General features: G+C 42.5%; 1 protein-coding gene across 4 annotated transcripts; it reads right to left on the bottom strand.

Annotated features, from left to right (window-relative positions):
* Positions 1-18,881: 18,881 nt before the first annotated feature.
* ST7 (suppression of tumorigenicity 7) lies at positions 18,882-244,707 on the bottom strand. 4 transcript variants are annotated; one of them, XM_074952094.1, is made up of 15 exons: positions 244,527-244,707; positions 121,711-121,793; positions 110,420-110,579; positions 102,307-102,361; positions 101,599-101,714; positions 100,196-100,271; positions 97,548-97,702; positions 92,190-92,287; positions 74,094-74,208; positions 62,076-62,148; positions 60,383-60,485; positions 44,253-44,403; positions 33,569-33,661; positions 30,428-30,567; positions 18,882-19,196 (listed from the first exon to the last, which is right to left on the bottom strand). In XM_074952094.1, the coding sequence occupies exons 1-15, from the start codon at positions 244,675-244,677 to the stop codon at positions 19,101-19,103; spliced, it is 1,665 nt and encodes a 554-aa protein (XP_074808195.1). In that variant the 5' UTR covers positions 244,678-244,707; the 3' UTR covers positions 18,882-19,100. The 4 variants fall into 4 exon arrangements, with proteins under 4 accessions (XP_074808195.1, XP_074808176.1, XP_074808188.1 ...); XM_074952075.1 differs by having other exon boundaries at positions 44,268-44,403; positions 244,527-244,698; XM_074952087.1 differs by lacking the exon at positions 244,527-244,707 and adding an exon at positions 243,514-243,544.
* Positions 244,708-246,467: the final 1,760 nt, after the last annotated feature.

Below are 246,467 nucleotides of genomic sequence, written 5' to 3'. Positions count from 1 at the left end.
TTTCAGCTCAGACGTGTGTCCCCCACCCACACCCCCACTCCCCAAATCAGTTTTTCTGAAAACATGTCCTGCAAAGTTTGATACTAACAAAGTGTACATTGGCCCTATATGGGCGACTTTAGGTCAAACATGGCCTGGTCTTGGTTCAGCGCAGAACAATGGCTTTCTGGGAGATGTAGGCCCCAGAGGGCGCCTAGCAATTGTAGATACAATGGGGAGGAGTGCCAGAGAATGTAAGGAACAGCTTTCCCTGAGAAAAGGAGAGACCACAGAATAAGGCAAGACCTGAAGTGGGGTTCTCTGCCAAGAGAGATAGGGAACAACTATGTAAAGAGCCTTTGAAAAAAGACTACATAAAGGGGCCTGTGAAGAGGCAGGAAGCCCAGGGAGGAGAGTCAAACTAAACTAAATTTAACTAACAGCAGGAGTCCAGGGCCAGGTAATAAAAATGTTCCATGTGAAAAAAGACTGAGGCTGGTTTTGTTTCCAAAGGAGAATAATATAAGTAGGGATATTGGAGAGCCATGACATACAAAATAACAAACAGTAAAGAAAAGATAAAATAGGCACGCCTGTTTATCCTTTCTCACTGCAATACAGGAAGATAAAAATAAAGCAATTGAAAGACAGCTAATTTCGATTGATTAAAGGAAATTCATTTTTAAACTATACTTAACTAAGATGTGGAACTCGTTGCCACAAGATATCGTTGAGCTAAAAAGCATAGCAAGATTCAAAAGACAGATTGGATATTTATTTGGATTATAAGAATTTCCTCAGTTATATTAGATAGGATTAACGTAATGCTTTAAATTAGAGCTATAAATCCTGATATTTCAGAGCATAAATCAACCACTGACTGAGTTGAGCAGAAACATCACTTGCTGGCATGGTCTTCCACAATAGTCTGTTATGGGGTTTTGTGTATCTTCCTCAGACACATTTGGTGCTGGCCACTGCCAGAAAGGACAGTGGGTTAGATGGACAACCGGACTGGTCTGATCCAGTATGGAAATTCCTAACAGAGGGAACTGAAGATTGAGTTGCTACTTTTAATTGGGATGCTAGATCCTTGCTGTTATGTTAACATAGTGCTTTTGTTTTTTTCCTAGTTTAGTCGTACTCAGGATTGATTCTGGTGCCTGAAATTATTCCAGATCACAAACCTTTGTCACACAGTGATCTTCAGAATTTTTTTTTTCCTGCAATCATACAACACTCTCCTGGAATGCTTATAAACCCATTTCTTTAAGTTTTAACAAACAGAAATCTTTCCTTGCCTTTACTCTGCTTTGCAAGTGCCGTCCCTTATTTGACTGTTTTGCTTTTGTGTAAATACTGTTTTCTGAATTCACAAATCACTATACATGATAAGCAATTCTTTTAGTATTATAGACACTGCATAATACTATATATTTGCTGTGTCTAGGTCATGAAACTCTTGTATGAACTAGTTCTGTTACATGAACGCAACTGACTGAAGAACAGGTTTTTGCTACTTACAATTCAGTGATAACCACTGTTGCTGTTATATGCATTAGCTGCATGCGAAAACTGGCCCTGGTTTGGATAAACTAAATAGTATACATAGCAGTGAATTGAAATTTAGCGGTGAATTCCAAAGAGATTCTTTATTAACGATTCATGAGCTCATCATTACCTGAGGAAGAGCTCTGTGAAGCTCAAACGCTTGTCCTTCCACTCACAGAAGTTTAGTCCACTAAAAGATATTACCTCACCTACCTTGTCTCAATCTGGAAAATGGCATGTTTTAAAACCAACTATCTGAAGCTCAGTGAAATGTTTTGTAGGTTTAAAAACTGTTTCTGCTTTTCTAATTTAAGTATTTTGACTGAGTCAGAGAGCCTTTGTAAATTGATCGCAGGGGTCCGATTTCCCTTGAGTAATCCATGCCTTCACAGTTTAATAACACAAGTTTTACACAGTTCTGAAAACAAAGGAAGTATCGTTACTGCTAGTGAGCTTATTCCAGATAATGAAATGAGTCCTGATGCCCCCACTATCAATCTCTGATAAAATGAATAGTCCAATTAACACAGCCGGAAACAAAATTGTCTGTACTTTCCAAATGCATCTGTAAATGTTTTAGGATCACTGGGTTACAGGTGTAGATCTTATTCTGACAGCATAAATAGCTGGAAATACAGAGCAGGACCATGAAAATTCAACAGGCTTATGTGAACTCTGGAAACTGTCCCTTATATTTGAAATGTAGACCTAGAATTAGGCCTTGTTGCTAAGATCATCATTTTTATTTCAATGCTTAAATAAGGACAGGTGTAAAAATATTCAATTTTATGCTAAATTGCCATTGTAATGTTTTCTTGCAGGGGGATTGTAACTTGCTCTAACCCTACAGAGAGCCTTGAAGTACCAGGGAACCACTATGAAATCTTTCTGAAAGCCTGTGTCCCTGAGATTTCTCCTACAATATATGTTTAGGGTTCTTATGCAGTGCCGCAGTGTGTATTCCTATACTGATGCTATAGATCATTTACAAAGGTACCAGTTTCATCTTACGCATTGGCTATTTCTCAGCCTGTCCATTTTCAGGGAGAAATATTAGGTGCTTCCACAACTAATGAACAGAATTATTCCCTGATATTAAAATATATTTGACAGAGGTGTAATTAGCTAGAATCTTAAACTGCTGATTCCTTGCTTTGAGTGCAGAATATATACCCACAAACAGCAGATGTGCTATTACACAAAATCTAATATTACTACTTACGACGTCCTTATCACCTTTTATTTGAGAATATCATAGGCTCAGATCCGCAAAAGGACTTAGGTGTTCCAAGGCTCAGCAGTGTGGCACCTAGAAAATCAGAGGAACAACATGGTGATCTGCAAAGCCTGAGTTAGGAATGTAGGCTGCCTCGACAATGAATGGGGAGAGATGGGCGTCTTGGATGCACAAAAGCAAGCATGCTAGGTGGGGAGTCATCTAAGATAGCCAGTGAGAAATGTTGATGATAAAGGTGTGTCCTAAGATCCTCCTCCCTGTGGAGATAGGCGCCTTAGTCTGGGTTGCAGGCAGGAGCCTCGCTTTGCTAGAAATCCACAAACTGGGAGGAGGGGGGGGGAAATAGGTGTTCTTCTTCCTAACTCACGTGTGGAAGCTGATCTGAGGCTGCATAACTCCATGTGGCAGAGAAGGAGGAGCTCCCTTATAACTTTTAGTTAGTGATTAGGGCATTCACATGGGATGTGGGAAACCCCAGGTCAAGTCCCCCTTCTACCTGATGTGGAAAAGGGATGTGAACAGGGATTGCCACCTCTCAGGTGGGTATTCTAACTGCTGGGATATTGTGATGGGGGAGCAGAGTGGATCTTCCTTAATCTCACCTATTGACATTGTTCCAATTTAATTAGGCCAGAGAAAGAAGGAGACACACTCTATAGTCCAGTGGCTAGGGTATTCATCCGAGAGCTGGTAGATCCTTCTACAAATCCCTTCTCCTCATCATGCAGGGTGTGAACTTGAACTGTAGTCTCCTACATCCTGGGTGAATACCCTAACTCTGGGCTAAGGGAGGGTCTCCTTTCCCCTCTCAGTGTTTTGTGTGGAGTGAGGCAGCTTCTGAGCACGCCTACCAAGTCAGGCCCTGAATGTGAGGTAGATGGAGGAGTACCTCTCCTCCCCTGGTTTGTGCATCACCCTAAGGCAGAGGTGGGCAAACTATGGCCTGTGGGCCACTTCCAGCCCGCAGGACCCTCCTGCCCGGCCCCTGAGCTGCTGGCCCCGGAGGCTAGCCCCTGGCCCCTCCCCCACAGCCTCAGCACACCGTGCTGCCGGTGCAACGCTCTGGGCGGCCGGGCAGCGCAGTTGCGGAGCCACGGCCTGACCCGGTGCTCTGGGCGGCACGGCTGTAGTGCCGCCAACCACCAGTGCTCCAGGAAGCGCAGTAAGGGGGCAGGGGCAGGTTGGATAGAGGGCAGGGGAGTTTGAGGGTATGGATGGGGGTTGGGGTGGTCAGAGGGCAGGGAACAGGGGGGTTGGATGGGCTTGGGGTCCCGGCAGGCAGTCAGGAATGGGGGGGGGGTTGAATGGGGCGGCAGGGGGCAGTCAGGGATGGGAGATCTGGGGGTGGTCAGGGGACAGGGAGCAGGGGATGGTGGATGGGGCAGGAATTCTGGGGGAGCCATCAGTGGGTGAGAAGCATGGGGGTCAGATAGGAGGCGGGGGCCGGGCCACGCCTGTCTGTTTGGAGAGACACGGCCTCCCCGAACTGGGCCTCCATACAATTTTGGAAACCCGATGTGGACCTCAGGCCAAAAAGTTTGCTCGCCCCTGCTCTAGGGCTTAGGTGGGATATGGGAGGTGTCTGGACACGTAGAGGGAGGTAGCAGAGCGCATGCCCAGAGGCAAAAAGCCTGAGGAACTTTTACGCTGAAAACATAGGTGCTGAGTGAGTTTAGGCACCTAGAGCGTTCGGCAGAAGACACACAGAAGTTTTGTGGATTGCAATGGTGCCTTAAAAAATGGAATTTAAGTGCTTAAACCTGGGGGTTAGCTGCACAAGTATCTTTGTGGCTCCAGGCCATAGTGGTTTAAAACATTAATTTAATGAAGACTTTCAGCTTTCCTGTGAGGTACGTGAGTATTACAGTATCTTTTCAAAGATGGAGAAGCTGAAGCCCAGAGGGATTAAGTGACTAGGCCAAAGCCAAACAAGTCAGTGGCAGGGCCAAAACTAGAACTGAGGAGGCCTAATTTCCCGCTTCCCTTGTGGTGTGGCAGGACAAAGGGGGCTTAAACAGCCCTATTGGAATGTCCCCATTGCAGGAGGGGTTCAGTCATAGAATCATAGAATATCAGGGTTGGAAGGGAGCTCAGGAGTTCATCTAGTCCAACCCCCTGCTCAAAGCAGGACTAATCCCCAGCTAAATCATCCCAGCCAGGGCTTTGTCAAGCCTGACCTTAAAAACCTCAAAGGAAGGAGATTCCACCACCTCCCTAGGTAACACATTCCAGTGCTTCACCACCCTCCTAGTGAAAAAGTTTTTCCTAATATCCAACCTAAACCTCCCCCACTGCAACTTGAGACCATTACTCCTTGTTCTGTCATGTGATACTACTGAGAACAGTCTAGATCCATCCTCTTTGGAACCCCCTTTCAGTAGTTGAAAGCAGCTATCAAATTCCTCCTCATTCTTCTCTTCTGCAAACTAAACAATCCCAGTTCTCTCAGCCTCTCCTAATAAGTCATGTGTGCCAGTCCCCTAATCATTTTTGTTGCCCTCCGCTGGACGCTTTCCAATTTTTCCACATCCTTCTTGTAGTGTGGGGCCCAAAACTGGACACAGTACTCCAGATGAGGCCTCACCAATGTCGAATAGAGGGGAATGATCATGTCCCTCAATCTGCTGGTAATACCCCTACCTATACAGCCCAAAATGCCGTTAGCCTTCTTGGCAACAAGGGCACACTGTTGACTCATATCCAGCTTCTCGTCCACTGTAACCCCTAGGTCCTTTTCTGCAGAACTGCTTCCTAGCCGCTGGGTCCCTATTCTGTAGCGGTGCATTGGATTCTTCCCTCCTAAGTGCAGGACTGTGCACTTGTCTTTGTTGAACCTCATCAGATTTCTTTTGGCCCAATCCTCTAATTTGTCTAGGTCCCTCTGTATCCTATCCCTACCCTCCATCATATCTACCACTCCTCCCAATTTAGTGTCATCTGCAAACTTGCTGAGAATGCAGTCCACGCCGTCCTCCAGATCATTAATGAAGATATTGAACAAAACCGGCCCCAGGACCGACCCTTGGGGCACTCCACTTGATACCAGCTGCCAACTAGACATGGAGCCATTGATCACTACCTGACGATCTAGCCAGCTTTCTACCCACCTTATAGTCCATTCTTCAGCCCATAGTTCTTTAACTTGCTGGCAAGAATACTATGGGAGACCATATCAAAAACTTTGCTAAAGTCAAGGAACAACACGTCCACTGCTTTCCCCTCATCCACAGATCCAGTTATCTTGTCAGAGAAGGCAATTAGATTAGTCAGGCATGACTTGCCATTGGTGCATTTTCAGGGTATTTACATGAAAAACAGCTCACACTGAACTTCTTCTGGCAGTGGCATGTTTCTGTGTCTTCCTCCAGGAAAGAGCTCTTCACAGCATTTGCCCTTTTCGGTGGGGAAGGGGTACTGGTGACACAAACGTTGCTGAGCGAGGCATTTCATTGACAGCTGGTTTATTAGAAAAGCAATCACGAGTTCAGACAGATGAGATATTTCGGTGACATCAGTTGTCTCCATTATGCCCTTCAAGATCAGTCAGCCTGAAGCAGTGCCCCAGACGTGCAGACGCTGCACAGCAGCCACATTGTGCCACAAATATTAAATAAATAAATAAAAAGCAACATACGCGTGTCATCTGCAGTTTTGGCTCTTTGGTTTGTTGCCTTGATGCATGGGGTTAAAGCAGAGGACAGGGATGAGCTGGACTCTGGATTTCAGCCATCTGAGGTAGGCCATCGTGAACAGAATTCAAGCGAGGGAAATGAAATCATCCCCGAGGGTATGGAACAGATTTAGCTTCATGTTTATTCATGAAGAAGAACCAGCTGTCCCAAGACAGACATTTTAATTTCTGAAAAATCTGTTAGAAAATATGTCAGATTGTGTAAAAGGTTGTGCGGGTTTTATTTAGTTATTTAAAATATGCAGCCTATGCTCTGGGAAAAGTACCTATTCTTCTGAAGCATGGAATATCAGGCGCTGCTAGCCAACAGCTGTCTGAGACCCTTCTGGACATGCAAATATTTTGGAATTATTTTCTAAAAAACAAACACAACCTTGCCCCCCCCACCCCCACTAGAATAATTAGGGCATGGCTTTGTTTCATGAGAAGCCTCAGTAAAGGGCATCAGTGTCTCTTAACTGGGAGGGGAAAAGAGCAGCCTTTAAAAAGGGACGGAGTTATTTTACATGGCAGTTAAATGATTGTACACTGCGCTATGTCCACGGTATTCCTGCTCCTTCCCTGAAAATGGCAGCAGCCATTTCAATAGCTCATTTCTGTCACTCAGAACATGCACTTCTTCTTCAATGCTTAGCCGGTTGGCCAGAGCAACTGTTCGCTATTTGGTCCATTCCTGTGCAGCCACAGGGGCTTGATGGTGCTAAGAGTCCAACATCAGAACAGATTTGATGCACCCATGTAATAGAGGGGTCTGTCTCGGGGCCATCTCCAGCTCTCGGTTGACGGAATTTTATCCCGGCTGTTACAAGTCACCCGGAGAATGGCGTTCGCTGGCACATTTTGTGGCATTCTGGTGACATGTCCAAAAAGCATAATATGCCATCTGTGGACTATGTGTCCCGTAGTCTGTAAACCAGAGTGACCGTAAACCTCTCAGTTATGAATGAAGTGTTCCACTTTATGCCCAATATACAATGTTGGCAGTTTGTGTGGAAAGCCTCCAGCTTTGCCCAGTCCAAGTGGCATAGTGTCCGTGTTTCGTATGGCAGGAAGGTGAAGATACAGCTCGAATAGATCTGAACTTGGCTGTCTTGCCGAGATTATGTTGATTCCATATTCGTTGTAAATGACCCATGTCAGATGCTGCTATTCACTGGCTCATCTTTTTAGCCCTGCGGGCTGTCAAATGAAAAAAAAAATCAGTCAACATGACAGTAGCTTCACGTGTAGTATCGCCCCCCCCCCCGCTCTCTCTCTCTCTCTCTCTCACACACAGATATATCTAAGCAGGTTTTCAGGGCCATTTTAAATAGCTCCCATTAAAAGTAACACCTCGTAAGGATGATGTCAGACATTTCTGGTCACCCAGGCTCTGAGTGCTGCAATGCTCAGAAAGCCCTGATATGCTGCCCTTTAAGGAGGGGAAGTGTTTGTAAGGCGGTTTGTGCACGAGCATATTCGGTGGAACTTTCAGCATTTACAGAGAATCAGTTCTGGGCTTAGGTCAGGCGATCAGTCCCCACATCTCATACAGACTTCCTGGGTGATTTTCAGCAAATCCACTTAACCCCCAACTGTCTTGATTTTATACTCTGTATAAAGGGTTAACTACACTCTGCCTGTCTCAAGTCCTCCTGCAGTGTCAACTGGATAAAGTCTTTGTTCTGGCTTAAAACTGTTCTGTTAATCAGTAGCTACAGAAGGATAGAAATGTAGGGCTGGAAGGGCCCTCAGTGGTCATCCCCTCCGGCCCCCTTGCTGAGGCAGGATTACATCCCAGAGGGGGCTGCAATTGATGTTGATAAAGTGGTTCTCTTGTAGTGAGTGAAGCACTTTGGGATCCTACTAGATGAAAGCTGTTGTCAGGCATTATCACTGTTCATGAAAGTATATGGTTGTAATGGACTGAGTTGTTCTATAGAAGTCACTGATGTAGAGGGACATCACAGGAAACACTATTCCTGGATTTCACTAGATAATTATTTATGGTCACGCAAACTAAGATTTTGCTAAAAAGAACCAAATCTCATTGAGGCCCATGGCTGAATTTTTTCCCCATGAACAACAGGCTAAGTTCCTTATAGGGGATATTACCCTCAGGCAGTAGGTGACGGTCACAGATGGAGACAGAAAAGCAGGCTTCATGGATGAGTCCAGCCCTATGTGTTCCTATATTTGTCTAGTTCAACTGATGGACTTGCATTCTGCTATAGTTCAGATCTGAAAAACGACAGTGTCACATGGGCAGTGACCACAATCATTTGTTTTGGAAGCTGGTTTACGCCACCAGATTACATGCCTATTCCTTAACAATGTGTTCCTGTGTGAGATCTTCCCACCTTTCACTGCTGCTTTATTAAAGAAATGAATCTAACTGTGTTTCAAGTTTTCTCCTCCACTGTTTTGGTTGTGTCCTTCTCTATTATGTTTGGTCCCCTTGGCAGGTGGCAAGCTGGAAGGAAATTGAGAGTTAAGTCTGCCACAGCATCAATTGCAGCACATATGGTCATCCATAGGGAAGCCTCACACTGCAATTCTGCCTTCACTGCAAATTTCCTTTCCTTGTCAGTTTTTCTCAAAATGTTAAACTTTAAACACAGTGGTTGAGTTGTGTGGCTAACTCCTCCCATTGCCTTTGTAGCCCTCCCCGCAGTGTGTTCATTTTCTTAGGCTTCTGTAATGCTAGTGTAGCGCCTACTACCATTGGTCCATTGCAACACCATAATGGCATCCCTGAACCTTTGCACTGAAATCATTTCCCCCATCAGAACACACAGTGGAATGGGACAGAAATGAAATCCCTGGATATCTTAATTTCATAGTGGGCTTGACCCTACTCTCATTGAAGTTGATGGGAGCTTTGTCATTAACTTCAATGTGAGCAGAATCAGGCCCCATGTTATTACTAAGGGACAATATTCCAAATTGAAGGCAACGTTAGCAAAGGAAAAATGTGTCTGCTTTTTATTTATGCTATAGATGGCTAAAGAAGGCCTCAATGTTTTTTCATTTTTATGCATCCGATGAAGTGAGCTGTAGCTCATGAAAGCTTATGCTCAAATAAATTGGTTAGTCTCTAAGGTGCCACTAGTACTCCTTTTCTTAAGGCCAAAAAAAGTGATTCCCCCTCCCTGCCCCATCCTTAATAATCAGTTGTATTGAATAATAGAGCTGGGAAGTGATTTTTATACACACTATTTAAAAAGCTGTGTGGTGGTGTGGATTGTTGTTGTTTTTATTAATACCTCTTAACTCAAATGACCAACACCCCATTACAAGAAAAGAAGCCCTTATTAAAGGTATAAACACTCAATCCTTCAAGCAGAATTGTCAAAGCGCAATTTATACCTCTGGGATCCTCAGCACATTCGCAAGACCCAGATACTGTCAGATTGGACAATTCTGATCTTGTTAGGCAGTTTCTCCCACTTTATTTGTCATTTCAAAATGATGTTACATTTAATTTATAGTGAGTTAAAACAATAAAAAGCTGCTTTTGTTTAAGAGTAGAATACAATCCTATTAATGTCGTGTCTGAGAAAGAAGCACCCCTAAATATCTTGAGGAGACAAAAATATTAAGCCATAGGCATCTTATTCAATAAAAAACAATTCAGAGATGTTAACATCAGAAGCAGTTTCCTAATTTCCAGAATGAGCATCTCTGTGTTAAGCCAGGATGTCAGAAAAGCCTTCTATCATCATAATCAAAGAACCTGGACTGCTTTTAATCTGAATAAGCGTAACTTCACAAGAAAAACATCAGTGGCAGAAAAGGCTAAAATGATAGTCTCAGCCCTAGACAAAAGAAATTCCTTTTATCACCTTGAGTAGCATTAGCAATGTCTAGCGGTATAATGAAATTAAATATTTTTTGGATAATGTCCATCACTCATTACTGGTTGTATGGGATGTGAATGTTAAAATACACTAGCAACAGAACCCTATAAAGACATTTTTTCGGTGGCCTAAAATTTCTCAGTTGAAAGGGAAGCCTCAAATTCTTTTGAAGCATTTAAGGGTATGTTTACACTATGAAATTAGGTTGAATTTATAGAAGTCGGTTTTTTAGAAATCATTTTTATATAGTCGATTGTGTGTGTCCCCACACAAAGTGCTCTAAATGCATTAACTCAGCGGAGTGCTTCCTCAGGACCGAGGCTAGCGTCGACTTCCGGAGCGTTGCACTGTGGGTAGCTATCCCACAGTTCCCGCAGTCTCCGCCGCCCACTGGAATTCTGGGTTGAGATCCCAATGCCTAATGGGGCAAAAATATTGTCGTGGGTGGTTCTGGGTACATATTGTCAGGCCCGCCCTCCTTCTGTGAAAGCAACGGCAAACAATTGTTTTGCGCCGTTTTTCCTGGGTTACCTGTGCAGACGCCATACCACGGCAAGCATGGAGCCTGCTCAGCTCACTGTCACCGTACATCTCCTGGGTGCTGGCAGATGTGGTACTGCATTGCTACACAGCAGCAGCTCATTGCCTTGTGGCGGCAGATGGTGCAATAGTCCTGATAACCATCGTCATCATGTCCTAGGTGCTCTTGGCCGCCTTAGTAAGGTCGGTCAGGAGCGCCTAGGCAGACATGGGCGCAGGGACTGAACAACAGCAGACAATCGTTCCGCACCTTTTTTCCATGCAGACACCATACCACAGCAAGCATGGAGCCCACTCAGATCACTTTGGCAATTTGGAGCACATTAAACACCACGTGCATTATCCAGAAGTATATGCAGCACCAGAACCTGCCAAAGTGAAACCAGGCGAGTAGGCGACGTCAGCGCGGTGACAAGAGTGATGAGGACATGGACACAGACTTCTCTCAGAGCACGGGCCCTGGCAATGTGGGCATCATGGTGCTAATGGGGCAGGTTCATGCTGTGGAATGCCAATTTTGGGCCCAGGAAACGAGCACAGAGTGGTGGGACCGCATAGTGTTGCAGGTCTGGGATGATTCCCAGTGGCTGCGAAACTTTTGCATGCGTAAGGGCACTTTCATGGAACTTTGTGACTTGCTTTCGCCTGCCCTGAAGCACCAGAATACCAAGATGAGAACAGCCCTGACAGTTGAGAAGCGAGTGGCAATAGCCCTGTGGAAGCTTGCAACGCCAGACAGCTACCGGTCAGTCAGGAATCAATTTGGAGTGGTCAAATCTACTGTGGGGGCTGCTGTGATGCAAGTAGCCAACGCAATCAAAGATATGTTGATATCAAGGGTAGTGAGTCTGGGAAACGTGCAGGTCAGAGTGGATGGCTTTGCTGCAATGGGATTCCCTAACTGTGATGGGGCCATAGACGGAACCCATATCCCTATCTTGGCACTGGAGCACCAAGCCGGCTAGTACATAAACTGCAAGGGGTACTTTTCAATAGTGCTGCAAGCACTGGTGGCTCACAAGGGACGTTTCATCAACATCAACGTGGGATGGCCGGGAAAGGTACATGACGCTCGCATCTTCAGGAGCTCTGGTCTGTTTCAAAAGCTTCAGGAAGCGACTTTCTTCACAGACCAGAAAATAACCGGTGGGGATGTTGAAATGCCTACAGTTATCTTTGGGGACCCAGCCTACCCCTTAATGCCATGGCTCATGAAGCCATACACAGGCACCCTGGACAGTAGTCAGGAGCTGTTCAGCTACAGGCTGAGCAAGTGCAGAATGGTGGTAGAATGTGCATTTGGATGTTTAAAAGTGCGCTGGTGCAGTTTACTGACTCGCTTAGACCTCAGCGAAAGCAATATTCTCATTGTTATTACTGTTTGCTGTGTGCTCCACAATATCCGTGAGAGTAAGGGGGAGACTTTTATGGCAGGGTGGGAGGTTGAGGCAAATTGCCTGGCCCCTGGTTACGCACAGCCAGACACCAGGGCAGTTAGAAGAGCACAGGAGGGCGCGGTGCGCATCAGAGAAGCTTTGAAAACCAGTTTCATGACTGGAAAGGCTACGGTGTGAAAGTTCTGTTTGTTTCTCCTTGATGAAACCCACCCCCCGCTTGGTTCACTCTACTTCCCTGTAAGCTAACCACCCTCCCCTCCCCCTTATCAATCACCGCTGTCAGAGGCAATAAAGTCATTGTTGCTTCACATTCATGCATTCTTTATTTATTCATTGCACAAATAGGGGGATAACTGCCAAGGTAGCCCGGGAGGGGTGGTGGAGGAGGGAAGAACTGGGTGGGGTGGAGGAGGGAAGGACAAGGCCACACAGCACTTTAAAACTTATTGAATGCCTGTCTTCTGTTGCTTGGGCAATCCTCTGGGGTGGAGTGGCTGAGTGGCCAGAGGCCCCCCCACCACATTCTTGGGCATCTGCGTGAGGAGGCTATGGAACTTGGGGTGGAGGGCGGTTGGTTACACAGGGGCTGTAGCGGCGGTCTGTGCTCCAGCTGCCTTTTCTGCAGCTCAACCATACGCTGGAGCATATTAGTTTGATCCTCCAGCAGTCTCAGCATTGAATCCTGCCTCCTCTCATCACGCTGCCGCCACCTATCATCTTCAGCCCGCCACTTACTCTCTTCAGCCTGCCACCTCTCCTTGCATTCATTTTGTGCTTTCCTGCACTCTGACATTGTCTGCCTCCACACATTCGTCTGTGCTCTGTCAGTGTGGGAGGACAGCATGAGGTCAGAGAACATTTCATCGTGAGTGCTTTTTTTTTGCCTTCTAATCTTCACTAGCCTTTGGGAAGGAGAAGATCCTGTGATTCTTGAAACACATGCAGCTGGTGGAGGAAAAAAAAGCAACAGTGGTATTTAAAAAGACACATTTTATAGCACAATGGGTACACTCTTTCACGGTAAACCTTGCTGTTAACTTACATACATAGCACATGTGCTTTCGTTACAAGGTCGCATTTTGCCTCCCCCCACCATGTGGCTACCCCCTCAACCCTCCCCCCTCCCCGTGGCTAACAGCGGGGAACATTTCTGTTCAGCTGCAGGCAAACAGCCCAGCAGGAACGGGCACCTCTGAGTGTCCCCTGAAGAAAATCACCCTATTTCAACCAGGTGACCATGAATGATATCACTCTCCTGAGAATAACACAGAGAGATAACGAATAGATGTTGCTTGAACGCCAGCAAACATACGCTACAGTGCTTTGTTCTGCAATGAGTCCCAACTACATGCTACTGGCCTGGCGTGGTAAAGTGCCCTACCATGGTGGACGGACTAAGGCTGCCCTCCCCAGAAACCTTTTGCAAAGGTTTTGGGAGTACATCCAGGAGAGCTTTATGGAGATGTCCCTGGAGGATTTCCACTCCATCCCCAGACACGTTAACAGACTTTTCCAGTAGCTGGATGGGTCGCGAATGCCAGGGCAAATTAATCATTAAACTCGCTTGCTTTTAAACCATGTATAATATTTTAAAAGGTACACTCACCAGAGGTTCCTTCTCCACCTGGTGAGTCCAGGAGGCAGGCTTGGGTGGGTTTGGGGGGTACTGGTTCCAGGTCCAGGGTGAGAAACAGTTCCTGGCTGTCATGAAAACCAGTTTCGCCGCGTACTTGCTGTGAGCTATCTACAACCTCATCATCCTCATCCCCAAAACCAGCTTCCATGTTGCCTCCCTCTCCATTGATGGAGTCAAAGCACACGGTTGAGGTAGTGGTGGCTGCACCCCCTAAAATGGCATGCAGCTCATCATAGAAGTGGCATGTTTGGGGCACTGACCCAGGGCGCTGTTTGCCTCTCTGGTTTTCTGGTAGGCTTGCCTCAGCTCCTTAAGTTTCACGCGGCACTTCTTTGGGTCCCTGTTATGGCCTCTGTCCTTCATGCCCTGGGAGATTTTGACAACTGTTTTGGCATTTTGAAAACTGGAACATAGTTCTGATAGCACGGATTCCTCTCCCCATACAGTGATCAGATCCCGTACCTCCTGTTCAGTCCATGCTGGAGCTCTTTTGCGATTCTGGGACTCCATCATGGTCATCTCTGCTGATGAGCTCTGCATGGTCACCTCTGCTGATGAGCTCTGCAGCTTGCCATGCTGGCCAAACAGGAAATGAAATTCAAAAGTTCGCGGGCCTTTTCCTGTCTACCTGGCCAGTGCATCTGAGTTGAGAGTGCTGTCCAGAGCGGTCACAATGGAGCACTCTGGGATAGCTCTCGGAGGCTAATACTGTCGAATTGCGTCCACACTACCCCAAATTCGACCCGGCAAGGCCGATTTCAGCGCTAATCCCCTTTTCGGGGGTGGAGTAAAGAAATTGATTTTAAGAGCCCGTTAAGCCAAAAAAAAGGGCTTCGTCATGTGGATGGGTGCAGGGTTAAATTCGACCTCAACTCCTAGTGTAGACCAGGGCTAAGACAAATATTTGTCTGAAAAGGCTAATAATTTACACTATAATTTGCTGTTTTATGGTGCATTTAATTGTAGTATCTTTGCACACTGCAAACATTTTGTGTACATATATATGCCTTTATGCTAATTATAATTTGGTGACCCGAAATATTGTCATTGTAACAGCTTTTCATTTCTTTGAAAGTTCGGCTATATTTAAATTTAGTCTGAGAGACTGTTGAGCTGGCTAGAGTAAATAATGCAAAGCCTACCCTGTCCTTTACATTAAAGGGGCATTAAGATTGTGACATAATGCTGCTCCCCCAAACCAGAAAAACCAAAAAGGTAGAGTTCAGGTAGTCACACTTCACCATCTTAGTTACAAATTACTTCCATTGAGAGGTATATCAAGCTATGCTGTCTTAAAAAAAATTCCTTCCTTCAGCTGTCTTTGTGTGCGTGTGTGCACATAAACATATTTGTATGTCTATATTGGTTACTGTAATTCTTCTAGTTTTCTTCATTTTTCTTGGCTGGGTAGATTTGTTCATTCTTTTGTTAAGTGTGTGGGAGTATTTAGTGCAAGGATGCCATGGTGACATTCACACAGATACCATGGCAGTCATCCATATTACACATATGCTGCACAGTTTTGTGTCTTTAATTGTCTAAGGGATTGTCACAAAATTACAATGAAATATGCATTGGTAACAAGCAGATTGTAAATTAATAGGGAGGAAATGCCCATTTCATTCTGGACCTATTAACTGGATATTTATATTATGTAATACAATTTATTTTGCTAGAGCACATACTTAGCTAGCCCAGTGACAAAAGACAAACAGCCCTCAGCGAGTGTCCTAGAACCTGCTTTTTAAAACAAGTCAGTGATAAATTAAAACAAGAGAGCCCAATGGTGTGACCTCATAACAGCCATACTGGGGCAGACCAAAGGTCCATCTAGCCCAGTATCCTGTCTTCCGACAGTGGCCAATGCCAGGTGCCCCAGAGGGAATGAACAGAACATGTAATCATCATGTGATCCATCCCATATCCCATTCCCAGCTTCTGGCAAACAGAGGCTAGGAACACCATCCTGGCTAACAGCCATTGATGGACCTATCCTCCATGAACTTACCTAGTTCTTTTTTTAACCCTGTTATAGTCTTGGCCTTTACAACACCCTCTGGCAAAGAGTTCCACAGACTGACTATGTGTTGTGTGAAAAAAATACTTCCTTTTGTTTTAAACCTGCTGCCTATTAATTTCATTTGGTGATCCCCTAGGTCTCGTGTTATGAGAAGGAATAAATAACACTTCCTTATTTACTTTCTCCACAGGTCATGATTGTATAGCCCTCTATCATATCCCCCCTAGTTGTCTCTCTTTACAAGCTGAAAAGTCCCAGTCTTATTAATCTCTTCTCATATGGCAGCCAGTCCACACCCCTTAATCATTTTTGTTGCCCTTTTTTGAACCTTTTCCAATTCCAATATATCTTTTTTGAGACAGGCCAACCACATCTGCATAGTTTGCTTTAAGTGTAGTGCTGGTGCTTCTTTTGGTAAAGTCTATTGTCCTGTCTTGAGTACCATGTTTGTGGTAAAGTGGGGGGAAAAAAGAAATAAGATTTAACTATGTTCATGACTCCTGCTATTGGCTTCATCAGTTTGTCACTTTTCTTTATTCCAACTACTACAGCGAGTGTTCTGTCTTCACGCATTGATTTCCTCCCTGGTAAATAAAACCTTTCTATAGTTAATCAGGGTCATTCAGCTGGGTGATATTTTTTGAAAAAATTGTAACCTTTCAGTGCATGTTTGAATGTAGATAAATTTAATCGACATATAGCAGCAGCAATGTGCCACTTTAATCTTGGGGAAGATTTTTAGAAGCTAACAGCTGCCCACCCACTGTACAATGACTCTCAAAGTATGTTCTATGCTTCCCTGCCTCATGGAATTCAAGTGAAGGGTAGAAGATGATGGCAGCTGCGCTGCTTGGGAAAAAAAAATCACTTTTATTATTCTAGGGCCCAAGGACAACTTATAGACCCTAATATAAAAAAAAAGCAGTGTGAATCCTCTGCAATTCCCACTACATATAGGTTCAATAACCACACACACAAAGGGGTGAGGTAAGCCCAGTAATTAAAAAAAAAATGTCCAGGGACCATGCAGAGCTCTTGAACACCAGGGCAGGTTCCTGCTCAAGATCGACTCATGATGGTATGTATTTAAAGTGAAAGTGTAACTGCAACATCATCATTTTCCTTGGACTTGCCCTGGTGTGTAACAAGCAGAAATAGATGGACTACCTTTGGGGTGGCTTATTAGAGGGGGAGATGTCTGCTTAATATTGTACTGCAATTGGAGTGGATTCATTTGAAAAAAGAAAAGAAATAAAACTCAGGAGCTTAACCATGACACTATCCAAAGACTGATGGGGGGAGAAAGGGGTGTTCAGTGTAATTGAGAGTTCATACAGAGTTTAGCATCATATACATAATCTGAAGGGGAAATGCTGTTGGGTCTTGACTTAGTGAGCTGCAGGCGTGGCTGGGGAGTGAATACGAAGGGTCTCTAACCCCCCCAGCGCATGCCTATGCAGGGACAATTTAGGATAAGTACCTAGCACTCCACTGAGCACAAGGCTAAGCTAACACCCCAAGCAATGCTCCATAACCTCAGCTGTCTTGGAAGCATGGCCAGTTCCATGGGTCCCTGCATGTTGGCTGCTTTGGGTGGGGGGAGTACACTGCTCCTCTTTGGAGCGGTCGGAAGGCATGCTGCAGTGTGGAGCGCTCCCCAAACAGGGTGGTTCAAAGATCCTCTGAGTGCTACCACATCATTCTTCCCTTCTACTTCTCCCCGCTCCCCATCCCCCATTTATATGGCCCAGTGCAGCAAGGACAGGATTTTACCATTACTGAGGAGGCCCAGGTAGGATGGGAGTGTTTTTCCTAAAATTTTAACTTGAGAATATTAAAACAGTAAAGCACAGAAGTGTAGATTCTTTAATAATCCTGCCATCAGGCCAAATCACAGTTACCTTCAGTTAACAGCTAATATGAGCAGTGGGAATTTGAGGAATCTAAATGTTGGTAACTATTAATGGCTGCATTTTGCTATATTGTTACCTTTCAATATCACACAGAGGTGTAGACAAGAAAAGTTGAGGTCTCAGGATCATGAAAGGTAGCTATGCATGTGTAGGGTTGCATATTTCATTTGCATTAGTTCATCTTAGCGTCAGGCTCTTGGTGAGGAAGCCCTAGAGTTTATAACTGACCTGCTGTATTAGCAGGAGTGCTCTGTTGAAGATGGCTCATTACATGGTTACCAGAGTGAATGGGTTAAAATCTGAATTTGGCTAAATTTGTCAAAGCTCTTGGATAAGATATTAAAGATCTATGTACTGATGTAAAACGCCATCCCTTGACATTTACTAGATTAGTACATATGTTCATTTTTCCCAGCATAAAATGGTAGTTACTTTATAACATCTGTGTTTAACACTGTATAGAGTTAAGACACAGGACTTTCTTTTCATGCTTGCACGGTGTTTTCAAGTACCAATAATGCAGTGAAAACACAGTACAAAACTCCCCAAAAACATGTTGCTCCACAACAGAATGACTAACCATTACATGTACGTTTCTCACTGTCTTCCACCACTAATTGTGGAGTGCTCTCCTGCAGCCAGCTAATACATCAAAAAGATTTTGAAGGTGCTTGACTGTATGGACAGAAAACTAAAGCTGGAAAAGCCGCAGTAATGAAATCTGGAAATTGGGATTGAGTTTTCAGAGATGTGGACTAAGGGTGAAATCCAGTCCTGTGCACAGGGCCAGAAGAAGTCCAATGCACCATTTAAGCTCAATATTGAGAGCTTAAGAAGTAAGTGGTCCCTAAGCATTGTGTGGGGTTTCTGCACATGGGTGAGTTTTGCCCTAATTAAACTCTATAGGAGAAGATAGCGATAGCATAGCTTTTAAAAAGTAACTAGTACTGTTTGAACAGAAAGTCAAGCTGTATTTGAGCTGAAATGGATGCATCATGGATTTTCAGGGACATAAAGTACCTTCTGGTGTTCGAAGAAATCGAAAAATAACTCCTCTGCAATGCTGCAATACACAAAAGTTTATTTTTAAGATCTTTTTCTTTTCTGAAAGCAAAATATGATAAAACCTAACAGCAATGTATTTTGTACAACAGAAACAGTTTTTATATGAGAACAGACAATCCATGAAGAGTTTTTAAGTCTTAGAACTGTTTCCCTTTTTTATCATGCTTTCTTGTGGTCAACAAAAAGTTGTCACAGAAGATGTCATGGCAGTTAATCAGTGTGGTGTTTTCCCTCAGATCCTCGTCAGCTGGTGCCACAGACTGGAGGGCAGGATACTTTCTACTTTTTCCATCACAAAATTTAAAGGGGCGAAGAGAGTGCTGAGAAACTGCAAAGAAATCAGATAAACAGATAGATCAAAATCATGGAGACAACAGACTGTGACACAATGCTGTGCAGTTGAGGTGTTGTAGACCCTCCTCAAGAAATTCCTCTGGGTGACACTAATTGAATAATTGGTTTTTAAAGTCTTTAGGCCCAATTTTGCCCTTAGATGTATATTGTCCATTTCTCAGTTTTGTAGTAAATAAAGCAAGTATTCCATTTTTCATAGATATTACTAACGAGTTAATGCACAATAAAGGCATAAATCTAGAATCTTAGATCCATGCCCGGATACAAGTCACTGTAGGCGTGATCCAAAACCCACTGAAGTAAAAAGGCATCTCTTGTATGAGGGCACAAACAGGCACATACAACTAACCACGGGAACACAACTTTGCCTTCAGAATTAGACCCATAATGGTTAAATATTATCAAAGCATATTCAGGCCCCCTTGGCTCTCTCTTCTAGACTTTATCTTGACTTGCTCTTTCCTTTAGAAACAAGAATGCAATAGTTTGAGAGACATATCTGCGAGCTTGTCTTCACGTACAGTGCTGTAGAAACACAGCAGCACTGGTGCAGCTGCACTCTGGGGGGCTGGAACAGGTTTTTTGGTGGAGATGCTGATGATGGAAACCATGTATTTGATGTTTTGTTATTACTACTCCAAACAAATGAGTGCAGCAGCACCCCTAGTTCCAACACCAAAGGCTGAGCCACTGTAGCTCTGTTGATGGGAGAAGCTCTCCTGTCGACATAGCACTGTCTGCGGCGGAAGGGGGGGACGGACGCTAGGTCGGTATAACCATGTCACTTAGGGTGTGGATTTCTCACACCCTTGAGCAACATAGTTATACCAATACAGGTCTGTAGTGTAGCCCTGGCCTGTGTATTACTGCTATGAGAGGCTTACAAGGCCAGATCAGATGAATAGTTACCATTTTAACACGGGGGGAGGGGGGGGGAAGGGGAGAAGGTTTGAGCATTTGAAAATAGAAGGAGATACCTTAAAACGGTCTGACTTTCAGAGGGTGCCATGTGAAACATTTTCTGAGAATTAAGCCCCATTGACGTGTCTCAAGTGGAGTACCTCAGAACTGAGGAATTCCGTATCATGAGTCAATCTTGAAAATGTTACCCCATATACATTAATTGTGCTATGTATTTACTTCAGTCTGTATTATGTACAGATACGATGGGCCCCCTGTAGGTGCCTGGAATAGAATAGACTATTATGGCATGCTGTATTTGTGCGGCTATTACACATATGCAAAGTCAGCCATCACCAGATTAAGAACAATGCTGCTTCCAGACATATGCTGGTTGACATAATTCTGCCAAAGAATATAGTTCTTTTATGGTATCAATTAGCAAATACCTGCACAATGTGTTGTGGTAGCATGCTGGTCCCATGATATTAGAGAGACATGGTGGGTGATGTATTACCTCACCCAAATATCGCTAAGCAGTTTCATGTTTCAGAATGTGCCATGTGATGAGCACAGAATACATGAACTCTGACATGAGAAAGAACTGCAATCCATGGGCTTTGCTTGGCTGTATTCTGCCACAGTCCCATCTCCCCTGATGAGAGCAGAACATATATGTTTGTATATGGAACATTCAAATGCCACTCTGTGGGTTTTGCTTTGCAAGAAATCAGATCAGTCTGAATGCTGCTGAATTGGAGGATGCTGCTGAAACCCAGGTTACATACAGTAAACTTAGCTCAATTAAAGGCTACAGTACAGAATATAAAATGTACAGGTCCAGTCTTTTGGTTGAGAGATCTCTCTGTTTTGTTGTTTCCACTACTGTGTGATTTTTGCCTTGAAAATATTGTTGCTTCCAGAAATATGTTTGATATGTTTGATATCACTTAGCCAAAGATTAGAATCCCTTTAAGGTATCAGTCAGTAAAATAGATGCAAGCAGTTTCATGTTTATCAGACAGTGTTTTGTGAAGAGTTTATTTTAACTGAAAACATATATGCTGTATATATTTTAACTGCATTAATAAATGTCATAAGTACTTGGTCTGCATCATATTTGAGGGGGTATCTTCTCAAAGATTCTCCTAGAAAAGACATTACCCAAGGAATAACTTGTGCATTATGAATGATATCAGTGATTAGTGACAAGACAGAGTCACAAACATGGCCCTTGTCTCATTCCAAGGAACCTAGGAGACTGTACCAGGCAGGTGTGCCTGTGAAGGTCAAGCCACGTTATATAGACCAGTGCTGACCAAATGTGGTATCAAAGCTTCTGTCAGAGAGGTCACTGGAAATAGCCAAAATGCCTTAACACTTTATGGAGTGATTCTGTCCAGACTGTATTTCCTCTTTTGTGAACAACTATTTGAAGTAAATGAATATGCCCTCTCCCCAACCCCTCCTGGAAAATGCAAAATATCACTACAGTAAACTTCAAACTTTGCTTTTAATTTGCACCTGAAGCATCCCACATAACTAGAGGAAAGTAAATGCTATAACTGTTGTAAATTAAATTTGATTAATTTTTTAAATCAATGAAATTAGTGGCACTAAATTTTTTGGGTTTTGGTATTTACAGTACTTTTGTTTCTGAAGTAACTTTAGATGTATCCTGTAGCTGAAACTTAGCAATTTACCTGTTTCTAGAAGTACACAGAGGTACTACTCTAGTGGAGAAAGTGTGTCAAGAGATCTAGAAAATATAATATTTAAACATATTGGGTGAAATCCAGATCATACTGAATTCACTGGCAAAACTCCCTTTGACTTCAATGGGGTCAGGATTTCACTCCTGGATTTGTGTTGTCTCACAAGGGACACTTGCCAAGGGACTTCTACCAGCTCAAAGCAATCAGATTCATCAGTAAGAGCGAGGGTCCTAGAACCTTCCTTCTGTAATACCCGATTCTTAACCCCAACTCCTGCTTCACTACAATGATCTCAACCCACGAGCCACAAAGAGTGAGTTTCCAAACTCAGGCCTCCCTACAGTATCTTGGAGCTCTAACCACTAACCTTCAGGGAAGTCTGCTAAGTGTGTTCAGTGTTTCTGACTGGTTCCTCTCCTTAGATGGAATAAAGAACCCAAATTCTAGCCACAAACACTGTAAAACATGCCAGCTCCTCTCACCTTACTGTATTCCATATATTTGGTGGAAGACCCAGTAGCCAATATTTAATCTGTTGAACTAGAGCTCAGTGTGTAGCCCTTGGAAAGCTTTTAGTGCTCATGTTCTCAACCATCACTAGCAGCTGTGCAATCTAATTTCATACCACATTGAGGTACCCTGGAGGTCTCCCGTCTGCATCCTTTAGGTTGTTTATGCTTTTGACCTTTCCTGTTGACACTGGCAGTTTCTCCCATATAGACAGCAAAAGAAACAGCACCAGCAATAAAAGAGCATAATTATTGATGTGAGATTGGTAGAAGCTGTTTTTATTTTTATGTTTTTGGAAAGAAACTCTGTCAACTTGAATATTTGACAGTGACTGACTTAGAAAGAATTCTGCTTTCTGACAGCACCCTTGAAACAGTATGGTCTGATTAAAAAAAATCCTAGGGAAAATGTTTATAAGGGCTTCTAGTCTGCTTCCCAGCTGACGTTTATAAGAGCCTTTTCATCAACAAGAAACTGACTAATGACAGCTCTGGTCCTGTGATTAGACAGGCATGGATAGATCCTTGCAATCAATGGAGCTCCAGGTAGATAAGAGGTCTCCTTGCTCGATGTGCCTCACTGATTATGTGGGAAAGAGAGAAACTGACCATGTACAAAGTGATTTCAAACACACAAAGGATCTGAATAAAGAGAGAAAAATATTTTTTCTCCATCTTCCTTCTCTTTAATAACCTTCGGGGTAACTATGGTAGCCACAACATTTTCAGGCAGAGATGGGATTGTTCAGTTGATGGAGTCACTTTAACAAACGCTGATTTCTCCAATTAACTGTCACTCTCATTTTCATCAAAGAAATGTTTGTATGCCATCAAGTCATGCAAGCACCTGGCTTTTTTAATGACTGACTTACAGATTCTTTGTACCATATGAAAGAAAACAAAGAATAAAAAAGCATCTACATTACATGCTGACAAATTTATCCCAAGTGGTGCAAACAAAAAACATGTACTGCTTGCCTTCATCTCGAGTGCCCTCCCAAATTTTTTCATTAGAAGGGCTAGTGAAAATAATCAGAAAATTACTGCATTGTTTCTTCCATTAGCAAGGCAGCCATTTGAACCAGTGCTCCTTTATATGGCATTTTAACTTTACTACCTGGCCCACTACCAGCTCCTTAAGGAAACTTCCTGCCTGTGTCTCAGAAGACTGCCAAAAATGCAGGCTAGAAATATGTTCTTCCATAACCAAGTGGAAATGCTAAAACATGTTGCTATTTGAAAGTTAACTATTCCTGATCTGTGAAATCCATCATATTTAACAACTGGATTCTTCCCATGTGAGAAAAAGTCACCTCCCCCCAGCCAGGCAGAGAATCACAGAATTGGCTACTTGCATGTTGTGGGGATTTTCACCTTCTTCTGAATCATCAGGCAATGTTCATTGCCAAAGGCAGGTTAAGGGATTCGATGGATCAGTGGTCTGGTGTGGCATGGCAAATCCTATGGTTGAGATTCTGTGCTGCACCTCTTAGAGGCACAGCTCAGGAGGAGAAGGGAGCTATAGTGACTTTAAGCCACCTTTGCACCCTTCCACTTCTGGGCAGCTCTGCAGCCCCTGGGGGAATACAGACAGCGCTGGGGGCCCATTTAACTTCTGGAAGCCTGCCCTGGTTGCTCTTAGGCTGCAGTATTGCACAGTCTTCTCAACTTTCTGTGCTGCAGCCCCATCTCCAACACACCCTTCCTCTGCCCAGCCCCACCCTGCTCCAGGGGGCTCCTGAGAGGGTCCCTGGAAAGCAGCTTTCTGCACTGAGGGTGTTCTCCCTTGGCAGGATCCAGGGCTTTTAAGGCCCCTTTATGCCACTCTAGCTTGGTTCTCTCCCCTTATGTTCTTATGAGGACACCTTATATTGCAATTCCAGGAGCAGATTGATAGGAGAAGCAGCACTGCACTCCGTTTGTATTTCTAAACAGCTGGCTTGTGTTAATTATTTATGTCTGAGATTTTATAGATAGTTCTAGTTCCAATTTTAAAAAATCAAGATATCGGTGTCTCCCTGAAGTAGGGTGGAGTTAAACCCAAGCTCCGCGTTCTTCTCTTATCAATAGCTCACCCTGTTCAACAACAGCTTCCTCCTATTATAAGCAGCACACTTGTGTCTCTGCCCTGATCTGGACTCTAGAACTCCTGCTTCCACCAGGGAGTTCTTGTGGGCTGGCTTCCCAGAAATCTTAGCACATGCAGCTGGGAGTGACAGCTAGAGGGAGGTGCCATTCTAGCATAGCTGGCAGGTTATTTATTACGTGTGTTGTTATTAATAAAAATAATTTAGATAGCACCACAAATTTATATGATGCCCCCAAAAACAAATTAGGACATCAACCCTGCCCCTATAGAGCTTATACACCACAGCCTGATACCGAATCTTAGCACAGACGCTTACAGAGACCCAATGTGGTAAATGGAACTCCTCAAGAATTCTGTACGAGAGGATCCAGTCGCAGGAGTGGGGCTTGAGACAGAAGAGACAAAAGGGAGAAACACACACCCCCAAAATCACAAGACAAAACCACTCAGGAAAGGGAAAGTGAGGAGAGATTCTCTGCAAGCAGGGTGGAAAGATTCCTGGAAAAAGTGGGTGTTCGGGAAGGGGTAGAAGGAGGAGAGAGAAGGGGAATTGGCAGGCTGGGAGTGAGAAACTACCAAACACAGGGGAAAGCAGGAGAGAAGGTGTGAACTGAGAAGTGGGATACACAGTGAAGATAGCAGTAAAATGAAGGGCTTTGTAGGAGTGTACGAAATGAGCAGAAGAGTCTAAGGGGGTGAGATGGGTGATGTAAACTGGTGAGATTGTTAGGGCATTGATTGTGAAGACAAGGACCGTGTGTTTGATGCAGTAAGAGATGGGAGGCCAATGAAGGGGATTGGGGAGGGGAGGAGGGGGAGGAAAGTGACTTTCATTATAGGCTGGAAGCGGAGGAGTGAGAAAAGAGAAAACCTAAATAGAGAAGCTACAGAAATGTACCTCTGCCTGTCATATCATTATTATTATAAGCACTTATAAGCATCACTACTATGACATCTGGACACTTTGACTATATTACAAAGCTTACTTAACCATTCAAGCTGCATAAAATCCAGCCCTCCAGAGGCACTAAGTGGATGTAGACATTTCATAGGGAGCCTCATACTCATTCCTTCTTGAGGATCCTCTAAAATCCTTACATTGCCTTGACACCGGGATCAAAGGTTCTGATAGGATCAGCTAAGAAACTGTAAAAACCCAGAGTCTGATTCAGCTTTTAATTTGTATCTTTTGGAGCGTTACTGTTTATGGACCACTTAGTTTGCCCTGAATTGGACTCATCAAGGATTCCTCTTGTATAAACTGTGATGTTTCATTGTTAAATAAGCTATTTTAGCCTTACAGTGGATTCACAGAGAGTTTAGGACCAATTAGATTTCAGCTTTGTCTGAAACCAGCAGTGTTTAGAATAATAAAATGTATTGCTTAGGTAGTACTCTGCCCCCCCTGTCCCACCTCAATTTCCTCTAGCCTTTCCCCCCTCAAGAACGCCTGATTCCTTTTCTCTACCCAGACAGGAGGGTTTGGTTTTTTTTACCACCAAGACCTGCTGCAAGTTCATTCATGAGATGAAGCAGGTGTCTACACAAGGGACTCTCTCTCCCAAGCACTGCGAGGACAGAATGAATAGTATTCACAGACTTGTATGAGCTTCAAAGTGTCAGTGGCTGTACTTGCAAGTTTCATAGATTCAGAGAATGTAAGGCCAGAAGGGACTGTTAGATCACCTAGGCTAACTTCCTGCATAACACAGGCCACAGAACTTCCTTGAAATAATTCCTGTTTGACCTACAGCATATCTTTCAGAAAAAACATCCACTCTTGATTTAAAAATTGCCAGTGAAGGAGAATCCACCACAACCCTTGGTAAGTTGTTGCAATGGTTAATTACCTTCATTGTTAAAAATGTGCGCCTTATTTCTAGTGTGAATTTGTCTAGCTTCAGCTTCCAGCCACTCAATCTTTTATACCTATGCCAGCTAGACTGAAGAGAGCCCATCATCAAATATTTGTTCCCCAAGTAGGTGCTTAACAAATGCAAACAGCTCCACACTTGCTATATTCAGTTTAACTGAAGTACACCATATTTTGTAAATTGCTAAACCTCAACCTGCAGTAATATGAACTTGGATTTAATTTTTAAATTGGTCCAAGATGGCTCTCAGTTACACATGTGCAGTGCTCTTGGGATTGACAGATGTAAGCAGAAGAATAATTTAGCCGTGCTAAAATTATGACGTATTCTTGTAGTTTTACAATAGTTACAATACATCCCATGATGTTGGTTAAACCATAGCATGTCAATCAGACAAGAGTATTAATTCCACACACACAACCAAAATAATATTCAGAACGTTCATCTTTTTAGGTATGTTCAAAATTAATTCCCTTAAAAGGTGAAAAGGCAGCTGTGGCTTGCTGGAGGTCTGTTCCACTGAGCCTTGATGTTACTGCATATCAAAGGGATGCCTGTCATTACACTTCTTAGGGTCTGTCTACCAGCCGATGTTAAAGTGCAGCGCTTTAACGTGGCTGCGTAGTCGCGGCTCCAGTGCTGGGAGAGAGGTCTCCCAGCGCTGTAATAAAACCACCTCCATAAAGGGAATAGCTCCCAGTGCTGTAACACTGTCTACACTGCCACTTTATAGCGCTGAAACTTGCAGTGCTCAGGGAGGCGTTTTTTCACAACCCTGAGCGAAGAAAGTTTCAGCACTATAAGTGGCAGCGTAGACAAGGCCTTAGGTTTCACATAGTTTGGCTACCCCACCTTTTTAGTTGACAACAAAAATGAGACATCGGAGTCTAAGCCCCTGGATCAGTCAATGGACAAAGGTCACACACAGGCTTTCACCAGACTGACCTGATTTTCACTCTGTCCATTCACAATTAAAAGCCAGCTGCTGCCTGTGTTTGTTTATTAAGACAGACACATAGCTAAATCCCTACGAATGTTCGTTAACATAGCAAACATGCCATGTAGCTTCAGAGATGTACACAGAGGTCAGTGACACGGCCTATTTCATACAGGGTTAATAACATGGCATTGATTTAGTTTTGTTTGTGTTCATTTATTGTGCTCCACTCTATTCTCAGATACAGGATGCAGTCACATATTGAGCCCTGAGGCTTCTATTCCATTAACATCAATGGAAGCTACATGCACATATCAAAGGAATAGATCCCCTTGGTTGCATTGTATTCCCAGAGTGACTTTGGTGTCCAAAACAAGAGCTATTTGAGGAAACAACTGCTAGTATATCACAAATGTAAATATTAACACCCCACCCACCCCATTTGATTGCACCCATCACACAAAAAATGGCAAGTGAAGCCCATGAAAGTCCACAATCAGGTTTGTCTGATTCCAGCACCCCATTACCTGTAGCAGGCTCGTTGCCTGAGGTGCTCAGACAATTTAAACTCTCTGCTCTTAAATAAGTCATGAGGCTCACAACCAATGGGGTTGCACAGGGTACACGGAAGGGCAGAATTTGGCCCACTGACTGCTAATACCGGCATACTGCATATTGAATGAACAAAACAGACTGGAAGCAAAATCTGTGCTTCAGAGACATTGCTTTTTCTTTTTATTCTCTGAAGGAAGTTTCCTGGGAACACATCCCTTACTCATACACCTGACCAGCCTTAAAACTTCTTTGCTGTGATGCCTACAAAAATCTGGTTCTAGGCACTTTGGTGATACAAATAATAAATAACAATGATAACTGGTGTGTTTATACCACAGCCTATCATGCTGACCAATTCTGTCTCATTGTTTTCTTGTATTGTCTGTCTGTAGCCATCTGTTGTCTCTTGTCTTATACTTAGAGTAAACTCTTTGAGTCAGGGACCATCTTTTTGTTCTGTGTTTGTACAGCACTTAGCAGGATGAGGTCCTGTTCCATGTGCATAATAATAAATAAAATAATAATAACAACAACAATAATACATGCCATCCACTATACACTTATAGATACACTCAAGGCTAAATGCATAAAGGACTATTTCAAGCAAGTTATTGTATTTTTTCTGTTGACAGACATGTTAGCTTTTATCCCAGCTGATCAAGTCATCTAACCTCTTCGCCTGCAGACACAGGAATTCTTAATGAAAGAGCCATTGCCATAACAGACACAAACTACTACTAGTGCTTTGGATTAAAGCACTGTCAAGGTTCCTTCCCCACTCTGAACTCTAGGGTACAGATGTGGGGACCTGCATGAAAACCTCCTAAGCTTACTTTTACCAGCTTAGGTTAAAACTTCCCCAAGGTACAAATTAATTTTACGCTTTGCCCTTGGATTTCCACTGCCACCACCAAACTTTATCTGGGTTTACTGGGAAACGTAGTTTGGACACGTCTTTCCCCCCAAAATCCTCCCAACCCTTGCACCCCACTTCCTGGGGAAGGTTTGGTAAAAATCCTCACCAATTTGCATAGGTGACCACAGACCCAAACCCTTGGATCTTAGAACAATGAAAAAGCATTCAGTTTTCTTACAAGAAGACTTTTAATAGAAGTAAAGGAATCACCTCTGTAAAATCAGGATGGTAGATACCTTACAGGGTAATTAGATTCAAAACATAGAGAATCCCTCTAGGCAAAACCTTAAGTTACAAAAAAGACACACAGACAGGAATAGTCATTCTATTCAGCATAGTTCTTTTCTCAGCCATTTAAAGAAATCATAATCTAACACATATCTAGCTAGATTACTTACTAAAAGTTCTAAGACTCCATTCCTGTTCTGTCCCCGGCAAAACCAGCATACAGACAGACCCAGACCCCTTGTTTTTCTCCCTCCTCCCAGCTTTTGAAAGTATCTTGTCTCCTCATTGGTCATTTTGGTCAGGTGCCAGTGAGGTTACCTTTAGCTTCTTAACCTTTTACAGGTGAGAGGATTTTTCTTCTGGCCAGGAGGGATTTTAAAGGGGTTTACCCTTCCCTTTATATTTATGACAAGCACTGATATATTTGACCAGCCTGGCTGATGGAGTAGCTGGTTGACTCCAAAAGGGGTCCCTGGACAATCCTTCCTGGTCAGAAGGATATGAGGTCTTGAGAAAGGCGCTAAAGAATTAGCCTTGGGGTACCTTGAAAGCTCCATCAAAGCCTCCTCCATCCCCGGAAAAAAACTAAATGAGTGCAGAGGAACTTTAGCATCATTTGGAAATAACAAGAAGGTCAAAAGGGTATTTTGGACCCACTGAGCTCCACAATAAGAAGTACATTAAATAATAAATTATTGGTCTGGGTTCTCAGCATTTCTTGGAGGAGGAAGTAATGGTCTTGCTGGAACTTTGCTGGGAAGTGCATTTTCCCACATGCCCCCTGTGGCTGCGAAAATCAGAGTAGTGATGCTCTTAGACTTGGCAAGGAAAAAAGCAAGCTGGAGTACAACTTGTTTTCCCCATATTAACGCTCCGTGGCCAGAAAAGCAGAATTAGCAGGGTCCTCAGCTGTTAGATGCAGCTAACAGAGAGCTGGAATATGAGGTCTGGACACAAGCACTGAGGCTGTATCATTTGTTGCAGTTTCAGAAAAGGGACACTGCAATTTGCTTTGGTTAACATTGAACCACATTTTTCCTGGTACTACTTGGAGTTTGTGCCGTCCCTGTCTTGCACTGGGAAGTACCGTGTAGTTATCACAACCTTGCACAGCCTTGCAGTTTATTTTTCTGAACAGGCTGGGGCTTTGCAATCTGTTATTAGTTTACTTTATTGGATTATCCATGAAAACGCAGATATCCCCCTCCTTTTTGGCAGAGCCACAAGAAACCAAGACCAACAACAGAGTCATATAATCCAGAGAGGAAAGACTGGAGTGTATTTTACTGATTAGCTCCTTAAATGATTTCTAAATGTTCTCCTGTTCAGTGATAGACCTCTTGATGGTCCTTTTGTACTAACAAATATTCAGACACTTCATATCCAGCAATGTCTAGCTCAGCACCATTTTATTTGTGCATTTCCCTTTTTGTTTTGTGTTTGTATTTACCCAAAAACCAAGACGTGTCAGTGAATACTCACAGCTTTTGCAAAGACCCCCATAAGCTCCGGGAACTGATGTGTCAGGAGGGCTAGCATGGCTGTGAAGGAACACAATCCAGCAGTGAAGAGTATAAAGAAAGGAAGCTCTTTCTTGGGATAAACTGAAACTTCATGAAATGCTGCAGAGGAAAGCAGAAAGGAAAAACATGGTGTAGGTAAAATACCTTCTCATGTGGGTTAAGCAGTTACATAGAAGCCACAAAGGTTCCAAGGTTTGGTTTAGTGGGAAGATGCATCTAAAGGTTCTGAATGCCAGAATCATGTAAGACGCCTCTTCCATTTCCCTACCCTTTAACAGACTCTTCCTTCGACTACAGTCCTCTGTGCCTTCCTTGACTCCTCCCAGCATAGCCTCCCTTCCATTCCATTCCACCACTAGCTGATTCCTTCAGCATCTTCATCACCATCATCAGCATCTTCATATATTAATAATACATTTATTTTTTTTTTTGATGCTGATGTGCATTAACTAATGTAATTTATCCAAGCTAGGGAAACTTGCTGAAATAAAGGCAGGGAATGAAACCACTCTACAAACCACCATATGATGCGAGGAATAAAAAAATCCAACAACAATCAATACCAACTAATAGGGAAACAGAAAAGTCTCTGGCTTGGACCTGAAGAGACTCACAATATGCTCTTGTGGGAAGAAGTATCCCAGAGCTGAGAGTGGGAACTTGCCTGGAGGAAAGTTTCACTTAATCAAACCTTTTAAGATGGCTCAGCTTCAGGTTGGGAGATCTGGCCAGTTTGGCAAATGTTCTGGCCAGTTCTTGTTTTGTCGAACTGTGTCTCCCATTCCATCCCTACTTTTAAGTTCTAGTCAGGATCAGTGCTTGACTTTCAAATGACAATAGTTTTTCTCTTAAAAGGATACTCTCCCAGCTGGTAGATCTAAAGTTCGACTTACCATACCAGCTTGTTTTTTAATTTTAAATGTCATGGCGGTATACATACATATCACACCATTCTTCTACTCTGCCTGCCTTCTCCATTTTCATGGGCAGGTATGGCTGAAGATATGCAAGAATCCTGCTCAAAGCCTGCTTATTTTGCCCCTGCCGGGTCACAGGAACAGGGCAGTCAAGCAGCATGGTATAGAACAGCACAACACCCAGTTTGGACTGTTGCAGCTCTCATTTGATGGGCCCATAAGGCTTCTTTGAATGGTTAAAATAAAAATAACAATTTCAAGTATGTTAGAGTTTGGGGCCTGCAAATCTTGTTCTCTTAAAAAAGTCAGCATACGGTTTTCAGGAGAAACATGGTTAGATAATTTCATTTAAATCACATATGTAAGTATCAAATTGCAGATTAGAGTTGGGAAAATACAATTGCACAAACATTCTAATGCAGGCTCCCACTTCTACTGCCTTTGACTGAAATATCCAATCTGTTGTTGTAGTTCATTAACCAGTTAAAGCAAAAATTAGGTTTGGTTGATGTTTGTACTTAGCTGGGGTTAATCTTTTCAATCTCTCTTTCATTTGAAGCAAACTGTTCCTCATGCAAACCCCAGAGCTATGATATCATTTCAGCAGAAACTCTCCCTTCAAATTACCTACCGAAAGTTACCTATAAAATGTAAGCAATTAAAGGTTTAGACAAGCATGTGGTGTAAAGGACTTCTACACAACCTGTGTCTCTCACAGTATGTGAAAACCTTCTCTTCTCAAACCCAAGAGATTTGACAGCAAAAGGCATTTCTCACAATTATCAGAGCAAAACATTACCATCAATGTTCAGTATTAAAGAGTCCCTTGCTTCTAACATCTGACAACACCAATTAATTTTGCACCTAGAAGGGAGAATGCTGACTATTCTGTATCAATTTGTCATTCCCAAATTTCCCTGGCACTCCACCCTCCATTTAACAGTATCCCTTGGAGTAAAGCATTCTGAGAGTCCTAAGAGGTATTGTTATAATTAGGGTGATTATAATGGGGTGGGGAGATAGAGCTGGTTGCCAAGAATTACGGTGTAATATCAGAGAGAATGTGTTATGAAAGAAGGGCCTGACAATGAGGGGACTCTTGCTATATTACTTCTACCTACAGTTTACCCAGACAGATTTATTAAGAATAGTTAAACATAACTTAGCCTGAACTGGAGTTGTTATAAAAGAAAGACCTATTCCAGGAGAGACACAAACACAAACGGAACACAAGCACATCTTCATTTATTTTTCAAAAAATAATTTAAATTTACTCCCTTTTTTGAGTCCCCCAGTGCATCTTATGTCTGCCTTTAGGAACCTGATCCTGCAAACATCTCCGCATGAGCACCTGTGCTTTCCAACCAAGTCCCCTTGACTTCAATGGGAAACAGTGTGGGAACGCAGTTCTGAGTGTGTGACATTTCCAGGACTGGCCAGTTAGGCCTGATACTGCAAAGAGTGACTCGTGTTTAACTTTATGCTTGGCAAGCAGTCCCATTGACTTCGACTGTAAAACTCTCCAAGGGCAGGGGACTATCTTTATATCTGTATCTTGCACAGCATTTAGAACACGCTTGGTGCTTTACAGATTCATAATAATAAATGACTGGTGAAATTTCACATTAATATCTTGATAAGAATCACACACATCATTACATGAAGAAAACCCTCTGTGACTAGGCGCCTCTTACAATAGCTCTCTTACAAAAGGTCACAATAACTTGGTACTTGGTTAATGGTCCTTATGCAGGCTCAATCCTGCAGTCTTGGGAAGGCAAAACTACCTTGAATTTAGACAGTGGTTTCCTGCATTAGGACTATAGGGCAGGACAACTGTATTTTTAGTTTGATGGTATGATATCCTAGATAAAGGAACAAACATACCTTATCTGTCTTGACAAGAAAGAAACAACAGATTTTTAAAAGAAGTACATCCCCAAGGTAATTTGATTTTTTTTCTTTTTTGACATCAATACAGATACCTAAAACTTTATGAGCTGTAGCTATGAATTGCCATTTTAACAATCAAGTGAACTCTCAAGATTCACTGTCAGCCAATCATTCTAAGTCAGTGAACCCAACTTCATAGGTATCAGTGGAGGCCAGTATTGCAGAACTGTGATAAACAACCCTTTGGTGCCAAGAACCAGGGATAAAAAAGAGAAAAAGTTCAGACTTACATGGAAGTAGTTCTCTGTCTGCTGTTTCTGTACAGATGGGGTATGGGTAAAAAAGGTGTCCTTTTTCCAAAGGATAGGGGATCATTCTGAAAGCTGAAAAGGACAAAAATAACACATTGGACACTTTATTGTGAGTGCAGTATTTGCATGACATATTCAGCAGGGTACCTTACATGTATTAACAATTTTGAAAAGCAAAAACGAACTAGGCACTAAATCCCAAATTTTCATACTTGGGTACCTACTATTGGACACAAAATACTTCTTTAACCGTCTAAATATGCATTTAGCCCTCAATGCGGCAAACACTTATCCACATACTTAATTTTTACTCACATCTATAGTCTCACTGGAGTCAGTGGGACCACTTTACAAGAGTCAAGTAAACTATGTAACTATCTGTTTGCAGGATGAGGGTGTCAGGTACCTAAATTTAGATATTTAAATTTGAAAATTTTGAATTAGCATTTTTAGAGTTTCCAAGACTTTTGAGATTCAGGGGGAAAAAAGAGTAGCTATGGTACAGCAGCCCTACTTTATTTACAGAGAGAACCTCAAAACAGTGTTACCAATTTGGGCCCAATACTTGCATTCTTCTGATCTCCCAAAACTTCCACTGACTTTAGTGGGAGTTTTGCATGCAGGAAGAAAGCAGTATGGTGCCCCAATTAATTACCCAGGGTGTACCTGCAACAAAACATGGAACAAACATTCTGCCAGTCAGGAGACATCTCCATGCTGCGCACATGATAATGTGGGTTGTATTTGTTCATTTGGCAATCTCAGCTTAATAAAGAATTATTAAAACCAGGTTCCAGTAATGCATTATTTTTAAATGTAGCAGATCAAGCAAGGTTTCCAGCATGAGCACTGAAGTCACAGATTAAATAATACTTTATCTTTTGTATTTTTAAAAAATATATGTAACATTTAAATCTAAATTAATAACAGAGAGGGAGGCAAATTGATTGCTAAATCTGTATTCTGTTGATGTCATAGACCACCTGAGTTATACTCCTGTGGTTTATGGAACCATCAGGACCCTTGACTGAATTATAGTTTTGCAATCAATCCATCCTTTTCTATTATCCTATATGTTAGTTCCACTGTTAAGATGTCATCAACATGTTATTCTCACTATTCCTATGAACATCATTCACTGAAGCAATTTTTCCTCAACAGATGTCCTATAAGTACTATATGCTGTAGGTGCAGAACACACACACACACACACCCCAGTGCTCCATGATATATCTCACACAGGGCAATGAAGAACTGTATTAAGAATGAATGATTGCTATGTACCACAATATTTTCAGTTGTAAATACTACATTTAAAGTAATTGTAGTTACATCCTCCACTGTATTTTCAGTGTATTTGTTTAAAATAGTAATAAACAAGAAAGAATGTTCTCAATGAAGAATGACAGTATTCCCCTGTAACCAGCTTTAGCTAACATATGGGTTTTATTCTGGTGTCTGAATATTACTGAAAAATAAAAACATTATGTATGTGATTCCAGCCTTTGGAATGCAGTCAATCTACACCACAGTTATATCGCTCAAAGGTAATAATGTCTTGCCAAAGAGCATATAAACCTCTCTAAACTCGAGGAGAGATCCTGTCCATTTACGGTTTGCTGAGGTAAAAAATGTTATCAATTTTCCTGAAGTAACAGAAATTTCTTAGAGATTAAAATATTAAAAACTCTTTGGTCCTTAGCTCTTTAGAAATGAAAGATTCATGCTGTTTCAATCAGTGATTTTAATATGAGGAAAGACTAGCGTGGCACTGCTGGAAAATATAAAAGATAGATCTCCCTGCACAATACTGCAACCCGCGTCAGACCCACTCTGAAAGAAACTAGAAACCTGTCTAAGCAGGACCAGCTTCTAGGAAAATGTTTAATGTGATTTACTTTAACAATTTATATTACAAGATCTCCTTCAGGAAGTAATGAACCGAAATTGAAACTACAATAACACTGTTTAAACAAAATTTACTTTGATTGATGGGTGGTTTTATCTCAAGACCTTTTTAAATATAAACCCATGTGAATGCTTTAATACATAGCAAGATATATAGTGCTTTTTCATCTTCCAGATGCTTTCAAGGGCTCTACATAGCACTGGTGAGGCCTCACACTTCAGGAAAGATGTGGACAAACTGGAGAGAGTCTGGAGAAGAGCAATAAATGTGATAAAAGGTTTAGAAAATCTGAGCTATGAGGAAAGGTTAAAAAAACTGGGCCTGTTTAGTCTTGAGAAAAGAGACTGAGGGGAGACCTTATAACAGTCTTAAAATATATTAAGGGCTGTTATAAAAAGGACGGTGACCAATTGTCAAAGTGGGGAAAGACAATTCACCTCACAACAGATGTGACCAGAGGTCAGACCACGTCCACTGAAGGTAGGACAGAATAATGGGCTTAATCTGCAGCAAGGGAGATTTAGGTTAGATATTAAGAAAAACTTTCTAACTATAAGGGTAGTTAAGTTCTGGAAAAGGATTCCAAGGGAAATTGTGGAATCCCCATCATTGGAGGTTTCTAAGAACAGGTTAGAAAAGACTTGCCAGGGATGGTCTAGTTTACTTGGTCTTGCGTCAGTGCAGGGGGCTGGCCTAGGTGACCTCTCAAGGTCCCTTCGAGCCCTATATTTTTGTGATTCTATGAATTAATTAACTATACTTTCTATTTTAAGCTCAGATTCCATGTGGTTTTTCCTGGGAGCAAGTAAAGGGTGTGCTAGTGTGTACATGAAATAACGCCTCATTGGACCAAATCCTGACCCAATGACTGTTTATTCCCATATGTGGGATCTCTGCACTAGCACAGCCAGTACTGAGGACAATCAGGCAATTTGGGCCATGGAATTGCTCTGCTGTTGGGACCTGAGCAGCAGCTGAAGGGCGCAGGAATCTCAAATGAATACTTTAACACAGTCTCCTAACTAGCCTCTCACAAATTTTGCCCCTCTTTCCTCCCTGTGGAGATTAGAGTAGGCCTGCAGCTGTAGTAAATCTCACACAGCTGGCCTGGGGCACAGGAGATAGCATTTGGGCCGGGTCTCAGGGGCTGTGCCAACCTCCCTTTCTTTCCACTGATTTGCTCAGGATGTCTTCCTGCTGGATATGATTGGAGCAGTAGCCTAGTTTTGTCCCCTCAGAGTTGACCCAACAGATGCACTTAGATACATAGTGTCAATGGTCTGACCACTGGTCACATGTCTGTTGTGTGGTGAATTGACTTTCCCCACCTCGTCAAATGAGAAGCCTAATAAAACTGAACACCAGCTGCATATTAAACAAGAGGGAGTGTGGTGTAAGTAAGTATCTGGTTCGATTCCTGCATGGGCGGGGGAGAGAGGGGCTTTCTCCCTGGAGGCATGACAAGCCATGGCCATGCCTTCTCTGTTCACTTTCTGGTCTGCACTGGATAACTCTGGTCAGGGAGAAGAGATGGTTGCAGATGGCTCATCCTGCTGTAACTGTCCTCATGCTCATCCTTACACTACCAGCAGCCCCTCAGCCCGACTTTTTTCCTACAACATCCAGGTCTGAATAGACCCCGCAGAGTTTAAGGGACAGGCCTTTAAGTCATAATGTGAATTGACACAGAAATTTAGAAACATCAGTGTATTACTGAGGCCAATGAATGGCAGAAATAGAACAGCACTAAAGATTTCAGGGCTCCCTGCTCTGCACTCATTCTATTAGGTGGCCATGCCACTACCAGCCGCCCCACATGGAATATTACAACACTTATAACTCGGTAAAGTGCTATAAACTTAACTGCACTTTAAAAAGTCCCTGCAGAATTAAATAAAAGCCCTTCACAGTGCCCCAACAACCTGAGTGCAAACCCAATATTCTAAGGCTTATACCAACCAAAGAAATCTAACTTAATATTCTATTACATAAATGTGAAGAAACACCCAATGACCATTACTTCAAAACTACTGAATGAATTTCCTTCCAACCTGGCTTATTCATTAGATCTCAATTAGATCTACAAAATAACCAAGGCTGAACAAAATTCATACAGCTCATATTGAAGTATGTTTGCATACAATTTCTGATCATCCCATAAGGGGAATTGTTGGTATTTATTTTACTACTCACAGAACTCAGAAACGGCTGAACAGAGTTTGCTGAATCTTTTAAACAAGCTTATCTTTGAACTGAGACCAAATTTGGAGAATTGTTGGCCAAAAGGAATTAATTGGCCAACATTACCAGCATTGAAGGAAGGGGTTTATATAAGAGAAACTGCATTTCAAAATGAACTATTGCAGTCTTTTTCACTCTCTCTAAAATGTAATATTTATATTCAGATTAGACTGGTAATACCATGTGTGCGTGGCAACTCCCCATCCCACTACTTTATTATCTAACCCTATCGGCCACAAAACAATTCAGGTAACACAGAGGTTAGCTAACAAACACAAAGTTGCAAGGCAAAAGATACCATTACATTTGGGAGAAGAAAATAAGTTGCCTTCACCTTCATAGTTACACTAGAGAATATGTGGTCAAATTTTAGGGACAGAGTCAGTAATGGGTCATACATCTTAGAAACCTTTGAAACTCAGGCATATTTGCAGTTAAGGGCTTTTCTGCATATAACATCTGGATCAAGCCAAACAAATCAACATCCCATATTGCATCATTTGGGCTTTTGAGTTTTATTGCAAATGGAAGTGCATTTTGATTGGAGGAAAACAAACAATGCCAGGAAATGACCAATATTCCAATTTGATTATTATTATTATTTTTAAAACTAACTCTTTTCTGAATTGTGGAGTGCAGTTTGGTGTGTGGGGGGGAAGCCCTACAATTATTTTGTGGTTAAAAATACCACAAATCCTCCTGACTGCTAGGCCAATGAGGTTTTCTAGACATGTTTCAGTTAGAGCTTGCCTTAGAAGGAACAATCTGCTTTCCTCCCAGAAGCAAAATGCACCACAAAATAATTTACTTTAAGAAATGATAGTACCTAACTTCATCCAAGTCCCACCCAGATAAAATTTAGTAATATGCATTTTTAGGCATCAACTTCCTACATTCAAGCTGGTAAAGTGATAGCTGCTGGTAGTTTAAGTAACTTAATGGCATGGTAGGTTTCAGGTAACAGCCGTGTTAGTCTGTATTCGCAAAAAGAAAAGCAGTACTTGTGGCACCTTAGAGACTAACCAATTTATTTGAACATAAGCTTTTGTGAGCTACAGCTCTCAAATAAATTGGTTAGTCTCTAAGGTGCCACAAGTACTCGTTTTCTTTTTAATGGCATGCTATAATTTTAAGACATTATTGTTATGTCGATAGATATCAGTACAGAGAGCATCAGCAAGTGATCAAGTGCTGTACTCAATGTACTGTACCCTGCCAGGAAGAATTAGGACCCAGTTAAGTTTGTGTTCCTCTGCCATGGTTCATATGAGTTTAAATTTTGGTAGGACAGAGATGCCAAGGAAGCTGTTTGCATATCATAGAATACCAGGTTTGGAAGGGACCTCAGGAGGTCATCTAGTCCAACCCCCTGCTCAAAGTAGGACCAAACCCCAGTTTTCACCCCAGATCCCTAAATGGCCCCCTCAAGGATTGGACTCCCAACCCTGGGTTTAGCAGGCCAATGCTCAAACCACTGAGCTATCCCTCCCCCCCATAAGGGGCATGAAACAGACAGAATGACATAATACAATATAATCAAATGTTTAATTTACAACACCTATAAAGAATATTAATTAGAGAAGAGATATGCAACTGAAAAATACTAATACTAAGCTCTTGACTCAGTTTTTACTTAGGCAAAATCCTATTAAAATAAATGGGAATCTGCCTAAGTGAGGAAGGAGTAAAAATTTGAATAAGGCCCTCAGGATTTGGCCCATTGTTTACATTTCTCTGAAATAGCTATGCAAAATGGATTACAGCTGTTTCTTTTAGAAGAAGTTGGAAATGAGTGGCCATTATTTTTATTGACCCATGTGTAGGATAAAATACATTTTCAAGTAGCTGTGGAGGGAAGAAAAAGAGAAAACAGTCAAACTGTAGTAAGAGGTCCCATTGTTACAAAGCAAAGAATGCTCCAAAAGGAAGCTGAGCAAGAAATTACTATGAGCAATTATATGATCTTGTGGTAATGCCTTTCTGAACACAATTGCTATGAAATGGTGAGTGGAGGAGAAGAAACAATACAGAATAGAAGAGGAAGAGACACCAGCAAAGGTGAGCCATTGGGAAGGAATAGGAGATGACAAAGGAAACAATGGAGGGGACTGAGCTGGGGATAAACAAGTAAGTAGTGAGAGAACAAGTAGAATAGAGAAGAATGTTTGTGTGTGTGTGTGTGACATGCGGGACAAACACAATGGAGCAAACCACATACAGCAAGGAAACTGAATTATTTATTGAGCAGCACCAGTTTGCAGGGAGCATTACAATACATAGACACAGATGCATCCCTTTCCCAAAGAGTTTACAATCTAGATTAGACAAAATTCAGGCCAATGGTTGATGAGAGGATGATTCACTTTAATTAAGCTTGTGTAAAACGTATTTCTTTGGTGGATTATCAGTGTGACAGGCATGGTGGGAAAGGTGTACTTTAAAGGTGAGGTTTGAATGAAGACATAATGGAGAGAGAAAAATAGGACAGAAAGAATGGAACATAGGGAGGCTGCAAAGATGAGAGAAATCAGAAAAGAGCAGAGCAGAAAAGAGGAAGTGAAAGGTGATTACAGAAAAAAAAGTCACGATAGACAATCTCACCAAAGGTTATTCTAAATACCACTTTTTTTTTATTTCCTGGGGGTTCTTTTTCAAGCGTACATGGTTATAAAGGTGAAAACACTTTACAAAATTAAAATTCAACACAGTTATTGAAACACACAAAATATTCCAAATGTATTATCACCAGGCTGGAAAGACTAGAGCTTACTGAATACAAAACATTATGTTGATTTATTTGGTTTAATCATGATAATACACTTTGTACTTTATAATGTCTTCAGTATCAGGCTCTCAAATATTAATGAACTAAGCTCCACAAGACCTCTGTGAAGAAAGAAAAAAACGGTTACTTACTTTCTCATAACTGTTGTTCTTCGAGATGTGTTGTTCACGTCCATTCCACATTACGTGTGCGCGCGCCGAATGCATGAGTGTCAGAAACTTTTTCCCTTAGCGGCTCCCATCGGGCCGGCGGGGCCCCCGAGTGGAGCCCACTGCGCCGTGCATATATACCCCTGCTGGCCCGACCCCCTCCAGTTCTTTCTTGCCGGCAACTCCGACAGAGGGGTAAGAGAGTGGGTAGTGGAATGGACGTGAACAACACATCTCGAAGAACAACAGTTACAAGAAAGTAAGTAACCGTTTTTTCTTCTTTGAGTGCTTGTTCACATCCATTCCACATTAGGTGAATCACAAGCTCACCTCTGGAGGAGGGTAGGAGTCACGGAACAACTGCTTGGAGGACTGTTCTGCCAACCGCCGCGTCCTTTCTGGCCTGCTGGTTCACCACATAGTGAGTCGTGAAGGTGTGCACCGAGGACCAGGTGGCTGCTCTGCAGATCTCCTGGATCGGGACCTGTGCCAGGAACGCCGTGGAAGTTGCTTGCACCCTGGTTGAGTGGGCCGTGACCGCCGGGGCCGGAACACCTGCGAGTTCATAGCAGGCTCGGATGCAGCTTGTAATCCAAGGCGAAATCCGCTGCACTGACACTGGGAAGCCTTTCATCCTCTCGGCTATGGCCACGAACAGCTGCGCAGATTTGCGGAAGGGCTTGGTGCACTCCAAATAGAACGCCAGCGCTCGACGCACATCCAGGGTGTGCAAGCTGCGGTGACTCGGGTCCGTATGGGGTTTTGGAAAGAACACCGGCAGACAAATGTCCTGGCCCAAATGGAATTGGGAGACCACCTTAGGGAGGAACTTGGGGTGCGGCCAGAGCTGCACCTTGTTCTTGTGAAATACTGTATATGGTGGCTCAGAGGTGAGGGCTCTCAGTTTGGACACCCTTCTGGCTGAGGTAATGGCAACCAGAAATGCCAGTTTCCAGGAAAGGTGGAGGAGGGAGCAGGAAGCAAGGGGCTCAAAAGGGGGTCCCATGAGTTTAGAGAGGACCAAGTTAAGGTTCCATGGAGGGACTCGTGGGCGGGAGTACGGGAACACCCTCTCCAACCCTTTAAGGAACCATCCCACCATTGGTTGGGAAAACACCGAGCCCGCCGAGAACCCCGGATGGAAGGTGGAGATGGCCTCCAGGTGCACTCTGAGTAAGGACGGGGCTAGCCCTTGAGGTGCAGGAGATACTCCAGGATGACCTGCACCGGGGCCTGGCACGGCCGCACCTGTCGGGGTTCACACCAACATGAGAACCTTTTCCACTTGGCCATATAGGCAGCCCTGGTAGAGAGCTTCCTACTGCCAAGCAGAATCTGCTGCACTGGAAGGGAGCACTGGCTCTCCAGGGTGTTTAGCCACAGAGCCTCCATGCCATCAGGTGCAGTGACTGTAGGTCAGGGTGGAGAAGCTGCCCGCTGTCCGACGTAATGAGGTCCTGGTGTAGGGGCAGGACTACTGGGATCGCCACCGACAGCTCTAGGAGCGATGTGTACCAGTGCTGGCGGGCCCAGGCTGGGGCGATGAGGATCACCGCCGCCCTGTCCCTGCGCACCTTGAGTAGGACCTTGTGCACCAAAGGGAGCGGGGGGAAGGCATACATCAAGCCCCCTCTCCACGGGACTGCAAACATGTCTGCAAGTGAGCCGGGGCTGCGGCCCTGGAACGAGGAGAAACGCGGGCACTGGGCATTGGCCCTGGTGGCAAACCCCCATCTGCGGAAGAGTGAAAGCACGACGTCCGCCCTGAGCGTCCACTTGTGCATGTGGTATGACCTGCTGAGGGAGTCCACCAGCTCGTTTCGTACCCCCGGGAGATAGGACGCCTCAAGGTGAATTGCATGGGCTATGCAAAGGTCCCAGAGGACGAGAGCCTCGCGACAGAGTGGTGAGGAACGAGCCCCGCCCTGTTTGTTTATATATAGTCTTATATAGTTGGACTGAATGATTTTTAAAGAGCGGGAGCGCTATTCTGAATGGACCTTCGGGGCTCAAAATGTCCACCATGGGGTCCTCCTGCTCAACTGTCTGCTCGGCCTGCAACCCCAAGTTTTGGGTGACCCTGCGCACCAATTTCTGGTGGGCTCTATGGTCTATCAGCAGAGGGCCGGACACCTCTGTACCTGCCACCGCCTCATCGGGGGAAGATGAGGAGGTTAGCTGCTGCTCGACGCCCTCTGATTGGTCCTCCTGCTCCCCATCTCCCGTCTGTCCCCCAGGCAACATAGATACAAGTCATGGAGGTCACTAACTGGCATGGGTTTGTGGCACATGGCGCAAGCCTTGAACCTGTGGGCCTGCGGCATGCCCCGCAGCCCGGGGCAGGTGCTGGAGGCCTCCAAGCACCTAAAGACTTAAGTGTCCACAATCTGTATGTAAACGAACTGATAACAGCTACTCTAAAGGTTAAGGGACTGCTCTTCTACGAGAGAGAGACAGAGAGAGAGAGAGGTTGTTCCAACGCCTCCACGGACGGTAAGAAGGAACTGGAGGGGGTCGGGCTGGCAGGGGTATATATGCACGGCGCAGTGGCACCACTCGGGGGCCCCGCCGGCCGCAGCTAAGGGAAAAAGTTTCCGACGCTCGTGCATGCGGCGCGCGAGCACCTAATGTGGGATGGACGTGAACAAGCACTAGAATTATCATCCCCATTTGACAGATGAGAAAAATTAGCTACAGAAGAGAAGTGATTTTTCTCAGTGTCACACAGCAAGTAGAACCCAGATCTCCTGAGTCTTTGGCGCTGTGCTTTAAGCACAAGGCTTTGTTTTCTCCCCTTAGTTAAATGAAGGAAGTTTATATTTGCAAACTGACAATGGTAAAGGTAAAACTGAACTCCAGATTAGTCACCGTAATGCAGTCCCTGGGGGAAATACTACAGTGGCTTAATCCTGGCCCAGAATTTGGAGACACAGTTCCATGGGGCATGATCCTACATTCCTTATGCTCCCAAAACTCACTGAGTTCAGCAGACTTCAGGGTTCCTCTGACATTATGCCAGCTGGGGATCACCAGATCACAGTGGCACTGGCACTACACCCTACTGCTCCTGGGAACATGGCCCTACGCAGTTCGGTTGAACAACACTATTATATTATTGCTCATACAAACTTATCATAAAAGTCTCCTCATTGTTAGTGGTATCTTTCCTAGACAATATTTGGCTTTGTAACTAGCACAGAATTCGGGGGTCCAAAATTCATTAGAGGCCATTGACAGGGTTTGTTAACATTTAATTTTCCACAAAGGGCGTGCTTTACTGGTGCGAGCAGGAGGCTGGGAATCAGGACTCCTGTGTTCTCCTGCCAACTTTGCCAATAATTTCTCTGCATGACCTGAAGAAAGGCAACTTGACCTATCTACAGAATGAAACAAGAATACATAGCTACCACACAGAGGTACTGTGAAGCTTAATTCATTAATGGTTTGAAGTGCCATGAGCTCCTTAGATGGAAGGTGCTGTACCATATAAATAATTATTTACTCATAATACTCCATGGAAATATGTGGTTATATCTTTTCAATTCCTGTAAAATGTTTCTGAGAAAGAGAATTACTTACTGCCTTCCCACGTACAATGTAAGAGATTCAGTGCCCCCTCTACCCTTTTCCAGTGCTGAAGGTGAAAGAACGCATATGCTATTGCTTCACTGTCCCCTCTCTTCAGAATATGTTCAGGGGGCAGTATTAAGCTTTTCATTTCTAGTAGATACTGCAACAGAAAGGCAGAACACAATTATTTCAGCTGTAAAAATAAGTAGCTGCTTGCAGTTCCTCAATGCACACTGAAAGCTCTATTTCTCTAAAATACTCGTATTCCTAAGTGTTTCATCAAATATGTAACATCACCAACTGCACTTGAAGATAATTATTGAATTATCCCAAACACTAAAATATGCCACCAGATGGTTAATGTTGTGCTCTTCAGCTGTACTGGGGACCACAGAGAATTTCAAAATGAGATGTCTCTCTTATCAAAGGGAAAGAGAAATTTAAAAAACCCTCACACAACAGACATTGGGATGGTCTAATTACAACAGCTTTTGAATTAAAGTATTTATAATACAAGAAATGATGTGATAAAGTAATGAGGTGCTTAAAAAATCTAGCTTTCAGAGTAGCAGCCGTGTTAGTCTGTATCAGCAAAAAGAACAGGAGTACTTGTGGCACCTTAGAGACTAACAAATTTATTTGAGCATAAGCTTTTGTGGGCTACAGCCCACTTCATCAGATGCATAGAATGGAACATATAGTAAGAAGATATTTATACATACAGAGAACATAAAAACATAAAACATAAAAACATAAAAAGGTGGCAGTACCCCAGGCTAATTAATTAAGAGGAGCTATTATCAGCAGGGGAAAAAAAACTTTTTAAGTGATAATCAAGATGATCCATTTCAGACAGTTGACACAAAGGTGTGAGGATACTTAACATGGGGAAATAGATTCAATTAGTGTAATGACTGAGCCATTCCCCGTCTTTGTTCAAACCTAAGTTCAAACCTAAGTTAATGGTATCTAGTTTGCATATTAAAGAATCTAGCCTCTCTCCAAAGAAATGGGCAATAATTTTAATCTCATACACAAGGTCTTTATAAAACTATTTCCTTACAATCAGTGTATTCTTACGGATATGAATGTGGTAAAGTTTGCACCAGTGTCAGGATGTTCTACTTCCATGGTGAGATAAAGGAGGACAGAGATGGACAGTGATTTTGGGTGCCTCAATTTTTGGGTGCCCAACATGAAACACCTGAAAGCAACCTGATTTCCAGAGGACGGGTGTTCATCATTCAAGCTGGGCACCCAAAATCACTTCAGAAATGCAGGCCAAGTTGTTTATTGCAACATGGGACATACCAATGTTTAACACACAGACAAGTTCCCCAAAATACAAAGTGACAGAAATCCCAAGAATGTCTATGATACAGCAGTAGTTAAAGCCCCCAAATCTGTCCAAATGGATGAGCTTCTCTGAGCCCCTATCTACGTTCCCCATGGGTTTCACCGCTGGGTGACTCTCAGACCAGCACATGACTCCTTCTCCCTTGGTGCTACCTGCCTAACAACTGGGAGAGAGAGAGGGGAAAAATATATATATATATATATATATATATAATCTGTATTTTAAAGGACCCAGACTCCTCTCCTTTCCCAGCCTGCTTTACCATGAAAGGAACGACAGGTAGTCTTTCCCTTTCTTTACATAGCCAACCTCAAGTAACTTACTCTTTCTTCTTTGCTGTAGAGCAAAGTGGCCTCTGTGCCAGGTTCACCTTCAAGGAAGAAGACAAAACTTTTCACAACCTGCTTCTTGGTCTTCTGAAACTGCATTAACCCAGTGTTTTTAGCACTGGGGAAAAGGGGAACTCTGACCTACCTTTCTCTCCAAGCTTCAGTTACAATGCCTTAATGAAACTTAGATCAGGATTACAAAGTTGAGCTTATTCTTAAACAATGACTTGTTCTTCTTTGAGACCTGCTTTTGATTCCCCAATGACTTGCCTGCTCACGACGAAAGCAAAGGAATAAACAACCAATGTGCTACTTCCAGGATGCTGAGCAGCACATAACACTGCACTGCCCAAAAGGGTGAGTTATGAGTATGCATAAATGTTTCTTCTTCTGCAAGTGCCAACAGTCTGCTCAGCCCTGTATGATTCAGTTATCAAGAAAGTGCTCTCCACAGAAAGTTTACAGTCTTGAACTCAGACAGACAAGATCCACTCGGAGATCTAGAGGAGAGAGATATCTTGGACAAACCTCTTAACCCCCCAACCCTCTTAGAAAAAAATGGAAAATATTAGATTATTTGTGGGTGTTGTAGAAGAAGGGAATCTTTAGAAATACTTTAATAAAAATGTACGTGTATGCGTGCGCGTGGTGGGGGGAGCTAGCACATGGATACAGGGAGTGTATTCCATACCTAAGGAGCGGCGTAGAAAAAGGTATGAAGATGGGAGTGGCAGAAGGAAATGACGGTGTCATCAGGGCCCAGTGATGTGGGTGAGGGAGAATACTGAACACCAATGGGAGACAAGATTCCAGTTCTAGACTGCAGTGGAGATCGGCAGGCTCTTGAAGGCTAGGATGAGAACTTTAAACTTGATAAAACAGGCAATGCCAGTGGGCTGATTTAAAGAGTGGGATGACATGGTCAGATCGAAAGGCAAAGATAATGTTGGCTTCAGTGTTTGGATGGATTAGAAGTGAATTATTTGGGTATCATGGAGGAAGAGGGAAATAACAATGGCTTCACAAGCGCATTAGCCATCAGGATAGAAAGAAATGGAGACCTTTTAAGATTATATTAAAAGAAACCACCAGATTTAGGACAGACTGGATGTGTGGTGAGAAGGAGAAGGGAATTAGAGGCGACACCAAGATTGCAAGCCTCAGAGATAGAAAGTAAGGAAAAAGGCAGAAAAGTGAAGGGTGTACGAGATAAATTATTGAGCTCTGTTTTCGTCATGTTGAGCTGGCAGTAGGCCCTCCAAGGCAATATATCGGAGAGGCAGATCTGTGGGACTGGATGGAATGGCACAGAGCAAGCATTGAGATATAGACTTCTGAATCATCCATATGTAGAGGATTGTAGAAACCAGGTGAGCAGAGAAGGTAGGCAAGAGATAAGGTGCAGGGGAAGAAGAGGAACATACTAAAAGAGAAACCTGCAGAAAAAGGAGGATGAGGAGCTGCCAGAGGAGTCACTGAAAGAGCAGTAAGGGAGGAAAGAGGAGAACCATGAGAGAACATGGCTATGAAACAAAGGAAGGATAAGGCATCAAGAGGAAAGGGATGATCAACAGTAAAGAAGGCAGCAGAAAGGATGCACTGACGGCCCTGAGGCTTGGGGAGGAAGAGGTAGTTTGAGCATCTGGTAAATGTATTCACAGTAGAATGGAGAGGGTGGAAGCCAGATTGGAGGGGATGTAGAAGTGCGTTAGAGGAGATGAAGTCAATGCAGCAGTTGCAAATGGACCATTTAATCTTGCCTCTCTATTTGCAGAGCACCTAGCATGTTGTGGGTGTTACCAGAAACAAGGAATAATTAGAGCTTTCAGCAAAGGGAAGAGAAAAATTGCAAACATTTCTGCACAATTTCCTCCATGTTCTTTAACACAATTTCAAAAACTTTGAAATTTTCAGACCAGTTATACTACTGCTATTGCTAATATATAGGGCCCTACCAAATTCATGGCCATGAAAAACGCATCACAGACCATGAAATCTAGTCTCCCTTGTGAAATCTGGTCTTTTGTGTACTTTTACCCTATACTATAGGCAGTGTTTCTCAAACTGGTGGTCCCAACCCAAAACAGGGTCGGCAAGGCTATTTTAGAGGGTTGTGGTATTGCCACCCTTACTTCTGTGCTGCCTTCAGAGTTGGGCACCATAATATGCCATACTCACTTCTGTGCTGCTGCTGATGGCAGCGCTGCCTTCAGAGCTGGGCGCCCAGCCAGCAGCCAGCGCTCTCCGGCCGTCCAGTTCTGAAGGAAGCATGGCAGTAAGGTGGCAATACCAGGACACCTTTACAATAGCCTTCTGACCTCCTTTAGCGTCAGAACCCCAGTTTGAGAAACGGTGACTCAAAGGCTTTACATGTTTATATTTTACCATTTTAAAATACATATTCATGCTTTGTTACAACTCCATGTAATTTAAGATTTAAATATCTGAAACAGTGAAATTGAAGGTTTTTTAAATGCTATGACTGTGAAATTTATGAAAATGGATTGTGAATTTGGTAAGGCCATGCTAATATGGGATGGTAGAGAGAGATGGAGAAGTTACTGTGACTCTCAGATGATAGATGTTCCTGTTTTAATGGACTATTATGATCTGATACCAAAATATAATTTCTATATCCCACACCTGAATATGTATGTTGCATGGTGGTTGCCTGCACTCTGAGAACATCCTCACAGATAGAGAAAGCAATAAAGTCTTGGTTTAAGAATGGCTATAATACATGGAGCTATTTGATGGTCTCTATCGGAACCTGGGAGTGGTGAGCAGACTGGTTTTGGTGGGAGTAGGGAAATGCATTCACCAGGGGGACAAGTTGATGACAAAAGGTTGATAAACATAAGCCAGAGATGCATGACAAGGGAGCCCAGCATGATGGACTAGAAACATGCTCTCTCTGAGGTAACTGAAGGTGGACAGCCTGCCTGGTAAGCTTATAGCAAAGATCAGTCCTAGACAAGAGAGATATGTGGTTAACTTTGTTTTGTCTGTAAATCTCCTTTTTACTCTGTGCTTTTACTCTACTATTTAAGTTTTTGAAGAAACAGCTGTTGTGTGTCACACTGGTCATCTGCCTTCGAAAAGACAATCAAGCCAGTGCCCTGCCCCACACCCAGAGGTGCTTGTCTCATTAAAAAGGGGCTGGGAATGCAGACACCTACCCTGGCTTTGGTCTGGAAGGACAAGGATTGCAGAATCCACCGCAGGCCAGAGGGGAAAGAGCTGAACAGGCACTCACTAAGGGGCAAGTCAGAGACCAAGGTGAAATGGGTGTAGGGGGCATAATCCTTGCACAGTCACTTTCATGGGCTGATTTTGAGAATGGAGGACAATAGGCCATGCTTGTATGCAGAGCAAATAGGAGGCAGAAGAGAGGAAAGTGAGAGTTCGGGTGGTGGGTCAATAACCCCAAAGGGATGGGGTTGAGGGGACAGGTGCAGAGGAAACAAATGTGAAGTCAGAATCAGCAAGGGGTAAGAAGGAAAGGCAGAGGGGAAGGAGAAGAAGCAGGGAGGGGGGGAGCTATTGCAGGGAAGCCATCATAGATCTTATAAATCTTCTGCTTGAAAAAATCGGGTAGGACCTGGGCAGATGAAGAAAGGGGCGTAAAAAAAGGGAAAAGGTGAATAAGTGGGTAATTCCAGGAGGAGAAGTAGTGCTGTTTTTGATGTAGACAACAGTACTGAAGGAGGGGAGGATGAATTTGGAGTGGAGGAACTCTGTGTGATACCTGGATTTTACCTAGAGACTTTCAACTGCACATATGAGAGCAGCAGGTGGACTGCTTTGGAAGCAAACATTTAATGGGATGGATAGTTTGGTGTGGGAGGGGAGTCAAAGGAATCAATGGCTGCACAGAGAGTGGAATGAAAAGTTGAATCCAAACTCATCAGTCATGAGAGATGGGATGGCTCAGGGCTGCAGAGAAATCAGAAATGTTTCTTACCTGTTCCCTTAAAATGATTTTACTGCATATTTCAAAGCAAAGATTCCATCTTTTAGCAGGAAGGAGCATGTCTGCATTAACTACAAAGCATTATCTTGATTCAATGGCTATTAGCCATGATGGGCAGAGATGGTGGCCCTTGCCTCTGTTTGCCAGAGGCTAGGAATGGGTGACGGGGATGGATCACTTGATGATTACCTGTTCTATTCATTCCCTCTGGGGTACCTGGCATTGGCCACAGTCGGAAGACAGGATACGGGGCTAGATGGACCTTTGGTCTGACCTAGTATGGCCGTTCTTATGTTATGTTATACATGTTATGTTAGTGGCATCTTGTGAAAAGTTTTGTTTTAGTGACATGCTGCAGTCTCTTTAATCCATGAGTCCCAGTTCTCCCTCCACACCCCAGCTCGTCCTCAGATCTGTCTGATGTTTCCCACTCTCCCCATCCCAACCCACTTGTTGCTAGTCCTAATATCCTTGTCCAGTCTTCTTCCTCCCCCTAGTGTTTCATCTCATCTTGGTGTTCCAACTGGCTCTCAATCTCACCTCCCCTTTCCCTCACCATGTCCCAGTCTCTCTCCCTGACTCACAGTCCCATTCTCCTTGCCCAGTTTATTCCAGCTTCCCCTCCCCTCCTGCAGCTCCCAGTTCCAGTCCATTTGCCCTACCAGTCCCATCTTTCTTTTCATCCCCTCTGGGTCTCAGCCCCAATCTCCTTGTCCAAGTAGTTCCACCCCCCACCCCCAACTTCCAGTCACAGCTCTCTTCCCACACCCATTTCAGTACTAGCCTCACCAGGCTCCTTGTCCCAATTTACTCCTTTCCCTTCTCCCAGTCAGGGTGTTACTCTTCCATGGTGCCTGGCTGCCAGCAAGGGGACCATTGAAAGCACAAGAGAGACAGGCTCCCTGCTCTCAGTACTGGTGCCCAGCCCCAGCCTGGAGCAGCCAAATACAGGGAAAGTCTGAGTGCATCCATCTAGCCCAGGGATGTAGAACATCTCTCAGTTACTATGTAGGGATGGTACATGCGCAGTCTGCTCAGCACTATGAACTGTGAGAGGCTCTAGCATGCCCATTGAAGACAGAATCTCTGGAGATTTTAGCCTCTAAATTCTAATAAATCTCCACTGAGCATGTGTGAACTGATTTTTTCAGAGGCTTATAATTTGGCCAAATTTGGGAAGACTTTCACAGGCAAAGCAAAAGGCACATCCATGACACAAAGGCCATACCCCATGCCAAATTTCAAGACCTTGCTCCACAGCATGGACACTAGATATTCTCAAAGAAAAGGTAGCCAGAACTTTTTTTCAACATTGAAAAACCATGTATTATTCTTTAGCCTTGTTCTCAAAAATGGCTGCAACATTTTGGCTGAAACTTTCCAACAAAATTTGGCCTAAGGCAGACAACTGGCATTGAAAATTTCAGCCAAAACGGTCACGGTTTGGCCAAATTATGAGCCACTAAAAAAGTGTGTCATAATGGGAGGTGTGAGGCAATCTTAACAACAGATGGTGCTACCAGCCCCACCTATAACAACTCAACAGCCATCCTACTGTTTTTCTTACTCTTGACTCCCCACCCACACCCCGACCAAGCTGTTATCTCATGTTATGTTTTGTCTTTTAGATTGTAAGCGGTTTGGGGCAGGGACTGTCATTTTCTCTACAGCGATTAGGACAATGGGACCCTGAACTGGTTGGCCTTTAATGCTACCACAACATAAATGTAAACAATAATACTACTAAAATCAGCAAGTGAAAGTGGCAATCCAGCACTGAAACAGTGCGCCTTTCCCAGCTTGGTCTGGGTTTGCATTGTTATTTAATGAAGCCACATTTTGTCTAGCAATGTGTAATTCACCATGTATACATATGGAAGTATGCCTCTTAATCAGCGTTTGTGAGGCTAAAATGCAAATTATTATTTGTACTGTTGTAATGCCTGTGGTCCTCATCAGAATCAGGGCCCCTTTCTGTTAAGTGCTGTACGAACTCAAAGGTAGAGAGGGCACCTTTCCCAAAGGGCTGTCAGTTCATGATTAACTTCATTTCTATATACAGAGATAGTGTAATCATGAAGTCAAGTACAGACTCTTGCTACTTCGTTACCATGAACGAATACATATAATTTATTTGATTGCATCAGTTGTACTCTGACCACTAATCCTCCTCTATTGGGACTACTTCTAAAATTCCAAATGGCTAAGCAGCTTCAGACAGCTATCTTCTTATAACTCCCTCCCACCCCAAAATAACAAAACCCCAAACAAACAACCTGAGAAATGTTTCTTCCTTTCTCCCAAATGTGCAATTTCCCTGTAAAATTACACCCGAGTCCCATAACAGGCAATATTCAGTCCTGCACCAGTGACAGTAAAGTCTTACAAACATGTAAGCTACAATATAAGAGCTTTATACCACTGGAATAAGGGAGATTTCAGCTTCCCAGCAAGATGTATAGCACTAGCCTTAGTAAGTTCCAAGATACTGGACTTTGAAGTTGTGATCTTTACAGGCACAGAAAAGCTATTTTAGGTAATCTTGCAACTTATCATGACTCCCTCTGATGCCTGTAGAATTGGACTGATGCTAATTAAGAAGTCCAGCTGTATGGGTGAAGACTTTTTTTAAAAAGTTGCACTAAATTGTTTAAAATCTCTCCAAAATGTTTCTGGAATTGCTTTTCTGTAATATACATGATACATGCAGAATACATGAATTTCTTGTGTGTCATATTAATTTATTTGTATTATTTATTTCTACAACATATTAGGTGGTGCACAAACATACAGGGAGGCATTGTCTCTACTCTGAAGACAAATTAAAAAGACAATCAGAAAAGAGAAGGTGGAAGGGGTATTCAGGTGATGACTGGCCACATCTTGCTAAGGACTTGTCAACACACAAAACTAAAATACTTAAAGTAAAATCATTTTGTAAATTGGTTTAGTTATATTGGTGTGGACAATCTTAAATTGATTTAAACCTGGCTTGTAAAAATTGGGGCAATGCTGTGTAGACCAGACTTCTAACGTTATTTTTCTAGTTAGTTACATAGATGATCCTCTGTTGGCTCGCTTCCTGCCATTATTGGATGGCTAATTTCTTACAGGTGTCACAGGAGAAGTGGGTCTTCAGCAGGAGCACTCTCTCTGAGCTAGTCCCGAATGACACTATCCTTTCCCACTCAAATCCCTCCTACAGCCCCACTTATTCAATGATGCCTGCAAGAAACTGGAGATACAACTATTTTTAGAAAAGGAAAAACCTTATGTTTTATATGTAGTTCGGCAGCGCCAAAAGGCCCTGTCAGAGACAGAACTCTATGGTGCTAGGTAGCAGAAACAGTTCTTGCAACCTAATTTAAGAGAGAGATGGTTGAAAAATGCAGAAGAATTTCAACCACCCTAGCAGCTAGTTGAAAAATAACATTTTTCTGCAAAACATTAAAAAATATCGCGAATACTTTGTTGAAATTTTAAATTTTTGACCATCTGTGATTCAAGAGGTGAGAGGTACAAAGAATAGAAGGGCAGTGGGGAAGGAAGATGAGGATAACAGTGATATGATCCAATAGAACAGATCTTTAGAACAAGATTCCCAGCTCAGGACTTGCCAATTCAGTTTTGATGTCATTAGTTATTATCATCATCATTTATATGGCACTTTGCTTTCTTTGTTCCCTGTCCTGATTTCATCTCCTGGTGTTGACACTGACTCCTCACCCGCTCTTTCTCTCTCTCTCTCGTACTAATAAGAACATTGAAAAATCTCTGCTTGCCCAGCCTGTTCCTTCTCACAGACCCCATGTCAGCCCAAGTATACAAAGACTGTCAAACTTCCCCCACTGTGTGTGTGTGTCTGAACCAGTTTGCCAGACTCAGCAAAAAAAATTTTCACCCGTGCCTCAGGCACCATTGGGCTGGTGTGGGTGTAAGAGGAAAGTGGAATTGTCACTGAAACACAACAAAAATGGAGAAGGTGCCCAGTGCCAAGAATAACTATTAACCGAGAAAAAGCCTTCCAGCAATGCACACTGTTTTAAGAGAGACCTTAAGCCAGGGGTGGGCTAACTTTTTGGCCCGAGGGCCGCATCTGGGTATGGAAATTGTATGGCAGGCCATGCATTCTCATGAAATTGGGGTTGGGATGTGGGGTCGGGGTGGGGGCGAGGGCTCTGGCTGGGGATGTGGGCCCTTGGGTGGGGCCAGAAATGAGTTCAGGGTGGAGGAGGGGGCTCCAGGCTGGGGCAGGGGCTTGGGGTGGGGGGTGGGGGTGAGGGCTCTGGCTGAAGGTGCAGGCTCTGGGGTGGGGGTGGGAATGAGGAGTTTGGAGTGAAGGAGGGTGCTCCAGGCTGGGATCAAGCGGTTTGGAGGGTGGGAGGGGGATCAGGGCTGGGGCAGGGGGTTGGGGCATGGGAGGGGCTCAGGGGTGCAGGCTCCAGGCGGTGCTTACCTCAAGCAGCTCCTAGAAGCAGCAGCATGTCCCCCCTCCAGCTCCTATGCGGAGGTGCCTCCCTGTCTGCAGGCACCGCCCCTGCAGCTCAAATTGGCCGCAGTTCCCGGCCAATGGTAGCTGCCGGATCGGTGCTTGGGGTGGGGGCAGCGCACAGAGCCCCTGGCTGCCCCTAAATGTCGGAGCCGGAGGGGAGACATGCTGCTGCTTCTGGGAGCCGCACAGAGTGGCTCCCAACCCTGCTCCCCGGCTGGAGCTTGGGAGCGGGACAAGCCCCAGAACCCGCTTCCCAGCAGGAGCTTGAGGGCTGGGTTAAATTGGCTGGCGGGCCAGATGTGACCCACAGGCCACAGTTTGACCACCCCTGCCTTAAGCCATATAAATCCTTTGAAAAAGGAACCTCCAGTGATGTTACTCTTTACAAAGGGAAACCCAGGGTGATGTGAAGTCACTTAACGTCAGTGAAATTAGGTGAACCTCAGTGACAACAATAGAGTGAAAAATGTATGTGCATTTTTCATCACTGATGTTTAAAGAATGTACCTCCTTTCCAAATAGAAAGATTCAGATTTAAGCTTCCAACAGATACTGGAGATTAGAGAGGTTAATGACTGCTAAGCTGATATGAAACACAAAGTTCTGTGGCCAACCTAAGCTTGCTAGCCATTTCCATTTTCCTCAGTCCCCAAGGGCCCAAGAAAAATCAGTGACTTTGTGTTCAAATCCACTTGTAAGGGACAGCAGATGGGTTTACCTAATGGAAACGATTCTCAGGGAAAGAGTCACTGCATTTGCTTTTTCTCTTATGAATCTCTTTATATTACAGAAATGCTAAAAAGAACTTTGGAATGGTGCAATACAAACTGGTTTATATATTTAGAGTAGGTATTTCTAAGGTGCGTATCATACTGGTACATAAGCACTGGGATCTGGGACTATTTAAAATGTTCCATTTTAAGGACTTAAGGGAAATTACAAGGCCAGCCTTGAATTTATTTGTATCCCATGCAAAGACTTTACCTCTCGCAGGGAAAATAAATAGAACATGGAGGAGTGCATGACTGCATGTGGGAACTCAATGTCTGCCATAAATAAAGCTGTATCAGGTTACAGGTGGATCCTGGACACCCTATATCTTCTATGCCTAAGTCAGCAATCCCCCCTCCCCCCCCCCCCCATGTTCCAGCACCGTTCCCATCTTTTTCTGTTTCCTCAAGAGTTCTCTTTTGAATCTCATTTTTCTAGTTCAGACTTTAATTCTAAGATGAAGAAAACATTCTGGGATATGCACTGGCTCTGAGGATGCTAGGTTGCAAGTATCTGAGCTGGAAATTGTGAAAACAAAGAAATGCAGAGGACCATTTACACCTTCCATCCTCAGTAATGTTGTTCCCTGCCTATTCTTAATGGTGCAGCTGGGAACTTGCCTAGATTTATAGAATTCAAGGCCAGAAGGGACCACTGTGATCATCTAGTCTGACTTCCTGTGCAACATAGGCCACAGAATTTCCCCCAAATAATTCCTGTTTGAACTAGAAAAGATCTCTTAGAAAAACATCCAATCTTGATTTAAAAATTTCCAGTGATGGAGACTTCACCACAACCCTTGGTAAATTGTTCCAAAAGTTAATTCCTCTCTGTTAAAAATGTTCACCTTATTTCCTGTCTGGATTTGTCTTGCGTCAACTTCCAGCCCCTGGAGCATCTTATACCTTTCTCTGCTGAAGAACCCATTATCAATATTTGTTTCCCATATTGGTACTTAAATGCTGTAATCAAGTCACCCCTTAGCCTTCTCGTTGTTAAACTAAATACATTGAGCTCTTTCACTCGATCACAATTTTTCCAATCCTTTAATCGTTCTTGTGGCTCTTCTCTGAACCCTTCTCCAAAGTATCACCACACTTTTAAATTGTGGACACCAGAGCTGGACACAGTATTCCAATATAGGTTTCACCAGTGCCAAATGCAGAGGTAAAATGTCATCTCTACTCCTACTCGAAATTCCCCTGTTTATGCCTCCAAGGATTGCATTAGTCATTTTTGCCACAGTATTGCACTTGGAAGCTCATATTCAGCATATTACTTTCCAAAGACTTCAAACAATTACTCAGTTTTTAGTGTCATCAGTACAACTTATTTTTTTCTTATTCTAAAGAGGGAGACACTCATTACTGAAATCCTGCAGAAGCTCTGAGGCCAATTGCAACACATATTAGCAATGTGGCATTGTTAGCTTTCCTGTGTTGCAAACTGCTAAATTTTATTATCTAAATTTCATTAAGAGGATATTTGATGCTATTTCAGTCAGAATTAAGGCTGAATATGATGGTGTATTTTCATGTTATTTGCGTAACATTATTACCGCTAACATATTATTGCTGCATGATTCATGGAATCATAGAAATACAGGTGGTGAAAGAGGACTCGAGAGGTCATTGAGTCCAGCCCCCTGCACTGAGGTAGAACCAAGTAACCTAGACCATCCCAGACAGATGTTTGGCCAATGAGTTCTTAAAAACCTCCAGTGATGGGGGTTCCACAACCATCGTTGGAAGCCTATTCCAGAGCTCTGTCCTTACAGTTAGAAAGTTTTTCCTAATATCAAACCTAAATCTCCCTTGCTAATCTTTTAGCTTATGCAGGACAGTATGTGTGCATGAAATTCCAGTGATATTGTATGTTAAGCCATATTACAGTTTTAATATTATAATGGGTGTTTTGATGCACTTGTTAATCCCTTTTATTACCTGACAATTGATACATGTTCCGTTTTCTATTCCTTTTTCTAACTTGATCACTAAATTAAATCGCCACTCTTTAAGTGTGGCCATGGAGTATTCAACATAGCTTGGATATTCATGTGCACAAAGGTGACCTGAAGCCACCTTTGTGATCCCCCGATTCTAAATTAGAATAGCAACATGAATTAGGGCCACCAGGGATTGTCAGGCAATAAGGGAGCTTCAGCCTTTTCACGTTTTCCTTGGCCAAGGCCCTTGCACCAGCAGTCAGGAATGGGATGCAAAAGGTGCTGCCACCCAGGTTCTAAAGCCATCCAAGGATTTGTCTACATGGTGGGGAATTCTCCCGTACCCAGATCCATAAGTCTCAGCAGTGCAAAACTGTCCCACCATTTTGGAGTTTAAGTTTCCATTCCAAGTATATTCTGAAAAATATAGCAATACATTATCCTGCTTGGACCTTTACAGTATGCTATAAAATGACTGGCTTTTTTCAGCTGAGGCAAGAAAAGAAGACATTTAAGATTATGCTCTCTGGGGCAGGGACTGTCTTTTTGTTCTGTGTTTGTGAGGCACCTCGCACAGTAGGTCCATGACTAGGGCTTCTGGGCACTATGGTAATACAAATAAATAATAATAACCACAACCATTTGGGAATATTAAAGATCCTACAGCATTTTTCATAAGATTGAGGGTGTTAATTATGGTGTCGCGATCAGATTCCAACTTGATTTATATTCTGTTTACTTAAAGTAACCATCCTGCTCTTTCAAATGAACATAATACTGTTCATTTTTCTCTCCTAATCTGCCGTGAAGTGTTATTGTGAGCTGTCAAAACAACTGCTGCATTGTACCCCAGAGATGGCTGCATTTCAGTGGCAGGTTAAGTGATTCCTGTCTAGAGTTTCTATATGGGTTTGCATTTGTAAAATGCCTTGGGATTGCAAATGTAAGCTATTATCATCTTCTCCTTTTACTGCCACTAGAGATGAAATGACTGACCAGTAAAACATGCTTCCGGTTTGTTGCAATGGAGGCAGGAATTGCTAGAAAGAATCATACTGGTTAGTGGCTAGTCAGTGGGAGAAGGCAAAAAGTACATCGATCTTACAGGGAAAGTGTTTAATATCTGCACAGTACTGGGAAAAGACCTTCCTGCAGTGAGAAGGGCAGTGTGTGCACATGGGGGTTATCTCCTACTCCTCATGGATAAGGGCATAGAAGAAGGGCTGAGGATTTGGTGCTCAACTGTATCCATCAGCCAATGTTCACACAGCCTCCTGGTTCACACAGAATCTGCCGCAGCTAACAGTGGTCCTGCATAGTGCTGAGGATCAGGTGAAAAAATAAGAAGCAGCATTAGCTATTAGTGCTCAGAAGCCAGGGGTCTTACTGCTGTGATGTATAGTTAGAGAGGGAATTATAAAAAAAAAAAAAAAAAAATCCTTTCCACCTTTAACATACCCACCTGCTGACGTGAAGAAACAGATTGACAGAGCCAGAAGAGTACCCAGATGTCACCTACTACAGGACAGGCCCAACAAAGAAAGTAACAGAACGCCACTAGCCATCACCTTCAGCCCCCAACTAAAACCTCTCCAGCGCATCATCAAGGATCTACAATCTATCCTGAAGGACGATGCCTCACTCTCACAGATCTTGGGAGACAGGCCAGTCCTTGCTTACAGACAGCCCCCCAACCTGAAGCAAATACTCACCAGCAACCACACACCACACAACAAAAACACTAACCCAGGAACCTATCCTTGCCCATTGCCAACTCTGTCCACATACAGATGCTCCCCAGATTACGCAAGACCCGACTTATGTAAATTTGCACTTACAGAAAAAGTTCCATAAGCCAGAAATAGGATTTTCAAGTTGCAGAATTTTTTGCGTAAAGTACAGGTATACGTTTCCGACTTATGCAAAATTCGAGTTACGCAAGACCTTCCGGAACAGAACGATTGCATAAGTCGGGGGGGCGTCTGTATCTATTCAAGGGACACCATCAAAGGGCCTAACCACATCAGCCAACCATCAGGGGCTCGTTCACCTCCACATCTACCAATGTGATATATGCCATCATGTGCCAGCAATAATAAATGCCATGTACATTGGCCAAACCAGACAGTCTCTATGTAAAAGAATAAATGGACACAAATCTGACATCAGGAATCATAACTTTCAAAAACCAGTCAAAGAACACTTCAACCTCCCTGGACACTCAATTACAGACCTAAAAGTTGCAATTCTTCAATAAAAAAAAACTTCAAAAACAGACTCCAACGAGAAACTGCAGAACTGGAATTAATTTGCAAACTGGACACCATTAAATTAGGCTTGAATAAAGACTGAGAGTGGATGAGTCATTACACAAACTAAAAACTATTTCCTCATGCTAATTTTTCCCTACTGTTATTCACACCTTCTTGTCAACTGTTTGAAATGTGCCATCCTGATTATCACTACAAATGTTTTTTTTCTCCTGCTGATAATAGCCCATCTTAATTAGTTAGTCTAGAAAAACCCCCATTTTTTCATGTTCTCTGTGTGTATATATATATATACATATATCTTCCTACTGTATTTTCCACTGCATGCATCTGATGAAGTAGGTTTTAGCCCACGAAAGCTTATGCCCAAATAAATTTGTTAGTCTCTAAGGTGCCACAAGTACTGCTCAACATTGTCCTTTCTGTGATTTTTCATTTATGAATGAGCAAGCCCTGAACAGTTTGGAGTTTTAATGGTGGAGCATTGCATGAAGAGTTACAAATACAATTTATATGAAGCATAACAGAAAATGTGAACGTAAGTCCCTTCGCAGCATGCTGAAAATATATGCTATGTGTGATCCATGAAATACAGATAACCATTTTTTAACGTGAAGATCTTTTCTATTATTGTCATTGTATACGATTATTTAAGGAATAATCTATCTACATGGATACTTCTAATGTGTTTATCAACGTGGCATCAGGGTGCCTATTGTCAATATCCAGTATTTTGTTGATATTCAGACTGACAGACTTTTATCAGTTAATACTTAAAGTTTCAAGACCTAATATTGGGTGACATGTCTGTTCCTATGGTATCTAATGAGAAATTTCAAATGCTCCCCACATGCGTATAGCAGGGTGTAAACATTAGCCCCTTCACCCTCCCGCTGTCTGCTCCCCTTCCAACAACCACCACTTGCTACTCTACCTCTTTAAAACGAAAGGATATGTCTCCTGTTTTGTTTAAATTTATGACAGTGATTTCTCCATACTCACTTTTGGCACATGTGGATTAAATTCTACTGCTCTGTGAATAGCTTCTACTGCATTCATCTCTGCTGTACTCAGCCCTCGCCTTGAGGCAGCCTCTGGAGAAAATCTGCAAAAGCAAAGAAACAAATACATTAGGTCAGAAATGCTAGCAAGTAAAAGCCAGAAAGAAATTTAGACCAAGGGCCCGTATAACCAGGCTGAGACAATTTCCTATGCTCTCCAAACTTCCATAGTAAATGGAAACTCTGAATGACCTATTACATCAAGGCCAATGAAAATCCCTGCAGAAGTGGAAAGCATGTTTGCATCTAATCATGGCAGGAAGTAAGTTCAAACAGTCAATTCTTTCTACGCTGCTAAACTAAATTTTCTATAATACCTTACTGGGGGGGCGTTTATCAAGGCAGAAGTTTCCGAAAAAAAGAAAATAATGTTAAATAATTGTTAGCGTGTTTCTATTAAAAACATATTTGGGGAGATTTTAGGGAGGTTCCCAACCCAATGCCCCTGGGTCAGGTTGGGATTAAAGCATGGTACAGCAGCAGTAGTGGGTAGCCTACTTTCAGTTGTACCAGCGAGGGTTGGATGCCCAAACTGTGGGCGAATCATCTGCCCCAGTGAATGAAAAACCAGACCATGCAATCTCTTTCTCACCTCACACCCCACGGCTAACTCCAGAGCTGTACTTGGCAGGCAGACACCACAGGGAAAGCTGTGACAACCTTAGCCCTGCCCTCCCAAGCTGGAGTCGCTGTGTAGGGAGGAAAGATGTTGCAGTAGGTACTGGCGATCTACAGGATAAAAAGAATGAAAGAAAATTACTTAGATCTTGAAGTGCACATTCACTTAAAAGCAAACTGTCTGACGTCAGGAAAGAAAGCGGCTTTCCACTCTGCTTGCTTTCCAACTTTAGGGCCACATTCCCCCCAAGATATGTATACACAACTCCTCCAGCCTGGGATTTGTGTGCACGCATCCAAGAGCAGAATCTGGCTCTTAGGGCTTGATCCTGCAAGGTGCTGAGCATTCCTGCGAAGGGCTGAACATTCTCAACTCCAGCTGACTTCAGGAGGAGTCGATGACACTCAGCACCACATAGGAGTGCTCAGAACCTTGGAGGGCTGTGTCCTAAGAGAAAACCGTATCAGGAATAAGCAAACATTTGTGTCTTTAAAAACACGTATACCATCTATTTCCATTGACCTGTCAGGAACCCTTACATAGTAAGTGCTAAATCTACCTGCCTAAAATCAAGTAGATGAACACTGCTATGACAGTACTTGTCGAAGAAAATTGCTATTTGTACAGTCATGTTATTTTACCTTTCTTGGTTCTGTTAGATACTAGGTGAAGATGGCCAACCACACAGCACCTCCAAGCTGCATTTTCATTATAATACTATCCAGGAAGCCATTGCTCAGCCAGATAGTATAAATAAAAATTAAAATAAAGTAATTTAATTGAAGCCATTTTTTTTCTTTTTTAACCATTGGTGAGGTACAACATTGATAATTAGTGAAAATTCCTTTTTATAAAAAACATATTCTAAATTTTCCACAGGCCAAAATTTCTCCTGCTAGGACATCAGATTTTCAGGGTGTGGGACCTCACCAGGTCACTGAAGAGAAATCTGCAGTTAAACGCAAGTGAGTTTACAGTAAGGAATTTTGCTGGTCAGAAGTTCTCATGGACTTACTTGTCAGAGACAGCTCTGGCTTTGAGCAGTGCAGCTGTGTAGCATATCGTTGCTGATTTTGGTAAGCTTATATCTGTTGAAAGGAAAGTACAAAATAAATAAATATTGGAACCCTTGAATGTTTGCAGAAAGAGAAAATAAATGTTGGAATAATTCTTCAGGACAGCATAATATCTAAATTAATGAATAATGGGATATCAAAAACACCCGAGTGATTTAGGAGCACTAAGTTGTGCTCCTATGTCACTCAGGTGCTTTTGAAAATGCCACCCAAATAAGAATTATCATATTTTTAAACCCTGAATTAATGATAATCTGATTGTGCCATGTAGTCATTAAATGATCTAATTAGCAAACAAATTCAGAGTGATCTTTTTCTGATACTACACGGATTGAATTAAAGAATTCATTACGTTTGTATACAAACACATATGCAACCTAGAAAAGATAAATTCTTTCAGTAGATTAGGAAACACATCAATATCCAGAAACAGCTGGTGGGTGTCTATCTACTGTGTCTTATTCCCTTCCTTTCTTTTAGTAATCATGACTATGAGAGTCAAGCCAACATTTACTAATTTACTGCATTTAAATATTAACAGCAATGTAATATGTTTTGCCACTTGTGGAAACACGGGGCCATAATAACTAGTATGTTCTGCTCCAGTGACACAAGTCACCTATAAACCCAGCTTACGCACTTAGTTCAGTCAGGTTTCTGGCTACTTTTCATCACCAGAGTGGCACAAAGCATCTGGAGGGTATATATGAATATGGCCCAATAGTTTCCGCTGTAGTAAAAGCAGAAAATAATTCTACACTACGTTACCTAGCTCTCATAGACAGATATTATAAACCATCTTTTAAACTGTTTAGCATTTAGGCTAAATTTAAGAAAACAGCTGAGTGAGAAAGAAATTAAGGGCCTAATCCTGTAAACAGTTGTTGTATCACTGAATATAATACCTACTATCATGAATAGAGCTCATTAAAGCAATGAGACTACTCACTATATGAAGCACTATTCCCTGTAATAGCATTACAATTATAGCTTATTTAAAATTTGTATACTACATATACTCCACCAAAATAAATATACTTTATATAATTACAGTGGGACTATGGTTCTAAGCAAGAGTCGGGGAAGCTCTGGAGCACAGTTCTAAAAAACCTGTAACTCTTACTCATTCTATTCTTGATATACTGAATAATGAAAGACACTGGGAAGTAGCACTAAGGACCAAGTTATGTGAGGTGCTGAGAGATGCTTGAGGTGTGCTGAATGCCCTCAACTTCTACTGAGCTCAACTGGAGTTAAGGGCACTTAGAGCCTCACAGGAAACGCTTAGCACATTGCAAGAAAGGGCTCCTAAGAGAATAAGGTGAGTGAGGATCGATAAATCATGCCTTACTGGAAACCACTCTTTACTTTACTTATTCATGATCAGTTTGCAACTCCAGGGAATATTGTGCTGTTAGAGCAGGATTTCGTGACTTAGGTACTTTTGAAAGTCCCAACTATTAATTCTTTACATTTGTCACTAAACCATGTAATTATAGTGACTAGTAATTAAAATCCACAATATGCAAGGCAGTGTTGCAATGAGAGATATGGACATTACTATGCCATAACGGAAGCTAGCTGCACATCCATCCATCCATCATTGCAGTAGGTGAATATGTGCTGTTCCAATGACTATATTTATGCCAGGTTGTTCTTGACATTAGGAGTTAAGAACTTTGCATGTTTTCAAGTAAACAGAATGGATCTTTTTTGGATCACACCAGTTTCAGCCTTTCAGCAACATAAAGTTACTCATCAAATCACAAAAGGAACAAAAAGCAGAGTGTCCTTCTGGGAGCAGAGTTAAAAATGGAAAATTATTGATTCGGAGTTCTGATCTATTTACAGCTTTTTATGAGTTTTGAAGTAGCAGATATAATTTTTTTTTCTTCTGTGCACATGGTTTCTCTGAGCTCTTACGGCCATCAATCCGACACCACAACATTGGGAATATCTGCCGATGCTAAACTCAGACGCATCCATCAGTTAGAGCCTAATCCTGTACCACTGAAGACAGTGGGAGCTTGGCTGTTGACTTCAATGGGTGCAGAATCAGGGCCTAACAAGTATCTGATACCAGTAAACCAGGACACGAGGACTCTACTAGCTTGAAATCCCTAGAAATATATTTTCGTAGGCAGCATGCTCCTTCCCCTAAAGCAGGGGGGCTAAAGTAACAGGGAGTGGAAGACAGAACTCTTCCACTTCTTCCTGGTTTGGTGAAGCAGCAAACCCCAGAACTCCTTGGCTGGTGCAGCGAGATCTCCCCTGTCTTTTTCCATCAACTTTAACCATTTTAATGAGACTGAAAAACAGGAGGAAGGGGGAGACTCTCGGGGGGGGGGGGGGGAGGGAAGGATGTGAAACTTCAGCAAAAAGCATTTTGAATGCAAGAAAAAGTTGCCTTCTCATCTACCGAAGACTTAAAGCACTCGGATGCACCAAGCAGCAGAAGAGGCCAGAACCTCAGTGTGCAAAGGGAGATTTTCATACATTCCATCCAACTAATGCGTAACCTGTTGTGCTAGAAACCGTTAGATCACACAATCCAAAAGACAGGGTGCCAAGACCATTTCCTCAGCTTAGATCATCCATTACTGCCTAGTGGTCAGCAGAAGCCATGGGATCCGAATTATGATGTGTGGTGACACTGTAGGTTAATGACCAAGCAGCAAAGATCTGAATGGCTATGGTATCTTTGATGGGTGGCCCATTCTCCGACAGAAATGCTTTTCAGGAATGGAAAATGAAGCAATACAGAGAAATGTACACATGTGTGTTGTTCTGCAGATTTCTCTGTGTAGGGTCATGCCTTTTTGTTGTTGTTTTATTTTGCCTGCTCTGAAGCAGGCCACATTATACAAGTTTGAATATTGTCCAATGGAGGCTTTAGTTCCTACTTGGGATCCTCACACTGAGATAGAAGCAGAGTAGAATTATGGCTGGTTACAAATTAAATTTAGCTTGTACTTTGGGAATCAAGTCTAAACTAGTCCTAAGAAATAACTCATCTGTCAGGAACCAAAGTTAGAGGTCTTCATAAATTAGTGTCTCCAGCTTGTAAAGCCATCTGGCAAAGCATCTCTACATACATTGTTTCCCATCCTCTTGTGACAGCAAATGGAGCTCCCTCAGTGTGCTGAAATATGCAACTGCTATCCAAGTGTCAAAACCTTGAGGATATTTTTCCCTAATAAGCTCTGACGTATGTATCCAAAGAAGGATTTCATTCCTTACTGCTCTTGTCTCTAGAAGGTACACTTTATGATTATTTTCCTTGGACTAACCTTCTGGGGCATATAGTACCTCAGGTAAAGAGAGGGCTGAGAAAGTGAATTCTTAATGGTGGCTTGCTTCATAAGATGTTTCTTTTGATATTTAACAAGTTGGAAAGGAGCTGTGAACATAGCATTGTGTCCAGATGATGATGATTAATCATATTATGGTAGCATGCACAATGTGCCAGGCACTGTCATGTGATCTGTTGTTCCCACCAAAATAGCAGTTACACTTGGAAATGGTAAATATGGAGAGGAAAACATGGAATCATCTCCGTCCAGGTCATCAAGAGCCCCTAAATGTTGACACTGGGCAGTTGAAAGATCAGTGTCTTGCATGAGCAGTCACTTTAGGTGAATTTTGTGTTTATTAACAATTAAGAAGTTATTCTACTTATGACCAAAAAAACCACGTTAGGTAAGTGCTTTACTGAACAGGGGCTATGTGCTTAACTCATGTGAGCAGTCCTATTGAAGTTAAAGGGACCTAAGTATGTGCTTAAGTGCACTGCTGCTAGAGGGCCATAATTCTGGATTGCACAAACAAAGAGATCATGTCAGTCAAGGGAGATGCTAGTCCCTTTCTATATGGCACTGGAAAGATTACATCTAGAGTACTGGATTCATTTATGTACACCTCAATATGAAACCGAAGATATGCCTGAACCCCCAGTTAGTGTTTCTCTCTTAAGCAACAGGCTGTCTTTTTTATTTCAAAGGTCCTTTGAAAGGTCCTGCCTGAAGATCTTCTAAGGTTCTGAACAGGACTTCTGAACTTCAAACTATTTTTTGCATTTCACCTACACAGGATTGGAAGTAGACTCCCTACAATGGATTCCTGGTATTGTCCATGTGAGCACCAATCAACTAAATTCTGTCTACAACCATTGTTTTGAGTAAGGATTTACCCCTTAGTCACTTTTTAGACATCATACAATAGTCACCAACTCCACAGATTATATATATAAATATTCATGGGAATTATCTGCATTGATTTCCATTTTCTTCACAGGTGATAAAAGGGCTAGAGGGATTGATTTATGAGGAAAGACTAAATGAACAACAATAAATATGTGTAGCCTGACTCAGTGATCATCGAATATCAGGGTTGAAGGGACCTCAGGATGTCATCAACCCCCTGGCTCAAAGCAGGACCAATCCCCAATTTTTGCCCGGATCCCTAAATTGTCCCCTCAAGGATTGAACTCCCAACCCTGGGTTTAGCAGGCCAACGCTCAAACCACTGAGCTATCCCTCCCCCCGATAACAAAGGAGAGAAGTAATCATCATGGAAGGAGAATTGTTGAAGCTGTTCCAAGGGGTTAAAAGCTAGAATAATGGGATGAAATTAACCATAGGGAAATGTAGGTTGAATATCAGGATGAAAACATCTTGACAGAGAAGCAATTAGACTGCAATACAATCTCCCACGAGAAGTGGTAAGTGGTCATCACTTGAGTCATTTTAAGCTATACTGGACAAAGTACTAGAAAATATACTGTAGGGAACAATCCTGCACTGGCAGGGGGATGAACAAGATGATCTAACAGGGTATTTTCATTGTACATGCAGCATGCTGTAGTCCTGTTTTTCTGTTTAATACTCAGGCAGTGCAGGCTCTCCTGCCACACTCGTGTGAGTAGCGTACAGTTGAACAAAACTCTAAGGGACAGCTCCTGGCCCTATGATAAGGTACAGTATGAATTTCAGCACAAAAGGAGAATTTTTTTAGTATAACAATGAGAGAATGAAAACAGAGAACAGTTACAGTTGAGCTACAGCATTTGCATTGTTTGGATTTGCTCAGTTTGAACAAACTTTTCTGAGGTTCACTGGCTGATTATAAACATTTCCTATAAAGCTCATGTTTCAGTTTCAGAAACTGATAAATACTTTGATCAAGCAATTTAACTCCTTTGATTTGCAGAGTATGATTTAACAATTTCTTGAGGAAATGAACCACTCCTCTCTAGATGAGGATAATGAAGAAGCTCTGCACAGCTAGTTTAGGTCTTTGTCCATTTCCCTGTGATTTTGTCCTGCATCTTCTTTGCAGAAAGAGGACAAACAGAAATAGGCCACAGGAATCAAAGGCAAAACTAGACCAGACAGTATGAATGGACAGGCCCAGCTGTTGCAGAGACCTAGTTGAGTGAGAAGCAACATTGAAATGAAGGGAGGAAATCAGTCCGTAAATAAGACTGATAAAGTCCAAGAAGAGAATTTAATGGAGAAAAGATTTGTTCATTCTCCTGATGTTGCTGTTCCCCACTGTGGAGATCTTCCCTGACATGCATCACTGGCAGAAGGGTGCAGCAGGCTTGGGTTCGACCTTGACAAATAAGAAAGTTAATAAATAACCACTTTCTCTCATTCAAAGGAAACAAAAGGATGCAACATTAGACTGAAGTTTCTTTCTCTGTTGTTCATGTTATGTTTTCAGCCCAGCAGAGAATTAGGGATAATAAAAACCCTTTTGCATTGGGGCAGCCATACTGAGAAAGCAGAGGTATCTATCCAGGTCAGGTTATCTTCTAACAAGCAGAAAAACTTGATATGATGATTGCTGTTAATGTTGAGAACTGAGAGGAGCTAATAAAATGAAGCTGTGGAAAAGAAATATGGAATAAGAGTGAAACTGTGTCCTTAAGAACAGAGCCAGTGTCATTGGGGGTTTTGTGCTGGGGGCTTTCTGGTAACCTGTTTTACTGATACCAAAAATTATTTCCGTTGGAATGCCTTCAAGTTCAACGTTGGTGGAATTTACTCAGTTCACAGAGCTACAGGAACAGTTCACAGAGCTATACAGGAACAGAAAAAAAAACATCCCTAAACAGTTATTATTATTTTAAAGAGTGTTTGGATTCACTAACATGAAAAGCCAAAACCTGCAGTCCTTGCGTTCAGTGACTTCAATGGGAGTTTCACGCAATTAACACAGAGTCACGACTACGGGGTTAGGCCCAAACAGGAACATGATCAACCATCATGTTCCATGCACATTCTTCTATAAAGAAGACTCAAATTCTATATACAATTTATTCTAAAGCCTTGATTTTGATTTCACACCAGTGTAAATTTGGAGCAACTCCATTGAATTAAATAGTTATGCCTGAGGAAAACTGGTACAGGTTAGATCAGAATGAGATCATAAATATTTAGAAGTACAGTATGTTTTTCTATCAGTACGATGGGCTGAATTCTCCTGTCACTAATTCTGATCTTGCACCAATATATCTCCATCAACTGCAGTGGCGTTACTCTTATATAACCACAGTGTAAGTGAAAGGAGAATGAGACAGTATTTATGAATATGTTCCTCTGGAAACCAGAAGGCTCACATTTTCAGCAATCCTAAACTGGAAAAAAAAATTGTCCCTAGACCCCCCCACCACCACAAAAAAGAGAAAAGAGAACATTTGCATAACGAAGTAAAAGAGTATCTACCCTTTTGAAGTCTAACTTTCAACTGTCTGAAAGATCTCTGTGTTCACACACTGCCCAGGTTACCAGCCAATGGCAACCTAGAAAGAACTGGCAGCCCACTGAGGTTAATAAATCATTTGTTCTCAGCACCATAAAAACAGGACTGTTCCCTTGGAAAACAACCAGTTTAAAAGTAGGGCAAGAGGGGCATAGAGGTTTTATTTACTATGAATCCTAGCTGCTTATTCTTTCAGAAGACTAGTCCCTTCAGCAGCCATAAGTATTTCTGCTGTAAATAACATAGATGTGTGTCGAGCCAGAGCCAAAAATCCTTTTAGGATTCAATAGTGTTTAGGTCATCTGCACTCTATTGACAGACACTGAACTCTGAAACCATAATTATGTAGCTCAGCAACAGTGCATATCTTGCCACTAATGAGGCACATTTTCCATGAATAATGAGTATGGACATCATCTCTGTTGCCAGGTACATAATATAAACAAATTCAACACATGGTCATTGGTAAAGTAGTATGTCTCCTCACAAAGACTGACATTTTAAAGAATGTGATCCAAGTTTTTAGCCAGGGGTGGGTGGGAGACTGCTCTAGGAAATAATTTGTTCATATGTTATCAAAATACAATAAATCAGGTTTGGTCTTAGCTGAATAAAGACAGTGGAATGGGACCAATAGAAACTGCAGATAGAGAAGTATAAATGAGTTCATTGTTTTATGTTCCAATAAATCTTACAACACATAAAGCTGATGAGTTCTAAAATGAGCTGAGACTCCTCTAAAAAGGGTCTTTAGAGACTCATGAATTCTAAGAGTTATGCTGGTTAAACTTGTTTGCTGAGTCCTTGTGCGCGTGTGTTAAATATACACATATGCCTTTATATACAACAAAATGTATAATGTGTGGGTCCACACAGACAGGAGAAAGAGTCCGCATCAAATTTCCCTACAGGCTTTTACCATCCACATATACTTTTCTTTTAAACTTACAAGCTAATTTTGTAATGTGCCAAGAATGTGCCAAGTGTTTTCTGGAAGATGATGGCACCCTCAAGTCCTACTGGCTTCAGGGAGAGTTGAAGGTAAACACTGCCACTTAGGAAGTGCTCAGCACTGCCCAGGATTGGGTCCTTAGTATGAACGAACAGAGAGGAAGGATGTCTTAGTGGTTAGAGTGCTAGCCTGAGATTTGGAAGATTCTGGTTTAATTCCCTATTCTGCCACAGAGCTGAATATGGTAATGGAAGTAATATGACTTCCCTACCTCAGAGGGGTGTTGTGAGGATAAATTATAGCAGACTGCCAGGTTTAGAACAGCTTTCAGTTTCAAGCTCAACTCTTCTAAGTGCTTTAAAATCCACAAGGTTACTCATATACATTAAAGAGTATAAGGTGCTGAGATACCGTGGTAATGGGGCAATACGGTATTGTATTTCAGAGTACATTTATGTCTGTGTTTTCCTCTGAACTTATCAAAACAGAACCCAGGAGGGTCTATATTTGAGTGATAGGAATTACTGAAAAGGGAAAGCAAAAGAAAGACCTTTGAGTAAACAGGTTATAATTTTGGTAGATGTTTCTTTTCCACTGCGCTGCTCCCAACCAAATTATACCCAATAAAAACCTCTCCCAGGGTAATTAGTACTACTAGATGTGCAGTGGTGTGACATTCAAAGAGTGGCGGGACATTCTGAGCACTGCTGCTTATAGTGATTCTACTGTAAGATGGTGATTAAGTATTGAAAACACACATATTATAGTCAGGGCTGGTAGTGCCGCCTATTTATTATGGTTGCCGGACACCTCCCATGATAAGAGCCTATTTTGAGTGGCTTATAACTTTGCCAAAAGTTAAGTGTTTGGGCTGAAATTTTACAAGTTGGGTGTCTGCCTCAGGTAGCCTTTGCTTTGAAGAGGTTTAGTGCCTCCATGCTATAGAGCAGGGACATTTGGCAGGAGGGGGGCCTTTGTGTAGGCTTGGCAGAATTCCATTTTTATTTTTTTATAATTTGGACAGAGAATATCAATGTTTATTTTTAAGCATTATTTTTTCAATTTGAGTTGATTTAAATTTTCACAGTTGTGCAACATTTTGGGTTTTGAGCATTTTTTATGATTTTTATCAATTTACATTTCCACAATTGTGGGACACTGGGAGGGAGGGGGTCAGACAATAATTATTTACTGACAGCAGACATTGAGATTCAAAGAGCTAAAGCTTCATAACTGTTAACCTGCAAATTGTCAACATCACATGTCAAAATATGCAGAGTAAATATCCTTAAATCAAACTCTATTCTGTTCTCAAGCAGCATTTTTCTTACTTTGTCCATCTGGATTGTTATTTTTTGTCACTTTGTGTGTGTACAGTGAAATTGACAATTACTGATAAAAATATAATCCTTCTAAGCCTACCTTTATGTCACAGATGTGACTTTTGTGGCTCCTGTGAAAATACACCAAGGTTATAATCCTTTGAAAACTCATTGTTCACACATGCTCAGTAGAGTCTTCTTCAATTACAGCAGCTAAACTCTTCAAATGTTCCATCCCCAGTGAGCATATTTGAGCCTCTCACAGCTCCTAGTGCTAACCAGACAGCACATGCCACATCTCCACAGAGCAACTGAGTATGCTCCATCCCCTCATAGCTCCGACATATGACCAGACTGCAGAATGCCTGAGCATGCTGCATCTCCTCACAGCGGCTACATGAAAACTGGGTGAGTCTGAGCACTGGAACTGGGAGCAGGGAGCTTGTTCCTCCTATGCTTCCAATGGCCCCCCGGCCCAAATAGAATGGCAGAGGAAGCCATCTGATTTGAATGCAGAGGGGACAAAAGCCAGACCAGGGAAGAGGGAAAGGAATAGATTGTGATAAGAAGTCTGGTGAGCCTGAAAACTGTGGAGGCGAGAAAATGGGATTGGCTGGGCAAGGAGAAGGGGATTGGGAGTTTGGAAAGCGTGGAACTTGGAGCCAGAGAGCGGGGGTGAGAAGGGAGGCTGGGACTGGTTGGGAAACAAGTCTGGGACTGGGAGCTGCGGGTCAGGACTGGGAGCTGGTGAGAGAAATGGTGGGGAACTGGGAGCCAGCTGGCTGGAGGGGGAAACTTTAATAGTCCCTCAATCTCCTTGTCCAATCTCAAACTAGGGAGACTGAGACTAGGGAAAAGTGTGTGTGGTGAAGCAGATCTGACAATGGTATAGGGTGGAGGGAGAACTGAGAATGGCTGGGCAACAAAAGATCTGGGAGGGGAGAGAATGAGATAAGAAGCCAGGGAGGGAGTGATGGGATACTGAGAGCCTGTGCAGGGAGACGAGGACTGGCGGTTAATGGGGATTGGGAGGGAGAAACATATCAGATGAGGAGCTCGGAGGAGGGGTTGGGACTGACTAGCAAGGAGATTGGGACTGGAATGAGAAATCTGAGGAGTGAAGACAGCGTAGGCAAGAAGAATGGGAGTGGGATGAGGAGTCAGGGCTGAGGAAGAGACACGACTGGAACAGAGATACGTTGAAGGGGATGGAGCAGAAGGAGGCACATTTGGGGAGAACAAGTAAAAGGCTCTGTACCCAATACTGAACACTCCCCTGCCAAGACTGGAATCGAAGCCAAGACTCTTGAGTCTCAGCATTCTTTTGCTGTTAGCAAATATCTGTGAAACCCCCTGGCAAAGTGTGTCTCATCACCCTCTAGTGTTGGTCCACACAGAAGACTGTGTAGTGGATCTGTGTGGTAGTCTAAGGTTCCAACCAGGTTGAGCCATGTGAGAGTCAATATGAGGTCACAGGATGGAATTTTTGTTTTTTCAGTTTTATTTTTTAAAAACTTAAGAAATTAGATACAAAACGTCTCTAAGGTTGCAAAGTCAAGCACTCAGAAGCACTCATGAGATGCCAGAATTTGGGCCCCTTGGGCACATCCACTATGACACAGTCTTTAATTATATGATCACATACTACTTTTTCCATTCAGTGCACAGATTGGACCTGCTCTGGAGATGACTCAGGATTGTGTAGTAAAGGAGACTGTTGTCTGTGGGATCCCTGCTTCATTTGGTGCAGATGCTGGAAGGTGTGTATTATTAATTATTATTATTATTATTAGGCCCCCACCACTGTAGTATCTGAGCACCTGAAAATCTTTTATGCATTTACCCTCAAAATGTCCCAGTGAGGTAGAGAAGTGCATTTATCTCCATTTTATAGATGGGAACTGAGACACAGAGAGATTAAATGACTTCCCAAGGTCACACAGGAAGCCTGTGGTGGAGCAGGGAATTGAACCTGACTGCCCCAAGTCCTAGGCTAATGCCCCAACCATTGGAGCATCCTTCCTTTAATTGGAAGGCATGTAGTGAATGAGGCAGGGGACTGCATGAAGAGGATGAACTGTCTCACTGTTAAGGCAGTTGAATGCTGCCCTGGAAAACTGGATTCTTTCCCTGCCTCTGCCCCAGAATGCCTGTGAGGTGCTGTGCAAGTCACTTAAACCAAACTTTTTACACGTACTCACTAACTGTGTTCCTCATTTTCTGGGTGCCTGACTTGACATGCTGGGGTCTGATTTGCAGAAGTGCTGAGCACTCACAGCTGCAACTGAAGACAATGGGAGGTGTGGTTTGAACATAGAAAGTGTTATGTAACATGATGTACGCTGAAAAATCAGGTTCTAGATGTTTCAAATTGGGTACCCAAAAGTAGTGGATATTTAATTACCTTAATCCCTCTGTGCTTCAGCATGCTGTCTCTAAAATGGGGATTATGCCACTCCCTCATCTCACAGAAGTGATGGAAAGATAAATTAATTCATGCTTGTGAAGCACTCAGATATTGTAGTAATGAACACCAAGGAACATATATGGGGAAATTATTAATTCTGTTTTCAAAGCGAGCTTTGAATAGTCTGCAGTAAATAAGGCCTGGGGTCACACATTGAACAAACAGGAGAAAACAACATATTGAAGAACTGCTCATTTAAGAGAGCACTGTTCTACCTGTGCTCTGAATGACACAGGGGTCCTGTGGAAAATATGGTATGTGATCATGTAATTGAAGACTGTATCATAAAGCATATACACAAGGGATCCCAATTTAAAGGTGCACAAACAACCTAAATTCTGGCATTTCCTAACTTTTGAACATTTTACTTTGCAAACATATCAGTGTTCATGTCACATAGGTGGGTGTGTGTGTGTACACAATATGTATACATATATGTAGTTGGACTTACCATCATATTTTGCTAAAACTGCCTGAACATCTGCATATGCTTGTAACTCCAACAGAGCTTCTAGCAGATTTTCGTGGATGTTGAACATGCTTAGCAGAGGAAATTCCTTCATTAACTAAAAACAGTAATAAAAAAAAAAGGGTTAGACTATTAACATGGAATGCGGATTTTCATTCAAAATTTACTGAAATGTCTAATTAACATCGTTCAGCCCTACTGCTCTTGGGCCTCATACAATGTCCTCTAATGCCATTGGAAAGACTCCCATTTGGATCAAGAACCTTGGAAACAACATGCCTTGCATATGGTTTAATTAGTCCAAGAAGAGGGTTGTCTGAATATACAACTCCCTTTCAATTGATTTGTTGCCTTTTTAAAAAGTGAGGGAGTATTATTCTATTGTAGAGGAAGATTAAATTAAACAAGCCCCTTCAGCTCAGTAGATTGTATATTTTAGTATTAACTCCCCCTGATGGATATGGGGGAAAACAAAGAAAATACATCGAAAAAAATCAAAGTATAATAAAATAAGAAAGACCTACACCTCTACTATGCTTCATAGTTGTTTATTATTACTATTATTTAGCAGTATATATATCTTATATATATCTCAACAGAATTTTGCATAGTACTAACAATGGCAGTTCAACATCTTTTTGGCCAATCCAGGTTCAAAAATGCTTGACCCAAAGTAGAAATTAGATAAGGCCTTCATACTAATTTAACACTACCATGGCTTAAGAATCCATATCTTATAACAAATGGAATGACACCTTGCATAGGAAAGAGGCTCAGACTTTATTTTAGTGGGTGCTAAATTGTGACTGAAGTGGACTGGTCTGATGAATTAGTCCTTTAGGAAGATCAGAGATTGTCAGAATGCTGGCCAAATTCTGTTGTGTGTAGTACCAACTGTCTACCAGCCAGCTGAATCTGATAAATAAATAACATCCTTTATTCTGCTTGCCATCTGATTCCACATCTCTTAGGAACTTCAGTGCAAATTAATTTCTCTATTTTATTGCTCAGTTAGAAAATGAACCAATTAAAGTGGTGTCATTTTTTTAATGTCAAAGTGATATTCTAAAAATTGTAGTATTAAGGGATTTGTGCCCTCACTGTGGTTGTTTTGTGCTGGTGCAAAGCCTCAGCATGGTAGGCTCTCTAACTGGCCTAAAGCCATCCCTTTTTAGTCCCATTGCTCCCCAAAGTACAGGGTATGATAGGTGCATCCTTGAGTTCCATTGATCCCCATCTGCTGAAAGGGTTTCTTGAGGGGCGATGGAAGCCAAGTGTAAGGTAGAGCAGCTCTGAAGATGCTTGAATGTGTACCAGAACTGAACTGGCCCACTTCCAGCTCCAGGGTTGGGGGATGTAAAGATGATGTCCACCCACCTTTGCATCCCTCTGCCCCCTAGTCCTGCACTGAGTGACGTTTATCTGGAGCCAAGGCTCAAACTCCAATTGATGGAGAGGCTCTCAGGAGTTCTACAGGAAGGTTCTGTACTAGTAATTTGTAATATATTAAATGTATGATACAAGGTACTAAGACACTGATGCCCATTATACACTTGTTGGGAAACCAAACTAAGTTAATTATAAATAAACATCAGAAATTTGCAGATGAATGTTAACATTTTTCTCCATAGGGGCCTAAGAATAGAAATACTACTGAGATGATGTGAAGTCAACCCAAAAGCCCAAACTACAAATGGGAAAACACAGTAAAAACTATAAACCATGTCTGAAAAATCTGAGGAAATGAATCAATCTTCCTTTGAAAATATAATTAAAGGAACTGGAAAGAGACAACTAATTATAAACTCCCAAATCGGCAATACAAGCAAAAATATACCAGTCCATAAGCAAAATGCTGAAAGAGTATGAAAAAGTCTGGAACATGTGGAACAGGGAATTAAGTCTGTTCAGGAAAAGGCTGCTAATAGACAAATAGAAGTGCCAAGCTCACAGGATGAAATTCACCCCTGTGTAGAGGGCCACGTATAAACTACCTAAAAATTTGAGGATTAAGTGGGAGTGAAGTGGTAAACTGGCACTGTTCTGGCCCTCTGTACTGCACTGTCCTTGCTATGGTTTGAGGATTATACAGAAGGTAAAGAGGGCAGTGTTTTGTTTGTTGATATTTGTACAACTGTGATCACATGAACTTTTGGTTAGAGAGTCACAATCACAGATACAGGTATTTAATGAGCTCATTGGATTTATGAGGGGTAATCCATAGAGGGTAATAAACTCTGAGCTATGGTAGTAAAACTCCTACAGTTTCAACATCAGGAGTTGATCCTGAGGAAAACAAGAACAAAACTGGGCAGATTGCATAAATCTTGTTTGATTACTGATTACATTTTTTCCAAATTGAGCAAGAGGCCTTGGTTTATCTGGATAAGTGGGGGTCTTGATGTACAAAAGAGTTCTCAATACAACTGTTGCTCATCAGAAAAAAAAATTTCAGGCCCATTTTCAGATAATCAGTGTTTTCAGTCAAGGATTCAGATTAGATTCTACCGGACTTGTTTCTCATCCTCTTTGTGATTTTTAACTGCTTCTGCCAGTTACAGACAGGGTAAAATATATATAATGAAATTCAGTGTTGGGATTTTTCAAAAGTAATATTTACAGTGGGTACTTTTAAAATCTTTTTTAAAATTGATGGAAAGGTTAGAACTGCACACGATTTTTCATTATTACACCTGATATCTACTGCACATTAGAAAGAAAGACACTTCTAAAATTGTATGAATCAATAATAGATTCCAATAAAGGGGGATAGACATTTTAATACAAAAGGGGATTCCATTTTTCAGTGTTTAAAATATATACTAAAGACTGACACTGTATTCTGATTGCGGGTAAACCTCAGAAGGATGTAGTTGCAGTTGTTAAATTCAGAGTGGATGTCACTCATTTTGATACTAATAACTTTTTAAAGTTCAAGTTTGAAAAGTGCACAGTAATTTGCAAATATCATTAATTTGGGCGAGACTTTAATTTGTGCAGAACAAGAACAATAACTTTATCTAACCTTGTTCTAGCAATGACGGACGTGGATATAGATAGAATGAAGCAGCACTGTGATGAAAAACAGATAAATCCCTCCATTATACAAAAGAGTGAGGGCACTTAGAGTCTACATCTAGAGCCTTTACGCATGTGGTCCTAAGGCGGCTTTCTGCAGTGTTTAGTCTAGTTGTGTTCAAGTTCCACATCAAGTTTATTTTATTTGTGATTTTCTTGTTATTTTTAATAGCTTTTGCTTTACTTAAAACAGCCTGGATTGGTTTAAGTGGCTGTTAGTTGGGAAATAATACTACAGCACACTCCAGAGATAAGGAAACTCACTTCAGAAAAGGTAGAGTGAGGACTGAAGTAACAGTCAGTATGTAGTCAAGTGTGAAAGGAGTTATAATTTATCATTCCTGCCCTGTAAGGTGCTAGAAGGAAGTGGCTACTGTCAATAAAGGCTATGGTCTAAAAACCTGAGTGATGTAAGGTGCAGTTACAATTCTCCTCAGCCACCTGCCACAGAAAACTGTTACATTTTTCCTGTCTGCCACAAAGAAATATAACTAGTAAAATGCGAGGGCCGGAAACCGTCTCCCTAACTCACAACTGGGTATTTCACTGCATAAGGTACTACACTCAACTGGAGTAAGAATGGCAGAATCTAGCCCTAAGTAAATAATGACGTAAAGCTCACACAGAGCATGTTACTAAAAACATGCCCTTCTGAAGAATTAAGAGTGATCACCCCAGTTTCCTGAGACTGAATAATGGTTATTAGACTAGCTGTCTCTTTGTTAGTGAACAAAATGAAGAGCTGCAGCCAATTATAGATGTACTATGTCCAGTAACATTCTCCTTGTTGTGGTTCACTTAACTTCTTGCTGACATCAATCATTGATTTTTTTTTTTAAATTAGGTTCTGTTGCAGTGAGAAAACCTTGCATCATACAGCAACACAGTAAAGGGCACTGTCTGGACTGCTAGACCTACAAATTGACAGCGTTAACACACATTCCCTCAAGGAAAGGCCTTAGGTGAAGAAGTGCAAAACAGTTATCATGAAATCAATTTATGCAACAGCTACAAAAATAAAAACCTGTACAATTAGCCACTCAACTTACTCCAAGATTCACTGCAAACAAACCAGAGAACATGCTTTGCTAGATAACGTGTTCACCTATTATGTGAGTTTCACAGTAAGTTGCAGGTTATTGTTCTTTTATTTTAAATTCTTTTCAGTCACAGTATGAATGCCAGAAAGTAAAACCACCCTGATGGAAACATTATAAAGATAGGTCAGCAATTAAAGTGTGCCTTTAATGAACAGCATGGAATAGAAACCTTGCTACAGGTTGAAATACAATACTGCTAGATGCTCACCAGCAGGGCCGGCTCTAGGTGTTTTGCCAGCCAGGGTTGAAAACATTTTCAGCGCCCCTCCACCCTCTCAGCGGCCGAGCAATACAAACAAACAGACAACCAATCACCAGAGAAGACAGGAAAAAAAAGGCCACGTGGCACAGCAGTGTGGCACCTCCCCAGAAGTTGATGTCCAAAACTATCTCCCTGCTCACCCACCTCTAAAACCAGTCCTGCTCACCAAAGGCCAAATTCTGTATCGCTCTGAGGGGCAGTAAGGAGGTCCTGTCCCCTCCTCCCTCACGCCAACTACAGGGTGGGAGCAATTTCCAAGGGGCAGTGGGCTGAAGACCATAAAGGGATGTAATATTGGCCAAGTTCCCTCTGTACAGCATGGTCACAGAGGCAGAATACTCCCCTGCCCCTGGCCAGTGTGGCTCCATGTTGCTTACATGCTTACTCTGGGCTGTGACTAACAGACACAGGTCTAGCCCTAAATCAGAAGATTTATTTTTAAGTGATATCACATATCTACATTTATCAAATTATCCAGTTTACTATTTTTCAACTCTCTTCCCTAATCTCCCTTTTAAAAGATTCATGCTATGACAAGATAAATGCTTCTTCTTTACTGGCAACCACTGCACCACCTCACCTCCAGGGAAAAAACAGAAGTACTGTTACCTCTTGTACCAAGGTATTGACTAGACTCCAGTAAAACATGCATCAAGCTTTAACAAGGAGTCTTCCCCTTATGTATCTCTAGCAACCAAAAAGCTCTTATTAAAGTCAATGCAGCTTCTTGAACACTGATCAGGGCAAGCTAACAATTTCTATGTAACACCCTCAGTTCCTTAGCACAACAGAATGGGTTGGATCCTCAGATGGTGTAAATGGGCCCAGCTCCACTGAGGTATGAGGCCCAATATGTCTAAACTAAAATGTTAAGATGGGCCATTTTATGGTATAAACATATACATAATGTAGTAACAGTAGCTAATTTGGGATTTTCTTTTGAATTTAAACTAGTCAAAAGCATCTTCTGGTGATAAAATTAGGATTGGATAATGTAATTAATCCATGTTATATTTGAGTTGGATGTTTGGGGACACTTGATTTGTAGGCATGTGTAGAAAGTGAAATAGGTTTTTATTAGGATGTTCATTAGCTATACTGTAACTATATGTAAATATTACCACTATCAGATAATTAATACTTATTTTAAAATATCTTAAATACGTAATTAGTACTTTAGGACTACAAACTGAGAAGAATTCTGGAAACAAATCTTAAATTACTGCATGTCTTCTCATTATGCTTTAGAGTCTCATTTCCGGACTCACCCCAAGTCATATTGCAGGGTGTAGGTTTAATGATTTCTGTGACGGATGTGCTAGGGTGTTGATTCATAAAAAAATGCTTTTCTGTGCATGGAAATCCCCTCTTGATTTACTGGATAAAGAACAAGTTTTATCTCTACAAGGGTGGTTTATGGAAGGCGGACAGCCTTCCCTCAGAATATTTCACTCATCAATTTTTCTACATTTAGATATAATTTTTAAATGTTCTCGAGGAATGCAGCCGTAGATTTTGTGTCCAATTTTCTCCCTGTGATGATATTATCCCCATACATCAATTAGCAATGATACATTATTCATGCAGAAATCAGTTTTAAGTTACAGTATGTACCCTACATCTAGTCCTTGGGACTCAAGGGAACATGGAAGTGGATAAATGATCTTGTATATAACTTGGTGTTGACAGATTTATTCTCATAAGCCTCTATCTGCACCATCGATGTACATGTATATATATATTTTATAATGAACTATATTCCATTATTATTTGTTGTTTATATGTATATGCTCCCAATGAAACAACAAACAAAAACACATTTAGAGCACTGTGTTCAATTAAGCATATTCATGAATGCTAAAATAATTTTAAGGTTTTGGCTTAAACTGAAAAAAAAATGCAGTTACACTCAAAGAAAAACTTGAAATTCCATCCATCCCAGCTCCTAGTAATGCTGTTACTAGCAATGGTATCTGAAATGACAGTCTCCTGTCACCTGCCCTGCCTTATTGGTACTGAGAAAGTCAACCACCACTTTACAGACCCCAGTATTTAGGAGGGAGATTATGGGATGGATTAAATGTGGAATTTCAGCTTCATTTCTCCATTTCCTGGCTATTGCCAAGTCCGATCATGTAACATTATACACCTCTACCCTGATATAACTCTGTCCTTGGGAGCCAAAAAATCTTACCGCATTATAGGTGAAACCGCATTATATTGAACTTGCTTTGATCCACCGGAGCACGCAGCCCCGCCCCCTGGAGCGCTGCTTTACCGCGTTATATCCAAATTCATGTTATATCAGGTCGCATTATATCAGGGTAGAGGTGTATTTATGTATAGGGTATTGTATTGTATTGTATGTGTGGCTCAAGGTTAACAATTATAATCTCAAACTATACAACAGAGGAATAAAGTCATTGGATTTGAGACCTCTGTAGAACTATCTTTGAACTTTCAGCCATTATGTCCTTTCTTAGCTAACCTGGAGGCTTAAAACGGCTGTTCAAACCTTTCAGAGTTTGATCTGTGCCCTTTTAAAAATATAATTACAATAATGCCATAGTCTAGACACTGTCTTGTGGATCAGTGCGAAAAATTCACACTTTTAAAGAATAAAAATAAGTTTTAAAGGGATATATTGCATAAAACCAGTGGAAGCCAAATTGTACCAGATGTATGTTTAATATTTTTGAATCGCACCTTCATACAAGAGCAACAAATAGAATAACAGAAAATAACTTATAACCATGAAGTCTTTTTTCCACCAATGATTAGTAACATTACAAAGCATGAAAGCAGAGTCATTTATCACTATCCTCAACATCCCTTCCTCCCAAATACATTAGACTATGCTTTATCCACAGCATACCAAGTACTTTTTAGAGAAAGTCAGTTAAATGATAGAAAAGAGAGGAAGGTTTTACACTGAAATTTAAAAGAGAGGAAATAACGTACTGGCTCACAAAAGGCTAGGAAGTTCCAGAGACATGGAACAGCACAAATAAATGATCTCCACAATCCCCATCTGCAGAAGTTTAAGAAAATGGACAGAGGAGTGTAAGAACGAAGATGCACACAAGCTCTAGGAGACTGGGGATCCTCTTAACAGAAGATTGGGGATCATCTTAACAGAACCACCATGGTGGAAGCCTCAGGGCCTATCCGTTATGCATCTTTTTGTGATCATAGAATCATAGAATGTCAGGGTTGGAAGGGACCTCAGGAGACCATCTAGTCCAACCCCCTGCTCAAAGCAGGACCAATCCCCAGCTAAATCATCCCAGCCAGGCCTTTGTCAAGCCTGACCTTAAAAACCTCAAAAGAAGGAGATTCCACCACTTCCCTAGGCAACGCATTCCAGTGCTTCACCACCCTCCTAGTGAAAAAGTTTTTCCTAATATCCAACCTAAACCTCCCCCACTGCAACTTGAGACCATTGCTCCTTGTTCTGTCATCTGCTACCACTGAGAACAGCCTAGATCCATCCTCTTTGGAACCCCTTTCAGGTAGTTGAAAGCAGCTATCAAATCCCCCCTCATTTTTCTCTTCTGCAGACTAAACAATCCAAGTTCCCTCAGCCTCTCCTCATAAGTCATGTGTTCCAGTTCCCTAATAATTTTTGTTGCCCTCTGCTGGACTCTTTCCAATTTTTTCACATCCTTCTTGTAGTGTGGGACCCAAAACTGGACACAGTACTCCAGATGAGGCCTCACCAATGTCGAATAGAGGGGAACGATCACGTCCCTTGATCTGCTGGCAATGGCCCTACTTATACACCCCAAAATGCCATTGGCCTTCTTGGCAGCAACGGCACACTGTTGACTCATATCCAGCTTCTCGTCCACTGTAACCCCTAGGTCCTTTTCTGCAGAACTGCTGGCTAGCCATTTAGTCCCTAGTCTGTAGCGGTGCATGGGATTCTTTTTTCCTAAGTACAGGACTCTGCACTTGTCCTTGCTGAACCTCATCAGATTTCTTTTGGCCCAAACCTCTAATTTGTCTAGGTCCCTCTGTATCCTATCTCTACCCTCCAGCGTATCTACCTCCCCTCCCAGTTTAATGTCATCTGCAAACTTGCTGAGGGTGCAATCCACACCATCCTCCAGATCATTAATGAAGATTCCTTATATGACTCCTTATATGCTAGGCAGATTTTATTTATATATATATATATATATATATATACACACACACACACACACACACACACACACCTTGGTAGTAGATGCTACAAGAAAACTCTTTAGAAATACAATCTTCTGTTGGACAAACACACATTTTCAACAAGTGCAGAAAGGGCAATCACTTGTTGTAGCGACCTGGATAAAACAACTTTCAGCATGCCTAACATTAAAGACACTAATGGTGGACTTAGATAGCATTCAGTGAACTTTTTTACTTTTTTGAGTGTTGGAGAGTAGAATTTGAACTATTTTAGGCAGCTTCAGTTAAGTGATAAATAGTATCTTATAGTTTTTTATATTACTAGAAATCTATTATCTTAACCTTAAAATCAGCATTTACCATCTGTTATATCATAGTATTTTCCTCTACTTAAAATAGGAATTAGGTATCACAGATACCACTTTGCAGTAGATCCTGGCAAATGCTGTGGTTTTTATGGCAATCATGTACCTGGAATTCATAGATTCATAGGGTGAAATTCTGACCTCAATGAAATCAGTGTAGTTTTGACCATCTAGTCTGACCTAATTATGATCATCTAGTTATGGCCATTTAATCTGACATCCTGAATAACATGGGCCAAAGAATTTCACTCACAAGTTCCTTCCCATAACTGTGTGGGAGAGGCAGGCAGTGGCTACACTTGCAAGCAGCAATTAAGGTTATGTTCTTAAGCTGATAGGGATCATACTGCCTTTATCAATAACTACAACTCTATTTGCTCCCCTTGATGCTACAAGATACCGAACACTCCAATGGCAGCTGACAGTGCTCAACACTTCAGTGTATTGAGCCTTTAATTGTAAGAAAAGGGGAATTCAAAGGCTAACAAATGCAGCTAGTCTATCAGCAAAAGTGTGTCACACTAGTGCTGAGGGTACACCAGCAGAAACACTCACAAAAACATGGCTAATGTCGGAGATCAAAGAAAATTCCCTTCCCAACCTATCCATAGCATTAAATACTCTGGGATATGGCATGGCGCCACTTCAAAGCCTTCAGATGACATAAGCTTTAAAACCACCTTAACTATGTAGGGCAGCCTAAGCATTTAAAATGGCTAATCACACACATTTGACAAGCACCTTTCTAGGAACTTAAGCCACTTTAAATCCTTAAGGCTGATTGATACCTACAGACATGCATTGAAAAGTGCATACTTAATACTCTAAGTGCACACTTAAACACATACACACACACACACACACACACACACGCATGCTGTATCTTTCCAGAAGTGTGAAAACTCAAATGAAATTACCGTGACCAAGATTTTCAAAACTGCTGAACTCCCAGCTGCTAGGTCTGGTCCCCAAGTGAAAAAAAGCTCATATAAATATTTTAGAACCTTAAAAATAATGTTGATTTGTGTGCATTTTTAGATTTGGGTGAAGGTACAGAGGGAATCTTATTTTTAACCAAAACCATCCCTACTGGTGGCCACTCTACACACTTTCTCATACAACAACATTCACATTACCATATTCAGTCTATTTTGAAGCAGCAGGTCCAAAGTCGAGATTAAATTAGAAAATTTCACTGTAATGGGATGTACCAGCCTCTTAAGGCTAATAAAGATAATCTCCAGGGCCAGCACTTTCCCATTTCAATGTTTCTGTAAGAAGTAAGTAGGCAGGGGCCTGCGAACTCCACAGTCACTGAGGTGGCAGAAGAGCTCTCGGGGGGTCTTTTGGGGTTTGTGAGGAAGTCTCAGACTGCTGTCCCCACTCAGGATGTGAGATCAGAGCTCCAAGTGCAGAGGGTTCTGGATCTCCCCTCTTCCCTCAGCACTCATGGGTTTGTATTTCCCAGTGCTGCAGGAAGTTCAGAGCTTGGGAAGGGATTTAAGAAGCTCCTTTCCCGCACAAAAGGGAGAGATTTTCAGGGAGCTACAAGAGCTGTGAAACCATGGCCTTTGTTTCCTCTGATGTACTCTTTTAATCTGGGGGTTGGGTGGAGGGGAGGGGAAGAACCGTGTAGCAAAAATCCCTGTGGAGGAGCCATGCTAACTCCAGACCCCTGAAACAGGCCAAACCCCATTACTTGCATTAAGGCCATAAAGCAAAACCTCTGGGGAGGGTCAGTGCTGACATCAGAAGGAACGGAACAGACATGTCCTGTTGGGGAGGTTTTGTTTTGTTTTGTTTTGTCTCTTAAAGAGGACTCATTGTACGGCCCTTGGTTCGTTTGGGCCTGTCACTTTGTTTGCTTCAGCCTGCTAGTCCCTGGCATGACTTCTATATGATTCCCCCTCCTTAAAGCCGTTGTTTTACTTTAAATGATCATAAATTATCCTCTAGTGAAAGTTTTTACCAAGGTCCAAATATTCTCCAGCTCCATCCTAGGATGCTTGAATTAATTTAGCAAAATTAGCCCATTCAGTTTCCTACATGGTATGTCCTAAAATTTAATCAATTTTTAATTAATGTCAGTGACCCACTCAAAGGAGATGATCCACCTCACTATATTGATCCACTTTTCTAAGTCAATAATGCTGGTGATCACTACTCCTGTATCCATCACCCAGTATATAACTGCTTTGCTCACCCCTAAGTGTTCTGATTACAGACGAGGCTGCAGTCCAAAACCAGCATGTTCATTTCAGGGTAAGAGACTGAGCAAAGAAAAGAAACTGCTTCAGTGCAAAATAGTTGACATGAAAGGATTTCTTGAATTGTCCAACATGTGTGTTTCTGCACTGGCTTTTCAACGAGATTTTAAAAGTCTTTCTAGGCCTGGCCACAGCCTGGGACACTGAAGAGGATCAGACATAATCATCTCAGTGCTTGCCAAACCAAACTAAATCTCTCAAAACACTCATGCTTAAATCTTCTTTACTCAAGCAGCACAACAAATAAAACCGAGGTTTCAGACTCTGGCCTTCATTATGGCTGGTAAGATCTCTCATCCACTCTATACATATTTGGCCGTATTTTACACAGATTGGAATAAATTTGGAGTAGCTCAATTGACTGCAGTGGAGTTATTCCATATGTACACTGGCCTACATGAGATGAGAACTGAGCACAGTGTGTCTAGAAAAATTACAGGCTTCTGGTTTCTGGTTCAGAATCATAATAAATCATTAATTATCAGCAGATGTCTAAATAAAAGCAACACCTGCATATACTTCTTCCATACAAATTATGTGTTACTTGGTAATTCTGATAAAGTCAACTCAGCTATGTGTACCAGATTAAAGCAGCATATCATCATCGAAAACATAATTCAAGCTCTTCAGTTTAGTCTGTGACACAATAATATTACAGATTAATCAGATCATAAACAGAGATGATGATATAGTCCATAACAACAATCAAATAACTTCTTCATATGCATAAAACTGAAACATCTATGTTTAAAAAAAATTGAAAAATTGAAAAAAAAACCAATGTTCATAAATGCAAAGTAGTGCACGTTGGAAAACATAATCCAAACTATACATATGAAATGCAATCTAACTTATCTGTTACCACTCAAGAAAGAGATCTTGGAGTCACTATGGATAATTCTCTGAAAACATCCACTCAATGTGCAGCAGCCGTCAAAAAAACTTAACAGAATGTTGGGAATCATTAGGAACGGGATAGATAATAAGACAGAAAATATCATATTGCCTCTATATAAATCCATGGTACGCCCACATCTTGAATACAGCGTGCAGATGTGGTTGCCCCATCTCAAAAAAGATATATTGGTATTGGAAAAGGTTCAGAAAAGGGCAACAAAAATGATTAGGGGTATGGAACGGCTTCCATATGAGGAGAGATTAATAAAACTGGGACTTTTCAGCTTGGAAAAGAGACGACTAAGGGGGGATATGATAGAGGTCTATAAAATCATGACTGGTGTGGAGAAAGTAAATAAGGAAGTGTTATTTACTCCTTCACATAACACAAGAGCTAGGGGTCACCAAATGAAATTAACTGGCAGCAGGTTTAAAACAAACGAAAGGAAGTATTTCTTCACACAATGCATAGTCAGCCTGTGGGATTCTTTCCCAGAGGGTGTTGTGAAGGCCAAGACGATAACAGGGTTCAAAAAAGAACTAGATAAGTTCATGGAGGATAGGTCCATCACTGGTTATTAGCCAGGATGGGCAGGGATGCAAAACTATGCTCTGAAGTGTCCCTAACCTCTGTTTGCCAGAAGCTGAGAATGGGTGACAGGGGATGGATCACTTGATGATTATCTGTTCTGTTTATTCCCTCTGAAGCACCTGGCATTGACCACGGTCAGAAGACAGGATACTGGGCTAGATGGACCATTGATCTGACCCAGTATGGCTGTTCTTATGTAAGATATGTTGACAAATATCAATATATTTTCTACACTTCTTCCTAATCCATGTGAGAACAAGGGTGGATATGCAAATACTTTGCCAGTCTTATCTATCAACAAAAAGTTTATATACACCAGTGCCTAAAGTATTGCATTTCTGATATGCTCATGAAATAAATTGTGGAAATGGAAGGGAGAAAATTCCTTTGTCTCTAAATTTGTTAGAAACAAGGTATTTTGGTTCATATTTTGCATTATTTCTTCAGCAGCCAATATTACATCATATCTCCTCAAATTCTGAAAATCATTTCATTCATCTTTCACTAGTCTCCTCATTCTGACTGACTATATGGTAAATCTTGGAGGGTGGGCGTAGTGGGTGTTAATAGTTGCATTGTATAGTTATTAGATAAATGTTACAAATCATCAACATTACAGGTGGCTGCCACCCGTAGAGCATTCCAGTGCTAGAAGGCAAGGGGCTCAATGGATCAGGTAATAAGTTTCAGCTGGCCTACCATTTCACTGTACCCCAGCTCACTATGGTTATAATCTGTATCTAAAAGGTGTCATGTAATATGTCACTAGAAAACTAATAAACTTGATTGGTCATTAATACTCTTGCATGAAGGATGTATGCAATGTGTATTAAGAGTTATGGATATATGCTGTAATGATGACTAAAATGTGTTTAAGCCAGGCATGTCAGGGGGAATTGGTAAACAGGTCTGCCCTAGACAAAGGAATGTATATTTGCTTCTCTGACCAGCTTAGTCATCAGGCAGAGACAATGACAGTCTATTAACATATTAGGTAAACAAAGCTATCAATCTAACAAGAGGGGGAGGAGACAACTTCCGAGGGCGAGGGGGGAGAACCTTTGCTTTGGCTATAAAGACAGGGGGTCTGAACCTCAAGTGATAAGTAAGGCTACGTTTTAGTCATGGGTATTTTTAGTAAAAGTCATGGACAGGTCACAGGAAATAAACAAAAATTCACAGCCCATGACCTGTCCATGACTTTTACTATATACCCCTAACTAAAACTTGGGCGGGGAGCCATGGGTACTCTGAGGGGGGGCGGTCCGGGGCACCGCGGGTGATGAGGGAGGTGGCCCGGGACCCCCGCTGGTGCGGGGGGGAGGAGGGTGTTAGGCAGGTTTCAGAGGCTCCCTACCTGGCTCCATGTGTCCCTGCAGCTCCTAAGTGGCGGAGGGGCCAGGGGGTTCCATGCACTGCTCCTGCCACAAGTGCTGGCTGCACAGCTCCCGTTGACTGGGAACCACAGCCAATGGGAGCTGCGGTGGCAGGGCCTGCAGGCACAGGCAGCGCCCAGAGCCCCCGGCCCCTCTGCCAAGGAGCTGCAGGGCCATGCCAATGGGAGCTGGGGAGCCCCCCACCCCAAGGTAAGCACTGCCCCACACCCCCCAACACCCTGCCCTTAGCCCCAAGCCCCCTCACACACCCCCAAACTGCTACTGCTGCAGATGTCACAGAGGTAATGGAAAATCACAGAATCCGTTACTTCTGTGACCTCTCTGACAGACTCGCAGCCTTAGTGATAAGCAATTGAATCAGCTGATTGTCTACAATATTACTCTACTATAAAAAGTTTATCAAGTGAGGTGTTCATGAAAGCCCATGACAAACTGGTGATTAATATTGTCATAAAATGTATGCCTTAACATGCAGCCTCTTGTACTTCTGTGGAAGGTCCTGACTGAGGGAAAGTCAGCCATGCCTGGGAAGAAGGAAGATTGATGAGAGAAACCACATTGAACAAAGCTTGTATCTTGCTAGAGTAAGTTTCAGACTTTCAGATGCGTGTTTTCACTTTTATTTACTTGTAACCATCTCTACTTTTATTTCTTTTACTTGGCATCACTTAACCTATGACCTATTGTTAATAAATTTGTTTTATTTTTACTATAAACCAACTCACTGTTGTGTTTGAAGGGAAGGGTGTATCTGCCTTAGTTAAATTAATAAGCTATGATGTGCTTTTGTCTTTTAAAGGAGCGAACAAATCTTATTTCGAGTGTTCCAGGAGAGGGCTGGACACTTCAGAGCACACGGTTTGGGGAAAATTTGGGGAAAAAGCAGAGACTTGTTAGATCTGAGCAGCTAAATTGTCCAAAGATTCCTTCCTCACTGAGCATTCTCCATTCCCCCAGAGCTCCTGTGGGTTGACTGGACGGTGCATGTGCTATCCCCAAAGACCAGTGGAGTACCCTCCATCCTTGGACTGCATGGGCTGAGATGTATTTCCCTGCAATTGCTCTTCCTGGAAGCCTGAGGTGACTGTGTCACCAGGCACAGGAAGTGACAGCACAGAAAAACTCTCCCCCCCCTGCTCTCAATGCTCCTCCTACTGGCACCCAGGGAGCAGGGAGGGGAAGGAGGAAACAGCCTGATTTGAATGCAGAGGGGTGAAGAACGGCGGGTGGGGAGGAGCAAGGGATGGGGACACTAATTAAACTGGCCTGAAAAAAGTGCAGGGAGGGGCTATCATCACCCCAATATCTACCTGTCCTCCTATTCAGCAATTAATCTGTCCCTCAACCGCCAAGTCAATATTGCCCCAGCCCCAACAATTCTGTCCCCACATCAGTTCTCCCCACTCCAACCTAGACATCAGTTCTGCTCCCACATCAGTTCTGCTGCTCCACAGCCCTCCATCAATGCTGCTCCCACATCAATTCTGCCACCCACCTTCCCTAACCCAGCCTCACCTCTGCGCCTCCTGAAACCACTGGGGTTCTTCACCCTGCTCTCCCCAGCCAGGTGCTGCCAATAAGGAGAGACGAGGGGGAAAGGAACAGAGGTGCCAACACACTGCATCCGCACAGAAGGAGAGGGGGGAGCAGAGCAGCCCTGAGCTACTGGGCTCTTTCTGCTGCCTCCTCTGCTGTCCTGTAACAATGGTGCCCTCTCCTGAGAGGGGAGGGAGAGAACTCTGCCTGCTTCCTGCAGCAACCCTGATTTGCTGCTCTTCCTGTGGACAAGTGGGGAAAGTAGCCAATCAAAGGGGGTTTTCTCCCAGGTGGTATTTAAAATGTGCACCCCTCAGTGACCCACCTCCCTTTTTATAAGTGTTATTTCCTGGGCCTGCAACCCATTGTAACCTTTAAGCACTGAGCAGGGAGTAACCCTGGAGGATATCAAAAGGGGAGAGATAAGGCAGGAGCTAGGGAAAGGGATGGGGAATAGGAAAAGAAGGGGATATGGAAAGCTGGGAGATGCAAGGGCAGAAGGGTCTGTAACCACTGAGTACACTTCCCTATAGAACCTGTATTCCCGAGTTTCAATATTCCTTTGCCATCTAGCAATTATCTGTGAAACTTTTTGGCAAAGTGTCTCATCCACCACTGGAACTGGTTCATATAAAGAATGCCAACCTACTACTGTTACTGGTCACTCCTTTAGCTCAAGAGATAGAGGATTGTGCTGTATATCTGATGATGATCCATCCACAGGATGGAATGTTTGTTTTTTTTTCAATTTTTCCATTTTTTTTAAACATAGGAAATTTTCATTGTGTCTCTAAACTATTGAAAAGAACATTAAAGTTTCAAAACCAACCACCAAAAAGTATAAATGCCAAAGTTAAGATTGACCATGCAATCTTAATTCAGCCCCCTTGTTCATATGCCTTATAATACAAAATTTAATTACATTTTCCACAGGACCCCTGTGTCATTCAGTGCACAGCATGGACCTACCCTGGGGACGAATCAGGTTGTGTAGGGAAGGGGATTGTTGTCTGTAGGACACCCACTTCCATGTTTTGCAGAAATTGGAAGATGTGTAGTGAATGAGGCTGGGGATTGCAAGAAGAGATAGAACGATCTCATGGTTAAGGCAGTTGAATTCTGTCCTGGAGAACTAGATTCTATCCCTGCCTCTGCCACAGAATTCCTGCGTGATGCTGGGCAAGTCACTTAAACCAAACTTTTCACAGGTTGTCAGTAACTGTGTGTTCCTCATTTTCTGGGTGCCTGACTTGAGATCCTGGGGTCTGATTTGAAGAAGTGCTGAGCACTCACACCTGCACATGAAGTCAATGGGAGCTGTGCTAAGGACATAAAAGGGGCTATATAATACTAAGTACTCTGGAAAATCAGGAGCTAGGTCTCTCAAATTAGGCACCCAACATTAAGGATACTTTTGACCATAATATCTCTGTGCCTCAGTTCCCCATCTGTAAAATGGGAGTAATAATACCCACTTACTTTACAGAGGTATTGTGAAACTGAATTAATTGTTTGTGGAGCACTCAAATCCTATAGTGATGAATGTTATAGAAAAGACCATGAGGAAATTAAAAATTCTGTTTTCAAAGCAGGATTTGAATGGTGTGTAGTAAATAAGGCATGGGCCACACATTGACCAACATGGATAAAGCTCATGTATTGAACTCATTAAATTAACATCATCCATTCTATGAATTGAATGAGGCAGGGATCCTGTGGAAAAATAGTATGTGATAATGTAATTAAAGACCGCATCATAACGCATGTGAACAAGGGGGTTGAATTAAGATTGCACAAGCAACCTGAATCCTGGCATTTCCCAGCATTTTCCTTACTTTACCTTGCAACCTTAATAATCTTCTTTTAACATAGTTTATATACAAATTAGGCTCAAAAACCTATCAGCAGCATTCTTATCGCCAGCTATATGTGTGATCTGCAAGCAAACTGAACATCATTTCTATGCCATTGCTTTCAAAGGACAGAGTTACATGCAACTATAAATAAGGCTAAGATTTTGTCACAGTTATTTTTAGTAAAAGTCGGACAGGCAATAAACAAAAATTCATGGAAACCACAGGTCTTGAGCGCAGCAGGGGGTGCAGCCAGGGGGGGGTGCACAGTCCCCGCTCCCGAGCTGGCCACAGCTGCAGGAAAGGGGCGCAAAGACTGGCTGCAGCCCCCTCCTCCCAGCCCCCAAGCCGCAGGGCAGGGGCTGCAGGGTCCTGGTTCCAGCCATCCAGCCCCAGCTGCAGCAGGGCAGGGATGCACAGTCCCGCCTCCAGCCCCAGCTTCAGCTGCTGACAGCTGAAGCAGAAGAAGTCACGGAGGTCTGGAAAAGTCATGGAATCCGTGACTGCCGTGACCTCCATGACTAAATCGTAGCCTTAGTATAAATACAAATCCAGACTCACATCTCTCATCATTTTTACAGCTTCCCTGGTCCTTCCCAGCTTTCTTGCGCACATTGCCAGCCTCCGCTTAATGTATACTAACACATTAGTATCCCGTCCTGGAGAAGGGAAAAAGAAAAAAAGATTAAAAAAGAAGAGCTAACGCAAAGGTCCATTTAACATCCCCACATAGTATAAACTGTAGCTGGCCCTCTGCATTTTTATCATTTTTGATCAACAAGGACACTACAGCAAATGCAATGAAGAGCATGGGCCAAATTCTGTTATTGGTTCATTGGCCTAGGTCTGGTATAACTCCTCTGAAGTCAACAGAGTTACTCCAGATATACATTAGTATTAATAAGAGCATCATTTGGTCCCATGTCTATGGAGTACAGTTAGCCCTCAAGTTATAGAAGTTTTCTGAACATGAGAACACTAAGCATATAACATAATCAAAGAAGGGGAAGGCTAGTCAATTAATACATAAAACAAATGCACAGTGTTACAGTTAGCAACAAATTGCTCTACTTGTCTATTTATCAACTAATATAGCAAACAACACTTGATAAAGATAATAGGCTGCTACAGGGTGGCTAGAAAAGTGAATGTCACCTTCTGCATGAGGCTTTGTATGGGCTAAACACCATATGTTCATTATAAGGAAAGGCAGTTCATTTTGAACTTCTGCTTTACATTACTGTTGCCCTATTGCTTGTGACATCATAATCATCTTCAGATCCCAAGAGCACCCAATTATGGATGGCAAATTAACAGATTCCAGATATGACAATATTATGGAAGAGAAAATGCCCTGATAAAGAAGGCACCACAAAGTAACTAGCTGCAGCAATGGCTCTCGAGGAAGATAAGCCATTAGATTCTTGTCTTATTCTTTCTGGGAGAACCAAGAATCATTGTCTGACTATAATTATAATATGTCCTTCTAACATGCTTTTGGACCAACAGGAAATGTGCATATAGTTAATCGTCTATAAAATTACCATATAAAGAAAATATAACACACCTGCTAGAGATTATCTTCATGTAGAACATGCAGCCTTTAAAGATTTTGAGACAATAGTCCTAACATTTTCAAGTCTTTAATAACAAGAACAAGATGTGTGCTGAAAACATTCCAAGTACCTACAAATTATTTTAAAGCTGTGATTATACTTTTCAAATAGATTAAGCAACAGGTTGAAAGGTCTAACTTTAGAAGAGAAAATAAATAATGCAGAATAAGGAATTTCTTCAGCTGTATTTTATATTATGTAATTCCTTATCTCTATACTGAGTCCTATATATTTAATAAAAGACTCATTAGTTACATCTGTTTTCAACATCTATGTATGGTGTAACTAATAGGGTATATCTGTCAAACTGGGACTCCTTAAGAGTTATACTGATTGAAGAAATGGTCAAGTGTATTTTCTCATTATGACATCAAGATAACCCTTTAAGCCAAGACTTTCAAAAGTGATTAGAGATTTGGGGTATATCTAAAAGGCCCTTTAAAGGAAGGATGGACAGCACTTTCTAAAGTTCAGACCCCTTCAAGGTGTGTCAGCTTGGGCACTCAGAATCACTAGTCACTTTTGAAAAATCAGAGCTTCACTGTTTAGAACAGTGGTTCTCAAACTTTTGTACTGATGACCCCTTTCACATAGCAAGTCTCTGAGTGCAACCCCTTATAAATTAAAAACACTTTAATATATATTTAACACCATTATACATTCTGGTGGCAAAGCAGGGTTTGGGATGGAGGCGGACAGCTTGCGACCCCCCATGTACTAACCTTGCAACCCCTGAGGAGTCCCGACCCCCAGCTTGAGAACCCCTGGTTTAGAACATTAAATATTGTGTGGGCACGAATGTATGTACACATACACATAAATGTAGGCATTTGCTAGTGTTTAAGAAAGAACATCATGGATCCTACTTGTGAAAGACTAACATGTCCATTCCTTTCCATCCCAACAGCGTCATGAAGGTTTGGCAACAGAATAATAAAGAAATACTTAGCATTGAAACTCACCCTTGCGCAAAGGGTCAGCACACTGTTTAGGCATCAGTCATTAGAGTAGATTTTAAGTAGGAATTAAGTGGTGCACAGGCCTTCACCTGTATCTCACTCAATAATGAACTGAGCCTCACAACACTCCTGTGAGGTAGAGAAGTATCATTGACACATTTAAAGATGGGGGAAAGTGAGTAATTCTGGCTTTGTCTGCACTAGCAATTTTCCTAAAACTTCCCACAGTTGCACTATTGCTGGTTCGACTCCATAGGTGGTATCAACAATGAGAATGCTAGTAGCCCTGGTGACTGCCAGCCCTGGTGACTGCCAGCATTTGAACCACTGCGCCATGTAGACTTGCTCTGAGTACAGTTAGATGACACGGTGACTAAAATGCGGCAGCCTGTCTACGCTTCGCTTTCACACCATTGCTACCACATGTGGTAGTGCAAAGATGGGAAATCTTAAGAAAATTGTTAGTGTAGACACAGCCAGGTCAAACAGGAAGCTAGTGGTATCCTGACTCTCAGACTTGTCTCTTCACCACAAGGCCACACAGTCTATGAAGACCCAAACTCATCTGTTGTCAGAGGAATGGGGGGAATACATGTAGGGAAATTAGTGAGCTGCTTAACTAGGTGAACTCCCTGATTCCCCATACAGAGCTGATTGCTTACCTCTTTGTACTGCTATTTTTAGAAGCTGAGAGTTGGGCCAGTCATATTTATATCTATTTTAGGGGGAATGGTTAAGGACCCGTACATTTAGTATGCTTAGCACTTTCTCTGATAAAGGCCCTTGTGACCTTCTCTTTGAGAAGCCATTATTTGCAGTAGACCTTTGATCTTCCAGAGGGGGAATGCCCTCAGGCTACAGAAGTGTCTTTTTTTTTTGTTCCATGAAATTCCATTCAGCTTTTGCTGAGATATAAACTGTTAATTGCCATAGCCTCTCTCTCGCTTTTGTTCCTCAGGAAAAGTTACAGTTGTATTTAATAGAATTCATTTTTATTTTTTCCTTTAAAATAACAGAGAAACTTACATAGAAACTGCCACTCCATTTTATTTAGGTTGCAAAGGCCAGCACTTGAAAGTTAGGAAATGCCAGATTTACAGTGTCTTAACTGGGGTCCCTTGTTCACATGCATTATGACAGTCTTTAAATACATGATCAAATATTATATTTTCCACATAACTTCTGCCTTATTCAGAGCACAGAATAGATGCATACAGGAGCAGAATCAAGATTCCATGGGGAACCATAAATCTGCTGGTGCCTGAAAGATGCTTGGAGAGGTCAAGTATTATAAGTACCTATTTTCTTGAAAAATGAGAAATAATTGTGAATGTATCATTCTAAATACTATTATAGATCCAATAAGGATATAAAATAATATCATAAACTTTAACAAATTTCATGTTTGTGCTTTTGGGACCAAAGATCATAGAGGTCTGTCAAAAATCCCACTGTTTGTGAGTTCTATAGGTAATCTTCCAAATATATGAAATTGCCTAACAATGTGAATTCGCATTCCTGAGGAATGAATTGTACTTGTATTTATGCTGTTCACTGGCTTTCTCCTTTACCTCTTTAGTAGGACAAGAATAATTTAGATCTGGTGGCTTCACAATCTTTTGTTCATTAGCTGGCATTGACATTTTTTATATATATATTTAAGTATATGAAGCACCTAATAAACATCATGTACCTGTCATATCCACGACATCTGCTTTATCAAACCTAGTCAATAAATTAGTTACCAAAAAAAAAAAATCTAAAAGTTTTGATCAATGCTACCTATGACTCCAGTGTCTGATTTATATTTCTGTTTGGTTTTATGTTTCTGTTCAGCCCACATAGGGATCTCTCTTAATCTAACCAGTCTCACTTTGCCAATGTCACTTTAGTGAACGGGTCTCAATAGCCTTACCAGATAAAATTACGTTGTTATGCACTGGCTCTTACAGCTGGTGAAAGACTGATGAATGGATACAACTTGCAAAGCACTCATTCCATCTAGACAAGATCTCCCAGCCCCACCACCAAGTATATTCATTTGTCCCTTAGCAGCCGCCAACAATATAGCCCTAAATTTTCAGAATTGGGTGCCTCATTTGAGTCACCTTAAACAGACCTGCTTTTCAAAAGTTGGGTATTCAGCACATTCTCAGCATCAGATCTCTTTAAAGTGTTTTACATTTGGGCACCCAAAATCCCTAGTCATTTTTGAAAATGCAGGCTATAGTGACTGTCTGTTTTTTCTGATATGCGCTGCCCATTGCCAGCTCTGACTGGGACACATTCAAACAACAAATGATGACTAAGGCTAAGATTTAGTTATGAGTATTTTTAGTAAAAGTCATGGACAGGTCATGGGCAATAAACAAAAATTCACGGCCCATCACCTGTCCATGACTTTTACTACAAATACCCATTACTAAATTTCTGCTCCTGGGCCACGCTGCTCTGGGTGGCCCCTGCTTCAGTGGTGGGTGCTGTCTGGCCCTAGTGGTCCACTGCTCCGAGGCCCCCAGGGACCGCTCTCGTGATGGCCTCCAAGGCTGCCCCAGGGCCGCTGCTGCTTGGGTGCTCCCCGGGGCCACTGCTCCATCCGTCCCCAGGACTGCTGCTGCGCGGACACTCCCTGGGGCTGCTCCTGGGACCAATGCTTGGGGGCTCCCCGGTGCTGCTGCTCTGGCTGCCCCCAGGACTGCTGCTGCTTGGGTGGTCCCCGGGGCCAGCTGCGCCAGCCACTGCTTGGGCAGCCCCGGGCAGCTGGCCCCAGGGACCACCCACAACTGGGGCTGCCCCCAGGACCGCTGTTAGGCCGCTCCCCAGGGCCAGCTACACCTGCTGCTGCTGGAGCGGCCCCAGGGCCAGTTGCACCATCTGCTACGGCTCGCCCTGGGGCCAGCTCCTTGGGCGCCCCGCAGCCAGCTGCACTGGCCGCTGCAGCTGCGGAAGTCATGGAGGTCATGGAAAGTCACAGAATACGTAACTTCCACAACCTCCGTGACAGAATCGCAGCCTGAATGATGACTTATATTTTTACTTGTATCATTGCTGAGATTATGAGAAAACCAGGCAAAAAGAACTGAAAGAGAATATAAAGACTCTGACCAAATTCCGATCACTGTTAAAGATGTTCCCAATTCTCCATTGCTTTGTACCTTGAGTACTCACAAACACTTCTGTGAAGTGAACGATGTCATTTTACTCTCACTTCACATAGGTACAAATGACTAAACTATGTGCAAGGGAAAGGAGAAAGTCAAGCCTGAATAAAAAGATTCCTAGCAGACTGAAGAAATTCTCCTCTTACTCTCTAGAATTATTAAAGAAACTGCAAAGAGGCTTACTGTGTTGGGCTTCATACTGGGCTCCATGGTGCTGTAACTGCTGGCTACGCCTGTAGCAGCCCTCTCCTGCTTTCAGAGCCTGCTTAAACAGCTTTTCTGCCTCCACAATAGTTGTTGCTTCCTCTTCAGCCAAGAGGATATAAGCAGTGGCACACCTGTCGATGAGATCAATGACAAAAAGCAATAATTCATGAGAAAGCGAAGTCAATCCATAGCTATCAAACAAAAACACATGCGGACGGGCAAGGATATATCAAATATACAAGAAATTCTGTTTTGTTCAGGTTCCTTTTTGACAAATCTTTGTAAAGTAATGACATTAGTGGCCAGATTCAAGATTCTTACTTGTGCAAAAGAATATTTTACTACTGGAGTAGTCCCAATGAAACTAATGAAATTGCTTGTGAAGTAAAAGTACTGCTTTATGTAAATAAGGGTGGTCAGATCTGGTCCTAACATCATCAACTCAACTCACATGAGATCTTTAGTTCTAAGTATTATTATTGTCAGAATATTATATGGGACATCTTTGATCTTTTAAAATTAAATGTTTTTGCTGTATGAAAAGAAACAAAGAACTAAACCAATTACAATAAAATAAGAAAAAATACAAAGGTAAATACAATATAAAGCCATGTTCACTCAATCATATGATAATATTTTACATTTGTTCATTGTTTTATGTAGTTAGAAAAATCAGAGAAAAAGAACCAAAGAGAAGACAAGGGATCAAACACTAGGAGTATAGTGAAAGATTAACTGCAGAGCATAGTGTGTCAGTCAGACACAAGACATGCCCCATACAGGCAGAAAAGAGCCATCATGAAAAATAAAATCAATTTCCAGCTCTGGTTCACAGGATCATCAATAGATGGGTGGAAAATAATAGATTCTCTTGTACATGAGGTTCCTTTGAATAGACCAGGTTTAGGCCTATATTTTACTACTCATGCAAACTTTTCTAAGCTTTGTCCGGTCCACAAGAAAATTCCTGTCCAGGAATTAACTATTCCTTTTCTCCTTTCTGATAAAGAAAGTTGGGCAACTATTATTAAGGCAGTTGGTTTACCTTAGCCTGGAATGTAAAATTATTTCTGGCAGATATCTGAGTGGAGTCATTCTCTTTTTATATACTTTTGTAGCACTTGTATAGCTTGTCATGCCAAGAAAGTCTCATTGAAATGAACTTATTGTGGGATCATAGAAATCCATGATTTTTCATTTAAAACAATTAATAGTGGACTCATGGACAATAAAAATCCCATAGACTTGCATGTTTTTTACATGATATCAAATAAATAAATAAATAAATAAATATTAGCTCTTTTGCTCTTGCCTCCATCCCCAACTAGGGTTGCCAACTTTCTAGTTGCACAAAACTGAACACCCTAGCCCCTCCCCTTTCCTGAGGCCCTGCTCCTGCCCTTCCTCTTCCTGAGGCCGTACCTCCCACTCACTACATTCCCCCTCCCTCAGTGGCTCGCTCTCCACCACCCTCACTCACTTTCACTGGGCTGGGGTGTGGGAGGGGGTGAGGGCTCTAACTGGGGGTGTGGGCTCCAGGGTGGGGCCAGAAATGAGGGATTTGGAGTGCGGGAGGGGGCTGTGGGTTGAGGCAGGGGGTTGGAGTGCAGGAGGGGGTGAGGCTGGGGATGAGGGGTTCAGGGTGTGGGAGGGAGCTCTGGGCTGGGGCCGGTGATGTGGGGTTTGGGTTGCAGGAGGGTGCTCCAAGTTTGGGGGTTGGGGCTCAGGGCTGGGGCAGGGGTGTGGGCTTACCTCAGGTGGCTCCCTGCCTGTCCTAGCACTGTGTTGCGCGTGCCCCAGAAGCAGCCAGCAGCAGGTCCAGCTCCTAAGTGGGGAGGGGGGGCCAGGAGGCTCCACACACTGCTCTCGCCCACAGGCACTGCCCCCCCCGCCCCGCCCCAGGTCACTAGTGCGGAGCCGGTGCTCCGGGGGTGGAGGGAGGAAGAGGGAAAGCGTGCGGAGTCAAGTGGCCACTCTGCCTAGGAGCAAGACCTGCTGGCCACTTCTGGGGCACAGCACAGTGCCAGCCAGGACAGGTAGGGACTAGCCTGCCTTAGCACCGCAGACTGGACTTTTAATAGCCTGGTTGGCTGTGCTGACCGGAGCCGCCAGTGTCCCTTTTTGACCGGGTGTTCCAGTCGAAAACAGGACACCTGGTCACCCTATCCCCAACTCCAATAGGGAACTATCTGGTGCTACCTCTCCTCTGCCAAATATATTCATCATGAGGCAACTTGTTTAATACTTCAACATACTCATTGACATCTCATTAGCCTTTGGATTGGGCCTATGGCTGCTGTATCAGCAAGTGCCAAAGGGGCCATGCTATGCCACACACAAACAGATAAGGAGGAAATGACCAGATGTCAGGAAATCCATTATGGGTGCCTAGAACTTATCCCCTGCAGCTTTTCCCCAGCACCTATACACTCCCATAAGGTCCACTTCTATAAATGCAGAACTATTACAATATACAGCTTTGGCTTTCCTCCCAGTGTCAAGATCTTTCTGTGACAGGCCTGTAACTAAGAATAAAAATCTTTGTGGCAAAAATCAGTGTCCTAAGCTATTATCCCGTGTATTTTTAAATGACAGGAAATAATCCTAATGTTATTGTCACGTACTCGTTCAACTCCAGGGCTTCGTGTGCTGCAGAAATTCTGGCTTGCGGGTTTCTCTCTCTCCAGGCTTTTTGCATTACTATTCATTAAAACAAAGCAAAACGGTGGCATGTCAGTCACTGCAGCATTAACAGGGAGAATTGACTGCACAACAACAACTCAGTGAATTGCTTTCAGTCTGACTCACTGCTGAGCGTTTCACAAACCAGGAGGTTCAGCCAGTCACTCAAAAGACACATAATCAATTTCAGTCGCTCTCCTCAATCCCTATGGTTAATCTTTCATTTAATTAAACCTTTGTTTACAGCTAAATCGGGACTAGGGCTAGATCATGCATAGAGCTGCTCTGTTGCCCTAAAGGGGAGGGAGAAAGCATAGGGACCCTCTTCCTCCCAGCAGGGATGCAACAAGAGGAGTTTCAGGGGGGCCCAGCCCCCCTGCCTTGGCCCTTGACCAGAACTGTAAATTAGACCCAGCAAGGAACCCCTCATGATGGAGGGGTGGCCGGGTCAAATTTGAATGTGACCCCATGCACCTGCTTGGCCATTTCTCTCTCACACACCTCCCTTTGCAGTCCTTCTGGTGCTGAGGGGCACTGGGAACCCCCAGTCCGCAGGAGGGTGGGAGGATTGGATCTGGAATTTTGGTGCTTCCTGGGAAGTGGAGATGCAGAAGGAGGATGGATTCTGGGAGTCCCAGAACTGCTTGGCCCCTGATGGGGATGGTGCTCTTCAGCCTGACTCCTGTCAGGGTAAGAGCTTGGGACTGAGCATGAGGCAGAGAGACCACGGGGCAGGGGCTCAGGATCTGTAAGTCATTGTTTTGCATTGCAAAGTACATTATCTAATGCTTTATTCAATAAATATTTAACACAATTAGAATCTCTTGAATCTAAGCAGGTTATCATTTCCGGTTTCCATTGCTCCCTACAGTTTCCAGTTTCAGTGGGCCAGTAAAACATAGGGCTGAGTTCTACTTCACTTACATGGGTATAGTTCCTGTGTAAATGAGGGCTGAATTTGACCCCGAGTGTATAAATCGGCATTGCACCAGATGGTCTAACAACTTGTTTTACCTCTGTATATGTCAGAAACCACTGCTGGAAGTGGAGGGAAACTTGAGTCTTTGTAAATGTGAATGGCTTTAGTGACAGGCAGTACAAAATATAGTGAAGCATCTCTCAAGCAATAAATGGCACATAAGTAAATAATTATTTGTTTGAAATCTACACATTAATAATCGGACTCCACAAATTCCCAATTTTTTACCCAGAGGAGCATCACTGAAATATGATCAAGCCCTTGCCTTTGCTCGTCTGTTTGAAGAAAGTTGATCCCTGAGACAAATTTCTGCTAACCCCAGTCTAAAACTACCATTAAATACTCAGAAAAAGCTCATTTTCTTACTGGCATCTGCAGGCCGTAAATGATCTGTGTCACATGTAAAGAACGTTTGATGATCCTGAGCTGAAAGATTCATATCATAGTAGGTCAAAGGTTCTCTTCCTGTCACCCACGTATATCTGTAAAGGCACCAACAAAGTCAGACATTTTGGTTAGATAAGAAGACACACATACAGCAAATCTATACTAAAGGGGAATCCTAGAAATGAGAGATGGACATGACCTATTAGTTTATCCAGTCCACCTCCCTACCAATGTATAATTGTTCTCTACAATGTATTTTCTTGTACTTTGAAGGAGCTACAGTAGTTACATATAGGCTAATCAGTATCTTGAAAAGTACACATTGGAAATGAATACAGACGTATTCGAAAGTTAAAACCTATAGAAGCTAACTGCAACCCACTCAATTACTCTGTTACAATCAATTTGAACTGAACTGCCACTGTATTGTTAACAAATACCAGACACATTTAAAACATTTAGATTTGTAGGTGTTCTAACAGTATAAGAAACTGCAGAATTACTGGGCTCCTGAAAATGGAGCTAAATTCCTTCCCATTCAAAAACATTTATCAAGTAGAGAACACAGGTTGAAAACTTGAGGCATAGCTGAATGCTGCCCAAAAAGTATTTTGCTTGGTATTTAGAATGTTCTCCGTGTGCTTCTCAGGGCTATGCTACTGCACAGCAGACTCCTGTGACACTTACCGGTTATACTCAGCTCCTCTGAATAGGTTTAATGGATTTCTCCACACTTTGCATTCTGTCACAAGGAGAAATAGAAATATATATTAATGAAACTCCCCAAAATTACAACCTTAATACTGACATTCATCAGGAACACCAATTATCCTCTAACAAGTTGTCGGGGGAGAGGGATAGCTCAGTGGTTTTGAGCATTGGCCTGCTAAACCCAGGGTTGGGAGCTCAATCTTTGAGGGGGCCATTTAGGGATCTGGGGCAAAAATTGGGGATTGGTCCTGCTTTGAGCAGGGGGTTGGACTAGATGACCTCCTGAGGTCCCTTCCAACCCTGATATTCCAAGTTGTGGTGGTCTGCTTTTATTTCCCATGCAACCAAATAGCAAATTAAAGGCATGAAGATACAGGTAAATGTATTTTCTCACTCTATCCCTTTCAAACAATGATTTCCTTATAATTTAGGGTTAACAAATTATATCATTCAAGAAAACTACCCCAAAGTTCCAAATGGAAGATTAAAACGATTGTTTTGATTACTGCCAGGTTTCACATTTACCATAATGAGTGTGGGGCAGCGGGGGAGGATCATATCTAGGATTATTGTATTGAAAAATCCTGTAATTAATCGTGTCCCTATGGACTTGTTATTTCTAGAGGCAAACTTCATTGTCTAGTTACTGTTATAAATCAGTGAGACTCTCAGCTACAATTGGCTGCTTTAACTCCTCCTCAGCATTTGAAATTAAAAAAAAACCCAAAACCTGTGGCACCAGCTGCTGACCTTGCTTGAGTTATAACCATCCCACGATTGACAAGGGATGCTAAGATTGATTGGCAGAGGAAAGTTCACGGCAAAGGCTTGGGAACGCTAAAAGAGTTTCATATGTTTTGCTCCTCTTATACAAAAATAAAATAAGATGACAAGTTCCCCATGTTCATTCCAAATCCATCTCACAGGCAGCGAGACACAAGAAAATCCCCAACAACAACATCATTTAAAACAGAGCTTACAAGATTAATAGCATTAATTCCTACAGCTTTCCAAATACAAAAGCCTGATTCTGGTTTCACTTGCACAAGTTCTATACCAGTGGAACTCCGCAGATTTCAACAGAATCACTTCTGATTTACACCAACGAAAGTGAGACCAGAATGAAATCCAATATTTGCATCCAAAAGATTCAGAGATGCACTGTGTGGTAGCAAATAATTTTGCTGCAGACCATTTATTGTGATATACATCACGCAAGTCACTGCAAGAACTTGTCGTGCCTTGTTTTGCCAGCCATATTGTGTCACAAACATTTTATCAGGCTACTTTTCATCACAACCAAATGACAACCTGAAAATTTTCTATGAAATGTCAATGGCATCATGTCAACTCACCAGGACCTCACTGCAGCAAAAGTCTACAGTATGATGGTAAGTTGACAAGGTATCTAATCTATGCATCTTATAATATGGAGGCCTGATACTGAGACACAATGAATACCCCAGTCTGTCACAATGAGAAATAGAGAGACAAGCTGGGTGAGGGGATATCTTTCTACTGGACCAACTTCTGTTGGTGAGAGAGACAAAACTAAAGTTGGTCCAATAAAAGATATTACCTCACCCAGCTTGTCTCTCTAATATCCTGGGAGCGACATGGATATAACAACACTGCATACAACAATGAGAAATAGGAATACAGAACGGGAGTCAAGCAGTGCTCTTTTTCATGTTCCCCATTGCTATGTCCAGAGCTGATTGAGAAGTGGTGTTGGAATGGCAGGGAGAGAAAGCATCTTGCATAAATTTGCAGTGATTCCTTCTGCAGTCTGAAAAATAGAGTTGCAGATGTCAACAGCTCTCAGGGTCAGCCCCTAAATTAGATAACTTATGTGTAAGACATAGTGATGTGGCAAAAAGCAGGAGTCTGGAGGGAGTAAAAACACCGGTGGAGAAAAACATGGTTGCGGGAGAGCACTTTTTACTTTCTTCCTGTTTCATTATCAATGAGTTGTTAGCCACAAGTAGTCTTGTTTCAGACTGAAGTGGAGATCAGTGATAGAAAGCCAACCAGGGGAAGTGCATTGTTACTTCTGTAGGAATGTTGGATATCTCTGGACCACTGGCCTGGGATTAATTTAATTATTGTTCATCTATATTTGTAATGGGTGTTCTAATAGTTATAAAATATAGTTCACATTTAATGAAATATTTCTGTTTAAAAACAGACAGGTGTAATTTAGAGCAGCCTTGAACAGATCCTGGCTTAACTCCTTTGCTCCTCCATACTGGCCTTTGGTGTGCCCTGGCATTGGAGGGTAGAATAAAGGTGTTACATGACTACAGGGCAGAAAAAAGGTGTTAACATGACTACATTTGCTATTACACTCCCATCCCTCTGGGTTCTGTGCTGAGCAGAGCTCAGCCAGATCAGAGGACTGGGCTCTCCTAGGCAGCAAGAGGGAATGGCTGGCATGGAGTCCTTATTTGGTCTCCTTGATGTAGTCCCTCCAAATGTAACACCTCCCTTCCTCAGTATAGGGGTAGGTCCTCCACAGCCCACAGCCCTGCTGAGCTGTATTATCTCCAGCTGTGGTTCCACACTGTAGAAGCATCTGAACTCGAATTTGGCCCTTGGTGATGGAGTGGAGGATTTCTGCTATATTTTAGGTACTTAATGTCCAAAGCAGTCTCTTCATTAGATTACATCACTTCTAAGGAAAGTAAGATTTGGGGCCTAAGCAGGCTCGCAATGTCTCTTTAGAAAAAAAGAAAAGGAAGGGAAAAGCAGTGGCAGTCGTTAAAAAGGAAAGATTTTGTTGCAATACAATTCTCACGTCAATATTACATTCTGATAGCAAAACATTGCAACTTACTACAATAAAGACAACACTAGAAGAAGATAAATGCTTCCCTGTTCATGTCTAAATCACTACAGCAGTCAGCTAAGGTTAGAAGACTATACGCCTGCAACAACAGAGGTGTTTGAACAGTTTCCAACCATCCTCTAGTATAGCTGGAGAGGGTGGTTGTTTGCCAAGCTTGTCTCTGGTGATTAATACAAAATATGATTTTTCAAACCACAGTACATATTAAGGTAAAATCAGACATCTCAGTCCCTGAAGAATAATTAAATGGTCCGGTTACTCTGATTGCAATAAATAGCAAAGAAGGCAGTTAACACTGGCTTGATGACTGTGATGTCATTCTTTTTGCTTGATTGCTTAACTTTAAAGTTATTGGACTAAATCCTTGGGTGCATAAGAAGTCAGAACACCTGGTTGGGGTGGTGCAAATGGGGAAAAAATGGTGTTTTACTGCCTTTCCAGTCTCTCCTATCCTGGGAGTAACTGGGCACTAGTTTAGCTGGTTATACAAGATGCTCCCTTTGTTGTTTCTATCTTTGCATCAGCTCATAACAGAGTCTGAATAGAGCAGCTGTAGTCCTGGTATTCTGAAGACAAGGATATTTGCTACACTCATAAACAAATGCCAGCATAAGAAAATGGAGGGGAATCAAACATAAAACAGACATCTTCAGTCATTTAGATTTAGCAATTAGAGGGAATATCCCTATTTTGATTTATAATAGTCTGGAAAGCACATCTCTTACATCACATTATAGCACACTGACAGATCACAGTAGTGTCCCAATTACTGAATAACTAGATAGGTCTTATGGAAGAGTATTGTATCTTTTCAGGCACTCATTCTACAGTGACGTTCAGAGTACTAATTTTTTTGGAAGATATGAACACCATGCAGGTGTTCCAGAGGGATTATATGATGGCATTATTAAGGAATTCACAGGCTTTAACGTACAGTCCTAGAATCATGGAAATATAGGGTGGAACAGATCTTGAGGGGTCATCAAGTCCAGACTCCTAAAATGAGGCACACCCAAATAAACTAGAGCATCACTGACAGGTATTTGTCAAACCTGTTCTTAAAAACCTCCAGTGATGGAGATTTCACAACATCTCTTGAAAGCCCATTTCAGGGTTTACCTGCCCTTATAGTTAGAAAGTTTTTCCTAATATCTGACCAAAATCTCCCTTGATGCAGATTATGCCTACTTTCAGTGGACATGGAGAACAATTGATCACCATCCCCTTGACATATTTGAAGCTTGTTATTAGGTGCACCCTTAGTCTTCTTTTCTCAAGACTAGATATCCCCAGTTTTTTTTAAACATTTCCTCATAGGTCAGGTTTTCTAAACTGTTTTTTATCATTTTTGTTTCTCTCCTCTGGACTCTCTCCAATTTATCCATGTCCTTCTTAAGGTGCAGCACCCAGGTTCATAGATGTTATCGAATTCCTGAAAGAGGACTTAAAGGTGGAAGTGGTTCTGATGGAATACTCTATCTTAGATAATTATCTGACCCCATCACCACACTATCTGAGCACCTCACAGTCTTGCATGTATTTATCTTCACAATATCCCGTGAGGCAGGGTAGGGCAATCGTCCCCATTCAACAAGTAGGGAACTGAGGCACAGAGAGACCACGCGATTATCACACGGCACTTCTATGACAGAGCATATAAACTGAAACGCAAGAGCTCTTTCAGCTATTTCCTTACAGCAGAAAATGTTGGCAAGACGTTTGAGAGTGTCTGTTATAAAATTTTGGGTAAATTTTGGACTTGCTGAAGTGTGGTTAAAAGCACTGACACATACAGGCATGGGCTGCACTTTCCCATGCTCTCTATCAATGCAGTCCAACCCTGGTCCACAGTACAACACTGCTGCTGCGTAAGACTTTTAACTCTCCCGAGATGGGAATATCAACTGCTGAGCTTTGCTAAGCTGTATAGAGGTTTCATAATGTAGAAAATGTCCAGTGGAGGCCAAGATTGTTGAGGCTACCAGACGTATTTCACTTGTGAACACCGCTGAATTTCTGATAAACCTTGATGAGCAGGAGTGAAATATACTCTACCGGGATTTAACAAGAAACATGATGGAGGTTACTGACATAAATGTAGCAGATCTAAACAAAGACCCTTGCTCGTTTATTGATTTTTTTCATTTTCACAGACTTTTCCTCGGTTCTTTAATTCTGACATATTTTAACATCCTGAAGAGGAGATACATTTAATGAAGTCTGAAATGATTCTAGAGACACAACCCTAAGGAAAGCTAAATGGGTTTTTAATATTAAGTGTATGTCTACATTGCACACTCCTTACAGCAGCGTGTAGAGTACCTACATTGCATGCCCCCTAGCATGGGTATAAAGAGCAGTGGAGATGGTGAGACGTGGCTTAGGCGAGTGGAGTACAGAGATGCTAGAAGTTTAGCATATGTACCCTACATGGTTCTCTACATGCCCAAGCGGTGCCTCCCCCATCTACACTGCTGTTTTTAGCAGCATAATGTCCTGCTGCTTCCCTGCTGCCTGAGCCTTCCCTCACCACAGGGAAAAACTCCACCAGCAGGGAAGGACTCCGGCAGTGGGGGAGACAGTGGGGAAATGCTCCGAGCTGCCAGAGCCTTTCCTCACTGCTAGAGCCTTTCACTGATGCATAGCTACAAACCACAGTGTGGACGCAGCCTGCTTGTCACTGTGGCATGCTGCTACATATGTAGTGCCTGTACCCTACACGCCAGTGTAGACAAGGCCTCACACATATGTGTTGAACAGCAAGATGGGGCCAAAACAATTATGTGTGTGTGAAGGGATCTGCAGTTTTCTTAACAAAGAGCAGTTATACGTCTTGAAAAGTCACACATTTTTCTACATAAAAATATGACCTGGGAAACAGAGACATGGATTTTGATGAATCTAAGGAAGCACAGACCATAGTGTCATTTCTGTAAGATCTGATTCCTCAACAGTCTCTTAGAAAGAAAATATATTGGCCTCCCTGGTATTGTGTCTATATACCTACACAGCCCCTCTCAATGGAGTACCCAAGCACCCTGGAAGCAGTAATGCATTTATCCCCAGAACACTCCCATGAAACAGGCAAGTTCTATTGTCCCCATTTTACAGACGAGGAAATGAAGCACAGAGAGATTAAGACCCTGATTTTCAGAAGTGCTGAGTACCCACAGCTCCGACCGGAGACAATGGCAGCTGCAGGTACTGAGCACCTCTGAAAATCAGCCATTAAGTGATCTGCACACACCGGAAGTCTCTGAGAGAAGCAGGAATTGGAGCCCAATCTTCTAAATTCAAGTCCAATACCGTACCCACATCACAACCCTCCTTTTCATCACTACATTACAGGGCTTGTTTCTTCTGTGCTAGTGCTGTCTTCACATGAGTACAGAGCAAACAAATGCACGTGTGTCCAAAATGATATAAATAAATAACAATTTTAACCTCTAGACCTTCCATGTAAGGATCTCAAAGCACTTCAGAAATGGCAGGGGTATAGAGAGATAATACAGCTGTTATTAGAGAGACACAACACAGTTAAGGCCAACATTTTCAGAAGCAATCACTGAATTTGAGGACCTCAATTTTTGGGTACTGAGACACCATGGATTTGATTTGCAGCACCCAGCACTCTCATTAAAGTTAATGGGAGCTGCAGGTGCTTAGCACCTCAGAAAACCAGGCCCAAGGTGTCTCACATTAGGCATCAAAAAACAGAGGCTTCTTTCAAAAATCTAGCTGCCTATGACTTGCCCAAGGTCACATAGCAAATCTATGCCACAGCCAGGAAGAGAACCAGCCTCTAAGCTATTGCAAACCACAGTGCTGCCACTTCTTACTAAAATGAAAAGCAAACAGTACTTATGAACTATTCACATTAAGTTAAAAATAATATAATGCAAAAGCAGATAAGTATTCTTGAGATCTTTCTGTGATTCTCTTGATAATGGACTCATTAAACAAGCATTTCTGTAAAAGAAATGGGAATTGCTTTGCCTTTTGCAACAATAATGTAAAAAGAATGTGTGTCATTTCTAAGAAACTTCTGAAGTATAGGGGAAATGTCTGTCTTTGGTTTATGCTAATACAATCCGAGCAATCAGTATTTAGGAAAACATAATTACCTCTGAGCAATTAGTCAATTTCTCTTATTGGAAAACAAGACAATTTTACAGTTAGCCTTACATGGTCATGGTTGAGGGTAAGATTGTGTTTTACAACCTGCCCTATGTAAGGGTGGCACATAGCTGCATCACTTCTGCAGTACCTCAGGGAGGTACAATTCTGCTCTGGTCTGCCGCTGGTCCACACTAGCAGCAGATGGTTACTCGCTGTTCCATTCACCTGTTCTCCAGCTATCTGCACCCACTGAAAGTGAAATCCTGGCTCTATTGATTTCAATGGGAGTATTGACTTCAATGAGGCCAACATTTCACGCTAGGTATAAAGACCAGGCTTCCCCCTCCATGCCTTCAGTGGAGATGTAGGAAAGGGGTGTGTGTGTGTGTATTTCTGGAGTACAAAGGATGTCTTACTTCCTCTAATTAACCTGTGGTGCTATTTAGACGTGGACACAATTTGACTTTCAGGCGTCATCTTCTTAGGCCCTGATCCTGCAAAGACTTAAGTACATGCCTAACTCTACACATGTGAGTAATTCTTTGCAGTATTAGGACCTTAATCACTAATATTTCATTCACTAATAATCACAGATGTTTCACTCTCCTTGGATAAATTCCTTAGATAAACAATCAATTCTGCTTTTCTCCCTACAAACTGACTTCAAGACATTTGAATTTTAAAAACTAAGGTGTCAGCTTTTCACCATACAAAGTGAACTGCAGTTGTTTTCACATTATTTCACCCAAATTTTAATCCAATTTAAATACCAAACCACACCAAACAAATAAAACAGATGTGTGTATATACAGCTGGTTTTCACTCTGCTTTTCCTGGGAGCAGGCTTACAGCATTAATAAACAGTAAAAGTCATCATTTTAACATATGAGTGATCTATGACTTAATTTCTGAACACAATGAGGGCAGACCAATTAAAATTTAAAGTGAAGATTTTGAATGAATGTCAGGCAAGTAATTTGTTCAGTGTGAGCAAAGGGGATATTTTACCATTCTTCTGCAGTGAAAGCATAGTAAAAAGCCACCAATTTCTTTCAGTTAAACAGGAGAGAAAAAGAGTCAAGTTCACAGTTAATTGTTTGCAGCAGACAGGATTTCTCTTACCTGAAACACTCTGTCGGTTTGAATCAGAGTCCCCATTGCTTGTGTTAGAGTTGTTGGGGGAGTTATTGTCCACCCCACCCAGCAGAGGGCGCAAGTGACTCACGGAGACCTGCTCAATGAATGATGTCCCATACTTGCGAAAATACCACCACTCAAATATCTAGAACAGAAGCAGGGGATATCACATTACCAGTGCATATTTTGTCTCCCCATGTTCTCCATGGAGTCTAATGCATATGATTTTCATTAATGCTCTCACATCTATTTAGATTTTACTTTACATTTCTTAGCATTTATTTATCCATTCTTAACATTTCTCATTTACCACTCAGAATTTCTCAGAAGCCATAAAAGGAAAGAGATGAAAATAAAAAGACTCTGGCTTTCCTACTATCTAATCAATACCTCTGTCCCCACACATATTTACAGAACCACTAATGAATCCCCTGCCAATGCAGGATTGGTCCTGGTATTATAATCTCCAGTGGTTTCCCTTGGGAAATTATTTCACCGACTAATAGATTTCATTGTCAGGACAATTTTATATATATCCTAATATTTTAATAATGAAAATAAAAAAATATATTCTGATGGCAGTGGCATGTGTGTTGCAGGAAACAATATATATCAGATCTGAAAATGAAGACTCTTTCAGATAAATGTAAAAATCCATTCTGATTGAAAAAATTATAAACACACACATTAGTAATGAGAGAATCTCAGAGGGTTTTGAAGTAATATTTGAATTAAGCAGCCAAACTTCTGTATAGTAACAGGGCTGAAAATGATTCAAGTAAAGGGTTCTTGAAAAATCTGAAGTACTTCTTGATATTGATTAAGTTGGAAACTGTGCATGAATGGCCTTTTTTCTTTCTTTTTTTAGTGTTTCCATATTTCTGAGTATAGTCCTTCCCAATACCTGAAACTGCTTACAAAACTCTGTACAAAACATCAGTCCATTATTAATCCTTATTTTTCCCCTATGAGTTAATCAGTAGATTTATTGAAAAACTGTAGGGCTAAGTTCACATATGTAACTCAGACAACCTGCAGGTTCTGTTCACGAGGGCTGGCACTAAACCAATTTCTGCAGGGCCACTTGGAGGTTCAGGTTCTACTTGGTGGTTCAGATTCACTCAACACCTTCTCTCCCAAGCCTCTCTCTACTACCAACTACAGTCCCCTCTACTCAGACCCCACATTATTTCCTACAGATAACCCTTCAGGTCATCATGGTACTGAGTTGCTCCCTCTCTATCCCATCTGTCAGATAAGGAATGCTTCTTCCCCCAACCCTCATGTGTCCTCACGGGGAAATGAACAACCACCCCTCTAGTTCTCCCACTCCAGATGACACTCTACTGAACTCTCTCTCGTGCGTGTGTGCGTATGGCATCTGCAGAACAACGTTCTACTGATGGAGTTGTAGGTCCTTAAGCCATTTCAAGGCCTCCTCTGTGACATTGTGGATATCATCCAATTCACCTTTGAATCCATATTCGGGATACTGCGTTATCATATGTTTGATGGTTTGGATGTTCTCAACACAGTCACACAAAGGGGAGTCTGATTTTCCACTTGTGCATCAAGTAGTCACATCTTCATGGTTTGTTCAGATGCAGTTCAATGTGGACCAAAGTCTACGTGGCAAGTCGAAACATGAAGGGTGCCTTGTTGTAATAAGGTGCTTGTCTGGAATGATAGATGAGGTCCAGACACTTTGCCATTTACTGGCCAGATCCAGAGACATGAAGTGGTCACGTGTGGTCCACAATGATTTTTGCAATTTCTGGCATTGTTGGAGTATATTATCCATAACCTGCCGGATGGGAAGTTCTGGATAGTCTTCAATGCATTTAAGTTGTCGTGCTGTGGCTATATTTCAATGGAACTCTGATGTTTGCTAATACAGAAAGCCACGGTAGAGATGTTGATTTTAAAGTTCCCACAATGATTCATACGGTTTGATTCAGCTGCATATCCAGAAGTGTATATGGTGCACAGTACTCTGCAACTGATTATACTAGGGGAAAGGCTGGTGTTTGTAGCACCAAGACATCTTGTTCCTGCTGACTCTTGAGTAATGTTGATGCGAGTCTTTACTTTACAGGCTACTTTCTTGAGGTGGCCACAAACGGTCAGTGTGCAGTCAAGAACGACACCAAGATATGTTGGCTTTGGGTCATAATTCAAACTTTCACCACAAAACTCAACAGTTGGAGTGTTTTGTGCGATTCTACTGTCAAGGTGGAAAATAGAGACAACCAATTTGCTCAGATTTGGTCTTAGCCACCACTTTTGGAAGCTCTCCACGATCTTAAGGGCAGATGTAACGGTTCTTTAAAGCTTCCGGCCTAAGTTGTGAGTGCCAAATCATCAGCATACGCAAACTTCTGCGCTATTTTTTCAAGCATATCGCTCGCGTATACCTTGTGGAATGTTGGAGCAAGTACAGAGACTTTTGGTAGCCCATTATACAGAGTGAGCAGCTTGTTGATTTAACCTGCAAGGTATACATGCATCCTTCAGCCACTAAGCATGGTGTACAGCAACCTGAGATTCTGCACATAGGGAATCACTTTGGTCAGTTTCAGTAGCAGACCATCCCTTCCAGGCTCTGTCACATGCCTCTGACAGATCTATGAAAGCAGTACTGGGTCTTGAGTTTTCCTTGGAATCCAGTCTCCACGTTTGTAGTGTGGGCCAGGACTGGTTGCAGCAAGTGTGATCGAAAATCAGCTTGCTTCTTGAGTAAGCTGGCATCCACAGTGGGCCTGAATCGGTTCAGAACCACACACTCCATCACCTTGCAGGTGGTGCTCAAAAGGGAAATTGGCCTATAACTAGAGGAGTGATCTTCAGGTTCTCCAGGCTTTATGAATGCAATGACCTTGACCTCTCTCCATGCGGGGGGGGATTTCTCTTGTCTCCAGAATGTTGGTGAAAAGCTGCATCCTCCATTTCCATGCGAGTGGACCGAGGTTATGTAGGAACTCAGCAGAGATACCATCTTTTTCTGCTGCTTTTCCCAATTTCGTGGCTGCAATGACTGCGTCAACGTCCATTGGGACAATGGAGCACATTTGGACATCACCTGCCAAGGCTGATGCTGGACTTATCTGAGATACAGTTTGTCCACTGGTTGTTTTGATGTCCACAAAAGTTTAGCAGAAATGGCGTTGGTTTCACCTGCAGCTTAGTGGCCTGTGTGGGATTTTCAGCCCCCCAGTGTCTCAAGCAGATTTCAGGCGTGTCTGCTCGAGTGTGTGAAGTTTAGACCTTCTACACACTGAAGTCACCATTTCTGCCTTGGTGCATCCAATGATTCCAGTTTCTGGGTCTCCACACTGATCATATTTGTGGAGGAGCTCTTGGCTCTCTGCAGTCCAGCAAGGAGCGTTCAATGACCTGTGTCCACAGGGGATTTTCTTCTTTACATCAGAAATAAGGAGCACAATAAAATAGTCAAAGTGTTTGACATTGGGAAAATGCAGGAGATTGTACTGTCTATAGTCATACTGAAAGTGGCCCAGTCTGCTGTTGTGAAGTTCCAGCATGGTGCCAATTTTGAATAGAGAACTGGGATTTGGGGTCAGTACTGGTCTGTTCTGGCTGTTCGGGAAGTCATTGACGATGATCCACAATGGAGTATCGGGGTGAATGTATCATCTTTACAGATGAACGTCAGGTCAGGGCAGTATCCTCTGCACCATCTTACAGAATGGAAAATGATGCATGGTTTTGTATCAAAAAGGAGAAGCATATAATTTGCCAGCACCCAGTGTATCACTTCTTCACCTGCAATATTGTTTGCTGCATAGGCCCATTATGATTGGTGACTATTACAGTTGTTCACAAATACAGCAGGGTCCTATGCATTTTGCAGAGCTGGTTGAGGCCACTGTGCACCAGATGGTTTATATACATGAACGATAATTAGCCTGCTGATGTGCAAGGATATCGTAATTGTTTCTTTGTGGAGGTAGAGCCACATATTCATTGATCTCCTGCTTTATGTAAACTGCCACCCCATATTTTTCATGGTAATTGCTGGCTATGAGTTGATAGCCATTGATTTTGTAGCAACAGGCTTTTGCTTTGTTTGCAACATGGGTCTCCAGGAGGGTGAGGACATTGATGTTAGCTGTCTTCAGCATTTTCTCCAGGTAGTCAGACTTGGACAGTAAGAGGCCTTCACCGTTCAACTGGCAGATCTTTACCCCAGGTCCAATTTGCCTTTTATATTGGACCTGAAAAGGTAGGCTTATTTTGTTGCTCTTTGGACCAGGAGGTCGATTGTCCATGTTTGGTCACCAGTTTTATTATGTTAGCCATGGTTTCCCACTTAACAGGGTGGACTGCAGGTAGGTCATCATCTTCCACCATCTTCTCCTGAATTGAGTGATAGAGATGTCCCATAATTCCAAGCCTAGTAGCTAAAGAACTTTGAGGACCCCACTACAATATGGGAAAGTTGGCACCAGAGCGATGGGAGAATTTTTTCAGACTAATAGTTTATTCCCGAAAAAATGCAGATTTGGGTCGACCGAAACTATTTGGGGATTTGTATCAAGTTCATCATGTAGTTTCCACTGAATCAAAAAAAACTCAAAAGTTTTCGGCAATGTTGAAATGAAACATTTTGTTTGGAACTGGAAAGGAGGACTATAGTCACAAAATGGACAGAGGAAAAAGAGGTGGTGGTGCCCCACCCACTTCACTTACCAGCATTAGCCCAGTGGGTGGGGCACTCACCTAAGATGTAGGAAATCCAGATTCAGTTCCTCCCTCTGCCTGAAGTGGAAAAGGGATTTGAAGTTGGATCTTCTATACTGCAGGAAAGTGTCCAAGCCACTGGGCTACAGGATATTTGGTCTCCTCACTGGGGCTGTTCCACTTTGTACAAATAATTAAAGTCCTTGGAAGAGTGATTTGAACTTCAGTCTCCTACATCCTAGGTGAGTGTCCTTACTCACAACATCAATGGCTATAAACTCATAGCCAACAATTACCACCCAAAATTCGGGCTGGCAATTTACATAAAACAGGAGATCAATGAATATGTGTTTCTACATCCCACAGCGCACAAAGCCAGAGAACTGAAAAATCCATTATTCACCCAGCTCGAGGTCGCACTTCCTAGGTGGGAGGACATTATTACATGGAGACTGCTGAAAGGAGTTACTTCACAGTGCTTTCTGACAACTCCAAGTCCCAGAAACTGCTCCCCTTGAAGAAATCAAAAGGGAAGAACAGGGGAGAAAAGGAACCTGTGGAGGAGAGGAGAGGAGACGAGGCTGTGCAAACACATAGAACCCGGTTCACAAGCATTTGTCAAGCTGGGCAGTTGGTTGCAGACAGCTAAGAACATAAATGCATCCTGATTTTTGTGAATTCTGGATTCTAGGCAATTTTTTTACTTTCATAACTGACATGGCAAGCCCAGAGACACCAGGGCTATGAACTATCAAGTGTAGAGATGCCGGGGCTTAGCCCTGGCACAAATTAAGTACTGTATACATTGCATAAATACCATCCTGGCCCCAATGACTTTCAATGAGACTTAGGTTCCTAAATGCCTAAGTCACTTGAAAATGGGACTGAGGTTCCTAAGGCATTTATGTGTTTTTCAAAACATTACTCCCCCATTTGTAGCAGCTAGTGGGTTTATTTTCAAAGGTGCCTAGTAACCCCAGTTCCCACTGAAATCAGTGAGAACGTTAGGTGCACAGCACCTTTGAAAATACATAAGTCTGCTTCATTGAACCAGCAGATCTTGGTGTTCCAGTGCTTTGCTCAGGATGTATGGGAGTCCAGTCTGCAGCCTGAGACTGAATCAGAAAAACAAAGTATCTTTTCAGAAATTTTCTCTTTCTTAAATGATGTCTGCTACAATACAAATTAGAACCAAGCTGGGGACAGCTGGGTTGAAACAAAGTTCCCTGACATGCCTGTATGTGTGGTGCAGTGAGGGGCTTTATTTAGGCCCTGATTTTATCCCGTGAATGACTTGTAAGGGAGAGAAGCAGGGATGGAACACCCGAGTTGTTCATTTTAAATTATGTAAGGTGAGGTTGGCGAGTTGGCGAGGCTGGTTGTAACAGAAATAAAGACGTCTTCTGTACTTTCCTGAGCTATGCAGATTGGAAAGAAGTGGTGAAATCCTGGCTCCACTGAAGTCACTGCCAAAACACACTTTGACTTCAGGGGGGCCAGAATTCCACCCAAGGAGTAAGAGGAAAAGAGAGGCAAACTGACAGGGGAAAGTACCACGTTACAGATGAGCAACCTGAGATTAGCATATAACACTCTATTCTCCAAAGCTGATCACCACCAGGAGTCATTGTTATACATTGGAAATGACACAAACACGAGATGAGTGAAGTGTCTTCTATACCATCACTTGCCACTCTTCTTCTAAAATTCTGCAATAGCTGTGATTTCTCCTTCTGTTTAGTAATTACAGCCAATTCACAGTGGGACGAAATTTGCCAAAGCAGACCATATGGTGGAAAATTCCAAAGAATATAAGCACAGCTAGTGAGACAAAAATCCCAGTAATTTAGATATAAGAGAATATTTGTTTTAGAAAAGATTTTCATTTAATCTGCATTTGAAGATTTTCATTTTTAATACTAAGTGTTCTGGAATTGCACCTACTGTGCAATATTCTATATTATGCTTGGTGATAGGTTAGATAGTTTACCATATTGCTGGGCCTATTGTCAGAAATGGCAGATTAGTGAGCAAAGGTGAAGTTACCAGGCTAAATGGACCAGTGATCTCCCAGTACTACCTCACAACAACTTCCCACAGCTGTCGTGATTGACCACAGATCACTTTTACCATAGCTTTCCTCTGCTGAATTCCCTTCCCACCACCCAGTTCATTGACCACATGTCCCGCTCATCCCAGTCAGAGCTTGTCTATAATGTTGACTCCCTGGCTTTTACCTGTTTAATCAATTTACTTATCTCGGGTGTCTCTCATGCATGCACAGCTGTGGTACCTAATCACCAGACAATTAAAGGCAGTATTAAGGGTACACCTCTGCTCTCCATCTTTCTTATACCTCTCCTCCTCCCTCTTCTCTATTTCCTCCAACTTGTTCATTGTGGGCTGGACATATAGAGAGATCTCGTTATTGGAGTGAGTCTTTCTCAAAGTAGATATAACATTTAGCTCACCCAGTCTGATCTCCTCTTGCACAGTTTCCATGGGTGGGAATGCCAATGGGAATGCTCTGCCCCCATGCCAGAAACTCTGATTCTGCTGTAACTAGTTACAATATCTCTTGGTGAGTCATGGATAAATAGGCTTCCCACCCACCACCTTTCATTGCTGCCTATGCTCCAGCACTACCTGACTTAGAGACCTCCATCCCTCTGGTTCTTTCTAATGCTACATTTTTAAATCCCCAAATCATGGACCTGAATGCTTCTTGCTGCCTCCCATTCATCACTCCCCTACATTTCACACAAGTCAGACAGATATCCCCCAGGTAGAGACCCACTTCCTTCTTGCAAGTCTCCTTTGAGTCACCCATTTTAGAAAAGTCACAGAAAATGTAACAAAAAAATGAGAACCCTTCTATAGTTTTTCATCCATCCTATAGAACTGAATACAGTCTTGCTCTAGAATTCTACAGGATGGCTAGGCAAACCTACATATAAGATCCCACTCTACTAAGTTGGATTGATTGAGAAGCAATTTCTATAGAACTCTGTTGGTTTCCTTCCTATTAAGTTCCATCAGAGTTTTCCAAAGGGACAGCCTCTCCCTCCTGCTACTTCTTCTGACTGCCTTCACTCCCCTTTCCCCATCACCAAGCATAGAGCTATGCCAGTGGAGCCACTATATTTCTCCCGTCCTTCCTAGCCCTGCTGGTTAGTGGCGGTTAATAATATACCCTCCAAGTGTATTGAATTTAATGCACAGCACCTTCCCTTGAATGTATTCTCTTCAAAGGAGCTGCACTAGCTAACACCTGATCTGAATGTGACCTCTGAACCTCTCCATTCAAATTCTGAAGTGATTTCTCTGAGGAGCTGTGCTCTGCTTTGGGGCTCAGCTCAAGCAGTTCTGAAGAATGCCCAAGGTGCAGTCATTAAGTAATTGTCTTCAGTGGCTTGTAAACACTGAAGCAAGGCAGCTCTCTGAACAGCTGCAGCACACCTGATGTTTTACGTGAGATCTGCTGGTTCCCCATGTACCAGGCTGTGACAGTCTGGGGAAGAAAAAGGATGAGATGATGGAAGTACTGGGTACACATGTAGAATCACATTTCTTCTATAGATGGACTGAAACTGTAAAATTCAGCTTTGAATCCAAACTGACTTATGATTATATGGCATTATATCAGCTCAGATAACAGTATTTTTGCACTGTTATTTTACTGTATCACCAAGCAACACGGGGTGAGGAGGGGCATGGGGTCATAATGTCTGTTTCAGGTTATTGCTGTAATGCAGAGCATTCCTGTAAGCACTCTACAAATGGAGAGATCATATCTGTGGTAATCAGCAAGTTAATAAATGTGTGATATATTTTTAAACAAAGGACTGGACAATGACTGAGCAGCAATAAAAGTATAAGACAAACCTTGCTTGTTTAAGTAGCAAACTAGCTCCCAGTATCAAGGTTGAAAACCAGCATAATAATAACTATGATACTGTACACCCTGAGGATTCAACACTTCTTCGCATTTTCGTTCCATGAATGTGGCCAATAAGGTTGAGTTCTTGTGAACAGATGCACTGGTTTGGAAACGTAGCCTTATGCTGGTGTTAAGGTTGACCCCAGCATATATGTTTGCAGGACCAGGGTCTGAGAGGTTTAAAAGAGCCTGTATATTTTAAAAGGACATTATCAAGATCCAATATATATTAGTGCTGTCAATTAATCGCCATTAATTCACATATTTTTGATTAACTCAAAAAAATTAATCGTGATTAATAGCAGTTTTAATCGCACTGTTAAACAATAGAATACCAATTGAAATGTATTAAATATTATGGATATTTTTCTATATTTTCATATATATTGTATTCTGTGTTGTAACTGAAATCAAAGTGCATAGTATTTTTATTATAAATATTTGCACTGTAAAAATTATAAACAAAGAAATAGTATTTTTCAATTCACCTCATACAAGTACTGTAATGCAATCTCTTTGTCGTGAAAGTGCAACTTACAAATGTAGAAATTTTTTTGTTACATAACTGCACTCAAAAACAAAACAATGTAAAACTTCAGAGCCTACAAGTCCACTCAGTCCTACTTCTTGTTCAGCCAATCGCTAAGACAAACAAGTTTGTTTACGTTTACAGGAGATAATGCTGCCCTCTTCTTGTTCTCAGTGTCACCAGAAAGTGAGAAGAGGCATTTGCCCGTATTGCAAGGTATTTACATGCCAGATATGCTAAACATTTGTATGCCCCTTCATGCTTCGGCCACCATTCCAGAGGACATGCTTCCATGTTGGTGACGCTCATTAAAAAAAATGCATTAATTAAATTTGTGACTGAACTCCTTGGGGGAGAACTGTACATCCCCTGCTCTGTTTTACCCGCATTCTGCCATATATTTCATGTTATAGCAGTCTCGGATGATGACTCAGCACATGTTCATTTTAAGAACACTTTCACTGCAGATTTGACAAAACACAAAGAAGGTACCAATGTGAGATTTCTAAAGATAGCTACAGCACTCGACCCAACGTTTAAGAATCTGAAGTGCCTTCCAAAATCTGAGAGGCATGAGATGTGGGCCATGCTCTCAGAAGTCTGAAAAGAGCAACACTCTGATGCAGAAATACAGAACCCAAACCACCAAAAAAGAAAGCTGCTTTGGATTGTTATTGAGCAGAATGTATCATCAGCACGGATGCGTGTCCCCTGGAATGGTGGTTGAAGAATGAAGGGACATATGAATCTTTAGCGCATCTGGCATGTAAATATCTTGCGACGCCAGCTACAACAGTGCCATGAGAATGCCTGTTCTCACTTTGGGGTGACATTGTGAACCAGAAGCATGCAGCATTATCTCCTGTAAATGTAAAAAAAACTTGTTTGTCTAAGCGATTGGCTGAACAAGAAGTAGGACTGAGTGAACTTGCAGGCTCTAATATTTTACATTGTTTTATTTTTGAATGCAGTTTTTTTTAACATAATTCTACATTTGTCAGTTCAACTTTCATGATAGAGATTGCACTACAGTACTTGTATTAGGTGAATTGAAAAATACTGGTTTCAGAGTAGCAGCCGTGTTAGTCTGTATTCGTGAAAAGGAGGACTTGTGGCACCTTAGAGACTAACCAATTTATTTGAGCATAAGCTTTCGTGAGCTACAGCTCACTTCATCGGATGCATAAAAGTGGTTCCACTTTTATGCATCCGATGAAGTGAGCTGTAGCTCACGAAAGCTTATGCTCAAATAAATTGGTTAGTCTCTAAGGTGCCACAAGTACTCCTTTTCTTCCACTTTTATGCATCCGATGAAGTGAGCTGTAGCTCACGAAAGCTTATGCTCAAATAAATTGGTTAGTCTCTAAGGTGCTACAAGTACTCCTTTTCTTTTTGAAAAATACTATTTCTTTTGTTTTTTACCATGCAAATATTTGTAATAAAAAATAAATATAAAGTGAGCAGTGTACATTTTGTATTCTGTGTTGTAATTGAAATCAATATATTTGAAAATGTAGAAAATATCCAAAAATATTTAAATAACTGGTATTATATTATTGTTTAACAGTGCAATTAATTGCGATTAATTTTTTTAATCGCTTGACAGCCCTAATATAGATATACTTAGAAATATGTTTCTCTGTGTTTTAATAATTATCACTTGGAAACACGACAATGAAATTGGGTTCATTACCAGTATCAATTCCCCCACTTTTTCTACTGAGATACTTCTACCACAGCCATCACCAGGTTTAACAGTCTAAAAAGAACACACCAAGAATCTCTGAATCTCTCTCCCCTCTCTAAGGGAGGCTTTTATTTTTGTTATATTTGTTTATGGCAACCCTTGACATTAAAACTCATTTTTGAATTATTATAGGGTTGCTCATAAGTGCTGCGCCGTTGGCAGTTATTCTTTCCTTAAAAAGAAATGACACTGAAGCATTTGTTTTGGAAAAAAAAAGACTAAGAATTTCTTGGACTGCACAAACATAAAAGAGGAACAAAAGACCGATCCAAATGTTGCCCCTAAGAATCATGACAGCGTCGATCACACTGTGGATAACAAGAACTTTGTTAAATAAAAATAATGTATCTAGTACTTACCAAAATAAGACCTGAAATTAATGAAGAAGTGCCTGTCAAGGCAACATAGAACTTGGGGGTTAATGTGTTCAAAAACATACTCACTGAAAGAGAAAGAGAGAAAATCATGAGTACAACAGCAGGACAGGTTTTCCCTTTTGGCTTCCCCACTAACTCCACCCCCACTTTGAATAAATGACTTGCTCACCTTAAAAATAAAATCATATAAAGCACGTCTCTGTTAGTTTGCCCACACGTAAGATGCAGCCCAATGTTCTACATACAGGAGTTCATTTTCACAACAGAATCCATCACAAGGAGTTACAAATCACTTACACACTCACTTGGCCTTTTCCACTCCCCACTGCACAATGCCACCACTGCATTTTAAAGCTCTGGAAAAGCTAAATGCCAACAGAGTTGTTAAGGCAGACAATACAGTACCTTTCATTGGCCCAACCTATCCTGGGGAATCATGAATCAGTCTGAACCTGGGTTCAACTCCCTGCTCCACTTCAGACTTGTGACCTTGGATAAGCCACATGGGACAGACTTTTCAAGGTAGTTAGGCACCTAAAGATGCAGGTAGGTGCCAAATGGGACTTTCAAAAGCATGTAGGTGGCTAACTCCCATTTTCTGAAAATTCTACTAAGCACCTATCTGCATATTTAGGCATTTAAACATCTTTAAAAATCTGGCCCTTAGTCTCTCCGTCCCTCAGCACCTCATCTGTAAAATGGGGGTGACAACACTTCCCTCCCTCACAGGCGTGCTGGGAGGGACAAATATATTAAAGATTGTGAGGTGCTCAGATACGACAGTGATGGCAGCCAGACCGATTAGGGGAAAAAATCCACTAGCTTTACCAGTCTAGTTCATTCTGGAATCCCCAGGGGCCCAGCCCCCAAAACCAGGCATGCTGGTTGGGGAGGAGTCATGGCCAGTGTAGCCATGGAAGAATTAATTCAGCTCTGACAGGCTAACTGGCCTTCTATGAAGCCCTCCAACAGTAGAATCACCAGCTGCTCCCACTCAGTCTCTTATGGAGAATTCCTATAGAATTTGAGATAAAATAATCAATTTTCTATAGTGGGTTATTTTTTTTTGGACCATCCTACGGAATTTAATATAGAATTATAGCTCTGCTTTAGAATTGGATAGGATGGTTACCAGCAAACCAACCCAAAGCTCTAGCAATGAAATCATTCCCTACTCAATTATACAGGGCTCTGGAATAGCTTGTATGGAATCCTGTTGGTTTGATCCCTATTAATTTCTTTCAGATTTTACATACAAATCCTTCCAATCCCAGGGTGTTGTGGTCCTCACTGGAGGACACTGCACCTCTCTGCACCACCCCAAGTGATCCAGCCCATGACCTACACAGTGTCAAACTTGATGGGGGGTCAGAGGTATTGCCCAGGCCATGCCCACCACTGTACACTTTATTGTTTTGTTTTCTGAACAGACCTAACAGACTTGTATCTAACTATAAAACAGCCATTTAAAACCCTGATTGAAGGCGTGGGGAATGGCGGTGGGTTCACTCAGTTCTTTTCTGTATCTTTAAGAATGTCCCTTACTGAAGCTAAACAAACTTAAAGTGAAATATGGAGGGGAGATAATGAAGGTATGATATTAATCCTCACTGGCACATGGTTAATTTTCAATATTCAGTAAGAAATAGAATTGTCTACCAGAAAAGAATCACATAGAACTTGAAACTCTGCCAGGCAGAAGCTTTGTGTTGTTTCTGCATGCATCTTTTCTCATATTTTTCCTGAAGAAACTAGAAATTGTTAAAGAGCGTGTATGTGTGATTTCTCATTCTACTGAATTTACACTAGCATCAAACTGGCAGAGTGAAGTCAAGAACCAGACCCCATCCTTTTTAGTTCTGTGTTAGTTTTATCCCTCAAACAAACTGGAAACAATAGTGAGCCAAAACTTAGCTGGTGTAAATTCACCTACTTTCACTGATTTCACTGTCTTAAATGGAGCTATCCTTATTTACACCAGTTGAGGAACAGATGCAATATTCAGGATTTCCATCACACCTGATTTCTTTTCAAATACAAACTAACTATGAAACATTAGTGCCTGCTAAATCCAGCCCCAGGCTATGCTGAGAAGGAAGAGAAATGGAAAGACTGTAATAAGCTTTGCTCTGTTCAAACCATCCACACTTCCTTTTGAAGAAAACATTCCTCATTCTGGCATGCAAATGTAAGCTTGAGACATAATCAAAGTGGAACCCTGATGGTGTCACTGATAAAATTATAGTCTGCCAACTAAATCTACTGCCCTTCTTAGGCGAATATATTCCTGCAAAAAAACATCTGCTGGGATATTGCTGTACATGTGTGCCGGTCATTACTTTGCTACAATGCCAATGATGACTTCAGTGGTTGAACTGCAGCAGACTTTATTGAGGTGCTTCCCCTTCAGTTCCCGGGCACAGGAGTAACCTAACGGGGCATGGAACGTTAGAGTTTGTCATTAAATCAGGAACATTACCCAAGTGGGTTTTGATTTCCCAATGTTTTAATGACAGAGATTCAGTGATTTACCAAAATACTAAAGCCACGGTGCCTTCGAGCTTTAGAAACTGGGACATTGACATAGGGCCCATTTGGAGTCTGGGCGGAATATTGATTCTGTCCGTAACACTTAAAGCAGCATTTTCTGTTGAGTTGTGAGAGGGCACTGTTGCAAACAGAGAATTTTCTGTCTTGAGAGCAGATGAGTTAAGCACAGTCACTCAGGTCTTATCATTATCAACCACACTGAGTGAACGTTATATCAAGGAAAATTTGTCCACGTAAAGGACTGTGCAAACTCCTCTGTCTACTTAAGCTCTGGATTGCCTCTCCATGGAGTAGGGCAGAGGAGCAACTCCTGCTCAGGGGAAGCACCATACCTGTGGTGCTTTGGGAAGTGGGCTCTGTATGGATGTTTGTAGAAAATTATGATTTAGAGATGCTCCCTCATAAGGAACAGTATTATGAACATAGGAATTTGGAGATGTGCTCTGGAGGAGGGGGCTGGGAACACCCCATAGCTGTGTGCAGCAGTTCACCAAAGATGCTGTCCAGTTTGTTTTATTAAAGTTTCATTCCTTTCTCATTCATTGGTGTGTTTTTTAATGAACCCCAAGACAGTTATAGTCTCCTTGACACAGACTCCAAATAGGCCCTCTGTCAAGGGGACTGTTGTTGGCATGGTGCTTGTCAGAAGCTGGGAGAAGGGATATTGGATCCATATTTATACAGAGCAAATAGCCCCAAGTCCCTGCACAGGGGGGACAGAGAGAAGGGACATCTACCCTAAGTCCTGCAGAGTTGCTCAAACTTCGTGCAAGTGAGTATAGAATTTCACCTTTTGAATATTCCCAATTCCTCCAAAGGGCATTTGGAAAGTTCGCCATTGTCTTCATCACAAACAGTCTATACTGATTCATATTTTAATAATCAGAAGTGAGCAGAAATCGTTCTACGGTGGAGGGGATTTTTAGTGATACAATCTTTGTGCCAATGCTCCTGGTTTCTCCTTCTTTGCGTGTTCTCTCTCTCATACTGCTGGATACCACTGTGTTAACTTTAACTGCTTCTTGCTAAAACAGCTCCCTCCTCTTAGGCCCTGTCTACACCGGCAAGTTTCTGAGCAGTAAAGCAGCTTTCTGCGCTGTAACTCCCGAGGGGTACACGCTGCCAAGCTACTTAGTGCGCAGAAACTGCGCAGTTGCAGCGCTGTAAAAAAACCACCCCGACGAGAGGTGTAGAGATTTCTGCGCCGGGGCTACAATGCTGCGGTGCCTGTGTAGACACCGTGGTTGATTACAGCGCTGTGATTGGCCTCCGGGAGGTGTCCTACAGCGCCAGTTCTCGCCTCTCTGGTCATCGGTATGAACTCTACTGCCCTGCCCTCAGGTGAGCAACTGTGAGCCCCACCCCTGAAATGCCTTGGGAATTTTGAAAGTCCCCTTCCTGTTTGCTCGGTGACGCATGCAGTGGTCTCAGCGCATCTCAGAGAAGGGATATTGGATCCACATTTATACAGAGCAAGTAGCCCCAAGTCCCTGCACAGGGGGACAGAGAGAAGGGACACAATGCCGAGCTGCTGGACCTCATCAGCATTTGGGGAGAGGAGGCTGTGCAGTCTCAGCTGTGCTCCAGCCATAGGAATTATGATACCTATGGACAGAAGGCCACTGTGGATACTTGGGTGCCAGTTGAGAGTGAACCGATCCAGTAGGAGGAAATCTTGGAAGAGGATGTGGAGGGAGAGGGAGACCCAGGGGCAGAGCATGACTCGGAGGTCAGAGATGCAGGCAGCCAGGAGCTCTTCTATACCCCGGAGGAGGTTAGCCAGTCACAGCTGTCGGAGCTTGGCGAAGTGCAAACAGGAGAGGAGGCCCCTGGTAAGTGGCTTTGATTTTGGGAATCTCTGATGTGAGTTGTTGGGGGCAGGAGGGTTGCAGAAAGTAGGCTTCTGTCTGTATGATGCGCTTACCACCACGTGCCTAGTCTGAGTGACGGAACAGGGTGTTGATTGACTCCCTCACTTCACAGGAAACTCTCATGGAGATACTGGGCAATCCGCTGCCGCAGGATCTTTGGCAGAGCTGTTTTGTTTCTTTCCCCATTAAGGGTAACTTTTCTGTGCCACTCTGCCATCACTGGGGGGGTGGGAGGGGGGGTGGGAAGGACCATTGCTGCACACAGGCAAGCAGCATAAGGACCAGGGAAAGAGCTGCAGTCTTCAAGAAGACCATCCCTTGATTCCCTGCTCACCCTCAGCAGCGAGGTATCTTCCATAATGAACAGCCTGTGGAAAATGTGGGGACAGTAATGATTATAAGGCCCCTCTCGCACCGTGCTGGCTCTCACCAACAGCCATGTGCCCAGTGTACAGTACGGTCCTAGAACACTGATTTCCCCTTCCCCTGCGGTTACTCACCATTTTGGGAGTCTTGTGGCTTGCCTGGGTTCAGCCAGTTAGTGACAGGTATGTGAATAGTGGCTGTGTTTTAAATCACTGAATCAGTGGTCTTTGTGTTGCAAACAATACTGCTTCTGTAAAACATTGCATTTTGGCTGCACACATATGACCTTGGGAGCCCAGCCTCCCTCTTTGTTATCACTGGCTGAATGACTGCGCAGAATTAGAAAGCAGCCACGAAGAACTAAAGAGGACTTTCTGCATGATGTCATGATGTACTCCATGGCCGAAAAACAAGAACTGAAGGAGTGGGAGGACAGTGAGAAGACGGACTGAAAGGAAAACACAGTGCGCCAGAATGAAACCATGGAGCGGCTCTTAAAAGTTATGGAGCGCCAAGCAGACACATTCCAGGTGCTATGAGCACTGCAAACCAAGCAGCTCCGCGTCTGCCCTCCCCTGCAACTGCTGTCACAAAACTCTTTCCCATGTGCCCCCTAGACACCGCCAACACACTCTTATCAACCTCCTGGCTCCAGTCTGTACCCGCTGCATTCTATTCCTCCCCCGTCACAGTCCAGCCCTGCAGACTCCCAGTACCCCCTGCTCTCAACACCCGTCCCTCTGCAGTTTAGCCCTGGTGAAGTGCATGTACTCCAAAGGACCAGGTTACATATGATACCTGGACATACACAAATCTTTAACCGTCCTGGGACCCCACCTCCTCCTGGGACCCTCCCTTCCCACATCCCCCACAGTTTTGATGTGTTTTTTTGTTTCTCTCTCCCCTCCGGTTGTTGTTTTTTAATAAAAGAATTGTTTTGGTTCGAAAGCAATCTTTATTCCATTAACTGAAAGCAAAGAGAGCCCTGCAAAGCAACAGGCAATTTTTTTTCAACCTTCATAGTGCATCGTCTGCCCCAATCACAATCACCTCCTAGCATTACAAGCACTGCACTCCCGAGCACAGCAACAAATATTAGTGGCTTTCAGCTTCAAATTGCTTCCTCAAGGCATCCCTGATCCTTATGGTCCCGTGCTGTGCCCCTCTAATAGCCCTGGTCTCTGGCTGTTCAAATTCAGCCTCCAGATGCTGAGCCTCAGTGGTCCAGCCCTGAGTGAAGCTTTCACCCTTCCCTTCACAAATATTACGGAGCGTACAGCACACAGCTATAAGCATAGGAATATTGTCATTGGCCAGGTCCAGCCTCCCATAGAGGCAGCACCAGTGGGCCTTTAAACGGCCAAAAGCACACTCAGCAGTCATTCTGCACTTGCTCAGCCTGTTGTTGAACCGCTCCTTGCTGCTATTAAGATGCTCCGTGTATGCCTTCAGAAGCCACGGTATTAAGGGGTAGGCAGGGTCTTCCAGGATCACAATGGGTATTTCAACTTCCCCTACGGTGATCTTCTGGTCCGGGAAGAAAGTCCCTGCTTGCAGCTTCCTGAACAGGCCAGTGTTCCGAAAGATGCATGCGGCATGCACCTTTCTGGACCAGCCTGCGTTAATGTCCGTGAAACGCCCCCGGTGATCCACAAGCGCCTGGAGAACCATTGAGAAATACCCCTTCCAATAAATATGCTTGGTGGCTAAGCGGTCTGGTGCCAGAATTGAAATATCCGTGCCATATATTGCCCCTCCGCAGTTAGGGAAGCCCATTTGTGCAAAGCCACCTACAATATCACGCATGTTGCCCAGAGTCATGGTCTTTTGGAGCAGAATGCGATTAATGGCCCTGCACACTTCCGTCAACACGAGTCCAATGGTCAACTCTCCCACTCCAAACTGGTTAGCGACCGATCAGTAGCAGTCTGGAGTCGCCAGCTTCCACAGTGCAATCTCCACGTGCTTCTCCAGCAACAGGGCAGCTCTCATTCTCGTGTCCTTGCGCTGCAGAGCTGAGGCGAGCTCATCACACAGTCCTATGAATGTGACTTTCCTCATCTGAAAGTTCTGCAGGCACTGCTCGTCATCCCAGACGTGCATCATGATGTGATCCCACCACTCAGTGCTTGTTTCCCGAGCCCAAAAGCGGCGTTCCACTGTGGTCAGCACCTCTGTGAATGACATAAGCAATCTCGTGTCGTAGCTACTACGTGTGGCAAGATCAATGTCAAACTCCTCTTGCCTTTGTAGTTTAAGGAATAACTCCACTGCCACTCGTAACGTGTTAGTGAGAGCAAGCAGCATATTGGTCAACAGTGCGGGATCCATTCCTGCAGACCAGAGGCATAGCACGCAGTACACAAACCATTGAAAGATGGCTCCAAATGCCGACGGAAGCACAGGGGTTGCTGAGATGCAAAGCAATGCATCACTGGGCATTGGGACAGGACCCAGGATGTCCCACCATCCCCTCCGCCTTCCCACAACTCTTAGCGGCAGAAGAGGAAGAGATGCTCTGTGGGATAGCTGCACAGAGTGCACCGCTCTGAATACCGCTGCAAGTGTGAACATGCTATTGTGAAGGCAGCTGAAAGTGTGAACACACAACAGTGGTTTCCCTTCAGCGTTCTCTGAGCAGCGCTGTAACTGCCGGAGCTGTAACTCTGACAGTGTAGACATACCCTAATACCATTGCTGCAACAAAAAGGGCTACAAGCCTGCAGGTTCTTCAGAATATGTGGGCCACATTCTCAGCTGATGCAAACTGGCATAGTTCCACTGATTTATTGGAGCTATGCTGATTTACATCAGCTGATTATCTGGCCTACGTATTTTCAGTCACTTTGCTTTTTTCTTCAGTTGAAAGAGTAATACAACTACTAACCCATGACAATTATTCTGCCACAAGGTATTAATCCCCCTGTATGTTTTATTATTAAAGCAAATTGTTTTCCAGTGTGAAACCTATGTTTCCATATCCATCAGACTAAATACAGGAGAAAACATGTGGTCAGACTGTGCTCCCCTTGAAGTCAATGGGAGTTTTGCCTGAACATTAATGGAAGCTGGGATTTAGCTTTTCTATATTCAGCGCCAACTGCCTGATTTTCCTCAAGAGCCTATTCCCTTTAATTATTGTTAAATCCCAATTGCTTCCAAAGGCTTTTGTAGATGGCTGAAATATTTTTAGTGTGTTTGTGGAGATAATAGAATAACTACAGCCTGCAATATATTCTATTATTCAAAATCATTTGGGGGAAAAGGATCTAACACAGACTGCTAGATACCTTAAATGACCCATTTTAAAATTAATTTTAACTCAGGCTAATTAACAGCTTTACTCATAAATTCACTGAAAATTTATTTTGTCCTGAAAGAGCAAACTGCAATGTTTGTTCAGGATACATTGTATTTTGCATACATATCAGAGTTTGAATCTCCAATGTATGTCTAAACCGCATCTCAATCTTAACGCAGCTTGTTGGTCCCTCCATAACTGCAATCTCAAAAGTAAGTTATAACCCATAGGGCTCACAGACAGGGTGGGAGTAGAACAATGGTGAATGAAGGCATGAGTAGGTGAAAGTTCAAGGACCCCACTCAGACAAACCAATGTTCAGAGTTCCTGCCTCAGAGTGAGGAAAGCCACAAGTTCTTGAGTTTAAAGTGAGCCATTTACTGTCTACCCCTTCAAATTGTCCTCCCCCTAACAATCTTTAGGAGGGCCATAACTCATTTGGGACAAGTGTACTCAGGTCAGATTGGCTGGTGCATATGAGTATCATGGCCCCTCTTCCCCATAAATATAAATAAAGGAGGAAGATTTGAGGTTAACCAGCCATTAGGGGGTGCATCAAGAAAAACCCTAGTCCCATAATAGGGCTTTTCCCTGGGAAGCTATTAAGAGTTTTTACTTCTGCAAATATTCTAAAGAAATTACCAAAGAAGAAGAAAAAAACACCTAAAAGTTGAACAGAGCTAGTGTGCGTTTCAAATGTAACTGAGTTCTTGCAAATTCTAAGTAGCTTCCTTCTCTAAGGTCTCTTGGTGTAAATTAATAATCAAAACTTGAAAACATCAGTGCCTTGGGAATGAGTGAATGATCACGTTTGCTCTACCAGAAACAATTAGCACCTCTGTGCAGTGCACAGGAAAATCCAGATGCCCACTTACTTAGTTCAGCCACCTACCATCATGCTAGAGCAAAAGGCCTGAATCAGAGTCAGATTCAGACATCTGAGGCCTGTTCCAAGGGCCACGGGAGTTACTGGAAAAGATTCCTGTGGACTTCAGTGGTTGTGGATCAGGGCCCTGATGAGAAAAACGATGAGGCAAAATGTGGCATAAAAGCTGTCTCTAGCTTCACATGAATAATATCTGGCAACCTACACAGAGTTTTACATCATCAAAGCACTCTGGACCTGTACGAATACTGACTAATTGAATAAGAAAACATCCTGGTTTGAAGCAGACACCTTTCACTGCTCCACTGACATTTTTTCCCTTTCATTATTTTGGGGGAGGTGAAGAAGCCAGCAAATTATTCTCTGGTGTCAAATATGCATAAGGCCAACCCAGGATACCAAAACTCAAGTAGAGTATGTGGCTCTTGGCAATAACAAACATGTTACGGTTTCTATACTTCCATGTATTTTTAAAACATTTTAAAAATAGTTTAATATTTTTCAATCCTTTATTTACGGTAATGGGTATTTAAAGGAATCTTGAGTTCCGTGGTTTATGGATTTTGAGTATACAGATATGGAAAGAGAGATCAGTTCATACTGCATGAAAGCAGCTATTGTGATGCAGATCTGGAGTAGCATGGGCACCATGCTGCAGAAAAGCAGGGACATTACCACTGGTCTTCACAATACAATGGTGACTTGAGTTCATTGCACAGCTACTGCTAATTGTAAACTGAATGGAAGGCTGGGCCAGTCTGAGCATTCAGATTGGCTAATGTACTGGCAGCAATAAACCCTGTACCAACCAACTGAAACTGCACCCCCATTAAAAAATCCAGACGTCTCATATTTTGAGGTTTTCTCATCTTCAAGAACAAACTCAAGAGAAGTCATTTTCTGGGGATTAATGAGCAGATGGGGATAGATTGACCAGCTAGTAAGGGTGAAAAATCAAGGCAGAGAGTAGGGGGGGGTAATAGGCACCTATATAAGACGAAGCCCTGAATATTGGGACTGTCCCTATAAAATCTGGACATCTGATCACCCTAGATGGAGATAACAGCTGCTGGGCGGCACTTTGAACCTGGGTTTCATTCCCAACTCTGCCACTGACCTACTGTGTGACCTTGGGCAAGTCACTTCATCTTTCTGTGCCTTTGTATCTTTCCCCTCCCTTTATCTGTTTTGTCTCTTTCAATAGTAAGCTCCTTAGGGCATGGGCTATCTCTTACTCTGTTTTTGTATGTGTCTAGCACAATGCTCTGATATCAGGTGGGACTGCTAGTAACACAAACAACAATAACAGTAATGAGCAGGTGGTGTAAGCTGGATGGTCTGAGAATGAGCGATGAAGGGTGATATGGCCATGCCGAACTGATTCCATTAGCTGTTCCTCTCCAGACAGTCTAATGGTTGGGGTGGTTTTAAAGTGGAGAATTTGTGTAAAGTATAATATTGTTTCTGCTTGTTAGCTGGACTCTACTGCAACACACTTTCAACCTTAACTCCTTTATAATTAATTTTTTTGTTTGCAAACTCATATAAGACCCTGTCAACACTTATTCAGATCTATACCATTTTAAGATATCCAGGACTTCTCTGTCGTCTTAGTTGTACTTTAATGCAATACTGCATGGAGAAGTGTTCCAGTGTGGTTGTGACTGGGGATTTCCTTTCTTCACTCTGCAGCACTACAAGACTCCTCAGACTGAAACTGCTTGCATGCATGACCAGAACATGTATTGCAGAAAGACATCTTAACTGTTGAGTCATGTTGTGGTCCCCTTCTATAATCATGTACACATCTGTCCGAGAAAGGTAGGGTAAGTTCTGATATCACAGTGCTCGAAAATGAGAAGCCTTGATGCACTGTGCTGGTAGTGTGGTTTCTGAATATTATAATTTATCTGCATTCTCTATTTCCTTTTAGACATGCATCATGCTCATTTCTCTTGTAAGAGAAAGCATCACAGTATGTACAGCAAGAGAAAACCCAACTCTCTGGAGGGAAAGCTACAGCACGCATCATGAGCCAGATACATTTGCAACTTGCTAAATACTCCCTGCTCCCTCACAAAGCAATCCCACTTATGCTATAGCTGGAATACTATCTCAGTTTATTTCATTGCACAGTGGGCTAATTAGATGAAATTGTACTAAGTACTGCAACAAGTTTTGGAAAAATGTAGATAGGCTACATGGTGTTTGTTAAATCTCATGTGCCTATTACCTTTACTATACCTTAGACTGAGGCCTTAGATAGGTTTATGAGGTTTAGCCTTTTAAAGCTGTACTAAAATTAAAGCCAATTACTAAACTTCATTATATGGAGTCACTTAAGACAATTAATGGCTTTTGTTCTAAGTACCAGATCAGCACAGTTCAACCTGCAGTTAGAATAGGTTTTGCCCTTTTCTGACATGCTAAGTGTGGGGTATTGATTCCATTTGATTTTGCACTTGCAGCTGGAAGGATCATTATGTTCATTATTAATTAAAAAAGCACCTTTCATTAAAGGTTTGCTACGAGGATTAGCTTCAATGCCTTAGATAATTAAGATTAGAGTAGGCAACCCTCATTGCTGGGTGATAACTCAGACATTGATCAACTGCTGGTGTTCGTGAAACATCAACAAAAGACAAAAAAGGTCTCACAGACTCCTGCGTTGTAGAAAGACCTCTGAACTCTGGGTCAAGTGGTAGACCCTTTCTATAATCATGTGCATATACCTAGTCCTCTCACTGCCCCTTAGAGAGATATGAAGAGACAGAAGACCTTTCTCCTACCAGACTTGCTTCTTGGCCTTTTATCCAAGGATCAGGTGACCAAGAAGCTATCACCAGATCCCTCACCTCAAACCAATCACCTGGGAAGCAACTAACTAGGCACTGGTCGGTGAAGTCTAACTCCCAGAAAAGGCCATCCCAACCCTGAGACAGGGAGGATGAGGGGGCAGGCACAGAGTATTCCTGTTTCAAAATCTTAGTGAAATGGTTTAGAGAAAGGGGGAAGGAGCCTGAGATTTCTCCCCTCATGTACTCCTCCCACCCCAAACTGTGTGGTGACCTACTATCTGGCTGAGAACTAGAGCTGGTCAGGGCATTCTCCGCCCCTCCAAAAAAAACGTTGAAGAAAACAAAAGATTTTTCATTGTTGTTGAATTTTTTCTACAAAATGTTTCAGGTATTCATCATAAAAACACACACTGAAAATTGTTTAGTTTTCAGCAACCAAAAACTGAAAACTTTCAGCTAGTCAGACACAAATTTTTGGTTTAACTGAAAAGTGTCACCTGTCTGGTCCAGTTGCCAAAAAACTAGAATATTTTGTTATTGTTGTTGGTTTTTTTTTTTAGCTAAAATTTTTCTCAAAAACAGATATTCCAAATCAGAAAATGTCTGTTTTGACTGAAAAGCCATTTTTTGATTAAAAAAAAAATCTTAAATGAAAAATCTTGATCCACTCAACTGTCAACATCAATATGGCACCTAAGGTAGGCTGTGCCCAAGCAATATTAGGTGTCTCCTTACACTGGCTGAGCAGAATGTGTTTGAACAAGAGCAGGGAATGCTACAAGGAATCTATACGCTCAAGAATCTTCCTGTATCGAACCTCTATATTTTAGGAATTGCAAAGATGCTGTTCACCTTGGTATCTAAGCAATTGTGAGATGCTTGTGAGAAACATTAGAATGATAAGAGGCAGCAAGTTCATGGAGACTTGCCCAGGATGCATAGTCGCTAATGTCATTATCCTATTACTGAAAATATATCTGTGCTTCCTGCTTACATAACGTCTGCTGTTTGTTATGGGAAAGATGGGTGAAAGAAAATTGATTTTCGGGGGGGGGGGGGGGAAGAGGTGGGAAGGGAGTGTTTATTTAAGTTCATCTTTGTAGTAAAGCTGTAGAGAAACCTATTTTTCTATCACTGACAAATGTTGGACAATTCTTGATGCCACTCTAGAGGTGCAATGATACAGCATTAGATGGAGAAAGAACACTGAATTCCAATATAATGAGTTTTGTGGAAGAAATTAAGAGAAACAATCACACCACTTTTCTGTGTTAAGCTACCTGTAAAACTCACTAGAACAGGAAAGTATTGTAATATTTTTTTTCAATAATTTCAATAATTGGTGCTCTGGGTAATGTGGCATTGAAAGTAGGAAAATTATTTTTTCATCAAGTGTGGTTCATTATTGCTCTAATTAACGCTCCCCCTTTACGATACTAGTCACTCAGATAGTAATTTGTACCAAATGGAAAGGTGCTACAGTATGAGGAAATCTATCACCACATTCCCTACATTCCTGGGAATTTTCAGGGAAGGTTTAGCACTAAGTTTGACTGTGACAATACAACATAGGTTATCTGGAGGTTTCAAGGGTAACAAACGCTTTTGATGATTGGGAGGTTTCTATGGTAGCTCTGTAGATATCACTGAAGTTTGCACTCAGGTCCTGAGGACAATCCTGTTTTGTGTAACAGAGATATGGATAAGTGCGGTACACGTACAGGATATCTAAGTGAAAGCATTGCAAATTGCTTTAAACAATACGTGTTTTACTATGGCTAAATGTAAAGGTGTACATCTGGGAAAAAATGTGTAGGCCACACTTACAGGATGGTAGACCCTATCCTGGGAAGCAGTGACTCTGAAAAAGATTTAGGGTTTAGGGGTGGATAGGGTTTTGGGGTGGGTGAGGTAGTTGTTGGGTGGGGACCTCCAACAAACACCTGCACTATGGTGCTGCATTAAGTGAAAACCCCACCAACATAAAATCCAGTTCATTTTAAAAATGAGTGAAAAGTGGTATCCCTGCCCGTAAGTCCTCCAGCCAATTTTTGTGATTTTTGTATTAATCACATATTCCCATTTTTAAAAAATCTTTAATTCTCACCTGTTGTGTGAAAGACTCACAGGAACAACGGGGGATACTAACGGATTGTGCAAGGGGATCAATGAAACTGACCACACATAAAGTGCTGTCAAATGTATAAAGAAAAAAGAAGCCGAACAACCCGTTTTTTTCATGAGACCTTCATCTGTTCCAAAAGGGGACGTTTCAGCCTGGTTTCTCATGATCAGTAAGTCCTTGTGGAGAAGGATAAATAGACCAATCATCTGCTTGGAATGTGCGATTCCCTCAGACAGAAGAGACACTTACTATGCTCATCCTTCCGAGGGCTTAGTCCATGACAGGATGGAAAGGGCTTGAAGCCCGCAGGTTTTGAGTCCACCATTATAGAAGCTCTGTACAGAGAGTCTGGCCAGTGACGTTTAGTCCAGACACCTGGTGATCAGTTCCTGGCAACTGAAGCAAGAAATCAGAAGTGGTTCTGATGATTTGCAGAAGATTTTGAAGATTAGCCTGAGCTAAGAACTAGTGGTTGGAGATTCCCACGGTTTTGTCTTGCTGCCATGGGTAATAAGAGGGAATTGAGGGAGGGCTGCAGCTGCCCTGCCTTTTACTCTCTCATAGGGCAGCATGAAGTGTAAGGTTGGAGCCTTTTTCTGCAGTAAAAACAGCAGCCATGAGATAAGTTGCAGAGAGAGACATCCTCAGGTTTCATCTAAATTGCACCAAAACAATGTAATGTTGGTCTGTTAAGAAGGCACTTCTGTCCTAATCACCCACCATCACCAGATAAAGAAACAGATCTTAAAATGTTTAAAGAAAACTTTCTTTGATAACACTCTGTCTGGAAAGAAACCACTTATCAACAGTTGTGATTGTGAAATTTATACTTCTCTATTGTTTTGCTTTTATGGTCCCTACCTCTCTATTGTTTATCCCTGTGGTCTCTGTCTGAGTCTTTAATTGTTTCTGTCTGTTGCATAACTAATTTTGCAAGATTTGAATCAACTAAAGTGGTGGGGGGTCTGAGTGGTTAAAGAACTGTTTCGCAATGTGTTAGGACTTGTTAAAGAATTGTTTCATAATACTTAAATAAACAGGACTGGTTAACATACAAATAGACAGGACTCAAGTTTCATTATAAAAATTGGGGTTGAAGAAGAAATGAGAGAGAACCCACTTCCAGGACCCCGCACAGCTCAAGATCAAAGCTGCCAGAATACTCTGCATGACCATGCTGTACAGCAACTGAAGCTTGCCTGGCCAGTAGGAGGAAGGTCGCCTGCGCACTTGGGAGTCCTGAGCATTGTATGCTTAGTGTGTGTATTCTGTTTTGATAACTCTTAATAAATAGAGGTTAAGGATATTCCTGTGTAAGGATCTTTCACTGGGAAAAGACCCATAGAGCCCTGCGTCCACCAGGAAGGGGTGTTAGCCCTGAGCCCACGAAGGGGTAAAGTTGGGTCCCTTACTTCCTGACTACCAAAAGAGAAGGTAGGGGGTGATAGCCTTAAATTGTGCAGGTAACAGAAGAGCCTCAGGGCACATATGTTGCCCTGCTAGGCATTGCTAGTAAAAAAATACCTGGCCTTGCACTTGAGGCATATGTGCATCTCCAGGGGGCTCCACACTGACAACACGCTCAAAGAACCTACATTTCCCACTGTAAGAAGGTTATTAACCAGAGTCCCCTGGGCAAGTGCCAACTTGGGTCATTACATTTTGCCTGCCTACATTCCTCCAGCAAGTTCAACTGGATAAGGCATATTCTGCTTCTGTCCTAAAACTGTAGAGTAATGTTATTGCATTTCACTGCAACCAGAGATGGCTGCATTTCAGGGATGGATGAAATGATCTTTTGATGTAGGCCCCAATCTTGCAATGAGCTCTATGTGAGTGGATTCCTGTGCCTACATGGGAGCTTATTGCAGGACCGGGGCCATCATCCTTAAAATGCATTGGGATAAAAAAGCCCTGCCTAAATATTGGAACAATATTATCACATGAGGGAGGGGAAAATATATATAAAGCACACTTCCTCATTGCATCATTTAAATTATATGGGGGGGGGGCTGCTAATAAACATTAACAATAAAGATTTTGATTTAGCTTTCAGATTTAGACTTTAGTAATCTTCCAGAGGAAAAGGCAGCTGAATACATACGGTATTTTGCTTACTGAATATTTGATGCTTTTGTTCTAAAAATAAATCGTGGTTAAATTCAGGAGAGGGTTGAGTGCAATACCGACTATCCTGTTCAATTTTCCTTTTCTTTTTTAAAAATTATTGAACGTCTTCAGAGGCAGCTGACATTTTGAATGCAAGGAGGAACAGAAAGCAGCTAAACACCCACAGAACAAGAGAACACCTAGATAGGACTGCCTCAGCACCACTCAGAATTCTCACTTGGCCTGCATCAAATGTCAATGTTCTGAGAAACGCTGCACAAATGTGCTAATCCAAGCACTTAGTATTATCCACCAATTATTCTTTCAGCTTTTCTCTCTCTCTCCTTCTCCAACTGAATAGCTTGGATACAGAAAAGAAACATGCAGTTCCATATTAGTTAAGCAAACACGGCACTGGCAGTAGGTAAGGTGAGCATCATGTGCCATGAATATAAATGTTACAGGACTAATTATAACCAGTATTTCTGTACATACCACCTGTTACAAATCAAGCAGTGGGGAAATGTTCTGCATGGCATTCAATACCAGGCTGCAGATAATTGATTATAGCTGAAGCGCAGGTCTTGCAGTGCGAAAAACTGATTTTTTTGAGAATGTTTCTGTGAGATTAGCAACTTGATGCCTGTCGTTCTTGCACTAGTTGCTGGAAATATTCAGTAAATACCATATGGCGCAGAGAGGACAGCATTCCGCCGTAATGTCTGATTAGTAATAAGCATTTGCACTTCTATAGTATCTTCTATTTAGCGTCGCAAAGAGCTTACCAGCACTAAGGGCTGTATGGGCGAGCAGGAAACGTAAGCGGGAGTAAAACTTGCCCACATACTCCTGTGCAGCCTCCCTGGGCCCTGACTCGAGCAGCTGTGGGAGCTCAGAGCATCTTAAAAATCAGGCCCAAGATGCCTCAAATTGGGTGCCTAAAATGAGTGCACACTTTTGAAAATTTGCCCAGTCATACAGTGAGTCAGTGGCAGAGATCGCAATAAAACCCAGGAGAACTGACTTCCAGTCCCTAGGGGCCTGATTTTCGTAAGTACTGAGCACCCACAACACCGAGCAAAGCTAATGGGAGCTGCAGATGCCCATCAATTCGGAAAATGGGCCATAGAAGGTAGTACCACAAAAACAGCAGGTCAGAGAACCTCTTCTTTGGTTGCACTGCAGACGGACTCCATCAGTCTGTTTGAGTCTGCCCCTGCCAGTGACCACTTATAGTAACAACTGACCTGGGATTTCCACTATAATCCCCCTTTTTCTCCTGCCCTTGGCATTTACATACTCAGAACATTCTGAAAAATTCTCTTTGAAGCTAAAACTTCCCACATTTGGTCTCCATGCAGAGGTGTTTCTGGGAAGTCCGGGGGAAAAACCCTTCAGCCATTTTTAAAAGCGGAGAACCCCCACCTCTCTCTCACACACACACACTTTCCCCAAAATAACTGTTCAGAGGCTTGCATCCTAATGGGCCCTTCTGAAAGGCCAATATGAAAGCAAACCCTAAGAGTACGGCTGAATGCTTTTCAGACTGCCAGTCTGCTCAGAAACTTTTAAACTTGCTAAGTGTGTCTAAGTGCTCTATATTCTGGCATTTAAATGACCAACAAAATGTTACTGCTCATTACTCAAAGCACAGAAATAGCAACAAAAGGAGAGTTTACTTTCCACCTAAGAGATGCTATTAAAAAGAGCCACACTTCTATATGCTCCCAGTGAGGTGACATGGCTTCTGGAAGGGGAGGTGGGAGACCTCCATTCCCAGCTTCAGCATTGACCTACTGTGTCATCTCGGGCAAGTCCATTTGCCCATTCTGTGACTCAGTTTCCTTGTCTGCAAAATGAGAATGATACTTACCTTCCTTGTAAGGGGCTTGTGGAAAGGTGCTAACTATTATTATATAGTCAGCAAAAAAAAAAAAAAAAAAAGGAAGCTTTGGGCTTGTTTGTGCACCTTCATTGCATTTTCATAAAACCTGGAGAGGGAAAATCTTCCAAGTATTACCTCTTCCAATCCCAAGGAGATGAATCTCACACAGTGTAAAACAGAAAACAGCTGATTGTATTCAAAGACTAATATTTCAATCAGCACTTCTAAATAGACAATTACTATCAATGTGCCCAAGGAGCAGGATAGCCTATTCTATGGTGCTCTGTGTACAAAGCTTGCTGGTCTGCGTTAAGTTAGGAGGAGGAAAGAGGAACTAGAGGACATGTGAAGGTGGTTCAGGTGGAAACCTGCTTTGAAATCTGCTAACACCATTTTTCACACCTAAATTGCCCTGAAGAGAAAGAACAGTAAAATCTACCTGTAACAAACTATACAGGGTCTGGGTCTCTTTCCAAGGGCCAATACACCCTATCACACTAACTTATTACTCATTGTTGTTTAATTTTTTTTTAAAGCTGAAACTAGATTTGGGAAGGAGGCACTCATTAGTCTGAGCTCCAAAAAGGATATGCCCTATCAAGGAGAAATGGAGACGGCAAAAGAGCTACTCAGATTGCATGTGACTCCCCCCCTCCAACCTGGCAGAGAATTGCAATTGAGCAGGAGGATCCCAGTGTGAGCATTCAACAGGAGCGGTATCATCAGCAGGGAGAAGATACTGCTAAAGATCTTCTCAGCTTGCTAAAGTTATGCACCTGGAAGGAACTTAACCTGAAAGAGCCCAGGGGAAGAGTGTGAGTTCTGTATATGGGCTAAGGCTCACAAGAGAGCTACAGCAGAGAGAATGCCAGTGTCGACAGCAGGAGCCAAAGGCAGTCTGATGAGATGCTTTGCAGGCTTGAAACAGAATCAAGAGACAATTACTGTTTTATAGCTGTATTCAAAATACTGTATATTTAGCTGACATGTAATGCGGAAAGATTTGCTTACTCCTGCAAACACACACTGATAAGAGAAAAAATATTGCATTAATTCCTTCCAAAGATTACCCATGATTCATTTTTCTCCCTGGTAATTTTTGCTTGCATAAATCTTTGCATGATCAGGGCCTTACTTTCTAAACTAATTAAATACATTCTTCCCTTTTCTACTTTGACAGCTTTAGCAAAGTGTCTATGCCAGGAAAATGAATCTCTTCAATCAGAGACTACTGCAAGGGTTTTGTAGACTTCCTTCTCCAAAAGGTTGTTTTTAGTCTGCTGAGAAATCATCATCTGTACAAACTATTTCAGTCTTGTTGCTACTGGAAGTGCACTAAGAATTATTATCTAAACAACAGGGAGTCATTAGCTCTTCCCTCAAGCAGGTTTTTTCACCTGGGAGTTTTCCCAGGTTAATTCAATAGTCTTGAATAGTCTGCACTGCAAACCCCAGCCAGAAGTCTAACAGCAGTTTTGCAATTATCTTGTTCTTCAAGATTCTAAATTATTTATTGATTTTTAAAAATTATATATGTTTTTTCATTTTACGTTTTAGAGAGAGGAAATTATGCTACAGAGGAAAAACAGAAACACAAACAAAAATCAATTCTAGGATTCTTATTTACGGTGACAGAATATGAATTAGGAAAGAAAAAATTGTCTACCTACTATATTCGGTGCTAACGTTACCAAAGCTGAAACTCTGATACCACTGAGCAGAGAGGTAAAGCCAAACACTTCTGCATATGTTGGGGTGGCAGGGTCTCTCACAATGAAAATTTAGCAATTTTTTTTGGAACACTGAAAATAGCAAATAGTGTCCCCACAATGTGTGTTGCAGGGGAAGGTAGAGAGTAAATGAATGACGCTGAGGCTAAACTGCAGATACACATACAGCACAGAAATACCGTGAATAATTTAAAGACAGCATCCTTCCAAGCAACAGCAGTCTGACTGCATGGATTTGGGGCAGTGGAGAGAAAGTCACACTTGCTTCAAAAAGAAAAGGAGTACTTGTGGCACCTTAGAGACTAACAAATTTATTTAAGCATAAGTTTTCGTGAGCTACAGCTCACTTCATCAGATGCATGCAGTGGAAAATACAGTAGGGGGATTTATATACCCAGAGAGCATGAAGCAATGGGTGTTACCATACACACTAACGAGAAGTGGTGTCTCGAAGATAGCTAGGAGTGCTGGTAGCGTAGGGCCTGAGGACAGAGTCTACATAGCCAGACAATCCTGCTGTCAGGGTGCCAATGCCTGTGATGATGGGGCGTCCAGGATTTCCAGGTCTATGGATCTTGGGTAGCAGATAGAATACCCCTGGTCGGGGGTCTAGGGGTGTGTCTGTGCGGATTTGCTCTTGTGCTTTTTCAGGGAGTTTCTTGAGCAGATGGTGTAGTTTCTTTTGGTAACCCTCAGTGGGATCAGAGGGTAATGGCTTGTAGAAAGTGGTGTTGGAGAGCTGCCTAGCAGCCTCTTGTTCATATTCCGACCTATTCATGATGACAACAGCATCTCTTTTGTCAGCCTTTTTGATTATGATGTCAGAGTTGTTTCTGAGGCTGTGGATGGCATTGTGTTCTGCACGGCTGAGGTTATGGGGCAAGTGATGCTGCTTTTCCACAATTTCAGCCCGTGCACGTCGGCGGAAGCACTCTATGTAGAAGATCGAGTTTATGGTGCAGCAAGGACCAGCAGCAGAGACGGTAAGGAGAGGCCTCCTCACTAAAGGGGCTAGATAAATCCTCAATGTTATATGTGTTTGGGACTCACCAAAAAGCAAATGCACCGGTTCATTTGGTTGGAAATTAAAGTGACATGATTCTTTTATTGTGCAATTTTCTTGTTATGCATCAAGTGACTTCCTCCAGATCCCTACAAAGGAACTTGAATCAATAAAACCAACCCCCTGGGACTCTTGTCTCACAGTCATTACTTTCTAGTTTTCGTTTAGCGTCAACCCCTGATTCTCTTCCTCTTCCTCTCTGAATAGATAAATCTATTTTCCTTGCTACTGTATCCAATTCTTAATACCAAACAGCTGAGTGAGCATGGCAAAGAAGGCGCTCCAGGCTTTTCCCCCAAATGGATTGATTTAGATGTTCTGCAATAGCCTGTTTGTTGAAAACTGGATCATCTTGTACACACTAGGCCATTTGTCTACTAAAACCCACAAATTCTTACCTACTTCTCCTTATGACAAATCTGTAATGTGTAAATTATATGAATCAGTTTTATTTTCCAAGCACAAAATCCTTGTACATACCGTAACCGTTTTCTCTTTCTCCAATACTTCACGGTTTTTATGGCTTTTCTCGCCTGCGTCTCTGTGACGTAAACCCACGTGCTTTCCTCCATTAAAGTTCCTTCCACAACTCTGCCCTGCATTCTAAATTATTCATTCTGGTTGTCATCTGCTTCTATTTAGATTCACTTATCAGTGTAATTTAAAAAACAGAACAGAGTGAAGATATTCTCCTATTCTACCTAAATGCAATGAGCACTGCCACAGAAAAATATAGGACTATAATGCAAAATTTCTGTATGTATTTTAGAACCAAAAACATAGAAGAAAAGATCCTCTGTTTCATAACAATTCATCATCTGCCCTGACGCCTTACACGGCATAACAGTCCTTTCTCTATATGTGACATAATCATATAGAAAACTATGGGCTAAATGGACAGCTAGCACAGGTAGGGACAACTCCATGTACCCGCCTATGACTTGATACCATGACTTCAAATAGAGGCTCTGCAAAATTAGGTGAACTCTTAATGAACACTGATCTTGATTTCACGTAAATAGCCTTATCTACAGAGAAAAAAGACAAACCATGATACAGATGCAGAATAATTCATTGTTTCTCAATGGAATATTTTTCAAAGCTGTTCCTAACATGAAGTTTCCTTTGATTCCTCACAAAAGGCAAGGTGAGATGAATGGTTAGATTTTATTTTATTTGGGGGAGGGAGCTGTTTTCTTTGTTTTAAGGAGAAAGAAAAACTGCCACCATTTAATCATGCAGGGAAATAATTGCTCTAGTGCAAAAATGTGTAATTGATTTCTGAAAGCCTTGGCTGGCTTCACACTCAGGGCTGCTTAACTGGTTACTGAACAGCAACGTGGAAGGTAAGAGCAGCTGTTCCAGCCCATCATTCAGAGTCACTACACATTGCAAACCCTGTCTTTAAAAATAAATAATAGGGATCACTGAGAAGTAGAATTAAGAAACAATAATTAAAAATGACACAGCTGGCATTGACTTTCTGCTAGAAAGCATAGTCACTCCCTGCAGCAGTTACCAGTAACAGCCAATTAACCCAAGAATGACACAGCCTAGGCAGTGCTGCAAGCAAGGTAGTATTTTTTAAAAATGGCAGAATTTTATGGTCTCATGTCAATGAGCTCTGGAGACATGTTAAAGGTTAGTAGGAACTGAAAAATCATGTGATTGAAAAAACTTTAGTAGCATTGAAGACCATCTTTTTATTTGCCTTCACTTAATTTCCAGATACATTGTGTTTAGAGACGTATTCCTTCTTTGTTTAGTCCTGTCGTAGAGTTTTCAAATGTGCATTACCTTTCCAAGGGTAACTGGTTTCATCAAATTGTAACAAGAACATTTCTACAGCCCAGCCACATGCGATTCGGCTTCTCAGCTGCGCTAGATAGAATCTGGGAGTAACCAGAACTTGTTTTTTCATTACAAAGCAGGACTGAGAGGCAGGGGAAAAAAGGGACTGGAGGTTCAATTCTGCTACCCTGACGTACGTTGTATAGGACCTTAGTCCCCATGTAGTCTCGTTCACTTCAGAGAGATTACCTGTGGAGTAAGGTATAAGACTCCAGACATCAGAATCCAGCCCTCAGAACATACAACTGCACTGAAACAGTTCATTTTGTAAACAACATGGTGATAAGAGAACTACTACACGTTGCGTTATGTAAGTTAATTTTTGTCGCATATGACTCAATGAATGAAACACAACAGGGTTTACACTAATCCATTTTCTAACCCCAAAAGATTGATAATTAAAGCATTTTTTTTTAAATGACATTCATCCCTTATCACTGTCAGTCCCTCCCACTCCCCTGCCTTCTTTAACACAATACTCTTGGGGATGCAGTGGAGGGCAGTCATGGTGACAGTTTCCTGGATGATGAATGTTAAAAGAGACCCTGGGGAGCAGATTTTCAGCACAGGGATTTAGCTATACACTTCCAATTAACGGTAACAACAGCTGAGCAGCTAAATCCCTGTGCCCAGCACTGAACAATGTTAGTTTAAGCTCGGGGTTCCTGTTTTATGTTGTTTGCTTGTTTTAATTCAAACCAACAACAGAGTGTTGAGAGCTACTACAAGAAAAATATATCGGCCCGTCTTACAAGCACTTACAAATACTGGTTACTTTATACACGTGAGAAACTGTTTTCATGATCAAGACTATATTTTGGTGTTTATTTAAATAAGTTAAACTTCTCTGAAGAGCAGCATCAGTGAATGCACAATGACTTATTGTACTTTTCCAGGTTTCAGAGTGGTAGCCGTGTTAGTCTGTATCAGAAAAAACAACGAGGAGTCCTCATTGTTTTTGTACTTTTCAGAGTTAATGGGCATTGTCATCTTAAAAATTACACCTCTGTTTGAAGAGCTTTTACTTGCTGTACTATTTTGTGCAAGTAACCCCTATGATAACTATACATGAAGAAGACTGAAGACTTTATTTTTCATTAGCTTTTTCGTCTGTTTCCTTTGCGCATCTTCAATTCACAGTCTATAGCCAGTTTCAATGTTTCCTCCTGTATAGTCTGCAGATCAGTTTCCCCTGTTTGTCTGGGTCTTTCACACAGCAACAGGGGAGATAAAGCCTAATTGTAAGACATCAAAAGCTAGAAGGGGCACTCATGGGCAGGGGTAGTACTACTTTTCACTATTTCCTAAGTTGACTAGATTTCAAATGAACAGTATCCCTTTAAGGGTCCAATTTTGTTCCCTTTGAAATCGGTGTCAAACCATGGGCTCAGAATGGGATCAGAATTGGGCTCTAAGACTCTGCTTTTCTGAGGTGCTGAACACCCTCCGCTCCCCTTGACATCAGTGGCAGGGGGTGCTCAGTACCTTGCAGGATCAGACCTTAGATGCCTAAAAAAAAAAAATATGATAGCCCAGTAGTTCTCCAAAGTTTCCATTCTCCAGGCCTCTTCTACAAGTGAGGAATTTTCATGCACCTCGCTCCCTACCCAACCCCTATTCATTCATCTTGGCTTGGGACTCACACGGTTTAATATTGTGGACAATTAGAAACTAGGAAGGGCTTTGCAGCTGTTTGGGAGTAACAGGGGCCACAATGTGAAAATCACTACTGCATTGCTAGTCATTTAGCAGAATCCATTTGTATATTGAAACTGGGTTGTAAAACACATATCACAGGAGCACATTTTGACTAAATGTTATCAATACCACGCCATACTTTGCACTTCTAAAACACCTTCCATCTTAAGCTCTCAAAGCACTTTACAAATATTAGTTAAACCTCTTACCAACTTGAGATCCCGTACTATTATGTCCATTTTGAAATAAAGACACAGAGAGCTTAAGGAGTAGAAGCCTGAACTCCTGACTTCCAGGTCTGAGGTTTAGATTATTTTATTTTCTAACTTTACATATCAAAACAAAAGTTTTGAGTTTGGCTGGAAACTTGAAATGTTGGATTCACAGCAGCAGCCAGGACACTGCCTAATGACAGTGGTTTCAGTGTTACAAGTCCAATAACTATTGGTAATTTATAAAAGGCACTTTACCAGGAAAGGCAGGGAAAGCAATATATGCCTTGCAAGTGAGTCTGGCAAACTCGTGGGAATCACTAGATATGCCTGATGTGTACAGGTTTTTTTCTTTCACTTCATCATACTGCATGAAATATTGATGCAAAACAGAATGCATTGTTTGTTCACTGGGACTGAAGCACATGGATAGCTTGTATTTTTATCACAAGACAGAAATAGAAACAACACATGGGAATGGATGGAACTCATTAATGCTTGCCAACCAAAACCTCTCATTAATTCCTTGATTACAGCTTTCTTTTCTCATTTGAAGTCCATTTTAAATCTGTTTTTAACTCTTACCTCTCTACCCCCAATACTTCTACTGGTTCATGTGATTGGTGGCACCTTACCTAATACAAAGGAATGAGATTCAAAAAGCAAAGCAGACGATAGTGCCTGCATAGACTGGGCATAGTCTGGGTCGTATGAGTAGACCAGGTAGTAATAGTTCTGATCACGACTTCTCCCAAAGGCACTTTTTCCAATTAAACTTTGTTCTCTCAATGTGCTGCTGACTTTCCTATATGAATAATAATACTGCTTGGCATGTAGAATGCTTCTCCTAGCACTTTACAAATGTGTGTATGCACCAACATCCCCAGTTTAGAGGAGGAAACTGAGACATGGAAAAGGACTTGCAAACACTGAATCGGTGGCTGATCTAGGAGTAGAAACCCGGGGTGAAATCTTAGCCCCACTGACGTCAAGGGGAGTTTTGCCATTGATTTTAAAGGGGCCAGGATTTCACCCCATGTCTGCTGATTCCAAGTCTGCTGTTAGCCCAATTTCCTTGACTATGATTGTATAATATTTACAAGATAATCCTCATACTAGGTAAAGCCATTTCACCGATCTCATTTCTGGTATTTTAATCATTTAATAGTAAGGTATGCATCAGGGTAATTAAACAGTTCCAGCCGAATACACAGTCGTTGGATTCTATCTTTTTCTCCCTCACAGCAATTACGATTAGCGCTTTAGTATACACATAAACACAAAAGACAACATCATCCAAGAACTGCTGCATGACAATAATAATCCTCTAGCACCAATACACAGAGAACTGACAGTCAAACCTGTTTCAGAACTGATTCCATTGTTTACATCACATTCTAGATCATCTTGTTTAATTCTCTTTGATTTTAAAGCACTGCTCCAGCAGTATATTTTACTGATTAAATTGTCATTAAATTTAATGGGCAGCAGGTTAAAAACAAATAAAAGGAAGTTCTTCTTCACTCAGCGCACAGTCAACCTGTGGAACTCCTTGCCTGAGGAGGTTGTGAAGGCTAGGACTATAACAGGGTTTAAAAGAGAACTGGATATATTCATGGAAGTTAAGTCCATTAATGGCTATTAGCCAGGATGGGTAAGGAATGGTGTCCCTCACCTCTGTTTGTCAGAGGGTGGAGATGGATGGCAGGAGAGAGATCACTGATCATTACCTGTTAGGTTCACTCCCTCTGGGGCACCTGACATTGGCCACTGTCGATAGACAGGATACTGGGTAGATGGACCTTTGGTCTGACCCAGTATGGCCATTCTTATGTTCTTATGTCATCTTAAAAAAAATCATTTGCTGAACTAATTAATTATCTGTGTATTTTGCTGCCTTTTCCAAACCATTATTTATCACACTGCAACTATAGGCAATTGGCCACTCACTGCATAGTTTTTTCCAAGGCACCTTATTAAAAGTGAGAGCTCCGTGCTTAGAGAATCATAGGACTGGAAGGGACCTCGAGAGGTCATTTAATCCAGCCCCCTGCACTCATGGCAGGACTAAGCATTATCTAGACCCTCCCTGACAGGTGTTTGTCTAACTTGCTCTTAAAAATCTCCAATGATGGAGATTCCACAACCTCCCTAGGCAATTTATTCCAGTGCTTAGCCACCCTGACAGTTAGAAAGTTTTTCCTAATGTCCAACCTAAACCTCCATTACTGCAATTTAGGCCCATTGCTTCTTGTCCTATCCTCAGAGGTTAACAATTTTTCTCCCTCCTCCTTGTAACAACCTTTTACGTTCTTGAAAATTGTTATCATGTCCCCCCTCAGTCGTCTCTTCTCCAAACTAAACAAACCCAACTTTTTTCAATCTTCCCTCATAGGTCATGTTTTCTAGACCTTTAATCATTTTTGTTGCTCTTCTTTGGACTTTCTCCAATTTGTCCACATCTTTCCTGAAATGTGGTGCCCAGAAATGGACACAATATTCCAGTTGAGGCCTAATCAGCACAGAGTACAGCAGAAGAATTTACTTCTCATGTCTTGCTTACAACGCTCCTGCTAACACATCCCAGAAGGATGTTCAGTTTTTTTGCAACCGTGTTACACTGTTGACTCATATTCAGATTGTGATCCACTATGACGCCCAGATCCTTTTCCGCAGTACTCCTTCCTAGGCAGTCATTTCCCATTTTGTATGTATGCAACTGATTGTTCCTTCCTAAATGGAGTACTTTGCATTTATCCTTATTGAATTTCATCCTATTTACTTCAGACCATTTCTCCAGTTTGTCCAGATCATTTTGAATTATAATCCTATCCTCCAAAGCACTTGCAACCCCTCCCAGCTTGGTATCATCCACAAACTTGGCTCCTTTTTTCTATCTTGACTCCTTTGTTGTAGTGAGCTGCATGTCTACCTTTGTGGTCTCTTAAATGCTTCTGCATACAGTCCATTGTTCCTCCACTGGGCTGCAGCAGACTACTCTTCATGGGAAGCAGAGTCCTAGTTCTCTAGCCCATCAGTCCCTGTACTGAGCTATCCAGTCCCTGCAAAAGTGAATTACAATGGTCCAACAATGCCAGGTAGTGATCCCTTGCTGTCTGTTTTGTCTTTGCCATCAGTCACTTGCCTGTTTTTACTGCTGCTTCTGCCTTCCCAATGCTTTGTGGGCTCCCAAGGAACACGTCTTGTGCTGAAATTCTCATTTGGCACTGAAATGTTTGAATTGTGCTGCCACGTACTGTGGCCCGTTGTCTGAGCTCAGCACGTCAGGTATGCCTTACCTTACAAAAAGCACCATCACTTTGGCTACGTCTACACTTGCAGAATTTTTGTGCTGTCAATTTCAACGGTGATAGTGAACTGGTGAAAGAAAAGCGCTGGTTTGTGTACACACTTACTTCCACAGGCATCAGAGAGTGTTTACATTTGCAGCACTTCCATCGCGGATGAGAGCAGCGCACTGAGGGCAGCTATCCCACAGTGCAGGTCTCTGCATTTTGACAATAGGTCTTGTGGGAAGATGTGGGGGAGGTGGTTGCGGGGTATCTTGGGTCCCTGCACAGCCTCCTCTCCCCAAACGCTAATCAGCTCCAGTAGCTGAGCATGGCTCCAGGCAGGGGATCGTTTGCTCCCTGGACAGATAAGTGAGCACTTGCCAAGAAAACAGGAAGGGGCGTTTCAAAGTTCCCGGAGCTTTACAGGGGAACGGGTGGATGTCTGTTTACCTGGTGTCAAAGCAGCAGAGCTGCTGGCCAGAGTGGTCACCTAGGCACTGTGGGATATCCTGCGGAGGCTAAAAGCTCTGTAAACAGGAAGAACGTGTCTTCACTTGCACATCACCGCAAAAACATCACCAGTAAGAGCTGTACACCTCTCATGGAGGTGGTTTTCTTTTTGCGGTGAAACTTCTAAGTTTCACTGCAAAAAGTCATTGGCAAGTGTAGACGCTCCCAAGTTTTTTGCGCAAAAAAGGGACTTTTTCTGCTTTAAATGCAAGTGTAGCCATGCCCTTAGTAGATCACACTTCTTGCCTTAGAGTTCTCCAGATAGTCTACCTCCCAGAAACTGAAGTAGTAATCTACTGTGACCATCAAGCTCCTGTCATTAAAAGAGTACAGATCTATTGCAACTTTTTCCAAGCTTGGGACTTCAGGAGGCTAAGTCTCATGCTGTTGTTGATCACTATACCTTTTACACACTTCCTACGGTTCCATATGTGCTCTCGGTTGGGCGTTGCCCAATACATACACTACCTGGTTCATCTCAGGCATGCACAGATGAAACATGTGTATCTGTATCATCATATCAGCTCTTAAATCTGCTGGGATTATGCTCGATGCCCTTTAATCAAAATCCTGTTTTGCACACACAGTTCATCCCTCACCTGGCTGTAGGGGGTAACTTCCTGTTGCACTTGTTCCTTGCGATCTGGCCAACCCTAGAGAACAAATCATTTTACTGCTGTAGCACCCATCCTGTTTTGTGCTTTGCTGGATTGCCTGGAGCTGCCTATCAGAAACATGAAGGTATTGTAGCATGTTGACAGACAATCTCCTGCTCAGAGAACAGGAGTACTTGTGGCACCTTAGAGACTAACAAATGTATTAGAGCATAAGCTTTTGTGGGCTACAGCCCACTTGATCGGATGCATAGAATGGAACATATAGTAAGAAGATATATATATATATATATATATACACATACAGAGAAGGTGGAAGTTGCAATACAAACTGTAAGAGGCTAATTAATTAAGATGAGCTATTATCAGCAGGAGAAAAAAACTTTTGTAGTGATAATCAAGATGGCCCATTTACACAGTTGACAAGAAGGTGTGAGGATACTTAACTTAGGGAAATAGATTCAATATGTGTAATGACCCAGCCACTCCCAGTCTCTATTCAAACCCAAGTTAATGGTATCTAGTTCGCATATTAATTCAAGCTCAGCAGTTCCATTCTATGCATCTGATGAAGTGGGCTGTACCCCACGAAAGCTTATGCTCTAATAAATTCCTTAATCTCTAAGGATTAGAGGTGCCACAAGTACTCCTGCTCTTTTTGCGGATACAGACTAACACGACTGCTACTCTGAAATCTCCTGCTCAGTGCTGGACTCTCTCTAACATATGTTGTAATTACTCAGGTGCACTCAGCAGTGGCTTCTTCATGATGTTTTCTAACAGTTTGTGATCAGACTGCACATCCACTTGGTGCCCAAAGGTGAATGGATGCAATTATTGCATCCCAAAGAGCACAAACAGGAGCTCCTTTTGTATCTGAGCATACCCCTTTCTGGGTGTGCCAGGGCTCTATTAGCAAATGCTATGGGCTGCTGGATTTGCATCAGTACTGCTCCTAGGCCTCCTTCTGCAGCATCACACTGTAGCACTTGCTTCTCCGCACGAATGGTGCCTTGCTTACGATTTTCTTTACTCTTCTAACTACCTGCTCTTGGTCCCTGACTATTCCCACACTGCATCATGGTATATGAACTGTCTCAAGGTTCCACAGGCTTTTGATAGGTGTGGGCAGAATCTGGAAAGATAGCTGGCAATCCTTACAAATTGCAGCACTCCCTTCACATGCTTTGGTGTGGGCATTTCCTCAATTTCCTCAATTTCTTGGGATCTGGCCAGAATCCTTCAGTTTTCCTCACTTCAGCTTGTCTGTGTTCAGCCTCATATGCCATTCCTCCTGGTCCCTGTTTGGAGTGGTCACACCTTGATGTCAGGGTCCTGCGTTGCCTCTTTCTTGTCATCTCTCTTACGACAAGAACCGCATCAGATACAATCTTCCTATCTGGGAATCCCTCTAGTGCCTGGTTCAGTTTACACTGGAACACGTCTGGGGCTGGGCTTATGCCCATAGTCATTCATATGCAGCCAGTGGTGCAAGTAGGGCAGTATGGTCTGGTACACTGTACCATTAGGATATTTATTGCCAGTACACAATACTGGAAAGACACAGGAGCAGAACATGGGGCCGCCCTCCAGTGTGGCTGTACCGTCCCAAGCCCCATCCCCAGCCCTTCCACATAGCTGAGTCTCCTGTCTGGGTTCTGTACTGCCCCGCCAGAGGATGGGGCTGGGGGCGGGGCTGGGGACAGTACAGCCGGGGATGGCGGAGCTGCCAGCATGGGGCCGCCGGGCAGCCCCACGTTCTGCTCCTTTTGTCACTGCGGTTCCGGAGAGCCCTGCGGTTCAGAAATCTGTATCTGGCGCAGTGGGAGGACAGAGCCCCCACTCCCGAAGTAATGTGGGATGGGGAGGGGATAGGGAGAGTGCGGGGGGCCCAGGCAGGGGGCCTGGCAGAGTCACATGGGGGTCACATGACCCCCTTTAGCTAGTGTTCCTCTCCCTTTTGTGTCCCTCCCATGAGTCGCCTATGTGCAGCATACCGGTAAGAAATAAATTCTACTTGCCCCACTGTAAGCAGCACTACCTGCCTAAAGGTGTGGCAATGGTTGGCAGGTGGCTGGATGGTTCATGTAGCTCAGTATGCCAGAAACCATTCTTGACACCACAGTGAACACATCTACCCTGCATAAATCAGGCAGCACGTCCTCAATCACTGCTCATGGGTAGCAACTTCTTGTCAATACTCTATTAAGTGGTTTTGGATCAATGCAGCTCCTCAGTTTACCTGGTTTTCTCACCACTACTGGGCTGCTGATCTATTCTGTGATAGCTGGAATAGCGTAATGATGCTTTTTCTTCACAGACCTGCCAGTTCCTTCCTCACTGGCTCCACCAGGCCTAATGGAACTCTGTGTTTCATTAGTGTCACCGGCTGCACACAGGGCTCTATTTCTAATTCAGTTTGCCTTCTAGGTGTCCATCTCCTTGCAATGTGTCCTTATCTTCTGTTAGAATGCTGGGTTGACCCCATGGTGACTGTCCTCCCTCCTCTCTCCTGTTCAAGATATAGTGGTGTTGTACTGCAATCAAACCTATGCCTTGGGTTTACGCTCTTTTTGCTTATTTATGATGCTTAACAAAGGCCTGAAAAAGTTTTTTTGTTTGTTTTTAAACAGGATTTTTTCCACTGCCCTTTTCTGGCTTTCATGCTGTACTTTTGGGACGTCTATGGGATGGTTAATTGAAACGGACAAAAAACAAGGCACAAACTCAATGTTCTTTTCTAACAGGTCACTTTTAAGTTAAAAATAATGATACTGCCTACAAATAACTCCAACTCCATCCATTATTACTAAGTCCAGGTAAAAAGTACCAGCAACTACAGCAGTCAAGATTATGAAATATTATACAAGATCAATTGCAAGTATTTGAGATGTATTAATTTTAGCACTTACTGTACTACTTCTGTCATTTGTTTCCAAAGGGAATAGGGAAATGCGAAGTCAATATTTACTAAAGCTGCCTGCGTTTATAACTTTGCTGCAATCTGGAACAATATAAATTGGATATAAAAATATAGTTTGCTAAATAAAATTATTAACAGGGCAAGTTCAATAGCAAATTTTGATGAGAAAATATTTCTTCTAAGTTCAGTAAGTGAAAAATGTAGGCCAAGATTTTCAAAAGTGACTAGTGATTTTGGGAACTCAAACTAAGACACCTTAAAAGGGCCTGATTTTCAGAAAGTGATGAGGAGTGGACCCACCATCGGACTAGCCAGCCCCTTTAAGGTTTCAGGTTGAGCACCCAACAAGTGAAGTATCAAAAAACAAAATCCAATCATTGTATGCTGCATGAAACAAAAAAGCTACTAAATCGTTATACAGCCATCATCTCACAAAACCCCCTTAATAGATAATTAAGTATAGACATCTTAACAAATATAACACGCTAGGAGACCTAGGGTGAAATCTTGGCTCCATTAAGTCAAAGACAAAACTCTCATGGACTTCAATGGGGCAAGGATTTCACCCTCATCCTTTTTATTAAATCTCATAGCTTATCCTAAACTTTCCAGAATTAAATGTACAGTACTGTATGATGACTATCAGAAGTAACAGTTGAATGTTATATCTACTGAGGCCTATATCCAAATCATATCAGGCCTGGTATGCATAATGTCACATCCAATTTTATTTCCAAGCTGGAACCTGCGCTCACCAAAGTGAGTTGGAAGCTCCCTTGGATGAATGTCTTCAATGTCTACTTTCACTAAAAAGACACTTTAAAATGTGTATTCCTGATGGTTGTTAAGATGACTTTCCAACTGTTTGCCAAGCACCATCTCCATCTGTAGCCATAGCCATGGCTTTTAATATGATGCTGACACATTTTCTAGTTTTTATTCTCCAGGCTGCAAAAATTAAACAAAGCACAGTTCAAAAGAAGTGCATTTAAAAAAGGTGATCGTAAGGGGATAGCTTAGCTAACAATGGTGAATTAGTCTGGTAACTCTCCAGCAGCATAAAATACTCTGGAATTTCAGGTTCTTGACTAACTGCAGGATTTTTGCTCCATGGAACAGTAGAGATCACGTGTCACAGAGATGATAAATCTGGACTCTGACAAGAAGTGTCTGTCAACTGTTCCACTCATTAACACCTTTTGCTAATCAGCACTGACTCTCTGCTTGTAGGACACAATGTACCCTAAGCAAACTGACTTAGACATTCCTATGACTGCTGTATACAAGTGGGGATAGGGAAAAGGTAAACACTTCTTCTCCCTAGGTACAAAAATTTGTTAAGTGTTAGCTTGGCTGGCTGCTTGGCTGTAAAACAACAGAATATTAAACAACACTACTGTTTTCTTTCCTCTATGGTTGGTTTTGTGACTTTTGTTGAGTTAGTTTTTTTCTGTGATTTTTGTGTTGCTATAGCATGGCATTTAGCTATAAATATAGCTATCGCATTTCTAGTTGTTTATAATTATACTGGAAAATCAGCATAACCAGTACAATTCTTTGTCTTTTGTAAGAGGAAAGACTGCATTCTCGGGTGTTCTTCATATGACCTTTACTATATGACACTGTTTTTCCAAGCTCATCCCCTTCCCTTTCTCCTTTTAAGCGTCTTGGCAATAATGTCCATGACTACATCTGTTGCTGCTATAGCCATGGCAACATTCAGACACTCAGTTACTGGTGAGCGCTCAGCACAGAAGCCTTCTACTCCCATATAAGTATTCAGAATCTCCCATTGGTAGTAACACATTCAGATTCCTTTGTTATATAGTTTCCTTGATCTAGCAGAAACTCTTCTCTCCCACCCCTACAACACACTACATAGGGCCCCCAAACCTATAAATAGTACCTTCTGACCCAGGCTGGAAAAATAGAATTGTCACTTGAGAAGAATGGACTTTTATTTAAAAGCCATCAGATTACATAAATGGAACCATCTTATGATGGCAAGTGGGCTCAAAGCCATGAAAAATTCCACTCCCCCTGCATCTTTCAGTGAGTATATGTAACATTCGCTATTAGATCCTTTTAATCTCCATAATATCTGTAGTAACGATTTAAAAAAAAATACAAGAGACCAGATTCCATTCTTGGTTACACTGGAAATAAGGCACACATTTTTAACAGTGAGGATAATTAAGCTTTGGAATAGTTTCCTAAGGGTGGTGGTAGATTCTCCATAACTTGGCATTTGTTAAATCAAGATTGGATGTTTTTCTTAAATAGATGCTTTAGGTCAAATACAAATTAATTCGGGGACGTCTTCTGGTCTGTGCTATACAGGAAGTCAGACTAGTTGATCACAGTGGCCCTTTCTAATTTTATAATCTAGTAATCTAAACCAAATATCAATCTAGGTTAGTTCCTCTGAAGCTTTGGATTTACATCTGCGGAACTGAGCTCAAAATTTGGCTCACTGCATTCCAATATGTCCTACTGTTCAACATATTAATCATATTCTGCAAATCTATAAGAGACAGTAAAACAGTAAAAAGGATAGTTATGTTGAGTGAGTAAAGTGTAAGTAGTGGCAGTACAAGGAAAGATGTAGCCACATTTCCTCCTATGCAGAAAGGTGAAGCTCTTTGAGCGAATGGGATCTGGTCCATTATCTTCTTTTTTATAGTAAAGTGCCAATTCTAGTATTGTAAAAAGTTCTGCAGTGAAACTAGCAGAAATTACAATGAGCAATGCCAATCAATTCCATATCAAATATACAGAAGAACATCTACATTAAACAGAATTATAGGCACCCGCCTTCAGAGGAACTTGACTATAATGGCAACTGTATGAATATGCTTTGATTCCTATGAAGATAAAAAGTATTGTTCTTTTCTTCAGGGGTGAAAAACAAATACAGAAGACAAACTGAAATCATGCCAAGGTCAAAATGGTCCATGCCTGAACAAAGATGTAGGTGGGGGTCAAGGTTACATATCACCTTGAAGGATAAAGCTTCGTTACTTCAAATTGTCAGGGCCATACTCCAAGTTAACTTGCTGTATAGATTCCAACAGCAATGTTCAGCTGAAAGGAGTATGGCAGCATAACAGTAAATTGGGTTTGAGGAAAAACACAAATGGGGACAAATTCATCCCTGAAATAACTCCACTGAAATCAGTGAAATTATGCCAGGGATAAATTTAGCCCATTAGTCTCGGCATTAATAATCCAATGGAAAAGTGAATAATTATCAGACAGCACAAGAGACATTTTTTGCCTCATTAACAGCTTTCCAGGAAGTAACTGACTAATTTCATTCAGGAGATATTTCTTTTCCTTAGCTCAGCTGCCTGACAAGGAAGAGGTGAGTTACAATATATTATATTTCAGGCCAATGCCTAATGCTAATATATAAAATGTATGATGTCATTTAGAACTATAATTTGGACCAAGACACTGCACACAGGCTGTTTAATGAGTTAGATTGTTTTCAAATCATTTAATATCCAGGAAAATTGTTGTCAAAGAATGTAAAATATACATGTTTGTTAAATTTAGGTTTAATACGTTTAAAAAATGAAAAGTATAAATTTAAAGACTGAAATTCATGCAATTAAAAGCAAAACAAAAACACATATTCGTGCTTTTCTCTTGAAATAATAGAACCAAATCAATGACAAAGAAGGGAATTTGTCCTTGAATATGAAAGGATAACTGTAATCAAAGTATGACACACAAATAAAAATGTGTACTGATTGCTCAGGTACCAAAATTTGGTGGACTTAAATCTAACACATATTTGTTTGAAAAACTATTTAAGGCAGGACCCCCTCTTTCCATTTAAATTTACCCATATCTGTACACTTCACTCAGTTCTTCTCTTTATATCACACCATAAAAACTTTCTTTTCTTTTTAGTTTACAGTTGACCCTCTCTGAAATGTTTTGTGATAGGATAATGTATAAAGGATTTCAGATAAAAGGTAAGATATTTTATCATTTTATTTTTAAATCAAAATGTGCATGGGATCTTATTTCTGAATGATACAGTCACTATCATCACAAACACAGGATACAAATAGTTATATAAATAACTGCAGCATAAAATCTTCCCATGGCTTTGGCTCCCCATAGCAACTGCAGGCAGAGCAGCTATATTCTGCCAATGCTGCTATAGCTCAAGATAGGTAGTTGCTCCTAAACAGCTTTTAAATCTTGTTCTAAGCCGGGGTGGGCAAACTTTTTGACCCGAGGGCCACATCTGGGTGGGGAAATTGCATTCACGGCCACGAATGTAGGGCTGGGGCAGGGGGTTAGGGTGTGGGAAGGAGTGCATGGTGAGGCAGAGGGCTCAGGGCAGGGATTGGGGGCTCAGGGCAGAGGGTTGAGGTGCCGGGGGGTGTGGGTTGCAGCAGGGGACTCAAGGCAGGGGGTTGGGGTGCAGGGTGCAGGAGGGGTTCGGGGTGCAGGCTCCGGCCCAGTGCCACTTACCTTGAGCAGCAGGCAGTGGGGCTAAGCAGCACGCAGTGGGGCTAAGGCATGCTCCCTGCCTGCCCTGGCCCTGCGCCACTCCCAGAAGCAGCTGGCACCACATCCCTGAGGCCCCTGGGGGAAGGGGGCAGAGGGCTCCGCACGCTGCCCTCGCCTGAGGGTACCTCCCCCTAAGCTCCCATTGGCCGTGGTTACCCATTCCTGGCCAATGAAAGCTGCAGGGGGCGGTGCACCTGCAGGCGAGGGCAGCGTGCGGAGCCCTCTGCCCCCTTCCCTCCCCCAGAGACTACAGGGGTGTGGTGCTGGCCGCTTCTGGGAGTGGCACAGGGCCAGGGCAGACAGGGAGCCTGCCTTAGCCCCGCAGCACCACGGGGGTGGCAATCCTGCGGGCCAGATCCAGCCTGCGGGCCGTAGTTTGCCCACCCCAGTTTTAAGCAGAAAGAACTTGTTACTGGAATTGGAAGAAACATTGCATTGGACAGAAACGTATTTAGGCTAAAGAGCTTCTAGTAATGAAATGATAATAAAGATGGCAATTCTATTTCTTACCTATTGAAGTGATCTTCTGCTAGCGCACACACCAGTAATCTGGAAGCCCTACTGAGAAATCCTAACCACCTACTGAAAATAGAGGCAAGCCTTGCTGAAAACTTGTAATGGAGCCAAAAACTCTTAGGGCAGATGCCTGGCAAAATAATCCAAAAAATTATTCCAAAGCAAATGTACTTACATACCTACCTACCTATCTATCAAAACCAGAGAGCTATGTTAACGAGGGATGAAATCCTCCAGACCGGGGAGATGCTATAAGAAGACTAATTTTCAAGTAAGAAACTATAATATCCAATATATGCAGCCTCACTAACCAGTGCAGGGGCACGATCGGGAATTAGCGAATGGTACTAGATTAGAAATGACTGGGTTAAAGATATAAATATGAGTGACCAATGGAGCCTGCAAGACCAGATCACCAAAGGCCACATCAGTTGACAAGTACATCTCTATCTGGTCATGTACAGAAGATAGCACTATCCAAATGATTGCTCTGCAGATCGCATCATAAGATGAAACTTCCCTCTGCCCAGAGTTCTGCCATGCAACCCATACAGTGGGCTTTAGTCACAGCAGAAAGAGTTTTATTCACTTTTCTCTAAGCTTCTGATATAGTCACCATATCCAATGAGATACACTTATTTTCATGGCTCTAGTTCCTTGCCAGTGGCTCTAGACAAGGACAAATAAGGCATCTAATTTCTGAGTGGGTTCAGTTTGACTCAGGAAATACTTGCAAGCCCACCTGCCATCTAGAAAATGAAGTTGCATTCCATGGGGTGCCCACACTTCAATCACAAGGATAAAGATGTTTTTCCAAGTCAAATAGGTAACCAAATTGGTCTTTGCCATAGGTTTGGTTGCTATCCCTAAAACAACTTTGTCCACCATAAACTGGAAAATTGGCTCCTTCATAGTTATTTCACTTAATTAGCCTCACTCTTCATACCAAGGTGACTTATCTGGCACGCAACCTTTGTTGTAACAGAAAATAGAGCACCAAAATTCTTACAGCTAGAAAAGTATGATGCAAAAAAGTCCAGAATAAAAATATAATGTTACAATTAGAATTTGGAACATGATCTGAGCCTGGAAACTGATCTTAAGAATCTGGAAATAATTAGATGCTTGGTGACCTTCTCCCCTAGATATCTTGAGCACATCAAATTCTGCCACTTGGAGTTAAGATGTAAGACCTTGCAAAAGCTACTGAACAGGAAAGTCTAAGTAGTTCATAACTGAAAGTTTCTTTAGCTCTGTATCTGGCAAGTTACATTCTTGGGACAAGGTTCTTCACACTCTAGGTGTAGAACCTCTTCCAGTATGAAGTAAGTGGAAGGTGTCCCAGCTTCTGCGAGCAGCTAGCTATGTTTTATAGAATGTTCTTTTGTACAGTCTCCGGGATGAAAGTGTTGATTTTCTGTCTTTGGTCCCTAATCAGTTACTGAATGAGGAGATCCTCCACACACACGGTGCATCCATGGTCTGCAGGCTGAAATCTCTCAAAGATGGGGAAACCAAACTGCTGTGATGCTGCCAAGATCACTGGGCTGATCTGTCTTGATTTTTCTTGCAGATCTGGCTAGCAGAGTAAGAGGAAGGAATGTATATATCAGGGTATCAGACCACTGAGGGCGGGGGAAGTATCTGCTTTCTATGCCAGCCTCTCTCAATAGGGGAGAGCAATATTTTGGGAGTTCTCTGTTGTCCTGTAATGTTAAGAAATCAAACTTGGCAGGAAGTTCTCAAGGGCATGATTGAAGCTACTAGGAACTGCTTCAGAAGGTATGTGAGGTGGAAGGAGAAAGGACGACACCATCAGATTCAACTGTGAGGAGCATAGCAGTCACAGAAGGGCTGATTCTCCTTCTGTTCATCCTAGCTCATTTGGCATTTATCTGATGTTTTGGTAGACCCATCTCAAACCACAGATTTCTGTTTCATCTCATTCTGAGTGCTTCATGTGGGACTGGCCAAGTTATTGGCTATCTGGATGCATTCCCTGCTGAAGGATGTGAAGATGGGTAGAGGGAGGCCGCATGTATTCAAAAGTAGGGGCTGATATTCTCAATGGAGGCAGTCAGGCCACCAGGTCTTTGGTGGCATCAAAGGGAGAAGGGGGACGAGAATAAAAGATTAGGCAGGAAACCTTCAGTAGCTGACCATATCATAGTAAGGGATGGGTATCAAATGTTTCAGAGGGCAAAATACACGAGTCCCTTAAATGTAAAGTGGTGGGCAAACAACAAAGGCAAACCAAAATACTGGGATCTTTTGATAAACTCCTAATACATGTTTAAATATACAAGGATTTTTTGTGCCAAGGACACTTTCCAGTAGAGCTCTCTTAGTGTTCAGTATATCCACTACCCTGGATTGACGAATGGGGTTGTGACCAAGAATCTGCATTCAGAACACAAATGCCAAAAGCACAGCTGAAAACTGCGGGAGAGCTAATCAATAACCAGGCATATTCCATTGATGACAGGATGTCTAGACATTTTCTTTTAAGAACACGATGTTAGAAAATGTAAAGAAAGTAATGTATTGAAAGGGGTCATACCGTATATGTAGCTGAATGGAGGGGAGGCATCACTAATGGGGACATAAATGCATTTTCTGTGCTCATTTGTTTGTTCGATAAAAAGAGAAAAATGCAAATTAAATGGAAATGCCTCATTTTCACAGGAGTTGGAAATAGCACAGCAGCACATGGCAAGGCACAGCTGGTACTCAGGCTTACTGCTACCATCCAGGCTGAATGGCTACCAGGATTAAGAGCAAGCCAGGCTAAAACAAAACATCACAGGCCTTTTCTTTTCTTCCTTATTCTGCAATTCCTTTCGGGTATGCTCATTCTAATGCAAAGTACGCCCGAATATGAATTTAGTTTGAAGTAACACAGAAGGAGGATCATCTTGTGAGTGAGTCTACAGTCTTGGGCTTGTGCCCATTCATTTTTAGCACAGATTGTTCCCAGTTGCATAGAGGATACCATCTGGGTGAAAAGGCAAAGGCGAGGCTCTTAAATTGGTGCTTTTAGTTGAATAAAGAGGATAGTCAGGATAGGGACAGCAGTTGTGTAAAACAGGGAAATCAGCGACCATAAAATGAGGGACGGAGGAGACCAGCCCCACCAAAGCTGTGAGAAGATAATATGGATAGGTAGTGTTCGTGTCATGGTCACAACCCCTCTCCCCCCACCGTTGGCTATGTGGCTACCTCACTCTTTTGTTTCCTTCGCTCCACCCTAGTAGCACCCCTTGTTCTGACCCGGAAGTGCAAAGAGAATCCCTGCCTGCTCTGCAGACAAGCAAGCCTGCTCTGCAGACACTGTGCACTGGATTGCCAGGCAGCTTTACAGAGCCACTCGCTTTCAAGGGGCTCGCCCCCACTTGCTCATGCAAATCATCTAAGGCTATTTGGCAACATTTACTGTGGCAAATACTCTTCCATATAGATCTATACATTTGTGAAAAGGGCAGTGCCAACTTGAATTTTCTTTCAAAAACTGACTAATGTTAGCACCCTTTCAGTAGTATCTCCGGCACTGTTTTTTCTTTAAATTTATAAAATGTTTATAGCGGTCTTTGCACCAAGAGAGGGTCAAGAACACCACCATCAACCATGCTCGTGCCTGCCCCTCTTATACTCCTCCTCTCACCCCCCTCTTGCATATGCCTGCAGCTTTACAGCCTATTCAGCAGCACTGAGGCCAGGTCTTCCAAATTCTAACTGCCCCTGCTAAGGCCTGCAGAGGAGTCCCAAAGAATGCAGCTCCCTCACTCTGCTGCTCCTTCTCCAGTGGGAGCTTGCTCTCCTAAATGCCTGCTTAAGTCTCCACAGCTCAGTTGCCTGCCGGTCACTGGTATTTTTTTGGTTTGGTTTGGATTTAGAGCTTGTCAGAAAGTTGTTGGGTTTTTCTGTGATTTTTCCCCATTTTCATCAAAAGTGTAAAAGTTTCCAAACCAGCTCTAGTTTGATAATTATACACAACACAGTACATAGATTGCAAGGTCTTTGGGGCAGGGACCATCTGTTCTGTGTTTGTACAGCGCCTAGCACAATGGGGTCCTGGTCCATGACTGGAGCTCCTAGGTGCCACGTCAGTACAAAGAAGTAATAACAACAACAATCATCTGGGGGCATAATGTAAACACAGCCAGCTGTACCTGTTATGTGGACCAATAGAAAAGTTACTAGCGTCATTCCATGAGAGAAGAAAGCCCACATTCATTGCTGGAGCAATTCAAATTAACTCAGGTCAATCTTGGAAATCTTTTCTACCATGTGCTCTAAATAAATAAGCTTAACTCTGCGCAAGTAACATCAAAGGCCTGACTTCAAGCCACAAGACCAAAAAAATTAAAGTTAATTATTTAAATTAGTTTGTTGTGCTTAGAAAATGTAGCTCATCTTTGGTAGAACTTCAAACCACATGTTTTTATCAAAGGTAGCAGACAGAGATATAAACATGGCCTTGCATGTGAAGGAATAAAAAAAGAGAGTAGCAACACAAGCTGTTTTGTTCTGAATGTAGGACGCGACAACAGGAGTTAGGGAACTGGTGTTGTATCAGTGAAAGAGGCACTCACATCTCAAAGATTTTTCAGAAATAAGCAAATAGTAAATCTGTGCTGTTATTTTTATATGGACCAGAGAATAGAAAACTCAACATAAAGCTCACTCAGAACACCTCCCAAACTCTTCCATTACTTGTGCAATAGCCACTGAAGATATCCATAAGCAATTTACAAAAAACATCTATAATCCAGTTTGTCTCACTCTCAGTGTTTTTTAGTACATGTTCCTATTTGCTCCAAGAAACAGTAAGGCAATCTCCATTTTCCTTGTAGGTACCATGGTGCTGAAAGGTGTTCTTCCTTTCGTCAGTCACTCTGTGAGTAAAACATATGAACAAAAAAAGAAGTTGCTCTATTTTCCTCCACATTTTCCAGCCTTGTACAGAGGCTTCTGCTTGCTGCTCCCTCTAGAAAAACGCTGTTTGGAATTCACTGAGTGGAATTCAGGGGCTAGAGAAATAGGAGCCCTGTTCAACTGATTTAATTTAGGTTTAAAGAAAGAAAGTGTTTCTACAAGAACTCTTTACTTAGGGTTTGGTCTTGCCCAAGGTGGATTTGGCTAATGGAAGGCAGGTTCATCTCCAGGCCCATTGTCAATGTAAGTGAATCAGGGCCTGATCCAAAGCCCATTGAAGTCAGTTGGAGTCTATTTTGGACCAGTGCTGTAGTTAAACTAGGGCAACCCCCTTTGTGGCCACTCTTATTTCAGTTTGAGTGGCTTATTAGGGTTGAGTTTAAACCTTTTCATAGTCAATTTAAGCTAAATCTGGTTTAAAGTGTCCATACAGTTTCTGGCGCTGGTTTAACTATACTGGTTTAAAGTCACACCTTCTGTTAACCAGTGCAGCTCTGCATGCAGACAAGCCCACAGTGAACTCAGACAGTGTTTAAGGCAATGGGAAGGACACTGAAACCTATAGAAGAGACCAACCTTCTTAGTCAACCTCCTGTCTTCAGAGACCAGCCCAAAAAATCACCACATGCACGGAGTACAATTCTGCTCCACTCTTATGAGAAGACTGTCTGTTAACCAATCAATTTTTGTTGAACCTTGTTGTGCTCTTAGGACAGATTTCACTGTACTACATCAGTCACATCTAAATCTGTCTGCACTGATCTGTACCATAGGTATAGCATTTTGTAGTAATTTGTGTGAAATAATTTGCATAAAAGTTGAAAACATTACCAGACTTCAGCCCAACACCATTTAACTTGGCTGATATGCAAAGGCTTAGAAAAAACAGGCTTTTAAAGAAAAGAGAAAGCTTATTCTACTTGTGCTAGTGGCTATGCTCCACTCCCTTTTTTAAAAAAACTGCTAACACAAAAGAATTAAACAAACAAGTTGGGTTATTCAGATCCCAAACAGTTATCAGTCTGGACTGATATAAATAAAAAGGGTTGGGATGATTGTCAATCACAATTTTGTACAGATTAGTTTTCACTTTGAAATATATTCATTGATAAAATCTGCTGTTACCTTTTCATTCTCCTCTTTCAACAGATCAAATCACTTCTAAGGGCTCTCATATGATGCAGCACAAGAAGCATGGCCCAACACTTTGGTCTGAGTCTAAGGACTTGTCTACACTTACCGGGTGATCAACGTGTGGCGACCGATGTATCGGCAGTTGATTTAGCAGGTCTAGTGAAGACCCGCTAAATCGACTGAGGTGGCATTCCTATCAACTCCTGTACTCCACCTGAATGAGATGCATAAGGGGAGTCAACGGGAGAGCGTCTCCCATCGACATAGTGTAGTGTGGACCCCACTGTAAGTAGATCTAAGTACGTCGACTTCAGCTGCATTATTCACATAGCTGAAGTTGCGTAACTTAGATCGATCTCCCCCACCATACTGTAGACAAGGCCTAAAGGCATGAGATTTTTTTCTCTTCCCATTAGGAAGTTACTTCTTTGACTTCCGAAGCAGAAATGGGATTAGTTGCAAATTTCAGTCAGTGAGCAAAGATTAGTCCAATCATTGACACTGTCAGGATTATTGATCAACCGGTCACCAATAAAAACTTACTTTTAAAAATTATGTTCCAGCTCATGAAAGATTGACAGCATTGACTGAACTTTAACTACAGAACAGGTACTGCAGGGGTAGCAATATCTGCCTCCTCATGTTGCCGATAACATGCCTCAACCCATTCTGAAAAGACCACTACTAGAGATAAGTGGGTAGTTCATTCTCACATGCATTCAAATCCTTGGTCTGTCTACATAGGCTGATAACAAGGATTGCCAGAGATGATGGTTTTGTCAAGTGGATATTTGTAGGAAAGCATCTAAGACCTAAATTTCACATCAGTCATACAATAGTGTATCACAAAGCAGTGATTTTCAGGCTTCACTTTCACTTGGGAAAATGGTGTATTTTTAACCCATGTTAAGTAAACTCTGTTACAATCCTAGTGAAGATAAATCTGTTGCAGTTTTAACGCAGGTTAGTTGGTGGATGTAAATCCTAGGGAGTTTCTTCCTAGTGAAGACACAGTCACAACTTTAACCTGGAATGGTTTGAACCAGCGACCTAGAAGTGGATAAAAGAATATGTTGTTTTCACCCAGGTAGAGTAAGAATGTAGAAATTTGCATTTGAATCTCTGTGGCTAGCAGCACTGACTTTCTCAAACATTGAGGTGACTGATTTGACATTCTGGATTATAAAAAAGTCAGATTTATTTGGAAGATTGTGTTTAATGGGATACCCATAAAGATGGTAGAACCTAAATTTAACCTAGTTTTCTTCCCATCTTTGTGCACTGAATTTTACAAAGGAAATAATTAATTGGAGCTAACAAATAACTAAACACCAGCAGCTCAATTCATTGTAAGCCCTTGTAAATAGGGGTGACCAAAGGTAACCTGCAGCCACTTGCATCTCTACTAGAATTGGGACCCACAGAGACTGCAGTTATCATCAAGCATGCAATGTACCATCTTGATCAACATGAAATCTTCTTGGATCCAGATAAAGTACTGCATGCTGTGACTAGTAGTCTCCGTATAAAAGACAAATGCACTGGCAATCAGGTTCAACTAGTATAACCCAGGAGCCCAGGCAGGCAATCCACAACCAGGAACAGAACTCCCAATCAGGTACTAGGTAAAGACCTCTGAATGCCCATTTCTTCTGGCACTGCTCTCTCCAATGCATAACCACTGATAGCTGCTCCTGTATATGTAATTCAGTCTCCTGAGCAATGAAGCTATATATCCCCATGGACTGGAGCAGCCCCTGGCAGTTCTGCTAGGGAGTGGTAGCTGTAATTGATTTTCAGGATAGCGTACTAAAGGCTGCATCTGTTATCCAACTTATTTTATTCATCTGACATCCCACTGAATTCCTTGCTTCCAAAAATCTTCCCTTTTTTGCCTTTGTGCTTGAGTTTTATCCATCTCACTGACTTTCCAGCTTTCCTTCTTGCGGATTTTCATAGGCTCTATTCAGTTGTTCCCTCCATCCATATGGATAGCTCATATAATTATTAGCCATGTAGTCTGTAATTAGTTAAAAAACGTTATCTATGGGTCACACTGAAGAGGACCCCTACAGCAGGGAAAATGGAGAATAACCAGTGCTGTCAAACTTGGTGCAGGTATAAGAACGCACTCTTTGATGTAGATAGCCCTTCCAGATTGACTTTTGTTCTCCAGTCAATGTTCATGAGATTGCTAACAGTGTTCTGCTAAACTGTTCAATTGAGTTTCCTTGTGGAAGGATAGGTGCTGTATGGGAGCTTTGTAAACCACTATTTTCACTGATACCCTGCAGCATTTACATTTGCAGTAGTCATAACATACAATGGGTTATTGTAATTGCTTGTGCTCCACACTTGGCCAGCTACACGTAGTCCCTGAATTGGCCAGTAACAACATATTTCAAAGCGAAGAATTCTTACTCCCATGAAAGCAAGTGGTAGTTCTTTTCTGCCTAACATCATGACCCAGAGGCATTAGGTCCTTTGCAAAGGTGGTATAAGGGCTGCACAATATGAGAAGAGTCCCCAACGTTATCTCAGGAAACTCACAGGCTTTGTATCTCTTGCATTGCTTCTGGTTTCTTCTGCTTCAAACTGAACTGCAGCCATGCCTTGAGAATCACCTCAGTACCCTTCATGTGACAGTAATCTTCCCAGCTACTAGACTTCTCTCTCAAAGGGGTCACACTTACCAGGTTTTAATTTTATTCCACATTCTTGCAATCTGAGAAGCACTTTCCTTTAATTTCTCATATATTGCTCAATATCCTTGCTGTACACCAGAATGACCTCTAAAAATGGGATTCATAGATCATCTTGGAAATCACCAAATACTTGTCCATGCAATACTGGAAGGCAGATAGAGAGCATTTATCAACTCAAAGGGAATGCAAAAGTCCACTCATCTTTCCTGTGGTGTTACAAATGCTTATGAGCATCTTCACCTCAAACTCCTAGGGATAAACTTTACCTTGATCAAGTACAGTAAAGCCATTCATTTTCCACTGACCTAAATTGGATTCTGGGTAGAAAATGTCTCTCTCTATAGTTTTATAAATTAACTCTCTATAAATCAATATAGAGTCTCAATGTCCTATGCTTTTTTGGTCTACAAATCACTGGGAGCACAATGGTTTTATCCTTTCTATCAGGAAAGGATTTCTATTATAGCTTTTGATCTTCCCAGATTGGGGTCTAGGAAATGATGTTATAACAGTAGTTCCAGTAAACTGGATGGATTTCTGCTCATTTTATGTCCATCCTCATATATTCCCTTTGTTTGATTCACAAGTGCTGTATGCTCTTCTCACAGCATTTTGTGAAAATGTCCCTTGCTGCTCCAGGGTCAAGTAGGGTATCCCAGCTCAGAAAAAGCAGAGGGTTTGGAAGGTTCTGTGGCTATATTATTAGCTGGATACAGAGCTACTATTAATTGTTCTGAAATTACACAAATCCCCTGTGCTTCCACTCCTGGCTCAGACAGGGTGACGCAGGCCTTGTATGTACTGCACATTCTATCTGGGTCATGCAGCTCAGAGGGACTATAATATCCTCCTGCCTGTTCTCAGGCTAAAAGATCTATCGCCCTTTTCTGCTTCTGCAGATTAAACAGACCAGAGTTTACGACTGTTTGATTCTGCGCCTAAGTACTACTCCTGCACTTTGAACATATGAAGATGGACGGGAAATGGTCCTCTTTCATTCTCTAAGTTCATAACTTCTTTTATGACATTTAAACAAATCACAGGCCACTCCAGTAGCTATTTCCTTACAAGGAATGCTATCTGCTGACACAAATCATGTACTATGATTGGGCAAACTGAGTTGCACTTCAGGCCTTCGCTTTAAAAAAAGAAGGGGGAAAAAAGAGGAATCTTGATCCCATTCACTTCCTGCAAGTCAAGATTTTTTTCCATTCCCAGAAGTTCAACAAGTGGTCACAGTTGACGGAGGGTAATATGCTTTATCCCTTCAACCGCCTCACAGCAACCCCTGTGACTGGGCTATCTCTACCTATGAGATAGGAAGGATGGTCTAGTTAGCGAACAGGGTACTACCCTGGGAGCCAGGAGAGCGGGATTCAGTTCCCAGCTCAGCCACAGACTTCCCTGCGACCTTGGGCAAGTTATTCTATGCCTCAGTTCCCTGCCCATAAAACAGGGCTAATACTGCCCCAGAGGGGTACTGCAAGAATCAGCAGTCATTAATCGGAGGCACTCAGATATCATTGTGAAGTGGGCCAGATAAGTACGTACATAGATCTGAGGCCACTGGAGTGGCTGGCTCCGGAATGGCACTTTTCCTGTCTTCTAGTCTCCAAAGCCGTGTTTTCTCTTCCTTGCCTGCTTCCCCTTTCTGTGGTGTGGCTGGCTCAGGATTGCTCGGGCTGCCTGCCTGACTCTGCTGGACAGCACTCATTTTCCTGAATGGGCTCTGCCTGAGCATCCCATCTTTTGCTGATGTTCCATCTCATTAAAATAAAGAAGGGTCATGCACTCAAGCAAGATGCCTGACTACCTTTAGGATCTTCTATACATCTACCTATCTCAAGTCAGGCACAGTAATACGTCCAAAGAGGTTTCTCTGGGCCTCTGAACCACTCTGCTAACATGCTGATATAAACAAAAATCAGGGACATTCTTTTCTGCTTAATGGGTCCTCAAAATCTGCTACAGGGGAATAAAGCTAAGAATGTATTTTCCGGCTAAATAACTATGCGATTTTAGTGTTGGGTTTACGGACCTTACTATAACTTCCACAATCTCAGTCTCCGCATAGTACATACCATAATGAGTAATCTCTTTGTAATGTTCTGTAGTGCACTTTAATGTAGTACTGTTTCACACAGCATATGTTGAAGTGCACGAGGGAAGCTATAGTGCACACCAGCAGGGTCTATTTGGATCAATGAATAGAGAACATGTTAGCAGGTTTTAGAAATCACAACCCAGTAGTCCACATTACTGCTCCATGTAGACAAGCCCTTAGGATCCTGTCATAAACCATTCTTAATGATGTCTGAAGCTGCTGTAGTTGAGATAATCCCTTTCACCTGGTTCTCCAATTTTGTCTAACAACTCCGAACTCCAGAGGTAACACTGGGTATCTTAATAGCTGAATTTACCCAAGAAAGGGAGAAATCCCCAAGTCATGCTGGAAGGACCAGTCATACTCTCACACACCTAGTCTATGTGTCTCATGCCTTCATTTCCCAGGTCAGCTTTCCTGTCTCTACCCCTCTCTCTTACTTTTCCAGAGTGGAGCTGCTAGATGGGGAGCCAAGATGAACTTTGCCCTCAATGGTTCAATCTGGAACGATAACTTTCCATTATAACTTTCCCCTTCTACAAAACACTCAGTGTAGCATGACCAATACGTTATAATATCACTACCACCATCAAGCAGCACCAGTACTGAAAATATGGTCTCATTCTTCCACAGCCAAGTGTGGAGTCTTTTGATTCATAAAATGAAACACTGAATGAATCAATGAATGAATGAATGAATGAATACTTGAGTGAGGAATATTGAAAGTGCTCAGTTAAAAGTCACCACGTACCAACAGTTTTGTGACCACAGACACATTTCTCAGATTTATATACATTCTGGAAGATTCACAATTTAAAGCAAGACACTAGTTTAGCCACCTGTATGGCAAATTTAATGGATGGTATTTAACTGTATGTGAAAGGAAAGTGGGTCTCCTTTGTCTCCATTTCCCTTCAGTTTCACAATACAGCTTGTTTTATTGTACAGTAAACTTGATGTCCAAATATTGTCTTTGTAAATTTGAATGAGCTCCCTTGCATTACAGCTCCAGATAGTGTACATTATATTAGCCAAAGACCAGGGAAGTAAAATACATTTTGTGAAGAGTTCCAAAGTTCACATTTGATTATGGTCTACGGGCTGGGGTTACAAAGTTAGTGACCTATATTACCCTCTATCCACAGTGAATCTCCCACTGATGAGAATGGGAAGACTGGGTCTAGAATGTGGCCCCTGTGAAATATAACTAAGGGTCTCCCACATGAGAAGAGGGCTGAAGCAGGAGGTAGTTTAAGATTCTCTTTATGAATTTTACTCCTGAACTGTTCTGCCTAGAGTGTCTGGCTTACACATGGTGCAGATCCTAGGTATTCCAGTGCCTCTATGCTGGTCCTAGGGTCTCATCATTCCATATTATCCCTCTCTTTTCCCTTACAGCACAGATTCAACTTAGCCATGTTGTCAGGGCCTCCCCTGGCTGCAGCTGCACTCAAGATGAGCCCCCCCTTCACGCCTCCAAAGGGGATGAGGGGGAGGTATTACACTGCAAGCCATGGGGGCTGCCTGCTCGCTCTCACCAAACAAACAGCTCCTCTCAGGGGAAATGTGGGGACTGCTGCTGCAAAGCCAGCTGGCCCCACTCCTTCTGCTTAGGCATGGTAATGAACCATGTGCAGAGGAGACCATCCATGTGCAGATCACAGGGGTAAGAGTGGGAGCTAATGTTTTACTCAGTAAAGTTACTGTTACATTCAGTATCCTGCAGTGGGGAAAAATGATATAGGGCAAGTTAGGGTCACTGCTATTTCTGTCCTTTCCTTATTTGTCTATTTTCAACGGTGTAACTATTTTATTTGCATGCACAAGTGTAGCTTCTGCATCTGCAAATCAGACACATTGTTGCATAGCTCTGTTATTGAAAAAGCTGTCTCTTAATAAGTCACTTAGGTTTCAGGGTTGATTGATATGCATGGGGGCTGTTCACAAATTTTCAGAGATAGTTCTGTCTATAACAGCACCACTTCACTTCATGTATAAAAAGATTCTGTTCGTAGCAATAGGACTAACACCAGTATCAAAGAACATTTTGCATTCTGCAGAATCTGAAACAGTCACAGCAATACTAAACAAACAAACAACAACCACCAGATAAATCCATACAGTGGGCTGGATAGGGTCACAGGATGGGAGTTTGCACCCCTGCTGTATATAATAACATGGTGCCATATGGCTGAAAACAGATAAACACAAAGCATTTGAGGCAACTAATGCGAAATAGCGAGAACAACTGCAAGGAGAATATGATGCTCACATTAAAATATTTTTTAACTGTTTGCGTGGGCCGGTCGTGTGATTTTTGCTTAACACTGTACTCTTATATAACTAATAATAATAGTTATTACATGGTTGTTTCCCATCTTTACAAGCAACATAATGAGCATAGACTTATGTTTGTCTTTTTTTTCCTTCCTCCATGAGCAGATAAGAACATGCCTGCGTCTCTCCAATTATGCTCATATCGTCTTTTATTGAGCTGCTGACTGCTGTCAGAAATCACCGAATAGGTCACTACATTTGACTTTTAAAGCTAAAGGACAATCATATTGAATGTGGGCAGAATGAGGGTTCTAAAGCACAGAGTTTGCTTCTTATATACATATTTGTTAAAATAAAACCCTCAGTATTAAAAAAAGAGAGAGAGAGAGAGAATCATGTTATCAAGATGAAATATGAAAGCTATAATTCTTAACTCTATTACCATCTATACAACTGTGATAAAAATCTTACTGTCAATGTAATGCTTTTTGGACAGCTGGCAGGGCTTGCTTCTGTATTGTTCTCAAGGTTGTGGTGCTGCTGGATTTTTTTTTTTAACATGATGCAAGTATAATGAACCAAACAATATTGTTCTATCAAGATAGAAAATTCTATAGTCTGATAGCTAGACTGCTGTCACTCACTGACTTTACAATTCGGGAAGAAAAATTAAAATAAAAGGCAAAAGAGGCCTAATAGGATATTTGGTTAAATTAGACTTTTAAAAAATTGGTCTTCGGTACTTTTATTTTTTTTTTTAAATTGTTCTAGGATTATACTATTCTTTGTAACAACACGACCAAGCCCATTATACAAGGCTACACTGCACAATCAACCACTGAGGACGCTTTAGGAGTAATCTGAACTATCCTCCCACCATGATGCAGGGGCTCAGACTACGTGACAGTAGGTCCTTTCCCATTCCAACCATAACAATGATGTCTCAGAGCTTCCCCTTTGTTAAAGGTCCTTGTGCCCTGATGTAGAGAAGGCCAAAGACAGAAACACAGGGGAAAAGAAAGAGATTTAAACAAAGGAAGATGATGCCTCAGAAAGAAGAGATGGATGAAAGACCCCCGCAATGCCTGACTCGATTGGCTTTAATTCTGTAAATCACCAGCTGGTGAGTGCGCTTTGGGGCACCTATGCAAGCAGGGGTGGGGCAATGCACAACCCATGTTCAGCTCTGCAGCCTTCACGGCAACAACCAATTTTTAATTTTAGACAAGTAATATACGTCAGCCCTGACCGGCCGTTCTGCCAAGCAAGTGGTGATTGTTATACTAGCTCAAGTCACCCTTTTTCACATTCAATAATCTGGGCACCATGGAAACAAAAGCAACCACAGCTGCTGTCAGAGCAAACCAGATAGCACATGGGTGACTTTATCAAAAAGTCCTGTGGAACAGGTAATAAGCTAGTCATTTATTATATACTTTATAAAACAAGAGAGGCCCCTCAGAATGAATAATAGGATTTACTACTGAATTTGCAACTATGTGGCACACATTCTCTGAAAGAAAATACCAAAACACCATGGATTTTTTTCTGTAATGTATGTTAATGTGTATATCTGCACACACAAAAATTGTGCCTCTGAATTCCTGATGTGTTGTGATTATACTCAACTGAAATATTAGGCATTTTGTTTCTATACCTGTGATTGGGATCTCCAAATAGGCATACAGCAACACTAGATAGCAAGTGTCAAAAACTGGGACCGGGTTGAGGTGTAATAGGTGCCTATATAAGACAAAGCACCAAATAGCAGGATTGTCCCTATAAAATGGGGACATCTGGTCATCCTAACAGCAACAGAAATTAAAGTCAATAATACAAGAAAAATTACTTGAAAAACGTAAGAAATCAAAGAGCAAATTCTGTTGTTTTTTTTCTTTCCTGACCTTGATCAGGGATTGTCAGAGGAGGTGGGAAGCTGCCACAGTGAATCAACAGGACCAATTAACCCTCGGAAAGAATGAAGTTCTTTAGGGCTAAGACTGCATGATCACCAGGTAGCCCAGCATGTTACCGTTCCTGATGAATGGCCAGCTGCAAACAGGGTTCTATGCTAACCACACTGGGGAAATGCACGGCACTGTATATTAAGAATAAATGAAACTCAAAATGAACTCGGGTTATTATCTACTAAATTAGATGTGCTTTTGATACACAGTATGTAGATTAATATTAAATATGTAGTATACCATGAAGCATTTTTTATTAGCCAGAAGACAATCGCTGGATACCCAGAGGTCTTTATGTAACTGCACTGTCTGTCACCAATAATAGTAGCAATCTTCCATCCGTTTTGCTAGGTTACCGATTGTCCTTTACATTGAAACACATCTAGCTTGTTTTCATTGACATGTGTCTCCATTGCTTTTACTTTTACGCACAAGACACAGTTCCAAGTTTCCAGTTAGAAACAAACAAACAAATCACCCATTATTCAGAATTCTTGCCCTCCTCCCAAACTGCCCATTCAATTTTGGTTTCTCGTATTTCAAAAGAATTTAAGAAAAAGACTCCTTTTTCAAAACACCCGCCCCCCACCCTCCCCCCAAAAAAGAAAAGAAAATACAGAGAACAATTCCACCACCAGCTTTTTCCCAGGTTAAATCGTTATTCTCAGCTCTTTCTGATCTAATCCTGTAGCATCCTCTCACTCCCTCAAACATGCCGATTATCCTCTGAGTAACACATTCATTACTGGTTTTGCTACAATAGATCATTGAAGAATGGGATCTTATCAATTAACACGTTCAAGTGAAACTGCATTTTTCTCTGCATCTTCCAACGGCCTGGATTCAGTAACACTGACAGCCCTAAACTGACTCGCTACTGGCCTCAAGGATGCACACACAGATAGAACTGGCAGATGCTTTCCCCCAGCATCTTTAGCCCCTTTGTAAACAGACTAGAACCTCAGCTTTTTGCTAACAACCTACAGCAAAGGGAATGCAACTACTGTGGATGCAATGTTGATACAACAAGCTCTGTTCTAAATAGAAAAGGATGTAAGTGGGATGCATTTACTTACATGAAGATTCAGTGCCAAACATGGCTGGCCCCAGATGCTGTTATTTAAAGAAGGGAAAAGGGAAAAAAGTGAAAGATAGAGGGAGCGTGTGAGAGAAGGATGAGACTGCTACACAGCAGGGGTCATGAAGCCAGACAATGCAGTCCAAGTCAAGCTGCCAGATTCTCTTCTCCTAAGCTTCACACTGCAGACAGCTTTTCCTTGCAACCAAAGCGAAGGTCTTCTTCAGGAAGCAAAAATCAGGAGTTGCTGTTTTAAATCCAAGAGGTAAGGGAAGGTCAGTGTCCCTTCTGTCATGCAGTGAGGCAGAAATAGGTAGCAGACACCAGATACTGCAATCCACAGCCCCTGGTCTCAGTAAGACAATAGCATAGCTTATGCATACACTGGATGACGTCAGGACACTGCAAAGACTGACTGCTGTTAACCAGAGGCTCAGAGGGGGCTTGAATAGAGCAGAGCAATTCAAATGGGAATGCTGCCTTTGTCACAAAATGCAGAAGACAAAGAACCAGACATATATTTCCCTCCCTCATGAAAAAAAAAACTACTCCATGATTTAACACGATAAATTAAAATATCTGTGTTGAATTTACAATGATTGCCTTTACTTTGCAAATCCAAAGTGTTTTCTTGCAAGCACATCATACAGAACGAAGATTCCTGGGACAAACATCCTACCAGATATATTGCATGGTACTTACGAAAGAATGAAAAAATGTATTTCCATCAGAAATGAACTCTCAAAATTGTCTTTTCCATAGCAGAAGGATTAAACTCGGGAATTAACCTAAACTTCACATATCATTTTGCTTTAAGATTGGTAATCAAGTGTTCAGTAATTTTATTAGATGTTACTGTCAGGGTATGCTGCAGCACTGATCTAACCACAACAAAGAAGTCACACACATAAAAATGAAAACCAAAAATTATGCTGCTCTTGTGCTGCAAAACCCAAGATAGCAACAAAAGGAGCAATTTTTTTTCTTCCCCTTCAACTTCACTTTATTTATTTAAAGTGTCCAGATTTAGGACTTCAAACCCTTCCCAATATTTAGAATTACTCCTTTCTGGAACAACTCAGCAATTTAGGAAAAAATGATAGTGTAAAAACAAACATAAACAAAGACCGAAACTGACTGTTGTTAATCTCAGTGCAGACAAAAGGCTTGCTATAGAATTCTCCGAAGCCAAGCTAAAGTGCCTGCGCTAGGGAGAGCAGTGAAGCAGTAAGTTGATGGGTTTGAGTCTAGGAGGCATGAGGGTGAAGAATGGCTATCCGGAGAGGGCAAAGGGGAGAACATTTTTAATGGCTCTCCTTGAGCAAGCCCATGCAGCTGCAAACCCAGCAAAGATTGCAAAGTGTTGCCAGTGAGGAAGAGTAAAGGAAATACAAAGGCACCCGTTACATAAAGCACTTTAAAAAGATGAAAAAAATCATTTCTGAGTGTCTGCAAATTAAATGTTACTAATCATTCCCAAAGCCTAAGTATTCTCATTCTATTTGTAACATATAAAATATCACTGTGAACAGTAGGGTGTAGACGATGGGAAACAGAGGAACAATAATAATATTGGGCACACACAGAGCCTTCCATCAGAGAAACTCAACATGCTTAAAAATATGATGGTGCCAATTTTTGCTTTGCCACAAGCCCAGTGTATTGGGCTGTGCTGCTCCAGGAACAGGCTGGGAAGCAATTTATGATTTAGAGAGTCACAAGTTGCCTCCCAATTTCCCCCTGCTCCAGGGGGAAACGTACCCTGCTCAGTCCTATCTCACGCAGCATATGGTCCCAGCCATGCCAGCGCAGCTAAACTGGCCGGCACATTGAGGGAGGCGGAGCCAAGGCTCCTTCCATTCCTTGCCCACTTGCACAGTGGCACCATTTTAACCAAGCCAGTATAGTTAAAGCAGTACAACACCCCTCATGTGGACGCAGTCATGTCATGTATAAAAGTGCTTATATTCCCTTCCCATATGGGAATAATACCAAGTGGTATAAGACACTTTTATAGCATATAACTACATTCACACTAGGGTGGAGTAATGCCAGCATAGCTAATTTAATAAAATGATCACAGGCCTAACTGAAACATAGGAATATAGGATGGGAAGGGACCTCCTGAGTCCAGTCTCCTACTGTTGCAGACAACCACCTTATATAATCCCCATTCATAAATTTACCAAGCTCCATCTTAAAGCCAATCAGGTTGTTCACCCCCATAACTCCTACTGAAAGGCTGTTCCAGAACCTCACTCCTCTGGTAGTTAGAAGACTTCTCCGAATTTCCAGCCTAAATTAATTCACAGCCAGTTTATACAAAACTGGGTGTAGACTGGCCTAAATATGGATTTAAGTGCCTCACTTTAGGCACCCAAGTGTGAAAATTTTGGCTAAGTGACTGGGCCAAGTTCACAGAGGAAGTATTTGTCACGCCAGAATGAGGCACAGAATTCAGATCTCCTGATTCCTCTAAATTCAGATCTATTCCTTTCTCTTAACGTGAGCAAAATATTTTGTAATGTTGACATGTAACGGCTTTTAACAAATATTTTTGCACCCATGACCAAGGTTGATTGTTCCACACTATTATATCGGATGAAGACGCAAAACCTTAATAATGTATCAGAGCCTTCCAATTACCTCATTTGAGCACTTGCAACACCCCTTTGAGGCCTTATTCCATTGATGTATATACTATGGTTGAAACACCAACAGCCCCATATGGTATCAATGATAGTATCTCATACAATACTATTAGGTCAGACTTAGACTGACTTGGTGACTAGTAACTCTGAGTGAACTGTCTGATTAGTATGTGACAGACTGCTAAAGACCACTTCTGAAACCCTTTAACAGGTACTTACATATAAAACACTTAATGGGTTGACTCTTTCAAAAAACATTATGAGTTGTCAACTGCCAGAGGGGTAGCCCTGTTTGTCTGGATCTGTAAAAGCAGCAAAGAATGGCAAAGAGTCCTGTGGCACCTTATAGACTAACAGACGTATTGGAGCATAAGCTTTCGCGGGTGAATACCCACTATGCATCCAACGAAGTGGGTATTCACCCACGAAAGCGTATGCTCCAATATGTCTTAGTCTATAAGGTGCCAAAGGACTCTTTGCCATTATGAGTTGTGTTCACCATTTATCGCTTTTATAGGAATGTAATCTAGTAGCCAGATTAAGCAGGTTACTGGGATTAAGAACTCCAGGTTTCTATTTCCAGTTTTGCCATTTACTCATTCTGGGTACATTATTTAAAGTTCCTGTTACAATATTTACCTGTATGCATCCGATGAAGTGAGCTCACGAAAGCTTATGCTCTAATAAATTTATTAGTCTCTAAGGTGCCACAAGTACTCCTTTTCTTTTTGCGGATACAGACTAACACGGCTGCTACTCAGAAACAACTCTGACATCATAATCAAAAAGGCTGACAAAGGAGGTGCTGTCGTCATCATGAATAGGTCGGAGTATGAACAAGAGGCTGCTAGGCAGCTCTCCAACACCACTTTCTACAAGCCATTACCCTCTGATCCCACTGAGGGTTACCAAAAGAAACTACACCATCTGCTCAAGAAACTCCCTGAAAAAGCACAAGAACAAATCCGCACAGACACACCCCTGGAACCCTGACCAGGGGTTTCCTATCTGCTACTCAAGATCCATAAACCTGGAAATCCTGGGCGCCGCATCATCTCAGGCATTGGCGCCCTGACAGCAGGATTGTCTGGCTATGTAGACTCCCTCCTCAGGCCCTACGCTACCAGCACTCCCAGCTATCTTCGAGACACCACTGACTTCCTGAGGAAACTACAATCCATTGGTGATCTTCCTGAAAACACCATCCTGGCCACTATGGATGTAGAAGCCCTCTACACCAACATTCCAAACAAAGATGGACAACAAGCTGTCAGGAACAGTATCCCCGTATTCAAACCTGGTGGCTGAACTTTGTGACTTTGTCCTCACCCATAACTATTTCACATTTGGGGACAATGTATACCTTCAAATCAGCAGCACTGCTATGGGTACCCGCATGGCCCCACAGTATGCCAACATTTTTATGGCTGACTTAAAACAATGCTTCCTCAGCTCTCATCCCCTAATGCCCCTACTCTACTTGCACTACATTGATGACATCTTCATCATCTGGACCCATGGAAAAGAAGCCCTTGAGGAATTCTACCATGATTTCAACAATTTCCATCCCACCATCAAACTCAGCCTGGACCAGTCCACACAAGAGATCCACTTCCTGGACACTACGGTGATAATAAGTGATGGTCACATAAACACCACCCTATACCGGAAACCTACTGACCGCTATACTTACCTACATGCCTCCAGCTTTCATCCAGACCACACCACATGATGCATTGTCTACAGCCAAGCTCTACGATACAACCGCATTTGCTCCAACCCCTCAGACAGAGGCAAACATCTACAAGATCTCTATCAAGCGTTCTTACAACTACAATACCCACCTGCTGAAGTGAAGAAACAGATTGACAGAGCCAGAAGAGTACCCAGAAGTCACCTACTACAGGACAGGCCCAACAAAGAAAATAACAGAACGCCACTAGCCATCACCTTCAGCCCCAAACTAAAACCTCTCCAACGCATCATCAAGGATCTACAACCTATCCTGAAGGACGACCCATCACTCTCACAGATCTTGGGAGACAGGCCAGTTCTTGCTTACAGACAGCCCCCCAACCTGAAGAAAATACTCACCAGCAACCACACACCACACACCAAAAACACTAACCCAGGAACCTATCCTTGCAACAAAGCCCGTTGCCAACTGTGTCCACATATCTGTTCAGGGGACACCATCATAGGGCCTAATCACATCAGCCACACTATCAGAGGCTCGTTCACCTGCATATCTACCAATGTGATATATGCCATCATGTGCCAGCAATGCCCCTCTGCCATGTACATTGGTCAAACTGGACAGTCTCTACGTAAAAGAATAAATAAACACAAATCAGACATCAAGAATTATAACATTCAAAAACCAGGTGGAGAACACTTCAGTCTCTTTGGTCACTAGATTACAGACCTAAAAGTTGCAATTCTTCAACAAAAAAACTTCAAAAACAGACTCCAACGAGAGACTGCTGAATTGGAATTAATTTGCAAACTAGATACAATTAATTTAGGCTTGAATAAAGACTGGGAGTGGATGGGTCATTACACAAAGTAAAACTATTTCCCCTTGTTTATTTCCCCTCCTACTGTTCTTGTAAAGTGCTGGTAATGGCTCACCTTGATTATCACTACAAAAGGTGCCCCTCCCCCCCCCCCCGCCCTCCGCTCTCCTGCTGGTAATACCTCACCTTTCCTGATCACTCTTGTTACAGTGTGTATGGTAACACCCATTGTTTCATGTTCTCTGTGTATATAAAATCTCCCCACTGTATTTTCCACTGTATGCATCCGATGAAGTGAGCTGTACCTCACAAAAGCTTATGCTCTAATAAATTTGGTAGTCTCTAAGGTGCCACAAGTACTCCTTTCCTGCCTTACAAAGGTGCTGTAAGGCTAAATTAGTATTTGCAATGAGGTCTTGGAGTCTCAAATGAAAGCTTTTGCAATTCTTAGCACTATCATTTGCTTCTGGTAGTGCCCACAAAGTGCTAGGTGCTGTTCAAACACTTGGTTTGAATACAATATTCATTAATTTCAATAAATTTCTCCAAGAACCTATGTTAAATATGGGAGGGGATACAGATCCTTAAGATCTAAAGAGCTCTCTTTGTCACACACACCTTATGCAGAGAAAGGGAAATGCTCTGCTTTCACAGCCCATCCTTAAAGAAGAATCAGCAGATATTATCTATTTCTCCAGTTATCACTACAGAAGGATAATACACCGGTACTCTTTTTTATTTTACTTTGTTTAAATCTGCATGTAACACAATTTCCCCACTCATGCTTTTAATAAACAAGTTGGATAGCAAAATGTTAGTGTTTTGCAAAGTTTTTCCTTTGTTTAATTATTTTTCTCTCAAAACAGTGCAAGCAGGAAATTGTGATCTAGCTCTTTTCACCAGGGAATCAGTTCCTTTTGAGCCCAATGCTCCTTTTCCAAAGGAGAAACTGGGGGAAAGGAAAACTATTCCATAAATTCTGCAAGATTCCCCTGACATGCTCATCTCAAAAGGGGAGGGCTTTGCAGCTTTGTAGAGTGGTTCAGAAACTGACCCCATAGATTCAAGGATTCCAAGGAAAGCAGAGAACAACCCTTGGGATAACCTTTCACTCTGCCTTGCACTGCTCATTAATTATTACTATTATTTATTTGTGTTACTGTAGTTAGTCATAGGGTGACCAGACAGCAAGTGTAAAAAATCGGGATGGGGTGGGGGGGGTAATAGGAGCCTATATAAGAAAAAGACTCAAAAATCAGGACTGTCCCTATAAAATCGGGACATCTGGTCACGCTACTCAGTCACGGCCAGGATCCTAAGGTACTAGGTGCTCTATGAACACAAAACAAGGAGGGATTGGAAGGAGGATAGCGAGGTAGCTTTGTGGATGTTTACAGAGTGCTCCTTCCAAGTCTGAGGTGCAGCACAGGAAAAAGCATGAAGGTGCTTGTTTAAAAATTTAACAATGGAGGCTGGCAGTATTGGCCAACTGAAGGCTAGATTTGATGTTACGATCACGAATGAGAGAGATAGGTCGGGTGGTGATAGGCCACGAAAGACCTTGAAAGTGAATTCAAGGAGCTTATGGTTGATACAGTAAAGAAGGGGCAGCCAATGGATGATTTAAAAAAAAAACGGGAGGGGGTGAAATGGTCAAAGCCACAGACCAGGAAACTGATCTCTACAGCAGAATTCTGAATGGATATTGGGGACAACATTTTGTTTCCAACAGTGGAGGAAGTAACTCAGGGGCCAGCCATTTTGAGACTTGATTCTAACTAACAAGGAGGAATTGGTTGCAAATCTGACTGTGGAAGGTAATTTGGGTGAAAGTGATCATGACCTTCCTTCAGCTGTTCATAACTCATTTTTCTTGTCTCTCTTTTCACTATTCCTTCCTCAAAAGGGCTGACACTTTTTCCTGTGCTTTTCTCGTCTGACAGTACTTACTTACTTTCATAGCTCTTAGCACTTACGGCAATTCAGATTGATATAGATCCCACTACTACCACCATATATGTCACAATTGCAGGGTAACTGCACCTGTATTCACACCTCCTGTAATCCCTTGAGGGCATCCACAGGTGTCACCATTCGTGGGCCAAGACCCACATCTCACTCCCTCCTGACCAGGAATATTAGGCTGCACAACTCCCTGGATTTACACTGTGATATCACCAGCAAGTCAGATTACCTAAACAGACCAGTGCATGCACTTTGCTTTCTCTCCAAAGGCTATGACCAGTGTATTGCCTGCAGTTATAAGTTACAAGACAACTGCTTCTAAGCAAGCACAGTTATTCTTAAGGTACAAGCATTACAAAAGAAAAAATATAAAAACCCATAAAAGCTAACAGCTTACCAGAGGTCACCCATCAGCCTTATGGAGCCCTAGTAGGTCAAGTCCTTCTTATCCTTCCACAAGGATTGCCCCCACTCCCCAAACAGAAGGTCCTGTCCATTTGCTGAATAAGAAAGAAGGCCCTGAGACCATTTAAACTCAGGCTATTTATCCAAGAGTCTTTTCTTTGTTTGTTGGATTCTCCAGAGACCAACAAACAAGAATATGTGAGCCTCCCCAAGAGGTGGTGGGGAGTTGACGGGGGCAGGGTTAACAGCCTGGCTGATGTCCTTAATCACCATCCGCTGTTTTTAGTTCCTGGAGGAGATGTGGTAACCCTCCCCCATGGAGTAGAACTTAATCATATATAAATCATTCGTTTAAAAGAGTGGACCCCAAAGATAATGCAAAGGGTTGCAATACCTGTCACAGTGGTCATTTAATTAAGCATGCTGCTGTGGATGTACCTGCACATACTGTTATCCGTGATCCATTTAAAATATGCTCTGATTCTAAAGCTTTGTTCTCAGTTTCCTATACTGAGGGAAATACCTGAATTTAATAGTTCATTTTTTAAACATTTCTTTGTATTACAAAACTAGGGATACTCCCACAAGATCATTATGAGCTGAGGAATTGAATTTACAAGGTTTGTGTACAGAAGTCTCAGATCTGTGCATGAACATGGGGTGCCCAATACCTTTGCAGTATCAGACACATAAAGACAGCCACTAAAACACAACCAACTGTGATATTACATTTAAAAGAACAAATTATTATTACATCTATTGTGATAGTACATAAGGACCCCAAACAGAGATTAGGACCTGTCATAAATATAAAGGGAAGGGTAATCACCTTTAAAATCCCTCCTGGCCAGAGGAAAAATCCTTTCACCTGTAAAGGCTTAAGAAGCTAAAGGTAACCTCGCTGGCACCTGACCAAAATGACCAATGAGGAGGCAAGATACTTTCAAAAACTGGGAGGAGGGAGAAAAACAAAGGGTCTGTATCTGTCTGTGTGATGCTTTTGCCGGGGACAGAACAGGAATGGAGTCTTAGAACTTAGTAAGTAATCTAGCTAGGTATGTGTTAGATTATGATTTCTTTAAATGGCTGAGAAAATAGCTGTGCTGAATAGAATGAATATTCCTGTCTGTGTGTCTTTTTTGTAACTTAAGGTTTTGCCTAGAGGGATTCTCTATGTTTTGAATCTAATTACCCTGTAAGGTATTTGCCATCCTGATTTTACAGAGGTGATTCTTTTTTACTTCTATTAAAAGTCGTCTTGTAAGAAAACTGAATGCTTTTTCATTGTTCTTAAGATCCAAGGGTTTGGGTCTGTGGTCACCTATGCAAATTGGTGAGGATTTTTACCAAACCGTCCCCAGGAAGTGGGGTGCAAGGGTTGGGAGGATTTTGGGGGGAAAGACGTTTCCAAATGATGCTTTCCTAATAAAAATAAACCCAGATAAATGTTTGGTGGTGGCAGTGGAAGTCCAAGGGCAAAGGGTAAAATAGTTTGTACCTTGGGGAAGTTTTAACCTAAGCTGGTAAAAGTAAGCTTAGGAGGTTTTCATGCAGGTCCCCACATCTGTACCCTAGAGTTCAGAGTGGGGAAGGAACCTTGACAGGACCCAACCCTACTAAGCACTCTACAGATTGACAACACAAAGACAGCCCCTACCCCACAAAGCTCTAAAAAGTATAAATTTAAAAATATAAAAACATAAGTTAGCAAAGTGACTTAGAACAGCTTTTTTCAACCTGCTGGATACCAGGGACCAACTTGCTGCCTTCCTAAACTCTGTCAGGGAGATCTCGGGGAGCGGTGCCAGTCCACAGACCAGTAATGGAGAAACACTGACTTAGAATAGTCTATCCGATACAGAAAAAGAATTAAAATAAATAATAATAATAATAAACCCACATTAATCACATTGTCTGATCCATGAACAAACTGTGTATGGTCAGAAAACATTTTTTTGTTGAGAGAGATTAAATTCAAATTAATTCTCAGTCTAAGTAAATATAAAAGGAGTATCATACCTATTAGTACAAATAGCAATGATTTCATCATATATATGGGGGGAAATGGAAACAGTTTTCTTAATCTAAGAGGGCATGCTGCTAAAATATGTATAGTGAGGTGCTTAGGGCTTTTTAAATATATTTTAAAGTATTTCAGAGAACAAACATTTCTGTACTGCGAGAGCCTTTGTTTTCAGATGCCTCAATCCATTCCGTGTCAGACTACAGGAGACAGCCTGAAATCTTAACTGGACACCACAAGTGTGCAATCTTCCTAGCTTTTCTCAGGAAAGAAGGGGTTCGCCTGGGGCTTTGGTACTGTGACCCAAACCCTGGCACTTTTCTGGGCCCCAATTCTGCAATCTGATCAGTACAGGAGACCCTTTTGTCCATATGGTCTGCTAACACCAGTGTGGGGATCCATCAGCATTGCAGAATCAAAGCCTTGTTTCTTTCCAGCGAATGTGAGCAACACAGTACCATTTGTAATGGATTCTCTATGGTAACCTATCTCCAAGAGACTCAACAAGTCTGATGTGCCTTAATATTTGTTTCAGTTAAAGAAGATTAGTGTCATGACATTTATTTTCATTATTTACAAGACCAATATGAATAAATATGAAATAAGGGGGAGATTTCCCAAAAGCACCTAAGAGATCTAAGAGCATAAGTCTCATTGACTTTCAATAGGATCTGTGATCCTCAATCCATTAGGTGCTTTTGAAAATCTGCCCCTTAGGGGATAGCACGGAAACCTAGGAGGATTAGTAATGCTAGGAGAAAGCGTACTGACAAGGGAAAAGATAAAGATATACTTAATAAGACTCGACCCAATTTTATTTCGGAAGTACTCTAGACAACTCTCAGGAGTTCCTGGCATCTAAAAGCGGTGAAAGAAACTGAGAAAGTGCATGTTTTGGCTTTGTTTTCAGTAGCTTTCTCTCCTCAGGCCCACTAAACACCTCTTCGTTTGAGTTCTGAGGACTTCCAGCTAATTGGTGGTATTTTACTAGATAAAAAATTGGATCATATAGTCACTGGCTTTTAGTGTACTCTAAACACAGTTTATTTTGATGTTGAACTTTAATTCTTTTCCCAATGAGAGAGACTGAAAACGTGTAGTCACTTCACAATTTAATTAGAGAAACTCTCTTTCATTTAGATTGTTTACCACTTCAGTAGAACCTCAAAGATACAAACACCAGAGTTACGGACTGGCCGGTCAACCGAAGTAAGTAATCAGGCAGCAGCGGAGACAAAAAAGCAGCAGCAAATACTGTCCAGTGCCTGTATTGCATCTTAAAGATAGGCACATCTGGGCTGCCTGTCTGTCCACCCCCCTCCCTACCCCCCCTAACCCCCTGCAGGGGAGGTAGACACTTACAGGTAGGAGGTGAAGATGCCGAGTTTCACAGGCACAACTGGGAGCCCCTGAGCAGGCAGAGCAGGAGCAGTGCTGGGGTCTGCAGCTTGTAAGCCAGGTGCGCAGTTCCCACTCCCTGCGCCCCCAGGAAAGAAACTTCCTGAGCTCCTGCTGGAACCTGGCCTGGACCATGAGCTGCTGGAGCCCAAGCTCCTGCCTGCATGCTGCACTCTGCAGGAGCAGGTCAGTTTTAAAGGACCACAGCCTGCACCGTGTGCCCACTGACACCGCAGGATCCTCACTCATCACCCTTGCAGCCAGGGGGCTAGAACCAGCTGCCTGTGCACACTCCCACTCGTCGGGCAGCCACTTACAGGTAGGAGGTGAAGACGCTGAAGTTTGCCAGTGCAGCTGTGAGCCCTCCACTCCGAGCAGTCCACCCTGAGGAGCATCCCATAACACTTTGTTCAGAGTTATGAACAACCTCCATTCTCGAGGTTCCTTAACTCTGAGGTCCTACTGTATTACAATTAATTCTGGGTCAAAGGAACAGATAAACATATGAAGAAAGAAGACAAAAGAAAAGAATAAAAGGAGGAACACTTAGATAAATTCCATCTTTGGTTGTGGATCTTTTTTTCCTCCTCTCCTCTTTTTCATGGCCATCAAGCTAGTCAGCAGCTTTCACATGTGCTAGGAGCCACAAGTCTAGTTAGCAATTTGGGTCTTCTCATGCTCATCCTTCCTTCAGGAACAATGCCAGGCCTTTGCAATCCTTTGTAATGTTCTTTAGTTCATAAAAAAGTTCCTGGTATGTTATTCTCAAAAAGTATAGTCTTTCTGTTTACGTGCACTGCAGACACCTTGCTTGTTGTTTTAAAGTCAAGCCTACAAGACAGCATGTAGTTAAGAATAGAAAAGGAGAAAAAATAAATGAGACCAGGAAACCAAGCTAGAGAAAGGGGAAAAAAGGCAAAGACACCATTCTCCCAAAACACAGAGCAATCTTAGTATTGATTGCTTACACTGTTTAAGGGATAGCCCATGCTGTTTACGATCTATTTGTATAGATGCCAAAAGAGTTCATGCTCTGATCAGAGACAGCGATACACAAACCACGACAACTCAGCAAAACTCTTTCACAACAGAGAAGCCCTCCCCCACTCTTTGAAGTCACCCCTTTCTTGCTTAACATGAATTTAAGCAGGGCAGACATATATCCCTTTAATCACAGCAGGCCATAGGGATTTGCAGCCCCTCTGATACAAATTATTTGTTTGCTTAAAGCTATCTCATCAACTAGCAGAACAGGTATCCATTTATAGCAGGTCATGTGCATCTGGAGAGTCATCACAATCAGATTATGGGGCTATTATACTTCTGCCCTATAAACAGCATCCCTTTCTGTGTCTTTCTGATGGCGCTCCGTAATAAGTTTCAGTCCCCAGTTAGTTAAAGACACTGTTTAATATCACCTTGAAGCCAAATGACCCTATTTACTTACTTTAGCCGTCTGGCTATAACTGAGCAGCATTTGATACTATTTGACCATGGCTGAATATGATTCGGCCACGGGCTTGGTCCAAAACAAAGCCCAAGCATCAGGGGTCATTCACCATTTCTACCTCTGATTTGGACCTGCACCCACTATGCATCACCACCATTGAAAGGTAGGTAGGAAAGCCATGCTGGATATCTGCGTCGCTTGATTTCTGTATAGCCAACCTCCGAAGAAAAGATTAACATGCCTGTTCTTCTGGTTCAACAGATTTTCAATCCCATATTAAACTAATGGAAATGACAGTAAAACAACATGGAAAGTAAATGTATTGTCACAAAATGGTTTAACTCTCTGAGAGAACCTTCAAAATATTTTTTTTCCAAATCTTCTTGAAGTAATCACAGGGATTATTATTGCACCTTCCTCTGACACATCTGGTACTGATCCCTAGTGGAGACAGAGCATTAGGCGAGTCACATCTGATCCAGCATGGTAACGCACACGCTCCTAACTAATTTTGTCTCTACATAGTACAAATGGACTCCTGCCTTCTTGTAATCTTCTTTATGCTACTTTATGTACTTTGGCTGAACTCAGAGGGGAAAGACCTGTTCAAAACTGATTATTTATAACTAGGCCTGTCAAGCAACTAAAAAAATTAATCACTATTAATCGCACTGTTAAACAATAATAGAATACCATTTATTTAAATATTTTTGGATGTCTTCTACATTTTCAAATATATTGATTTCAATTACAACACAGAATACAAAGTGTACAGTGCTAAGTTTATTTTTGATTACAAGTATTTGCACTGTAAAAAAACAAATAGTATTTTTCAGTTCACCTAATTCAAGTACTGTAGTGCAATCTCTTTATCATGAAAGTTGAACTTACAAATGTAGAATTATGTACAAAAAATAACTGCAGTCAAAAATAAAACAATGTAAAGCTTTAGAGCCTGTAGGTCTACCCAGTCCTACTTCTTGTTCAGCCAATTGCTCAGACAAACAAGTTTGTTTACATTTGCAGGAGATAATGCTGCCTGATTCTTGTTCACAGTGTCACCTGACAGTGAGAACAGGCATTCTCATGGCACTGTTGTAGTCAGTGTTGCAAAATTTTTATGTTTCAGATGCACTAAAGATTCAGATGTGCCTTCATGCTTCAACCACCATTCCAGGGGACATGTGTCCATGCTGATGATGGGTTCTGCTCAATGATAATCCAAAGCAGTGTGGACTGACATGTTCATTTTCATCATCTGAGTCAGATGCCACCAGCAGAAGGTTGATTTTCTTTTTTGGTGGTTCGGGTTCTGTAGTTTCTGCATCAGAGTGTTGCTCTTTTAAAACTTCTGAAAGCATGCTCCTCACCTCATCCCTCTCAGATTTTGGAAGGCACTTCAGATTCCTAAACCTTGGGTCGAGTGCTGTAGCTATCTTTAGAAATCTCACATTGGTACCGTCTTTGCATTTCGTCAAATCTGCTGTGAAAGTGTTCTTAAAATGATCAACATGTGCTGGGTCATCATCCGAGACTGCTATAACATGAAATATATGACAGAATGCAGGTAAAACAGAGCAGGGGACATACAATTCTCCCCCAAGCAGTTCAGTCACAAATTTAATTAACGCATTATTTTTTTAACAAGTGTCACCAACATGGAAGCATGTCTTCTGGAATGGTGGCCGAAACATGAAGGGGCATACAAATGTTTAGCATATCTGGTATGTAAATACCTTGTAATGCCAGCTAGAAAAGTGCCATGCAAATGCCTCTTCTCATTTTCTGGTGACACTGTAAATAAGAAGAGGGCAGCATTTTCTCCTGTAAATGTAAATATAAATGTGTTTGTCTTAGCGATTGGCTGAACAAGAAGTAGGACTGAGTGGACTTGTAGGGCTCTGAAGTTTTACATTGTTTTGTTTTTGAGTACAGTTATGTAACAAAAAAAAAATCTACATTTGTAAATTGCTCTTTCACAACAAAGAGATTGCACTACATTACTTGTATGAGGGGAATTGAAAAATACTATTTCTTTTGTTAGCATCTTTACAGCACAAATTTGTAATAAAAAATAATATACACTTTGATTTCAATTACAACACAGAATACAATATATATGAAAATGTAGAAGAAACATCCAAAATATTTAAATAAATTTCAATTGGTATTCTATTGTTTAACAGTGCAATTAATCATGATTAATTTTTTAAACTGGATTACTTTTTTGAGTTAATTGCATGAGTTAACTGCAATTAATTGACAGCTCTACTTATAATAGGAAAGGCCCCAAATAGGAGAGCTGAGTACGTCAATAAGCAAAGTGACCATAGGTGTCCAGTTGTGAACACAAGAACTTTCCCTGATTTTTAATTATAATTCACTGTTCAGATTCCCAGTCTAACTCCAACTAATTTCCATATGAGTCCAGTTATGACCTAACTACACAACCATACCTTGACTCTGTATCAGAGAAGTGATTTGGGAGGCATACATGGATTTGTATTTGACTAGCAAACTAACTATATTCCTCATCATGTTGCATTTCCATTTGTAGGCTTGGGTTAATGTTCATTTAAATTAGTTAACAAGGCGATGTCTTAAAAATACCAAAAATAAAGAGATATTTGCAATTTGTTTTAAACTAACATAAAAATAAGAGTAAGAGTATGGATCGTAACATCTGTTGAAAGGCAACATTAACGTTCACTGATAATGCCACTTGCTGACACACAAAATGCCACTCTGAGTGGGCACGTGCTGCATACTTGCTGGCATTTTTGCTTGCAGTTGTCACAATAACTGTTGGTTTACTTGTAATATCATATTCACCCAGTAGATATCTCTGTGCTGTAGAGCTAGGTGTGGTCCCTGTAAACCTGGGAAATAATGCTCGAACTCAAGCTGTGTGGAAGACTTTTTGTCTGCATTTATAGTTGTATGTGTTGTTTATAATAAAATTTTCTTGATTATGACAAATTGATTCCACAATTTGTGACAGGAGAGCATTGCCAGTTGCATCACCTCAGTACCAATATTGTTTCAGGATCCATGCTGATAGCGAAAGACCCAAATATTGGTGGACTGTGGTGTGGCTGTGGCCCAAATGATATATCATGGTTCTGCCATAGGTGGGCCATTGCCTCTTAGCAGGTGTTAGGGCTTTTCTAGCATTTGCAATACAAGTGCCTTCTAAGTCTTCATTTGACTGTGAAAGCATAACTGGAACTGCAATTTGAGAAGCAGGAGCCTCAGCAATCAAGGACACTAGTAATCAAAACACAGGCTACCATAAAGTCACAGACTACATTGCAGTAAATGGACTAGAGAAAAGTGTGTGCACATGGAAGGTGGCTAATGGAATAAGATAGAGCTATGCTGTTATTATTATTTGTATTACTATATCCTGAATAGAACGAGAACATCACAAAAACTTCCTTTTATGAGAAGCTGTCATTGCCTGAGTGTCGGAGGAATTTTCCCACAGTAAAGGAGAAACTCTCTGCAAGGAACGCTGTTGCATTGTAATATCAAAAATATACAAAAATACTCTAACTCAGACCCATAAAAATGGCTGATACAATAAGTGTGCTGCAATTCTATAGGCAGCTATCTTGTATGCAGAAACAAACATCTTTTTGCTCATTATTTGTTAGCTATGCTGCAGCTCAAGTTCCAAAACTCATTATGTTAATAGGAAAACAACGAGCCATCTTTTCAGTTGGAGTCTAATAGAATAATATTTACATGTTTAACATGTAACAAATATATGAAATCAAAGATAAAAGTAGAGATGGGCTAAACCAAAAATCTAGAGCTGAATAAGACCTTAAGTCTGTGAAGATCAGCTCCCAAACGGTACCTGGCATCAAAGCTAGAGCTCGTCTCTAGTCAAAGGGGGATAAAGGGGCCAGAAAACAAAATTATGTTCTCTTGCCATGGCTGTTGACATACTGCATTATTAATTAGGCTGAAAGCTGTGAGTTTGAAACAAAGCTTCACCACTACCAGTAAGTGATCATGTTAAAAACAGAACAATCGGCCTACCAACAGCAATTAAAGATCCAACTTGTTTAATTCAGTGTTACACCGCTCCAAAAACTGCAGTGTATTTGGTTCTTTGTTTTATACTGCTCCTGGGCAATTTTACAACCACAAGTGATGCAAAACTGACAATCCAAAGGCAAAGACATCAGAAGTGGCATAAACAGATTTCAACAACGCTACCTGGAAACGTTTGATGCAAGACATTTATAAAAGAGGGACAAGGAGAAGAAAACTGCAGGTGTCAGGTTTCACTTAGGCCAAATAAAAGAAACGCTACTACTACTCATTCTTAATACTCAGTGAACTGAGTGGTACCGTGAAGCAACACACTAGCCTAACACCTCTGAAGAGCTGGGATCTAACCCTCTAAGATCATCTAACAAGTAAAAGTGAGTTTGACAGTCTCACCCATTTGTCCATATCATCTTAATGTAATATAGTGGTACAGTTATTCAAGAGTGCCTCCAATAGCTACAGACCATTGCAGGTCTGGACTGAGCTGTATGGGGAAGCTAGTTGTCCCTTGCTAAATCCAGCACGTCCACCTTTCACGAGCCCAGAGGTAACTCAAATATTAAACAAGAATAAATGTTTGTACCTCAACAACGTATTTGACAAAATAAAAGAACATCAAATACATTACTGAGTGTTTGTGACGGGAAGAGAATGTGGTGATGTTTGTTCGGAGTCCTGCCAGCCCCACCAAGGTTTAAATGAAGCAGTTCCACAATGTACATGTATTTTAGAGCAAGTTTCTCAACATGTGACAACGTGCATGCTGTATTACGGCTTATCTCTGAGCTCAACTGGCACGGGTTATTTTTTCTCTACACGGTTTTGAAGTGAATATTTGTCTCTTAGCACAACATCCTTATGCAGATACTGATTCTTTTCCTTACAGTAAACTCAGTGCATAATTTTGTCATTCGAGCAGCAAACCAGTAATCTGCACAGCACAGGCAGAATGTTACTATTTCTCCAGTCTGCTATATCAAGTTTTTAAAATAATAATTCTGGTAGCTGTATCCCATTATATCTCCTGCACACAACATCACCACTAGAGCTGGTGAGATATTTTCCAGCAGAACATTTTTCCATTAAAAAAAAAGCCATTTCATCTAAATCAAAACATTTCACCGAAACACGCCGATTTTGATGATGCTTCATTGGAAAAATTTGTAAGGTCCAGAGTAGAAATTCTATTCAAGAGAGAGAGACTATAACGTGGTGGATAGACCACTCACCTAGGAGATCCAGACTTAAGTCCCTGCTCTGCCCGATCTGGAGTGATCTGGGATAAAAAACCCTGCTTTGAACTAGGCAGAGCAAGGATGTGAAGCTGGGCCTCCCACACCCCAGGCCAGTGCCCTACCCTATTCACCACCTTAGGAAGAGCATATTACAGAGTCAGCATTGCTGAAAATCCTGTCTCATTTCCCCATGCATCATTTCACAGTATTTTACTCTTGGCTGGGGTAGGCTTAAAACACTGTTCAAAGCACGTTTATTTCAGCTAGCTTTCCATCACTATCTACTAGTGCTGGAGCATTGGACTATTTTTTTTTTAAAAAAAGGTAAAACAGCAAGAACATCATAACAAACAAGTAGAATATGAATAAAGTCACATCATCTTATATGTCACAATCTGTTTTACTTGGCAAACAATGTCACTGTCCCAACAGCTGTATTCCCTTCCTATTGTTTACAGTTGTCTTCCCCTGAGAGGAGACACTGGTCAGCAACTCATAGAACTGGGCCCACAGATCTTTGGAACAAGGAGCCCCATCTTCTGCTATGTCTGTAAAATGCTATACATACCAGTGGTACTATATAAATTAAAAGAATCAACCACTTCATGCACAGAAAGGGGTTAACGTCCCACTGGGCAAAGCCTGATAACAACCATAACCAGCACAACTCCATAATATACTCTGGATGCAGTAGATCTACTTTCTTCCTAATCATCCTGATATGGATGTATGATCCACTTATTGTTCTATTCTTACTGTTTTAAGAGTATAGGTTGTAACTTCATTTCAAGTTTATGTCTTTAAATATTGACTAATTTAATGAACTAGGGTAACATATTCAAGATCGTCCAGGTGACTCAGGAGCCTAAATCCCATTTTTCATAATGACATAGGCACTTAGGATCCTAATTCTCATAGGAGGCTTAGTGCCTAAATCACTTTTGAAAATTAAACTTAATCCTAAGAGCTTTTGAAAGTGTCACCCGTTGTCTTCCATTGGATGCCGCAGAGCTCAGAAACGGCCTATATGGTACATCAGAGAGGTCATTCATATTCGATTCATACAAACTACAAGGGATTAGGGTTGGGATTGGAATAATAAGGGCCTGGGTGACAGTGACCAAAAGAGAGAGAGATGCTCATACTGAAATTTCCTACTATGCCGTTCACTTGACACACTTACAGGGTAAACTTCAAACTCTGATTCTCCTCCTCCCCATCCTCAGTGAAACGTCATTAGCTCAGTCTCACAAAGTAGAAAAAACACAAAATAACTATGTTAATGCCACATTGAGTCTGCCCTGTTAAAATAAGAACACAAACCATCAGGAAATGAAAAGTTCCTCAAATATTAATTCAGCCATACTGCTCATACATAGCATTTTCTAACCTCCCTTTTCTTATAATAAATATAGTTACATAGACTTCAAAAAGATATACTTTGGGGAGAGTTAGGAATAAAGAAAGCAGGTCAAATTATATCCCTGCAACAAAGTCTGTGTCCTTTTAGTTTTCTATGAACTACCCTCTTCTATCATCCCTCTCTGCTATTCCTTTTCAGTTCAAGCCCAGAATTCCCCCACCCCCACCTTTGTTTTGAAATTGAAACATACTCTACATTTTTCTCAGCACACAATTTATTTTTGAACTGGTGCCTGGGAGTATAATAGATCTTAAAACCGGCGCTCTGTCTTAGTCATCGTTTCCATCGTTTATCAAGCTTTCTGCAGGAAATGTGATAGAAAGGAGAATAGGAACTGAATTCAATGGAGTGGTTTTCAATCAGTAAATGTCCTTTACTCTTGACTTCAAAACTTATGGTAAAGTTCTAATTAATCTCTTTATATTGTAATTATTTTCTAGTATTTACAAGTAGCACTTTTGCCAGGTACACTGGCCCTTTAAGACTAAGGGTGGGGGCTGAGGACCCCATTCCAGAGGCTATGAACACATGCTAGGGGGGAGGTGGCCCCAGGTGTTAGCTATGGGATGGGAAGATCCCAGAACACTGTCACTTTAAATGATCCAGCATCAGGAGCCTGTAGCGTAGGGTAGAGACTACTCTCTCTCGGCCAATCGGAAGGAGCTCTCGGAAAGAGAGTAGTATATATGCCACCTTTCCTCTCAAAATGGGGAGAGTGCTGAAGGGGGAAGGAAGCCAGAGCTAGAATACTAGGCTTCAGCTGGATGGAATAAAGGCTCCATGAACAGCAGAAGCATAGGAGATGGATATGCAATGTGGGGGATGCTATGACAGACCTGGTGTTTGGGACACGGAGGACTATTTTGAATTACTTTCGGCTACTGACCCAGTTTCAGGCAATGACTAGTGATAACCCTGAAAAAGACTATACAACAGTACTAAAAGGTCTTGAAGAGAGGGAGCAGAGAGAGCAGGTGCTATGGAAACACAGAGTGGCATCTGGCAACAGGCGACCCCGTTACAAGCACCATTAAAAAATTGGGTGTCTTTCTAAAAGATATGCTGTACTTCACTCACAAGTTGCTGGCTAGACCCTTTAACTGGGTTAAATTTTGTGGCCTGTGTGTTAACAGCCTTTTCAGGACTTAAAAAAATCTATGGAGTCTAAAAGGAGAGGGTCAGGGGCCAAATCCTGCTCACCTTACTCTCAACAGTATTCTCATTGATTCCAATGGGCCTATTTGTCACACAAATAAGGCTTACTTACTCAATTGTCCCAAATGAGGGCTGTTCCCAGGAGAGTCTGACTGGACGGAGAGGAGAGACAAATCTATGACTTTATAAATGCCGCAATTTAATTCCTAAATGCCCATCACATTTATTGTAGTTAAAATGCTTAATAACACAGTAAATGTGATAATGTAAGTAGCCTTGCTCATTTTTTGTTTTCATAGCATTACTAGCAGAGGTATGGCTGTCCTGTTCTATGCTGGGGAAGGGAAGAAGTAACCGTCTATTCTTGAAGGGTCAGCAAAAATTTGTTTGCAGTATTGTAGCGTTATGGGTCACAGGATGTGAGAGAGACCAGGTAAGTAAGGGAATATCTTTAGAAGTTGGTCCAATAAGCTTTTATAAAGTCCAAGATCTTTTGAAATAGTCCATGAACGTGCACAAGGAGTTTCAGCTGAAGTTATTCTTTACTTCCTCTCTTCCACTATTGTGTTCTATTACAAAAAGGCTGCTGCAATACATCCCAGAAGGGGCTACCACAGTGTGGTGGTGGGTGAGTGAACCCATGTCTGTATAGTACTTACGAATCTTGAAGGAAATAAGGTGCTACATATTCTAAATGTAATTTATTATTAAATGTAGCTAAAGAAAAATCCTAATTTTTATTACAATGACATATGGACTTTATTATGTTGTTTTCTCTTTTTATTAGATTGTTGCCTTGCTTTTATTAATTGTGTGTCATGATTTTTTATTTGTATTGTTTTTATGCTGTGTATTTTGTAATTATATGATAAAAACAAATGGGAGTAGACACTATGCCAAAATTATAATTAGGTTATGCTACTGTTTGTGAATGCAATATAATTAAAAAAATCAAAAAGATTTTTAAAAGGGACCCTACATTCATAAGCTCTCCTACCTCAGGGGATAAAAATTATACTCACATGCTCACATTGGCCCTGATCCTCTATTGTGTTAAGCCAATGGGAATTTTGCCATTTACTACAATGAGAGCAGGTTAGAGACCATTCAGAACAGATGTAACAGAATAACATCACAAAGAACAGTTCAGTGAATTTCCAGATGTTGTAGCATCACAGTTAAATACAGGCAATACGTGATAGTGGTATTCAAAACAAAAAACAGACTGTGGTCCAACCTGTGTTAACCTTTAAACACAGTCTCCAAATGATGTTAAAATAGAGTTTCAGCTATACCAGTTTCTAAAATGGGCTTGGCAAGGCAGGACAGGGTCAGACCATGTCCGATAGCTTTAAAAGCTATGAGACTGGTCCTGCAAACACTTGCTACCCAGCCTAGTGCTTCCCATTGTGAGCAGTCCCGCTGAAGGGAATGAATGGGATTACCCACAGAGTGAATATTGGACCTGGAATGTGTCTCCTGTTCTCGCCTAGATTAGAGCCTACGTTTTCACAAACTGCACCCTGCTTAAAGTAAATACTGTTCCTTCCCGGTCAAAACACATTCATACAGTATGTGCTGAACCTGCAGAGGTTACCTGGTTGTCTAGGCTTACGTGTTTGATCAATTCTATGAAAGACACAAAGGCTGATAATTCTTAGACACTTGTGAGATACACCTCTACCCCGCTATAACGCGACCCGATAGAACACCAATTCGGATAGAACGCGGTAAAGCAGCGTTCTGGGGGGCGGGGCTGCGCGCTCTGGTGGATCAATGAGTCAGCGTGTCTGGCTCCAACAAGCTGCTCTGAGCGGCATGTTCAGGGTGCCAGGCCGGGGTGTTGGATAAGGGGCAGAGGGTCTCAGGGGGCAGTCAGGGGGCAGGGCGCAGGGGCGTTGGGTAGGGGGTGGAGTCCTGGGGGTGATTAGGGACGGGGGGGGTCTCTGGAGGTAGCGGTCAGGGGACAAGGAGCAGGGGGGCTTAGATAAGGGGTGGGGGCTTAGATACGGGTGGGGGGATCTCTGGAGGGGGTAGTCGGGGACAAGGAGCGGGAGGGTTGGATGCGTCAGGGGGTTCTGAGGGGTCAGTCAGGGGGCAGGAAGTGACTATTAATAATGGAAATGCTCGAGGCCAAAGCAAGTTCGATATAACGCGGTTTCACCTATAACGTGGTAAGATTTTTTGGCTCCCAAGGACCGCGTTATATTGGGGTAGAGGTGTAGTAGGATATTAAATAATATAAAATTGTATGGTGATAGCTCCATAGTTAAGATTGCAAAGAGATTGCATTATAAATCCTATTTTAACTCCTAATAATTAGACTCTTCTATAACCAGAAAACACAGAAGAGCCAGGGTCTTATCATTTGGAACACCATGGTCCCAAGAAAACACAAGGTTCCTATGGATGGTTGAAACTGTCACAACCTGGCTCTACGTATAGACACCAATTTGTTGTGATTGCATCTGACCAACTGAATTTCATGTGCATCTAAGGAGCCCCCTGGGTCTAGATAGTGAATAGTCATGGTTCCTAGCTCTGAGTTTCTCAAGCTCACTCCCAGGTGCAGATCCTGTGTCTGACATACTTTTGGAGCTGTGGGACTATGAAGTCCAACCACCTGGACCCCAGAATTAGTATTATAGCCCTCCGAGCCATCAGTTGCTTCAATACAGTCCCCCCAGAGTCCACCTGGTTGTGGGAGCTCTGGTTTCATAGTGTGACAAAGTTCCTGCTCTGCCTTGGTGGGTCTTGCGCTTATTGGCGGATTTGCTCACCTTGGAGCTTCACGGCAGCCCTCAGCTTGGCCGTTTTCATGAACCCACAGTCCAGGTCGACTCCTCCTGTGTCTGACCAGGAGTTGGGAGGTTTGGGGGGAACCCGGGCCCGTCCTCTACTCCGGATTCCAGCCCAGGGCCCCTGTGGAATGCAGCTGTCTAGAGTGCCTCCTGGAACAGCTGTGCGACAGCTACAACTCCCTGGGCTACTTCCTTGGCCTCCTCCCAACACCTTCTTTATTCTCCCCATAGGACGTTCCTCCTGGTGTCTGATAATGCTTGTACTCCTCAGCCCTCCAACTGTCCACGTTCTCACTTTCAGCTCCTAGTGCCTCTTGCTCCCTGCTCCTCACATGCGCACCACAAACTGAAGTGAGCTCCTTTTTAAACCCAGGTGCCCTGATTAGCCTACCTTAATTGATTCTAACAGCTTCTTGATTGGCTGCAGGTGTTCTAATCAGCCTGTCTGTCTTAATTGTCTCCAGAAGGTTCCTGATTGTTCTGGAATCTTCCCTGTTACCTTACCCAGGGAAAAGGAACCTACTTAACCTGGGGCTAATATATCTGCCTTCTATTACTCTCCTGTAGCCACCTGGCCCGACCCTGTCACAATAGTTACACCCTTCAGAAACAACATGGCAATAAAGCAATGAAGACAGGCTTAGCAAAGTATTTGTGGTTAAGAAATTCCCTTTACTCTTAATGTCACTAGAGTTACAGATCCATGGAAAACAAGAAACATTCCTGAATGCAGTTCCTCCCAGTCTGATCTCATCCCTTCTGCAAGTCCTGGGTTTGGTCACATTCCTTCGGATTGGCAGTCCTTCCTGCCTTCTGGCCTGGCTTTCTTGCTTCTGGCAGTGGAATGGCCTCCATTGCTTAGAAAAGAACCGCTTTTTAGAGCACTTTCTGTTCACCTTGCTCATGTACTTCCACTGGGGAAATTCCAGGCTTCAGTCTGGCTTTTGCATAGATAAATATTCAAAGTCAATGATGCTGCTGATAGAAATCCTATTATTCCAATAGGGAATGTTTATGACCTATAATCACTCTGTCACAGCTTCTCAGATGTTGTCTCTTACGTGTCAAGCATTTAAGTCTTTGCTACCAAATGGATGCTCTAATCCACATGAAATTTACAATCATAAATGGGGTTCACAAAACAAACTGGAATTCATAATTTGATAAACCGATTATTATTAATTTGTACTGTATTTCTGTAGTGCCCCAGAAATATGTCATACATGAGCTGGAAGATTCCAAATAAAATAATAGCTGCTATGTGCCCATCAAATTCGACAACAAATTATTGCCAAAGTTTTGAGAGCTGAGATCTTTGCAGTGCTTGTTGATGAAACGACCACCAGATCCCAAAAGGAACAGCTGAGTATCTCTGTGTGCTGTTTGCTACGATATCCTAGTTCAGGTTTTTCTAACCTACATCTATGTTGATGATACAACCAGCTGTGGTTTAGCTTCTGTAATTCTTCAGGAGCTGGCAAAACCTGGACTCAGTTTGGAATTTCTCTGTGGACAGGTTATGAGAGAACTGGACTTGATATAACTCAGAGCATAACTCATCTTGTGCACTTAGTCACCATAAACTGGGAGCGACGACACCATAGAGCGAGAAAGAATTTGGCCTTGCTTAGGCAGACAAAAACAACTGCACAGCTGCAGTGTTACAGATGCATAAGAACAAAAAGGGAGGGTGGGTAGCTGACCTTGGTTTGGGTGCCTGTGTCTGTAAGTTTCTTGCTAGAGTTGCTTTACTGATAAGTAGATATGAGTTCTTTGCTGTTGCTAGGGAAATGGTCAGCCTATTAGAAGCTACTTTGAGTTATACTTTGTTTTGAGTTACTTATAAAAAAGATTAGTTAGAGAGGGTACTTTGGAGAAGCCTGGGAGAAGTTCTTTTGAGAGGATTTCTGCAAGCTTAGAGTCTGAGCGCTACCACCCCAGCGGCTAGGAGGAAGGCTAGCCACCAGAACCCTTCTGCTGGCACTTGGTACCACTTCTGACTTTGGGTACCTATTTTCTGGGGTGTTCTAGACCAGGGGTCGGAAACCTATGGCACACGTGCCAAGGACAGCACGCGAGCTGATTTTTAATGGCATGCTGCTGCCTGCCGGGTCCCAGCTGCCGGCCCCGCTCAGACCACTGCCAAACCCAGGCCGGGACCTCGGCAGGTAGCAGCGTGCCATTAAAAATCCTGCCCGCCCCAGCCCACTCTTCCCTGCCCCGCCCCCCCATGGGAGCAGGGTGAAGAAGCTTGGTCCTGCTGGCTGCTGCTGCAGGGCAGGCAAGCTCCTCCCTCCCCCACCTCTTCCTGCAGCATGCTGGGTTCCTGCCCCATCTTCTCTCCCTCCCTGCCCCCCCATCAGCTGATGGCCCTTGTGAGGGAGGTGGAGAAGCGGAGCCTCAGCGCGCTCGCTGCTCCGAGGAGGAGGCAGAGACGGAGCCTTGGGGACAGGGGGGTGGAATCAGGGCATATCCTCTCCGGCCCCCTGCCGTGAGCTGCTCTGGGCCAGGGGTGGGTGGGCTAGGGTCGTGGGGGTGCTGCCAGCCTCTGTCCTGACCCCTGCACCCCCCCCCAACACAGCCCTCTGCCCTGACTCCTGCACCCCCCTCACATGGCCAGCCCCCGCCACACCCCATGCCCTGACTCCTGCATCCTCCTCACATACCCAGCCCCCCCAAGCCTCCTGCCCTGACTCCTGCACCCCCCTCACATACCCAGCCCCCAACAACCCATACCCTGACTCCTGCACCCTCCTCACATGTCCCCACACCCCCTGCCCTGACTCCTGCACCCTCCTCACATGCCCCCTGCCCTGACTCCTGCGCTCCCCCAGCCCTGACTCCAGCACCCCACACACATACCCAGCCCCCCCACACCCCATGCCCTGACTCTTGCACACCCCACATTCCCACCTGAGCACCAAACGGGAGCTCCTGCACCCCCCACACATTCCCACTACAGCCCTCGAACCAAATGGGAGCTGCCCAGGTAAGCACTCCACACCCAAACCTCCTGCCCCAACCCTGAGCCCCCTCCCTCATTCTAGCTCCTCCCTACACCCCAACCCCCAGCCTGCTCCTTCACCCCCAGCCCTGTGCTCAGTGCACTCCCACCCTCAGCTCAGTGCAGAGAGAAAGGAAGAGATTGGGCTAGAACCAGGGAGAAGGTAGGTACCCACTCTGTGTGGGCAGGGCCGGGATCCCAGACCAGCAGCAGGTTGAGCGGGGCCACCAGCCGGGACCCTGGCTGGCAGGAGCCGGCGGACAGAACCCCAGACCAGCAGCGGGTTGAGCCGCTCAGCCCACTGCCGGTCTGGCGTCCCAGCCACCAGCCCCACTCAGCCCGCTGCCAGTCTGGGGTTCTGGCTGCCGGCCCCTTGCGAGCCAGGGTCCAGGCTGCAGGCCCCGCTCAGCCTGCTGCCAGCCTAGGTGAACGGAACCCCAGGCTGGCAGCGGGCTGAGCGGGCCGGCGACATAAGATCAGCATTTTAATTTAATTTTAAATGAAGCTTCTTAAACATTTTGAAAACTTTGTTTACTTTACATACAAAATAGTTATATAATATATAGACATTTTGAGAGAGACCTTCTAAAAAACATTAAAATGTATTACTGGCACGCAAAACCTTACATTAGAGTGAATAAATGAAGACTCGGCACACCACTTCTGAAAGGTTGCCGACCCCTGTTCCAGACTATTGCTATATTTTGATATGTGCTTTGTATTCAGTAAAAGCAAGGATTTTTGAGTGGAAATACTCTTGCATGTACCAATCATTTATCAGACGGTGGCGTTGTGTCCCCCACTGATTTATTTCCTGACACTGCCTGGAAAACAGAGATTAGTTACCATAGCTCTGGATTCAGATAAACCTAGGTAACAGCAAGTATGATGCATGGCATTTACTGTGGTGTTCAAGCAAGGTGAGAGAAATACCCACTAGCTATGTACACACATTGCTGTGATCATGTCTTAAATTTGCTGATCAGAAGTGCTGCAACACTTCTGATAATCTGCAGCACTATTGGCACAATGCCGTAAACTTACTCCCCACCCCCGATCTGCTCAGCAATAGATATTTTGGACAAGACAATCAAAAAGGTAACTCCCGCTGTGGTCCACTTGAGACTCAAGCTCATTTGTGAAACCCAGTGGGTGAAGCGGCATGATGGTGCAGTTGTATGTGTGGAACTACTTCCAGGTGTTACTGATGCCCAACAGGTAATACAAATCATGGCACATAAGAAGGCGGCACTCAGGTGCAAACATTGTTCTATGCCATGAGCAGCATTCAATTTATTATGGTCATGGAAATCATTTCAATGTTCTCCTGTCCATGTCCAAAGTACTATAGCAATCAAATCTGGACATTTTTGCTGCTAATCAGTTAGTGAACAAAGTTCTCCGTGTATTAAAAAAACAACAAGATTACCATGAAACCATGTTTAGATTCATCTTTAGCAAATCAGATAACATCTGTGAACAGCTGAACATTCCTAGAACGACTCCAAGGTGAGCAGGTGGACAGAGACATCACAGCAACTACTCTACAGGAAACCCAGAAGATTTCTACTGACAATTATCTTTGTGCCATATCTCAACGTTGTGATAGCTGAAAACTTTGTGATTGCTGTATTGACCGACAATATTGCAGATTTATGTGAGAGAAGCAGAAAACATTGGTGTCTGTTGCCTAAATACTTGGATGACTCTTCTGACAAATCAATAATGAATTAGTTCAAATACGCAGTTACATAGTGTGTTTTATGGGGTAGTGTTCTTAACTTGCAAATGGGCTTTGTTAAAGAATATATTCACAGAAATACCACAAAGTATTACCTAATTTTACAGAAGCGATGAAGATGGTGACAATCATTTTGTGTCATTGTGCATGTATCTGTCAGATGTGGCATAGCCTTCTGTGGTTGCTGCTGAAGTAGACAGATGGCACCTACAATGGGCAAATATTCCAGTCGAAGAACTGACACCAAATGCAATCAGAACACTGGGGCACCGCAATGCCAGAATTTATCCTATTATCCCCCCTCCACTGAGAATTGTGGCTACACTGCCTGCATGAACTACTACACCGGACACATCTTTCAGCACTCTCTAGAGAATTAAGAGCTATACATGCTCAAGTACCAGAGAAAATCAGCTCACTTGATTAGCACTACTGGCAGTGCATCACAGTTGGCCTGCCATGGTAGAGAATGTGATCAACACCTTGCACTCACACCCCGACACCTTAATTGTGTAATATTTTATTAACATGTGTACAAAGATAGACTTTTAGCCCCCTTTCACATTTTGTAGTGACCTCTGCTACCCGGCACATAAATTCTTGGTTGCACCTTTGTCCCCCACAGTTCATGCTGTCTCTAATAAATGTACATAGCTTTGGTATAGTTTTATCTTAAGAAAAAAGGACTTTTCAAAAAAAAATATATTTTCAGTGGCTCATGTCTCACCGTCATGAGGCCCTTATACAACTAGCAAACAAAACTGAAAAAAATCTTAAACAACTGGTTTCACAGCAAACTATATATTCTGACAGGTTTCAGAGTAGCAGCCATGTTAGTCTGTATTCGCAAAAAGAAAAGGAGTACTTGTGGCACCATAGAGACGAACAAATTTATTTGAGCATGAGCTTTCGTGAGCTACAGCTCACTTCATCGGATGCATGCAGTGGAAAATACCGTGGGGAGATTTATATACATAGAGAACATGAAACAACGGGTGTTACCATACATACTGTAAAGAGAGCGATCACTTAAGGTGAGCTATTACCAGCAGGAGAGCGGGGGGGGGAACGACCTTTTGTAGTGATAATCAAGGTGGACCATTTCAGCAGTTGACAAGAACGACTGAGGACACCATGATTTCAACAATTTCCATCCCACCATTTACCTCAGCCTGGACCAGTCCACACAAGAGATCCACTTCCTGGACACTACGGTGCTAATAAGCAATGATCACATAAACACCATCCTATACCGGAAACCTACTGACCACTATTCCTACCTACATGCCTCCAGCTTTCATCCAGACCACACCACACGATCCATTGTCTACAGCCAAGCTCTACGATACAACCGCATTTGCTCCAACCCCTCAAACAGAGACAAAACACCTACAAGATCTCTATCAAGCATTCTTACAACTACAATACCCACCTGCTGAAGTGAAGAAACAGATGGACAGAGCCAGAAGAGTTCCCAGAAGTTACCTACTACAGGACAGGCCCAAAGAAAACAACAGGTTTCAGAGTAGCAGCCGTGTTAGTCTGTATTCGCAAAAAGAAAAAGGAGTACTAGTGGCACCTTAGAGACTAACCAATTTATTTGAGCATAAGCTTTCGTGAGTTACAGCTCACTTCATCGGATGCATTCAGTGGAAAATACTGAATGCATCCGATGAAGTGAGCTGTAGCTCACGAAAGCTTATGCTCAAATAAATTTGTTCGTCTCTAAGGTGCCACAAGTACTCCTTTTCTTTTTATATATTTTGAGTTTCACAGTGAACCTACCTTTGTCAGACCTATTATTTACATGGTCAAAATTGTAAAGCTCAGTCAAGATCTTATTGTTATGGGTGAAACACTCCCAGTATTAGTGGAAACATTTAAGGTTAGCCCCAATGCCATAAGATTTTGAAATCTAGAAGCACATCAAAGTTCGTGGCACTGTCAAAATATAGTTCAGCATCCCATTGAGATTATGTGGAAGAGACTGGTTTCAGAATGAGGTGATAGAACTCAAATCCTTACATACTTTATATGCCTGTTAAAATTCAAAGTTAAGGAGACCCTTTTCCATTTCCCAAGCAATGTCTAAGGCCTCGTCTACACTAAAAAGTTAGGTTGAAGAAAGCCACCTTAAGTTGACCTGTTAATGTTTGTGTCTACAATACTGGGTCCTTTACGCCAACCTAAGTCGCCTCTAATGTCGACTTCTGTAATCCACCTCTGTGAGCACTTAATTTTATTTTCATGGGTCGACTGCGAGGTCATGCAGATGCAGCTCTGTGTAATTCGACTTAATTGGCTTCCAGGTGGTGTCCCACAATGGGTGGTGACAATCTGTGACCGCTCAAAAGATCATTTTCAACTCTGCTGCACTGCAACCAGGTACACAGGAAACAGCCCCTCCCCTGCTAAAGCCCCAGGAAATTTTGATTTCCCATTTCCTGTTTGATCAGCATTGGGAGCATGCCAGCTTGAGCACAGCTAATCATGGAGACTACACGCCTCAAATGCGCTCCAGCCTGATCTGCACAGGAGATGGTGGATCTCATCGCTGTGTGGGGAGAAGAATCTGGGCAGGCAGAGCTCCGATCCAGCAGAAGAAACGCTGACATCTATGCAAAGATCGCTTGTGGAATAGGGGAGAAGGGCTACACAGGGGACACACAGCAGTGCCATTTGAAAATAAAAGAATTTCACCAAGCATACCAGAAGGCAAGGGAGGCAAACAGTAGTTCTGGTGATGAACCCCACACATGCTGGTTCTACAACAAGCTGCATGCGATTCTTGGGGATGACCCTACCAGCACCCCCACAGTCAATGTGGACACCTCACAGGTGTGTGAGTCTAGGGACAAAAAGGAGGATGATATGGTGAATGAGGAGGAGGAGGAGAATGGGAAACAGGTGAGCAGTGGATCCATTCTTCCCGAGAGCCAGGAAACATTTTTAACCCTGGGGCCCTGTGGGTCACAGGACATCACGGTGGCCGACCATGATGCCGGGGAAGGCACCTCTGGTGAGTATACAGTTACAATCAAAGTCCAGTTAAACTTTAGCAGGCACACACATTCGGTGGTATTGCATGTTTACTGTGAAGAAAAAGCGAGGTGCTGTGGTTCTCTGCTTACAAGAGGCCGCTTCAGCTATGCAGAGGGTGGCCCCTGGAAAAGACTGTTTATGTGGACTGGGATAGCCCAGGAATCCTCCATGGATATCTCTAGGAAACTTTCATGGGGATACTCTGCAATCCTGTGCAGAAGGTTTCTGGGCAGGGCAGTCTTATTTCTTCCACCATGGTAGGACACTTTCCCACGCAACTCCTAAATTAATTCTGTTGGCATCACTGCGGTAAACAGCATAGCAACATAAGGACCACGTCTATACCCAGACGCTTGCAGCATCTCCTTCCTTTCCATCTCTGTTACCCTCAGGAGACTGATATCACATAGGGTCACCTAGGCAAAACGGGGGAAGTTCTCATTAAAAGTGCTCTTACAAGGGGAAAAAAAAGGCATTTAGACCCACCCCACATTCCAGATTGCCAAACCATGCGGCCACTAATTTACTGTGCTTGGCAAGTAGTTTAAAGTAGCTGACAAGAGACTGGAGCCCCACATGAGAGATTCTGCAATTTGGGAGTGAAAACGTTCCCGCACAACCCCATTCGTAAACAGCTTCCCATGGTGTTATGGGGAAGGGCCATTGTTCAACTAGCTACCTCTGCTCCTGATATGAGCCTATCATAAACGTCATTAAACGTGTGGTCACCCACGACCCAGGGGGGCATACTCACCATGGCTGGAGCAGCAAAACGGCACAGTGAACGGTTATGGATTCTGATTATGTGACGGCTTGGACCTAGTGTAATAAGGTTTTTTGTTTTTTTGTTTTTTTTATGAAAATGGCCTTGCTGTGGAAACATTTTATTCATGTACAATGGCTCCTTTATTTTTTTCAATGACTGACAGCTGGAAATGTGTCCTTTGGCACGTCATCAACACCTGAAAGCAGACTTTCACTGATTAGAAGGAGGAGAAAGAGAACGCGGGAAGACATGTTCACTGAGATAATGAAGGCCTCTGGGACAGCTGACACAGAGCTGAAAGCGTGGAGGATTTCACTGTCCAAGAACTTAGACATGCAGAGCAGGAAAGCTTCCAATGAGCAAGTGTGTGCAGCTCAGGATGAGATGCTTTGGATTATGAAGGACCAAGCACACATGCTGAGGCGTCTGGCTGAACTGCAGGAACAGAACCAGGAAGGTAGAGTCCCTGATGGTTAGCCAGCCAGCATCGCCTGGCACAGAATTGCCCTCCCCCAAGCGTTCCCTGAGGCATGGGCGAAAAGTCCATTATCCCTTTCATTTAACTCAGGGGGAGGGTACAAGGAACAGAAGGAGCCCATTCACAGACCTTTGATGGTCTGGAATGCGGTGTTATGTTACACAGCTGAAAATGTTTCTCCTGTTCCAAATTTACAAGCCCTTTTCCCCAAGGCTACCTTCCCCCCTCCTCCCCCCCATTCTCCCTCTTTCCTTATGTTTGTTAAATAAAGTAAATGAATTTGAGAAATAAATGTTCTTTATTGAGTAGAAGCAGTGGGCTTGGGTGGGGGGGGGTTGGCTTTACAGGGACAGTGATACAAGGCAGGTGAAGGTTTGGGAAAGCACAGTGCAGACAAGCAGCTCACATTACTGTGACTCATTACTGAAATGGCTTTCAAAGCCTTGCAGAATCGCAGCGCCCCTTGCTGTGCTCTTATTGCCCTGGTGTCTGGCTGCTCAAAAATGGCTGCCATGCGATCTGTCTCAACTGCCCACCCCTGTGGAAAATGTTTCCCCCTTTTTTCTACAGATATTATGGAGCACACAGCAGGCAGCTATAACCAGGGAGATGTTCTCTTCACTAAGGTCCAACCTTGTCAGTAAACTTCTCCAGAGCCCTTTCAAATGACCAAAGGCAAATTCAACCACCATTCGCTGAGCCTATAGTTGAACCGTAACTTACTGCTGTCCAGATGGTTGATGTATGGCTTCATGAGCCATGGGAGCAAGGGGTAGGCTGGGTCCCCCAGGATAACACAGGCGTCTCAACGTCGTCCATGTTCATTCTGTGGTCTGGAAAGAAAGTCCCGGATTGCAGATTTTTTTAACAGACCCGAGTTCCTAAAGATGCGTGCGTCATGAATCTTTCCTGACCAGCCTATGCTGATGTTGGTGAAACGCCCCGTGATCCACCAGCACTTGCAACACCATTGAAGAGTATCCCTTTCAGTTTATGTACTCTTTGGCAAGGTGGTCTGGTGCCAAGATGGGGATATGCGTGCCATCTACCACCCCATCACAATCAGGAAACCCCATCACGGCAAAACCATCCACTATGTCCTGCACATTTCCCAGACTCACTACCCTGTGTAGCAGAAGTCGATTAATTGCCCTGCACACTTGGAGCACAGCAGCTCCCACGGTTGATTTATCTACTCCAAATTGATTCCCCACTGACCGGTAACTGTCTAGCATTACAAGCTTCTACATAGCGATCACCACTCACCTCTCCACTGTCAGAGCATCTCTCATTTTTGTGTTGCTGAACTGCAGGACAGGGAAAGCTCTGCACAAAGTTCCTGGCAGGTGGCCTTCCCCATTCGAAAGTTCTGCAGCCACTGCTAGTCATCCCATACCTGCAAAATGATGCGGTCCCACCAGTCAGTGTTTGTTCCACGGGACCAGAAACGGTGCTCAACAGAGTGCAGCTGCTCAGTGACTGCCAGCAGCAACTGTGAATTGTTTTTTTCAGTGGCTTGCAGCAGGGCTGCTTGCAGGGCATCGCACGGCAGACCCCACTTTGGCTCTGAAAATACTGCAGAAGAAGGCATGAGGTGGTTTGAGATGCTCACAGCAAGAGTGCACAACTGAGTAGGCTCCATGCTTCTGGGGTTATGGCATACGCGCGGAGGTTTTAAGGTGCAAAAACCACTGGGTTGTTTGCTGTTGAGCACAGTGCATCATGAGATGCCGACACAATGTTCCTATTCTCCCCACGACAATGTTTTAGTCCCATGAGGCATTGCACAAACTTCCCAAAACACACAGCGCCGAGTTGCACTTTGGGATAACTACCCACGATGCACTGCTTTGTGCATTGATGCAGGCTAGTGAGGACCCACTCCATCGAGACAATGAGCATGGTGTGGCCACACACACAATTGACTTACATTAATTCAGAGGCTTGAGATTGAATTAGGTAAAGTCGACTTAATTTTGTAGTGTAGACAAGTCCTAATACAGGCAGTTGCCATATTGTACATGAAGGAAAGGAGTGGGGGAGACAAACTCCCACTTCCTATCAGAACGAGGTAACCGAATCAGGTGGCAGTGCATAAACCAGAATGTTTACTAATGTTCTATTACATAGATCTTCACATCACAACAATCCTAAACCAAATGGAGTCACTTACTCCTCATTTCTGCTACAGGCTATCACTTGCCATGGTGAGCAAATCTTAAAATGGCCAGGTAGCAGTGGGTCAGATCATCAGCTGGTGTAAACTGGTGTAGGTCCAGTTAAGTCAATGAAGCGAGGCTTATTTACACTAGCTGAGGCTCTACGTCCGAAGAAACGGGTTGTATGTTTCTTCCCCAGAAAGGTAGGAGAAAGCTCTGCTACAGTTCAAGTAACCAGCTGTCCATCGTATCATATTTTGCTGCTCTCTCAAAAGCCTGGCTGCTGAGGAAAAACGTGAAGACCTATAATTCACCAGACTTTGCTTTAACTATCCTGCAGTTGGCTTCAAAACAACCAGCAATTTGGGTAAACAGAATTCTGCCAAATGGAAAAGATTTTCAATTTGCAGTCAGCAAAAAACAACAGGATAGTCTTATTTTCTCACCACCAGTAATACTGGATTGTCTCAATCTTTCATACCAGAGTACAAATAGCAACTATTCATATTAATCTTTCTGCAATATCTACCTTCCATAGCAACATCAGATACCTGGGACTGTCTGGGACTTCAGACACCTATGGAGCACTAAAAGAATCTCCACTTTAATGTATGAAAAATAACTAAATCTGACACAATTTTTAGGAAATAATCTTTTATCTTGGCTAGAAGAGTTGTAGAATTAAAATCTCTGGCCTCTGTTTTTCCTTTTATGGTTAAGAATGCAAAAGCTGGATCCTATTTTCTTTCCCAAAGGCTCTTCATCCTGTTCTAATTTGGGAACAGAATTACACTCTCTAGTCAAACATTTCTAAACAATATGATTTCTTTGTAATCAGAATAGCGTCATAGTAAGCATGTAAAATTACTATGCCTTAACACATTTTAAAATGACATCAACATTTTCATCTTGGTCTTACATATATAACAAAGAATCAAGCATTTCAACACACGTTTTCAAAACATCAAACTATTCATACACCTTACAGGGGTCTCCATTAACCATGTCAACTCAGGAAAGGGACCTGAGCATCATTGTACATGGTTTAATGAAGACCTTTACTCAATGTGCAGCTGTGGTCAAAAAAGCAAACAAGATTTTAGGAGGCATAAGGAAAGGGATGGAAAATATTATGATGCCATTATATAAACCGATGATGTGGCCTGACTAAGAGTTCTGTGTGCTGTTCTGGAAGCCCTCTCTTTAAAACGATATCACAGAATAAGAGGGGGCAATGTGAACGACTATGGGCCAGGGAAAGTTCTCACATGAGGACATATGGAAAAGATCGGGTTTGTTCACCATACTAAGTTGATGAATAAGAGAGGACATGATAAAAGTATATAAAATAATGGATGGTCTGGAGAAGGTAGACCGGGAGAACAGAAGCCCCCATTCTCATAATGCAAGAACAAGGGGACATTCAAGGAAATATGTTTTCAATCAAAATGTGATAAAACTGTAGAATTCTTCAATCACCCCAGGATATCACTGAGACCAACAATTTAGCAACATTCAAAGAGGGATTGGATGATTAGATGGATAATAAGAACATCCAGAGTATAACAGTCAATGCTAAAAGAAGACTATTGGAAGGGATTAAAACCTCATGCTTCAGGACTTATCTGTTAGGCCGCAGGATGAGACCTCTAGGGTGTGGGGCAGATTACCCCACATTTGTCTATTGCAGGCTTCTTTCACCTTCCTCTAAAGCATTTGGTGCTGGCCATTGTTGGAGACAGGATACTAGACAAGACAGACCGTGGGTCGACTGCAGCACAGTTATTCCTAGGTTCCTATGGATAATTTCCTAAACACAAAAGTCTCCTAATATATACAAAAAGCATCCACTAGCCAAAAATACCAGGAATGACAACTTCCTGGGCCGAAGCACACAAACTCTGCTTCAGATATAGAAAAGAGCCCAAACAGCTTCCAGATTACCCTGCAGGATTTAAAGATATATTACATAATGTCTCTACAGGAGATAACTTCTTCCTCCAATATCAAACTTGTTCTAAAATCAGCACAATAATTCATTTTTATTATTCCATCTATGCAACCCTAACCAATAGTTCTTTGCCATGATGGGAGGCTAATGAAGAGGATTTATTCACTGCAGTAACAGCATCTCTGCCCTCGTTGAGATATTCACAAATGTTTGCTTCCTTGATGTAAACTTATCAAGACTGAAATATGCTGAGAATCCTGGAATGTACAGAAAAGGCCACTAGCTGTAGAGTTAGGACCATGTTCTAATCACACTTTTAAGTTTCATCTATTCTTAGATGTCTACCATCTGTGCAGAGAAAACATTCTGAACCGGGAAGGAAGGCTTCCACGATGGTAATTCTATCTTTTTGTAGTTGCAAACTAGGACAGTATCAGGAGAATCATTCCAACCCAGAAATCTAGTGCTTTAGTTCGAAATTTTGGTCGGAAAAGTAATTAAATTCTACCACAGATACATTTGAAAGTCTAATTGCTATTAGAACTTAACCTTCCACGGGAAAAGTTAAATTATCTTTTTCTTCCTGGTCCCTGCAGTTATGTTATTTTTGTGGTTAGAAAGTGAACAAATATCTAAACAATTTTTCACCTTCCTTAAAGACAAGGGAGGGGGCACAATCCTCAGCTGGTGTAGACTGTCATAGCTTCATTGCAGTATATAGGGCTATGACAGTTAACACCATCAGAGGACCTGCCCCATGAGATCTAATCCTCAGTTTGAATAAATTGGATTCCGACATCACTGAAGCTATGGTGATGTACACCAGCTGTGGATCTGGCTCAGCTTTCTTTAGATTAAGATTTGTCCAAGAACCGCAGAATCTAATTGTTGAAAAGAGGCCAATTTGGTGGCCACCATTTTTCCAGGCATTTCACCAAATTCCACTGAGAGCCACTGAACTTAATGTAAAAGGTGCTATGCAAAAAGTCAAGAAATAAAACTCCATCCAGGACATAACATGGAGTAATAATAATAATAGTAATAGTATGCATCTGCCAGGATGACAAGACAACAAATGCTGGTGAAAGAAACATTGTTACTTATTTTAAAACACTCTACTTGAATTTTGATTGAACATTACAATGTTCTTTTCGCCTCCCACTTCTCTTCCCATCATACTGTGAACTGCAAGAGACAAAAGTGGTTGGAGATGGTCTTCAAGATAGCAATAATGGCACTGTTACACTGAAAGAAAGATTCTGCATTTTCCCTTATAGAATCTGAAATAATTGAGCTACATCTAGATAACGTACTGTATTCTCACAATTGGAAAAAGGCCAATTTTGTTCCAGGTTTTAAAATAAAAATAAACAAGAGATACAGATGGTGCAGTTAAGCCCTTTTTCCAGTTATCACAGCAGGAGGTCAACCAGCTTACCTTCAAATCTTGTCCTACGGCATTCTGTGCAACTACTTATAGCCCATATTGGGGAGAAGCAGATATGTCTTCACTGCAAAAAGGTGGGGTTCTTTTTAAAGCAGGCTAACAAATGTGTGTTTAGCAATCCCACTGTACTATCCTAGTGGAGACACAGTGTGGGTTGTTTCCATTACAAAGTAAGTACTGTACTATACACCTGTCTGTGGTTGCTTTTGCCTAGTTGCCTCCGGATAAAATCTGCTTGTACCTTGTCTCCACTAGGATTTTACAGCAGGATAGCTAATGCGAGTTAGTTATCCCAGGGTAAAAACACCTTTTTTGGCAATGAAGACAGTAGGCATTGCTGACTACTTCTCATTGACTTCAAAAGCATCATTACCCCAGGCTATACAACACCGACTGACATTATAGTTAATTACCAGATATTAACTTGGATGGAGATTAAAAACCAATCTTGCTGCCTATGTATCTTGAATAAAAGCACCCTTTCCACAAAAGCAGACACCCAAATTCCAGGTTCCATAAAAATAGGTTATATAGCAAATGCCCTCAAAGATGCAGTGCATTTTACATTTGTGATAGCTTTTTCATGATCACAAGCAACCATGTGTCCTCACACTTTCTGCAAACCCAGGGGGTATGGCTTTATATTTAGATTATTCTTTTAAAATGGCAATTTACGAGTAATACAAAATCCTTTTATTATTGTTTTTGCGCACATTATTAGAAAAGTAAATTTAATGGACCCTTTTTAAATTTCTGGGGTGGTAACCAGCATAGGGGATCATTTGAAAACTGGAGATCAAGTCAAAGTTTGAGACATACCATACTGGAACCTGAGTAGCAGAACAAGTGTTTGGGAAAAACTGAGACAGCCTGAATAGTCTCAGAAGAGGCTGAAGTCTTAATCCGACACCCTTGCTCCCCAATACCACCTGAGAAAAGGGTGAGTGTTGGCAGTTTCCTAGGTCTTTTCAAAAACCTGTGGAAGTGTGTTAGTGAAGGAGGCTTTGATAAGACCTGGGATGTGTATCAGTACAATAAGAGTTATTTGGCATTGTTTTTCTTGTATATAATGTTTCTCTTGCAAAATCTGTACTTAGTGCCATTCGTGTTTTCCCACTAGTCATCCATAGTTTTAGGTATTCCGACTAGAGAGAGAGCTTTTAGGCATATGAAATAACATCAGAATAGAAGACCTAATAAAAATAAACTTGATCTTAATTTTCTTCATTTTCTCACAGTGATTTATAGCTAGAATGAATAGTAAATTGGGAAAGTCAGGAAGCTAATGTAACTAACACACTACCAATTGCATCTTTTTAGATCATCTAAGCATCAGGGAGAGAACACTCAGCCCTAAACATTTTGTACACAGTATAAGTTTTTGTTGGTCATTTAAACAAATTCAAAACTATTCTCTAAAAGAAAACACAGAAGTCTTGTTATAGTCAACTTGAATTCCAAGGACTCTTCCTTGGCTTGACAACCACTGACTGCTAGCACTGGCCCCATTTCAGTCATGAAAATGCATCATGGTTTGAGACCACTGCAACTACAATACTGAATAGACATGTTTTTCTATGTTAAATAGCACTGGGATATTTAAGTTCAGTTGATTCAATGATGTGTTGAGTTTGATTTAAAAAAAACAAGAGTGTTGTAGATGTATACTGTGCTTAAGCTTAAATCTCCCCAAGTGAGTACTTCTCAGGGTGTGATCCTCTTACAAAAAGTCAAACACCTTCATCTGTGTACACACACACACAAACCACCACCACCTACAAGGTGTGGGTGTGTGTTATCCATGTTATAACAGCTAGGCTGGTGGTGAATTGTGATTACTGATAGATTAATTGTTTCCACAGTTGGTAACCTGTGCTAAAACTTTCTCTTTTTACAGTTACTCCAACTCTTTCCCCATCCCGCCAACTCATTAATTTCACCCACCTATTGCTTCTTGTCTATTTAGACTATATATACAGATGTTTAGGGCAAGAACAATGATTTATTACACATTTGTACAGAGCCTATCTGCAGGAGCTGTGCCTACCTCAGTTTCCCTCCTTCAGAATCCCCGGTAAGTTTTAGCAAGATATGCTTCATCAATAGCATCAATATCATGTCAGGACAACTAGTTTCTTTCTCAGCCCATGACAAAAATGTTATCAGAAGTAAGCAGTTAATGGATACAATTTTCTTTGTAAAGATGGTAATAAAGAAAAAGCGTACACACCAGGCATGATGGGGTGCTGGTCTACGACTAGTGCTCTTAAAAATGCTACTGTAAAACAAATAAATAAAATAATACTAAACAAACAAACAAACAATGTTCTGTTGACTGCTCCCTAATGAGTAGAATATGTCAGAGACATAGCAGATTCTCTTTATTGGCTTTGCATATTGTAGAGAGGCTCCTTTAGTTTAAAAACCAAATCCATTAATCTTGGGCCTTCCTTTTATGGACCAGATCCTCAGCTAAAGTAAACCATCATAGCTACATTGGGATCAATGGAGCTACACAAATTTACAGCAGCTGAGGATCAGGCCCAATGGATTTTCTCTCTCAGAACACAGGTACCGTGTGCTGTTAGCTGATCATCATGGTATTTGTAAATATACTGCTGTGGAGCATTAAAAATGTTCTTCTCTCAGAAGTTCTTGCAGTTCCTCCAGGTCTTTTCTGACTTTGCCTTCTTCCACAGTCAGAGTTACAACACTAACTAGATTCTGGTCACTGTTTAACTAGATGCCCACCCCTGCATCTTCGATTTGTCGCTGATACTCAAAATGAAAATCAAGAATCTCTCTCCTTTTAGGTATTAAAGGAAAAGCCCAGCACCTTCACAAATGTATTGCTTAATATACTCATTTCAGAAATCAGCACATCCACCATTGTCTGCTCACCAACAGTATTCTGACTCAGTAGGAAATGACAACTGAAGATGCAATGGCAAATCCCTCTATATCCATTGCCTGTTTTCATTATCTGAGCGTCTAAATTTATTATGTCTGAACACAATCTTGTTTTTTGAACTATGCCTCCCACAATCCTACCTCAGCTATCTCTTAAAGACTGCAGGAGTCAATGATGTTGACTACTATATATGAATCTTTTAAAGGTTGCCCTCTAGTGTTCACAAGATATATAAACATTGCCATTTTTGTTCACACAATTGTACACTAACTGTAAAATCTCTCATTAAGATGAGATAAACCAGACAATTTGCATGTAACCTGCAGTGTGAGCCAAAGATTTTGAAGGGAATTGGGGAAAGACGAGAAAACCCCCTAAAACCAACAAAGCTTTATATTAAAGTTCATGTCTGTACAACAATCATTTGGAATTGAAAGTAACTAAAAATCTGTTTGATCTGGGTTTTAATCAACATTGTACATGCTCAAAACATCTGCAGAATTGGAACTCTAATTTTATCTGGTTCATGTTCAGAAAAGGGTGAATCATTTGTAATGAATAATTTATTTGAACAATTTCATGTCATCAACAAATAATTTCTGTGAATAAGCTTTGGGTTGTAGCTTCTTCACAAGCAATTTGTAGTAAGGATCAAAAAGCAAGCTGCTTTGATTTGAGAGAGGTCACACATTGTTTCAGTTCCTTAACTGATGAGTGTAACTCTTAAGAGTCAGGCTCAGATGTGAATACTCCTAATTCATTAGTCTTAATTCATTTTCAGTCATTCATATTCTGTAATATGAGTTTAGCATTTGTTACCCGAATCAGCAAGTAATCTTTCCAATGAACCAGAATATTCACAGAAAGGGAACAGAGTACAAGAAAAATGGTTTAAAAATTCTAAATATTGTAGTGCATTATTTTCTCTTTGCAGTATTCACTCACCTCTAAGAATGCATCATCAGTGCTGACTATAATTCTGATCTGAGATCATATACTTCCTCAAAGTCCTGACATGTGTCATACATATATATATATAAACACTGTTTGTTTTACATAAATCACTCACACACTAGACATATATACATAGTAATTATGGATAAAATTTTCAAGTGACAGTTCCATTTTCAAAGGTGACTAAATCACTTATGCACTTTTGAAGATATTACCCTTATAGTTTTACCAAGTGTATATATTAGTCTATAAATAAGTAGTTAGATTTAATATACCAATTACAGGAATGCTATAGTCCTATAAATGAATTAGCACGCCAAAAGATAAAGTTTACACAAGTACCATTAATCCCACTTAAATTAATACCTAAAAAAGACATCTAAAAAAATTAATAGATGTCCAATGATCCTAGGGGTAAAATGCAGATTTAAAAAAAATCCAAAGCAACCAGATAAGAAACAGAGTTGTAGTATATTGTTTCTGTGTCCCAAACCAAAATACATTTCATAGAACAGCAGAACAAATTTAGCAAACAACCTGCTAAAGAAATAAAGTACAGAGCACATAAATGTTATGAAGGTTTTTTTTTTTTTTTTTTTTTTTTTTTTTTTTTTACCAGATAAGCCAAGGTTTTCAGTTGCTGCGTTGTGAAATTTCTCTTGGGGGAGGCCCAGGAGCAGGCGTCAGAGTTTCCTACCACCAACAGAATTTGCTGTGGTATTAATACAAAGATGTTTGTGAGAAGAGCCTCATAAAAATTGCATTGCTTCTGGCAACATTTTCCCTAAATGCTGCTCTGTCACATTGGAAAAAAACAGCAAAAATGAAACCAGGTACATTTTGGGTTGACATTTATTATTCATTTCTGCCTTTTGCAGTGTTATTGATTCCAGTGCCTATATACACAGATCGCACATTAAAAGAGAACTGTTCTAATCTACAAAAAGAACAGGAGTACTTGTGGCGCCTTAGAGACCAACAAATTTATTTGAGCATAAGCTTTCGTGGGCTACAGCTCACTTTATCGGATGCATGCAATGGAAAATACAGTAGGACGATTTTATATACACAGAGAACATGAAACAATGGGTGTTACCATGCACACTATAACGAGAGTGATCAGTTAAGGTGAGCTATTACCAGCAGGAGAGGAAAAAAAAACCTTTTGTAGTGATAATCAAGATGGGCCATTTCCAGCAGTTGACAAGTGTGAGGAACAGTAGGGGGGAAAATAAACAAGGGGAAATAGTTTTACTTTGTGTAATGACCCATCCACTCCCAGTCTTTATTCAAGCCTAATTTAATGGTGTCCAGTTTGCAAATTAATTCCAATTCAGCAGTCTCTTGTTGGAGTCTGTTTTTGAAGGTTTTTTGTTGTAATATTGTGGCTTTTAGGTCTGTAATCGAGTGACCAGAGAGACTGAAGTGTTCTCCGACTAGTTTTTGAATGTTATAATTCTTGACGTCTGATTTGTGTCCATTTATTCTTTTACGTAGAGACTGCCCAGTTTGGCCAATGTACATGGCAGAGAGGTATTGCTGGCACATGATGGCATATATCACATTGGTAGATGTGCAGGTGAATGAGCCCCTGATGGCGTGGCTGATGTGATTAGGTCCTATGATGGGGTCCCCTCGATTACAGACTAAAAGTCGCAATATTACCTTAACTGATCACTCTCGTTATAGTGTGCATGGTAACGCCCATTGTTTCATGTTCTCTGTGTATATAAAATCGTCCTACTGTATTTTCCACTGCATGCATCCGATGAAGTGGGCTGTAGCCCACGAAAGCTATTGCTCAAATAAATTGGTTAGTCTCTAAGGTGCCACAGGTACTCCTGTTCTTTTTGTGGATACAGACTAACATGGCTGCTACTCTGAAACTTGTTCTAATCTATTTTCTCAAGCTAAAGCATTGTGTATTCAAGGGGGAAAAACAGCTACTTCAGTTCTTCATGAATCGTTATAAAGTCCTGTGCTGCACACATTGGGATAACTAAGATCCCACTGTAACTCTATTATACTGGTGCAAAGGGGCCGTAGTGCTGGCTTAAACAGCTACCTGGGAATTTACCCCCAGCTTGGAGGATTCCCCAGGGTAGTGCAGAGCCACCTCTCACAGCATACCAGAACATGGCTAAGAAAGGCAGCATGGCTGGGGTGCTACTGCACTGCTGATCCCAGACTGATGCATAGGCACCTAGTGACAATGCAGCCACAATAACTTACAGCAGCTCTGTGGCTGCTCTGATTTCAACTGGGTTCCTAATTGCCTTCAACTGGTCCCAATATCAGTGAAGTACAAAGACGACATCTAAAGCCATGATTAATTACCTCATATTGGGTCTTGTGCTGAGCGCAACTTCCCCAGACTCAAAGGTGAACAAATTGATTCATAACTAAGAGTATTTAAGGGGGGAAAAAACAATCCTGTAAAGGTATTACTAAATCAGTTAAAAAATTAATATGCAAGTATTTTAGCCCACTATGCACATTATTTACACAGTCTGTACCACAGACTGACAGAGGGTTTGTGAAGTAGCCATAAAGTGCTACCAATATATTTATACATCTAGGCACTCAGGGCTAGATCCACAAAGGCATTTAGGTGCCTAACTGTAACTTTAGGTGCTTAAACCCTCAAAACCCCCATCAAACCTGGGAGTCACCTAAAGCTCCTAAGCATCTACATTTCTGCTGGTAGAATCTCCTAAATTTCTGTCTTTGGGTATGCACAAGCTGCCCAGCTACTGACACTGCTGAGCTGCTTGATACCTAACTCACAACAGGTTCCTCAAACTATCCATTTCCCTGCCTACCTTGCCTGAGAGGCCTGATCCAGTGGGCTGCTCAGAGACTTCTCATGGGCCAGAGAGCATAAGTATGACTCTATGGGTCAGTGGCTAGGGCACTCACCTGCGGAGATGCAGGTTCCAGTCCCTACTCCAATGAAGTATTTCATACAAAGTGGAACAGCTTTTACAGGAGTGGTTGAAAGACACCCACTCCAGCATATCCTATACCCCAGTGGTAAGGGCACTCTTAGGACGTAGGAGACCTGAGTTCAAGTCCTTTCTCCACATAAGGTAGAGTGGGGATTTGAACCTGTCTCTCCCACATTCTGGGTGAGTGCTCTGACCACTGGGTTATTAGGCATAAGAGGACCGTCATTGCCTCCTTGGATTTTCTTGTGAGAAATAGCTGACCCACCTTAGGTGCCTAACTCCACGAGAGGGTTGATGACTGGGAAGGCACCTCTCTCTGGCCCAGAGCTAGGCGTCTAACTCCCTTTGAGGGGGAGGCTTAGGCACCACCCCTCTTGGCATTTCCTACTGTCCTGCTAAGGCAGCTCCCTGCTCAACTAGCTGGCTTCTGTGAATCCCTTTCTTAGGCACCTGACTCTCCCTATGCATTGTATAGGGAGCCTGGGCACCTACCAGAGTTGTGGATTCCACTGGACAGCAGGGCACCTAAACATTAGGCATTGCAACAGTGAATCTAAGTCTCCATTGTGGATCTGGCACCCAGATACCATAGTGATGGAAATATCTTGGAGAGAACACCATAGGTAAGGATAGCCTAGTGGTCAGAGAGCTAGCCTGGACTTTAGGACACCAAAATTCAATTCCTCTTCCACCACAAACATGCTGTGTGTCTCTGGGCATGTCATTTTGTCTGTCTGGTTGTGTCTATACAAAGAGTTTAATGTAAAGCTTTTTGATGCGTCAGGTAATTCATAGTATGCAAATCACACCAACAGCATGCACAAAATACCTGTTCCATTTTCAATTTGCATCTTGTGAACACAAAGTGGCAATTTCCTGTGAGCTGAGCACGTAGCATTCTCCAGAGGTATCCAACAGTCCTTTGTTTTTCTTGCTGAGCAGCATGAATCCTGGGATTGTTTTTGCTGTGAATTGTGGGAAGCCAGGGGGGTTCAATTTTTCTTTTTTAAAATATCCCATGATTCCTTTGTATCCACCCCACACTTCTTTACTGGACTGGCTCACGCTATTTTTGAATTGCTGTCAGCTAGCATGGATACGTCACTGTAGCGGCATGGAGCATTGTTAAGGGTGAATATGCACAGGTTGCTTGGACTGTATTACAGCATTCAGAGCCAGACAACTTCTGCACCTGACTTTGCCTATCGCACCACCAAGCAGATGATGTGGGAGCAAGAGAATATTCTATGGCAGGAGCAGCAGCTCCTCCAGCAGCAAGAGGATACTCAGCAGGACAAGGAAGAAGATGAGGAGGGTGCCAAGCTGTTGGAACAAGAGAACCGGTTCCTGGATCACCTATGCAGTGTTCAGTGCCATTTCTGGGCCTGGGAAACCAGTGTGGATTGGTGGGAGAGGATCATTCTGAAGAGCTGGGATAACCAACAGTGGTGAGAAAACTTCAGGAGGGGGAGGATTACCTTTTTAAAGATCTGTGCAGAACTGACCCTGGAGGTTTAGCAACAGCATACCAGCATACCCGTGGAGAAATGGGTCACCATTGCCATCTGGAAGTTGGTCACCCCAGAACATTACCAGTATGTAGCCAACCAATTGCATGGGGAGATCAACTGTTGGGGCCATTCTCTGCTATGCCATTGATAAGGTGCTATCTAACCAGGTCACAAAGCTGGGTAATGCTCAGGAAATTACTGAACTTTGCATGCATGGGGTTCCCAGACTGTATTGGGGCAACTGATGGAACCCATGTGCCTATTATTTGCTGCTCTACCCCTGTCAGGGCACAGAATTTATAAACAAAAAGGGGTATTTCTTCATGGTGCTGCAAGAGCCAGATAACTTCTGCACCTGACTTTGCCTATCGCACCACCAAGCAGCAGGTTCACAGACATAAATGCAAGGTGGTCTGGAAGGGTCCATGATGCTAAGATCTTTTGGAACTCAGTAGTATTTAAGTACTGTTTGCCCGTAGGAGCACTGCAGATATTAATAGTGTGGAGGTTGGTCCAGCTATTCTGGGAGACCCGGCTTATCCCCGATACCCTGGCTAATGAAGCCATACACAGGCCGCTTGGACAGAAGGAAGGAACATGTTGTCTGAGTAGTTTCAGAATGGTAGTCAAGTGTGTATTTGGCCATTTGAAAGGCAGATGGCACTGCTTACAGAATAGGTTGGAAGCAAGAGAAAAAAAAATGTTCCAACCATTATCACTGCACGTTGGGTTTCGCAAAATAGTTGAGCAAGCAAGGGGGAAAGCTTTGCCGATGGGTGGGAGGCTGCAGTGTGGAGACTTGCTCAAAGGTTCGAGCAGCCTGCAAGTGTTCCATAGAGAAGACAAACACCTATGGGAATGCTGTCAAGGATGCCTAATGTTCGCATTTTGAGTCACATCCCTGAACACGTTATCCCATGGGGATGCAGAAGTTGCACACACTGGGGTATTGTGTGCAAAATGGAGATAACCCTATCTCACAGGGGTATTGGGAGGATAAATATATTAAAGATTATGAAGCACTCGGATCCTAGGATGGTGGGGGCCACATAAGTACCTAAGATGTATAAGAATCCAGAAGTTTAAATAAAACTAATTATCTAATGAGTGGGTTATTGCATTCAGAATCAACTAGTGCCAGCTTGACTTATGGTTCATCATAGCTGGAAACCATAGATTGATTTGTGCTTTAGCAGATAGCTCAAGAGCAGAACTAGAGACACTATCTGAAGCGCTCATAAAAATGTGTTTTAGCTGCGGGTTTGTTGCTTTCTAACAATATTAGAAACTTTATGCAATATACACCAACAATAATTAATAGTATCAATGATAAGCTTGCTATATCGACTGAACCCGATATGGTAATTTATCTTAATAGAGCGTGAGAATTTCAAGGGCCATATGGGAAGTCACTGATTATGAAATCCTTTAGAAAGGATAAAAAAGAGACATTGTGGTTTAGATGTCAACGAGTCAGCTCTTTCAGCATACGGTACTTAAGAAACAGAGACCATATATTCAGCATTGCCTCCAGTTTTCAGTTTCTGCACAACCTTATGCTCCAGATGCATTCAGAAAGATTAGATACAGAATAAATAGGCATATACTTAGTTTAAAGTGTTGGGGTTTAAGCTAACTATCCTCCAGCCTGAGCAACTGTGCCCCACTGAAAAAAGATGGGTTTTCTTTATTTAAATGAACTGTTTTGGAACTCAATTTCTAACACCAAATTCAGCCACCTTTCTATACAACTTACCAGTCATTTTCCAGTAGTTTCTTTTAAAAACCACAGATCAAAATGAAGTTGCACTGTTATCTTATCTCTGCACATATTGGGCTCTCCGATAATGAAAGGTTCTAAGGATGAAATTCTGACCCTATTGTAGTCAATAGGAGTTCAGACATTGCAACGTATGGGACATAGACTAATTTTCCATTTCTTCTAGAACGCTTCAGGATGAAATTTTGGCCCCATTGAAAGCAATCTGTCATCTTAGACTTTTAAATAATTAGGGTCATATTAGTTCTGTGCTGGTAAAACCCCTCAGGGCACTAAGTATCAGAGGGATAGCCGTGTTAGTCTGCATCCCTAAAAGCAGCAAAGAGTCCTGTGGCATCTTATAGACTAACAGACGTATTGGAGCATAAGCTTTAGTGGGTGAATACCCACTTCGTCAGATGCATGTAGTGGAAATTTCCAGAGGCAGGTATAAATATGCAAGCAAGAATCAGGCTAGGGATAATGAGGTTAGTTCTATCAGGGAGGATGAGGCCCCCTTCTAGCAGTTGAGGTGTGAACACCAAGGAAGGAGAAACTGCTTTTGTAGTTGGCGAGCCATTCACAGTCTTGGTTTAATCCTGAGCTGATGGTGTCAAATTTGCAAATGAATTGAAGCTCAGCAGTTTCTCTTTGAAATCCAGGTCTGAAGTTTTTTTGCTGCAGGATGGCTACCTTTAAATCTGCTATTGTGTGTCCAGGGAGATTGAAGTGTTCTCCTACAGGTTTTTGTATATTGCCATTCCTAATATCTGATTTGTGTCCATTTATCCTTTTATGTAGGGACTGTCCAGTTTGGCCGATATACATAGCAGAGGGGCATTGCTGGCACACGATGGCGTATATTACATCGGTGGACGTGCAGGTGAATGAACTGGTGATGGTGTGGCTGATCTGGTTAGGTCCCGTGATGGTGTCGCTGGTGTAGATATGTGGGCAGAGTTGGCGTCGAGGTTTGTTGCATGGATTGGTTCCTGAGTTAGAGTTACTATGGTGCGGTGTGTCATCGTTGGTGAGAATATGCTTCAGGCTGGCGGGTTGTCTGTGGCGAGGACTGGCCTGCCTCCCAAGGCCTGTGAAAGTGAGGGATCGTTGTCCAGGATGGGTTGTAGATCACTGATGATGCGTTGGAGAGGTTTTAGCTGAGGACTGTATGTGATGGCCAGTGGAATTCTGTTGGTTTCTTTCTTGGGCTTGTCTCGCAGCAGGAGGCTTCTGGGTACACGTCTGGCTCTGTTGATCTGTTTCCTTATTTCCTCATGCGGGTATCGTAGTTTTGAGAATGGTTGGTGAAGATCTTGTAGGTGTTGGTCTCTGAGGGGTTGCAGCAAATGCGGTTGTACCTCAGCGCTTGGCTGTAGACAATGGATCGTGTGGTGTGTCCGGGATGGAAGCTGGAGGCATGAAGGTAGGCATAGCGGTCGGTGGGTTTTTGGGATAGGGTGGTGTTAATGTGACCGTCACTTATTTGCACCATGGTGTCTAGGAAGTGGACCTCCTATGTACATTGGTCCAGGCTGAGGTTGATGGTGGGGTGGAAGCTGTGGAAATCGTGGTGGAATTCTTCCAGGGTTTCCTTCCCATGGGTCCAGATGATGAAGATGTCATCAATGCAGCGTAGGTAGAGAAGGGGCGTGAGTGGACGGGAGCTGAGGAAGCGTTGTTCCAGGTCAGCCATAAAAATGTTGGCATATTGTGGGGCCATAGCGGTGCCACTGGTCTGGCGGTATATATTGTCACCAAATTTAAAATAATTATGCGTGAGGATAAAGTCACAGAGGTCAGCAACCAGTTGTGCTGTGGCATCATCAGGGATACTGTTCCTGACAGCTTGTATTCCATCTGTGTGTGGGATGTTCATGTAGAGAGCCTCTACATCCATGGTGGCTAGGATGGTGTTTTCTGGAAGATCACCAATGCATTGTAGTTTTCTCAGGAAATCAGTGGTGTCACAGAGATAGCCGGGAGTGCCGGTGGCATAGGGTCTGAGTAGAGAGTCTACATACCCGGATAGTCCTTCAGTGAGAGTGCCAATGTCCGAGATGATGGGGTGTCCAGGATTTCCGGGTTTATGGATCTTGGGTAGTAGATAAAATAGCCCCAGTCAGGGCTCTAAGGGTATGTTGATTTGTTCCTGTGTTAGTGTAAGGAGTGTCCTGAGTAGATGGTGCAGTTTCTTAGTGTATTCCTCAGTGGGATCTGAGGAAAGTAGCCTGTAGAATTTGGTATTGGAGAGTTATCTGGTAGCCTCCTTTTGGTAGTCAGACCTGTTCATGATGACAACAGCACATCCTTTATCAGCCTCTTTGATTATAATCTCAGGGTTATGTCTGAGGCTGTGGATGGCATTGCGTTAGGCACGACTTAGGTTATGAGGCAAGCGATGTTGTTTTTCCACAATTTCTGCCCGTGCACGTCGGTGGAAGCATTCTATGTATTGGTTCAGACTGTCATTTCGACCCTAAGGAGGAGTCCATGTGGAGTTCTTCTTCTTGTGCTGTTGGTGGAAGGGTATCTATGTATCAGTGCGCTTTTCAGTGTTATCTTGAAAGTATTCTTTGAGTCGGAGACGGTGAAAGTAGGCTTCCAGATCACCACAGAACTGTATCATGTTTGTGGGGGTGGTGGGGCAAAAAAAGAGTGTCCCCGAGATAGGACAGACTCTTCTGCCGGGCTGTGTGTGTAGCCGGATAGATTGACAATATTGCTGGGTGAGCAGGGCCTGCTCCAGGCACCAGCGTTCCAAGCAGGTGCTTGGGGCGGCAGCCCGTGTGCCATTAGGGCGTTTCCGCAGTGGCGGCAATTCTGCGGCAGCCTCTATCTTCAGCCGCCCGCGGCGGCAAATCGGCAGCAGCCCCCATCTCTTCAGCTGCTCGTGGCAGTGGCAATTTGGCTACAGCTTCTCTCTCTTCAGCTGCTCGCAGTGGCGGCAATTCGGCATGCTCCTTGGGGCAGCAAAAACGGTAGAACCGGCCCTGTGGGTGAGTTAGGGGTATCACTTTTGTGGCCCCATGTGGCAGGTAGGATTTTAGACAGTTTACAGTCCTTTTTCCTTTGTAGAGAGGTGAAATGTGTAATGTAGATCTCCTGTCTTATTTTGGTAAAGTCTGTTTGTATGGAAGGTTGGTTATTTATGAGTCTCTCCAGGTTGGAGAGCTCTTTTTTGATGTTTTCCTGTTTGCTCTATAGGATGCTGATCAGGTGGTTCCTCAGTTTCTTTGATAGTGTATGGCATAATCTTTCACTGTGGGCCGTGCAGTATGTAGAGAGCAATGGATTTTTCACCTTCAGTCCATTTGGTATGATGTCCATCTGTTTGCATTTGGAAAGGAAGATGATATCTGTCTGTACTTTTGCAAGTTTCTTCAGGGCACTGGATACTTTGATTTCTCTCTCATTGAGTTTTCATAGCATCATTACCTTGGGGAAGGAAGGTTAATCCATGGACGTGAGGGATGAAATCCTGGCTCCACTGAAGTCGAAGGCAAAACTTCAGTGGGGGCCAATATTTTACACAGTGGGTCCTTGCATCTCTTACTGCTTCCTGCCCTGTAGAACAGTATGGCTTCTTCAAAAGCCATGCTTCCAATGATGCCTCTCCACTGGTTGATGCTCTCTCTCTCAGACACACTCCAAAGATGTCTGGCTGTCATTGCTGTTTACTTGATGTCACCAACACCTCAACCACAGGATTCTTTACAGAGCTTTTTGGACAGTGGTGTAGGGGGAAGATAGGGAGGATAAGGCTTACTGCTACAGAGAACAGATGTCTTTCCTGTACCCCACCCAGCTCTGCCCTATCTTAATCCACAGAACACTCACATACAGGTTTTCACGTGCGGGGAAAGAGAAACTAGTATACTGAAGTCCTGGTACTCTTCCCCTTCTATGTTACCCAACCAAGATCTTCTTTATACTTCATTTGTGGAAGAAGAGGGGCAGATCAAGCCGTATGTATTAAATTGCAATTTGTGTTGGAGCGCTCTGGTTGGATCAACACTATCCTGTTAAATTTATTATTTAAATATAGCAATGGTCGATATCACATGGAAGGTGGCATGTGTTAGTAGATCAGATAACCATGTGCCAGGCCAGCCTGTAGTATAAAAAATTGTCAATCCTCAGCATGAAACATATCCATAGTGACACCAAGCCATTTGTTTATGTGAAGACAAACGTGCAGCAATCTCACATTACCAGCACATTTTTAAGTGAAACAGACAACTTACAAGATTTAAAAAAGAAAAAGAAAAGAAAATATACATATAATTCAAGTGTTATTCCACGTTTTAATCTGCTCTCTTAGCATTTCACTGCTGAGAATACAAACTAACAGAACAACCCAGTAGGCTTTACATTTCACTCCAAAGCCAAGTTTACTTCTAGAAAGTGAGCTGGAAATTACAACATTGCATGGTAGCAGTTGGCAGAGCTTTGCAGAAAAGGAATCTTGCTTATGACAACTATAAACAATTTCATTTTTCCCCTGTTACTCTTAATCTTCTAATTGCTATATTTAAATGCACTTAATCACTTAAGCATTGAATCGACCATAGTGATAAATCTTCACTTTAGACGAAGCAATAATAAATCTTTGTCTTCTCTTAGCAGCTGGCCAGTTTTGATTCGGACTTTGAATTTTTATCCTTTCCTCAGGCTTAACAGTAACAACTTGTTAGTTCTGTCTTTTGAAAGTGTGACACTGTTCCCATTAAATTCATTACCCTTGTTTAAGCTTAAATTTTTTCCATGTTAAAAATGGATGTCCTTCTGCAATACTGTACCAAGAAACAAACAAAACAAAACATCCAATTAGTCTCTGCTGGTAATTTACAATGCAACAGTAGTTCATTAGTATTTATTCAGCACCATTGGTGCACATGGCACTTTACAGACATGAGAAGACAAGCTAGAGCTTATAATACAATCTTTCAATGGAGGCCTCCAATGCCACAGAGAGCTAATTTAAAAACAGGTGGAAGAGGGCTTCAAAAGTACACTAACAAATAACAGAGTAATAATATTCCACAAGCAGCTCACAGCTTGGCTAGAGAAATCAAGCTACATTTTCATCAAAATTCTTTGTCAAATACTCAAACCCCTTTGAGAAGACAACAGGTGTTAGAGGTGGCAAGTAGAAAAATGTAGGAAAAGATTGTCTTGGGACTCAGGAGATCTGGGTTCTATGCTACAGGTTTCCCCAATCCTGCAAATTATTTAAACTCCACTCCTACAAATACTCATGCACATTCTTAATTTTAACTTAATCCCATTGACTCGTGTGTAAAGTCAAGCAGATGTACAAACATTTGCAGAACCACAGCCTTCATTTCTCTATGCCTCCATTTCTGCAATATGTTTCCAAATGGGTGTTAGCCAAGTGATATTTCTGACCATTGTCTTCAGTATTCTGGCTTAGCTAAAAATCTACTGCACTTAGTAAATACCTCCCATATAGCTCTCAGTTGCATGAAAGGTATTGGCAGATGCTTGGAGTTGGGATTTAAATAGTTACATCTGAAAATCTCTTTCAGAATAAAGTCAACTCTTATGATGTGCTCAACTTTTTTCTTGTCACCCACAGTAGCAACCTCAAGGCTGTGATTGGTGCGCAGGCTACCATAACTTTGTCGCTGTTTGACTTTGAATTACTTCATGTTCATATAGTTTAAGGCCAAAAGGAATCATTAGCTCATCACTCTTGCATGCCACAGGACATTAAATTTCCCCCCAGTTGCCCTGTGCTGAGCCCAGTAACTTAAGTTTCACTAAAGCATGACTTGTGTTTGGCTAACACGTATCTTTCAGAAAGGCATCCAGTCTTGATTTGAAGACTTTAAGAGATGGAGAATCCACTACTGCCCCTGGTGGTGTGTTCCAATGGTGAATCACCCTCATCATTAAAAATATGTGCCTTATTTCTTATTTGAATTTTTCTGGCTTCAGCTTCCAGCCATTGGTTCCTGTTATCCTTAATCTGCTAGATTAAAGAGCCCTCTAGTAACCAGTATTTTTTCCATTTGAAAGTATTTATGCCCTGAAATCAAGTCACTTCTCCATCTTGTGATAAATGAAACAGATTGCCATACTTAATGAGCTCATTTTCTCCATCCCTCAAATCATTTTGTAACCTGAGGCCCCAGTCCTGTAAACTCTTATAGAAGCGTTCAGTTTTAAGCATGTGGTATTAGAGTCAGTGACATAACTTGCACTCGAGTTAAGCATGTTCGTAAGTGCCTGCATGGTCAGGGCCTTAATGTTGCATAATCTCAGAGATATTAAGGCCAAAAATAATGATAGTCTAGTCTCACCATCTGCATAACACAGGCCATATTTCACTCGATGATTCCTAACTCCAGCCCAACAACTTGTGGTTGAACTGCAGCATATGTTTCAGAGAGAGAGCCAATCATGATTTAAAGACTCCAAGGGCTGGAGAGTTTCCCACATCCTTTGGTGATCGGTTCCAACAGCTGATTATGCTCACGGTTAAAAAGTCTGAGCCTTATTTCCAGTTTGAACTTTGCTGTCTTCAACTTCCAGCTATTGGTTCTGGTTATGCCTTTGCCTGCTAGATGAAAGAACCCTCTGCTATTGGATATTGTCTCCCTGGGTAGGTAATTCTACACTGTGGTCAAGTTGCCTCTAAACCATTTATTTGATTAGCTAAATAGACTGAGCTCCGTTAGTCTTTGTACAGTCTGTTTTCCAAACCTTGAATCATTTTCATGGCTCTTCTATGTACCCTCTCCAACTTTTCAACATCCCTTTTAAAGTGTGGACGCCAGAACACAGTATTCCAGGAATGACCTCACCAGTGCTGTATGCAGAAGTGATATTAGCTACCTATTCCTGTTCCTACTAATATTCGTATTAATGCATTCAAGTATCATGTTAGCCCTTTTTGCTAGTTTGTTTAATATATAGTGCTTTTGGTTGGAATTATGTATACTTATTTGTTCTCAAGGACTTTCCTGAATATTCACTGTAAATGGGCAGTGTTAGCTACTGTTTCTTCTGTATATGCAAACTTACTGGATTGATTTATGCAAAGCTATTACTTTTCTTTTATCTATGCAAATAAGGCCATATTCAGTTTTTAAACATCTACCAGAAGATAAGGAGTAAACTTTTCAGAAGCGCCTACATGACTTAGGAGCCTCTTCATTTTCAAAACTGACTTAAACACTTAGGAGGCTAGGTCCCACTGAGAATCAAAAATATGTAGGCACCTCAAGAAACAGATAGGCACCTTGTGGAATTTTCAAAGACATGGGAATTAGGTGCATAGGTGCCCAGTAAGATTTTCAAAAGCTTCTATCTGCATCTTTAGGTGCCTAAATACCTTTTACATATGGTCCAATGTGCCTAAGTCAGTTCTGAAAATGGGGTTTAGGCAATTCTGAAAATTTTAACCAAGGTCCCTGCCGAGATGATCTTGCAGTTTAGTTAAGAGCTTACAGTATAATTCAGCATTTGTACATCAGTCAGGACGAGTCCAGAATACCTTTGTTCAAGATTTTATCATAGAATCATAGAATATCAGGGTTGGAAGGGACCTCAGGAGGTCATCTAGTCCAACCCCCTGCTCAAAGCAGGACCAATCCCCAATTAAATCATCCCAGCCAGGGCTTTGTCAAGCCTGACCTTAAAAACTTCTAAGGAAGGAGATTCTACCACCTCCCTAGGTAACACATTCCACTGTTTCACCACCCTCTTGGTGAAAAAATTTTTCCTAATATCCAACCTAAACCTCCCCCACTGCAACTTGAGACCATTACTCCTTGTCCTGTCCTCTTCTACCACTGAGAATAGTCTAGAACCATCCTCTCTGGAACCACCTCTCAGGTAGTTGAAAGTAGCTATCAAATCCCCCCTCATTCTTCTCTTCTGCAGACTAAACAATCCCAGTTCTCTCAGCCTCTCCTCATAAGTCATGTGTTCCAGACCCCTAATCATTTTTGTTGCCCTTCGCTGGACTCTCTCCAATTTATCCACATCCTTCTTGTAGTGTGGTTTATCCACATCCTTCTTGTAGTGTGGGGCCCAAAACTGGACACAGTACTGCAGATGAGGCCTCACCAATGTCGAATAGAGGGGAACGATCACGTCCCTCGATCTGCGCGCTATGCCCCTACTTATACATCCCAAAATGCCATTGGCCTTCTTGGCAACAAGGGCACACTGCTGACTCATATCCAGCTTCTCGTCCACTGTCACCCCTAGGTCCTTTTCCGCAGAACTGCTGCCTAGCCATTCGGTCCCTAGTCTGTAGCGGTGCATTGGGTTCTTCCGTCCTAAGTGCAGGACCCTGCACTTATCCTTATTGAACCTCATCAGATTTCTTTTGGCCCAATCCTCCAATTTGTCCAGGTCCCTCTGTATCCTATCCCTGCCCTCCAGCGTATCTACCACTCCTCCTAGTTTAGTATCATCTGCAAATTTGCTGAGGGTGCAATCCACACTATCCTCCAGATCATTTATGAAGATATTGAACAAAACCGGCCCCAGGACCGACCCCTGGGGCACTCCACTTGACACCAGCTGCCAACTAGAGTTGGAGCCATTGATCACTACCCGTTGAGCCCGACAATCTAGCCAACTTTCTACCCACCTTATAGTGCATTCATCTAGCCCATACTTCTTTAACTTGCTGACAAGAATACTGTGGGAGACCGTGTCAAAAGCTTTGCTAAAGTCAAGAAACAATACATCCACTGCTTTCCCTTCATCCACAGAATCAGTAATCTCATCATAGAAGGCGATTAGATTAGTCAGGCATGGACCTTCCCTTGGTGAATCCATGCTGACTGTTCCTGATCACTTTCCTCTCATGTAAGTGCTTCAGGATTGATTCTTTGAGGACCTGCTCCATGTTTTTTCCGGGGACTGAGGTGAGGCTGACTGGCCTGTAGTTCCCAGGATCCTCCTTCTTCCCTTTTTTAAAGATTGGCACTACATTAGCCTTTTTCCAGTCATCCGGGACCTCCCCCGTTCGCCACGAGTTTTCAAAGGTAATGGCCAATGGCTCTGCAATCACAGCCGCCAACTCCTTTAGCACTCTCGGATGCAACTCGTCCGGCCCCATGGACTTGTGCACGTCCAGCTTTTCTAAATAGTCCCTAACCACCTCTTTCTCCACTGAGGGCTGGCCATCTACTCCCCATGCTGTGATGCCCAGCGCAGCAGTCTGGCAGCTGACCTTGTTCGTGCATGAGCTTCATGCAGAGCTTCAAATAGCCTGGTTTGCATGTTTCCTCTGAAATATTGGCAGTTCAGTGTATTACAACCCCTCTGGAAAAAAGCCAGTTTCTAAAACACCTTAAAATATTTTTGCTGTCTCTGCATTAGATTGGAACTTCATTAACAGCTGCTTTCATCTGAGAGTTTTTTGCCAAATGACTGTGAAAACCATATCCCTGAGTTAAAACAAAAACAAACAAACTCACTCTGAAAGGAAATATTTAAATTTCTAGGTCAGAAGTCTTCTACTATACCACTACATGCTCCACTTATCAGACGACAAATTTTAATTTTCATTTTTTTTTTCTTTTAAGGTAGCCCTAATCTGAAGTCTTTGAAACAGAAATCTATGTTGCAAATAGTATGCTACATTTCTGCAAGTAATCGTCTCTCTTTTAAAGCTTAAAAGGGCACTTTCCAAACAGATCATGCCCAAAATTTTACATACCTTAAAACTGTTAAAATCTGGTGTGCAGTATCCACTTGAATCTTAATCTAAACTTAATATTAACAATCCAAATCGCCACCATTTTTGCAGGACAAAGACAAGCAAACAAAAATACCTAATATGCAAACATTGCTTACAGGCTCTGCGTCACAGCTAACACTTCCCAGAGCTGTAACTGACATAATCGAAGATGGTGGTGAACAATAAACAAAAAGAGGTTTGTTTCAGATTCATTAGAAATGAAGAAAAAAATAAAATCAGTGTTTATTTAAAAAGAAAAAAATTTCCATTTTAATAAAAATATTACAAACAACAAAATTAAAGAAAAGTAATTAATAGTGTTGTTCAAAACTAGCCGCATGTACTATCAGATGCAATCTGCAAAAAAACTGAGCCAAGATCACAAATAAAATCTAAATAAAAAATTATTAGATTTCTTGTTTTAAAATAAAATCTCTATGCAGGATTAAAACTGATATAGTCAAAGTGGTGCTATCATTAAGGCTACATTTTAGTCACGGGCAATTTTAGTAAAAGTCATGGACAGGTCATGGGCAGTAAACAAAAATTCACGGCCTGTGACCTGTCCATGACTTTTACTGTATACCCCTGACTAAAACTTGGGGGAGAGGGGTGACTCAGGAGGGCGGCCCGGGGGGGGCGCCGCGGGTGCTGGGGGGGGTGCAGGGGCAGGCTCCCTACCCAGCTCCTGGCAAGCGGGGAACCCAGCTCCAGGCCCCACGTGCTGCCTCTGCTCCACCCTAAGTCCCAGTTCTGCAGCTCCCATTGGCTGGGAATCGAGGCCAATGGGAGCTGTGGGGGCGGTGCCTGCGGGCAGATGCAGCATGTGGAGCTAGGAGCTGAGGGAGGGGAGTTGCCGTTGCCCTTCCGGGGAGCGCTGCCCCCCGCAGGTAAGCACTGCCCCGCACCCCAACCCCCAGCCATGAGCCCCCCGCACCCAAACGCCTATGGCAGGGGGGCCCGAGACTGCCCCAGCAGTGGCCGGTACGCCTGACCCAGGGGCTGCCCAAGCTGCTCAGGCAGGCCCAGGCCAGGCACACCAGCCTCTGCAGAAGTCACGGAATCCATGACTTCCGTGACAAACACGGAGCCTTAGCTATCGTTAACTCTTTACATTAAGCAATTCAACTTTAAAAAAAAAATTTAAAACCATTGCATTGTTGGGGTGAAATCTGGCCCCACTGAAATCAATGGGAGTTCTGCCATTGACTTTAATGGTATCAGGATTTCACCGGAGATTTGTTGTTGTAATATGTACATTTCCATAATTCACACAAACAATATTATGAAATCAGGACCATAAAAGAAAGTAGGCTTTGAAACTGGGCTAAGTTATTACTGACTATCTGGTCAATATAGAAACAAAAGCCCCCAGTCCTCCCCCAAAGAAAAACAGGCTGCTCACTATCCATTTTTTTTTTTTAAGTTATACAAAACTGAAAGTCCTTTCCCTTGTGCTTTTTCAAACTAATAGTTTCAGATTCTAATTATTAATTGTCTTGAACTGGAATGAGCAGGAACAATCACTCTGTCCACACAATCAAGACACCTTTTTGATGCAGTCTGAGATAACATATTTTGAAATTAATTCGAATCAAGAGCTGATGGCCTTCTACACCACTAAAACCTTGCCTTACCCCTCATGAAGGTACTGGGGGCAGAGTAGTTTTTGCTGTCCTTCACCTCTCACCTCTTCTCCCCCCCACACACACTTGGCAATGGGCTCCATGACCGTTCAGAAAAAACACTGCCTGGAGGGAATCATTCTTGGACTAGTTGAAGAGCTCCCTAAGAGCAAAATCCTGGTCCCATATACATTAAAAGCAAAATCTCCACTGACTTCAATAGAATCAGGATGTCACCCTAGATCTTCACTTATGTAGATCCCAGGGCCCCAAACACCCCACAGTTAGGGTTGCCAAGCCTCCAGGATTGGCCTGGAGTCTCCAGGAATTAAAGATTAATCTTTAATTAAAGATTATGTCATGTAATGAAATCTGCAGGAATACATTCAACCAAAAGTGGCAACCCTACCCACAGTAGATGACATGAAGTGGCCACTAGTTTAAGGTAGTTTTAGGAGTAGACATAAATTACATTTTCTACTATACCTTGTAGTCTTGTATAATATGACTGATTACTGGGTGACAAGTGGGTGAAGGAGGATCTTTTATTGGACCAATTTCTATTGGTGAAAAAAAACAGATTTTGAGCTACATATAGTTCTTCTTCGGGTCAACCCATTTGGGTACCCACTATGTGTTGTGCTATGCTAACCCTTCTTTTGTTGTCTATAAATCTGGGAGGCAGAGATTAGATACTACCATTTTTCACTCACAAACAATGCCCCCAAAATCAGTATATTCTTGCTTTCAGAAATTGTGGGGAGGGCTCCACTTTGCCCACATGCATCTCCCACAACATTACCGCTTATAAAATCAGTCTATTTGTTTTCTTAAATGGATTTATTGCTTAACATGAAGACTTAAAGGATTAGATTCACTGGTATGCTCCAGCTGCTCAACCAGAGCCTTAGATATAGCTGAACATACCAATGAATCTATCTTGGGGGGGACCCCATCACTGTAGTGTCTGTGTGCCTCACTCTGTGTATTTTTCCTTACGACACCCCTGTGATATAGGGAAGTACCCTTATCCCCATTTCACAGATGGAGAACTGAGGCACTGAACGTTTTAGATTATGTGTTCACTGCAAACTTAGCCTGGGTGATTGGAACCTGGCTCCAAACACGCAGGTTAGCCGAGCCCGGGGGGGGTGGGGTGGGGTGGGAGAGACACTCTGGAAAGCCCTACTCAAATTACTGAGTCCTCACTGGTGCTGCACTCCCCTGCGTGTGTTACTAGCACTACTGGGGGCATATCCCATGGTTCTTTGCACTCCTGCAAGAGGAGTCACTCTTTGATTCTTTCTCAGTGAATTGTGGGAGAGCCTGCCTATTCTTCTGGACAAGCATTGGAAGACTGTCAGCACTCAAGTGAGTTAGCCTGAATCCTCACTGCAAAGTGGGTGGGTTACCCGCCTGACTTAAAGCAGAACCCAGGTTCTAACCTGCTGGGACAGATAGCCCAGGCTGAAAGTACCACCAAACTCAGGTGAGAGTGTAGTGTGTGTGGATGGGAGGGGGGTTAGGGACACCTGAATAAGAGTCTGAGTCAACTCTGCAGTGAAGACATATATAGAAGCTGAAATCCTAGCCCCACACTGAAGTCAGTGGGAATACTCCCATTGACTTCAATGGGGCAGAACTCTACACTAAGTGATTTCCCCCAAGCGTACACAGGAAGTCTATCAAAGCTGTGGTTTCCAAGTCCCGGGCTAGTGCTCTGATTGCTGAATCTGGCCCAAATATGGGATAATTCTCATGACAGGATTTTTATTATTGTTGTTTTTTAACCCTGCTGTAGCCAACTCATATACTGCAGGGTGTTGCAATAAGCGTTGAGATAGACCTGTTCCCTCCAGATGTCTGGTGCTCCAAGCATTAGGCTGTTGCCTTTGGTGGAATCCTATGAATATTCAAATTCCGTGTATGCTGCCAGAATCAAAGGATGCAAAAACCCAATGCAAATTACTTAGCAATTCCTAACCCAGTTGTCTAGGCAGCCTGACCTTTCCTCCCAGGCTGCAGCGTCTGGCCTGCTGCATACAGGCATCTTCTGTCTCCCTCCCATGAGCCTGGTTCCCTCTGACCTCACAAGGATACAATTTCCTTTTCCCTGTATGCCAGGGATTATGGCACATTCTCGTGGCTGAATGCTGAACTGGGTAACAGTGGTCTCCACTGATTAGAGTTTTTTTCTCCACTCAGCTCGGATGGAGATAGGTACCCAGTAATAAGATGCAGACAAAACATTAGATTAATGGGGAGGTGGAACAACTGATATTGAAAAATCTCTATAGTTATGTCCATTTTTAGGAAGTCAGATCTCTAAACTTCTCTACTTTCAGTGACTCACAAAAGCCTCTGACGAGTCTGCTTATCTGTCCTGTCACAAGCCAAATGCAACAAATGATGTTTAATGCCCTAGTAATTAAATCTATCTTTCTTTTACCCTCAAAAGGAAATATACAGTAATCAGCAATTGAGTCTCAAAAGTTAAACACTATTTATTTCAGAAAAGGAATAAAGGGCAGAACTGTTATCGCAGGGGGAAAAAAAACAAGTTGTATATTTGTATAAAAGGTGTGTCCTAATCCAATTCACATTGATGTTGACTCTAGCTGCTGACTTAAAGGGAAACTATTTATAAAAATAATCAAGTGTATTCTATTTATTTTGGACTAAGACATCACATTCCTTATTTAAAGGCTTGTTTTATTTTTAGTATTCTAGCCTGAATATGCTGTATTGTTTCCTGGTTAAAAGGATGTCATGGTTACAGTAGTTCAAAGGTTATTGTTGATTAATTTAAAAATCTAACTTTGGCATTTTGTTTTTTAAATTTTACTGAGATCAAATGGAATGGGTGTAGTGTTATATCATGGGCCTGACTCCCACTGTAAGAAGTAACTCCACTAAAGATACTAGAGTTGCACTGATGTAAAAATGGTGTAACTGAGAGGACTATCAGGCCTTACATGGATTCATTGATTGCACTCCCTACTAATATAAAACAAGACTAACCAGCATTGCCAGCCCCAACAGAGCCACAGAATGGTAGGAGTACTAATATATACACATCAAAAGGAAAATAATATCACATTCCATATTCATAAATTCATAGTTTAAAGCCAGAAGGGACCATTAGATCATCTAGTCTGACCTCCTGTATATCACAGATCATTACATTTAATCAAGTTACCCCGGGATTGAGCCCAATAACTTGTCTTTCATTAAAGCATATCTTTCAGAAAGGCATCCGGTTGTGATTTGAAAACATCAAAAGACGGAGAATCCATCACTTTCCTTCATGGTCTGTTTCAGTGCTTAATCCCCCCAAACTGTGGGGCGCACCCCTCTAGGAGGGCATGGAGGAACATTCAGGGAGGCGCAGCAGAGTCCAGGCCAGCCCCCATGAGGGGCGGGAAGGGAGCGCCACCCAGGCCTGCTCCGCCCCCAGCTCTGCTCTGGCCCTGTCCCCAGCCCCAGCCAGGACTCTGCTCCTGACTCCAGACCCACCCCCAGCCTTGTCCCCTTTATCTCTATCTGCATCCCCCCCCCCATACCCTGGGGGTCGGAGGGGGAAATGGATAGGGGTATGGAGGGGTGCGACCCTGAAAAATTTGGGAACCACTAGCTTAATCACCTTCACTCTTAAACACGTACACCTTATTTCCAGTTTGAATGTGTCTGACTTCAGCTTTCTGCCACGAGTTCTTGCTATGCCTTTGTCCCGGAGATTAAAGAGCTCTTTAGTATTCAGTATATTCTCCACTTAGAAGAATTTATACACTGTAATCAAGTCACTTCTCAGTCTTCTGTTTGATCAACTAAACAAACTGAGCTCTCTAAGTCTCTCACTGGCAGGTATATTCTCCAGCCCTTGAATCATTTTATGGCTCTTTTCTGTACCTTCTCCAATTTTTCAACATTCTTTTTAAACTGTGGACACTGGAACAGCGGACACAGTAGTCTATTATCAGACTCACCAATGCTGTATATAGAGGTAAAATGATAAAATCACCTCCCTACTCCCATTTATCTATCAAAGGATCACATTAGCCCATTTTGCCACAGCTTTGCATTGGGAACTCATATTGAGTTGCTTGTCCACTATGACCCATAAATTCTTTTTTAGAGTCACTGCTTCCCAGAGTACAGTCCTCCATACTGGAGGCATGTCTTGAATTTTTTTCCTATGTGGGCCCAGTGTGCTAAGTGTTTTCATATTTACTTTCAGATCACTGATGAAAATGAGGAATAGTAGTATCAGGTCTAGTACCAATCTAGTACTCCCATTTGATGATGGTTCCCCATTGACAACTGACTACATTTTGAGATCCGCAAATTAGCCAGTTTTTAATCTATTTAACATACACTTTACTGACACTGTATTGTGCTAATATTCTAATCAGAATGCTGTGTGGTACTATATGGGGACAGATAAAGTATAAAAGCCACATTTTGTATACTGTTCTCCTACTGAATGCATCCGATGAAGTGAGCTGTAGCTCACGAAAGCTTATGCTCAAATAAATTTGTTAGTCTCTAAGGTGTCACAAGTCCTCCTTTTCTTTTTGTTCTCCTACTGTAGCTAATTTTCATTGCAAAGTTTAGGAGTTCCTTGTCTGCCTTAAAAGCCACAGCTGTGAAAGGCTTTTCCCATTTTTAGCCTTCATACTGGCACATCAGTTGTGTCTGGGTCATTTCAGTGAAAAACACGACTCATCTGAACGCTGCTATAATAATGTATTTCAACTGAAATAGCAGAACAGTGAATGAGATACTTCAATCCCAGAAAAAAAAAAAAGCAGAAGCAACACACATTTGATTAGTTCTCATATGGACTCCACAGTTTTCTGAAATGGAGAAGATGCTACAAAAAAGTGTTTAAACATATCTGCTGGGTACTGCTAGATAGTACAGTCGGTCTTATACATATCATCACTGTAGGTTTGGGAGGATTAGATTTTTATTAGTAAATGTTGATTTCACCTTACACAAACTGATGAAAAAAATATTTCTATGAATAATTAAAATTTTAGATCGGCAAAGAAGAAAAATGTGGTTTGAGAGCAGATTAGAATTTGATTTAAGGATATTTACTTTGTATATTTAGACATGTGATGTTAAAAATTTAAGTTTTCATGGTTATAAAGCTTTAACTTTTTAAATTTCAACATCTACTGTCATTAAACAATTATTGTCTGACACCCCGTTGCCTGATCCCCATACAAGTTCCCACAACTATGGAAACTTACAGCTGTAAAAATAAATGCTTAAACCCCATAATTTTGTGCAACTGTGAACTTTCAAAACAAACAAAAAATGCTTAACAAACATCAGTATTATCAGTTGAAATTATAAAATAAATAAATAAAAATCAAATTCTGCCAACATTGTAAATACATAAACAAGACTAAAAGAATGAAATAATTAGAATAATACCTTGCAAGTGTCCAAAAAACAAACTGCATGCATGTTGATCTGCCTGAGGTCTTAATGTTTTTTAAATCCTGTTTACTGTCCACCATGACGTGAAGTCTGTAGTGCTTTGAATCTACTGTGTGCAGGTAGGAGTCCTAGGATCAAGTCAGATCTCAATGTATTTCCTTCTCAAACCAAATGGGCCTGGCAAACACTGTGGAGATAATATTCTCAGCTTCCCAGAGGGAACGGTTTTGCATATCTCACACTTTCTACTCCCCAAAAAGCTGTTGCCTGGTATTACAGCTTTTGAGGAGACAACTACCTTCCTCAAATGCAGGAAAAATAAATGAGTTACAGTTGGAGTTGAAGGGGGAAAAGATACAGCTTTATCTTTAACATGGGTAAGACTCCCCAGTTCAGACTGGCTAACACTATGTAAATTACGGTTGGTTCAGTAAACTAATTGGATTTTGGGTATATACTAGGCTTAACAGTATGGGCAGGGAGCCCTCTGCTACAATGATGATCTTCTAGAAACCTTTCTGCTATCTTTTACTTCTCAGTTTCATTCAAAAGAATAACCTGGTTTCTAATCTTTGCCCGAGGCCTGCTTTATAAAAAGTGCTAAGAGGCCATATATATATATATATATATATATACACGCATACATACATACATACACACACACATACACACACACGCACACTTTATTTCTCTTTGTACAATTTACATCAAGCCAAGGATTTCACCCTTGCCACAGTGCCCAGTCTGCTTCTCTCAAAGAAACTACGAATTTTTCATAAATATATTTTCCTTTTGACCACCCCCATGCCCCAATCCCTGAATATGCCACCAATTATTCATATGATCCAAGGGTTAAGGATTGACAGCCCTGGAACGGAAGTTTCCTGTTTATCCACAGAATACGTACAGCATGGGAAGTAGAGGAAAGCTTCCCAATGTTGCCCAACCACTCGGACTCAATTCCAACCAGGAGCCGTCTCTCTGGAACAGAGGACTGGTCAGTCTCTAGAACCATTCAATTCTTGACAATATCAGCCGCAAGGCTGCCTGAGACCAGCCATCCATTAGAAGTTAACGGCTTTTGGCCACTATTGATTTAGGCCAGTGAATTAGAAAGAGGTGCAAGGCTCTGCATCTATGCCTGGGTACCCAATAGCCCAAGTTCTTCTAAAGAGTAGTACAGAAAAAATAGCGCTTTTTTACATCAAATGTATATGTTATTTATTTTTTGTACAGTGGTAGCAGCTATGTGCCCGCATATAACCAAAAGACAGTCCCCATCCCAAAGAGCTTTCAATCTAATTAAATATGTCTTTTCTTAAAAAAAAAAAAAAAAACCAAAACACTTTAAGAGGGTTTTGCTATTTTCTAAAATAAATAATGTAATATTTTTCACTTAGAGCAAGATCACAATGCACCATAAGATGCCCCCTATAGTCCCCTGAACAGGCTGTGGGTCAGTGTGGAGAGGGGGATAAAGTGGTCTCCAGGGAGCCACTATACCCCCTGCCATAGAGGCAGGTAGGAAGCAGGTCGATAGGTGCAAGAAACCAGCAGAGCCTTGACTCTGCCTCTCCAGTATGCCACTGGCCAGCATATCTTAGCAAAGCAGGGAAGTAAATTGGCATAGGACAGTAGCAGATTGCTCTGGGAGGGAGTTAAGAGGGAGCCAGGGGTGGAATTGTGACTCAGTCTGCTCTTGGAGCAGCACAGCTACTCAGTGCTCCTTGCCTATGAACTGAGAGTAAACTCTCAATTTAGCCCTTAAAAGATTTTCTCTGGCTATACCCTTAAGTCCATCCTAGAGAGGTGGTGGGAAGTTAGAACTCTCTCTTGTAATGCAAACGTCAGAGCTTGATGCCCAGGTTCCATAACCAGAGGATGTGGTCTGCACCAAGGGAGGCCAGACATTGTGACCTGCCCTCCAGATGTCAGGTTGGGCACACTTCCACCTCATGAGTTATTGTCTGTGACTTCCCCACAGTCACAGAGTGGGGAGGAAAGTTAAATAAAAGGTTAGAACCTTCCTACCACTCCCCCACCCCCGCAACAAGTCCAATCAAAAGAATAAAACTAACCTGCTATATGTAAAATATCATTCAATCAGACTGCTTCTCATTACATCTTAGACATGATTCTTCAAGGACTGTAAGCTCTTCAAAGCAGAGACCATATCAGTAAATTCCTAGCACACTGCTGACACTATACATTTTAATGTATTTTGATTTATAACAAATATACATTAAAAAGACTATCCAGGGCCTCAGACACCTTTGCCAAAAGTTAAAAATACTATCAAATAAAAAATAAAATCAACAGTTGTTTCTCACCTCAAAACCAAAAGAATAAAATAACCAACTACAGCAAATCAAGCCCAACCAACAGCCTCATCCCGCCAACATATCAGCCATCATTATACCCTCCTCAGCAACCTGGGTAAACAAACAGGCCTTGCAGCATGCCCATTAGTTCAACCAATTGAAGCCACTGCAGACAAGATGGATGAGAAGAAATAGGAAAGATAGTAGGCTGCAAAGTGGAGGGCCTCTCATGATGAATGCTCTGCCAGAACTCCCACTCTAAGACCACATCTACACTACCCGCCGGATCGGTGGGGAGTGATCAATCTATCAGGGATCGATTTATCGCGTTTAGTGTAGACACGATAAATCGATCCCCGATCGCTCTGCTGTCGACTCTGGAACTCCACCAGGGCGAGAGGCAGAAGCGGAGTCAACAGGGGAGCGGAGGCCGTCGATCCCGCACCGCAAGGACGCGAAGTAAGTGATTCTAAGTCGATCTAATATACGCAACTTCAGCTATGAGAATAGCGCAGCTGAAGTCGACGTATCATAGATCGATCCCCTCCCCTAGTGTAGACCAGGCCTTATACTTCGGGGTTTTCAGCTCAGATACATTCACTTATAGGAAATGTAGCAATATGGCATGGGGAGAATAACCATCTCTCAAGTAGGTAAATCCCTGGCCATTTTGCCTCTATAAACCAGCACTTTAAACTCCACCAAGCAGCCCATGCTGATCATGGACCACTGGTGGTGTGCTCGCAGCTTGCATGACCTAATAAACGGACTACCACATTCTGCACCAGCTTCAGTTTCTGGATTGACTTAAAGTGTAGCTTTAGAATAATCTAATTTTAAAGTGGGAAAGGGATGGATCACAGTAACCAAGGTTCACATGTGAAAGAAATGAATGCAATCTCCTAGCCAGCCAAAAAAGGGCTGTCCACAAAATTGTTATTAGATGACAATTGAACAGCAACTGGAGACCCAAGATCCAAGACCCCAGACTGTGAAAAGTGGACACACACTATCAAGACAAAGGGTGGATCAAATCCTCACTATAGCTTCTAGTTGCTTCCCTCAAGCTACCAGTAACTCTACACTGAGTTTCAGCCAACTAGCTCTCATCCATGCCCCAGTCTCACCCAGGCACTGGGTCAGGCACTAGTGTATGTAATAACACTATTATTTTATTAGATCAAGTTTTCAAATACATTTATACTATTGTAAGCCATGGAGGTTATCACTTTAACACATTTAATAGGGCCTTATTGTTACACAGTTTTGGACTTCCTTAGTAATGAAGGTTATATAATATGCTTTACAAGATTTTCTAAAATTATGGCTAAACTTATTGCAGTGCTACAGGAGCCACTTAAGTCTTATGTCACTTACACAGCCCCATTTGTCTCGAATGCTCACTTTTGATTTTTCCTCATATTTCACAATGCCCCATATTCTGGGAGCAATCTCCCAATTCACACAGGATTTGGGGGATGAACTGCTGGTTGGCGGGCAGGAAGCAGATGCCACTAAGGATTCATATATACCACACCACACATGCTAATGATGAACCTTCCGCTGTATCAGCCACCAGGCCAAACTCTTGCCTCTGCTAAACCAAATCGCCTCATCACAGCCAAGAATTTCTTTAACAAAACATTAGGAAAACCACCATGATTAGAACTGTGTTCTGGTTTATCAAACCATTTGAGTCTTGTAACAGGATCTTTCATAACAGGATCTGCAATGTTTAGCAGCTTTGAGCACCTGATTTCGAGTTTATTTTTAAAAGTGCCTTTAGGAGGGCATTAGCCCTGAGCTGTGCGGCTCCCAAGTGCACGACACTGCAATGTTTAGGGAAGGGGACTCTCGCTGAGCCTCACTTACGGCAGCCAGTTGCTAAAAGCAGCACCCTCCTGGCAAAAGGGATCCGGGCTGTTGCACTTCTCCCGGGCAAAACCTCAGGTTTGAATAAATATCTCCTCATGGGAGAGGCAGCCCCATAAGCACCTAGCCATGCCCCTGACACACACACACACACACAGAGCAACCTGTGCCCGGAGAGGGACCCCGGCTGGCCCTGTTTAGAGAGGACAGTCCTTATCCTCAAGGCAAGCTTGGCTCTGCTCTCCGGCCCGGGGCTATTCCCCAGCTGTGCACCGCTGGCGGACACTCCCACGCCCCCGCGGGCAGCCCCAGGCGCACACGGCATGGCCCCGTACCGCGCACCCTCACCCGCTGCGGGCAGCGAGCGCTTGCCCGGCCCCTGGCGGAGAGAAGGAGCCGCAGGGACGGGAGACGCGGGCTGCAGCTGCCCGCCGACGCGGGGGGGAGGGGCAGGGGGCTTGCCCGGGGCGTGCAGGCAGCCCTGTGGCTTCCGGAGGCAGCGCTGCTTGGAGGGCTATTCTGAACCCCGGGGGCGGGGGGGAAGCAGCTTCTTCTCCTCGGTTCTTAGCCAGCTGCAGTAACCCGGTCGTGGCGGGCGGAGTAGGGCAATAAACTGCCCCTGCTCCGTGCACAGACGCAGAGCGAGGGCTGCCCCGCGTCTGTCCCGCCTGGCCTAGGCAGGGGAGCAGCCAGCTGCAGGCAGCCCATTCTCCCCCCCTCCAGTTCCAGCCGCCAGCGGGCACCTGAGGAGCCTGCAACAGGCGAGGGGGGAGGAGGGGGAATGCAGGGCTCATGTGCCAGGCTGCAAAGGGAGATCAGGAGTCTGAACTGGGGCGAGTTCAACTTTCCAGTGTAATCCCGCTCCTCAGCGCTGCAGAGAGCCCCCTGCGCGGCTCGCGGACGGGCTCTGCCTGCAGACGTGTCCCTCTCTCCCGCACAAGTTGCACTAACTTGGGGAAGGGGGGGGACTGCGGGAAAGCGCCCGCGAGGTTTCGGAGGAGAATGTGGTTTACCTGTGGTTAGATTGTCATTGATCTTCAAAGGCACCCTCAGGATGTAGACTAGGAAAAGCATGATGAAGAACCACAGGGTCCAGAGGTAAGTCCACGACCAGACGATGCAGGACTTGAGCTGCTCCAGAAAGCCTGTCCCAGCTTCAGCCATGTTTTTGAAGAAGAAGAAGAAGAAGAAAAAAAAAAGCCAACCCTGCTCTCTGCTGCCACAACCTCTCAGTGTGTATTTATGGGATGATTCATGCCTCCCAAAGTAGACTTCTCCCCTCCCTTAAGGTTTCCACACAGGCATCTCTTCCAGCCGCAAAATAATGAAGAAAATATATTTAAAAACCCTACGTACACAAAATAGCCCCACCTCAGCTCGGTCTGCGTCTTTCTCTCTGTGCCTAGAGTGCTCCAGTTTACAGCTGCAGCTGGGTGACCCCAATTAAACTGATTTCACCAAAAAGCACATGAACTGAACAGCCTCTGGGGTCTATTTGCAGGTGCTGGTGGCAACCTAGCAGGCTTAGTGGTTGGATTCTGCACAAAGCTGAACCTCTCAAGAATTAACCTTTTTAGGGATTTTCTCTCCTCCACCACTTTCCACACTAGATTAGGGTTAGGGAGAGAAAGGCCCTCCCAAGGCTCAGATTTTGAGGGGTGAAGGGGAAGAGAAGAAAGACGATACCTTCACCCACCCAGACAGGTCAACCCTTTTCAAAAGGGAAGAGAGTTTTGGAAGCTTCTCTGAGAGTATAAGCTATAGCACAGTTACAGTGGGATCCCATTGGCTCCCTAATTCTATGTGTTAAAGTTGATGGGTGGTCTGTAAATCCCTAGCCCAGTCACTGAGGCATGGGGCAAGGGTAGCAGCCTTTTTGCTGCCTTCTGAAGGTGGAGCAGAGGCACCTTTAAGAAAGGACGTGGGGTTGTAAAAAAAATCCCGGGGCGGCGGAAAGTGTCCTCTCCTCCATGTTCGAGGAGATCGAGGCCCTAGATCTGACCCTGGTCGCCCAGGGGGAGGACAACCTTTTGCCAGCAAATCTCGATCTGGGCGACCTCACTCCACCCTTCTTTTCCCCATGCTCCCTCCCCTTAACTGCTGCTTCCGCTCCCACCTCCGAGGAGCCCCTGGACTCCTCCACCAACCCGGCTGCTGATGGCACCCCGCTGACGACCACCGAGCCTGCTCAGGTGACAGCCGGTGCCACGCGGCCAGGACACGAGTGGCCAGGGGCACCCCCCGTTGGTGCGGAGCAATCGATTTCCTTCCCAGGCGGGGGCCCTACAGAAGATAATCCACCTCCTGATGCTGTGGCCACTAAATCCACCACAGAGCGCGTGCCCAGTGTCACTGAGAGCTCCCTCCCCACTCCCTTAACCCTTGAGCCTGATCGGGAGGCGCCACCATCTAGCTGCTTGCCTCCCAAAACCCAGAACCTTGCCTCTGCCCCTGCCCCTGCCCCTACCCAATTTACCTCCTGCAATGTCACTGCTGCCCCCGGGGCTGTCGCCTTCCCTTTCCCAATTGATGACCCCCAGGGAGTGGCCTTTGTGTTCTCCTGCCCCGACCCATTAGGAGCTGCTATTTTCCCACCACCGCCCCCTATTGCCCCAGAGCTTGAGGCGGGCCTAGAAGCTCCAGCCCATCAGGCACCCCGTCGGGGGTCCGCACCCTGCTTGTCTGTTTTAGTGGACCACAGAGCTGCACCAAGGGCCCTGCCAGGGAACAACCGGGAAACCGTAACCCCACCCCCCATGAGCTGCGAGGAGAGCTGCGGAAATTTTTAGAGGATGTCCGTGGCTCCCGCAACAAGGTACAACTTGCTCTCCAGCTTTGGGGGGACTTTTCTCAAATCCTCCGGGCCACAAGGGCCCTCATGGGGAAAGGTAAAGGGATGGGGAAGCAGGATGCCGGGGCCTACTGGCGGGTCCGCGTCTTGTGTGAACAATTAC

Source organism: Natator depressus, chromosome 1 (assembly GCF_965152275.1).
Source record: "Natator depressus isolate rNatDep1 chromosome 1, rNatDep2.hap1, whole genome shotgun sequence".
Lineage (NCBI taxonomy): Eukaryota > Metazoa > Chordata > Testudines > Cheloniidae > Natator > Natator depressus.
Note: the sequence above shows the minus strand (reverse complement) of the source record. Positions and strands in the feature narration are given on the sequence as shown.

Excerpts from the sequence above, each read along its gene's own strand:
- ST7 (XM_074952094.1), bottom strand. The coding sequence starts at position 244,677 with ATGGCTGAAGCTGGGACAGGCTTTCTGGAGCAGCTCAAGTCCTGCATC. Across the intron at positions 92,288-97,547 it reads CCAGTATGAAGCCCAACACA|GACGGGATACTAATGTGTTA; the intron begins GTAAGCCTCTTT and ends TCCCTTCTCCAG. Across the intron at positions 74,209-92,189 it reads CTGTAAAAATGATGAGAGAT|TTAATGAAGGAATTTCCTCT; the intron begins GTGAGTCTGGAT and ends TACTGTTTTTAG.